We start from the raw sequence: 280,481 nt of genomic DNA, 5'->3' as shown, positions 1-280,481 counted from the left end.
TGGCCAGTCCCTTTTACCATCCTATCCTCAATTCATCCCCAGGCCCAGAGTGGAGAAAACAGCACTTTGCCATAAATTACTAATATGCTGGTCTTTGAGTGAAAACATAATCCAACTGACGATTATGGCATGTGCTCTGGGATGACTTTGCTGCAACAATAAGGAACCTGCAGCCATTCATCCACATTTACTTCCTCTCTCTCCCCTGACTCTCTCATCCCAGGCAGGTATGCACATGCCTGGCTGGGGTTTCCAATGTCATTAAAGCCAGCCCTAATGGGAATCAGACCCATAACTCTAGGGGCTGCTTCTTCAGCATTTTCCAGGCAATCAGACTGGCCACAAAGCTAGTACTTTGAACATCACTTTATATACTTAACTTTCAAGGGAATACTAATGCTGGGGGGTGGGGGGGAAGCAGGAACCCTTAACACTAATCATCTAAAAAGCTCAACTGTCCACATGCTCTAAAATGACTGGTACCCTTTGCTCAAATCCTTATTGGTTGTGGTTTTGTGGCCACCGTCGCCCCAAGGGGGACGTGCTGTGGTTACATTACTGTCAATCCAATCCCAAATACTCACGGAGCTGAGCACTCTGTCCAGAGGACTTTAAAAGCAGCTTCAGCTCAAACAGCACCAGTGCTACATGGACAGCATGGCAGCGCAGCCGCTCCATGCGGAAAAGAAAGGCAACTGCTGCTTCAAACTGCGCTGTCAGGAACAGGACTTGGAAGTAGAGGAAGGGTTGCTGGTTCACCGTAAAGTGGGACTCGCCTGGGAGAGAGGAGAGGAGAGGAGATAAAACCAACTTAGAAAGAAGGGGCTCACTGGTGGCCCAACCCCCAGGCAGCAGCCCTGTGAGCCCACAGGACTTGCTGGACAGGAAGAAAGCACCAGATTGAGTCTGAATTGATCAAGGGGGCCCTGAATACAGTAAACTGCCATGTGAAATGTGACCTGGCTCCTCCACCTTCTCTAGACCTCATAACATTACTGGAAACTGTGACTGTGCTGTAAAACTCCAACTGCTTGCATTAGGTGGGAGAGAAACAGAGCTAAGGACCTTAAAATGGACCACAGAGAGTGTTTATCTCCTTTACCCTGTTAAGTCACTCAAGGAGAGAAATGAAGATTTCAAAGGAGTTTCAGTTTACTCACAGTCACAGAAATCTGAATGCAACAACTGGTAACCACTATTTGGAATCTTCTTTTCTTCTCAGTTTTTAAAAAATACGGGAAAAAAGAAGAAAGGCTGTTTCTCTCTCCTTTGTGCTCAGATCTAGTGACTGGTACGATCGACTAGGAAGCAACAGCTAAGTCTTCTTTTTCTCTCCCTGAGCATATGTCTACTAGAACAGTTCAAAGAATTAGAGAAAACAGATTATTGTGTATGACCATATAAGTTTTATGTATTTCTTAAGGCCACATGCCCTTTATTTGAATTTGGAATGGTAGTTTTGTTGTGTTTTGCCTTGACAATCTATAGGAGTTTTGGAAGAAAGACAAAAGTTCAGAGATGAAAAATTTTCCCAGAGGAAAACTGAAGTAGTCACCTTAAGTGGACAAGAGAAGGGAAAGGTGGTTATGTCCAGAATCTTACCATAGTCTTCCAACAACTGCTTCTGGAACTGTGAGAGAGTGAGCCTGTCTTGTGGGGAGCTGGTGCCATCGTCGTCAAAACACACTTGGTTCAACTAAATCCCCAAGAGAAACACATGCATTGGTACAAATGACACCCTGAGCCACATGCACAGAGTTGTAGCTGTTCAGCAGCCATGCTCAATGATGTCAGCTAGAAGCTGTGTTTAAGGCTATGGTTATGAGCTGGGAATTACACAACAAAAAATGGGGACAGGAGACGAGGAACCCACTGGTCCTGATCACTGTATTGGCATCATACATTAAGCAGGTAAAATCTTTGCGGGGACTTGAGCACAGAAAAGGGGTAAAGCCCTATGTGGGCAGGGGAAACAGTGCCTACCTTCAGCCACAGGTAATCCTCAGTTTTGTCCGCCACTTCACTCTGGTTGTCGGTGACGTCACATCTGCCAATGATACAGTACACGGCCCGCTTGTAGGGATCTGTATTGTTCCTGAGGGCCCTACGGTAATGCAGCCGGAGCTTGTTTTCCGTAGCTGGGGACAATCTACAGACATAAGGGAACAGACAGATAGATACATACTCAATAAAAATCCTCAAGGGCATCTGAAAGCGTCCCAGGTCCCAAACACATAAAAGCAGGGAAGCCTTCCTTCATCCGGGGTAAGAGACACTGTCTCTGCCCCATCCCCTCCCCTCGGTACCATCGCTTTAACCTGACTTGCAACTACCTGCACCTGTATCTATTGGCCTGCCGGTTTTCTATTTGCTGAGGCCTTCATGGGCAGGTGAGAAATGCCAGGGAATTAGAACTCCATTGCACAACCCAGCAGCACTCAAGCAGTGATGGACAGGAGTGAATCCTTCCCTTAACTGTCTTAGCCCCTCCCTGGCCTCCACACTCCCTTATTCATGTGAGATCACCTCCTAAATAAACAACTTGCACTCAAATCTCCTTCTGGGGGAACCTTAAGACATTAACCCTACTTTAAATTCTAACATGAGCAAGACAGGGGCTTCTGGTTTGAGGCAATCTCTTGATATGACATTAGTAATGCTGCCAAGAAAAGTATCCTAGTTTTTCACAAGTACAGCTACAGTAACCGCCATCATTTCTTCTACATACATGTACATATATATAACCTCAGTTTGAGTATGAGCTTAAGTCCAATTACATTAGCAAAATCCAAGGAAAATTAATGCTTAGCAGTTCCTTAATGCAAGAGAACTTAAAGACTTAATGAATCAATTCAATGATTATATTTCAATTTTACTAACTTCTAATTCTAGCCTTTAAGCTACGAAGTACGTGACAACATATTTTCATATTGGTTGACCAAAAAAGCATTAAGTGTTAACAAGTGTAACTTTTAAAAAGTCCCATTTTATAAAGCATCCTTGATGTGCCTTAGATTTACAGAATAAGTCAAATCATGCTCCTAAACCTGGCCCTCCCTTGTAGGAACAGAAAAATTCCCAAACACAGATGCATGCATGCCTAGACATCAGTGTCAGAATGGGGCATTCTTTTAATGTTTTCACTCCTTATTCCCAAGAGAGTTCTATTTGCTTTCAAAACTTCCTTTTTCCCCCAAGCAGAAACTTGTTTTGGGCCCGTCCAGGGAAAAGAGAATAATGACAGTGAAGGATGCCCCTTTGATTCTGCATGGCTGCCCCTGGGCGTGCCACCTCATTCACCATACCTTCTGTCCTTGCTGTTCATGTACTCCTGGAACCAGGTTTTAAACTCTCCCAGCTGGTGCTGGGCTCGATTAACTACCTGTGAAGCGGCAAGCAGGTCTCCACAGCGCATGCAGTAGTAAATTAGCGCCCACACAGGATGGCCTTCCACCTCTCCATCCTAAAAGAGGAACAGTTAAGTGCTCAAAATAAACAAGGAAAGGCTGACTGCTTTCATATGTGCTAAAACCGAGCTAAGCCCCTCTCCTTTATAATATGTCACTTAATCTTCAGAACAGCTCCCTGCAGTGAGAACCATTAACAGCCTTTTCCTGTTTTACAAACAAGGAAACTGAGGCATGGAGGGGTTAAGTCATCTGTTCAAGTAAGCTGTTAAGTGGCAATATGGCTCCAGAGCTTTTCCTCTGAAGTGCTTTGTACCCAACTTGATCCAAAGCCACCCTGTGGTTTTTCCATGGAATCCCAGGGGCCCATAGTAACTGGGTGATGTTCTTTTGTGATAATATACACACATGCACTCCTACAATCCCACAAAGCAAAGGCTAAAGATGTCACTGACCAGTAAGAGACTATCCTTATAGCACTCAAGTTTATAAAACGTCATAAACATTTTACTCAGTATCTTGGTGTCAGGTACTGCTGGGCACTGGGGATCTGAGAGACAGCTCCGTTCCCACTCTCTGAATACTACAGCTTATTTATCCCAAGTCTGGTTTTGCCATTTGTCTGCACAGCGGCCTGCGCTTACGCTTCTGTCTTTGCTTTTCTTCAACTCCTCCAGAAGTAGACTTCAGGCCTCCTATCTTGGCACTTCCACCCTTCCCTCAACAGGACTCTTTCTAAAACCCAGATCTGAACTTGCCCACTTAAACCCCTTTGAGCTGTTTAAGTCCAAAGTGCTGGGCCTGGCACTTAAGGCCTTCACTAGTGGGCCCCAAGCTTGCCAAGCCCTACTGTGCACCCAGTCCTCCCGATACTCTCTCCTGCCTCCATGCATTTGTGCATGTGTTACCTCCTCCTGGAATACTCTTTTCCAAAACTTCAGGTTGGTGAACTCCTATTCTTTAAGAGCAAGTGCGAATCTCACCTTCTTTATGCAGCTAATCTCCTCTGTATCCTGCCACCCTTTGCATAAGGCTCCAGTTTAGGGCTTTGCATTACTGTATGATAATCTCCCCAACTGGACCACGAGCTGAGAAGAGACCACATCCTAAAAACTACATTCAACTCCATTCTTCCAGCTGTTTTAGCCAAAAATCTCAGAAGTCATCCCTGACTCTGCCTCTCACACTCAAATCCATGTTCTTCAGCAAGTCCTATTGGCTCAGCTTTCAAAACATGTCCAGAACCCAATGACATCTTCTCCATGCACTCTTCTCCACCCGGAGCTGAGTCCACCATCACCTGGACTTCTGTACTATCAGCCTCCTAAGAGGTCTTTACCTTCTGTCCTCACCCCTCTCTGGTCCCATCTCCACACAGTAGTCTCCACAGATACCCTCATTTTAACTGAAAATGCCCATCTGAGGGCAACTGCTCTGGGGGTGTAACTGATCACACAGAGAAAGTTGTCAGTACCTGTAGTCCAGGCAAGGGAGCTGGCAGTTTAATGTTCAGGAAACTTCGAACCAATTGGTAAGTCCCAGGCACCCCGCCCAGCTGGGCCTGATGCAAATTTCCAAAGACAGTCACAAGGGTGTAATTCTTATAACTGGAAAAATTTTAAAGGAAAAAACAGGGAAGACTGAAAACATTTATTACACATCTCTATGCCCATATCCATGACATTACACTGTAGCTTGGAAGGGCAGGGCCTAGACTTCAAGCTCAATGCAGAAGAGGAAATAGTACATGCTTAATGAAGCAAACTACATTATTACTCAGTGGGCTGTGGATCACAGTAGATTTCTCATCACTGAGGAAACTCAAAAGAATCCCTGGAGGAACACAACTGTGGACTTCAAATACATTAAGGGTGGATATACAGAATAATAATTGCTCCAGCTCACAGCCTAATGTTCTGGTTGGTTCTTGTTAAACTTTTTATTTTGAACACTTTCAAACCTACAAAAAATTAAAAGAATAGTTCAATGAATGCACATAACCTTTTACCTAGATTCACCAATTTTTAACATTTCTTTATGTTTTCTCTCTACACATACACATAACATTTTTCTCCCCTCAAACCCCTTGAAAATATGTTATAAAAATCAGGGGCTACTTTATCCATAAATACCATATGGCTCTGAAGAACTAGGACCTTCTCCTGCCTAACCTCAGTATCATTATGATACCAAGAAACTTAACATTAATTTATTATTATCAAAAATATAACCCACATTTCTTAATAGTGTCCTTTACAGTTTTTAAATCCAGAATCTCATCAAGAAAATATAATTGTCAAGCCACTTTCCCTTAATCTAAGATAATTCCATTAATTCTACCACTATTTTTGTCTTTCATGACAATGATCTTTTTTTTTTTTTTTTTTTTAAGAGGCAGGGTCTTGTTGTGGTTCCCAGGCTGGGATGCAGTGCCTATTAACAAGTGCCCTTATTTTTTTTTGAGATGGATTCTCACTCTAGTCGCCCAGGCTGAAGTGCAGTGGCATGATCTTGGCTCACTGCAACCTCTGCCTCCTGGGTTTTCAAGCATTTCTCTTGTCTCAGCCTCCCAAGCAGCTGGGATTACAGGCGTGGGCCACCACGCCCAGCTAATTTTCGTGTTTTTAGTAGAGATGGGGTTTCACCATTTTGGCCAGGCTGGTCTCGAACTCCTGACCTCAAGTGATCCTCCCGCCTTGGCCTCCCAAAGTGCTGGGATTACAGGCATGAGCCACCATGGCTGGCCCACAAGTGCCTTTAAAGCACTCTACTGCCTCGAACTCCTGGGCTCAAGCAATCTTCCCCCCTCAATCTCCTGAGTAGCTGGTGCTAGAGGTACATGCCACCATGCTCAGCTGGACACTAACCTTTTATTTATAGAGTCCAGTCCAGCTGTCTGGTAGAATATCTTGTAAGCTGGATCATTATTTGATTCAGGTTCAATTTTTTTGCCAGTAGCCCTACATAGCTAATGCTGGCACTTCCCACTGAATCCCACAATGAAGTAGGTAGTAGGTTTGCTTCTTTATTGGTAACACTAGATATGATTCACTTGCTTGAAAGATGTCCACCAGATTTCTCCGTTACAATTTATTATTCTCTTTGTACTTAATAAGTAGTCTGTGGGGCAATACATGGAAGTCATGCAAGTATTCTATTCACCAACAATCTTTTACTCAACGGTTTTACTTTCCATTGATGGTCCTTGCCGCACCAGTTATTACACTGGTGGTCGCAAAATGATGATTTTTCTACCATTCCCTCTCCATTTATTTGCTAGCATGCTTCTTAAAATCCTCTGCAGTGGTTTTAAGTGTTTCCATACCAAGATTAAATAGTCCAATTCACAGATACCCAAATATGTGGTTAATGTAATAACTTTCTAAATATAATATGTTCTTGTCAAAAACAAGAGACTACCTCAAAAAGTCAGGTGTTCAACACCAGGTTAAATAAAACAACAGAGAGAGTAAAACAACCTAAATCTTAATAACAGGAAACAGACTCAACAAAATTTTTTTTTTTTTTTTTTTTTTTTTGAGACGGAGTCTCATTCCATCCCCAGGTTGGAGTACAGAGGCGCCACCTCGGCTCACTGCAACCTCTGCCCACCGGGTTCAAGCAATTCTCCTGACTCAGCCTCCTGAGTAGCTGGGACTACAGGTGTGCACCATCATGCCTGGCTAATTTTTGTATTTTTAGTAGAGAAGGGGTTTCACCATGTTGGCCAGGATGGTCTCAATCTCTTGACCTCGTGATCTGCCCGCCTCGGCCTCTCAAAGTGCTGGGATTACAGACGTGAGACGCTGCACCCAGCCGACTCAATGAAATTTTATGCAGTTATGAAAAAAAATACACGTCAAGAACGGGGGGAAAAAAGAAATACAACAAGGTAATAGGAGCCTCTAGATGGTATACGGGTCCTCCCCTCCTTTTTCACGTCTTATTTTTAGCATCTTCCAAAGTTTCTATAATAAGGATGTATCATTTTTATAATGAAAAACAAACAAAATTTAACAAATGTTAATGAGTTCCCCATCATTGGAAGTTGTTTTTTTTTTTTTTTTTTAGACGGAGTCTTGCTTTGTTGCCCAGACTGGAGTGCAGTGGCACGATCTCGGCTCACTGCAACCTCTGCCTCCCAGGTTCAAGTGATTCTCCTGTCTCAGTCTCCCAAGTAGCTGGGACTTGCGCCAGGTGCACACCACCACACCCAGCTAATTTTTGTATTTTTAGTATAACCGGGGTTTCACGATGTTGGCCAGGCTGGTCTTGAACTCCTGACCTCAGGTGATCCACCCACCTTGGCCACCCGAAGTGTTGGGATTACAGGTGTGAGCCACTGCGCCCGGCCTGGAAGTATTTATAAGCAGAGGTTGGATAAGAAATTGAGGAGTTCTGTAGCAGCCAGGACAAACAGATGCCCACTATGGTCTCTTCCAATTTGAATTAAGACAGTTCATGTGCTGACAAGGGCCTAAGCTGAAGAAGTCTAAATTCCTTGAGGGCTAAGAAATATATATCATGCCTCAAATCTTGGAATGTGGCAGGGAAGAGACAGACCAATCCTATATTTTCACAACATTTCAGCCCTGTAATTGAAAAATTATTTGGGCCTGGTCTACTTTGCCATCTGGTGCATTACATCACTTGAACTATTATATGCATACTGTCAGTGAATCAGCAGCAGAGAAAAATATTTTAAAACTCAGTATAATTATTCTAAAATACCCCCTTTATCAAAGGTGACAATGAATGCTCACAAAAGATGCCATGAGAGAGTGATGCCACTAGAGTGAAAAATAAACTTAAGATTACAATTATGAACAGGAAATTCCCAAATAGCTCCAAGAAGCACCATTAAAGAAATTAATGGAACAAGATAATTTTTAAAACTAAACGAAAAGACTAAAAGAAATGGACTGGCTTACCAGCAATTTAAAACCAAGGAAAGCAGCCCAGTACCATTGGTGAAGTCAAGGACCAATGTTAAGGATTAGGGTGATCAAGAAAAAAGTAGTCATGAGCAGTCATACACTTACACTCATTGAAAAAAAATAAAAATTAAAAAAAATCCTAGGCCAGGCACGGTGGCTTACGCCTGTAATCCCAGCACTTTGGGAAGCTGAGCCCAGTGGATCACCTGAGGTCAGGAGTTCAAGACCAGCCTGGCCAACATGGTGAAACTCCATCTCTACTAAAAATACAAAAATTAGCCAGGCATGGTGATAGGCAACCATGCTATTCAGGAGGCTGAGGCAGGAGAATCGCCTGAACCCGGGAGGCAGAGGTTGCACAGAGCCAAGATCACACCATTACATTACAGCCTGGGCAACAAGAGCGAAACTCCATCTCAAAAAAAAAAAAAAAAAAAAAAAGCTGGGTATGGTAGCACACACCTCAGGAGGCTGAGGTGGGAGGACTGCTTGAGCCTGGGAGGCAGACGTTGCAGCGAGCCCAGATTATGCCACTGCACTCCAGCATGGGTGACAGAGCCAGACTGTCTTACAAAAAAAAAAAAATTCCTGGGAAGTTTTTATATAGTATAAGAAATTCTGACTCATTTTGCTGACTGGTAACAAATAAATGCTACTATGTATGTAGGTTCTTTATGGCTGAAGATTGATAAACCCAAAACTTAAACACAAAAATTCAGCTAACGCTTGGATGAATTATTTTATAAACCCTTTATTCCTATACTAGGAGAATAAAAATCCATTTTGAGCTCCAGATTTTTCTTAACCAGGGAATGGAAGCTAGTGAATGTAATGTGTCTGATGGTGTTCATTTCAGTAGCTCTCATGTAATTAATACAGTATTTGGTATAAAAACCTATTCTCTGCTGTACCAAGTTTGAATTACCTCAGTAACATACAAGGAAATCTTCTGACTTCCTAATGAAGTATCGTTTTATTGACAAAAGGCAATCTTACTGCAAGGCTGCTGGCAGGTGCAGAGGCTGAGTGGCAAAGGCCTGCAATTTAGCAAGTGTATTCAACTTGGCTTTCTCTTCTCAGGCCAGCAGGGAGGGGCCCAGCACCCTGTCTCTAAAATAAAGAGATTCTATTGCACACTCATGACAACCCCTGCTGGCCAATTCAGAGTTGGAAGGAGTGTCCACAGGGAGGGATGATGGCATGGGTCCTACTAACGAAGGGAACAATACTTCGGGCACAAAGGCACTGCCACAAACCCCTCAGTGACCAGCTCTGATTGGTGAGGAGGTGGCAAAGAAACCCAGGCATAAATCACAGGCATTATCAGCTCAGAATGACCCTGACTTATGGGAATTAACCAAGTAGAGTCAGAACAAAAATAAGGGGAAACGAGTTTTCCTAGGGTTTGAAGGTAGTAACATGCCTGGGAGTAAAATTAAAATGTGGAGAGAAAAGAGCCTAAGGAGTAATGGCTGAACCACATTAGAAAAAGATTATGACCTAAGGCACTACGGCCTTACGTATTAAGAGAGTGTGGAGAAAGAAAAAGGGAATTCGAACAGTGCTCATTTACCATGATTTTTTGACGTGTGATTTTTATACCACTGCAGAAACAGTCCTGGTAGGGAAGTGAAACAGGATTTCTGAAACAGGATTACAACTCTGAACCTTGTTCAATTTAACATAATAAATCTTAAATTATACCTACAGCACACCTAGCCTGAGGACAACTTAAGATCTGAGAAACAGTTGACTGCAAAGGATGTGAAAGCCAGCCCCACTGTGCTACTGCTGCCTTACCTCTGCTCAAGGTACGCCAAGGCCTGCCTGACAAACTCCATGCGCACTTCCACGCTGCTGCGGTTCTTCAGGGCATCCGTTGCCGGTGTCAACAACACGTCTGTCATTTGTTTTACCATGGTCCACATGTCGGAAATGCTCTGCACATAAATGAAACTGCATGTGACAATGCTGCAGGGCCAGAGAAATTATCTAGTTCTTTGTGGCACTCTGACCTCCAAAGGGGGCAGAATGTGGTGGGGGATGAGGTTAATGTCATCTGTCTGTGACGGCTAGGCTTAAGCTCAGTGCAGAAGATGCGTCTCTGCTGGCCAGACTTCAGAGTTCCATCCACCGATGAGCACCCCTGCCCCTGCCCTGAGTTGGTTTTCAGATCAATTACTATTCCAGGTCTGACATAACCACGTACATAATTAAAACCACATACAAGTCACGAGAACACTGAATCTCAGTGGGTTATCCCTTCAGAGACAAGGAATCCATTTATAATCATCCAAAGTTCTAGAAGTTTAAACTCAAAGAGCTGCATTTCAGTCCTTACAAGGTTATCTGAGTTTCTAAAGGCTTAAAATAAGACTTTAACATAATAATACAGGTTTTTGTCCTCCCAGAGACGCTCCAGGGGCCACCGCTCTTACGTTACTTGGTGAGCGTCACAGCCTCCCATTTTCCTTCCCACTCACTCCCTTCAAAAGACGCCTCCCAGGAAAGGAGCGGGTGTTCTTTCCTCTGTGTTACCACCACACAGCTGGGACTCCCTCTCCCCAGAATCCTTCTGCCTGTAAATGGCTCCTTAAAAACAACGTGTTCCCTGAACCCTTGGCAATACTTTAAATGTATGAGTCCTTGCAGGATAGCACTGATTGGAGAAAAAGCAGGTTTATACTTGTTCCAAAGCAAAAGAGAAAAGCCTGTTTTCATGGTCTGTCTCAAAAATTAAAATTTTAGAATGTCCAGACAAATGTGACTCTTCCTAAGTGGTGGAATGATTGGTGAAACCTGACTTTCTTCTTTAGATCTGTTTACATTGTCTTATATTTTAGTATTTAAAAAAATTAAGCTTGAGACCATCCTGGCCAACATGGTGAAACCCCGTCTCTACCAAAAATACAAAAAAAATTAACCAGGCATGGTGGCAGGTGCCTGTAGTCCCAGCTACTCGGGAGGCCGAGGTAGGAGAATCGCTTGAACCCAGGAGGTGGAGGTTGCAGTGAGCCCAGATCTCATTATTGCACTTCAGCCTGGGCAACAACAGTGAAACTTCAACTCAAAAAAAAAAAAAGAAAAGAAAAGAAAGAAAGAAAAGAAAAAGTTACTTTTTTTTTTTTTTTTGAGACAGGGCCTCACTCTTTGTCACCCAGGCTGGAATACACTGGCATGATCATGGCTCACTGCAGCCTGGGCCCCCCCGGACTCAGGCAATCCTCCCACCTCAGCCTCTCGAGTAGCTGGGACTACAGGTGCATGCCACCACACCTGGTTAATTTTTCTATTTTTTGTAGAGAAGAGGTCTTGCCATGTTGCCCAAGCTGGTCTTGAACTCCTGGGTGCAAGCAATCCACCCACCTCAGCCTCAAAACGTGCTAGGGTTACAGATGTGAGCCACCACAACGGGCTGAGCAATTTTTAAAAAGACAAAAAAAATCTGTGTATGGGTGCTTGCTTCCATAATAGCCTTCCCTCCCTTCTTCCTTCCTCCTAGCCACCCACCAAGTAGTCATCCATCCCCCTTTTTTTTTTTTTTTTTTGCCCCTTATGGGAGAAAACTGGCCAGGAATAAAGGGTGAGGCAGGAGAACAAATAAAGGCAGTATATGTGTGTGTCAGAGGAACAGAACCAGTGGTATATAAAGAATGCTCACAAAGGCCCCACCGAGTCAAGTTCGAGGGCTCACAGGTGTAAAAAGCCATCACCTTAACAATTCTGCTCTCATTAAGGAGCCTACTAGATTGTGTAAGGAGGGAAACTGGTGAGTGGGGAGTAAAAGCCTGATGGGACTTCAAAGCAAATACGGCTTGAAGAGAACTCTTGTGACTATCAATTGATACTGGCAGGGCCTTTTGAAGATGCATTTTTAAAAATTCATCATCAAGAAAACCACCCAAAGTTATTTAAAATAAAACTGAAGAACAGTTAACATTTCATTCCACAGAATGGCGTGTCTCCGCAGCACATTTCAACCAAATCGGCAAGTTGCTAGGCCCATCGGAACACTGGACCCCGGTTTCTACTTGAGTTAGCTCTAGGTGCTACCTTATCATCGAGCTCTGCGACGGAAGCACAAAGGTCCACCAGGTTAGGCTGCAGGTGTCCATTTACAATTTTCTCATTATAGATATAAATCTGAAATGATAAAAAGCAAAGTAAATGGCAAAGTATCTATTTTCTCTTCTTTTTAAACCTCCTGAAGCAGGCAATGGCCGGCAGAAGCTTCGGCCAACCTTTCCTTCCTCGGAGTGGCTGAGCCATCCACACTGGCCAGCTCCCCAGTTGCGTTGGGGTTGTGGGTAACACACCAAAGCTAACTGCCACCCCACCTTCCAAACACCTGAGGAACGGGAGCAGCGGGGTCCAGGGGGAGAAGAACCACAGGCAGGTCTGTGCCTCTGTCCTAGTGAGGAAGCACCCAGGGGAAGACAGGAGAATGGAAGGGCTCTGGCTGCTGCTTCCTAATAACCAAGGCAAAGGACTCAATTCTTTCAAAAGGACTGAATGGCCCTGGTATAGGGTTCATGGATGGAGTGGGGAATGTTGGGCACTGCCTCCCTCCACAAGTGTTAGAATAGCAGGTGTGGCACATGTGGAATATCCATTTCTCCTGGAAAGAATCTCTGTTCTTCAGGTAAAATTTTCTTAAGGAAAATGAACTATGTGATATTTAAGGTATGGGAAAGCCACTCTTACTTTAGATTTTATTTTCAAGGAGCTAAAATGATGATAGTAGAAATCGTAAATTCACTCTTCTAGATTTAGAACTAGTTAAGTCCTGGTAGGGAAGTGAAACAGGACTTCACTAGTTAAGATTTAGAGCTTAACTAGTTCTAAATCTTAACTAGTTAAGCTCTAAATCTTCTTGTGGAAGATTCTACTTTGTATATGAAGTCTTTGCTCTCCCATAGTAGTGATGTTAGACAAATCATGACCCTGTTGAACTGTAGTTTCCTCTACATTAAATGGGGGAACATCAGTATCATTCATCTTCCAGGGCTGTTATGAAGATTAAACGGTTTCGCTGGGTGCAGTGGCTGAAGCCTTTAATCCCAGCACTTTGGGAGGCCAAGGCAGGTGGATCACCTGAGGTCAGAAGTTCAAGACCAGCCTAGCCAACATGGTGAAACCCTGGTCTGTATTAAAAATACAAAAATTAGCCTGGTGTGGTGGTGCATGCCTATAATCCCAGCTACTTGGGAGGCTGAGGCAGGAGAATCACTTGAATCTGGGAGGCAGAGGTGGAGGCTTCAGTGAGCTGAGATCGCACCACTGCACTCCAGCCTGGGTGAAAGAGCAAGACTTCGTCTCAATCAATCATCCAACCAATCAATAAAATGGTTTTAAACCATGACGTAGTACTTATTCACTCAATGAGCATTTCTTACAGGCCTTCCTTTGCAAGGTACTGTTCAACATGGGATATAAAGCTTCACTCTTTAGTGGAGAGGACAGCCGTGTAAACAGACACAATATTACGGTGTTGTATGTGCTATGAAATGTTAGTTTAATGACATCTTTAGTCTTTGCAGGTGTAGAAGACACATAGTCTCTCTTCTCAGAAGCCTGTATTTCATCAGGCTTCTCTCCATGGCAATAGAGGAGTCAGCCATATAATGAAGGTGAAGGGTAAAGAATACAGATGCACAGGGGGAGTAAAAAGAGAGAGGTATAAAATTGGAGCAGGAGGAAATAAATGAAGGCCAGTGGCAAAACATAAAGGGGTTGGAAGGAAGGGATCTCATGTGTGGGAAGGTGATGAAGCTGGGGGTTTCAGCTGCCTGGAGTCTGACGTGGCAATGGCACCCCAAAGAGAGAGACTTTCAAAAAGACATTTAGAAAATTTCTCTCAACAAAGGGTAAAAGAGGGACTTCTGATAATACCATCAGCTAACCAGGTAATTCAATTCATGTGGAATGCCACTGACTAAATAACTGGCAGCTGAAGACAGACCCCTTGGTTAAAGAGCACAGGGTCTAACAGTTTCTCACTGTCCCCTGCTCACCTCCATAGCTGCCCTGTTTTTGTCTCCAACCACCCTACTCCAGGCTGGAGGAGGATGAGGTGGATAATGTTGAGGGCCACAAGTGGGACCCCTGGGTCCCCCCTCAAAGAATCTGGGAGGTGGTAATGGCTGAGCAGATATTCCTGGACCACTGCTGGTGGAGGATAATCTTAAGGGGATGGAGGCCCACTGCCCTCAATTCAAGAAACAGGATATTTTTCCTTCTTTGTACTTTGTGGGAGAAAGCAGCAAATTACAATAAAGCACAAAGTTGGCTGGCACTGCTTTATTTAAAAAGTCAATTCCAGCTATGTATGGTCCTCAGGGTGGTTTCAGTCCAACAGAATTCCTGTGCTTACCACAAAGCATCTCAGTCCATATCCATACTATTGGGCGGTCCTCATCTACAACCAGAAGGATGACCCCTAAAATATTATGAGCTTTTCTAGGACAACAGTGGTATTAAGTAGTGAATACACTATGCTTATTAAGACAAAAAAGCATTTAGAAAATTTCTTTCAACAAAGAGTGAAAAAAGGATTTGTTAATACCAACAGCCTACCAGGTAATTCAGTTAATATGGAACTCCATTTGCTAAGCAGCGCAGTTACCTGAAGCTTTACTGTACATGGGACTATTGCCAAAAATGCATACTGAGATGCCATGGTCAGTGTAAAGGACAGATTTCAATTTCCTCAAATCAAATGTGAGTAATTCTATTACCCTATTTGATAGAATTCTCCAGTGGCCTATGCTAAAATATTAACTAGTTCTCTAAATGAAAAAATACAACTTGCTTTCAGGGTTTGACTTTTACAAGTTTTTGTTTCCTTTTACTCCCTAGAGGTTCACAAAGGATTTTCCTGGCTTAATCCCCCTTAAAATCACACTCACTTGCCGCGCATAGGCCATCTCGATGTTATCCAGAGAGCTTCGACCAGGGGGTCCCACATCACTGATGTAGCTTGGCTGTGGATAAATACACATTCAGAATCAGTTAGGGACAGTATTCAGTCATGTGAAGAAATCAAATCACATCATAAACATATTCTTGTCTTTAACAGAGCTGTGAAAAGTCTGTTTCCTAGTTAAGAATTCCTCAAAGTGATGATTTTAGGGATTTCAATAACATGCAACTTTTACTATGAACACATGAGAAGAGAGCAGGCATGAGATTGGATTAACTAAAAAAGAGTGAGGGGCTGCATAAACCCTATCAATACCTCAATGACTTTTTCTGGAAATGTACATCTTTCCAACATTCTGTTTGAATCTCAAGCCCCCTCTCTACCTCATCCTCCCTTCCCATGTCTTCACACTAGTGAGGCCATTATTTTTATCAGTGGGCCTCTTTTTCATCAATCATATCAGGCAGTTGAGGGAAAGCAGTTTATAGAGTCAAACACCTGATTCAGACATTTCCACACTAGAATCCACACTAAGACAACAGCTGCTGATTACTTTTCTGTTATCTGAAGATGTGAGACCAGGGCAAGTTGGACATTCATTCAGTAAATATTTGCTAAGTGCCTGCCACATACACAGCTGTACATATATCCATCTCCCTAAGAACAAAAACAACCCAGCCTGCGAAGCCTGTCCCCAAAGAGCTTACAATCTGAAGAGGAGAGTGCAATAAAAATACAGTCATATATTACTTAAAAATAGGATAGGTTCTGAGAAATGCATCATTAGGAGATTTCGTCATTGTGTGGACTTCATAAAGTATACTTACACACACTAGACGGTTTAGCCTACTCCACACCTACGTTGTATGCACAGCCTATTGCTCCTAGGCTACATACCTGTACAACATATTACTATACTGGATACTGTAGGCAACTGTAACACAATGGTAAGTATGTATATATTTAAATATAACTAAATATAGAAAAGGCACATAAAAATACGGTATAATCTTATGAAGCCAGCCACCATCACATATGCAATGTATGACTGTGTATGAAAAAAGTTTCAGTCTTTTTAAAGAAAGAATATTCATCTTTAGCCAAGCTTATTTCTTCTGTAAAGAAATACAGATCAAAATTAGGTAAATTCTTAAGTTCCCACTGACTAGTTTGTACTGTAGCATAGCAGAGATCAAATTCTTTAAGCTTATCTCATTTATAAAAAAAAGCTGAATGTTCCATACACTAAAATCTAAAATAAATCAAAGTTTAAACTAGGTTTTCTGTGAAACCAATGGGGAAGATAACAGCCAAGCTTCCCAGCACTATGAAGCTGGTAAAAGGAAGAGTACAGTGGGCATGCACCAGGAGAGGGGGAGAGAGGGGAGAGAAGTTATCAGAAAGGCAGTCTGAAGCCCCTGGTTCTGGAGAATGAACACTGGAGTGTCAAGGATGCCTGGGTTCCAGGAGGGCCACTTCACTCCCTGGCTTTGGCTTCTGAAGCAAAGCACCTCCTCAGATTCCCATTAGTCAAATGAAGGGGCTATCCTAGGTGATCTTGAGAGGTCCCCTCAGCTCTGATCTCCAGCTATCACTGGTATTAAAAGAGCTTAAACAGTTCACTGATCTGGGTAGATGCTGCTGGCTGGCACAATGATCACTCCCAATTCCTACTTCTCACATCTTTACACTCTGCCACCTTTCAAGCTGGCATTTCGAGTTATTAGGTTGATGCAAAAGTGATTGCAGGTTTTGCCATTACTTTCAACGGCAATCACTTTTGCACCAACCGAATAAATGTACCCAATAGTGTGCTGGTAAATGTTTCTTAACAGCCAGCTCTTGGGAAAAGGGACGATGGGTAGCATTGCTGGTGTCTGCGGTTTAAATTCTCCCACCATGGCAGATTTCAAGCTATTCAAGGTGATATCAACTAGACCGCAAATTCCTTGAAAATTTAACAACAGGTCCTCATGTGTTGATCCCTATACACCACTGAATATACCCTTTTCCAGACTCTACTACATCAAGGAATGGCACACCCTAGTTCTAGCCAATGAGATGGAAACACAAGCCTGCTAGTATACTTGGGGACAGCTTCTGCTTTTACTGATTGGAGGGTTGAGGCGGGGGGCCTGTCATGGCTTTTCAGCTCTCTCCCCTTCTTTCTGCCTTGAATGCAAATATAATGTCTAGAGCTCCTGCAGCCATCTTGTGAACCTAAAGTAGATGGATGTGCTAGAGAAGGTAGTGTACCAGGACAGAAAGGTGTTGGGTCCCTGACGGCACTGCAGAACAACTGGATTAACATCAACACTCTCCACACCTGCAGACATCTTGGTAGGTGAGAAATATATACCCCTATTCAAGCTACTAAAGCTCAAGGTTTCCACCTGTCACAGCTGAAAGCATTCCTACCTGAAACACAGATTTAATTTAAAAAACCACTGGGTTACAATAATAACAACAGCTATTAATGAGCACTTACTATGTGCCAACACTATTTGAATTTCCATGTTATTAACTCCACAACCCTATGAAGTAGGTACTTTTATTTATTTATCCATCTTACAGGTGAAGACACAAAGGCACACAGAGACGCGAAGCAATTTGCCCAAGTTCACTTCAGTAGGAAGCAGTGGAGCTGTGGCTTGAATCCACAGTCTGGCACCACACTCTGTACTCTTTGCTACTGCTCTATCCTGCCTGCCAGGGCTGCCCAGGGCAACTCTCCAAAAACATTCATCACAGAACAGTAGAGAGTAGTAGTAGTGGTAGTAGTAGTAGTAGTGGTAGCAGCAGCAGCACCAGCAGCAGCAGCAGCACCAGCAGCAGCAGCAGCAGCAGCAGCAGCAGCAGTAGCAGTAGTAGCTGGAAATCCTGGATCCACTACTTACAACAATGTGACCTGGAGCATACTGCTGCCTTTAAGCCTCAGTTTCCTTAGCTGTAAAGTGGGGGTGGTAATGGTATCCACCACATAGGATTGGGATGAAGATTAAATGGGGAGAAAAACGGTATGAATCCCTACCTCACAGCACTGTTGTGAGGAATAAGTGGAAGACTTCAACACAGTGTCCAAGATATGGTCAATAAACACTAGCTGTTATCACTTTATAAACAAAAAGAAACCACCACAACGAACACAGGAGCAAATCCTACGCTCCACAACAACAGACAGATATGGACACCTCAGAAATATGACCTAAAGTATTTCACTTTGTGCAGGCTGAAAGTCTCATTTCATTTTTCTACAATGAATACACATTCCTTGTTTGATGGAAGCCCCCACCAAGCCCCCCAGCCAGGGCATTTTATACTTCTGGACTCATTCTGAGTCTTCCTATTAACACTATATTAAGGACTGTTCTCTAAGACAGCCACCTTTCTAAAACAGAGCTATCCAAAAGCTGGAGATTCCACAGTCTTTTTACAGGACACAGCACTAAGCCTGTTAATTCCAGAAACCTAGTCAAGGAGAATAAACAAGGAAATGAAAAGGAGAACAGCACTAAAGCATTTTTGCAAGGACACAGTTGTTGTAGCTAAATATACATGAGCAGCCTTGAGAAATATTTTCCAGTGCTAAAAACCTAATTTTTAAAATTATCCATTTAAACAGTAGCTGGGTATCAGCCTTCAAATTTCCATTTAAATTAATTTTGCCTAATGCTCTTGTTTTCAAAGGTACCTATCCTTCAGTTGCCCTTGACCAAGCCGCTATTTCCCCGCACATAAAGTCAATTATCCACAAGAGGATGTGTACGTGCACATTCCTGAACAGAGGAACCGGCAAATATTTAGCTGGAATTCCACAGCCAGGGACTGCCTGAGGGCTGGGAAAGCCACCAATCTCTGGGGTTCTCTGCACTGGGGCTTGGCGGAGCCATAGCAAGGACGACAGGACAAGATGACAGGAGCAGGGAGCCAGAGACCAAAAGAGCAGGGAAGACAACAGGGTTTCTTCTTTTAGAAGAAAACAAGCAGCTCACCCAGGAGTCTGGAGACAGATATGTGGAAAAACAGCAGCCTCTGGGAGCACAAACTGAGAAAAGTCTCGTCAGAGTAGATGGTGTTCCCAAGACAGCCATTCCAGGACAGGATGGGGACCGAAAGTGGCAGGAGGGAACCGCAAACTTGTATTAAGCACCTACTATTGTACAAAGTGTATTCAGGGATGCATAAAACTCTTTTCCCAAGGAAAGCACATTCTAGTTAGAAAAAAACGAAATGCAGGCAGGGCGTGGTGGCTCATGCCTATAATCTCAGCACTTTGGGAGGCTGAGGCAGGCGGATCACTTGAGTCCAGGAGTTCAAGAACAGCCTGTGTGACATGGCGAAACCCCGTCTCTACAAAAAACAAAAACAAAAATTAGCTGGGTGTGGCAGAACGCGCCTGTAGTCCCAGCTATAATACTTGGGAGGCTGAAGCGAGAGGATCGCTTGAGCCCGGGAAGCGGAAGTTGCAGTGAGCTGAGATTGCGCCACCGCATTCCAACCTGGGTGACAGAGACCCTATCTCAAAGGTGGGGGAGAAAAAGAAAAAAAAGGAATGCAACTAGCACTCCTAGCAAAATGAATATAGGGTAGTAAGAAAATATGATGATACTGCAGACGGAAAAGAATTTAATTTCTAAGTGGAATGTTTTGGCTTTATGTAAGCAAAATGGAAACACGGTGATTAATTTACAATAGTTAGCTTTAAAAGTTGTAGGCAAAAGTCCAGTACTACTGGGAAAAAAACACCAACCAGGGACCAGAGAGGACTAGGGTCCTAAATGCAACCCAGCTATTAACTGTGTGACCTTATTAACCCTACTAAGATTGTGTGACCATGGACAAAATGAGAGGAATACTTGGGCCACACATAGGCTGGAACACTATTAGAACTACTAAAAAACGACAGACACCTATGTGTATTAACCTAGGAGAAGTTGTAAAATATGTAAAACAAAAAACATAATGCAAAATTATAGGAACTAATATATAAAATGATACTATTTGAGATAATAAATCGATAAGATATACAGATGTGCATGTAAGCCCCTGGGAGAAACTGGAAGGGTATACACCACTGACAGGTTGTGTTTGGGTGCAGGATGGGGAAGAGCAGCAGAGTGGGTCTACATTCCTCTACTGTCAGAAAAGCGCACAAGATCAGACAAGGGCCTGTTGAGATGAGGTTTTTAAAAAATCTTTTTGAAAGAGCAGCAGAGCACTTTCTATACCTGAACTCCTACTCAAACCCCTAACAGGTGAACTGGGTCCATCCCCAAGGAAACTGCCAGGGAGCCACAAAATACAGCTCAGAATCCTATGGTCTGCAGTTTTCAAACTGTTAGTTCATATTCTACTATATTTCATTTCATCTAATAGTCCACCTATTGTAAAACACTGTTATGTATCAATAAGAAATTTTAAAATGCTGTTAATGATATACTGCTGAATTTAAGACATATCCTGATTTGAGAGATGTTGAGATGTAAAACAGATGCATGACTGAGAAGTGATGGAATATGGTATTAAGAGTTATCAAAATTAGAGACTATGTTCAACATACACTGTTTACATATCATAGTGTGGAATGTTACCATCATTATCTATACTTATTAAGCCATAGTTTAGCTTCCCTAGTGAGATTTCCTGCTGAGTCATGTTCCAGACAATACATTAAGGGATTGTTCATAGACTATGTCTAATACCACAAAGCAGCCACTAGACTACACTCAGGTTAAATTTACCTTTAAATGTTGTTTTAAAAGTTGGCTAAGGTACATCATAGATTCCCCAAACTGCTCAAATCCTGCATGCTGTCATGCAAGCCTCAATAGGGAAGTTCTTCCTCATGCTGAGCAGATGCAAAAACTGCGACGTGAGGATTCGTAGCCAGGGGTCTCATTTTTGTTTCAAAGCACATCATTTTTATTCACATCACAACTTAAAGAGTTAGTAACAATCTTTCAATTCCTACTTTCCTCTAAAAAGTATACCTTTTTCTTCCAATGATATCCTAAGGAAATTAATTTCCCAAATTGACTCTATGCTACTGAAGCATCATTTCCTTTATTAAAACTTGCTAGGGGGGCGGACACAGTGGCTCACACCTGTAATCCCAGCACTTTGGGAGGCCGAGGCGGGCAGATCACAAGGTCAGGAGATCCAGACCATCCTGGCTAACACAGTGAAGCCCCGTCTCTACTAAAAATACAAAAAATTAGCCAGGCGTGGTTGCGGGCGCCTGTAGTCCCAGCTATTCGGGAGGCTGAGGCAGGAGAATGGCACGAACCCGGGAGGCGGAGCTTGCAGTGACCCAAGATCGCGCCACTGCACTCCAGCCTGGGCAATAGAGCGAGACTCTGTCTCAAAAAAAGAAAAAAAAACAACTTGCTAGGAACAGATATTACCAATGTCTCCTTTAGAAGGAACTGGGGGAAACTCCTGTTATTGGAAGGTGTGGGGGAAAAACATGTTTCAGAAACCACTATATCTTAGTCTACTTTTTGCTAAACAAACAAACAAAAAAAGCTTTGAGCCTCTCTTTATATTAAATTACCAGAATTTGGACATTTTCCTTCAAGTGTTAAGGTCAGCTCAAAATTATGTGAAGCTGTCTTCTTAACTGACTCTGTATTCCAACGACCTTATTCCTGACAATAAGGTACCCAGAAAAGAATGTTTTAGATATTGTCATACTCCTTTAATTATCTCCTCTATTTATATGCAAAGATTTTTTTGATTCCTAACAATACTTTATAAATCAAGGAAAACACTTAAAAAGAGATGGATCCATATTAAAATGATTGAAGTAAAAATGTGTATCTTACCAAATACCAACAATCGCACAAAGAATGCTAGAATATGCTGACTGTGTACACTATGCTAGGCACTGGGCCGGCCACTTTACATAGTCTACATTCCTTACGTAACAACAGTTTTTTAAGGAAGACATTTCATGGCCAGACGCAGTGGCTCACACCTGTAATCACAGCACTTTGGGAAACAGAGGAGGGCAGATCACTTGAGGTCAGGAGTTCGAGACCAGCCTGGCCAATATGGTGAAACCCTGTCTCTACTAAAAATACAAAAATTAACCAGGCATGGTGGCACATGCCTGTAATCCCAGCTATTCGGGAGGCTGAGGCACGAGAATCACGCCATTCCACTCCAGCCTGGGTGACAGAGTGAGACTCTGTTTCAAAAAAAAAAACAAAAACAAAATGATATTTCATAATGAGGAAGCCCAGGCTTGGGGACCCAAAGCCTGCTGAATACCAAAACCTGTCTTATGCCTTTTACATTGTGTAGTCTCCTATAAAGAGGGTGGACAAGGTGTCTGTCCATGTGAAGTATCAACTTTCCATTATTTTGAAGGAAATTATATGGAAAAGGCCTATAAAAACACAAGGTTCCACATACACACTGGAATGGTTAAATTTAAAAAGACAGAAAACATCAAGTGTGGCAAGGATATGGAACAAATGGAATTCTCACATACTGCTGGTGGGAGGGTACTCCAATATAACCATTTTGGAAAACAGTTTGGCAGTATCTGCTAATGCTGAACATATGCATACCCTCTGGCTCAGCAATTACCCTCTTAGGTGTACCCAACAGAGATGCAAATATGTGCTCACCAAAACACACAAAAATGCTCACCATAGTACTATTTATAAAAGAACTGGAAACTAAAAGGTTCACCAATACTAGAATGGATAAACAAATTGCAGTTATACTGTTTAGCCATGAGAATGAATGGCTTAAAAGTACATGCAATAATATACAAAAGGTTACATAAAAGCAGCTAGAAACAACAGTAGATACTATATGACTCCATTTACATAAAGTTCAAAAACAGGCAAAATTAATTTATGATATTGGATGTCAAGATAGTGGTTTCTCTTGTTGATAGTGGGTGGTGACCAGAAAGGACCACAAAGAGGATTTCTGGGGCGCTGGTGACCAGAAAGGACCACAAAGAGGATTTCTGGGGCGCTGGTAATGTTCTGTTTCCTCATCTGGGTGTGTTCTATTTGTGATGATTCATTGAGTTGTACACTTTTTAAAAATTTTTTAATTTTTTGAGACAGAGTCTCACTGTGTTGCCCAGGCTGGGTGTACAGGCTGGGGTACAGTGGTGCGATCACAGCTCACTGCAGCCCCAACCTTCTGGGCACAAGCGATCCTCCCACCTGAGGCTCTTGAGTAGCCCAGACTACAGGAGCATGTAACCATGTCCAGCTAATTAAAAAAATTCTTTTTGTAGAGACGGGGTCCTACTATGTTGCCCAGGCTGGTCTCAAACTCCTGGATTCAGGTGATCCTCCTGCCTCAGCCTCCCAAAATGCTGGAATTACAGGCATAAGCCACTGCACTCAGCCTGAGTTGCATACTTACGTCTGTGCACTTTTCCATCTATACGTTATACATCAGGAAAAAAGTTCAAACAACAAACAACAAAATCTGTAAGATTCCGGAAAAGGGCAATTCCCTGGATAATCTTAAGAAAGACCTGTATACATCACTTGCCAACATTTACAAACTACTCTGCCAGGTGTCACAACAGATAGGAAAAGCATAGATAACTCCCTTCCAAGGGGACTTGAGGTCAAGTAAGAAGAGTCTACTAAACAGACTATTCTATTTTTACGAGAAGAGCAATCAAGAAAGAACATCCCATTATCAATTTATAATTACATCCAAATCCCAATACAGAACACAACCTATTAACACCATTTTAAAAAGTGAAGTTTATAAAACCATGAGCTGTTCTAATTATTTGCTCAGATTCACAAAGAATTGAGAAAGAAACATTAGTTTGACCAACGATATTATACATTTGTTTTTCGTTTCCAAAGACTGATTTCAGTCTGAAATCTTTAGGTCTAAGAAATAAGGAACAGGGTCCTTAATGAGCAATTTCCCAACACAATGACTTTGGCATCTGTTTATTTGGGGGCTAGTTTAATAAAACAAAACCAAAAACCCTGGTGTTTAAATCAGGAACAAACCAGGAATAGATACCGGATGTGCAGTTACCCTTTGCCAACCTACCTATCCTTGACCTAGACTTCAGTAGAGTAAGAGTCCACAGGCCAACCATCCTGGGTCTCACGAGCATATTATGTGTCTCTCTGAGCCTCAGTTTTCTTATCTCGATGTGCAAAAAGAATCTTAGCTACTCATGAAACAACTTCGGGGGAAAAAAAGACTTATCAGGAAGCACTGATGATATTACCTGAAAACACCTAGCACCATAATTTTTGTAACGTAATTTTAAATCTTCACCTCTAAATTTCATGAAACTGCTTTTAAAAGATAATAGGGAATGGCTATTATGGGTCAGGTGCTTTACATTATCACTAATCTTCCCCAATAATCTCACTTCAATCAGTAAAGACCCTGAAGGTCTGCAGGGTTAATTAAGTAACTTGGACAAAGCCTCAGAACTAGTCACTGCTGATTTGGAAAAGCTAGCAAAAAGCCCAGGGCTGTCCTCCCTCAACACCAGGGTGGTAAATGTGTGGCAAGCCCTGGCTCCCTCTGGCACAAAGGCAAAAATCACAGATAAAGGGAGACAATCTTTTTTGCTGCTCCTGGATGTAGCCTCAAAATCCCTCTCAGGAAAGACCTCTGGGATACATGAAGGGAAAAAAGAAAAAATGCAGAACAGAGCATTCAGTAAGCTAACGTTTCTGTAAGAAGGAATGGGGATAAGAACATACAGTCTCATATACTTGTATAAAGACACTTCGCAAATTTACACAAGAAAGTACTAATAGTGATTACCTATGGGGAAGACAAAGGGAGAAGAGAATAGGGTATTTGGGGACAGGGTGCTTTAATATCTGAATGATACAACCACACTGCATATATATATGTGTATTTATATATATATTTATATATGTATTTATATTTATATATGTATTTATATACATATTTATATATGTATTTATATATATGTATTTTTATATATTTATATATGTATTTTATATATGTATTTATATATATTTATATATGTATTTTTATATATTTATAAATATATGTATTTTATATATTTATAAATATATGTATTTTTATATATTTATATAAATGTATTTATATATTTATAAATATTTATATAAATGTATTTATATATTTATAAATATTTATATAAATGTATTTATATATTTTTATATATTTATAGTTATATAACTATATTTATATATAGTTACATAACTATATATTTATATAGTTACATAACTATATATTTTATAGTTACATAACTATATATTTTATATAGTTACATAACTATATATTTTATATAGTTACATAACTATATATTTTATATAGTTACATAACTATATATTTTATATAGTTACATAACTATATATTTTATATAGTTACATAACTATATATTTTATATAGTTACATAACTATATATTTTATATAGTTACATAACTATATATTTTATATAGTTACATAACTATATATTTTATATAGTTACATAACTATATATTTTATATAGTTACATAACTATATATTTTATATAGTTATATAACTATATATTTTATATAGTTATATAACTATATATTATATATAGTTATATAAATATATTTATATAGTTATATAATATATATTTATATGTGTGTGTATATTTATATATTTTTATATTTATATATATTTATATATATTTTTAGAAATATATATATTTATATATATTTTTTGAGACGGAGTTGCCTTTTGTCACCAGGCTGGAGTGCAGTGGCGGGATCTCAGCTCACTGCGACCTCCGACTCCCCTGGTTCAAGTGATTCTCCTGCCTCAGCCCCTGGAGTAGCTGGGATTACAGGCACACGCCACCAGGCCCAGCTAATTGTTGTTATTTTTAGTAGAGACCAGGTTTCACCATGTTGGCCAGGATGGTCTTGATTTCCTGACCTTGTGATCCACCCTCCTTGGCCTCCCAACATGCTGGGATTATAGGCGTGAACCACCGCGCCCGGGCCACACTGCCTATATTTTAAAATTAAATTTTAAAAAGAGGGAAAAAAATTTCAACTTAGCACTACTGTCAGTCAATTAACACTGGCAATTAAGAAAAGGGCTACTTAACATAATCATTCTATAATACACTGCTTCAATATATCCCTAACAGTTCAGTTAGTACGAAGTTAGCTACAGCCAAATGATTCACTCAACAAATATTTCCTGAGCATCTACAGTATTCCAGGCACTGGAGATAAAGGAATAAACAAAACAAAGATCCTTATCTTCAATAAGCTTACATTCTAATGGGAGAAAGAGACAATATAAAGACATAAAACATATACTATGGCACATAGAAGGATGTGCCAAAAAGAAAAATACAGCAAGAGAAGGGGATATGCAAAGTGTTGAATAAGAAGGGGTTGGTTTGGATTTCAGGGCCTTGGAAGGTCTGAGATGGCAATGGGTAAATATCCGAAGGAAGTGAGAGAGACTGCCATGCAGTCCTTTGGGGGAAGAGCATTCCTGGCAGAAGCAATAGGAAGCACAGAGGACTGGAGGCAGAAGCAGGGCTACCAGGTTTGCTGAAGGAACCTGTAAGAAGCCTGTTCGGCTGGTGCAGCAAGAACAACAGGGAAAGCAGCACAAGATGAGCTTGGAGAGGCAACAAGACCATGTCATGTAGGGACCCACATGTCAAAGTGAAGACTTTGGTTTTCATTCCATGTGAGATGAGAGTCACTGAAGGGTTCTGAGCAGAGAAGTGACACAATCTAACCTGTCCTTTAATAGTTGCGTTCTTGCTGCTGTGTTGAGAAGAGACTGTAGCAGCGTGCAACAGCAAAAGCAGAAAGACCAGAGTGGTCAGCAGCCTCTAAGATGGCCCCAATAACTCCCACCTCCTGGTAGTCAAGCCCTTGTATAATCCTCTCCCCTGGAGTGTAGGCTGGATTTAGTGACTTCTAACCAACAGAGGTGGGATACTACTTTTAAGTTATAGAAAGATGATAGTTTCTGTCTTGGGGGCTATTTAGCTCTCCCTTGGACCCATTCCCTCTTGTTCTAGGGGAAGCAAGCTATCATGTTGTGAGCAGCACAATATAGAGGCCCATTTGAAAAGAAAATAATTTCTGCAGCCAAGAGCCAGAAAGGACCTAAGGTTTGCCAACAGCCATGTGAATGACCTTGTGAGTAGATGCTCCTTGCGTCTAGCCTTGAAATGAGTGCAGCCTCGGCCAATACCCTGATTGTGCTTAGAGACCCTGAGCCAGAAATACCAAGTAAGAAGCTACACACTTGTTTTCAACAAACAAGGTTTGGAGTAATCTGTTACACGGCAATAACAACAACCAGTTAGGAGGCCAAGTTCAATAATCCAAGCAAGAGATGACAGTGATTTGTACCAGAGTGTTAAAAGTGGAGGCAGTGAGAAGTGGTTGGATTCTGGGTATATTTTAAGGTAGGGTTAACTGGATTTGTCAACATGTGAAAGAGACTGGGTGTCAGATGGGCAAGATGGAGAGGACAAAAGTGAGGCTGAGGTGTCTGATCTGAGCAAGTGAAAAACTGGAATTGCCACTTATAAAGATAGGGAACTCTGTGAGAAGAGAAGGGGGATAGGGAAGGAGTTGCTATCATGACTCAATTCTGGACATATTTAGCCTGTGAGGGCAATGAGACACACAAGCAGAGCCAAGAAGGCAACTAGATAAATTAACACTGGCTAGATAAATTAACCAGATAAATTAACACTAAGGTTCAAGGCTGCAGGCGTAAATCTGAAACTCTTTGACATATAGATGATAGGTATTTAAAGCCCCAAGCCCCAGATGAAATCACAGGATAGCGATTGAGAGAGAAACTGAAGAGGTTAAGGACTGAGCCCTGGGACACTCAAACCTATAGAGGTCAGGGAATTTGAGGAAAGCTCAGCAAAGGAGACTGAGACGAAGCAGGCAGACATGTTGGAGGAAGTCCAGGCAAATGCGGCATCCTAAAAGCTAAGTGAAGAAAGTGTTTCAAGGGGAAGACAGTGATCCACTGTGCCAAAAATACTAGTCAAGTAGACAAGTATTCTTTGACTTCATGTTTTTATTAACAGTAGTTTATCTTTTGCATTCAAGCTACCTCGCTTTCTTGAGTAAAGTCAAGGGCGTCTTCTCCTGATGCCAGCAGTGTGTGCAGAATTCGCTGTTTCACTTGCTCCCACTCAACCAACATTGACTCCCGATGGTACTCCTCAGCCATGCCGAAGGTCTGCCAGAAAGGAACAGAGAACAATGACCCTCAGGAAAAAAACAAAAAAAACATGGTTTAAGACCCAACAGAAACCTAAAGCCCTCCAGACCAACCACTTCTCCATAGGTAGAGAAAAAGCAATCTACTTTAAAAATTATCTTTGAAGAATTTACTGGCTGAGCGTGGTGGTTTACACCTGTAATCCCAGCATTTTGGGGAGCCAAAGCAGGCAGATTGCTTGAGCCCAGGTGTTCGAGAGCAGCTTAGGCAACATGGCAAAACCCTCTCTACAAAAAGTTAGCTGGGCACGGTGGTGTACACCTGTAGTCCCAGCTACTTGGGAGGCTGAGGTGGGAGGATCACTTGAGCCCAGGAAGTCGAGGCTGCAGTGAGCTGTGATCGCAACATTGCATTCCCTCCTGGGTGACAGAGCAAAACCCTGTCCCAAAACAAAAAAAACTGCACTCCAACCTGGGCAACAGAGCAAGACCTTATCTCCAAAAAAATAAATAAATAAATAAACTTACTGACAACTGTTTGCAACATACCGTATTTCACTGATTTTAAGACATTTTAATAAAACTTCGGTAAAATATAAACTTTTTTTTTTTTTTTTGAGACAGAGTTTCACTCTGTCGCCCAGGCTGGAGCGCAGTGGCACGATCTCGGCTCACTGCAACCTCCGCCTCCACGGTTCAAGTGATTTTCCTGTCTCAGCCTCCCGAGTAGCTGGGATTACAGGCGCCCACCACCACGCCTAGCTAATTATATTTTTACTAGAGACGGGGTTTCACCATGTTGGCCAGGCTGGTCTCAAACTCCTGACCTCAGGTGATCTGCCCACCTCGGCCTCCCAAAGTGCTGGGATTACAGGTGTGAGCCACCGTGCCCAGCCCACATAAACCATTTTTAAGTGTATAGTTCAGTGGTATTAAGTACATTCTCATTATTGTGCAATCATCACCACCATCTCTTAGCTCCTGGCAACCACCACTCTACTTTGTTTCTGTGAATTTGACTACTCTAGGTACCTCACATAAATGGAATCATACAGTATTTGTCTTTTTGTGAGTGAAATAAGCCAGAGACAATCAGCATAATGTCCTTAAGAGTTGTAGCAAGTGTCAGAATTTCCTTTCTTTTTAAAGCTGAAAAATATTCCACTGTATGAATATACCACATTTTCTTTATCCATTCATTCACTGATGGACACCTGGGTTGCTTCCACTTCTTGGCTTTTGTGAATAATGCTATAAACGTGGGTGTACAAATATCCCTGCTTTCAATTCTTCTGGGTATATACTCAGAAGTGGAACTGCAAGTGGAACTGCAAGGTAATTTTATTTTTAATTTTGTGAGGAACCGACATACTATTTCCATAGAGGCTGTACCATTTCACATTTCTACCTGCAGTGCACAAGGGTTTCAATTTCTCTACATCCTCACCAACACTTAATACGTTGTTTTCTGGTCACACGTGGTGGCTCATCCCTGTAATCCCAGCACTTTTGGGAGGCTGAAGCAGGCAGATCACTTGAGGTCAAGAGTTCAAGACCACCCTGGTCAACATGGCAAAACCCTATTACTACTAAAAATACAAAAATCAGCTGGGTGTGGTGGTGTGTGCCTGTAATCCCAGCTACTTGGGAGGCTGCGACATGAGAATAGAGGTTGCAGTGAGCTGTGACTGTACCACTGCACTCCAGCCTGGGCAACAGAGCAAGACTGTCACAGAAAACAAAAACATAAAAACCATATATATATATATATATATTTTTCCCTGTTTTTTGCTTGTAACCATCCTAATCGGTGTAAAGTGGTATCTCACTGTGGTTTTGATTTATGTTCCCGTAATGATTAATGATGTTGAGCATCTTTCCATGTGTTTATTAATATAAACATCTTTATAAAAGCTCTGAAATTAGATCGTATGTCATAGCAGTATTTTTTCTTTGTAGCATATAAAATAATGACGGATTATAAAATCAATAGTATCTTACGATATAATAAACATCTAAGATAAGAAAAAACAAGTTTCTCCCAGTGTTTTATTATTATTATTATTATTTTTTTCTGTTGCCCAGGCTGGAGTGCAGCAGAACGATCTCAGCTCACTGCAAACTCCGCCTCCTGAGTTCATGCCACCTTCCCACCTCAGCCTCCCAAGTAGCTGGGATTACAAGCATGCACCACCACACCTGGCTAACTTTTGTGTTAAGACTTTTAGTAGAGACAGGGTTTCACCATGTTGGCTAGGCTGGTCTCGAACTCCTGACCTCAAGTGATCCGACCGCCTTGGCCTCCCAAAGTGCTGGGATGACAGGTGTGAACCACTGCACTAGGCCCCAGTGATTTGATTTGATTTTTTAAAGAAACACTAAACTTTCATAGGAGGAAGCAAACCAGTAAAAGAAAAAGAGCCCTCTGGGATTAAACTGCCTACCAAGCTACTCAAAGTTACTGAAAAGCTACTGTCTACTGGTAGTTGCAGGTAGCTGCGAAAATAAAGGCATTCAGAAGGAAAATAAAAAAGAAAGGAAGTCTGGGGAGGGGGTGGGAGAGGGAAGAAGGAAGATGACCAAAAAAAATCTGAGAATTAAAACAACATAGATAGATTGAATTATGACCATTCTCAGCCTATTATTCTCCAATTGGCAGACCAGGTTTCCCATCAGCTTAAGCCTTTTCAAAAAGCCATTTCATTTACAATCAGATTGGCATCTAATTAGGCAGCAATAAGGGAATGAGTATTAGCAATGCCTGCTTTATTATTGGCAACACAGATAATTTATACTGATAATATTGATATGCATGAGCTTTGGGGAACTGTTAGAAAAATCACATACATATACTCTTCCTACAATTGGGATGTTTTGTTTCAGACCAATATTTATTAAAATGTGAAAAAGGACATCAGACATACATACACATATGACACGTGATTAGGAAGAAGGTTGGTGCGTTGCTGGACCCTTTTCTAATACATATTCTGCAGACACAGGAGAAATGATAATTACAAATTTTAAAAACAGTCTTCCAACTGTTTTTTTTCTTTTCACTGAGTCAGGCAGAATGGACCATACCAGTCAGTTAGCCTGAGCTGAAAAATACCGAGAAAAACCTTTGCTTCTTGCTCACATCTGTAAACTTTAAACATGAAAGTTATGCATTTTAAATCAAGAGAAGTATGATGGAACACAAAGGTGGGGTGGGGGTGGGGGGGAAGAGATAATTTTCTTAGAAGTTGTCCAGAAAGAATGGACAAGTGTGAGCCACAATTTTGTCTAAAACTTTCCTACATAGTGGTCAAACCAACTGCCTCCTCAGCCTCTAGCCTCTCCCAGCAAGGTAAAATGGAGGGCCAGGTGGCATAAGGATCAGGTAGGGTAGAAGTTAGGAGGCAGGGGGAGGTTGATACGCTATACAGCCTACTGAGCTGCAACACGGGGTGAGCACACCACAAAGTGTAGCAAGTCTTTTTTTCTTAAGGACAAGACCTCTGGCTAAGAGTGGCAGAGTAGCAAAGGCAATTAAAGAAAACAGACAATACACCACCCACAGAGACTGCTGAAGAGGACAGTGGAGACAGACTTTCAGCATCAGGTAAGGGTCAGAATGACAACAGTGGGAATTAACCATTCCCTGTTAATTGGGCTGCCTGCCTGTGTGCCAAGAACTCCTGCTTAGCACTTTGAAAGTACTTTGAAAACTATCAGCTTTCCGGGTTCAAATCCTCAGATATATCTGAAAGTATGCCAGGCTACTCATTTAGAAACACCCTCACAACCTGAATGAACAGTGCTGTAGTTCTATTTACCATTAGTGTGATAAAGAGCTTCAAATAAAAATAAATGGCCCAGGCGGGCAAATTGCTTGAGGTCAGCAGTTCGAGACCAGCCTGGCCAACATGGTGAAACCCCATCTCTACTAAAAATACAAAAATTAGCTGGGCATGGTGGCAGACGCCTGTAATCCAAGCTACTCGGATGGCTGAGGCAGGAGAATCACTTGAACCCTGGAGATGGAGGTTGCGGTGAGCCGAGATCACACCATTACACTCCAGCCTGGGTGACAGAGCAAGACCCTGTCTCAAAAAATAAATAAATGATCCAATATCAAAATTCTCTTCCCTTAATTGCATCACCCCCAGCTTATCTTAATTACATTAGAGGTAATGGAACATTCAATCTGTGGGCTAACCAGGGATGATCAGCCACCCATCTGTCCCATTCCAATCTATTCTGTTTATATCCACATCTGAACCATTGAACTAAAGTGCAAAGAAGAATGCTAACTAGAGGAACTAATGAGAGGGAATCAACAGAACTGCTCAACTAATAACTAAGAGAAGAGGAGGGCAATGAGAGTCTAAGGTGAGGTGGGAAGCAGTGATAAGAAGAAACTCAATAGACAAGAAAAAGGATAAACTGGAAGTGTGGAGAGATCTAAAAATTAAAAGGAAGGCAAAACAATCCACAGAAAATGACAAAACAGTGGAGAAATTATTATAAATTAAATCTGAATCTTTCAAGTTTTTGTTATGTGTGGAAAATATTTCTCTTTGAACACAGTTAAGAAAAAAAGCATGGGAAGAATTGGACAGCTGAATTAAGAGCAGGTGGGGAGCATTTGAACCCCATTTTCATAAAGGGAAGAGGGCAATATGCTTTGACTTCACACCCGTTTATTACTGCACTGTTGCTGGCTTTTAGAAACACTGCATATGTTCTGATAATGTTGTTCTGTTTTTGCCTGGATGTACCAAATGGGGAAAGACAGGACACACTTGTGGTTTTGTAGCTTGTTTTCCTGGCATTTCAGCAGGACACTGGCAAGTTATTCAAACATGAAATAGTCACAAAAATACCAGAAAGTTGCTCACTTTTTGTGTGAAAATGATTCTTGCTCAGTGGCAGTTTCCTGGTGTCCAGACAGGTCAAAGGTCTCCCCCTAGGCTGGCTCCCAACACTGGAATGCCTCCCTCACAAACACATATGCACACATTTTGCACTGTGGTATGTCACCTAAATGTTTTGGCTGGCTGCACATTTAGTCTCAGTATGGCACAATGTTCAGAGACTGCCAATTCCAGAAACACATTCTGCGGGGTAAATGGATTAATAAAGCTTGGTAGCATTCAACAATCCTAATTTAATTTCACTGGTCCTTTACAGCAGGAGAATCAATGTTGGTGAGTAACTCACTTAATGTGTGAACCAAAAAAAACCCTTTTAAAAATATTTTCAGATCTGAATCAAGTGAATTTCTCTGTATCTATGACTAAGTACTATTGCCAACAATATAATTAATGAAATTTTGGGGATTTTATTTATTTTTTTGAGACAGAGTCTCACTCTGTCACCCTGGCTGGAGTGCAGTGGCACGATCTCAGCTCACTGCAACCTCTGCCTCCTAGGTTCAAGCGGTTCTCCTGCCTCAGCCTCTTGAGTAGCTGGGACTATAGGTGTGCGCCACCACACCTGGCTAATTTTTGTATTTTTAGTAGAGACAGGGTTTTGCCATGATGGCTGGGCTGGTCTCGAACTCCTGACCTCAAGTGGTCCACCTGCCTTGTCCTCCCAAATTGCTGGGATTACAGGCGTGAGCCACTGTGCATGATGGGAATTTTATTTTGATAACTAAACATATCAGTCATTTAAATAACGACTTTGGAACATTTCCTTATAAAATGGAGCTGGCAAGTCTCCCTGCTGCCCTATTTCACCTCAGTACTACTGAGACATGTTCACCTTCACAGAATATTTTAATAAAGCACACTGAGAAGCAGCATTTTTTTCACTTTATTATTTTTGAACTACATAATAAATAAATTTCACTGGATATAAGAATTAAATAAGTAAACAGCAAAACAGAGGTGTCACTTCAAGCCTACACCCTTTGCAGAGAGGGCCACTGCTAGCTGATGGAATGTATCCTGCCAGCCTCCTTCCTGGGGAAAGCTGCACTTCTAGAACCAATTCCACAGGACAACTAGCCTTTCTTTTCCCTCATCAAAAGGCCCCAGTGGCCCAAAAATCTCTTTCACTATAATGGGATGTTATGGAAAGGTTTTGATATTTGGATCCTTGTCAGAAATAAATGGAGATAACTCACATGTTAGTAAACAATCTTTGAGTATCTTGCAGGACTGCTTGTTGCAGAATATTGTTGCACATATAATGGCTGGTCTTTGGCGGACTTATTTACCATCTTTTCAAGCATGGAGCTAGTTTCGCGTGTGTGCTTTTTTTATTTTTTTTGAGCTTGGAGAAATTGTTAATATAAAAGGTGGTCCACTCATATTGTGTAATAAAAGGAAACTAAGTTGAAGGAAATTGTCAGCTGCTTTTCTGAACTGCTGATTCAGTAGAAACCAAAATGCCATTTATACAATAACAATGAAACCACTAATTTTCTGGTCTTTCCATTTCAAGATTAATTTAATAGTTAATTGTCCAGTCCAGTGTCTCAGATGCATTTCAGTCACTAAATACATACAGAGTTATAAAGCATGGTATTCTCCTCAAAAAATGGTTCCTGTAGAACTCTCTCTGTAGGAGAGAACTGGGCATAGGATAGATTCCAGCTTCCAGATCCCACACTCCCCTAGTATATACTGCTACCCTTCATCTGCTTTTTTTTTTTTTTTTGAGACAGGGTCTCGCTCCTCATTCTGTCCCCCAGGATGAAGTGCAGTGGCGCGACTCGGCTCACTCAAGCCTCTACCTCCCAGGTTCAAGCAATTCTCCCACAACCACCGGAGTAGCTGGGACCACAGACGTGTGCCACCATGCTTAGCTAATTTTTTGCATTTTTTGTAAAGATGGGGTCTCACTATGTTGCCTAGGCTGATCTTGAATTCCTGGGCTCAAGCGAACTTCCTGCATCAGCCTCCCAAAGTGTTAGGATTACAGATGTGAGCCACCACGCCCAGCCCTCTTGCCCTCATCTGTATACATCTACATTTTGGTTAATTTTCTTACCCTCTTCCGGGACTCTTCGATGGCAGACAGCAGGGCATTGTCCTTCTCATTCTTCAGGAAGCCCTATAAATGGGGGAAAATTAACACAACTTAAAATTAACTTTCAAAAAATCAAAAGTATACTGCAGGGCAAACAATAACCATAATGGTATCTACTATGCTACCTACACCTCACAAAACTCTCCCAACTTGAAAACATCAACATAGATGACTTTTACAGATGTTTCTTAGTTTCTTCCATTCTGGGAGCACATGATGATTGTTAGAAAGTAAAGTCCCCATGAAACAACAGTGTGGGGTTCTATATCCCATAAACATGTAAAAAGTGGAAAGTCAAGACTGTCCTTCAAAATTCCTAAATGGCTCATATTGCAGATACAGCCTTGGTGATGGAGCTAGTCACAGTTCCTCTAACTGTTCCTTAGTCTATATTTCTCTGTTGGTTTAAATTAATTTCTTCCTAACATTGATGACATCATCATTGCCCACTTGTCTATGTGCTTTTCACTTGTTGGCCAATATCTGGGAAATTCTAAAAATCCTTTCTTTACACATTTCTTCCAGCGTTTTGCCATGTGCACTCTCTGTTTCAGGTCTGATGATGTCCACTGCTCGTTTAATACAGGTGAGGTGAAAAGACAGCCTACAAGTCTAGTTTAATATAAACAGGTTAAATGCCTGTAACACAATGGCCAAAAGGATAGGCTTTGAAATTTGACAGTTTCAAATCCTAGTGCCTCCATTTACTACTAGTAGCAGGACTTTAGCCAGGTCGCCCAAACTCCCTAAACCTCAGCTTATTTGTTTGTAAAAAAAATAAGATAATGTAATCAAGTTATTGACCCAAGGCTCAATACATGTAGCTCTATTATTAGGATCGATTAGATTTAGATCTGTTGGTGACTTCCATTAGTGAAAGAGATGCCCAGGATGACCTCTTTGCTGCTGTTCATTGTCCTTATTTGCTTCAGCCGAGATCTGACAGGAAAAGGGCTGAGACATTATTCTGATAGCCACAGTTGCAGACAGACAGACAGATATACAGAGTGCACTTCCCCGCCAACACCTTGCTCTTCATACAAGGGGGCAGTTTCTTTTCCATAGCTTGGGCTGGTGGGGGGCTGAGTAGGAACAAGGAAGATGACCCATCAATTGACATGTAGAGATCAAAGTCTTAGTTGTAATATGAAGAACTCAAGTTACCTTACACATCAGATCCACCTATACTCCAATGCAAGGTACAAGCATGTCACTACTGGTGCATTTATACATGTCTAAAATCACTCTGTCACCCAGGCTGGAGTGCAGTGGCACAATCTTGGCTCACTGTAAACTCAGCCTCCTGGGTTCAAGCGATCCTCCTGCCTCAGCCTCCCAAGTAGCTGGGATTACAAGCATGCACCACCACACCCTGCTAGTTTTTGTATTTTTAGTAGAGACAGGGTTTCACAATGTTGGCCATGATGAGGCCAACACGTTGGCTCAACCACAAGTGATCTGCCTCCCAAAGTGCTGGGATTACCGGCGTAAGCCACCGCACCCAGCCTCGTGTTTTTGCTTTTTTTTTTGAGATGGAGTCTCGCTCTGTTGCCAGGCTGGAGTGCAGTGGCGCCATCTCGGCTCACTGCAACCTCTGCCTCCTGGGTTCAAGCGATTATCCTGCCTCAGCCTCCTAACTGGGACTACCGGCACGTGCCACCACTCCAGCTAATTTTTGTATTCTTAGTAGAGATGGGGTTTCACCATGTTGGCCAGGATGATCTCGATCTCCTGACCTTGTGATCCAACCGCCTTGGCCTCCCAAAGTGCTAGGATTACAGGTGTGAACCACCGTACCCAGCTGTGTTTTTGCTTTTTAAAGAAACTGTGGGAAAATGTAATACAAAGTAGAATTTGGCAAAAGCTTTTCAAATGACAAGCTAAATTAAAACACAATCGTTTTCTTGCATTGGAAACGTACTGTCATGGTTAATTAGTTTTTGATCATTTTATAATTTAGCAACTGTAATGTTTTAGTATATAGTCAAGCATCATTTAATAACAGGGATACATTCAGAGAAAGGCTCCTACTAGGCGATTTCATCATTGTGTGAACACCACAGAATATACTTACACAAACCTAGATGGTATAGCCTACTACACCAAGCTGCATATGGTTTAACTTGTTGCTCCCAGGCTACGAACCTGTACAGCATGTTACTGTACTGAATACTACAGGCAACTGTAACACAATGGTAAGTATCTGTGTATCTAATTATAGACAAGGTACAATAAAAATATGGTATTGTAATCTTATGGGACCACTGTTGTATATTTGGGTTTGTCCTTGACCAAAACATCATTATGTGGCACATTAGTGTATTCTGTTCAGTCTTTTTAAGAAGGTGGGGGAGGCAGGTCGGGAGGCAGGATAATATTGGGGATATACATTTAAATAAAACATTACTAATTATAGATTTCCCAGATTCCTTACGTATTGGCCTATGTCTCCCCAACAGGTGCTGTCACACCCCAAAAACCTGGGCAGTGCACTGGGATGGATAGGAACAATGACCAGCAGCCCAGGAAATAGTTCCCTCTTAAAGACTCCATGGCCGAGCGCGGTGGCTCACGTCTGTAATCACAGCACTTTGGGAGGCCAAGGCGGGTGGATCACTTGAGGTCAGGAGTTCGAGACCATCCTGGCCAACATGGTGAAACCCTGTCTCTACTAAAAACACAAAGATTAGCCAGCCGTGGTGGCGGGCGCCTATAATCCCAGCTACTCGGGAGGCTAAGGCAGGAGAATTGCTTGAACCAGGGAGGCAGAGGTTGCAGTGAGCTGAGGTCACGCCACTGCACTCCAGCCTGGGTGACAGATACTCCATCTCAAAAAATAAAAATAAAAATAAAAATAAAAATAAAAATATTCCTCCAGCACAGCCTCTCAGGCAGCTCTGAGGACACAACATGAAGACTCTGCAAATACATATACTGATAACGGGGGTAGGATGGCGAATGGCATGGTCATTTGCCTAATAATGTAATGACATTAATAAACCAGAGCACATAAAGCTAGGAACCCACATGGTTCATTCAGAAGGGGGCAGCTTGTCACCACCTACCTGCTTTTGGCTATCACAGGGGACCCAGACACAAAACAATGGCAGATTTTAATGGGCCTTGTTTGTACCTTTCACAGCAAATGATTATGTCAAGTCAACAAACCTTTAGTATAAACACATTTTCATTAGTGGTCTCCAATGTGGCTAAAGCTAAAGGCTTTAGTGTCACGGTTCACAAACAAAGCTATGAAACTATTATCAATGACTAATGCTCCCAAACAATGAGTAGGCATGGATTCTGCTCTGTGGCACCTTTTTGTGGCTGCCGCTATGCTGCTGATTGTCCAAACAAGCTACGTTTGGGGGTAGTGGGGGAGAGGGGAGGGGATTACCACTGCCTCACAAAGCCTGGTCTAATATTTTCTTTTTGGTTGTGGGGAGGGGAGGGACCTGGGTTAAGTCTGGTGTTCTGTCATATTCCTTCTCTGGGCTTCTTCTGTTCTTCCCAGTCAATAATGACCAGCCTATCCAATTCTTTTTTTTTTTTTTTTTTTTTTTTTTTTTTTTGAGACAGAGTCTCGCTCTGTCGCCCAGGCTGGAGGGCAATGGCACGATCTCGGCTCACTGCAAGCTCCACCTCCCGGGTTCAAGCCATTCTCCTGCCTCAGCCTCCCGAGTAGCTGGGACTACAGGCGCCTGCAACCACGCCCAGCTAATTTTTTGTATTTTTAGTAGAGACAGGGTTTCACCGTGTTAGCCAGGATGGTCTCGATCTCCTGACCTCGTGATCCACCCGCCTCGGCCTCCCAAAGTGCTGGGATTACAGGCATGAGCCACCGCGCCCAGCCTATCCCATTCTTTTAATGACACCCATGTTCACATCTCTCTCTCTCTCTCTCTCTCTCTCTCTATCACACACACACTTACAACACAAATGCAAAGCAATGACCACATTTGTTGAAAAGCAAAATAATATTCTGCAAGAAATGCAATTCCCAAATTTCTGAGAGATGAAATTTCAAGTAAGAATGAAACAGAAGAAAAAAAAGACATTATTGTTTTGGGATAGATTACTCTGGTCTTTATTTACTATAAAGCTGCATTTTAGAACTCTCAATAAATTAAATGAAGCGTGTGTGTGTGTGTCAAACCTCACCCACATATAAACAAAGACCATTAACCATTACATACTTAAAAAACTGGGCTCTAAGCACAAACTGAGCCCACAAAATAGATTTTGAATTTTAATTTTTCATCCTTTCTTCCTTTCTAAAATGAAGTGCTAAATAGGTTATACATCATATTTTATTTTAAAAAACACACGTGTTCTGTCTTTTCAAAATATTTTTAAAAATAATAACACATCTATCTATCTATCTATCTATCTATCTATCTATCTATCTACCTACCTACCTACCTACCTATCTATCTATCTATCTAGAGATGGAGTCTCGCTCTGCCACCCAGGCTAGAGTGCAGTGGCGTGATCTCGGCTCACTGCACCTCCACCTCCCGGGTTCAAGCAATTCTTCTGCCTCCTCAGCCTTCTGAGTAGCTGGGACTACAGGCACACGCCACCACACCCAGCTAATTTTTGTATTTTTAGTAGAGACAGGGTGTCACCATATTGGTCAGGCTGGTCGCGAACTCCTGACATCGTGATCTGCCCGCCTCAGCCTCCCAAAGTATAAAATAGTAATTTATACATCAGAATACTGCTGGGATCTGTGTGCCATCTAGTGGCAGTGAGTTTCTTTCAAATAACCCACACCTCAAGGAAAAGTAACAGCCCAATGGAATTAAAGAACTAAAAAGTTGGGCAGAACCATAGCTGCCTCAGTCCAGGTCCCCCACAGATCTCCTGACTTCCCTTTCCTACCCATGTGTTTCCTTTCTCTCCAAACTCCTTCTCCTGTGATACGCCTCTCATGCCTCACCCAGGAGATGTACTCATATAGCTTATGAGAAAATGAGTTCTCTGGAGAAGGGAGCTGGAACGTGAAGGATGAACTGGCTCCCTGCCACTGAGATGCCCCGTGGGTACAGAAAAGGCCCAACAGTTCACCTCCCACTGGTAGATGCCAGCATCTAATGATGACCCCCAGAGCTCCCCATCACTACTATCCCTTCATTCCCATCAACAAGCACTTGTAATTGCTCACAGTCCCCCATTTGATCCTTCTGCTGTGGGTCAGCTCAATAAAGAACACCTCCCAAAACATCTGCAGGCCAGCTAGGTAAACTAACTCCTCCTGACTTCCCCATCTGTGTACTGCTCCTCACTGCCAGGGTGCTGAAACAGACCCTTGCCTGACTGGCTCCTCAAATGTGTTTTGGTTTCCAGCTTTCTATAACACATAATAGCCACCATTCAGGAAGCAATTAAGGGCCAGACACTGCTCTAGGCAATTCAAAGACATTATTGCTAATCCTTTAACAATATGAAAGAACAGACATAATCATCCCACTCTCCCCTATCCCCATCCCCTGCCCCATTTTACAGGTAAGAAGCTGAGATTTCCACATTTAACTAACTTGAGCAAAAATTCCCGACCAGGAAGAGGCAGAGGCAACATTCAAACATAGTTCCGGCTCTCAAGACCAACTATTTCTGAGATACTTAGGGAAGAGTAAACCTCTAAACAGCAAAAATAAAAAAAAATTTCTCTCTCTAAAAGGATGGAACCCAGGAGGAGAGTAAAATTTCCTTAAATTTGTTTTCATCATCAGGCTACTCTTTACAAACAATAAAGTTGAGGCTCAGAGTATGCTTATGGCATACTAATAATAGCTAACACTTAAATGGTGATCACTTTGTGCCAGGTATAAGTGTGTTACACACATCTGGTTCTAGCCCTTATTTTTAACCCAAAGCTACTGTCTCTCAATACTACTTAACTGGATCATACTTTGAAGTATATCCTTAATAGAGATTTAAAAGTTGAGTGAGCTGTACAAAACGGTTTCTTGAGCCTCTACCAACTTAAAAGCTCTTTGGGGTTCTATGTCCAGATGACCCAGTTCATACGTAGCAAAGTTCAGACTCAGAACCCAAATTTTGTGACCCCTTGTTTTCCCTCTTCCACGCTCCATGCTATCTCTCATCATAGCAAATCAAGGTGAGATAAACTGATATTTTATGTTTGCACATTTATTCCTCCCCCCCATACATTACATAGGAAAGAAATGAAACAACAAATGTCAAGTTTTTGGCATTCCTTTAGAACAGTGGTTTTCAAAATATGAATCAGAACTCATAACTGGGTCATGAAATCAACCAGTTTTTTGTTTTTTTGTTTGTTTTTTGTTTTTTAAGAGATGGGGTCTCACCCTGTTGCCCAGGCTGGAGACAAGTGGCACAATCACAGCTCACTGCAGCCGCAAACTCCTGTGCTCAAGTGATCCTCCCACCTAAGTCTCCGGAGTAGCTGGGATTATACATTCTTGCCACATCTGGCCCAATCAGCATTTTTTAATAAAATAAATGCAACAGAGATATGTGGTATGGGTATTGATTTGTGAAACTTTTGTTTCAATTATATATATGTAATTGTATGTGTGTATGAGTCACAGTCTAAAAGCTTGAACTCATTGCTTTAGAGGTCAACACCATAGTGTTCCAAAATAGTGCTACTATTATTGTTGTAGAACAATAAATGCTACACATCTGTCCAAGCAGTATCTCCAGTCATGTGTTCCATCTTTGACAGAGAAAGTGCTTCGCTGCTTTGCAATGTATCCTGGCAAAGAACAACCCAGAACGTAACATCAAGGTTAACTTGATTCTCCTAAGGAACGTGTAGTCACATCTCAAGGACCTGGCAGCCAAAGTGGATCTTAAATGGCTCAGGTCAAGAAAGGCATGAAACTGCCTTATTTTTACCTATCATGCAAACTCTGGGTTTCAGAATACAGATGGCAGCTAATTCCTACTGTAGAAAAAGGGAGCGAGCAAAAGGATGTTTGTTTTCGCCAAATGGCCAAATTCTCTTGGCTTATTTGTTCCCAAAAGTGAAAACTACAATAAATAAGGGCCTTTGTGAAAAAAACATTCAGTGTCCACCTTAGCCAGGAAAGTCAGATGGCAAAAAAGTGCTCACATTGGTTCTTTCACAGTTCTGTCCTTCCCACCTATAGCAGATAAGTGATTGGACAGTTGGACAGTTACACAGAGTCTGAATTGATGAACACACAAATTTCCTGTTAAAATAAATAAACAAGAGCCTAATTTGGGCTTACAAGGCAATAGTCATGTTTTCATGACCTTCAAAACACAAGAGACTATCTCATGTCTCTTTCCATTAAACAGACCAACCAGCAATCCACCATATCAAAATGTAAAAGTGAGGCATCTACAGCAGGCTGAACATTTACCAGAAGGTATCTGGTATGACATAAAAATAGGTGCCGGGTGCTACAAAAATCATGTATCATCTCTCATTTTAATATGTACAATACATACAAATTAATAGGAAATCTGCAGCCAACATTCCAAATCAAAATAACATCAACACAAAATGAGCAGTGGCATCAGGAATGGTCATTGTTGTTGAAAAACCATTGCTAAGACACAAGCAACAGCTAGAAAGCAATGAAGGAAGAAAGAAAATATAATAAAGCAGTTAAAAATTAATCAATAAAGGATCTGCTCCAAGATAAAACAAGAAGTCCAATAAGTATTGGAATACTATTGAGTATTCAGTTGGTACTAAAGTTAGTACTTTAGTTAGTGCAATGGAGAAGTATCCACATTCTAAGAAGACAGGAATGTAAGTTGTACCATTACTTTGCTTCAGCTCATTCTAAGTAAAATGCTCCCTGAACCTCTCCCAAACCTTCTTGCCAATTTCTGAACAAATGAATGACCTCTTCTAAAAACTTCTCTTGGATAAAATTAGTACAAAGATAAAAAACTACTTATGGAGAAAATGAGGAAGGATGAAATAAGATACTGTTTTCAGATGAGCACAACAGAAATCCTACCAGTACCTGGAGAGCCTCTGGGCTTATCAGACGGTGTGGACTCGCTTTTCATTAGCTCCCTTTTGTGGTGCCTACACGGAGAGCGCCTCAAGGATTTTTTCAAGTGCAAAGAGATGTTCATTACTGATAAAGCCCAGAAAATGAACAGAGAAATTTTTTAATTTGAGCAGTTTCAAGATTTGGGTGAACTTCCATAAGGGTTTATAGCATGTTTGGTTATTTCATTAGACACTATTACTGAAATAAAATAAGAATATATAAAACGTCAGCTTACAAGGCCCATGAGACACTGAATTTCCTTCTGCAAGGAATACAGACTGAATAGCAAAAGTCCAGGCTTTATTCTCCAACTCAGATATTTAAAGTACCACTGCTTGTTTTTTTGTTTTGTTTTGTTTTGTTTTGTTTTGTTTTGAGATGGAGTTTTGCTCTTGTTGCCCAGGCTGGAGTGCAGTGGCACCATCTGGGTTCACTGCAACCTCTGCCTCCCAGGTTCAAGCAATTCTCCTGCCTCAGCCTCCTGAGTAGCTGGGATTACAGGCGCACGCCACCATGCCCAGCTAATTTTCTGCTTTAGTAGAGACGGGTTTTCATCATGTTGGCCAGGCTGGTCTTGAACGCCTGACCTTAGGTGATCCACCTGCCTCGGCCTCCCAAAGTGCAGGAATTACAGGCGTGAGCCACTGCACCTGGCCCTGTTGCTTGTTTTCTACAAAAATTTTAATACTTTAAATTGTTTGTTCACAGATTGCATATATAACTTCAAAAATAACCCTGCAGAAAGCAGTGCTAAGCGGGCAGAGCTGATATTCGCCAACTGTAATATGTTTTTAATGCTGTTATATGATTTCTTGCTGTGCATTTATGCAAAAGCCTAGTTGCTCTCATTCAGCAGGTGGCAGCAGACGCTGTAAGAGTGGCTGTGGAGTTCCACCATTTGCCAGCTCAGCAGATCCATCACTGCTGCAGGCAGCTCTGGAGCCACAGGTGGCAGACCTTGGCGATATAACATGGCACTGTGTGGGCACCAGGCCATCTGTCACTGTCAGACTGCTGGGTCCCATTTTGTACATGGTTTCTGCTATTGGGCTAAAAAAAGGTTCACACAATTATGTGACGGATTTGTGTCCATTAAGGCAAAACAAATTATTTGCCCCCATGATTTAAATTGGTTTTCAGAATGGTCTATAAGTTCTCACAGGTTAAAGAGAATTGAATGTGCATAAGGTGATTCAAAACCTGACAACACATGGCACTGGGCAATGCCTCCTTCTGGACCAGCAAAGGGCTTTACAGGCAACACTTTAGCCCAAGTGTGCTGGCATGCTTGGTCCCTTCAGGGGCATGCCATTACAGCTGTGATATAACTCCATTTGCACCTTTGCCTTCTGGGAAAGCCACAGGCCTTAGAGACACTAATGTAAGTCTATCCAAATGCCTTTTGCAGACCCTACCTACTACCACCCCTCCACCTCCCAAAAAAGAAAAAAAAATTATCATGCAACAAAAACCCAACTTCAAAGATTTCAGCATCGGGTAAAAAAAAATAAAATAAATTAAGAGGTGGGACTCACCATGACCCAGAGGGGAAAGCTACAGGGAAAGTCATCTGCAATAATGGGGACATGCCATTCCTGTGGTGGGGTACTGAGGAGACCAGAGATGCATGACACATCTCCCTTGTCAACACAATGTAGGCACATAACTACTAGATGGCTCTTCTGATACCTACACCACAGTATCAAGCTAGGGCTGCTTAGCGCATCTGTTGCTGCACTTGGGGAGGAAGGCCAAGGTTAAGGGCATTCCTATGATGGCCATTTAAATCTCCGTGCTACTACTGCAAAGCCAGTTCTGCCCTTTTCAGGGGCCCTGGGGCATTTCTGTTATTTGCACTTCTCTCTCTGGTCATCCCAGGAAGCAGTCCTTCCGGCTCAGTTACTGAAGGGCTCTGAGACTCCGTATGGAGTGCAAACAAGTTAAGGGCATAATATAAATGAATAAAATGATAAATGATGGCCACCCAGGCACTAATGGAAAAAATGCTTCTCAGCAGAACCTCCCTCTTCTCCAAAATCCAGCAAAGCCCTATGCTACCCTTGTAGGGTTGTAGAAGCAACTTTCCTTTGGAGGTCACAAGAGGGATAGGGAAAGGAATTGACTGCTCTGTACTGCTACTTTACCACCTCCAGAAAATCAGGCCAGAGCCCGTGTCCTAGTGAGAAGGGCCGTGATGCAGCAGGATGTGCCAGGCTGTGGTGGAAGGGCCTCTGCTGGCCATCCTCTCTCTCCTCTCCTGGGAGGGTAGGGGAAGCAGGACCAACAGAAGTCCAGTGGGGGAGGGAGAGCAGCCAGGCAACTGCTGTCAGACTGCTGAGGTAACCCCAGGAGAGAAAGCAGGGATAACTGTGAGCATTTTATCCCCTTCCCGCAATCACTCCAAAAAGGTTAGGGCTAAACTTTGGAGACGCAAGAAAAGAGAGGATTTGGAGGAGAAAATGGTTCAATCTAGCTTCACAAATGGAATATTAACAGTGTGTCACAGTATGTCTGGCTTCAAAGAGCAGCAGCAGAGCCCTCTCCTCACCCAAGGTATAAATAGATCTAAAAAATATTAATCACAGTCACGCTAAGGTGATGGGCAAGATAAGATAAGGAAGATACATTCAGGGATGATAAAAAATGTTTCAATATGTCTTCAGGGAACTGATTTCCACCTTGGAAATGCATTAATCCACTTCCAAAGGACTCTGGATGCTAAAACCGCACTGCAGTATAAAATGGGAATGCATCAATAGTGGCCTTTATCATGACCAGCATTCCTTCCCACAGCTCCCGAAACCCACCCTACAAGAACCCACTAAAGCAGTTCTTTACTATTTAAAGCACACACACAGATCCCCAGCTTTGTCATATCTAGTGTCTTTTTCCCTTTGGAAAAAAGAAACAAAAGCAAGATTTGGGGGCCACGAGCAGGAAAGGATAGCAGAGGGTGTGTCTCGCAGTCAGTCAGGTAGGAGCTGAGCAGCTTTGCCAGGCTGGTTTCTACAGCGCTCAGGATTAAGCCTCGAGTTCTACTTAGCAAGCACAAGGAGCACTGTTAGTCAGGACAATGTTTGGGAACCAAGTCTCACATTTCCCTGCTGGTATACGGTGTCAGTCATTTACACTGCAGTCGAAAATCACAGCTCCTCCTGCTATGCAGCAATGCTTATGCTGATGGGATTGGAGCACCAATCATCACAGATCTGTCACAGAAAAGGGAGCTCTGGTTTTGCTGCAGTTTCTTCTTATTCAAACATTCTTTCTTCAAAAATGGATTTGTTTGGAGACTACTAAAACAAACAGACCTTCCCTTTTGTAATTTCACGTTCTCTTAAATGGAATTCATCAAGGTATTCCTTTGTTAACAGTATTGGTGATTTCACACTCTCTAAAACCTTAATTAAGTTTGGAAACATTGTGACTTTACCCTGTCAGAGCTGAGGAATACTGCAGAATGCAACACTCACCATTGTCACCACAGGTATGGAAAACTGGAAACACTGCTTAGCTGGAGTGGCAAATACAGGCAACAGAAAGAGAGATGGTAAGACCATTATTCAAATACAAATTGCCTGAAACTGACAGCGAGCTAAAACCTTTCACCTAGCTCATCCTTACTGGGAGGAGAAGGGGAGACTCTGCCCTGCAGGACCCCTCAAACCTAGAGTTAAAAAGGTCGTGACCCACTAAAAGGACATGTCAGAATGCCTGGCTCCATCCTAGCTTACAGCACATGAACGTAACAACTCTGCCCATCCCAGGAGACTTCACCGTTCATGCCGAGCCAACACAATGGACCCAAAAGCTCAACTTGCAAGATAGAGTTTATTTTTAAATGTTTGTTTATAAATGCTTATCATCTTCAACACAGGCCCAGGAAGACTCCAAGCACAGCTCAGTAAGTAATTTCTGGCACAGCTGAAAATGAACATCTCTGTGAGTTAGGTTGCTAAGGCAAAGACAAGACAGACTTTGCTGAAAGCTCAATCCATTAGATCAATCAGTCACCAGCAAGCTGGCAGAGAAAGAAATGGAGTCAGATGCAGACAGAGACACAGTGCAGCACAGATTAGGAGTCAGGTGGTCCAGATTTAGGGCAAAATCGACTGCTTTCCAGATGTATGACCTTGAGAAAGTTATTTAACTGCAGTTAAGCCTTCCTTTACTTAACTATAACATGAGCTGATTGCACTAAACCCTAAGGCCAGCAACAGAACTCCAACTTCATGAGAGGTGGGAACAGGTGAGAAATCAACACTGTCATTACCACTATGACTATTGTTCACATGCAAAATAATCCATACCTTGAACCACAAAAGAAAGAAAATAAGCTTTGTTTTTGAAGGTGGCCAAAATATATATTTTATATATAAAATAACTAAAACCCACAAAGAGCTAGAATGAAAACCAGAGACAAATAACATAGTTTCGTAGGAATGCTACTTCACCTCACCATAAAGAAGCACACTGTCTTTTGTTTTCTAAAAATTCACCCTGTGTTGGAAGGAGTAAATTTTTATACTAAAAAAGAAAAAGAAAGCATAAGGCAAGGCATTTCAGAAGTATTAACACAAAGTACTTTAAATTCTATTTTAACCATACTTGCCATCAATTTCTTAGAAGGAACATTTGAAGCCATCTACATATAAGTGCTAATTAAATCTTTACTTCGAAAATCTCAAAATTTTTATCTTCTAACAATAAAAAGTGGTTGTAAATAGGCAAGGCAGTGCTCCTAAAGGTGTCTTCAAACCTAATTTAAAGAAAATAATTCGTGCGGTCCACCCCTTATCACAGTGTTCCTGGTGACGCCATTTTACTCCTTCCTCTCTGCCATCTTAGTACCACGGAATGTTTCCTAGCGAGCTGGCTGACATGCTTGCTTATCCACATTATGGTACTGTCAGAGCAGTAAAAGGTTTGATACAAATACATTTTTTGTTGCAAAAAGAACCAATCCCTGACTCTTCACTATCAGCCAGGCTAAAATTTCATGAGAAAACTGAAGAGTTTCCAGATTGAAGAGGTTCAGGAATCCCCTACAAGTACCAGAAAGGAGAGGCTCTTCCGAGCAGCCAAACTTGAGTAGACCATGGTGGAGGCAAAGAAAGCAGGAAGAAACTGGGTCTCTCCTACCTCCCCCAGGGTACTTAACACCTAGCCTTATTATAAAGCCAACAAAAGGAAAAAAGACCAGGATCTTCAACAAAGTTTTACTGTAAAAATTTCAAAGGGAGGCTCTGTGATACCCCCCATGTCATCCAACCAAACATTTTATGCAAACAAATCTGCAGTTAAAATGGAGTTCTAATTTGCTGACCTAAAACTCTTTCATTTCAAGGTGCAAGCCTCATAAAAACCAAGGGAAAAGAATCCCTTTGCATTCTACCATATATTTAAACATGTTAAATGCTGTCCCCATAATTAAAAAATTATGCTGAGATCTAGGCTCTTATTCCGTAAGTTAATATTTGCGCCACAGATTTATGGATCTTGTAGGATTCTAACCAGGGCTTACAACAACCGAACCTTCCTATGTCAATGAAAAGGCTGATGTGAAGAAAATCATTGTCTCCCTAGTTTCCAACATCTATTAATTAGAGAAGACAGCACTCAGTGAGTAGGATAAACAGGAGCTAGTGCAACAAGAGCTAGAAGAACAGCTGGCTTTATAAATTTGATATCAAGTTAAAAGGATTTTCAGATACCCAGTTCTGTGAAGCTTCAACTCCTGAAACAGCTAATAAAGCATGTTGAGCAAATTCTTCATGGTAAAGTTTACTATAAAATACATGCACTATAAATTCTTCAGGGTTTAAAAGATAAAAATTATTCAGCCTTTAAAAGAAACACAAATCAAAGTTAAAATCCACTTGTTTCCTCTTAGTAACAGTATAAAGGAACAAAGAAATAAGCCGGGTCAAATCCAATTAATTTTAAGAATCAAGATTTATAAGCTTACAATTACAAACAGGAGTTTTACACAAGCAGCTTTGAAGTCACAACTATTAATTAAGTAGAAGGCACTAAAAATTATCCCCATGAGTGAGAGTGAAAGCCTCAATCTATTGATCTTTGAAAACAAAAATCTTGTTTTGTCAAAACATTTGTTTCTTGTGTATTTTAATCAGCTATTATAGGTCATTAACCCGGAAGCATTTTCATTAAAAACAAGAGCAAAAATAAGACACTAAAATTAAAATCCAGCCATTCTTTTCAGGAATGGAAAACAGACTGCTTTTAAAAGACAGTGAAAAGAAACCTGAACTCTTTTAAATTTACTATATTCAGATTTCTTTTTCCTCTCAAGTGTCATTTCCATTCATGACTAGTGACAAATTCATACTTCTCATTAACTTAAATTACTGATGAATAATTAAAATCATGTGCTAAAATCACTCACAAAACCTATTTTTAAGTATATATATCACACCTGGTTTTTGAGAAATACATTAAAAAAAAATCCAGTGTAACGCAGAACCTCTGCGTTACACTTTTCATATTTGCAGCGTTCATTTAAAAGTCTATTTTGCATATTCAACCAAAAGCAAATTTTCAACCTCTCCCTGCTATATGAGTACAAGAAATACTTACTGTAGACAAAAGAATTCCATTTTCTTTCTGGGAATATTCTCCACCTTCCTAAAGAACTCTTCTATACAATGTGCAAATTCATTTTCTTAGTTTTACAGTAACAAAGCTCCTGTGCCATGGAACCTAATGTAAATGAAATGGCCTTGCAGCTGCCTTCAGAATACAGCTCACCTCGACCATGATACAGCTAATTGTTAAAAATGGTGGCTGAGACATTTTCCATACATTAAATTAAGGAGCTCTGATGAAGGCGCTGGCATCCACCCACTTCAGACAAAGGGAAATAATTTGCAACTGTACCAAGGCGTGGATAATTGAGTCATCTCCCATACAGGGTCAGTGTTAGAGGTTTCCTCCATCTTTACAAAATGCAAACCACATCTCATTGTCTCATCTCAGAAATCGATTCTTTGCAATGCTGCACTGGGTCAGAGTTTCAAAGGAATCTTAGTCATGGGTAAATCCAGAACTCCAATGCCAAGAGGAGCCGAATTCTCACAGTTCCTCTCCCTCTGCTGAGCAGCTCTCCTGTATTCCCCAATTGACAGCTCCTCAAGTCTTCCTATTGTTAAGAGTAAAGAAAGTCCCCACACCTCCAAAGGGAAATAAACCCCTCAACTAGGGTGAACAATTTCCAAGTACATGCTTCAGAAAGAGGTCCAGACCCCACAGGTCCCACAATACAAATACATTCCTTAGGATAAAAAGCCATATGCATCATCATATTTTGTTGTTGCTTTTAAGAGAAGACAACAAACAAGCTGCTTTTTAATGCCGAATTAAATGTATTGTATCTTTGATATTAATCAAGGTATTAAAAGTATTGCAGGCAAGATTTATAATTCTATCACCCTCCAGATAATGCTTACATGACTTAGGAAGTTTTCATTTCACTTACACAAATTATATTCTCTAGCCAAAAATTTGAAATATACTTAAAGGACTCCTATGATCTCTTTTGAGACTGAATTTAAGAAATAAAAAAGAACCATCTCAATTTAAATTGCCAATATTTAGTAAATACTTAGGAATCCTCCTCTTTGGTGTTACTGTTTAGTTCTTCTCATTTCAAGCCTTATGCTAAAACATTTCCTGTGAGATAGTTCAAAAAAATCTCTAATAGTACTTTTTCCCTAATCACCAAATATAAAGGACTGAATTCCTAAAGAATCCTACACACAGACACACCACAGACACAAACAAACACACACACGCACTCACTCACTCTCACCTGCAATCCCAAAGAAGGATCTGGTTTTAGTAAATAAAATAAATTCTATTTTCATATTCCACCTCATACAAGAATTTTGCACTTCACATGTATCTCCTTTAAAAATCCTAAAGACCACACTACTTGCTACTTAAAGAAGAAGTTCACAAAAATCCCAATAACCAACTATTTAAATATTTAAGCAAATTCTGCCCCACCCAATACATTTTTAAAAGAAAAAATATTAGAATGGCAAGATACAAATCTGAACAATTCTCAGAAGAATCAAGTACTTCTTCTATCAAATGAGTTAACTGCTTCCAAATTTATCTCAAATTTTCAAACAAACCAAGACCTTGTCTTTCAGAGGCACTGCAACAACATGCTGCCACTCTATTTACCAGGGTGCATTTGTCTTAATTTCTTTACAAAACACGGCCAATCCTACCTGCAGCTCTTAAATTTAAGGAGTTACAGAACGGTCGATGCTGTCGATCACTGCAGCTCTTCCAAACCTTCTTATATGAGATGAGCTCTGTCGGAACCAGTGCTCAAGTTTTTCCCACCCCAAACTGCCTGAATTGAGGGATGGGGGTGGGGAGAAGGACAGAGAGAAGAGAAAAAGAGAGAAAGAAGAAAAAGGAAAAGAACAACCCCTCTGCAAGTGCTGATGTGACTGAAGCACTAAAGAGTCAAATTAAACAATGAGATTGCAGGGTCCCTTTAAAAAGGGTGCACTGCAGCCCCCGGAGCACAGCATCACCATTCGTTGTGCGCTACACAAATTCAGAGAAGTCAGCCATCAGTTTGAAAGCACAAACTGATGGGAGTAACAGTTTATAGGTTACAGAAGGGTATTTTATTGTTAACGGACTGTACCAAGTTAAGATTTAAGAGGGGGAGAGACAACATGTAGGCAAGGAATGCTATGATACTTTTTTTCCCCAACCCAAACCACTGCAATTACTCTGATGTGAATCTTTGATGACTTCCGACATCTTGCATGGTTAATAATCGCTTCAGCTGTCATGTTTGGTTAATGTGGAAAATGCATTTGCTGCATTGTGATGCAGTGCTGTGGCCACAGATTGTAACACCAGTTGTGAAGCTGGTCCCTTAACTGAGCAGCAGGAATTTGCACATGCCATGATGCTAAAATAAATGGTAGTTAAAAGATTTTATACAGCAGCAGACAGATTCTGCCATTTTAGTCTACAGTATGTGTAGATACAACATACAGAAGCATCTCGGATCATTGTGCCCTTGTCAATTGTACTGTCCTTCAAGCAGAACAGTAAATTCGCCATCTTAAATGTTTGGCCTCTTAGTAGTTAAAAGATTTTGATACTGTTTAATAACTATTCAGATTAATTATAGCTTTGAAAAGAACAGAGGTTATTTGCATTTCAGGAATATACAGCCAATGAAACTGTCACTGACACAGGAAAATGCAGACCTTTTATTAACATATGCTCAGCTCAACTGTCACTTCTTTGCACAACATTTAGGGGAAAATATATGATGTGTAAGTAATGAATATTCCCATTCTACTGCAATGATTTTTAAAAGTGCTCCTCAGGAAGGGATTTTTTTCCTCCACGTTTTAACATATAACCTGAAAATTGAAGACTACATTAAAATATTATCATGTTTTTCACTGTCAAAAAAGGAAATTCAGTGCGGCAAACAACTGTACAATTATAGGAAAGCTTGTGAAAAAGCAAAGACAGAGCCACGCTAAGACCAAGGCACCAGATGATTAAAGTCAGGCTGGTCAGGTGATGGGCCATCATCATGGTGCAGACTGCAAAAGGAAAATAGAACCATTCTCTCCTCAAAAACAAAAACCACAAACCCTAAGATTGCAATCTGTTGGTTGCAAAACCAACATCTATACTGCAGAATCTGAAAGACACATAATATTTGCCAATTTCATGATGTATTTTTATATAAATATTAACTTGGCTATTTAGCATACAGAATTTGACTACTGACGGTTCTTACTCAGCTACCATCATCATTTTTGTATTTTAAGAAGCAAAACCAACTTACATTGTTCCTTTAAAAGAATAAATATAATTAACTTATTTCTTACATCAGAACTTTTGCCAATTAAATAAATACCCAGAGTTGAGATGTTTCAGACATTTCTGCCTTACAAAAACAAACAAAAAACCCCAAGTAAACTAAAAAGAATGAACATAGGAACACACTGGTGTCTGAACAGTGAATAACAATGAAAGAACTTATGTTACTAGCATAAAAATCAACTCATGATTTCCTTTGTTTTATTCATTGTGATAACACCAAATGCATAATTTGGAGGTGCATGTGTTAACGAGCACTGTAAAGCTGAAGAGCTTTCTAGTTTTCTTACCCTAACTTAAAATTAACTGCACCAACAGTGCTATGTGGTGCCATAGCAGATGTCACAGTAGTTGTAGCTAACATTCAACAATCAAGCTTTTTTTGTTCCAGACCCAATACAAGGTACCACTAACAGCTGAGAAAACTGCACAAGGAGGGAGGGAGAAACGTGTGTGTTGAGGGTAGCTTTGAAATTAACCAGGCTCAGCTTATGCTCCAATTACTGAACAAAAGACAATCCTGGGGGACCTCTCTGAACCAGTACAAGAAGCAAACTCTTTTGTTTCTGATCAAATAAATACTGTACTGGAGCATGGTGGATATATAGCAATAGGAATCTCTGCCTGGGGATGAAAAGAACCCAAAGACCCAAGTGTGGTTAAAGTCAAACTATTTCACGGATGTAAAACCTGTTCCCAAGGGATACATCTGAGGTTCACTACAGGGGAGTAAGAAAACCCTCTTTATTTACTGAAAAAAACTTCACCAAGTCACTGTTAAGACGTTTTTCCTCTTTAGTATTGCCAACAAATAAATTAAGAGGGTATTTCTTTATGCTAGAATAAATTCTAAATCAGCTCAGCCCCTTCTTCCTCCATCTACGAGTATCCCAAGGAAACTAGATGAGTGGCTGGCTTGGAGTTGCAAGATATGCTGGCTGGAAAGGACCTCTGAGCAGAAGTGTTAACTATCCTGCCTTCAGACCCCAGATGCCTGAATAGGTAAGGAGGTCACAACAAAAATGCTACAAAGAAGCCACCTTACAAAGGAGGTGCTTCTCTACTTACTCGTCACTAACTGAACATAAAGTGATCTATTCCTAAATTTGGTAGTCCATTGTTTAATTTTGTATTTTGGCTTTACATAACCCTAGACACCAAAAACTAAAGCAAAAAGAAAAGGGTTAAAAACTAACGGGTCCAGCATTCATTAATATAAGGGATTAAAGTGGGCTCACTTAAACAAATGTAGAGATTACAGTCTAGAAAAGGGAGCTATTGAACTTTTGTGGTTCAAGTAGAACTATAATAATTGCCAGGTAAAATAATATTCAAGTGAACAACTGTAGGGCTCTACAGTACAGTGACCATATATAGAACTTTACCCAGAAAAACTTTTACAGATACTTGGTGGGCTCTGCTCTGTCTTCTGCCAGGTTCTCCAGGCTGCTGGGAAGATCAATAGTACTGGTGGGTAAGTGCTTTTAAGAGTAAAGAAGGAAGCCAGGTGAGGCTGAGTGATGACTCCCTCTATGAGCAAACTCCCAGCTTTCTGAGATACAGCTGGGAGAGCTGGGTCCCTGCTCCCTTTCCACCCCACCACTACCAACCTCCTCCTGGCTTCTTCTCCTCACTGAGACCTTGGCCCTTTGCCTCCTGCTAAACATTTCTCCTATTACACATTCATTTCTACTGCCACAATTCTTCTCTCTAGGCCTGTGGCTCTTGAAAATTCTGTATGGAGCTGTTTTCTGAGAAATTTTCTTACCCCATCTCCAAATGCTTCAGGAGCATTTCCACAGTGATAGCTTACCAGAACATCAGAAACGGAAATGAAATCTCAACTCTCAATCTAGTTAATCTTCCAATTCCTTAGCCTCAACAAAAAGCACCCATCCTTCTCCTTGCCCCAAACCTCACGTAATTTCTGAACATCCTTCTTAAGCCCATCAGGCACCACATGTGGCAGATGTTTTATCCCAAATGTCCCTCACACATCTTTTTCCTCTGTTTTCTCAGCTACCACATTGGTCCTGGCTATTGTCACCTCAAAGCTGTATTACTACAATTGCCTCTGAATGTCATCTAGCAGCTATCCTTCCACTGGCCAAACCAACTTCCATAAGTACTGCCATGCCCTCCCTCCTTTCTGCTCAATATTTACCTGCTTCGAAACTTTCAACACCTGCCGCCTACACTCCACTGCCTGGCAGTCACTCCTTCCATGTCTGACTGCCCTTCCCTGACAGATTTTACTTCTTAGCACATAACTTCCATTTCTTACCTCCCTGACTTTGGTCAGGTTATTACTCTTCTTTCACTTCCGGCAAGCTAAACCCATTTCATTTTTCAAGGCCCATCTGCTCCAGGGAGTCTTTCCCAACTACCCCAGAATTCATTCGTTATTAACCGCTTCCACGCCTCTGAATTCCCATGGCATTTAGAATCCTGTGTCGCTCTCATTCAGTCTGTCCGTCACTTTTCACAGCTTGGACAGTTTGATCTTGCAGGAATGTCGGTGTTGGCTCTATAGGTAGAAGACAAACTTCCAGAGGGCAGCATCCAGAATTTGTATTTATTCGAATTATCTCCATAGTGCTGTCCTTAACGGGCACTGAACAAAACCACTTCTTAACTTTTATTAGTGTCTACTAGGCCCTGCCCAGGTAGATGCAGGCAGTTATACTTAAAGGGGAGCTAAATATTACTTTTGCTTGTTCTTTCAAATCTTTTCAGCTCCCTGAGATAATTCCAGCCTTAGGTGGTAACATACTAAGGCGGTTCTTGGCCAATGTACCGAGGCACTAAGCTCTTCTTTGTGACTAAGCATCATTACCAACAGTATTCAATTCCCAAAGTTGGCTTCCTCATTATATGCAACTACAGCCACGGAAGTTCGGGGAAAATGAGACGGCCTGACCCAAAGTCAGTGGTATGGCATTCACAGCTCATCTGTCCTTACTAATTAGCTGAGAATGAAGAAGCAATTCTGCTAATTTATTGCAGACATTTCATCCTGAATATTATTTTAAGTGAGGAACACCAGATTTAGGCAGTCAATAAAAAAAAGAGAAGATTTCTGCACAGCCTTATTTAGCACTAAAACAAATTACAGTTCATTCTCTCTTGCTGATACCCAAACTAGACTGCCCAGGAGTTAAGAAACAACAGGGAAAAGTAAGCTTTCCCAGCTAATAAGTTCCTGCTGCCCCAGAGTGGTGGTTCTGACTTTGATATGACTATAAACCAAAAGAGTGAGAGCAGGGTTTATAAGTGGGCCAGATACGAAATGCACCTCGGTGAAAGAAATTTCAGAAGTAAGATTTCCATTTTAAATGTGTTTTCAAGAAGTAGTTCCCCAATAAAAGCAATTACTAATGGGAAGAGGCTAAAATGGGAAGAGGAAGTATAGTCCTCAATATTTCTCCAGGGCAATTCACTACAGTTTTAAGCAGCCTCCCAGATTTCTAAAAATCAAAATGGGAAAGGCTCTTTTCCTATCAGTCTGTCTCTGTTTCTGTCACACACACACACGTGCGTGCACACACACACACGCTCACTCTCTCTCTCAGCATCTATTAAGCCTTGGTATTTAGACAGAGGGAACAAATGAGACTTTCAGCAAGAACTTGCAGAATATGTGAAGAAGTTCTACCACAGTAAAAAATACATGAAATAATAAGATATATGTTCACTGGATTCATAGCCACAAAATTTCAGGCACAAAGAGACTCAAACTCAGGTTCTGGCCCAGGTCCTGGCTTTGGGCCAAGACCTGGCTTTCTTGTTTCCTTACAGAGAGAGCTCTTGGCACAGCACTATGGGACACGTACTGAGAAAAACTGCATGGGTGCCTGCTAGAGCCCCAGATTTCATGGAATTTTAAGTCATTACATGGGGGATGGTGGTGGTTGCACAAGAACAGCTTCTAGCTTGTTAATTCTTGTTACCAATGTACTTTTCACAACAGATGTATTTCTTGCCAGGTTGATTGTAAATAGAATTCTTTTAAACAAATTCTATTTTAAATTCAGCAGGGAAGCTGTTATTTGAAGGAATACTAAAGCTGAACATTGTCCCAAGGTTTCTTTTACAAATCTAGATATTCAGATTTGGATTTGCTTATTAAAAGCAGAGTCCATCATAATTTTACTATTATGTTAAAGAAAAGACACTAAAACCTTAATTTTTATATAGTTTTTGCACATATTTATTATTTGTGCTACTATCTGGAAAACAGTGATATGGCCAGATACTGGTAAGAAAAATACAAAATAAAAGACTCCTCAACGGAAAGAAAAGGTTTATTAAAATTATCCAACCCTCAACGATTTAAACAAGGGGGGAAAAAACTGTATTTCTTTCATTATCAGGTTATAATTTTACACACTGACATAAATAAAATGTAGCTTTCTCAAAGTTTTCTATGAAGAAAACTTAAACGCAAAATTCTATTTTTTCATCAATCCCTATTATAAAATTGAAAATAGCATTCCTCAAAGCAATAAAAAAAAAAATCTGGCACCAACAAATAAAAGTATATGCAAGGATATAAACTTTAAGAAAAAAAAAATATATAAAATAACCAGAGTAAAAATGATGAGAAATGACAGTAAAATGAATTTGAAACAGCAACTATGGTGATGACCTGTGGGTTACTGGTCCTACATGAAGGGTGCAAGAGGTGAGGGGGCCCCTGCCTTTCTTTACCCCTACTTCAGGTCAGGATAGACAACCATGGCAAGGGAGGGGTGGCCTTGTCTATGGGGCCCTATAAAATACTGGGTTGGGCTTTCATCGCTATACCTGTGCCCTCCTCATCTCAAAATAGGGGCACAAGGATCTGCAATTCTAACATTTTTTTGGGAAAAACAGGCTGATTTTAAAATCCGCTTTCCCCACACTGTTCTCTCCATCAGGCTTCCAGCAGGGACAGGCAAATGGTTTTAAAAACAATGGCCCAGTTTTATTGACATGCTACTTAACAGTAAGTCCTCCAGCAAACTACTGAGGAGACCAAAACGTTTCCAGTTCTACTACTTTGCCATCTCACACCCTTAAGATACTGGAGCATTTTAAGTAGCCAGTTTCCCTCAGGAAAACCTACAACACTGAAACTGTAGTAAGAATGGGTACTATATTATATCCACTTAAAGTGCTTAACACAGCATCATGCACAGAATAAGTGCTCAACATGACTGATTAACCTATAAATTGCTGAGTATTATTATTCAGAAGTTCTAGAAATGTCTACATAACTCCAGATGGTCATCAGCCTTTTCCAACTGTAGTGTTTCTTGGCAAACTATCATTTAGCATTTAATCTGGTGAAGTGTTCCTATGAAGCTACCTACACATTACTAGAACTTAATTCGGGCTGGGCGCGGTGGCTCACATCTGTGATCTCTGCACTTTAGGAGGCCAAAGTAGGTGGATCGCTTGAGCTCAGAAGTTTGAGACCAACCTGGGCAACATGGTGAAACCCCATCTCTAACAAAAATACAAAAAATTAGCCAGGCATGGTGGCATGTGCCTGTAGTCCCAGCTACTCGGGAGGTTGAGGTGGGAGGATCACTCGACCCTGGGAGGTGGAGGTTGCAATGAGCAGAGATTGCACCACTGCACTCCAGCCTGGGCAACAGAGCGAGACTCTGTCTCAAAAAAAAAAAAAACAAAAACAAAAACAAAAAAAACCTTAATCTGGTGACTGATAGGACTACCCACATATGATTTCTAAAATCAAGCAGTGATCAAGTCCAGTGGAAAGCATACTGAAGCTAGAGTCAGAACAACTGGGTTCTAGGCAACCAAATCATCCACCTCATGCCTCAGTTTCTTCATCTGCGAAATGAGAAAATACCACCACACCAGCATAAAGTAAGAGCACTGCATGTATTTTCAACCATCTATACAATAGGATTCTCTTCAAAGCCAAGAGAAGCCATTTCAAATGATTTCTAAAACACAGGCAGCACATTTTAATACATTTTTCAAATATGCAGACTGATTTAGACATTTCCAAAGAAATACTTATTCTGCTTCTCTGCTTTCTCTCATGGCATCTGTTGTTACTAGCAGCTAAGGAAAAGTAAAATCTAATGTCATTAACAGTAGACCCAAGATCTCTAGCACACATTTAATGGTGGGGGTGGGGGGCATACAGAGAGAAGCAAATTAAAAGGTGAACAAAATGAGAATGAGAGGAGCTGGGAAAAAGGCAGAGAAATCAGGTTAATGAATAAAAACAAGTCCATCTTTCATCTCTCCTGGCTCCTACTGATAGCAGACGGTGTATTTAATCTGCTGAGAGACCAGATTTAAGGCCTCCTTTTGGCATAGTCCATCCATGAATTATTAACATTTGCAGAAGCAACAGCACATCCGCTCACAGCAATCAGAGAGGATAATGATGATTAACTAAGATGGGATTATTAATCCTCCCACTTCCCTTTCCCATGTCTCCCTCTCTTCTTTATTCTCCTCTGGGCTCTGACTACTTTTTAGGTAGTATATTTTGAGCTACAGCCTTAATATCAGATTCAATACCTCTATGATGAAAACAATTATAACTGACAAATTATTAAGTCATAAGTTTTTAAATATATATGTTTTAAACATATATTATATTGAACACTATGTCCTTGATGAAGCAAAGATAAAAACAAAGGTGCTTATAAATTCTTTATGGACTCAAACACTTAAAAGATAAATACACTGCTTTGCAGTCTGCTTTGTTTACAGTTTGTTTAGTGAAAATTCAGTATTAGTCCACAGGTGGACTGAGTTTAAAAGTTGGCAGAGACACCTAGAAAAGCAGGTTTACCTACAGTAGACTTCTGTTATCACTTAATTCAGTACATCTCAAGCTGGAGTACTTGTTAAAACACAGACTCTGGGTCGCACCCTCACAGATTTGGATTCAATAGGTCTGCGGGGAGCCTGAGAATCACATTTCTTAAAAGTTCCCAGGTGATGCTGATGCTGCTGGTCTGAGCGCCACACTCTACAATCACTGACCAAAAGGCTTTTCTCTGGTTGCCAAAGGTGTTCAGGGCAGGAGAGGAATGGAGGAGGAAATTAAACCCAACCTGAGCTAGAAAGTTAATACAAAGACAGAGATGAGATCAGTGGCTCCTTCCCCTTCCTAACCCCCAAGGAAAAGCCTAGATGCCTGAAAGGCTCTGCAATGCGTTTGTTGCTCCAAAATAAACCCCATCCCATAACACTGCCCCATCCTCAAAAAAGAAAGTAGAATGAATAGTTAACAAATAGTGAAAAGCATATATGAGGTTGGGAGGTAGATTAATTTACAACTTCATTTCCGAAACACAAGAAACGCAACCAAATGTCTTCTTTTCCTTGGTCAGTTTCTTCCCCGTTCTCCCCCTACTTAGATTTGGCTTTAATGTATAATCAATCATCTAATAATAAATAAGTTGCAACTCTCACCTCAAACCTTGACTTACTAAGTACTTGTGAGGAAAAACCAATTCAAACTGTGTCTACTCTGCTCTCACCACACAATGACAATCAACACAGAAGACTTCCTTTTGGGTTTTTATGGAAGCTTCCTCATGTAGGCATGCCTGAGTAAACCACTGGCCACTGGTGATCAACTTAACCTTCAGATCCTCTCTCTTCCCAGCAGGCTGGAGGAAACAGGGTCCAAGACCAAATACATATTTCGCACTATCACAGTACTGTAACAGAAAACTCTTACAGGCCCTCAATACCAAGCTGAGTCAGACACTAAAAAACAAAGGTAGAAAATTAGCAGAGGCTTCAGGCAATGGCCAAAGTAAGGAAATGCACTTCAGGGTACATATTACAAGAGCAGAACATGAGCAAACTGGCTAGACAAATAAAACTAAATTCCATTTATTTGGGGTTTGCAAATGCAGAAAACACAAGTAAGGAGAGTATGTAGGGCAGTGGAGAAACAAGGAAGAGGCCCACCTCTGATAGACAGCAAGGCTAGGCTTCCACAGAGCTTCCAGGCCCCTGATGGGGAAATGTCATTCCATAGAAAACAGGTAAGAAATGGTCAGAGGAAAGGCAGGGACAAAACATTAAGAAATTCGACCAGTGGTGAAAGAACTAGCTTAGTGTCTTTGCAGAAAAGAATAATATGGCATTTACTCAACGAATCCATCACTTGATGCCTTCCTCAGCAAGGCATAAGAAAAGTAAGACTACAGGACAAGGTATAAAGAATCCGGAGTCCAAACTCACTCTCCAACTGTGTTCATTCCACAGGAAGATAGCTTTGGTGGGTGCATACTGCCAAGCTGTGGGAGCCATTCTAACAGCCGTGTTTTCACAGCTAACACTTGATCAGAAAAATGAGAAAAAATTCTACCCAACCATGTTCTTTATCCTTTTTCTGCCCTCAATACCGCTGAGGCATCCGGTACACTCCCATTAGCAATGGCAGCTCCTGCTGACAGCCAGTCTAAAAAGGCTGAGGCAAGGGGACAGGTGGCAGAGAGAGGGATGCAAAGAACAGAAGGAAAGCAAAAGTGAAAGGAAGAAAGGAGAAAAGACCAAAAAAGAAAAAGAAAAAGAATGAAAGGGAAGGGAACAGAGAAGGTGGTATCCAGCATAAAACAGAAAGCAAAATAATGGCAAAAACAAAACCAAAAAATCTTTCCTTCAATCTGCTCTAAAACCCCTGACATTCCTTCCAGTCCACCTAAAGTTCCAAATATGGCATTTGTTTCAGTTTGCTACTTTTCATTTGCTTGGGAGCAATGACCTACTCAGACAGCATAAACTCAGCACCAAGTCACATAAAGGAAAACAGCAGTAAACTATGTCAGCAGTATCAACAAACATCAGTATCACTTTTTGTTCCAAAGTATATCTCAGATGGAAAAAATGAGGTTTATCACCACTCAGTGCACAGTCCACAGAAGCCAATCACGCCAAATTACTCTTCTAAGTAGCATTTCCATCTCTAATTTAGTTAACCAGCAAGTCTTTCGTGCTGGAGGGAATAAATGGAAATGTCATCCCATAGAAAACAGGTAAGAAATGGTCAGAGGAAAGGCAGGGACAAAACATTAAGAAATTCGACCAGTGGTGAAAGAACTGGCTTAGTGTCTTTGCAGAAAAGAATAATACGGCATTTACCCAACCAATCCATCACTTGATGCCTTCCTCAGCAAGGCATAAGAAAAGTAAGACTACACGACAAGGTATAAAGAATTATTTGGGTTCAAGTTCCACCTTTTACAGTAACTAATCTATCTTAGTCTCAATTTCTTCCCCTTTTAAATAAAGATGATGCCAACACTCACTCAATCCATCTCATACACTGCAGTGTGGAACAAGAGAATGACAAAGCCCACTGTAAAGTATTATACAAATGAAAAGATTATGATGATGTGTCCCTCAAACTTCATACAAAGTTCCAGGCCTATTACTTCCCCCTAAATCTTCCAAATTAGGACAAAGTCACAGAACTTCTCAATAACCAGCCTTCCAAATAGTTTGAGGGGACAATGAAATGATGTAAGGGTTGTTCATGAAATCAGCACATCTCTGATCCCTTTTAGCACATAAGGAAGCTTTTCCGTTACAGAATAAAGGAACAGACTGTGTGTCAATTTATAGGAATTGACCAATTTTGAGCTATGAGGGTCACGTGTTTTTTTCTTTTTTTTTTTAATTTTTCAGTAGAGATGGGGTTTCACCGTGTTAGCTAGGATGGTCTCGATCTCCTCACCTCGTGATCCACCAGCCTCGGCCTCCCAAAGTGCTGGGATTACAGGCTTGAGCTACTGCGCCCGGCCTATGAGGGCCACTTTTACAGTCTATTTCTAACACACACTTCATGTACCAGTCCCTCACTTCTCTATTATCAATTTTCCTTGTCATTTCAAACAAAAGATGGCTACCGTTTCAAGTATGCTGTTTAAAAAGTTCAACACTCCCCAAATGGTATCTGTTCTAACAACTTCAAGGGGGAGTACAACAGTCAAGAAAGTGACTATGGAGCCATTTTCCAAATTTTCTGAAGTAAGTCCATCTTATTTGTGTGACTGGAGGGGGTGGCGGAAGTCAATTTTCCCCCCTTAAAGCCATTCGGTTCTCATTTACTCTCAAAGTCACAGATTTAATGTTTTTGTCATCTCACTCCCTCAGCCTTAACTCAAGGGGTGAAAACACACCCTTTATTCCAGTCAAAAGATGCCCAGGCTGTGAAAGAAGATGGTGAAAGTTTTTTGTGACCAATGATGACTTCTCCAACCACTCCTAAGCCCCTGGCCAGCTCTCTCCATAAACAGGACACGGCACCAGCCCTTCAGCTAGATTCTAATTTCAACTCCATGCCAGCAGAGTGGAACCAGGCAAACCTAATTGTCACCTACTCTTGCATACTCACTGACACCCCTTCTCCCTTCCCTGCTTAGTCTTCTCTTCCTGATTCTGTTATGTTAGTTTGCGTTTGTTTATAAAAGCCAGATAGCCCAAAGAGTACCAGTTTGCAAGACATCAGGTGTTAATGTTCAGCTGAATGTCAATTCCTCACTTTTATACTCTTAGACGTGAATAATTTTGCTGTAGAGAAATCTGTCTTGTATTCTGGAATATACACACAAAGTTGAGGGCTTTGTGTCTTTAAAACCAAATACACATAATACCCTTAGACAGACAAATCATATTATACAATACAAGATTTCAACATTCCGGCACACTGCCAGGGCTTAATGGCCAGTCAGACGCTAAGTAAGGAAATGGGTTTGCATTAAACCTACAAATAAGTCAACAATCAATAGTTCAGTATTACAGTAAAAATTTGATGTGCCCTTTAAATTGCTTCTAGCATCATGCTTCTAACTCAAGTTCAGCTTCAGAAGCAAAACAAAACAAAGATGATCAAGCAAGAAGCTGAACACAACCTATTTTCACAAGCACAAAGCTTTGGCATTTTGAAACTAAAAGCTGCTCCAGGATTTCACAGAAATCCTTTACAGTGTACCTGTAGGGCAGCAAACCTGAAAAATAATAGGCTGAGCTTTAGACAGTAAATTAAACTGACAGCTCAGCAAGCAGAAAACTATGGCAAAAAAAAGCAAGCACCTGGAGATAAACGGATGAAGCAGGTTTGGTCTTTCTGTAAAACTGAATGCCCCTCAACCACCACCTCCCAACGCTCCGCAAGAGTTCACATCAGGGTTGAGAAAGTACGCTCCAGCCTCTCCCTCAATCAACGTTATTTTACTACTAAGCTTGTGTAAATAAGAGCTATGCCTACCACATCCATTCAAAAGATACTTTTCTCCGGCACTGTGGGCTTTCTACTCTTTATTTTGCTCTAAATGAATGATCAATTATACTTCTATTTTATACTTTCACTAACTTTCCTCCTTCTAATACATCCTGAAAAACTTCCCTCCTTCACTAAAACAGTCTTAGTCTGCAAATGCAATTTAAATCCTAGGCAGCTAAGAGCACAGTATTGGACTCAAATCAACAGACTGGAGCTCTGGTCTGGCATATCTAGCCTCTGTAAGCCTTAGCTTCCTCATCTGTGACATGGGGTTAACAGTAAGTATCCACCTCAGAGGGTTGCTGGGAAGATTAAATGAGCAAGCCTAGGAAGTGCTTAGCACACGTCTGAACATAATAAATGCTCAATAAACCTTGGCTTTGCTTCCCTGATGTTAGCTGGGGTAAGACAAAAGTCAATTTTTTTTTTTTTTTGAGACAGAGTCTTGCTCTGTCCCCCAGACTGGAGTGCAGTGGGGCAATCTCGGCTCACCGCAAGCTCTACCTCCTGGGTTCACACCATTCTCCTGCCTCAGCCTCCCGAGTAGCTGGGACTACAGGCGCCCGCCACCACACCAGGCTAATTTTTTGTATTTTTTAGTAGAGACAGGGTTTCACCGTGTTAGCCAGGATGGTCTCGATCTCCTGACCTTGTGATCCGCCCGCCTTGGCCTCCAAAGTGCTGGGATTACAGGCGTGAGCCACCACACCTGGCCAAAAAAAAAAATTTTTTTTTTTGAGACAGAGTTTTGCTTTTGTCACCCAGGCTGGAGTGCAATGGCGTGATCTTGGTTCACCACAACCTCCGCCTCCCGGGTTCAAGCAATTCTCCTGCCTCAGCCTCCCGAGTAGCTAGGATTACAGGCATGCGCCACCACGCCCAGCTAATTTTGTATTTTTAGTAGAGATAGGGTTTCTCCATGTTGGTCAGGCTGGTCTCAAACTCCCGACCTCAGGTGATCCACCCACCTCAGCCTCCCAAAGTGCTGGGATTACAGGCGTGAGCCACTGCGCCCAGCCAAAAGACAAGAACGTAATGTGTCTCTGGTACTACGTTTCACTGCAACGGTGAGAAACAGGGAAGGAAGAAGGAAGGAGAAAAAAACACAACTATTTAAACTTGTGGTGCTCAAAATATGGTCAAAGGAGCACCGGTCCACAAATGGTTTGCTCCCAGTCTGCAGCAGGTAAGTGCAAAGACTGACAATAAGGATTTAGAGATTTTTACAGCAAACTGAGTAATTTTATAGCTAACAAACCCCATTTTAAAAAGGGCTTGTACTTTGCATGTCTTTTTTTCCTAGTAATTCATTTTTGTTATATTTTATAAAAGTATCTCTCAGTCTGAGACAAAGTGAAGAAAAAAACTGGTTTGAGAAGCACTGATTCAGTAAAAGCACCTTTTGAATGAACAACACCCACCACTATATTCATTCAATGCTAAGACATCTGGGGCAGTTTAGGACCTCATTACAGAATTAAATGATCCTGTAAATGCCCATAAACTTTCAAGGGTCCGCCAGGCCCTGCTCATTTAGAGACGGGTCCTCCTGTTGAGAAAGACTGATGTGCACTGTGAGAGAACCTACTAGAAGAAGAGAGAAAACTCCCAGGGAATATCACACTAGTGTATTTTGGTACCTTGAGCAAATCAAGCATATCATATAACCTTCCATGGCGGTTTCTACCTGTCCCTAAGATAGCAACAGCATTTTAAAATAGACTATTTTTTTAAAAGAAAAGGGAGGAGTGGAGGAAACTCTCCCCCATATCCTTTTGTTCATCCCATTCAAAGAAATAAACCAAATTAGTCAGTAATTTTTAAAAATCAGGAAGTAAATCCATACTCCCACTTACATTCTGCTGACCTAACCCTCCCTCCCTTTTGTTTTATAAATTAAACAAATAGTCTAGTCTTCATTGCAAATATGTCTTATAAGACAAGGGTTCTTTCTGAATAATTTCTTGGCAGCTGTGTCACGCCCAGCCCTGCTCAGCAGATTCTGCTGCAGTGCTTCAAGTGCTGCAGCTTTCTGGAAAGCACAGGCAGGATTTTGCTGATGGCATCTCAGCCTCACAGCCACTCCACAGTGAGAGGCAAGGACTGGCCCTTCTGTCCTCCAGGATAATTAAAGTGGTGCGTGCACCACTGCTGATCTTGTGATCGCTGCAGACCAGCAGCTGTCAGAATCAAGGGCCTTAGCCCCAGCATGGCTGTCAGCAACCTGGGCTTGGGGAACACATTCAGCCTCTCCAAATCTGAAGTGCAAGATGGAAGCTGAGCATCTGTGAAATGGAAAGATGCTTTAAAAGAAAGCGATACACACTGGTTCTTAGAGCACTGCAGCACAAGAAAATTCTAAGTCTAGGTCTTGTCAGTAGGGGATGTTACCCATCTTACCTTCCAGCTTCTTTTCCTGGTCCCTACCAAACAAACAAATGAAAAGAAGTAAAGCCAAGGGTCTCCCCTCTATGTAATCCCCTCTCTCGGTTCCATCGCAGATCATGGATTTTTAGTGAGACACTAACAACCTGGGCCCCAAAGTTTTGTAACTGAGAAGCCTCAGTTTGCCAACTGCCACATCAGGCTGCAGGCCTGCACAGCTTTGGATCGAACATTCCAAAAACAGAAATAAGAGATCACAAGGTGCTGTGGCAAGCAGATCAAAGTGGCACATGGGTAAAGGGCTGCCATCTGAGAACAACAGACTGGTCTACAGTAAAACAATTCAATATTTGACAAGGCTTTAACCACCATTTAAATCACAACCACTCCAGTATCAAATAGTTCAGCAGATAAAAAGACATGCCCATTTCTGGTTCCTGCAACCGAGCAATTTATAGATGCCAGACTGAAGATGTCAATCTATGTTTCTCATCACCAGAGTGCTGGGGCATCACTGGTATCGGCAGGTTAAGAGATAGCTGGTGAAGGAGGGAGGGGACGACTCAACTCCAGTTCAAAGGCACCAGAGCCTGGCCAATATCTGAAGTCTTCTATTAAAATGTTAAATGTTTCAGCCACGGGGCTTGTTCCAAAATACTCTTAGAGAACCATTCCAACTTCTTTCTTCTTTAAGTTGGTAATTGATACTCTCTTGCTCACTACAGGATATAAGAAACCTCCTAGAAGACAAAAAAGCCTGTCATTTCCCGCTCGTTCAGAATGCATTCAGCATCCATTTACTTGCTTCTTCTGAAAGCCTTGCATTCAGGAGTAAGTGTGAATGGATAAATAAAAAGGCTGAAATCTTATATCCCTGGCTCACATAAAAGCAGTTTTTCACATTTTCCCCGACCCATTTTTATTCCAAAGTTACCATTTTTAATTCCATTCACAGAATACTTTAATGTAATTGCATACTTTGCCACCAGACCACAATGCCTACCTTTTCCCTTATCATGGACAGGCAGAAAAATTAAATCATTTCAATTTCTTACCACTGTGATCAGCATTAGGCTACCTAATTATAAACATGAAACAGGATGGCACATTAGCCTGCCTCTGTGAAGACATTATATTTTTTTTTGTACAGGTTTAATGGTTTTTACCAGCTCTAAGATTTATACTGGGTCAGGGTTTAATGACAAGGAACAGCAAATATGTTTATTAAGTAGGTGTGATGTAGACACCACTGTGTTCATATAGGGGACAAAGCTTGGCACCACTTATTGTCCCTCAACCAGAACAGGGCACAGTAAGATGTAATGTCTTTTCTACATGCAATTCAGTCACTACACCCAAATCTTGGCCTAAAATGTACCTGGTGTTCCAGGAAAGGATTTCTCTTCAACTAACAGACTTTGGATCTGGTGATAATCAGATTCATCACTCCTACTGAGCCCAGGAGCATTAACTATAGGTTGTTTTAAGTCCAGGATGGGCAGCTGTCATAAGCTGAGAAACAGCAAGATTCAAATATCCATTAAATCCCTCTAAAAACTCAAAAGAAAGGGTATCATGAACATCCTGTTCATTCTCTTAGGGACAAGAGGAATATAACAAAGGAGATAAATAAATGCAAATGCTTAACTAAAAGCCTTCACACCATTAGATTCCATGGAATAGTCTCTTATATTTTTATATTATGTGAAAATATTTAGACAGCAAAGTCTTATTCCTTCAGGGTCCACAGTCCATCAGTTCAAAATCATCCAATTTGGGCTAGATCACCATTTTGTGCAGAAGAGCCTACTCAGGCATATTAAGAACAGAAACAAGATGGAAGATAGGGATGTTCTGCCTACTTAAACCATTTCTCAGAATCGTTACACAAATTATCAGTAGGCAAACAGATGCAACTCTTAAGGACTTCATCTCTTCCTCGGATTTGCTAAAGCAGCTCTGGTAATAATGCTTTTCCTTGGTAAACATGCTTAGCAGTTTCAGTTTCAGAAACAGATGAAAATGACAACTGCATTTCTTTCAGCCTTAGAATTAAGATACTGTTTACCCATTCAGACTGTACTTTCCCTTGACTGATTCAAGCTAAGAAATTTTACTGCACTTTTCCTTCAATATTAATATTTTGCCAGTAATTCCTGAAGAGCTATTCGCATATTAATCATTCTAGGCAAATCTGACCCTCTTTCCAACAAACTGCCACAGGATTTCCGCAACCTGTTCCCAACCAACTACTTGCCAGTACTACAAACATCCAATTAGTGAGCAACTACTTTTCCTCTTTGCTGTTATATATAGCTGCATTTAAGGAGCAGAAGATAGAAAACTAAAAGATAGACTATAAAAATAATTCAGGTGATAAGGGGTTACAAGACTATTGATTCATTTTTTAATTTTATTCATTTTTTGAGACAGAGTCTCTCTCTGTCAGCCAGGCTGGAGTGCTGTGGTGCCATCTCAGCTCACCACAACCTCCACCTCTCGGGTTCAAGTGATTCTCCTGTCTTAACCTCCTGAGTAGCTGGGATTACAGGCGTGCACCAACATGTCCGGCTAATTTTTGTATTTTTAGTAGAGACGGGTTTCACCATGTTGACTAGGCTGATCTTGAACTTCTAACCTCAAGTGATCTGCCCGCCTCGGCCTCCCAAAGTGCTGGGATTACAGGTGTGGGCCACCGCATCCGGCCATTGATTCATTTTTAAACTTACCAAAATCATTTAGTTTCTTCTTTCTATTTAAAAGACAAACTAAAAGTGGTTTGAGCATATTCTACATTTCCAAGGACAGGAAAAGGAAGAAAATAATGAATATGTTATAGATACAGTGTGGCAAGCAAAACAAGTTTTTAACAGTCAATTATTATCACACCTTTAGTCTTACATATGATATATAGTTCAGTTTCCCTAACACTAATTTTTTTATGGTTATTTTATCCTGTTTATCACTTCTTTTCCTCTTTACTTATATAGGACAGATTTCCATCTGGAGATTTAGGCAGATTATGAAGACCTTCAGAACAGAGTCTTTTTTTTTTCTTTTGGGTAGAAGGGGCTGAATTTTCACTTAACCATGATTAGAATTGGCGGCTAAGTCAATTCCAACAACATAATCTAGATTTCTATTTACTTTGTAAGGGAACATTCAGGAAGTTTTGTCTTTTCCTCAGCAGGGAAGCCAATATACTGTATTTGGAGGCTGTGGGGAAAACAGGTCTATTAAGACTGTGGAAGAGGTGATATCTAAGGAAAGCCTTAGGGTCTTAGACTGAAATTAGGGCTTGGATGTTCCAGGACAAGTGAAGGCAGTGAGCAAAGATATGTTATAAAAGAAAAAAGAATGGGTTGGGCATTTACATACACACACACACACACCCACACATACACACACACACCCACCCACACACACACACACAAGCAGTTCCTTCTACCTTGGAAAAATGCCAAAATTTAATCCTATCTATAGTTACCTTAAAAACTACATATTTAATACTTTAAGAAGCAGAGAGTTTCTAGTTGAAAAATGTCTCTAGATAAATCTCTCAAACACATTACAGACTGTTAACATGTTTAGAAAGAGTAACTACTATTAAATTCTGAAATCAGATATAAGTAGTCACCCTCATTTCCCAAAGGCTCAAAGCAGAATGAGGAGGATGACATGAGAAACTTAGTTGGGACCTGCAGTACTGAACGACTAGCAATGGATATCTTATCCCAATACTGCCCATGGATATGAAATGGAGTTAGATTTGAAGATGTTTCATTCTTTACAGTAACAGTTTTAAAATTTCTGGCACTATAAGTACAGTGGGTTGAAGTGTGTGTCCCACAAAAAGATATGTCCAAGTCCCAACCTCTGGTCCTTGTAAATATGACCTTACTTGGAAATAGGGCCTTTGCAAATGTAATTAAGGATCTCAAGAAGAGATTATCCTGGATTTAGGGTGGGTCCTAAATCCAATGACTGGTGTCCTTATATGACATGAAAGGTAGACCTGACACACACAAGGAAGAACCCCGTGAAGATGGAGGAAGAGACCGAAGATACCCTGCCCTAAGCCAAGGAATGTCAGGAGCCAATCAGAAGCCAGAAGAGGAAGGAGTCTCCCCTAGAGCCTATGGAGAGTGTGTGGTGCTGCCAATACCTTGATTTCAAAGTTCAGGATTCCAGAACTGTGACAGAATAAACTTCTGTTGTTTTAGGCCACCAAGTTTGCAGTACTTTGTTACAGCATCCCTAGGAATTTAATATAGTAAGTTTGGCAATTATTTATTATTGCTCTGCAATGGTCTAATGCCATTAAAAATATTTTTAATTATTAGGGATACATCATATTTATTCATGTTGTACATGTGATACTTTGATACAAGCATACAATGTGTAATGATCAAATCGGCAATCAGGATACCCTTCGCCTCAAGTGTTTATCATTTATTTGTGTTAGAAACATTCCAATTCCACTCTTAGTTATTTTGAAAGTCTAATGCCATTTAAAAATATTATAGCCTAATGCTGGGAAAATGCAGCTCCCATTTTCATGGCCAATTCAGGCTATTTCTGCACAGACTTCTTGAAATATACATGCAATCTAGTGAAAAAACCCAGAATATAACTGGACTACGTAAATTTGCACTTTATTATTATATAATACACGTATCCATGACACATTAGGTCTGTTCAGACCACAGTAAAGATGTGCAATATGCCATCAATATTTTTTTCTCCAAAGACAGAAGTGAGCAAGTGGATCTCTGTGAGAGGACGCATACTCCCAAGCACCACAAAGTCATTTAGAACAGATCCAGTACAGCTGTTTTAGTAGTATGTCCTGTTATCACTCTTCACCTCTATTACACAAATGTAGGCCTTCTTTATGACCATTTCCAAAAAATAAAATCAATAAACATTAAAAAAATTCTACTAGTATCATCCCTACATATATTTAAGTGGCGTTTCTTTAATATACTACCTTTGGTGGTCACAGCAATTTTTTTAAAATGCATTCACAATGCACGCAAACATTATTGATTATGACAAACAACAAAATGGTAACAACAAAAACCCATATTAATTTCAAGCTCCATTAGAAGCAGAAGGAAATATAATCAATGTTTACCAAATAGAAAAAGACAATGCATAAGTGGCAAAATGCCTTTAAGCTTATAAGTAATGCAAACGATGGATAGTACAAAGTCCTGGACGGTACTTGTCAAAGAATGCATCAGCATTTCCTTTTTATAACAGTACTTTAAGTGGCTTATAAACTGACATAATAATTTCCCTCTGACTGATAGCACATGGAATTAGGGTGCATTCTCACCTCAAAAAAAAAATGCATTGATTGAAAAACAAAAGTTCAATTACAAAAGTCCACCACATTTATGGTATGTGAATTATATCTCATTTAAGCAATTAAAATAAATGAAAAAAAAAGTCCATCGAATAGTATATCTGGCTTTTCTAAAGACAAATCACTGAAAATGTCCAAGTTTACTCTTCTTGGATAACCAACACATTATGAGAAGAATTAAGAGGAGGATCACTCCATGCCAGGAATGCAAGCTGGCTTGGCTCTTATGCTTGGTTACTAAACAAGAAGTCAGGGAAGGATACGTGTATAGGAAGTTTATTAAGCACAGGTCAACTGAGCCACACAATACAACTTAAAACCTCCAATCCCTATTGATAAAACGGAGTTCCCCCAGATCAGGCCAAAGCTAAATTTTCTCCTTTAAGCCTTTGCTGGCAAGAAGATGAAGTGAACAGAGAACTTATTTCAAAACTAGTAAGCCTTAAACTTTTACTTCAGGTCTAGATGATCAATTCCTAATTAATCAAAAGTTATCTTGGACTGACCATTTTGCATTTTTTGAAGCTATTCTGGAACAGCACAACGAAGAGGTGAGTTGTTTCTGGGTTTTTTTTTGGTTTTTTTTGAGACAGGGTCTTGCTCTGTCACCCAGACTTGAGTACAGTGGTGCACACAGGAGGGACTCACTGCAGCCTCAACCTCAACCTCCTGGACTCAAGTGATGTTCCTGCCTCAGCCTCCCCCTGTAGCTGGGACTACAGGAGTGCGCCACCATGCCCCGATCATTTTTTATCTTTGTAGAGACAGAGTAACGTAGTTTGAATACATGTCTCTGCCAAATCTCATGTTGAACTGTAATCCCCAGTGTTGGGGGTGGGGCCTGGTGGGAGGTGACTGGATCATGAGAGCAGATTTCTCATGAATGGTTTAATACCATCCTCTTGGTGCTGTCCTCATGACAGTGAGTTCTTATGAGATCTGGTGTTTGAAAGTGGCACCCGCCCCTGCCCCCAACTCTTTCTAGCTCCTGCTTTCACCATGTGACGTGCAAGCTCCCACTTTGCCTTTTGCCATGAGTAAAAGCTCCCTGAGGCCTCCCCAGAAGCAGATGCTGGTTTTATGCTTCTTGTACAGCCTGCAGAACCGTGAGCCAATTGAACCTCTTTCTTTATATATTACCCAGTCTCAGGTATGTCTTTATAGCAATGCAAGGATGGCCAAATACAGGGGGTATCACTATGTCGTCCAGGCTGGTCTTGAACTCCTAGGCTCAAGCAATCCTCCCACGTCAGCCTCCTACCATGCTGGGATTAGAGGCATGAGCGACTGTGCCTGGCCAAGAGGTGAACTTTTGAAATGAAGCATCCTTAACCTCAAAGTTCAGAGACTTCCCAGTGGTACAGGACCAAAGCTCTGATGCGCTCATTCCAAATTAAGAAATTCTCTTTGATGTAACTAAGCATATATTGTTAGAAAACCATCTAATGGCAGTGTTGAAGGAGAGTATTCTTCCATTAAGTAGAAGGTTAGATGAAATGATCATTATGACTCAATACATTTACAAACCTGTCAATACCTTAAGGTAAAAAAATGGAGTTTCACATCACTCGAAATGCATGAAGTGCATCACAAAATGCTGTTGAGTATTCCAAATACCTACTCCAAGAATATCAAAGAAAATGTAAAAAACACTTTGTTTTTCAAACAAACAATTTCTCTGGTATTTTCAACATTAAAAACGAACAAAAACCCTTTCAGCAGGTGCCATTTCTTTCCACATTATTAGGGATGCTCCCAAAATACATGGTGATTATTCATCCCTGTTACATGTATTTGTTAACAGAGAGCCTCAAGCAGTTGTACGGGGGAGGGGGGCTAAAACTTAAAAAAAAAAGTTTAAAAAGTATACATGCCATTTCAAGATTACATGGAAATGAGAAGGCAACTATAAGTTGACATGCAAAAATGATTTAGCATATAAAACTGGAAAAACTGGATTCTCATACTTTGGGAACATAGCAGCAATAGGAAAAATATCTATAGTTCTTCAACTCTCAACTCAAAGTAGTTTTAGGTTTCTGAATTCAAATAAATGCAGGAGAAATGTGGCCATTAGATGGACTAAAATGGTTCTTAGGAAGGTTACTAGGATAGAGAGTATTAATTCAAATTGAGCCCAAATAATATTGCCCATTTCTACTAGAATTTGCCTCTGCAGAAGGCATCCTCTCATTTTCAGGTAAATCAATGATAAAAAAATAAAATGGTGCCCCACTGTCCCTTCACTCTAATGCAAATGCAGTGTTCCAATTCCTCAAAAACTAAACAGACCGTGAGTTTTTTCCTTAACAATTTTACGTCAGTTTCTGATTAGATTAAAACAGCTATCAATTGCTTGTGGCATGTTTGGTTAAATGAGACTGGAGTGCTCTATTAGACTATTTCCTGGTGCCACTAATGCAGCCAAACACTTCTTGGAAATCATTGAGTAGGTTTCAGTAAATAGTACTCTAAGTTTTCCCCAGCTCTTTGCCAACCAATACAAGCAAGATGTAAAAAAGAAATGTGGAAGACGAATAGTAAAATTATTTGAGATCTAGCAAAGAAAGCGAAAGAAACTTGCAACTAATGTCTCTGAGCCTTGGATTAAGCCCAAGGAAGGAAGAGAAATCTGTTCTCCTAATTATAATAATCTAAAAAGTGCAGGTTGGAATTGCTTTCTTAAATTCAGCCACACAGAGAGCTCTGAAAATAACCCAATGTTTTCCACTATACCTCCAAAGCTGAATCTACTGTTCTCTTAATATCTGAGGAAGAAGAAAGTTAACAAAGAAAACTGAAATTCCTCAATCTGCTAGTTAATAAAGGGCCAGGGTCTTCAGCCTGGGTTATATGCTCTGGGTTCCACCTGCACTTGGCAGCCCTTACCTGAATGTCAGTGTCCTTCACAGGCTCAAGAGGCTCAAAGGTGGTGGCTGCACTCAGACTCTCCAATCGCTGGGAGATGTGGGATATGTCAAGTCCCCGAGACCCGAGGAGAACTGACCTATGTGAGGATATAGAATAGGGAGATATAAGTAAGGGGAAAATTAGGATTAGGATTAGGACATCTAATATGCTTCATCAAATACTAGAGAGCATTTTTAATTCAAAACTTCCTATATACTGTCCAGACACTTTTACATAGTTGTTTTATATCTTTCCATAGACATCACCTGGAATAAGAGCCATAACACTGTACTTTGTAGTAACAGATTCAAGTTCTAATCATGCCTGAATTTGAGAGCCTTGTCTAGAATAAAACGATACTACTACCATAGACTAGACTGCTCCAAACATGTCATAGTAAAGAAACCCATGAGGTGCATGCTATCATTCATCCCCATTTTATGGATGAGAGAACTAAGGTACAAAGAGGTTAGCCAGCTTGCCCAAAGTCACAGAGTCAGGAAGTGGCAGAGGCAGGACATCTAGTTCTGTGGCACAAGCTCCCCCCAACTTTTTTTTTTTTCTGAGACAGAGTGTCACTCTGTCGTCCAGACTGGATTGCAGTGGCATGATCTCGGCTCACTGTAACCTCCACCTCCCAGGTTCATGTGATTCTCCTGCCTCAGCCTCCCGGGTTGTACAGCACAACTCTTAACCACCATCCTACACTTACAGCCTCCGTAGATGAATACAGTGAACTACAATATTGTAGAAGTTTCAGGAGTAACCTAGTATAAACGTCATTCATGAGCTAAGGAAACTAAAGGTTCAAGGTGATCAATGATTTGCCCAGGGGCAATCAAACCAGAATTCAAGGCCAGTTCTCCATGGCTTCCCTTCAAAAGCCAAACGCCATGTTCAGCACATCTGCAGGTTCCCTCTCTGCTGCCCAGTCTAATAATATAGGAGGCTGTTATCTGATCAGTAAATGCTTTTGAAGAGAAATGGGAATAATATAGCCATCTTTATTTCTACTCACCTGGGGCAATGTAACAATGCAAGGGTAGTTTTTTAAAGAAAAGGTTGCACTAATATCTAGAACACTCTCTGTAAAAAAGAAACTTAGGGGAACTCGTAGTGTAGTGGTGGGGTGGGGTCGGGTCAGGTCGGGTCGGGTCTAGTCTGGTCTAGTCTATTTTATTTTATTTTCAGACAGGGTCTTGCTCTGTTGCCCAGGCTGGTCTCAAACTCCTGGCCAAGCGATCCTCCTGCCTCAGCTTCCAAAAGTGCCGGGATTACAGGCGTGAACCACCACATCCAGCCCATTAATTTGTAGACTGTTCTTGGATTATAAATTAGTACCAAAAACTCTCACTGATAACATTTGTGTTCACTTTGAGTAACTTAGTAGTCAGAGAATTTGGCAGCACATGTAACCCTAACACCTACAGGTATAACACCTAAAAGTTTCAATCCTGAACTAACAGACTTACTGGAGAAGAGAAAGGATTTCGCATATGTAGTTCTAATCCAATAAATACTACAGCAACAGATTACATTTACCCAGAGGTTCCTTCCTATAGATTTTTGTCTCTTCCACGTCAACTATGATGCCATCCCCGGGACTTTCCCTCCAGGTTGCCGTATCTTGCCTCTCTCCTCTAATAATCCTAAAAAGTTAACTCTCTAAAAGAGTGGGTCTCCCTTCTCAAAAGAAGACATTTATGCAGCCAACAAACATATGAAAAAAAGCTCAATATCACTGATTATTAGAGAAATGCAAATCAAAACCACAATGAGATACCATCTCATGCCAATCAGAATGGCGATTATTAAAAAGTCAGGAAATAATAGATGTTGGCAAGGCTGTGAAGAAACAGGAATGCTTTTACACTGTTGGTGGGAGTGTAAATTAATTCAACCACTGTGGAAGACAGTGTAGCAATTCCTCAGGGATCTAGAAACAGAAATACCATTGACCCAGCAATCCCATTACTGAGTATATAACCAAAGGATTATAAATCATTCTACTATAAAGACACATGCACATGTATGTTTACTGCAGCACTATTTACAATAGCAAAGACTTGGAACCAACCCAAATGCCCATCAATGATAGACTGGTTAAAGAAAATGTAGCACATATACACCATGGAATACCACGCAGCCATCAAAAAGAATGAGTTCATGTCCTTTGCAGGGAGCTGGATGAAGCTGGAAGCTATCATTCTCAGCAAACTAACACAGGAACACAAAACCAAACACTGCATGTTCTCACTCATAAGTGCGAGTTGAACAGAGAACACATGGACACGGGGAGGGGAACAACACACATAGGAGCCTGTCGGGGGGGGGGGGGGCAAGGAGAGAGAGAGCATTAGGACAAATACCTAACGCATGCAGGCCTTAAAACCTAGATGACAGGTTGATAAGTGTGGCAAACCACCATGGCACATGTATATCTATGTAACAAACCCGGACATTCTGCACATGTATCCCGGAACTTAAAGTAAAATATTTTAAAATTAAAAAAAAAAGAAGAGTGGGTCTCAACCCTGGCTGCACATTAGAATCACGTAGCTTCAGGAGTAACCTAGTCCAAACTTTCCTCCCAACGACTGTGATTAGTTGTGATTAATATTGGACTCAAACTCCTGGGCTCTAGAGATCCTCCTGTCTCAGCCTCCCAAGTAGCAGGAACTAAGGATGCTTGCCACTGCACCCAGCTTTACAATTTATCATTTAAAGTATACAATTTGTTTATTTATTTACTTATTTATTTTGAGACAGTCTTGCTCTGTTGCCCAGGAAGGAGTACAGTGGTGCAATCTCAGCTCTCTGCAACCTCCAGCTCCCAGGTTCAAGCAATTCTTGTGCCTCAGCCTCTCTAGTAGCTGGGACTACAGATGCACACCAGCACACTCAGCTAATTTTTGTATTTTCACTAGAGACAGGGTTTCTCCATGTTGGCCAAGCTGGGGTTGAACTCCAGGCTCAAATGATCCACCCACCTTAGCCTCCCAAAGTGCTGGGATTACAGGCGTGAGCGACCATGCCTGGCCTACAATTCAGTGATTTTTATGTATTCATAAAATTGTACAATCATCACTACAATCAATTTTAGAATATTTTCATCACCCCAAAAAGCAACCCCTGACCAATAGGTGGTGATTCCCCATTTCCCCCCAAACCTCCCCCATCCCCTGGCAACTACTAATCTACTTTCTGTCTCTATAAATTTGCCTATTCTGGACATTGCTCATAAATGCAATCACACAATATACAGTCTTTCTAACTGCCTTCTTTCATTTAACATAATGCTTTCAAGGTTCATTCATGTTGAAACATGTATTAGTACTTCACTCCTTTTTATTGCCAAACAGTATTCCACTGCATGGACATACCACATTTTATGTATCCATTCATCAGTGGATGGGCATTTGGATTATTTCCACTTTTGGCTATTATTTTTCCTTCACAAGTTTTTGTGTGAGTATACATTTCCATTTCTCTTAGGTATATACCTATGAGTGGAATTGCTGGGTCATATAACCCTATGCTTAATCTTTTGAGGAAATGCCAGACTGTTTTCCAAAGCAACTATACCATTTTACATTCCCACCAGCAAGGTATAAAGATTCCAATTTTTCCCACATCCTCGCCAACACTTGTTACTATCTTTTTGATTACAGCCATTGTAGTGGCCCACTTGTTTAAAGCTATTATAGAAAAAGATTAAAAACACAAAATTTTGGGAGCCTCCGAACAGCTACCAGAGAATGTAGAGAAATGTCTGGATATCCAGGCAGAAGTCGGCTACAGGGGCAGAGCCCTCATGGAGAATCTACTAAGCAGTGTGGAGGGGAAATGTGGGGTTGCAGACCCCACAAAGAGTCCCCACTGGGGCACTGCCTAGTGGAGTTGTGAGAAAAAAGCCACCATCCTCCAGAACTCAGAATGGTAGACCCACTGATGGTTTGCACCATGTGCCTAGAAAAGCCACAGGCACTCAACACTAGCCCATGAAAGCAGCCAAGAGGGCTGTACCCTGCAGAGCCAAAGCATGGGGTCTGTAGCCCCTTTGTTTTGGCCAATTTCTCCCTTTTGGAATGGGAACATTTGCCCAATGCCTGTACCCCCATTGTATCTTGGAGGTAACTAACTTGTTTTTGGTCTTACAGGCTCATAGGCAAAGAGACGTGCCTTGTCCCAGATAAGACTTTGGACTTGGACTTTTGAGTTAATGCTAGAATGAGTTAAGACATTGGGGGTCTGTTTGGAAGCCATGACTGTGCTTTGAAATGTGACAAGGACATGAGATTTGGGAGGGGCTAGGTGTGGAATGATATGGTTTGGCTCTGTGTCCCCACCCAAATCTCATGTCGAACTGTAATCCTCAACATTGGAGGGGGCACCCAGTGGGAGATGACTGGACCATAGGGGCAAGACTTCCCCTTTGCTGTTCTCATGACCGTGAGTTCCCATAAGATTTGGTTGTTTAAGAGTACGTAGCACTTCCCCCTTCACCCTCTATCCTGCTCCATCATGTGAAGATGTGCCTGTCTTCCCTTCACCTTCTGCCATGATTGTAAGTTTCCTAAGACCTCCCCATCCACGCTTCCTGTACGCCCTGTGAAAATGTGAATCAATTAAACCTCTTTTCTTCATTAAAAAAAAAAAAATTAAAATAGTAAACCTCCTCATACCCATCACCCAGCCCCAACAATTTGCATGTCGTAGCCAACCCTGTTTCATCTACATCCCTACCTATTTTTCTCTATCAACAAATATGCTTGTTATAGCCAAGATATTGCCTAATTTTTTCACAACTTTTAAAGTTGTGTTTGTTTAAATGAAATCCAAATAAAGTCTCTACTTGTGGATGATTAATATGCCTCCTAAATCTCTTTTCATCAACAGGTTGTCCCTCTCATTTTTTTCTTATAATCTTTGTTGAAGATTCTGGATTATTTATCTTGTAAAGCAGTGTTACTCAAGCTTTAAATGCACATGTGATGACAAAAGTACAGAGCAGAAAAAAAAGTGCATATGAATCACCTGGAAAGCTTGTTAAAAATGTAGATTCTGATTTAATAGGTTTGGGATGGAGCCTGAGAGTCTCCATTACTAAAAAGCTCATGGTTGATGCTGATGCTGTTGATCCATTGACTACACTCAAAGTAGCAAGGCTATAGTTCCCCACAGAAAATGTTTTACTGACAGAATCCCCATGATATCATTTAACATGCTCCTTTATCCTCTGTATTTCCTGCAAATTCAAAGTTCCAAGGGTTTGATTAGATTGAGGTGCCACTATTTTTATGGCTAGATTACTATATACTTTTCATCAAGAGGTATTTAATATCTGGTTATCTCTATCTGAAATATTTGCAGTCTTGATGATGATTGCTTAGACCCATTTACTCCTCAGTAGTTGCAAAATGGTGGTATCCTAATTCCATCTTCATTAGCTGGAATACTTCCATTCCAAGAAACTCTAAAATCAACTATGTAATTACCCTGAATAATGAGTTGGTTCTCTAGTATTCTCCAAAGGCGATCAATGAGTTTTGTTTTAGTACATAAACTCATAAATTTTAAACATATTTGATATGTTTCAATCCAATGCAGTTATTATCCTAATTGATGATCAAATAATCTCATCTTTGGCCAGTAGAAGCCTCTTCAACTTGGTTTCTGGGTCCTTCTGACATGTGACTGTCCTAGCATCATTTGTTGAAAAGACTGTTCTTTTCACAATGAATGGTCTAGGTACCCTTGTTGAAAATCAGCTGATCACAGACACATGGGTTTATTTATCTGGATTAATAATTCCATTCCATCAATCTACATGTCTATCCTTATGCCAGTACCATAGTCTTAATTACTGTGACTCTGTAGTAATTTCTGAAATTGCAAGTGTGATTCTTCCAACTTTCTTCTGCTTTTTAAAGATTGTTTTGGCTATTCTAAGTCTCTTGTATCTCTATATGGATTTTAGAATCAGCTTGTCACTTTCGGCAAAAAATCCCAGCTGGGATTTTGATAGAGACTGTGTTGAATCTGCAGACCAATTTAGGGAGTATTAGTATCTTACTATTAAGTCTTCTGATCCATGAACATGGAATGTCTTTCACCTGCTTTCTTATACAAATGATAGAGTACTAAATACTTTTCTCTACCCTGCATTTTTTACCTAATAATATGTCCTGGAATCACTCCATGTTACTGTATATTCTCATTCCTTTGTACTACTGAAGAGTACTCTACTACATAGACATACTACATTATTCCACTAGTCACCTACTGATGGACATTTGTTTGTTTTCAATTTTTGCTATTACAAATAATGCTGTAATGAATATCCCTGTGCACAGGGTTTTCTTGTGTGTGTTTTTTACCAGTATATCCTTGGGACAAAACCCTAGAAGTGGAATTGCTGGGTCAATTTTGCTAGCTATGTCTAAATTTTGTCCCATGGTGCTGTACTCTACCAGAGACACATAAGAATGTATCCAGTGCCAAAATAATTTTAATATATACCAGGATTTTGAGAACCTCAGAATTTAAAAATTATCTACTAGAATTGTCAGAAAAGAAAGGTCATTTAAGTAGTTGACACCTGTAGAAACTGTTCAGTGTGTGGCTTATGCAGTGTACGGCTTATGCAATGCATATGCAGGGAGAGAAAGGACTGACGAAGGAGACAGGGAATCTAGGGTAGGGACGGCTTTATAAATAAAGCTTGTACTAGAAACTTCAGTCTGTAAGGGTGCAAAAATCCTTGGAAGGTTCCCTGCCTTCTACCTGCTTCAATTCCCAAAAGCCAGGCAGTCCCACATGAGCAGAAAGTCATGGAAGCTGGAGTCTCCTTCCAGTTCCAGGAGAGTAGAAGGACAAGGACTGTTCCCAGCATACATGGGAAGCATATAAAATGTCAGGAGGCCTGGGTTCAAGTCTCACCTGTCACTCACTGAAAATATTGGATACATAATCTTTCTAAGCCTCAGTTTCTTCCTCTGTTGAATGTGGGGGAAAATGCCTATCCTACCTCTCAGGCACTGCAGACCAGTCAGGAAAGTGCCTGTGACAATCCTTCAGAAACTGAAAAGTACCATACAAATATGAGGAATTCCTACTAAGTTGGATTTGAAATTCTGGCTTGGCCACTCACTATTTGACTTTCCTCAAGTTTAAAACACAGATAACACTTTCACAGGGTTATTTTAAAAAGAAATTATATAATGCGTGTAAAGTGTGTGGCACAGCGCCTAACAAACAGTAAGAGCTTAAACAACAGCTTATAGTATTATCACAAGGAGAGTTATAATCTGCTGTAAAACTTTGGGGTAATAAATGTTTACATATGCTTTGCATGAACATGGAGAAGTATGTGAAAAAATAAGCAAATTAATAACATTGGTTACGTTGGATGACAAAGTTAGGGAGAAAGAGTGACTACTGGCTTTTTCTTTATACACATCTAGCTTGCCTGATTTCAGTTTGAATGGAAAAATCTAGTGTGGTGTCTTTGGTGAGAAAAGAGGGATATGCAATTGATGATGGGCACCCTCCAACCTCCTGGGCTCAAGCAATCCTCCTACCTCAGCCTCCCGAGTAGCTGGGACTACAGGTGCGTGTCACCATGCCCAGCTAATTTTTTGTAGATGGGTTTTGCCATGTTGTCCAGGCTGGTCTTGAACTCCTGAGTTCAAGCGATTCATCTGCCTCAGCCTCCCAAAGTGCTGGGGTCACAGGCATGAGCCACGGCACCCAGCTCAATATTCTGTTTCAGTTGATAAAATGTGCACATGGGTATTCATTCATTTTATTATTTATACCAGGAGTCAGCAACCTTTTTCTGTAAACAGCAGATAGTAAACATTTCAGGCTTTGCAGGGCACATGATCTCTGTCAAAACTACTCAACTCTCATACTGTAGCACAAAAGCAGCACAGACAATACAAATAAGCCTGGCTGTGTTCCAATAAAACTTTAAGGCTGTATGTGGCTCATGGGCTGTAAAACCCGATTTACATTTTTATATATGTTAAGCATACTCTTCTTCATGTGTGAAAAAATTTAACAATTGTAAAAGATCAAACCACACACGTAAAAAAAGCTATCAAAGCTATTCTCTAAAACAAAATATTCAACACAGTGTATTTGGACAAATAAATAAATTTGGCACATAACATTTCAATCTTAAATCTTACAATCTAAAATCTTAAAGACAGAATTTTCTTTCAAAACTTATTTCATGTAAGAAAATTTTTCCTACTCAGTTCTCTCTTCTGCCCTCATCTTGTATGTACTAAAATATTCACACCACACTTTATGTCTCTGCCTATCAAGAAGATGGAAAAACACAGTCATCAGCCCTTTGGTTTCTTTTTAAGCACCTGCCCCACCCTATGCCCATTCTTTCAACATTCCAACTTCCTCCTCCCTAAAATAATGAATTTAAGGTAGAAAGAAATGAAAAAGAATGGAAATTTACAAGAGAGCATGACCGATAATTGTTACCAAGAAAACATTTTCCCTTTTTGCTCTTAATAGGCTGTAAAGCTGATGCAATTAAATTATAACTATAGCAACTAAGATGGCATCATGGGCCTTTCGCTCCAGCAGTATCTTTGCATACAGCACAGAGCCTGCATGCTCAAGACTGGGGGTAACTGCAGGCAGCCAGGAGTAGCAGGTAAGGAGCCTGCAGGGAAGGCAAGTTAGCAGAAGTGTCTAAAGGCTGGTTGGGCTGTGAGAAAGCAGTGTAGGGAAGCAGTTGGCTGCATTTAGCTGCAAGGCTGCAGGGTAAAAAATCCCTGCCAGGGTTCCTCTGATTTGCCTTTACCAATGCCAACAGAACCAAAACCAACTAGTTATTTTAGAAAATAACATTTTGGGGAGGTCTACAGAAGAATTTCCACAACATCCTTACTGACTCGACAGAGCAGCCAAAACATTCAGCTCTCAAGAACAAGAATGTAGCCCACTCCTACATAATACTCCTGTGACATCTGTTAAATGCTTAGAGCAGACGATGTCCCACATTAACACCAGCACTTAGTTCTTTCTCAAGTTCAAGGGATGAAGACTGAGGAGATGACCGACAATTTTCCATATTTCCTGCACAGAATCTCAGTGTCTTTCCGGACCCATCAAAGGCACAAGTAGCAGCACCCTCTCCATCCTCCCATGCCCTTCCATCACAATCAGAGGAGTATGCACTCTGGAGTCAACCTCACTAGGTTTGAATCCTGACTTTACCACTCGCCAGCTGTGTGATCTGGAAGAGTTACTTGACTTCTCTGAGCCTTTGTTGCTCAACTCTAATGTGGAGATTGTAGCCTAATGATGGTTGTGAAAATTAAGCAAAATCTCACGTCTAGCCAAGCTTGTAACACACAGTAAATAACCAGTAAATCACATTTCTTAAGGAAAGCAGCATAGTTTTTTTCTGCCCCACTCCCCACATTATAAGCTCCTTGAGAGCAAGAACCATGTCTAATTCATGGCTGTCACCCCAGAGATGGTCCAGACCTGGCACAGCGTGGACCTTAAACACGTTTGTGGAATCAACAGCCCAACTGATGCTGTGTGGCAGCAGTGGCTGCCAGCTCAGTCAGTCAGCACTTTTCCCCAGCTGCACTCTCTTAGGGCTCACCCACTCTCCTGTTCTACAATCAGCTGGGGGCACTGTATTTCCAAGGCCTTTCAGAAGCAGCCTCCCGGGTCACTGACAACAAGCAGACAGAATCACTCCTCACTTGGATGGTTTCTCATCACTAACTGCTCATCAATTTCTTCCAAATGCTCTTAAAAACTGTCCTCATCACTGAGTGCTCTCTAGCTTTGAAGGTAAAACTTATCTGTGGGGTCCATACGTATTAACATAACGGGAGCCATTTATGACCCAATGATCATTGAACCCAAGCAGGAACTTCTGTGACCAGATTCAGCATGACAGGGCTCTTTCACCCCCTCCCACCTTGTGATCATCTCTCCCTGTGATATCAGCTCATAACTTGGTGAGGCAGACAGGCTAGAAAACCTGAGAGGCAGGGAAACAAACCAAGGCTGCTGTCCTGTTTACAACACTTTCTGAGTTCCCAAGAATCTGGCTAGTGGCTGTCATTCACAGATTGGATCTGAATTCAAGGCAGGAAAGAAGAAACAGATCCTGCCCGCAAGCCACCCAGTACTAATGCTGTCTCCCTACCAGTACTCACGCCTTGACATCTGCCGTCTCCTGGGACGTGCGTGTTAGGGTACGGGAACGCAGGCGCTCTCCCGCCTGCTGGATCTCCTGTAAGTTCCGTTCCACATGGGGAAGCTCTGAGATGCCCTCAGTCTCAGCAGCAAGCTGTTCAGCTTGCTGAAGGAGCTCACCAAACCCCTCAGTATCCATTGGAGATGCAGATCCTAGATGGGAGAAAAAATGAAAAGATCTAAATCAAGGGAAAGACAGGTTTCAAACACTGCCTGAATCTGTTACAAGCTTAACAAAACAGCAGAACTTTTTGTAAACAGACGAGGACACAGCTCATCAACAAGCAGGATTTGTTCCTGAACATAGCCCAAGAACAGGCCTGACAGAGAAAATGAGTCAGGCTGTGAAAAAACAGATCATTTCTGTGCATATTGACAGCCCCAAGATTGATTTCTGCCATCAGAACAAATGCACAGATATCAAGTCACAGACCAGAATTCCTGTCTCCTTCCACAGACTCAAAGCAGGTAAGGAAATGGAAACCACTGTGGCACTCTAGGAGGCTTAAAGAACAGTCAACCTGCACCTCTTATTCTCCACCCATCTTAGAAAAACACTACCACCCTAAAAGCACCAGGCAATTTATAAGACCTTATGTCAAATGACCCTCATAACCACTCTGTGAGGAACAAAGAAAGAAGAACAAATTCCAATCCACAGAGGCTGAGTTACATGCCAAGAATACTCTCTACTGTGATTTGGCTGAACCAAGACCAGGAAAACAAAGGCATTCTTCGGACTAACCACCACTAACTCTCCCTCTCTCCCCTACTGTTATTCTAACACACCTGCTCCTTCACTAACATAGAAGAAATTCTTCTTTTTTTTTTTTTAATACTCATGTCCAGGTCTCCATTCACACATTCTTTATCTTACAAGGTTAATGAGAGCACAGATCTGTGCCTGCTTGTTATATATGACATTCGGGACATTAGATTTGTTACTGTACCTGCTACTTTTAGAAATGCCAGTAGTACAGAATATATACTGCACTATTCTTATATAAGGTTCTTGACCAAGAGAATGTTTTTAACTCCTACCACTAATTAAATCAACAGAAAATAAAAAGTAGCACCATGGTAAGAAAATTGGGCACAATGGCTCACGCCTGTAATCCCAGCACTCTGGGAGGCCGAGGCGGGCAGATCGCCTGAGGTCAGGAGTTCAAGACCAGCCTGGCCAACGTGGTGAAACCTCCATCTCTACTACAAATACAAAAATTAGCTGGGCATGGTGGCACACACCTATAATCCCAGCTACTCGGGAAGCTGAGGCAGGAGAATCACTTGAACCTGGGGGGCGGAAGAGTGCAGTGAGCCAAGATCACACCACTGCATTCCAGCCTGGGCAATAGAGTGAGACTCTGTCTTGGAAAAAAAAAAAAAAAATTACATTGCTAAAAGGTTAAGAAGAAAATCTTTCATTAAAAAAATTACTTGTACAATAGCTCTTGTTATACTTTTTTTCCTTCTTTTGGGAGACAGAGTCTCGCTCTGTCAGCCAGGCTGTTGTGCAGTGGTGTGATCTTGACTCAACGGCAACTTCCGCCTCAGATTCAAGCAATTCTCATGCCTCAGTCTCCCAAGTAGCTGGGATTACAGGCATGCACCACCACACCCAGCCGGGGTGACACTACCAGCTTTTTTGTATTTTTAGTAGAGATGGGTTTTGCCATGTTGGCAAATAATTATATGTCAGCTATGAAGCACAGGTTAATTGTCAAAAGGACACTGTTACTGCCATAAATCCATTAAGAACTTTTAAAAATGAGCATTAAAGGACATTAACTTTAAAGGCAAAGGCAAAAGGTTAAAAATAGCTCAGCTGGAGTAAACATAAAGACACTTTGGTATTCTTTATGAAGTTCCAAGCTGACTTTAATCTTCAACAAAAATTCACGTACACAATAACTCTTAACCTCAAGTTTCTAAACAAATATTGTAATTTTTTTGACCCATATAATCAGGCTGTAATTCGCAATCTTTATTGTGAGAAAATGGAGATGAGAGAATTAGGAAGGTATCCTCAGGGAGAGAGAAGGAAACACAAGAATTTTGAGAAGAGGGGCATTTTTAAACAACTACTCCGGCCTGATAGAGAAATGTGTTTTCTCAGGAATGTTCAAGGCCAATGACATTCTACTAATTACACGAAACCATGGTCATTCACCAGAAAGGGAAAAGAAAAACAAAGCATTCCCTTCTCCAGAACCCCACCCCACCCCTCCGCCCATTATTTTTACTCTAAGATAAAAATAATTTTTCTAACAGAGTCAAGGAAAAGAAAATACTTTTTTCTTTCATGAGGAAAACTTTGGAAATCCCTAAATAAAGAACTGAATGAAGCAAAACTTTTCTATGATTAAAAAAGAAGACAAAAAAAGATAAAGGAAGAAAGAAATACAACTAATATTTCATTCCTACGTCAGACAAAGGAAATGCTCACCTTCTCAAATGACCAGCCCACCCCCAAGATTTTGAGCAATGAATTTAAGTAATTAATACAGAATCAGTCATTTACTTTAACATGGTCTAATAAAGATTTTTTTAAGTTAATTATATAGAATTGTTTTTGACAATGGTAAAATAAAGGTTGAATCTCTGAACAACATCCTAAACGTAATATCCCAAAACTGGGCTCTAACTTTTCATCCACAAAACCTGCCCCTTGGCCTTCTCACTGTGTGAAGACTTCATTATTCAGTTGCTTGGACCAAAACCCATGATGGCCCCATAACTCACATCCTACATCCAATCAACCAACAAAGCCTTTCAAATCTACCTTCAAAATATATCCAGAATCTGCCTGTCCTTGCCATCTCTACCTAGACACCTCCCCACATCCAAGCTGCCTCCCTAGACTCTCTCAGCAGTCTCCCTCCCTAACCTCCCAGCTTCAGCCCTTGCCTCCCACAGTCTATTCAGTCTATAGCAACCCAGCAACCAGTGATCCTTTTACAGTCAGTCAGATCACATCCCTCCTGCTTAAATCTCTTGTACAGAATGAAACCGTACAAAAGGGGCCCCACCCCCCCTCATCACTCAGACTCATCTCCAGCCCTATCTCCACTCCTTTCATGGGTGCCAGCCACTCTGGGGCCTCTTTGCTGGTCCCCAACAGATCAGGCACATTCCTGCCTTACAGCCTTTGCACTCCGTGTTTCCTCTACTGGAATGCTCCTCCCCCAGAAACACTCAAGGCTGACTCCCTATCTGTTTCGGCTCACCTGTCACTCTGCCTTTGAGGCCAACCTAGAAAGCTATTTAAAAATACAAGCCACCCCCAGCAATCCCCCATCTCCTTTACTGTCTGTCACCTCTGCGAGAATATAAGCTGCACAAGCACAGTGTTTTGTTCACTGACGTACCCAAGCTTCTACAACAGTGCCTGGCACATAGCAGGTACTCATTTTTTGAATGAATAGGAGGTGTTTTTTCTTCCGTTGGTGAGAGTCTGTCCTTCTCAAAGGCTTCCTGCACTCCTTTGCCAAATGGGCACCCACTAGCAAGCAGAGATCTGAACAGAAACATTCCCTTCCAGTTGGTATCAGACTACCAACTGATACTTAACATTTCTGAGGCAGCACAGCATAAGGCAGTGACAGTCTAAATGGCATGAATTCATATCACACTTGGTCCAGACTAGTGCTTTCCCTCTAAATACCAAGACCAAAAACCAGGTGAACGGAATTACAAACCAAAAGAAACAGATATATATAGAAAGAATTTTGCTACATAACTTCAGGGTAGAAGTAAAAAGAAAATAAGCTTGTTCCACATCTGCACAGAAGAAGAGAGATATGTATGAAATACTATATTTGGGAAAAACTGGATCTGTCCTGCATTATTACTCAATCAGTAGAAATTAATTATACAAAAAAGTTTTATTAAAGTTTCCAAATTTATACATTTTTTGTTACCATCATTGTGCAATTAAATCTATACTTTGATATATTAATCATCCCACTGCGCTAAAATGCTTCAATTTATGGCTAATTTCATAAATTTAGGACAATTTTTATCCTCACCACAAAATATCAATTTAGCCACAAAATAGAGAGATTAAACCACTAAATCAACTTTGACCCAAGAGACTAAAAACTAATCATGAAAATAACCTCGGTAAGCTTTGTCCAGCAGAAACAATTAAAATGATCTATGGGGGAAAAAAATTGAAGTCCAAGCCATGTGTTGGGAAAATCTGGCCATGTAGCCTGGACACCAGCTGCATCCTTGGGGAACTATGGAGGAGAGGCACAGGAAGAAGCAACACTAAGAAACCACGGAAGCAGGACCCGGAGCAGTCAATGCAGCACAATTGGGGCTGGACAGGAAAAGGCCAGCAGGGACAGCAGAACAGCACTAGGGCTCCTCTATGACAGCAGTGACTAAGCCCTTGAGCGTGATTGGGAATCTTTTGGCAAGGCAACACTGGCAGGCACTTCAGAGAGCATCGCAAAGTATCAGGGCCTTGGGCAACAAATTACTCTCCCTATAAGTAGGACTTGGCAGAAGTGCTACTGAGCCTCCACAGAAACTCCTCAACAACCTGGGCAACTGAGAACCTTAAAATGAATGGCAAACTTATCACTGCTGTTAGAAGGCAGGATTGGTTACACTTGTGGGAGGAAGGACAGAAGTGGAAGGATGAGGAAGGCTTCAAGGGGGCTGGCAATTTTCAGTTTTTTGATCTAACCGTTGGTTGATAGTATGCTCACTTTTCAGAAAATTAGTCAATCTAGACCCATGATTTGTGCATCATACTTCAATAAAAAGCTCCCCGCCCCACTGCTGCTGCCAATCAAACAAAGGACAATGACCCACCTTTTTTCAGAAGCTGCAGTAGGATACCCCACTATGCTAAAAATAAGGAATGTTCTCAGTGGGAAGCTCCCATAATGCAGATCTCTTCACCACACCTAGAGGATGCTGAGCAAATTAACTAAATGAAAAAAGTAAAACCCACAGTTTGAAAGAGAGGGCTCCTACCTAGAGCTAAACCAAGGGCTGGCCAAACTTCTACTTCCTCATGCTGGTCTGCGTTCACCTGTCATTTAGTGTCTAAAACACATGTCCCTTTAGGGCATATCAACATTCATAAATGAGGTGGAAAGAAAATTCCCAAACTGCATATAAGGTGAAATGAACTAAATATAAAGGCAGAGCAAAAATGCACAAAATAATTTCAGTTCATTTACTATTAACATGTGAGTCTTATGAAAAATAAAATCATTTCCACATTCTGAATATAATAACTATGTTAAATATTTAATCGAGCTAGAAAGAGTAGATACCTAAATATTCAAACAGCCAAGCACTTCTAAACCATTGTAAATCAGTATTCTCAAAGAGTGGCCCCCTTCAGGATTTTGTAGATGGTCTGAATCTTAATCTGTTATAGTATTCATGCTTATTATATTAAAATCCCACATATCTGTTTTCTGATATTATTAGTTCATTGGTTTCTTTTATTTTTAAAGCATCAGCCATGAGTAGAATACCTCTCTTCCTTTACTCAGGGCTTATGGACTCTCAAGCTGGGGAATCACTGAGTCATCCCAGAAATAGCTGTTACTCACTAGTTCTCTAGACTTAAGCCTATGTTACTCCCAGGATATACTCCAGAAAATTAAAGCACCAAAGCTACAAAGGGAAAAGGAAAATGAAACAAAGGAAGCTACAAAAGAGCCTCAGAGCCATCCATCCTAGACATATCTGCCAAACACTTGCCCAGTTTCTAGTATCCTAGGGCAAGAGTGAGCAAACTTCTTCTGTAAAAGGACAGGTAGTGAATAGTTCGGGCTTTGTAGGCCAGGCTCTGTAGCAACTACTCAACTGTGCTGTTGTAGCTTGAAAGCAGGCATAGATAATATGTAAACCAACAGGCGTGGCTGTACTTTAATAAAACATTAATCATGAACACTAAAATTTGAGTTTCATATAATTTTCACATGGTTATAAAATATTTTTCTCTGGATTATTTTTCCCCCAAGGATCCAAAGACGTAAAAACCCTTCTTAGTTTATTTGGCACATAGGCCATAGTTTGCCAACTCTTGGGCCTAAGGTATTTAAGCTAGACTTGATAAGTAAGCTACCCTAACTAGGCCCCCGTGTGAAAACACTGTTAAAAAGATAAAATGAGTGACACAATAGGTGTGTTGCCATCTCGTTTCCTCTTTAAACTGTTCATTTGGAGAGCATATTTGGGGAAGAAATCTGTTTTGTAAATGATGATGCCTGTCCCATTGACCTAATGCACAGGATGCTAAAGGGAATCCACTGCTCTTTGTAAGTATAATGCAACATATTAAACCCATGTGAATTTTCCCTTTTCCTTATCACCCACAATCCAAACAGCCCAGTTATGCAAGAAATACAAAGGGCTGAGAAAAAGATGAAAGAATAAAGACAAAGCCATCTGTCTTTTCTTCCATGTTAAAGAAATCTCTCTCCATTCACTGACTTGCATGGGGAGATGACACCAGCTATTTTCCTGCAGAATTTCAATATAATCAAACAATACTGACTGAGGAATTCTAATTTAGTAAAATGTATGTAGTAACATACCCAAATATTGTCTCTTTCAACTTCAAAGATCATGCAACCTAAAAAAGACAGTTGTTAGCACTGCTATTTTTTTTGATGTTGTCAAAGGGGGAGATTTTATATACATCAGAGAAAGTAACAGATGTTGCTATTTATATCCTTTCTTCCAAATGTACAACTGACAATGATCTTCCTTTTTTGATTATTTTAAATAATTATTTTTGATTATTTTCGATATTTTAAATAATAACAGTAAAATAACAGTAAACAGTACTGTTTTTAATAACAGTAAAAGAAATGGAAAATAAAAACATATTTTAGACGGAATGGGTGAGAAGATTACACTGTGAACCCAAACACCTGGTTCCAATCCAGACTGTTCATTTACTAGCAGATAAACTGATTTACCTCTGAGATAAAACCCCAATTTCTCTGTCTCAATTTCCTCATCAATCAAAAATGGTAATTCCTACCTACTTCAAGGAGTTGTTGATACATAAAATTATCTTATAAACTCTGCTGATTTATATCATTGTAAAATGCTATTTTAGCTTTTTTCCCAAGTTGCCAATTTGGCAACATTTTATCATTTAATTATAAACATCTCTGCTTCAAAAAATCTTTTAGTAAATATTTAATCCCAAATTATAACTTATTTAATCACAACTTTATATCATTAAGTAAGAACTTCTGGAAGACAATTAAAATGTTTAAATGTATGTTGTATTGCCCACTACCAAATATGCTTTTTATTATAAATCCAGATTTCCATAATGAAGGTGTGATTCAAAAGAAATTTAGCGCTCTCCCTCTCCCTCTCCCTCTCCCTCTCCCCACGGTCTCCCTCTCATGCGGAGCCGAAGCTGGACTGTACTGCTGCCATCTCGGCTCACTGCAACCTCCCTGCCTGATTCTCCTGCCTCAGCCTGCCCAGTGCCTGCGATTGCAGGCTCGCGCCGCCACGCCTGACTGGTTTTGGTGGAGACGGGGTTTCGCTGTGTTGGCCGGGCCGGTCTCCAGCCCCTAACCGCGAGTGATCCGCCAACCTCGGCCTCCCGAGGTGCCGGGACTGCAGACGGAGTCTCGTTCACTCAGTGCTCAATGGTGCCCAGGCTGGAGTGCAGTGGCGTGATCTCGGCTCACTACAACCTACACCTCCCAGCCGCCTGCCTTGGCCTCCCAAAGTGCCAAGATTGCAGCCTCTGCCCGGCTGCCACCCCGTCTGGGAAGTGAGGAGTGTCTCTGCCTGGCCGCCCATCGTCTGGGATGTGAGGAGCCCCTCTGCCTGGCTGCCCAGTCTGGAAAGTGAGGAGCGTCTCCGCCCGGCCGCCATCCCATCTAGGAAGTGAGGAGCGCCTCTTCCCAGCCGCCATCACATCTAGGAAGTGAGGAGCGTCTCTGCCTGGCCGCCCATCCTCTGAGATGTGGGGAGCGCCTCTGCCCCGCCGCCCCATCTGGGATGTGAGGAGCGCCTCTGCCCGGCCGAGACCCCGTCTGGGAGGTGAGGAGCGTCTCTGCCCGGCCGCCCCGTCTGAGAAGTGAGGAGACCCTCTGCCCGGCAACCACCCCGTCTGAGAAGTGAGGAGCCCCTCCGCCCGGCAGCTGCCCCGTCTGAGAAGTGAGGAGCCTCTCCGCCCGGCAGCCACCCCATCTGGGAAGTGAGGAGCGTCTCCGCCCGGCAGCCACCCCGTCCGGGAGGGAGGTGGGGGGGTCAGCCCCCCGCCTGGCCAGCCGCCCCGTCCGGGAGGGAGGTGGGGGGGTGAGCCCTCCGCCCGGCCAGCCGCCCCGTCTGGGAGGTGAGGGGCGCCTCTGCCCCGCCGCCCCTACTGGGAAGTGAGGAGCCCCTCTGCCCGGCCAGCCGCCCCGTCCGGGAGGGAGGTGGGGGGGGTCGGCCCCCCGCCCGGCCAGCCGCCCCGTCCGGGAGGGAGGTGGGGGGGTCAGCCCCCCGCCTGGCCAGCCGCCCCGTCCGGGAGGGAGGTCGGGGGGTGAGCCCTCCGCCCGGCCAGCCGCCCCGTCTGGGAGGTGAGGGGCGCCTCTGCCCGGCCGCCCCTACTGGGAAGTGAGGAGCCCCTCTGCCCGGCCAGCCGCCCCGTCCGGGAGGGAGGTGGGGGGGTCGGCCCCCCGCCCGGCCAGCCGCCCCGTCCGGGAGGGAGGTGGGGGGGTCAGCCCTCCGCCCGGCCAGCCGCCCCGTCCGGGAGGGAGGTGGGGATGTCGGCCCCCCGCCCGGCCAGCCGCCCCATCCGGGAGGGAGGTGGGGGGGTCAGCCCCCCGCCCGGCCAGCCGCCCCGTCCGGGAGGGAGGTGGGGGGGGGTCAGCCCCCCCGCCCGGCCAGCCGCCCCGTCCGGGAGGTGAGGGGTGCCTCTGCCCGGCCGCCCCTACTGGGAAGTGAGGAGCCCCTCTGCCCGGCCAGCCGCCCCGTCCGGGAGGGAGGTTGGGGGGTCAGCCCCCCGCCCGGCCAGCCGCCCCGTCCGGGAGGGAGGTGGGGGGGGTCAGCCCCCCTGCCCGGCCAGCCGCCCCGTCCGGGAGGTGAGGGGCGCCTCTGCCCGGCCGCCCCTACTGGGAAGTGAGGAGCCCCTCTGCCCGGCCACCACCCCGTCTGGGAGGTGTGCCCAACAGCTCATTGAGAACGGGCCAGGATGACAATGGCGGCTTTGTGGAATAGAAAGGCGGGAAAGGTGGGGAAAAGATTGAGAAATCGGATGGTTGCCGTGTCTGTGTAGAAAGAAGTAGACATGGGAGACTTTTCATTTTGTTCTGCACTAAGAAAAATTCCTCTGCCTTGGGATCCTGTTGATCTGTGACCTTACCCCCAACCCTGTGCTCTCTGAAACATGTGCTGTGTTGTCCACTCAGGATTAAATGGATTAAGGGCGGTGCAAAAAAAAAAAAAAAAGAAATTTAGCATTTAATTTTAAGCAGAAACTCTGCCCTCAAACCTTATTAATCAGACTATGACAGGAGTAAAACACAAGAATGGTGTTCAACATTCTTGTGAATGATTCTTTCTTTTCTCATCCAAGATTGATGAGAAAAACCTCCACCCAAGGTATCAAAAGTTTAATACTGATTCTGTTCTCCTCTCTTTTGAATACATAAACTAGCTAGATGACAATATCATTCCACTTTTTACTATTATCTGTCAGCTGTCAATTACAACAACAACCCCAAAAAAATTAAATCTTGACAGACATCATTGTTTCAGATGCCTCTGGAAGAGAGAGGAGAGGGAAAAAAAAATTGTTGGAAAGTTCTTTACAGCCCTGTGAGACTAAGTAAAAGAGACCTTATCATTATTCAAAAGGTAGAGTTCTGGAGAAAACAAAGACCTAAAATAAATTAACCTAGACAGAAGAAAAAGACTTGGGTGATTTAGTAGCAGTACTGCCCTCAGTGACTCAATGTTTGCAATAAGGAATGGGTAGTATCAGCTTTCCTGATACATAAAATATCACTTGTATTATTTCCTCTTCAATGAGCAAAGAGAAGTAATAACCTGGCATCACAAAGAAAAATAAATTATCCACATAGTAACTTTCTGATAAACTCTTGGCTGTCCAGCAGAAGGCCCAGCTGGGAAGAAAGTGCTGTGGACTACAGCTTGGCTCCATCCCACGCCAGCCCTCTGACCCTGGGGCTGGATCGTCTCTGGATGAGGGGGTTGCTCAGGTGATCTCTAAGGGCCTGCTCACCTTAAAGAATTTACAAATGTGAGATGTTTTAATTCGGTCTTTAAACTTACTTGATGCTTCCTGGGAAACAGCCCCATTTTAGTGGTGATGGAAATTATCTCTACAGAGAACCTTAGGAATGATACTAGTTCTGTCTTACAACTAGCATAAACAGGGGCAGATCACCAAGTCGGCCCCAAAGGGCCTGTGGCTTTGGCTCTGGCTCTGGCTCTTCTCTCTAAACCAATGCTACTCAACTTTGCCCCACAGGGGACATTCAGCAATAGCTAGAGACATTTTTGGTTGTCACAACTTGGGAGGCAGAAGGTGTGCGGATTCTAACAAAAGTCTGGGTCCCTACCATTATAATTTTAAAACCATTGCATTTACAGAATTATCCCACTTGGGCTTTTTATGGCAGTATATTCATACCTTGGTATACCACACACAGCAATGGAAAAGAAACTACAGACTACACAGAACATGGATGAATTTCACAGACATCACAATGAGCTGAAGAAGCCAGATACAAAAAGAAAAAAAAAAAAGCACCGTATGACTCCATTTATATGGATCTTAAAAACAGAAAAAATGAATCTATGGGACTAAAGATCAGAATACTGGTTATCCTTGGGAGTGTAGGGGGAGTGCTGATTGGGAGAAAGCACAGCAGAGCTTTTCGGGTACTAAGGACTGAACTGTATTCTCTCAGAATTCCTGTGTTGAAGCCCTACCCCACAATGTGATGCTATTTGGAGATGGGGTCTTTGGGAAGTAATTAGACTCAGATGAGGTGACGTGGGTGGGGTCTTCAGGATGGGATAAGTGCCCTTAGACACACCAGAAAGCTTGCTTTCCTCCACCTACCTCTCCCCACACATACACATCAAAGAAAGGTCTTGACTACACACTGAGCAGCGAGGAAGAGGGCCCTCACCAGAACCCAACTATGCTGGCATCCTGATCTCGGACTTCCAGCCTCCAAAACTGTGAGGAAATAAATTTCTGTTTAAGCCAGAACAACAGATATTTTGATATTTTATTATGGTGATCTGAGCTGACCAAAGTACCAGAAATGCTTTATATTTCAATATGGACAGTGGTCACATAAGTGAATAAATGTGTAAAAATTCCCTAAGCTGTATACTTAAGGTTGACTCACAGTTTTTTAGAAGGAATAGCAAGAAACAAAGCACTGACTTAGCAAGAAACAACCTAGCATTACCAAGGTGAGAGTTGGGAGACTTTTCTACTTTTCATTTGATTCCCTTGTCAGGGCAAATTCTTTTCCATGAGTATATGTGATCTTACATAATTTTTAATAACTTGTTAATTTTAATATTGCTCTAAATTCCCTACTTCACAGTGTGTGTCTCACCACTGCCCTTGAAGACTCAATGGCAATGACTGTCAAATCCACACCTGCCCCCGTGCACTCAAACTCCAACCGTGAGTTTCCAGGCACCACTGGTGCATCTCCTCTCAAGCACATAACTGTCACACCCACCATGTCTCCAAATGCAGTTATCCACCCCCAACTCCTCCTCCGCCTCTGCCCCTGGCTTCTGTCTCCCAGGTTCTAACTCACCCTGTTCCTTTGCATCTCTGTGTTACCTCAGATTGTTTACTTACAGGTGTCCCTCCACTCTCAGACTCAGAAACCAAACACATGTAGATACATTTTTCCATAGCAAGCAGGCAGGTATTCCTCATTATCCAAACTATTGCTACTCTCTAACTAAAACTCAGGAAACGAAATACTACAGACTCAGATAACATGATATTCCTCACTCTCCAAACTCTCATTACCGAAACAGATTATTTATTTATTTATTTTTGAGATGGAATCTCGCTTTGTTGCCCAGGCTGGAGTGCAATAGCGTGATCTCAGCTCACTGCAACCTCCACCTCCCGGTTTCAAGCAATTCTCCTGCTGACTCAGTCTCCTGGGTAGCTGGGATTACAGGCACGTGCCATCACGCCAGGGTAATTTTTGTATTTTTAGTAGAGATGGTGTTTCACCATGTTGGCTAGGCTGGTCTTGAACTCCTGACCTCAGGTGATCTGCCTGCCTCAGCCTCCCAAAGTGCTGGCCTTACAGGCGTGAGCCACTGCACCCAGCTCCTAAACAGATTTAAATAGCATGGGGTATTTATATTTTTGCAACATCCTCTAACTATTGCTTTCATCCCCATCACTACCACCTAAGGCCAGACCTTCATTCCTTTAAGTCTAAGTCCTTCTTACATGCTAGAACATGGGCTTCCTCCTCCTAGCCCTGCCCCCAACTCTATGCACCCTACTCTCTGTGGCCACCTCTAGCTTCCTTTTTTTTTTTTTTTGAGACGGAGTTTCACTTTTGTCCCCCAGGCTGGAGTGCAATGATGAGATCTCAGCTCACTGCAACTTCCACCTCCCAGGTTCAAGCGATTCTCCTGCCTCAGCCTCCCGAGTAACTGGGATAACAGGCACGCACCACCATGCCCAGCTAATTTTTGGGGTTTCACCATGTTTGCCACGCTGGTCTCGAACTCCTGACCTCAAGTGATCCGCTCGCCTTGGCCTCCCAAAGTGCTAGGAATACAGGCGAGGGCCACTGCGCCCGACCCCATCTCTCTTTCTGACACGGCTGTTGCCCCTGCTCAAAAAACCTCACTGGCTCCCATTCACAGGGATCCATCCAGGTGAGTCACTGCTTTTAACTTTCTACCTCCCAGAATAAACCTTGTGTACCAGTCACTTGATTTACTTGGTCCCTGACTATCCTTGCACATGTCCTGCTCTGTGCCATTTTTCCCAAAAAGAAACACCTACCCAACCTTCCACTGCAGCCCTGAGCTCCAGCCAGCTCCTTCACTCTTTAGCTCGATGACTTTGGGCAAATTAATTACTCTCTCTGGGCCTCATCTGTGAAATGGAAAAATAACTGCATCTCCCTCACCTGTCACAAAGTAACCACTCAATAAACATTAGCTATCATTATTACCACCAACTCAAGTCCTACCTACCAAATGGTCTTCCTCAATACACATTACCTACAGAAAGTTTCCCTCATCTAAATTCCTTTTACTCCATTCATTTATTTGCCCGACATCATCTCCTGAGCTCTGTCTGTGTATGAGTCCCCACTATGGGCTTTATTTGTATAATCTAATGTCATCCTCACAGCAGACCTCTGGTGTCCAAAGGGACCAACTGGTACACAGGTTTTTCAGCAGGGCAACAGCCGTGTCAGAAAGATAGAGATGGGCACAGACAGTAGGGTGCATGGAGTGGGAGGGGTTAGGGGGAGGAAGGCCGTATTCTAGCATCTAACAAAGACTTGGACCTTCCCCATCTTCCTCATTTCAGTAAATAGTATCTTCATGCTAGAAGTTGCTCAGGTCTAAAACCGTGGCATTGTCCTTGACTTCTTTTCTCCTCTTATACCCTACATTAGCAATTCATTTCTACACTACATTTATTCATATATACATGAGTCAGACCCACTTTTTGTCTCTTCTACCACTATCATCCTGGTGCAAGCCACTCTCATGTGTCACATCTGGGTGATATAGTAGCTTCCTGTCTCCCTGTTCTTACTTTGTCCCCTCCCACTTCCCAGTCTGTTCTCCACACCACACTGGGAAGGATCCTCTAAAGGGGCTCAAACCTTCAATAGCCCCCGTCACTCACAGGCTGAGATCCAAAGTCCTTACCCTGTGCTGTGAGGCCTACATGACTGTCCCCGACCCAACTCCTTCTGTTACCACTCTTCCCCAGGATTATGTACTTTGGTCCTATGGCCTTCCACTCTTCTTCAAATATGCTAAATACACTGCTGACTTGGGCTTTCAGTCACTGTTTCCTCTGCATCTGCAGGAATATTCTCCTCCAAAATACCTACCTAGCTAACCCCCTTAATTCCTTCAAATCTCTGCTCAAAGGTTTCCTTTTTAAAGAAGCTTCTCAGCACACCCCAGCTAAAGCAGCCCCACCGTCCACTCTACCACATTTCTGTTTTACCTCGTTGGTAGTATGTTATCAATTTCTGGCATCACATGCCTACCTGTTTGTTCATTTATTGTCTGTCTCCTAACAGGCTCCTTGAGTCTGGGAACCTTGTCTGGTCTGTCCACAGCCCCATTCCCAGTACACTGAACAACAGCACCTAATGCTCAATAAATATGTGTTAAATGAATGAAGGAAGGAAGAGAAGACTATAACTTTGGTGTACCTAACAGATCAATGTAGGAATTTTTGGCAAGGTTTGAGAAAGTTTCTTCTGGCTTTTAGCAACTGTGTATGGGGGATCTAGCTGTTTGAGGACACAGTTGAAGCTATAAAAAAGTATAAAGCTATAAAATATTTCAAACGTTATGTTATTCAGGGGAGAAGAGATGGAGGTATTAACAGACATTAATACAAGGCAAATAAGTGAGCTAGGAGGACTCTAATCTATCAAAACAAAGGGGATTCTCATATCTCTATGTCCAGCCCAACTCTTTTCCCAAGCCAGTATTTCCAACTGTCCACCTAATACCTACACCTGGATGACTCATGGGTGCCTCAAACTACACATGTCCCAAATCAGACTCATCACTTCTCTCTCCTTAGCCACTGCCACCACCAATGCTTCCTTCTCGTGGGTTCCCAGTCTCTTTTCGTAAAACAATTAGCACACAGTCAGGTAAGCCAGGAACCACCTTCAAGTCACCCCAGCGCCCCTTTCACCTCCTCAACACTCAGCCAATCTCAAGCTCTACTTCTCAAACCTTTTGCAAAGTCATACCCTCATCTCTCGCCCCTTCTCTGACTTGCACGCCGACTAAGCCTTCTTGTTCCTCCAATCAACCTCCCCATGGTCAGGGAGGTCTTTCTGAAATGCTTTCCTGCCTTAAGTCCATCAGGGACACCTTCCATCCCCTACAGAATAAGATGCTCATGTTTTGACAGAGCTATAAAGGGTGCTCTCCATAGAACAGACACTGCCACCCTTACTATCCTCATCCCTCGCTGCCTTCCCCCAATTATATACCCTAGCAATTCTCTATTCTTTGGGGTGCCTGTTTCCTCCCTTCATACTCCTGTACATGCTAAGTACACACTCTCTATAACACATCCCCAACCCTATCTTGTCACATGGGGAACTCCTATGTATGCTGCAGCCAGCTGGGAAAGTCCCACCTATGCCAACCCCTCCCACACTACTCTGAATCTTCTATACTGTTCTTCCCTAGTGCAGCAGTTGTGATTATTTCATCACACATATGTCTCCCTCTCTAGTGGCAAATTTCCTATAGGGTAAGGTCCACAGATGCTCAACTCTGAGTCCTCAGCATTAAGTCTGGCACATAACAGGATCAGATACATATTTGTTGAATTAAAGTGACCTGTTCCCTGAACACACCAGTGAAAGATCTTCCCTCTAACTCCATATTCTTTAAATAAACTTTTTCATGAGGAGTGGGCCCTCTCACCTTCGGATCTTTGCTCCAACCTGTCCCCCTCCTTGGCACATCCATCTTTCTGTCAACCTTATTTTCTACATCAGTCTATGAAGAGGCTGGTTCAGACCCTCAGGCTCACCACATCTCCAGCTGTTCACACTGCACGGTCTTTGCACCTGCTCTACCCACTACCAGCAATGCTCTCAGATAGTCCCATGACCTGCTCATTCATTTCAAGCAGGTCTCTATTCAAATATCCCTGTCCTCCTTTAAGAAACAGCCCTGACATCACACTTCCTATCTGTGCTTTTATTGCTAGTGGTACCCTCCACAGGCTTATCAGTTCAATGAGGGCAGGCCTGTCTCATTCACCACTGCATCCCCATGCCTGCAAGAGTGCCAGTAACATTCATCTAGTTCATATTTTTTGAGCACCTACTGTGTGCCAGACCTAGGTGCTAGGAACACATCAGTGAACAAAACAGATAAAAATCCCCTCACTCACATTCTACAGGGGGAAGACAACAATACACAAGAAAAATACGTGAAATATAAGTGCTAAGAACAACTAAAGCAATGAAGGGAGGCGGGAAATGGGGAAAGCCTCACTAGGTGCCTCCCTAGTGAAGACCTGGAAGAAGTGAGTGCAAACTACATGGATATTAACTTGCAAGCACAAATGCCCTGAGGCTAAAGCATGTCTGACGTTTGGAAAGGGAGGGAGCAGAAAATGAGACTGGGAAAGTAACAGTGGGTCAGATTATGTAAAGCCTTATAGCTCACTGTAAAGGGGTTTGTCTATCATTATTAATGAGATGGGGACCCATTGGAGGGTTTTTTTTTTCTTTTAAGTAAAGGAATGATACGATCTGACAGCCTGTGTTTTAAAAAGATCCCTCTAGCTGCTGTGCAAAAAACAGGGGCCAGGACAGAAGCAGGAAGACCAAATGGGAAACTATTTCAATAATCCAAACCAGAGGTGGTGACCTGGCCCAGGGTGGCAAGTATTATTTGTGGCGTGAAAAACAGAAGACTGGGTGTGGTGGCCCACACCTGTAATTCCAACACTTTTGTGGGAGGCCGAAATGGGCGGATCACTTGAGGCCAGGAGTTCAAGACCAGCCTGGCCAACATGGTGAAATCCCGTCTCTACTAAAAATACAAAAATTAGCCAGGTGAGGTGGTACACGCCTGTAATCCCAGCTACTTGGGAGGCCGAAGTAGGAGAATCACTTGAGCCTGGGAGGCAGAGGTTGCAGTCACACGATGACACGAGATCGCACCACTGCACTCCAGACTGAGCGACCGAGGGAGACTGTCTCAAAAGAAAAAAAAAAAAAGGAAAGAAAAGAAAAAGAAAGACAGCAGTCAACGATGGCTCAAAAGTTATTAGCCAAGGTCTTTCCTATTATTGAGATGAGAAAAAAGAGGCAACAGGAGCAGTTTGGGGAGAGTAATGAAGGGGAGCTTGCTAGCCCTCTCTTGGCATGTTTAATTTGAGTTGCCTATAACCCATCTCAGTGGAGATATTAAGTGGGTGGCTGGATAAAAGTCAGGGGTGAGACCTGCGATGGAGATATAAATACGGAATCTGTTAGCCTCTGATATGTATGTATTTAATGCTATGAAATCACCATCAATGAAAATAAAAATATTGCAAACACAAATGCACAAAGGAGAATTTAAAGAAAAAAAAATAAAGAAGAAAAGCTAGGATGACCGAGGATACCCTCCCACATACCCTGGAAAGAATACAAAAAGGTGACCCTCGCTTTTGCTGAAAGACAACTCGGTCAAAATAAAAATTAAATAAATAAAACCTCCTTCCCACGTCTGGCAGAAGGGCAAATCCAGACCAGAGGCTCTGTCAACGTGTCTTTCATACTTTCACCAAGGACCCATGGGGTCGGCCCCATAATTTTTTCAAAAGAAACCCAGTGAACTTGGGCATCGCCTCTGCAGGGAACGGGATGGAGTAAGCACAGAGAAGGGTGGGCCACCCCTGGGTTCCAATCACCAGCATCCTCCTGGATGTACAAAAGGTAAGCCAAGGGTTGGGATAAGTTCCCCTCGCCCCAAAGACCCCTTCCCTCGCAGAGCAACGCCTCCCTACAGGGTGTGTCCACGAGGGGTAGGCAAGCAGGCAGGGCACGGTCAGGAAGGTAAGCAGGCGGGGCGTTGTGGCGCAGGCTTAGGCAGGGTGGGCTCGCGGGGCACGAGGTGGAGGTGAGGGCAGGGGCGTGGCGCGAGGGCACCACAGTGGGGAAGGGGGAGTCGGGAGGCCTAGGTTCTGCATTCAGAAAGTGGACGAATGAAAGGCACCCCCAGGGATGCAGCCCGACTCCAAGCCTCGGGGGCGGCTCGACAAGGCGTTGTGTCGCCGGCGTCAGGCGTGCCCGGCTGCCATGAGGAGAACGGGAAGTATGAGCGGCGGGGTTCCGAGCGTGGGGACGGCGCTCCACCCAGTCACGGGGTCCTGGGTTCAAGGACAAGCCCAGGGTCGCAAGGACGCGACCAGACACACCCTTACCTTGTGCTACAGCCGTCTCCGCCGCTCAGGTGCCGGCTTGAGGACGCGGCCGCCGCTTCTCGCGCCGCTCTCCCCCGCTTCCTGATTGGCCAAGGCTGGCCGCTCCCAGAAGCCCTCGCGCGGTGCGACGCCAAATGAACTTTATGGAGACCCGTGGGGGAGGACAAGAACAGGGGCGGGGCCGGGGGCGGGGCGGAGGTGGGGCCTTGGGCCAAACCGTCACCCCTGGGCCACAGGCAGCCACGGACCTCGCCTTTCCCACTTGGTTAGAGTCGGCTCTGCCGGGAGAAAGCGATTCCAGAATTCCCTAAGTTAAAGGAATTTCTTACTCCTTCTTGAGCGCCATCCAAGGGCCAGGCCTTAGTCTAGGAACTGGCAACACCGTGGCGACCACGTCAGACAAGATCGCTGCCCTCATTGAGTTCCCAGGTTGGCAGGGGAAACAAAAATGTAATAAATAACTGCACTTTGCAAGAAGAGCTATGAAGAAAAAACAGGGTGATGGGAGAGAGAATGCTTGGATGTTGAAGGGAGGCCTTTCTGAGATGGCGACATCTTGAGCTGAATAAAGAAGGATGAGAAAGGATGGGGCTTGCAAAGTTCTGGCTTCAAAGAATTCCAGGCAGAGGGAACAAGAGTGAAGTCTCCAGGGGAAGCCAGCTTAGTGTTTGGAGACTAGAAAGAAGGGGTGTGCGGCTGGAAGATGGTGAGTAGGGACAAGTGGGGTCAGACTCATCCATAGACTGGATGGCTTATACACAACAGAAATTTTTTTCTCACAGTTCTAGAGGCTGGGAAGCCTTAGATTAAAGCACCCGCAGATTCAGTGTCTGCTGAGGGCCTGCCTCCTAATTCATAGATAGCACTTGATATGGTTTGGCTCTGTGTCCCCACCCAAATCTCACCTTGAATTATAATCCCCATAATCTCCACATATCAAGGGTGAGACCAGGTGGAGGTAACCAGATCATGGGGGGCAGTTTCTGGCATGCTGTTCTCACGATAGTAAGTCTCATGAGATCTGGTGGTTTTATAAGCGTCTGGCATTTCCCCTGCTTGCACTCATTCCCTGTCCTGCTGCCCTGTGAACATGTGCCTTCCACCATAATTATAAGTTTCCTGAGGCCTCCCCAGCCATGCGGAACTGTGAGTCAATTAAACCTCGTTTCTTTATAAATGACCTGGTTTCAGGTATTTCTTCACAGCAGCATGAGAACGGACTAATATAGCACTCTTCTCCCTGTAACCACACACAGAAGGGTGAGGGGAGCTCTCCAATATTTCTTTTATTAGGGCTCTAATCCCATTCATGAGGGCTTCACTCTCATGACCCAATCACCTACCAAAGTCCTCCCCTCTTAATACCATCCCAATGGAGAGCAGAGTTTCAACATATAAATTTGAAGGGGGAGGACACAAACATTAAGAAGTCTATAGCAACTAGTGTCCAGCTTTGTTTATTTTTAATACCTCACACCAGCATATTGTGAGTTCTCTATAAATAATTGGTGCTGATTAACAATATGTATGAATGTGGCCTTTGCCCTGAAGCTATTATATATGTAACCAGACCCCGCTATGGTCAGAGAATATCCACAAAGATAATAGTATCTTGCATCTGAATAATGTTTTATACTTTTACTTTGCTTTTTCTTTATGTAAAAAAAAAAAAAAAAAGCACTTTTAATGACATAGACAAATGCTTGTGCAATATTGCCAAATGAAAATTCCGGACACTTGCCTTTTAAAGCTGAATATTTCTACATTGTAAAACCCAGTAATTCAACTCCTAGATATATGCCCTAGAGAAACTCTTACACATATGCACCAGGAGTTATAAGTAAGAATCTTCATAGCAGCACAGTTCATATTAGCAAAAAACTTGAAACAAGCCAAATATCTGTTAACCAAAAAAAAAAAAAAAGGATAAATAAATTGTGGGATATTATGCAATGGAGCATTACACAGCAGTGAAAAATGAGTGTGCTTCAGCCACAGATACACCATGGATGAATCTTGGAAACATAATGTTAAATGGAAAAAGTGGCCAGGCACAGTGGTTCACGCCTGTAATCTCAGCACTTTGGGAGGCTGAGGCAAGAGGGTAGCTTGAGCCTCAGAGTTCAAGACCAGCCTGGGCAAATGGTGAAACCCTGTCTCTACAAAAAATACAAAAAAATTGGCTGGGCATGGTAGTGTGCAGCTGTAGTCCCAGCTACTGGGGAGGCTGAGGTGGGAGGATCACCTGAGCCCAGGTGGTCAAGGCTGCAGTGAGCCCTGGTCGTGCCACTGCTCTCCAGCCTGTGCAACAGAGTGACACCTCATCTTAAAAAACCTTGCAGTTTTCCAGATGGTCTTCCCATATACCTTCCTATCCCCAGAGATAACCACAATCTGACATTTCATATTTATCATTCCAATGTTTTATAGTTTTATCACAAATGTATCTGTGCATAAACAATATATTATTTGGTTTTTTTGGTTTGTTTTTTGTTTTCTTGTTTTTAAGAGAACTGGGTGCATTGGCTCATGCCTTGCCAGAAGAGCTTCCTTAAACATCACTTTATCTGAGCTCAGAATCTTTCAAGAGCCTTTGCCTTGAGAATTGTTCTGAGATGTGCCCCAGAGCCCCCGCAAGGCCCCTTTCTCAGAGGTGGGGATTTTCAAGCTCTTTCCTACTTAAAAGGGAGCTGGGTGGTGGTGGAGAGTCCTTACCTTCCCTCATTTAGTCCTACTGGGTCCCAAACATTATTTAACAGAATCCTGTTTTTCAAAGGAAGTATTTGATGGAACCCTGTATTGTAACACAGATTTTGCATGTCTTCTATACATACCAAGTGTATAACTCTACCTTTTTTGGCTGCATGATGATATCAAACAAACACAGGCCTTTGTACTCTCGTCTGGTTGAATTGTGCTTTTGAATATTCTTAGTCTTCAGATGAACTCATTGAGTATATGGGATGTGTATTCAACGCACTATACCGTATTACCAGACATTTGCTCTCTAATGGGACGTCTTTTAACACTTGGACTCCCCTGTGGAGCGTTCCTGCCCCAAATCTCAGTCCCTGTGTTTTGATTGGTGGCATGTGACTCAGGCCTCGCCAATCAGAGCAGAGTAGTGCAGTACCCTGGCCACAGGGACTGGTTCAGGAACTGGTTTAGAACCCAATAGGATCAAGAAAATGCACTCTTAAGATGTTCTGCTCAGACACTTATCTTTATGACTGGAATAAATTAGAACTGTGAAGATGTTTTTGTAGGCATTATCATTCCTTTCAAATTTTTGTTTGTTTGTTTGTTTGTTTGTTTATTTTGAGACAGAGTTACACTCTGTTGCCCAGGCTGGAGTGCAGTGGCACAATCTTGGCTTATTGTAACCCCTGCCTCTCAGGTTCAAGTGATTCTTGTGCCTCAGGCTCCCTAGTTGCTTGGATTACAGGTGTATGCCACCACACCCAGCTAATTTTTGTATTTTTAGTAGAGACGGGGTTTCACCATATTGGCCAGGCTGGTCTGGAACTCCTGACTTCAAGTGATCTGCCCTCCTTGGCCTCTCAAAGTGCTGGGATTACAGGCATGAGCCACCATGCCCGGCCTGTTTGTTTATTGTCCACAAGGGAAGAATTTGTCTGGGGAGGAAGACAATACAGAAGAGAGCCATGTAGTGATGGAGAGAGAGCCTGTACTCAAGTGACATTGTGACACAGCTTCTGGATCAAGCTGTGCCTAAAGCTAACCCTAACCCTGGAATGTTTTGTTGCATGACCCAGAAAATTTTATTTTTTGCTCAATTTCACTGAGGTTTTACATCACTTGCAATCAAAATAATCCTGAAGGATGCAGGTATTACTTGAGCCCTTATAACGTCTCATCTAACATGCTTATTATAAGGTCAATAGGCCAGAATTCAGTAAGCTTAATTCAGTAAACTTTTCCCAGTCGAATTGCTTTTCCATCACATGCAATATAGGGAGGTATTTTCCACAATGTCAAGAAGAATGTTTTCACCATCAGATTACATTTTATTCTACCCATTAACAAAATAATATTAAACAGTTCCATTTACAAAGAAGCTGAGAAAGTCTTATTTTCATGTTCATTGCATTTTGTTCCACAATGACATTGTAACTTGGCAAGGAATACAGAATTATATTGCATGGTTTTGTTTCTGTGTAAGTTCAGTGAAGACAATGGTCAACTTTAATTATTAAAAAGATGAGGCTTTTAGATACACGGCATTACAAATTTGCTTGAACCCACAGAATGTACAACACCAAGAGTAAACCCTAATGTAAACTACAGACTGGGTGATCATGATGCATCAAATGGGCTCATCAGTTGTAAGAAATGTACCACTCTGGTGGGGGATGTTGGTAATCGGAGAGGCTAGGCGTGTGTACAGGCAGGGGGTATGTGAAAAATCGCTGTACCTTTGGCTCAATTTTGCTGTGCTCCTAAAACTGCTCTAAAAAAATGTCTATTAAAACATTTTTTAAAGTAAGGTTCAGCTGGGCACGGTGGCTCATGCCTGTAATCCCAGCACTTTGGGAGGCTGAGGCAGGCGGATCACTTGAGGTCAGGAGTTCGAGACCAGCCTGGCCAATATGGTGAAATCCTGTCTCTACTAAAAATACAAAAATTTGGCTGGGCACGGTGGCTCACGCCTGTAATCCCAGCACTTTGGGAGGCTCAGATGGGCGTATCATGTGGCCAAGAGATTGAGACTATCCTGGCCAACATGCTGAAACCCCATCTCTACTAAAAATACAAAAATTAGCTGGATTGTGGTGGCATGTGCGTCTAGTCCCAGCCACTCAGGAGGCTGAGGCAGGAGAAGCGCTTGAACCCGGGAGGCAGAGGTTGCACTGAGCCAAGATCATGCCACTGCACTCCAGCCTGGTGAAAAAAATAAAAATAAATAAATAAATAAAAATACAAAAATTAGTTGGGGTGGTGAGCACCTGTAATCCCAGCTACTCAGGAGGCTGAGGCAGGAGAATTGCTTGGACCTAGGAGGCAGAGGTTGCAGTGAGCCAAGATTGCGCCCCTGTACTCCAGCCTGGGCAACAGAGCAAGACTCCATCTCAAATAAAAAATAAAAATAAAAAATAAAAGTGATTCATTGTGCTTCTTGTGACTTTGTGGGGAAAGGGCCTCCATTTGACTTCCTTTCATTTAGTCTCTTGAAAAATATTTGTTGAGTGCTGCTGTGTGCTGAGTGCTGGGGATTCAGAATGAATGAAATTGATGAGATCCCTGGCCCCATGGAGCTCACATTCTAACAGGGCAAACACACAATAAACAAATGAACAGATTTTGGGGAAGGTTAATTTCAGGGAGTGATAAGCCTGTATATAAAAAAATAGAAAGGGCCAGGGGCAGTGGCTCATGCCTGTAATCCCAGCATTTTGGGAGGCTAAGGTTGGGGATCACTTGAGCTCAGGAGTTCAAGACCAGCCTGGGCAATATGGCGAATCCTTATCTATACAAAACATACAAAAATTTGCCGGGTGTGGTGGCACGTGTCTGTAGTCCCAGCTACTTGGGGGGCTGAGGTGGGAGCATCACTTGAGACAAGGAGGTCGAGGCTACAGTGAGCTATGATTGAGCCACTGCACTCCAGCCTGGGCGACAGAGTGAGACCTTGTCTCAAGAAGAAAAAAAAAAAATAGAAAGTGCAGCTGAGGGGAGTGAGTGCTGCTTCAGCTGGGGAAGTAATGGAAGACCTCTCTGAGGAGATGGCATCTGAGCAGAGACCTGGATTCCCAAAGGAGCAGCCATGTGGAGCTATGCGGGGTCAGCAAGTGTCAAGGCCTCTGGGACAGACAGGATTTCAAAACACACCTTCTACTTACCACCAAATCAAACAAACACACCAAAACCAGAAAACTCCAGGCCCAGGTGTCTTCACTGGTGAATTCTTTCAAATATTTAAGGAAGAAATAATACGAATCTTACATGAACTCTTCCAGAGAACAGAAAAAATAAGAACACTTGTCAACTAGTTCAATGAGGCTGGCATAACCTTGATTCCAAAACCTGGCAGGACCCTACAAGAAAAGAAATAGAAGAACAGCCCTACTAAACGTAAAGGCAAAAATCTGAAATAAAATATTGAGAAACCCAATCTAGCAATATAGCAAAAGGATAATACATCAGGATCATAGGAAGAATTATTTTTTACCAAGAATGTAACATTAGAAAATGTATGTAATTCTCCACACTAACAACATAAATGAGAAATATAAATGTTTATCTTAATAGATGCCAATAAAAAGCATTTCATACAATTCAACATGTATTTATGATAAAAACTTTTAGCAAAGTAGGGATAGAGGGGAACTTAATCTGATGCAGGGTATCTATAAAAAACTTACAGCAAATATCACTTAATGGAAAAATATAAATATTTCTCCTAAAGTCGTATAAACATAACAAAGATGTCAGCTGTTACCATTTATATTCAACATTGTATTAGAGGTCTAAGCCAGTGCAGTAGGCAAGAAGGAGAAATAGTAGGCATAAAGATTGGCAAGAAAAAAATAAAATCACCATCATGGACAGATGACATGAATACATAAGAAGAAAACCCAAAATAATCTACAGACAAAATATTAAAATTAATTAATGAAGTTAGCAAGCCTGTAAAAAAAGGTCAGTATACAAAAATTAATTATATTTCTATATATTTGTGAAAAATAACTGGAAAATGAACATTTTAAATGATATCATTTGCATTAGCATAAAAATCATATAAATAGGATTAAACCTCACAAAAAGATGTACAAGATTTTGATGCTAAAAACTACAAGGCATTAATGAGAGCAACTCAAGAAGACCTAAATAAATGTTGAGATAAGCCATGTTTTTGGATCAAAGACTCAAGATGCCAGTTCTCCCCAAAGTGATTTATGGATTCAATGCAATCCCAACCATAATCCTAGCACATTTTTAATGGAAATTGACAAGCTGATTCTAAAATTTATCTGAAAATGCAAAAGGCCAAAAACATTCTTTTCAGACATTCTTAAAGAAGAAAATGTGGGAGAGGGACTTATGCCTCAAGATTTCAAGACTTATTTAAAAGCTGTCATAATTTAAAAAGGATGATCTTGGCAAAAAAATGAATAGACAAATGAAACAGAATAGAGAGCCCAGAGACAGACCCACACTTATATAGTTATCTGATTTTAAAAACAGTAACTCAGGGGGAGAAAGGATTCTATTTTCAATAAATGGTATTGAATCTATTGGCTCTATAAAAAATTTAAAAAGAACAGCAGCATTCATCTCATCCTTACCTCACACCATAAACCAACAATGAATTCCAGATGGCTTATAGACCTGAATGTGAAAAAAAAAGTACAATAAACTTTCTTAAAGACAAGATAATAGGCTTCATGACCTAGAGGTTCTGGGGGTTGGCAAACATTTCTTAAACAAGACACGATAAACATTAACCATAAGGAAAAGACTGATAAATTAGATGAAACTGAGAGAGTGAAAGGCAAACCACTGGAAGAAGTTTGCAATACACTAATCTAAGACTCATATCTAGACTATATAGAGAACTCTTATAAATCAAGAAGAAAAAGACAGATCCTGTTAGAAGTGGGCAAAAACCTAAACAGGTATTTCACAAAAGAGGATATGTGATGGTTAAATTGTATGTGTCAACTTGACTGGGCTATGGGATGCCCAGACATTTCATCAAATGTTATTTTGAGTGTGTCTGTGGGGGTGTTTCTGGATGAGATTAACATGTGCATGGGTAGACTGAGTAAACGAGATTGCCCTCCTTAATGCCGGTGGGCTACATCCAATCAGTTGAAGGCCTGAGAAAAATGCAAAGGCTGAGTAACGGAGAATTCCTTCTACCTATCTTTAAGCTGGGACATGGGCTTTTTTTTCTGTCTTTCGACTCAAGCTGAAACATTAGCTCTTCTTGGGTCTTGAGACTGTCAGACTGGGACTGGAACTACACCAACCACTCTTCTAGGTCCTGGGTCTCCAGCTTGATGACTGCAGATCTTGAGACTTGTCAACTTTCATAATCATATTATATCTATCTATCTATCTATCTATCTATCTATCTATCTATGCACACACATCTGATTTGTTGTGTTTCTCTGTAGAACCCTGACTAATACAATATCTGACTTGCCAATAATATATGCAAGGTGCTTAACACAATTGGTCATCAGGATAATGCAAATTAAATCCATAATGAAAAACCACTACATATCTGTCAGACTAGAATAACTAGATATTTTATGGAGGATACTTCCATACAATAAAATGCACTTGTTTTAAGAGTACACTTAGATATGTTTAGTACATGTATATATCTGTATGACCATCACCACAATCAAGACGTAGAACATTTCCATCCTGATGTTTCCCTCATGTCCCTTTGCAGTCAATGCCTGTTGGCTAAATTTCATGTAAATGTAATCACCCTTTATCTTTCGTGTCTGGCTTCTTTAGCTCAGCATCTTTTTTTTTATGTTTGTCCATGTCTGTATCAATAGTTCATTCCTTTTTATTGATGAGTAGAATTCATTATATGGATATATCACATTTTATTTATCCATTCATCTTTGTTTTGTTTTGTTTTTTTGAAACAGAATCTTGCTCTGTGGCCCAGGCTGGAGTGCAGTGGTGTGATCTTGGCTCACTGCAACTTCTGCCTCCCGGGTTCAAGCGATTCTCCTGCCTCAGCTTCCCAAGTAGCTGGGATTACAGGCATGCGCCACCACACTCCACTAATTTTTGTATTTTTAGTAGAGATGAGGTTTCGCCATGTTGGCCAGGCAGGTCTTGAACTCCTGACCCAAGTGATCCACCCACCTCGGCTCCTAAAGTGCTGGGATTACAGGCGTGAGCCACTGCACCTGGCTTATCCATTCATTTTGGTGGATGTTTGGGGTTATTTCCAGTTTTTGGCTATGAGGAATAAAGCTGCTGTGAAAATTCTTGTATAAGTTTTTGTGCAAACATATGTTTTCGTTTCCCTTGAATAAATACCTAGCAATGGAAATTCTGGGTCATATGATGCATATATATATATATAACTTTATAAGAAAATGCCAAATTATTTTCTCAATGGTTGTATCATTCCCACCAGGAGCAATGTATGAGTTCCTGTTGCTCCAATCTTTGTTCACACGTAATATTGTCAGGTTTTTTCTTTATTTGAGGCATTCTAATAGACATACAGAGTATCTCATTGTGGTTTTAGTCTTCATTTTCCTGACAACTAATGATGTTGAGAAAATGGCTACACTTTAAAACTGACAATACTAACTGTCCAAGAGGTTGTGGAGCAACTGGGACCATCATATGCAGCCGAGGGTTTATAAACAGGGACAACCACTTGGGAAAACTGGCAAAATATATTAAAGCTAAATATACACATACTCTATGACCTAGTACATCTATCTATCTATCTATCTATTTACCTATCTACCTATCTTCAGCATAAATGTGTACATATTTTCATTAAAAGCCATGTATACCAATGTTCATAGCACCATTATTTGTACTAGCCCAACAGGGGAAACAACCCAGAAGTCCATTAACAGAAGAAGGGAAAAATAAATTATGTTGTGGTCATATAATAAAATAATTCAGGAATAAAAAAGAATGAACTCCATCCTCAAGCAACAACATGAATGAATCTTGCAGACATAATGTCATACAAAAAAAGCTAGACACAAAAGTATAATTTCATTTATATAGAGTTCAAGTAAGGAAAAACTAATCTATGGTGACAGATGTCAGGACAGTGATTATCATGAAACAGGGAGAGGTTGTTGCCTGGGAAGAGGAATGAAGGAAACTTCTGAGATCTCTTAATGTTCTATTTCTTCATCTGGATGCTGAGTGCATGGATGTATTCACTTTTTAAAAATTCATTGAGCTGCACATTTAAGATTTGTGCACTTTACCATACATATGTTATTCATTATGCTACAATAAAAAGTAAAAATAAAATAGAATATTCCCTTCACCATGGAATATTAAATATTTTTGCAATCTGAAATTCATGTCACTTTCCCTGATAGTTTGCAGTCTGGAACCTTGCTTTCCTTCTTTGGTATTCCCCACAATACCTAGCATGTGGTTCATGGAAGGAAAGCAAGAAATATTTCTTAAATAACAGAATCCAGCTCCACTAATTGTTACCCCCTATCTTGAGCTGCTGCTTCCAGAGACGATTTCTTAGTGGGAAGTCGCAAATTACATAAAGCTTGGTGAGCTGTGGATGAGTGATTAGCAATATTCTTCAAAAGTCATTAAAAGCTTTGGCTAGGCAAAGTGGCTCACACCTGTAATCCCAGCACTTTGGGAGGCTGAGGCAGGGAGATCACTTGAGGTCAGGAGTTTGAGACCAGCCTGGCCAAAGTGGTAAAACCCCGTCTCTACTAAAAATACAAAAATTAGCTGGCATGGTGGCATGCACCTGTAGTCCCAGCTCTCAGGAGGCTGAGGCAGGAGAATCACTTGAACCCAGGAGGTGAAGGTTGCAGTGAGGCAAGATTGTGCCACTGCACTCCGGCCTGGGTGACAGAGTGAGACTCTGTCTTAATTTTTTAAAAAAAAAAAGCCATTAAAAGCTTAAAAGGGAAGCTTCTTACTTTGCCTTTCAGATGGGTTTCATGTCAGCGGCACAGAAGGTGACTTGACATTATCCAGGATAGCAAACAGGCTTTCTCTAGAACACCAACCCCTGGCAATTGGTTGAGTTTGTGGGAAGCCAAGGGTTAAGGATAGTGAGAGCAAATCGCAAATCCAGGCCTGGCTAGTTTTTATATTTTTAGTAGCGACAGGGTTTCACCATGTTGGTCATGCTGGTCTCAAACTCCTGCCTCAAGTGACCTGCCCGCCTGGGCCTCCCAAAGTGCTGGGATTGCAGGCATGAGCCACTGCGCCCGGCTTAGGACTGGACTATTTTGACTAATCAGAACTGAACCAGTTTGAATCCTTCATTTGTATAAGCAGACCTAATTGAGAATTTTCCCTACTGAGGCCAGACTCTACCTTTATTCTTCCCAGGGTAAGCTTTCACTTATGCTGAAGACTGTGCCTCCCCATTCTGCAGATTGTTTTCCATATATGTAGAGAGAGAAAATAAAGCTCTCCCTCTTCCTCTGCAGATCTCATGGTCTTTTGTTAATGGCAGCTTTATTCATAATAATCCCAAACTGGAAACAATTCAGATGTCTACCCACAGGAGAAAAATGGATAAACAAACTGGAATAGCCACCCAGTGGAACACTACTCAGCAATGGAAAGGAACATACCACTGACTGCTGCACCAATAGAAATGAATCCCCAAAACCTATGTCAATTGAAAGCCAGACATAAAAGAATACATACTATGAGATTCGACTTATCTCAATTTCAAGAACAAGCAAGCTTATCTCTAGTGATAGAGGTGAGAATAATTGTTCCTTGAAACTATGGGCCAGGAAAGAGCACAGGGAACTTTTTGAGGTGTCAGAAATATTCTATATCTTGAGCTGAGTGGCAACATAGGAGTATACATACGCAAAAATTTACTTATTTATCTATTTGTGTATTTATTTATTTATTTATTTATTTTTTGAGATGGAATCTCGCTCTGTCACCCAGGCTGGAGTGCAGTGGCGCAATCTTGGCTCACTGCAAGCTCTGCCTCCCAGGTTCAAGTGACTCTCTGGCCTCAGCCTCCCGAGTAGCTGGGACTACAGGCACCCGCCACTGCGCTGGGCTAATTTTTTGGTTTTTTAGTAGAGACGGGGTTTCACCATGTTAGCCAGGATGGTCTCGATCTCCTGACCTCGTGATCCACCCACCTCTGCCTCCCAAAGTGCTGGGATTACAGGCGTGAGCCACCGCGCCCGGACCTATTTGTGTATTTATTTAATGTATTTTTTTTGAAGTAGGGTCTCACTCTCACCCAGGCTTGAGTGCAATGGTACGATCTTAGCTCACTGCAACCTCTGCCTCCCCGGCTCAAGCTAACCTCCCAACTCAGCCTCCCAAGTAGCTGGGACTACAGGTGCAGGCCACCACGCCCAGCTAATTTTTGTATTTTTTGTAGAGACGAGGTTTCACCATGTCACCCAGGCTGGTCTCCAACTCCTAGACTCAAGCAATCTGCCCACCTCAGCCTCCCAATGTGCTGGGATTACAGGTGTGAGCCAGTGGCCATGGCCATAAAAATTTATTAAGCTGTACACTTAAGATTTGTGCATTTTACTGGATGTAATTATTTCTCAAAAATTTTAAATTAAGGAAAAAGTGATTGACAGCAATTATTCCACTTGAGCCTTGCAACAACTTAGGAGTAGACAGGGCAGAGTTTATCATCATTATGTATCCTATGGGGAACCTAAGCTCCAAGGGGATTGAATGACTTACCCAAGTCATATAAGGAAAGAGTGGCAGACCAGGACTTGCACTCAAGTCTTCTGAAATCAAGGCCAATCTGGGCACAGTGACTCATGTCTGTAATCCCAGCACTCTGGGAGGTCAAGGCAGGTGGATCACTTGAGGTCAGGAGTTCGAGACCAACCTGGCCAACATGGTGAAACCCCATCTTTACTAAAAATATAAAAATCAGCCAGGTGTGGTGGTGCATGACTGTAGTCCCAGCTACTCGGGAGGCTGAGGCATGAGAATTACTTGAACCCAGGAGGAAGGGGTTGCAGTGAGCTGAGATTGCATCACTGCACTCCAGTGTGGGCAACAGAGTGAGACTCTGCCTCAAAATAAAAATAAAAAAATAAAATAATAAAAATCAAGGCCAGTGCTTTTTATCTCAAGAAAGCCTCCAAGGTGAATTTAGAGCCCTTCGTTAACTCTATTAAGGAATTATCCAGAGAAGTCCTTACATGGACATTTCTGCCAGCTTTCTGAATTGAGATTGGAATATATCCCACACTCATTAATCAGCAGCAGCTGACTATCAGATGACATTGTCAAGGTGGTAGGTTTTTTTTTCAACATCTGGTTGTTTTATTTGTTATTAAACATACTGACTGTTGAATGAGAAAAATCCCCATCCTACACATCTCTCCATTGCTGCTGTTTAAAAACAGCTTTGCCGACATCTATCAACTTTGTTTATGTCAAATTGCACAATTTGTCACTGATGCTGAATTTGCCAAAAGAAAAGTGAATTTGATTGACAAGGCCCAAGGGCTTCTCTCTCTTCCTTTTCAACATTCCAGATGTTTAAAAAAGTTGGATCCACTCCCAGGAAGGCTCATCTGTGGGTGAAAAATGTACCAAAGGAGCTTGGGGGATATGGTTTCGGTTTTTGTAGAAACTTTGCCTCCAAGAGACCCCATCTTCTTGATTGGTTCAAATTACCCTCCAATTTTAATTGCCGCCTTTCAATGGAGCCATCTGTTTCAAGGCCCATCTGTCAAGGGCTCTCTTGTGGTTGATTATTAAATGTATTTGCAGCTGGAGTTTCAAGAAAAAAAACTTAAATGATAAAAGAAAAGTGTCCCCAAGAGTGAAAGTAGAAAACAGAAACAGACTTGTAGCTATTGCCACTCTTAGAAATCAGAGGACTTAGGCCAGGCACGGTGGCTCACACCTGTAATCCCAACACTTTGGGAGGCTGAGGAGGGTGAATCACTTGAGGTCAGGAGTTTGAGACCAGCCTGGCCAACATGGTGAAACCCCATCTCTATTAAAAATACAAAAATTAGCTGGGCATGGTGGTAGGCACCTGTAATCCCAGCTACTTGGGAGGCTATGGCACAAGAATCGCTTGAACCTGGGAGGCAGAGGTTGCAGTGAGCTGAGATCACACCACAGCACTCCAGCCTGGGTGACAGAGAGCAGAGAGAGACTCTGTCTCAAAAAGAAAGAGACAGAGAGAGAGAGAAAGAGAGAAAGAAAAAAAGAAAGAGAAAGAGAGAAAGAAAGAAATCAGAAAACTTAGTCCTTCTCTGCAAACCCAGAAGAAAATTAATATCAGCAAACCAGTGTGGAGAACAGTAGTGAACACGGCTGGCTTTGGGGCCTTCCAACACCCTTCTTTGGTAACTATACCAAGAACCTCTCCCCATTTACTTTCCAGGGATTTACTTCTTTCACATTGTGGGTATTCTTATGGAGATGATGGTAACCCACCGTGAAGGGTTGTTACAAGGACTGAGCTACTTAATACATGTTAGAGACTTAGAACAGAGTTTTGCATATGGTGGGTGCTCAGTAAGTGTTAACCATTTTATTTTTGGCAAGGCCAGTGGCCCCGGTATTCTAGAATTGAGTAGAGGTGTCCTTGCCCCACCAGTGCAAAGCTGTCAAGTACCCTACACACATCATAAAAAGTTGCAATTTTTTATTTTTATTTTTTAGAGACATGGTCTTGCTGTGTTACCCAGGCTGGAGTGCAGTGGTGCAATCATAGCTCACTGTAACCTCGCACTCCTGGGCTCAAACAATCCTCCTGCCTCACCTCTGGAGTAGTTAGGACTATGGGCACATACCACCATGCCCAGTTATTTTTAAAAAATTTTTGTTGAGATGGGGTCTTACTATGTTGCCCAGGCTGGTCTCAAACTCCCTCAAGTGATTCTTCTGCCTCCACTTCCCTGGGATTACAGGCGCAATTTTTGTTTTGTGCATAAATTTCACTAGAATGGAAGCCCTTGAAGGCTTTGTGTCCATTAGTGGGTGTTCGGTGAATGTTAGTTTAAAAAGGTCCTGAATGAGCTGCCAGGAGACTCTCAGAATGGAGGCTCCAATCACGCAAGTTATCCAATTGCTTGAAGGCAGAGTCTTAACTCAAATTTGACTCAAACTGGGGCTAACACTGGCATGTGTGGCATAGCAGGGAAGACCAGCTCCTATACGTGACCTCTCTTGGGGGTCAGCCAGTTCAGCTGTTCTGTAATGTAACTGTCTAGATCTTATCAGCCTTGAGGGATGAGACTGTGCCCAATGCTGGCCACTGGGCAGAACTCAGACTTCAGTAAACCAACACCACAGTTCTGAAAACCGTGGGACACACAAGCTGGAGGCTGTAGCCCCCTGGTTGATGGCTGTCTTAGAGGTCTCATTCTTTTTTAGAATAAGTAATAATTTTTAAAAATCGTGAAAAAGTCAAGCAAAGAGTCAGGAAAGAGAGGATGCGCAGGCAAAAACAAAACTTTCTTTATCCATCTGGCTGACAATGTTGTAATTGCTTTTCATGGAAAAGTATGTTTACGTGCTTTTTTAATCCCTAAGTGTCTTCACAGCATTTACTTTTTGTAATGTATTTGATTTTGTATTATGAGAAGTCTGATTTTTAGTTTCATGGTTCAGTTAAAATTGGGAAGTATGTGGCCAGGTGCGGTGGCTCATGCCTGTAATCTTGGCACTTTGGGAGGCCAAGGCAGGAGGATTGCTTAAGGCCAGGAGTTCAAGACGAGCTTGGGCAACATAGTGAGACTTGTCTCTACAAAAAATGTTTTAAAATTAGCTGGGCTTGGTGGCATCTGCCTGTAGTCCCAGCTACACGGGAGGCTCAAGCGGGAGGATTCCTTGGCCTGAGGAAGTTGGGGCTGCAGTGAGCTGAGATCGTGCCACTGGACTCCAGCCTGGGCAACAGAGGGAGACACTGTCTCAAAAAAAAGATAAAAATTCAGAGGTGTGAAGGGTGAAGGAAGAGTTTTTATTCCAATATGTTCTTAATTTTTTTTTTTTTTTTTTTTTTTTGAGACAGAGTCTTGCACTGTTGCCCGGGCTGGAGTGCAGTGGCGCGATCTCGGCTCACTGCGACCTCTGCCTCCCGGGTTCGAGAGAGTCTCCTGAGTAGCTGGGATTACAGGCAGGCACCACCATGTCCAGCTAATTTTTTGTATTTTTAATAGAGACGGGGTTTCACCATGTTGGCCAGGCTAGTCTCAAACTCTTGACCTCATGATTTGCCTGCTTCAGCCTCCCAAAATGCTGGGATTACAGGCCTGAGCCACCGCACCCGGTCATGGTCTTCATTTTTTAAATAACCAAATTCTCTGCTGTTTTTTGAAAATCTATGCTGGCAAAAATCAACTTTTCTATTTTGTTTTTCCTGAAATTAATCACCACAAATAAAATGAAAATATGTTCACTTCAAGCAAAGCCCTGTGTAGAATAAGCCATTACTATACGTGTGCAATGAATAAAAAAAATACAACAACCTGATCAGAACAGGAATAATTTCTGTGCTGTGGGTTTGGCTGGGCATGGCTTAGCCCATTGTTTCATTACACCTGTTGACAACAATGACATTTATAGAGGCTGCAGGGAACTAGTTAGGCCTTTTTGGCTTGTTTTTGTCTTGTCCTTCTGCCTTCTGCCATGTGAGGAGACAGTGTCCAAGGTGCCATCTTGGAACAGAAACCAGACCTTCACCAAACACTGAACCTGTTAGCACGTTAACCTTTGTCTGCCCAGCAGCTCCAGAACTGTAAGAAATAAAGTTCTATTATTTATAAATTACACCGTTTGTGGTATGCAGTCATAGCAGCACAAACAGGCTAAGCATCCATTAACAAAAACCAAGAAGTTGATTTTCCCTATCCCCTCACAGGAACAGAAATTAGACTTCAAGCCAGGTATAGAAATTAGACTTCAATTCAGCTACGTAAAGAAACAAAAGCAATGGTGACAATAATGCCAACACTTAGGGGCTTGAACAAGATAAGACATTATTTCTGTCACATGAGAGAAGTCTGAAGAGAAGCCATCTAGGCTAGGTGGTGGCTTCAGTCATCAAGGACCTGGCCACCTACATTGCTGCTCCCCCATCCTTAGCATCCTGCCTCAGTCTCCAAGATGGTTGCTGGAGCTCCAGCCATTATGCTCTTGTTCCAGCCATTAGGAAAGAGGACAGGGACCAGAGCGGCACCTCGTCCCTTTCAAGGATACATTCCTAAAGTTTTACGTCCACTTCCACTTACAAATCATCGGACAAAACGGTCATGTGGCCACTCTTGGCTGCCAGATAGTCTGGGAAATGTGGTTTTGGCTGTATGTCTATGTCCCAGACACTTGTGAGGTTCCTATTACTAAGAGGAAGAGGGGATAGATAGTGGGGCAAACCCATTGTCTCTAACCCACAATTTCTTGGGTTCTTAAATTCTGGGTTTCTTGTTCTATGTGGCAGGTGTGTGTGTGTGTGTGTTTGTGTGTGTGTGCATGTGTGTGTGCGTGCACACTCAAAGGCATGTATGTTAGGGGAAATGTTGTCAACCAGGGCCAAAAAAAAAAAAAAAAAAAAACCAATAGTGCTTCATTATCTGAGACCAGTGGACCTCAAATTTTAGTGCATAACAGAATTACTTGAGAAGTTCGTTAAAAATATAAATTGTCAGTAGGCAAATATTCTTAGAAAACTAGCACTAAACAAAAGAGACAAAACGATAAACTGGTCCTCAGGAAAAATGAAAACTTCTGATAATCAAAAGATACCATTAAGAAAATGAAAACTGTGGCCGGGTGTGGTGGCTCACGCCTGTAATCCCAGCACTTTGGGAGGCCGAGGCAGGCAGGTCACTTGAGGTCAGGAGTTCATGACCAGCCTCGCCGAGTTGGTGAAACCCCATCTCTACTAAAAATACAGAAATTAGCCAGACGTGGTGGCACATGCCTGTAATCCCAGCTACTCAGGAGGCTGAGGCAGAAGAATGGCTTGAAACTGGGAGGTGGAGTTTGCAGTGAGCCGAGATTGTGCCACTGCACTCCAGCCTGGGCAACAGAGTGAGACTCCCTCTCAAAAAAAAAAAAAAAAAGAAAATGAAAAGTGGCAGTTTTCTTGGTGCAGCTGGCAGCATTTTCGTCTCATAAGCTGAAGAAAATGAAAAGGCAAGACATAGACTGAAAGGACATCTTCTCAATACACATATATGACAAAGGACAGGTATCCAAAATATACAAAGAACTTCTGTAAATTAATTATTTTAAAAAACCGATTTTTTTTAACGAGCAAAAGATTTGAATAGGCACTTCATAAAATACAATATAAAAATACCAATGAACACATGAAAAAATAGTCCACATCAGTAGTCATCAAGGAAATCTAAGTTAAAGCCACAATGAATAACACTTCATACCAGTAGAATGGCCACAGTTTAAAAGTCTGACACTAGCAAGTGCTGGTGGGAATGTGAAGCAACTGGACCTCCCATATTCTGCCAGTCGGGGGTGTAAAATACTACAACCATTTTAGAATATGGTTTGGCAGATTCTAATAGGGCCCCAGCAATTCCACTTCTTGGTATCTATCCCAGAGAAATAAAAGAACAAGTCCACAAAATGACTTGCACAAGAATGCTTATAGCAGCTTTATTCATAATATCCCCAAACTGGAAACAACCTAAATGTCCATCAAAGAAGAACGGATAAACAAACTGTGATACATGTATACAATGTAATACTACTTAGAGATATGAAAGAACAAACTCTTGACACATACAGCCATATGGATGGATTTCAAAAACACTGGGTTGACTAAAAGAAACCAGAACAAAAAAGTACACACTCTCTGATTCCATTTATATGAAGTTCAGGAACAAGCAAAACTAATATGGGATAAAATCACAATAGTGTTTTCTGGTCAGGGAGGGGTGAGGTACTGACTGGCAGGGGGATGAGGGAACTTTCTAGGGTGATGACATGTTCTAGATCTTGAATGAGATATGGGTTACATGGTGGGGTACGTTTGTCAAAACTAGTCAAACTGCTGTTAAGATTTGTGCATTTTAGCTGGGTGTGGTGGCTGACACCTGTAATCTCAGCACTTTGGGAGGCTGAGGCAGGTGGATCACCTGAGGTCAGGAGTTCGAGACTAGCCATGGCCAACATCTCTACTAAAAATACAAAAACTAGCCAGGTGTGGTGGCACGCACCTGTAATCCCAGCTACTCAGGAAGCTGAAGAAGAAGAATTGCTTGAACCCAGGAGGGCGAGGTTGTAGTGAGCCAAGATTGTGCCGCTGCACTCCAGCCTGGGTGACAGGGCGAGAGTCCATCTCAAAAAAAATTATATATATATATATATATATATATATATATATATATATATATATATGTATATATATGTATATGTATATATACACACATTTATTAGTGCATTTTATCAAATGTAAATGTAATTTTACCCCCAAAATTCTGTGTATGTGGGCGCAGTGGCTCACGCCTGTAATCCCAGCACTTTGGGAGGCCAAGGGGGCGAATCACTTGAGGACAGGAGTTGGAGACCAGTCTGGCCAACATGACAAAATCCTGTCTCTACTAAAAATACAAAAAACTAGCCAGGTGTGGTGGCGTGCTATTGTAGTCCCAGCTACTTGGGAGGCTGAGGCAAGAGAATTGCTTGAACCCGGGAAGCAGAGTTGCAGTGAGCCAAGATCCCACCACTGCACTTCAGCCTGGGCGACAGAGCGAGACTCCGTCTAAAATAAAGAAAAAGTTATGTGTGTGTGTACGTGTGTGTATATAAATTGCTAGCCCTGAGCTCAGAGATTGTGACTAATGAGATGGGGGAATTGACATTTTGGGGCATTTTTATTACCCCTTCTCCCCTGGGGAATTTTGATGTAAGTAGACAGGATGGACAGGGGTTGCTCACACTGGGGAGGAAGGTGTGGAGGCGTGTGGCTCTGAAGGGAGTGGTTCCCTAAAATCTGGAGGACCACAAGGTCTTGGGTCTGCTGCACACAGTGCCCTGGAGGAGGCTCTCAGATACTGCTGGTACCAGAATGTCTGGGGACACTGGTGCCTAATACTGGGATCTTGGGGGAGTAGACAGGGTCCCATCATGGAGGCTTGTGGTCAGTGGTGAGGGTGGCTGGGAGGGCATCTTTGTGGCCTGCTGAGAGCAGCTGCAGCCAATGGCCAGTGGAAGCACAGCCCCGAAGCAGCCTTGTTTGTGCAGCAGGATGCCTGGTGACAACAGTGTCCGGGCTAGTAATCACAGTCATGGGTAACATTAGCTGAGCACTTCATCAATGCTAAGTTTTACATGTATTTACTCATTTCATTATTCCCATTTTAGGGATGAGAAAACTAAAAATCCAGGGGGATTTTAGCAACTTGCCTACCTCACACAACTAGCAGCAGAGCCAGGATTTTAACCCAGACAGTTCCAGGGCTCAGGTCCTTACCCTCTGGGCTGGCCTTCCCCCTCTACTGCCCCCTGATACCCTCACTTTTCTGAACATTGGACTCATTCCTGTAGCTGGAGGTAGAGGACGGAAACTCAAAAGATGATTGAAGATTAAAAAACAAGATGATTGAGGCTGGACTTCTCAAAACCTTGGTGAGTGGGAAGCCACAACCGCCTGCAGGGCCAACCTGGTCTTGTAAATGATTAAAGCGGCAGGTGTGATGCATTAGGGAATGGTGGGGCCCGTGGCAGGACTGCTTTAAAGGGGGTGGCCATTACTGAAATGTGCCCTTGGGGCCATGCAGAAACAATGGCCCAGGGCTCCAGAAGATCCAGGTTTTTTAAGATTTTGATTTTTATAGCCCATGTTGCAGAAAATAAAACATATCTGTAGGTGTGCTGCAGCCCAGGGTGATGGCAATATCTGCTCTCCTCTCACTCCTGGGTGATCTGCACCAGGATGGGCAGCAGGCCAGTGACCTTCAGAGGCCCAGGCCTTTGAAGGATGAGGGTGCTTAGCCCTGTGTGAACCCACTCTCCCCTGCACCTTGAACCAGGGCTTTCTGAGACTGCTCTCCTGCCTGCATGCCCCCATCTCCTAACAAACAGGAGCTCCATCTCAGACTCAAATGATCCTCTGCCAGGTGTTTCCGTTGCTTTGTCCAAAGGCCTACACATGCGCCAAAGTTCAGGGTTATCTCCCCTCCACCTTTCCCTTTGTCTCCAGCCACCTTTCTGCTGACTGATTTTGTTGTTGTTTCTTTTTATAATTCCATTTGGGCTATCATGCGGCCCGATCTTCCATCTCATTCCACATCCAGCTGCAGCCTGAGCTTGAGCGTTTGTGAGCTTTGCAGCCAGATATGAACAGAAGACAGATTCATTTCCTGCTGCCTGCTTCTCCAACCCCAAATCTCCCAGTTTGATCCGAGAGCCCTGAAGATTTGCCTTCACCCGGCGCCCCCCAGATGCTTCTTTTTAAGCCTTGCTTGTAAATAGGTGTCAGTAAGGGTCTCACCATGCAGGATGTGGGCGTGTGGGTGCTCCAGATCCCCACACCGGCTGTCACCATCCCCCTGCTGTTGCCAGTGCATCCCTTGAGGATGCCTGGCAGGTTACACCCCACCCCGGGGGCAAATGGTGACTGACAACAGAACAAGTGCTCACCTGCTTGCCCCACAGCAGGACAGTTCAGTGGGAGGAATTTGTTCTAGAGCACCCTGGATCAGGCCAAGGCTTTCCCCTTCCATATTCGGCTTCTTTTGCTCCTCTAATAAGTCACGCATGTGGAGCCCTAAGGAGCTAAAAGAAAATTGGAAATGAGCTTAGCTGGCAAGAACAGACACAGGGGTAGAGGGGAGTGAATGTTCTGAGAAATAGGGTCAACAGCAAACAGCTCACTAGCACCCAAACATCCTGTTGCAAGCATTCAGCTCACAGCCCACCTGCACCCAAGCTTCCTGTCTGCAAGCCTTCAGCCCAGACAGCACAACTTTATAAAGTCCCCTGCAGCCCCTGCCTTTTTGCAGACAGCATTCCCTCTGCTATGTTGCTCGTTGCTCCCTTGGAACATATGTCCCGCTTTTCTCTAATAAATCTACCTTTCTTTCCCAACAATTGTCTTGGTAAATTCCTTCACCACCTGTGACACTGACCCCAGGGGGTCAGTTTTTTATTTGTTTGTTTGTTTGTTTTGAGACAGAGTCTCACTCTGTCGCCCAGGCTGGAATTCAGTGGTGCCCTCTCGGCTCACTGCAAGCTCTGCCTCCCAGGTTCAAGTGATTCCTGCCTCAGCCTCCTGAGTAGCTGGTATTACAGGCATCCACCACCACGCCCGGCTAGTTTTTGTATTTTTAGTAGAGATGGGGTTTTACCATGTTGGCCAGGATGGTCTCAAACTCCTGACCTCAAGTGATCTGCCCGCCTCGGCCTCCCAAAGCGCTGGGATTACAGGCGTGAACCACCGAGCCCAGCCAGCCCCCAGGCAGTCGTTGACCATGATAACGTGCACCTGAATCCCTGTCTCCAGCTCTGCATCTGAGAAACTCGGACATAAGACAGCTCCTTACAACACTACAGTGGGAGAGGGGGTGTCTGTGGGCAGAAAAGGGGCAGCGGTGGGCTAAGTGGAGACCAAGGCAAAACACTCCCATGCTTCCATTACCAAAGGCAAGGCATGTAAATCCTACATGTCATAGTGAAAAATTAAACAATCTCAACCCTCCAACAACAAGGAACAGACTCAATATATCATAAAACATGCTTATGATACATATTATGCCATCATTAATGGTGCTGTATGAAGTATTAAAAAAGTTGATATTTATTGAAGCTCAAGAAATGGGTACATGGGGGTTCATTTTACTATTCTCTCTACCTTTGTATATGTTCGAAATTTTCCGTAATAAAATGTATGTTAAAAATGGATGGAGAAATTGCTGTAGTATATTGAGTGGTATTTAGAAAGAACTCACACTGTATAGTTAGGTGAAAAACTGGCTAATATATAACATAGTAAGTCTATATGTATGTGGATTTTTTTAAATATTAAGAAATTGAGAGGCCAGATGTGGTGGCTCACGCCTGTAATCCCAGCACTTTGGGAGGCCAAGGTGGGCGGATCATGAGGTCAGGAGTTCGAGACCAACCTGGCCAACATGGTGAAACCCTGTCTCTACTAAAAATCAAAAAAAAAATTAGCCAGACATGGTAGTAAGGCCTGTAATCCCAGCTACTCAGGAGGCTGAGGCAGGGGAATCGCTTGAACCCAGGAGGTGGAGGTTGCAGTGAGCCGAGATCACGCCACTGCACTCCAGCCTGGGTGACAGAGTGGGACTCCGTCTCAAAAAAAGAAAAAAAAAGGAAGAAAGAATTTGAAAGCTGGGTGCTGTAGCTCACACCTGTAATCCCAGCAACCGGGGAGGCTGAATGGGAGGATGGCTTGAGCCCAGGAGTTCAAGGCTTCAGTGAGCCATGATTACACCACTGTGCCCCAGCCTGGGTAACAGAACAAGACCCCAAAGCTTAAAAAAAAAGAAAAGAAAAGAAATGGAAATGTACTTTCCCATTGACCCAGCAATTCCACTATAGAGAAATCCACACGGGAAAGGACATAGGTACAGCCTAAATGTCCGTTAATAGGAAAATGGCTTTTAAAACTGTACCATATTAAGCTGGGCTCAGTGGTGCATGCCTGTAGTCGCAGCTACTTAAGAGGCTGGCTCATGCCTGTAATCCCAGCACTTTGGGAGGCCAAGATGGGAGGATCACTTGAGGCCAGGAGTTTGAGACCAGCCTGGGCAACACAGTGAGAACCCTGTCCCTACAAAAAATAAAATAAAAAAAAATAGCCAGATGTGGTGGCCATTGCCTGTAGTCCCAGCTGCTTGGGTAGCTGAGGTGGGAGGATCACTTGAGGCCAGGAGTTGCAGGCTGCAGCGAGCTATGATAGTGCCATTGCACTCCAGCCTGGGGGACACAGCAAGACCTTGTCTATAAAAAAGAAAGAAAGAAAGAAAGAAAATAAAGAAAAACAAGGGCCGGGTGTGGTGGCTCACACCTGTAATCCCAGCACTTTGGGAGGCTGAGGCAGGTGGACTGCTTGAGGTCAGGAGTTCGAGACCAGCCTGGCCAACATGGTGAAACCCCGTCTCTATTAAAAATACAAAAATTAGCCGAGTGTGGTGGTGTGTGCCTATAGTCCCAGCTACTCAGGAGGCTGAGGCAGAAGAATCACAGGAGAATCGCCTGAATCTGGGAGGTGGAGGTTGCAGTGAGCCGAGATTGTGCCACTGTACTCCAGCCTGGGTGACAGAGCGAGACTCTGTCGCAAAAAAAAAAAAAAAAAAGAAAAGAAAAGAAAAGAAAAAAGAAAGAAAAGAAAAGTGTCTATATTTCTATGTATGTAAAGAATAGTCCAGAGTGCTATTTATTACCCTGATGAAGTGGCCATCTGATCTGAGAGGTGACAAGGGTTGAAGGGAAAGGACCAGGAGTGGGGCTGGCTGACTACTGAGACTTAAGACTTATCTGTTATATTTTAATTTTTTACAAGAAGAATATATTTGTCTATCATGCATAATTAAAAATTAATAATGCCCAAGACTACATGTATATACACTAAAGTGTTCACAAGGATCCTCTCTGGGTGATGAGAGTTTCTTAGTTCTTTTCTATAATTTATGAATTTTCTACTGCAAGCATATATGACTTCAGCAATCAAGGTTGGGGGAGGGAGGAAGGGAGAAGAAAGAAAAAAGAAACTAAAGTATCATTATTGTGCCAAGATACGCCCCCACTTTCACCTCCGGGGTGCATCCAGTTCATTCTGCCTACTCAAGGCCTCCCCATGCAAGGTTTCCTGATCCCCAGCCCCTCCCTCCAAAAAGAGGCTGCTCTTTCCTCAGTGCTCTCTGAGCCTTGGATAAGACCCCCCATAGCAGACACAAACCCCACAGGCCCACACTGGATGGATGTGTAGGTTTCCATACCCAGGGCAGGCCCTCCCTGCTGGCCTCTGACCTCCTGGCAGCATCCCCTGACCCCACTCTCCACCCTGAGCCTGGCCCCTGGGCATCAATTATAGTTGGTGAAATTTACATTATTCAGAGACCTTCAACAGAGAAGAGGAGTCCTTCACATGTGCCTTTCCCTCCCCACTTGGGGCTCCTTGTGCATCCCAGGGGTCTTCTTACCATTTCTCCCACCCCAGTACTCCCAAGGGTACATTGCCACCCCAGCTTCTTGCTCACCTGTTCTTTCTCACTAAGCACCTATTGTGTGCCAGATATTGTTCTGGGCACTGAGATACAGCAAATAAGTGAGCGGCCCACAGTGACATGCTCAGTAAATGGCAGAGACAGGACTTGACCCTAGGCCTTCAGATGCCATGTCCGACACTGAATCCAGAACCTCATACCCCAGAACCATTGAGAGTGAAATTCTTGTTTTTATTAGAGCCACAGCAGCAATCACAATTCATTTCTTGGCACTCATCTGCCAGTGTGGTTATTCTGAAGTTCAGGGCGATTACTTCACAATTGCCTTTGCTGTTCTTATTCCTTCCTTGACTGAATAAATCTTTAAGGTAATAAGAAGGGAAAATACAGTCAGATCTCCTCTGGGCCTATAAAACCAAGATGTGAGATCATTATATTGCTTCATGTGCTAAGTCAAAAAGATAGAATATTTTAATGCATCATTATAAAGCATCTTTTCCTATAACGACATAATATATGTCAACTTATAATTGCTTTCCTTCAAATACTGCTCCTATTTCCAAAGAGGGAGATCTTTAATTTGCAAGTTTGCCTTGTCTGACTTTTTTGTTTTGTTTTTGTTTTTTGTTTTTTGGAGAAAGGGTCTTGCCCTGTTGCTCAGGCTGGAGTACAGTGGCATAATCACGGTTCAATGCAGCCTCGACCTCCTAGGCTTAAGCAATCCTCCTGCCTTGGTCTCCTTAGTAGGTGAGACCACAAGCACATGCCACCACGCCTGGCTAATTTTTTATATTTTTATTTTGTAGAGACGAGGTCTTGCTACATCCCCCAGGCTGGTTTCAAACTCCTGGGCTCAAGCAATCTTCCCATCTCAGCTTCCCAAAGTGCTGGGATTACGGGTGTGAGCCACCGTGTCCAGAGTGTGACTTATTTCTTAAGTATACACCCTGCCACTTAGGTATTTATTTATTTATATATTTTTATATATTTATTTATTTATTTTGAGATAGAGTCTCGCTCTGTTGCCTAGGCTGGAGTGCAGTGGTGCCATCTTGGCTCACTGCACCCTCTGCCTCCCAGGCTCAAGCAATTCTCCTGCCTCAGCCTCCCAAGTAGCTGGGACTGCAGGCCTGCACCGCCAGGCCTGATTAATTTTTGTATTTTTAGTACAGATGGGGTTTCACCATGTTGGCCAGCTAGTCTCAAACTCCTGGCCTCAGATTATCCACCTGCCTGGGCTCCCAAAGTGCTGGGATTACGGGTGTGAGCCACTGCGCCCGACCACACCTTGCCATTTAATGTCTGCATTAAGAAAGAATTTTTCCATTTACAATATCCCTCCCCTTATGGAGTGCGGAGTCTGTCAGGGGAGACAGACAACACATCAAATAAAAATATGGGAGGTTAGATAATGACAGAGGCTCAGGGAAAAAAGTAAAGCTGGAAGAGGAGTGGGATGGGTTTCTGAGGGGGAGGGAGCTGAGTGAAGACTTGAGAGAAGTGAGGGAGGGAGGGAGCCAGCTGGCAGAGCATCCCAGGCCACCAGGCAGCAGGTGCAAAGGCCTTGAGGCAGGAATTCTTGGTGATCTTGGGGAAAAGGAAGAGGCAAATGTGGGTGGTGGGAGAGAGTCATGAAGGGCCTTTTGGGCCAACATAAGGACTTCAGCTTCTACTCCAAGAGAAATGGTGAGCCATGGAAGGGTTTGGAACAGAGGAGTGACCTGTTCTGCCAGGATGAATCCCGTGGCTGTGCTGAAAATACATGACGGTTCTGGCTGCAATCGCCTGAAGTATCTCCCAGCCTCTTGAAACTTCATTGTTATTGCTATTAAACACCCAATTAATGATGGTTTCCCTTAGGATTTCTTGACTTTACAATGGTGCAAACACATTCAGTAGAAACTGTACTTCGAACACCCATACAGCCATTCACCTTTTCACTTTCGGTGCAGTATTCAATAAACCACATGAGATGTGCGACACCTTCTTATAAAATATGCTTTGTGTTAAATGATTTTGCCCAATTGTAGGGTAACGGAAGTGCTCTGAATGTGTTTAAAGTGGGCTAGGCTAAGCTATGATGTTCAGTAGGTTAGGAGTATTAAATGCATTTTCAACTTACAGTATTTTCAACTTATGATGGGCTTATCAGGATGTAGCACCCGCCTGCCCCCTGAAGTCAAGGAGCATCTGTATTGTTTAATCTAAAAACAGCCGAAGAAGTTGACTTCTGCCCAAGTCTAAACCTCACATAACCATTTTATCTGGGCTGGATGGACAGGGAGGTGGCCCAAGCCTGGAAACTGAGAGTCAGGAAGACTCCTCACCCTCAAGGTCACCCAGCTCACTGAGTCGCTATAGCAACAGCTCTGACACCCCACGACACAGGATTCCCAGATGGCCTTGCTCCTAACAATGTGCTGGAAGGTTCCGCACATTAATTTGTCTATTTCTAATGATCAGACAAATTTGGAAAACACTGCTTTGATGCATAAGATGTTCCTGTCTTATGGCACCCTGAGTGTGTCTAATTATCTCCAAGTATACAAAATTCTCAAAAATATACTCACAGAAAGAGTTCAGATGCACTGGATCATAAGTTATACATGCATTTCAAGTAGAACCTTTAGCAGCAGGAAGGGTAGGGGCAGAGTGGGTGTCCTAAACATTCAAACTACGGTAGGCCCGAGGAAAATGGGCAGGTCACTGCTTATTCCAGCTCTTGCTAACTCCAGACTATTTTCTCAAGGGCCTGTGTGTGCACCTCTCACGTGATCTGAGCTGTGAGCCCCAGGGCTTCTTTCTAGAATCTAAGGAAAGCAAGTCTGACTGTCTTAACCTTTTTTTTTTTTTTTGACAGGGTCTCACATTGTCACCCAGGCTGGAATGCAGTGGCACAATCTCGGCTCACTGCAGCCTCGACCTCTCAGGTTCAAGCGATTCTCGTGCCTCGGCCTCCCAAGTAGCTGAAATTACAGGCATATGCCACCAGGCCCAGCTAATTTTTGTATTTTTAGTAGAGACAGGGTTTCATCATCGTCTTAACCTTTGCATGTGCTGGTTGGGGTGACTACGGACACTGAATTGGGAGCTCCATCAGCTTGCAATAAAGAGAAATGACCACCAGGGGACAGCAAACGTCCAGTAAGCAAAGTCAGTGCCTTTTGAAAAAGTACTCAGGCTTTGCGGAAGTGAACAGAAGGGCGGGGAATCTGTGACAGTGGGCGGGGGAGCACTTAAATTCTTGGTAACCATAGCTGAATTGTGTTACTGATTTTTTTTTTAACATACCCAGCTTTCAACCTGCCTAGAATCCTCCTACCTTTATCTAGGATCTTAATTTTAAGAAGGTACTTACTTGATAAACTAATCAATGCATTAAACTAGTTCTCAACTGGCACTGGTATTATTTTGCTTCCCAGGAGCATTTGGCATAATTTAGGAAAATTTTAGTTGTCACAATTAGGGGTATATAATACTACTGGCATCTAGTAGGTTGAGGCCAAGGATAATGCTAGACATCCTACAATGCACAGGACGGCCTACAGCAAAGGATGATCTGAACCTATATGTCGATGGTGACAACGCTGAGACAACTTGGGTTAAACCAACAAAGTCCTACCTCTCATGATGTGAAACTTGAGCTCCCGTGTCTCTTCTCTCTGTAGCCCAGCACTGATCTAGGATGTAGCAGGGGGAATCACCCGTAATGTCTGGGAAAATAAGATATTATCGCTGTCCTCAACGAATGACAGTCTGCAGGAATTGAAATTTCAGATGCCTACAGGGCCAGGGAGGTAATATAAAGAGATGAAGCAGGCAGGTAGGAGATGGGATGGGGAGTGGTGAGGAATGGGGCAAGTTGGAGAACGCGGCTCTAAAAGAACAACCACCACTTAGCTCAGCTTGTTGCCATGTATAAAAGTGGGCCCACAGGCCAGGCGCAGTAGCTCACACCTGTAATCCTAGCACTTTGGGAGGCCCAGGTAAGTGGATCACCTGAGGTCAGGAGTTTGAGACCGGCCTGGCCAACGTGATGAAACCTTGTCTCTACTAAAAATACAAAAATGAGCTGAGTGTGGTGGTGGGCTCCTGTAATCCCAGCTACTCAGGAGACTGAGGCAGGATAATCACTTGAACCCAGGTGGCGGAGGCTGCAGTGAGCCAAGATCGTGCCACTGCACTCCAGCCTGGGTGACAGAGTGAGACTCTATCTCAAAAAAGAAAAAAAAAAGTGGGCCCACTATTGCCAGACCTCCAGCAGTGGGGAATAAAAAGCGGTGACATTTGGGCCAGTTCTTGAAGGATCAGCAGAATTTTGTTGGGTGGAAAGGAAATAGGTGAGAATTAGTATTTCAGACAGGGATGTTCCAACCAGAAGCTGCAAATTGACCAGACCTGGCCCTCTGACTTTTCTTTGGTCCACACAACCTTTTTCTTTCTTCTCCTTTCTTTTCTTTTTCTTTTATTTTACTTTATTTTATTTACTTACTTACTGAGACAGGGTCTCACTCTTTAGCCCAGGCTGGAGTGCAATGGCACAATCACAGGCCCCTACAGCCTTGACCTCGCAGACTCAAGCAGTCCTGAGCCTTGGCCTCCAAGTAGCTGGGACTCCAGGTGCAGGAACAATGCCCAGCTAATTTTTTTTTTTTTTTTTTTTTTTTTTAGTAGAGATGGGGTCTCTGTTGCACAGGCTGGTCTCCAACTCCTGAGCTCAAGCAATCCTCCCACCTTGGCCTCCCAAAGTGTTGAGTTTGAGGTGTGCCTCTTTTATCTTATCTTCTTTTTTTTTTTTTTTTAGTTTAAGCTCTTAGAACTGACACTTTTCTTTTAATGCAACTTTTTATTGCAGTAAAATATGCATAGCATAGAATTTACCATTGTAACCATTTTTAGATATATAACTCAGTGGCATTAAGTACATTTACAATGTTGCGTAACCATCACCACCATCCATTTCCAGAACATTTGCATCATCTCAAGCAGAAACTCTGTACCATTAAACAATAACTCCCCATTCCCTTTCCCACTAGCCCCTTGTAACCTCTATTCTGTTTTCTATCTCCATGAATTTGCCTCTTCTAGGCACCTCATGTAAGTGGAATCATAAAATATTGGTCCTTTTATGTCTGGCTAATTTTAGTTGGCATAATATTTTCAGGGTTCCACACAATCTTTTTAAAACTTGGATATTTTACATAAAAATCTGGATTTCTGGCTTGTCCTAAAAAATTGCAAGATTTGAGTGACCTAAGAATGGTTTCACATTTTCAAAGGTTTTTTTTTTTAAGAGAAGGAGGAGGAGGAGGAGGAGGGGGAGGAAGAGAAAGAGGAGGTAAAGAAGAAAGAGAATATGCAACACAGATTGTATGTGGCCCACAAGGCCTAAAATAATTACCCTCTGGCCCTTTACAGAAATGTTATGCAGACTTCTGGCCTGCATAATAATAAAATACAGTATAGCAATTAAGAACTGATGAGTTTTGAATATTTATTCCCTTTATTTTATTTTCTTTATTTTGATTTTTTCTAAGATGGAATCTTTCTCTGTCGCCCAGGCTGGAGTGCAGTGGCATGATCTTGGCTCAATGCAACCACCACATTCCAGGGTTCAAACAATTCTCCTGCCTCAGCCTCCCGAGTAGCTGGGATTACAGGCAAGCACCACCACACCTGGCTAATTTTTTTGTATTTTTAGTAGAGACGGGGGTGTCTCACCATGTTGGCCAGGCTGGTCTTGAATTCCTGACCTCATGATCTGCCTGCCTCAGCCTCCCAAAGTGCTGAGATTACAGGTGTGAGCCACCGCACCTGGCCTATTCCCTTTATTTTTAATATAACTTATGTAATTGTAAGTTTATATAATTTTTAGCAAAGGCTGGGTTTGAAAGTGGTTTGCAAACTTTCTGAAAATTTAACAATTGACTCCCATGAGCCAGTACTGGCTGGCTTCAGAACCGCTGTTTATCTTTCCATTTGTTTAGAAAGTCTTAATATCTCTTAATAAAGTTCTATAATTTTCCCTGTAACAATTTTGAACATTATTTGTTAGATTTATTCCTGGGCACTTGGTATTTTCTGATAATGCTGTACATGGGATTTACTCTTTCATTGCACTTCTTAGTGGTTTGCTCCTGGTATATAGAAATACAAACAACTCTTGGAGGTACACAGTCACTTTACTAAACACTCCTATTATTCCTAACAAGTTAAATGTATATTCTTTTGTTTTTCTATGTAAATGAATGCATTACCTGCAAATAATGACATTTTATTCCTCCCTTTCCAATCTTTATGCTTCTAATTCCTTTTTCTTTTTTTATTCCTCTGGCTGGGACCTCCAACAGAATGTGGAGAGGAAGTGACAGTGGGTATCTTTGTCTCATCCCTGACTTTGAAGAGAATCACTCTAGGTTTTCTGGCATATTTGGGTTTTTTTGGGATTTTTTTGTTTTTGTATTTTGTTTTGCTTTGTATTTTGTACTCCCTCTGTCACCAGGCTGGAGTACAGTGGCAATGATCATGGCTCACTGTAGCCTCAGTGGGCTCAAGTGATCCTCCCACCTCAGCCTCTTGAGTAGCTAGGACTCCAGAAGCCTGCCACCATGCCTGGATTTTTTTTTTTTTTTTTTTTTTTTGGTAGGGATGGGGGTCTTGCTGTGTTGCCCAGCCTGGTCTCAAACTCCTGGGCTCAAACAACCTCCCCACTGAGCTTCCCCAATTACAGATGTGTGAGCCACTGCACCCAGCCTGTTTTGTTTTTTAAATGAATATGCCTTACCAGGTAAGCCAGTGACCAGTTCATTGTCTCTTCGCTCCAGATCTACCCTTCTCTTTCTGCTCTGTGACCATGGAGGAGGGCTTCATAAATATTTCTCCTGGGCCATCCGGAGCATGGTGAAGCATGTCAGAAGGCACTGGAGGGACAGTGGAGGAGGAAGGCATTTTCTCCTCCCGGTTGCCGGGTGTCTTTTTTGATGGGTTCCTGTAGGGCACTTTCTCCAGCACAGTCTGTAGAATGCAGTTTCTCCAGCACCCAGCTCCTACGGGGCACGGTTTCTCCAGCACTTGGCTCTCACAGAGAGTGATTTCATAGACTGAATGCTCATGTCCTCACCCCTAAATTCCTATACGGAAGCCCTAAGCCCCAAGGTGATGATATATGGAGATGGGAGCTTAAGAAGGTAATCAGGGTTACATGAGGTCACAAGAGTGGGACCCCCATGATGAGATTAGTGCCCTTATGAGAAGAGCCATCAGAGAGCTCTCTTTCTCTCTGCATGTTAAACTGAGGAAAGGCTATGCGAGGACACAACAAGATGGAAGCTGCCTACAAGCCAGGAGGATGGCCTTCCTCAGAACCCAACCATGCTGGCACCCTGATCTCGGACTTCTGGCCTCCTGAACTGTGAGAAAATAAATTTCTGTTGCTTAAGCCACCTAGTCTATGGTATTTTGTTATGGCAGCTAGAGCTGACTAAGACAGATGTTTCTCTAGCTCCTAGGTTCTATAGCATGGTGTCCAGCAGCAGCCAGTGGCCCAGCAGCTCCCTGGCATCCTCTCAGGTGACTGACTTTGTAGCAAGTTTCAAGGTGCGATGACATTCTGTGGACAACAGCTTTCCCCAGCACCCCAGATGGCAGATTCCCAGCAAGTCCCATCAGCAAGGCACTTTAGTGACGTCTCCACCAAACACTAAGCCAGGGCTGAGCCCTCCCCATCAAGGTCTGCATCCCAGCCCTGGGGTGGCTCTGCTTCCTCCCTGGGTTCTCTAGCATCCGTCTCTAGCACAGGCCCAGGGTAGCAGCTGCTCCCTGTATCTGCCATTCCTGCATTCTTTGGAGTTTTCTTTACTCTTACCATCAATTCTGTTACTCCAATCCCCTGTTAATAAGTCTTTACAGTAAACTTTAACTTTCTCTGTTCAAAATACTGTCTCCTGATTGGACCTTGGCTGATTGAGCAGGTTAAGAAAATTACCTTGTAATTTACAAAGAATCCTTATCATCAATGGTTGTCAAATTTTATCAAATGGCTTTTTTCTCCTGTACCTATTGACACAATCTTATGTTTTTTTTCTCTTTTACTCCCCTGTGGTAACTAATATTTATTTACTTTATCATATTCAACTTTCCTTACATACCAGGACAACTTGGTCATAATGTATTTTGTTATGCATTGTTGAACTAGATTTTTAAAAGATCGTATTAGGCTGGGTGCAGTGGCTCATGCCTGTAATCCCAGCACTTTGGGGGGCCAAGGAGGGCGGATTGCTTGAGCTCAGGAGTTCGGAGTAGCTTGGCCAACGTGGCAAAACCCCGTCCCTACTAAAAATAGAAAAAGTAGCTGGGTGTGGTGGCACACACCTGTAATCCCAGCCACTCGAGAGGCTGAGGTGCAAGAATTGCTTGAAACCAGGAGGCAGAGGTTGCAGTAAGTTGAGATCGCACCACTGTACTCCAGCCTGGGCAACAGAGTGAGACTCTGTCTCAAAAAAACAAAAGATCATATTAAGCATTTTGCAACCATATTTATATATGAAATGGGCCTAACAGGAAGCCTTTAGTTCCTACTCAGGGTAGCACTGCATATTAACTGGATAATTAGAAATTACTTCAACTGCTTTCCAGGCTTCCTTCAGTTCTTCCGCAGGTCTTACCTGATAGTAGCAAGTTAGCTCAGTGGTGGAAAGGAGAACACTCAATAAATGGACCTGACGGCTCACCAGGAAACATGGATTTGGATCCGTCTCAACTCCATATGCAAAAATACATTCCAGATGAGTGAAGGACTTAGATATCAAACACAAAACTTTAGAAAAAATATTTTAGATAGTTTTAGATATTCAAATATCTTTTTGACCCTGAAATAGCAAAACATTCCTTAAACAAGTCAGAAAAGAATTGATTATATAATAAAATGTGATACATTTGACCACTTTAAAAGTAAGACCTTGGCCAGGTGTGGTGGCCTCACACCTCTAAGCCCAGCAACTTGGGATGCTGAAGCAGGAGGATCCCTTGAGCTCAGGATTTCAAGACCAGCCTGGGCAACATAGGGAGACTCTGTCTCTATGAAAATTAAAAAATTAGCCAGGTGTGATGGCACATGCCTGTGGTCTCAGCTATTCAGGAGGCTGAGGTGAGAGGATGGCTTAAGCCCAGGAGGTCAAGGCTGCAGTCATTACAGGATCTTTGGGGTGTCAATTTTCTGGCCGGACACCTCTGTGGCTGGTGGCACCTTTGCAAGAGTTCTTGTCCTGCATCCAGGAAGAATGAGCTATGCAGACAAGCGAAGGGTGAACACGACGAAGAGGAGCTTTATTGAGTGTTAGAACAGCTCAGATGAGACCCACAGTGAGTAGCTCCTCTCTGCAGGCAGGTTGTCCTTACTGTTCAGCTCTCAGCAGGGAGGAGGCCTTGGAGAGGGTAGCTCCTCTCTGCTACTGGTTGTCCTGTTGTCTGCCCAGCTCCTAGGAGAGAGGAGGCCCTGGAGTGGGTTGCTGGTAGTCCTGAGGTCTCTGCAGGTCTCTGAAACTCTCAGCAGAGAGGGTAGCTCCTTTCTGCAGGTGGTTGTCCTGTAGTCTGCTCAGCTCGGTCTGGGGCTTTTATGGGCCTTGAAGGGAGGAAGGGCACACCGATTGGCCCATGGGTAGCCATGGGCGGGCCCAGAAAAGACACTGTAAGTTCCCACTCTGGTCAGTGGGACAGGCAGCTTGGCCCCCAGCCTTCAGGCCCTCCTTGGCTTAAAGGTGGGGTCTCACCAGGACCACCCACTTCCTCCCAGGAATCTGTCTGCCTTCTGCAGTAGTTCATGGCCCCCAGGCTCAGCCCAGACTTTGCTCCCACATCCCAGTGTGCACTGACAGCAGGGAGAAGCCAGGCAGTGGGAGCAGACACTTCTGAGCCTGTGTGGGCATGGGGGGGCCTTCTCGCTCCCCCAGGAGTGAAGGGATGCCTGAGTCTGCAGCCACAACTTGGGTGGTTGCAGCCCCACCCAGGGGGGCAGAACTCCTGCCTGCTTCTGGCCCCCCAAGAACACAAGGTGGCTCAGATCTGCAGCCAGAGTTTGGGTGGCTGCAGCCCCATCTAGGAGGGTGGGGCTCCTGACTGATCTGTGGAGTGTGCAGCCTGCATGATGGCAACGGCAGCCATCTGGAGTGGTGGCAGCTGCCATGACAGTGAGCCCTGATGGCGTCACTGCACTCCAGCCTGGGTGACAGAGTGATAGCTTGTCTCAAAAAATAAAAGTAAAAATAAAAACAAATAAAAGTAAGATGTTTTGCCCATGAAAAGACTCAGTCAGGCAGGAGATGCAATTCAAACATATATAAAGAGCATCTATAATGCAATAAGAGTCATACAAGTAACTCATAGAAAAATGGGTGCAAACAGAAAGTAATGAAGTACTGAAAAAAAAAAGATAGTCCGTAAGGATAGGGATATGTCAAAGGGACACAAGAGCCACCTGAAAGAGCCCCCAGTTGCCAAAGCTGGAACAATTAGAGCAATGCAATAAACTGGTATTGGATTATAACCCAAAGTATAAAATACATATCCATGAATCCATTCTGATATAACTAAATAATTGAATACATAAATAAAGGAGAAGAAAAAATATCTCCTGTATAAAGGAATTCCAAATAATTTACATAGGTCCTTGCCCTCAAGGAGCATAACTTCCCATTCCTTAAGTGTGGGCTGCACATAGTGACTTTTTTTTTTTTTGAGACAGGGTCTCACTCTGTCACCCAGGCTGGAGTGCAGTGGTGTGATCAGGGCTTACTGCATTAATCTCCCAGGCTCAAGCAGTCCTCCCACCTCAGCCTCCTGAGTAGCTGGGACTGTGGGTGTGTGCCATCACAGCTGGCTAATTTTTTAAAATTTTTACTAGAGATGAGGTCTTGCTATGTTGTCCAGGCTGGACTCGAACTCCTGAGCCCAAGCAGTCCTACCTGCCTCAGCCTCCCAAAGTGCTGGGATTACCGACATGAGCTACTGTGCCCAGCCCATAGTGACTTCTTTCCAAAGAATACAGCATGTAAATGGAAAGAGGAGGAAAAGAAAAAGAGTAACTTCACAGTGGAGACACCAGACAACCACTAGCTCAGCCAGGTAATCACGGTCATCATCAATAGTGATAAGTCATATTGATAGTATTATACCATTGATACTGCATGATGAGGAAGACCCTGTTGCTTTCTTCCCAGAAACCCATAATTCCAATTTAAGAATGAGGAAAACATCAGAGAGATTCCAGCAGAGGGATATCCCACAATGCATCCGCTCAGGACTCCTCAAAACTTTCAAGGTTACCAAAGCAAGGAGAATCTGACAAAATGATCACAGCCCAGAAAAGCCTATGAAGATCCGCAAACTACGTGGTATCTTGGATGGGACCCTGGAACAGAAAATAGGCATTAGGCAAGAAATCGAGAAAATCTGAATGGCACTGGACTTTAGTAAATTTTTTTTAAAATTGTTTGTTTGTTTGTTTGTTTTTGAGACAAGGTCTTGCTCTGTCACCTAGGCTGGGGTGCAGTGGCACCCTCACGACTCACTACAGCCTCAAACTCCTGGGCTAAAACAATCCTCCTACCTCAGCCTCCCGAATAGCTGAGACCACATGTGCATGCCACCACGCCTGGCTAATTTGTTGTTGTTGTATTTTTTGTAGAGACAGGGTTTTGCCATGTTGCCCAGGCTGGTCTCAAACTCCTGAGTGCAAGCGATCTGCCCATCTTGGCCTCTGAAAATGCTGGGATTACTAGGGCCGTCACAACCGGCCTAGTAAATTTTTTTGAATGAGGCAAGATATAGACAGGCATTTCTCAGAAAAGGAAATATACAAATGGTAATAAATATATGAAGATCACTAATAGACATCATTAGTGATCAGAAAAATGCAAATTAAAGTCACAATGAGAAACCATTTTGGACCCATTCGATCTGCAGAAATTTAAAATTCCAATGTACCAAGAGAGGATGTGGATCCATAGGTTCTATTTCAGCCCTGAGGGCCATTGTAAGGACTCTGACTTACATGGAGTGAGACAGGGACCAGTGAAGCTCCTATAAGTAAAGGAGAAGAAAAAAATCTCCTGTATAAAGGAATTCCAAATAATTTATGTAGGTCTTTGCCCTCAAGGAGCATAATTTCCCATAGTGGGAGAGGAAGAACCCCTTAGCTTCTGGGCTGAGCGTAGGGTTCAGGTAGTAAGGACAGATTAGGGAGAGCAGGTTGGAACCTGGGGCAGTCATCCAGGAGAAGCAGGTGGTGATTTGGACTCATAGGAGGGGGGATGGTAGGAGTTTATCGGGTGGTGGGAAAGTGACGGGAGCTGGTTTGATGCCACACTGTCTTCTTTCACTCTATGTTGAATATATTTGTGTCCTTGACTCCCCTGTCTTCATGCCATAGACTGAGGACCCCAGGAGGGCAAGGATTATCTTATTCACTATTATTAATAAGTCCTTGTCACAGGCCCAGCACAGTGGAAGTAGCCAGGAATTAATAAATTAATACCTCCAATCACGTTGTTTCCTTGTCCCTTAACCCTTTGTGGCTCCCTATCACCTGGGAGGTGATCAAACAAGACTCTTTCCCATCTCTAGGCCTTTTCTTATCATCCCCTCCTCCATGAGAAGCAACGGTCCATACCGGGGTGGGTGTGCTGGAGGGGAGTCAGGGGTGCCAAGGATCCTGCACACATGCCCTCTTTGGCCTGTTTCCCTCTAGGGGAGCTTGCCTTGGGGATTTTGGCTTGGCTTTTTCTTTTTCTTTCTTTCTTTTTTTTTTTTGAATCAGAGTCTCACTGAATCACCCAGGTCACTGAGACTGGAGTGCAGTGGCATGATCTTGGCTCACTGCAACCTCTGTCTCATGGCTTCAAGCAATTCTCCTGCCTCAGCCTCCCTAGTAGCTGGGATTACAGCCACGTCCCACTATGCCTGGATAATTTTTATATTTTTAGTAGAGACAGGATTTCACCATGTTGGCCAGGCTGGTCTCAAACTCCTGACCTCAAGTGATCTGCCTGCCTCGGCCTTCCAAAGTGCTGGGATTACAGGTGTGAGCCATCATGCCTGGCCTTGCCTTGGCCTTTTCTTCTGTACCAGGGATTCAGCCCATGTGACCCACCAGACTCTGAAGAGCCACTTTGGACTGTTACAAACTTTGAATCCTTGCCAGGAAAGTAAGTTTTCCCAGGCCTGAGAGTGGCAGGCCCCAAGGGCAGGAAACGCCTACCTGCTCACTCAAGGGCGTGTCTCATAGGCCCAGACAAGAAGGAATGTTGCCCCAGGATGAGTCGAGATATCCAGTTCCCCATCCAGTTCCGCCCTCAGAGTCTCAGGCCCTGGAGGTCAGGTGAGGACAGTTTTGCTTGGTCACAGTGGCTGGCCCTGTGATGCCATGGAGAAAGCCCCCTCATGCCACCAACACCTTCCCCACCAAAGGGATGTCTGTCCAGACTCTGGTTGCAAGCAATAAAATTAAGCTGAGGCAGGAGAATCGCTTGAACATGGGAGGCGGTTGTTGCAGTGAGCCAAGATCACATCACTGCACTCCAGCCTGGGCGAGAGAGGGAGACTCCATCTCAAAAAAAAAAAAAAAAAAAAAGAAGAAGAATTAAGCTAAGGGTCATTTGCTAGAAGGGTAAAAGGTGGGGGCTGTGGGGTCATTCTCAGGAATCAACAAATGCTGTGGGGTTGGGGTGTGCGCCTGCGATGGGTGCCCTTTGAGACACATTATACCCCACATCTCAGAGTTCCCAAAGGGAACATCCGATCGACTGAGGCTCCCTGGAGAACACGATTCTGGCCCTGCAGCTTTTATAGCTGAAGCCAGACCCTGGCTCTCCCCTCCCTTCAAGGCTGTGCCCAATGGAGGTGGGGGAATTCTCCTAAAGTAAATTGGGGAGATGGATACCAGACAGTCAAACTTTACCAAAGCCCATGCCAGCCCAAATGCAACCCCAGAGAGTCACTTCTCTGGGTGAAGCATTGCCCTGTCTCTCTGAAGGACCACTGATGCTGGCAAACTCTCCCAGGCTGGGAAACCCAAGATCATTGACCCACTGGTGTAGGTTCCGGGTTAGCGTTACTCAGGTTTGAGGGGGGTACACCCACCCCCAGGATGGAAATGATATTTCGAACGGGCAAAAGTGGCTGGTGATGGGGCACAGGTCTATACCCCGGCTTTGTGAGGCTGCCTCTGGAATCCCCAGGGGACCAGTCCACTGAGCCCTTCATATCACATAGGCCTGGGTGACAACAATAGCTTCCCAGCCTTGTCTCTGCTCCTTCCCATGCGGACTCAAGAATCCCCAAGTCTGTCCAGCAGAGGCAGAGGCTCAGAAGAGGGAGGGGCTCTGACTCCTGGAAAGCAGCCAGCCCTTCCATCCCACCCTAGCCTCCCACTCCCTGCATAGAAGAGTTGTGGGTTTCGGCAGGGAGGGAGAATCTTTCTCTATGGAGGGTGGAGGGGGCCAGAAAGGAACTAAGGATGGCTGATGAGGGTGAGGGGAACTAGGGCCAGCCTTGCTGACTTCACGGCTTTGCCCAGGGCAGGAGGTGGATGTAGTACTTCGGCCATCCAGGGATGGCCCCAGGGATCACCCTGAAAAGGTGGCTCTTGTAGCACTGTTCACAATAGCAAAGACATGCAATCAATCTAAATACCCATCAGTGACAGACTGGATAAAGAAAATGTGGTCCATACACACCATGGAATAGTATGCAGCCATAAAAAAGAACAAGACCATGCCTTTTGCAGGAGCATGAATGGAGCTGGAGGCTATCATCCTTAGCAAACTATAGCAGGGACAGAAAACCAAACACTGCATGTTTTCACTTATAAGTTGGAGCTAAATGATAAGAACTTATGAACACAAAGAAGGAAATAACAGACAATGGGACCTCCTCAGGGGAGGCGGAGGAGGGAGAGAAGCAAAAAATATAACTATTGGAAACAGCTTCATACGTGGGTGATGAAATATTTACAACAAACCCCCATGACATGTGTTTATCTATGTAACAGACCTTCACATGTACCCCTCAAACCTAAAATTAAAAAAAAAGAAAAGAAACCTGGAAGGAAGGAAAAAAAAAAAAGGTGGCTTAGTAGGTATTGTGATGCCACAAATGAAGCCAGGTAAGTGTCCCATGGGGACACACAGGTGTGTGATTCAGGTTCTTCCCCGACCTCCACTCCTCACGGGAGTCTGAGCAGACTTGCTCAGCCACATCTGCAGACAGACATTCTGAGAGCCCTCACATGCCTGCACTACCTCCACCCCACCCTGACTCCTGCTTCCACCATACAAGGCTTCCACCATCACCCCGACCCCCTCCAACCCCGTAAGCTGAATTTGTCTTTAGATTAGTTCCATTCTCCCAGGGTGTAAGGAAGAGACGCACATGGCCTTTAGTGACGGGACACAGCCTATTTGCAGGTGTGCTGGGTATTTTCTAGACCCACTCTCCATCCTCCTCCCGCCACCCAGAGAGAGGGAGGGAGTGGTAGGGCCAGCATCTGTTTGGGTTCAGCCAATGAGCGCATTGGCAGGAGATGGGAGACGAGAAGAGGAGGTCACAGAATGGAGAGGAGGTCACAGAATGGACTCCCTCTTCACCGAGTTGTGTGGCAACCTGAGAGTCACAGCTCCCGTTGGGACACCCTCTCCTGCAGCTACTTTCTCTGGGTTCCAGGGATAGCCATGCCCGGGCCTGGCAATTGCTCCCCAGTGTTGCAGGCCTGGGAGTCTTTGCATCTTTTGTTCATTTCTTTTAATCCTTCCTGCTCCTTTGTAAACACCCCTTTATTAAACTCTCCCCAATGACTCACTGATCTCCTGCCAGGACTCTTCCTGGTATAGGAAGAAACTCCACAGTGAGTCTCAGGGTGTGCAGAGTCCCACGTCCCACTAGGGAACCCGAAGGTGGCCAGATTCTCCTCCCCACTGCCAGCCAGTGGACTTCCTGAGACTTTGAATCCTAAGCTGGAAGCAAAGAATTCAGTGAATAGTTTAGAACTCATTCATAGTACCAGTGGCCAATGGCAGTGGTGGGGGCATTTGGGAACAGCAGAAGCAGTGGTGACAGCTGTGTAAACTGCTGCAGCCCAGCCGGGCTGATCCTGTGACATGACCTGCTACCTGACCACTCACAGCAACCACCCATTTTCTGAGCCTAGTTTTCCATCCTTCTAGTTGACTCCATGGGTCTCCAGTATCTTTCCAATGAATTTGTTTTGCCTAATTTAGCTGGAGTCCATTTCTGTTGCTTGCATCCAAGGAACCCTGACTGATACAGAGTTTGCTTTCAGGATTCAAAGGGAGGTGGGTATCACTGGGATCCCAGTCAGCAGATGTTCAGCCTCTCTGGGTCCCTAGAGGACTGAGATATATAGCAGTTCCCACGGAAAAGCAGGCATGTGGTTTGGTCTAATTGTCCTCATGGCTACTATTTAGGGTGGGTTCTTTACTATTCTCATGATGCAGCTCCAGTTTTATCATGAGCTCTGGCAGCCCTGTTAGCCCCTCAGGTCTCTCAGAAGAGAGGATCTGAGTGGTTCAGTTTGCCTTTGTCATCCACATTGGGCAATGTCAGGGCAGCCCCCTCCAGAAGAGTTAGCTTCCTGCTTTGTCCAGCCTACCCATCAATGCTCTATCTGCTGTGGCCAAGATGTGACCGTGTGAATGAATGAATGAGTGAATGAGTAAATGGGTTTTGTTTTGTTTGTTTGTTTGAGATGGAGTCTTGCTCTTGTCATCCAGGCTGGAGTGCAGTGGCACGATCCTGGCTCACTGCAACCTCTGCCTCCTGGGTTCAAGCGATTCTTCTGTCTCAGCCTCCTGAGTAACTGGGATTACAGACTCGCGTCACCACACCCTGCTAGTTTTTGTATTTTTAGCAGAGACTGGGTTTCGCCTATTGGCCAGGCTGGTCTCAAACTCCTAACCTCAGGTTATCCACCCACCTGGCATCCCAAAGTGCTGGGATTACAGGCTTGAGCCACCGCGCCCGGCCTGTTTTTGTTTTTGTTAAGGCCAGTTGCCGTAACTTTATTTTAATGGGTTTTCAGACCCACTTTCTGTGGGGCTCTTTAGGTGAGGCTGTGTCACTAGTCAACCATCTTCACTGTGGAGTCCTAATCACTATGATTTTGTTTTGTAGGTCATGAGGATTCATTCAAATTGTCTTTGCTTCCATTCCTTCATAGTATGTTACATGGTGCGAAAGTACATCTTTCTTTCTCTAGTACATTGTATTCAAACAGGTTGCTGCTGCTTCTCCATTGTCATTCATCTTTTCATCATCCTCTTATTCCTCTTAGCACAGTTAGCACATGACATATTATCTTCTATGCCTAGGGATGGAAAAACGCAGGCAGGTAACATGAAGAGAGAAATCATCCTCCTGTGAGTGGTAGGCACCCAGGCCTGACCTGCACGAAACTGCAGGTGTACCCAACCCTTTGTGTCTACCGAGATAAGTCTGCCATAGACCATATGACACCCAACACCAGAGGCTTACCTCAAAAAGGCCTCAACAGAAGCAGGAATAGAACATGAATTCACAGCCTTAGGCTGAACAGCTCTCACAGCAATTCTTGCCCATGATGCCAACATGGCTTCCTGAGTTGAAGTTATCACTTCAAATGTATTAGTCTCTTCTGCTTTCTCATTCATCTCATGACTTTTCTGAAGCCTTGCTCTCTTGGTCAATGCCTTGTGTTTCCTCAACCATGGCTGTAATCTGGTCTCCTGTGACATTTCAGGAATATCTTGCTGTTGTTCAGGGTAAGCGTGTCTATGGAGCCTCAGATAAACTTTTTTTTTTTTTTTTTTTTTTTTAGATGGAGTCTTGCTCTGTCACCCAGGCTGGAGTACAGTGGCGTGATCTCAGCTCACTGCAGCCTCCACCTCCCAGGTTCAAGTGATCCTCCTGCCTCAGCCTCCCATGTAGCTGGGACTACAGGTGCGTACCACCATGCCTGGCTAGTTTTTTTTGTTGGTTTGTTTGTTTTTGTATTTTTAGTAGAGACAGGGTTTCACCACATTGGCCAGGCTGGTCTCGAACTCCTGACCTCAGCCTCAGCCTCCCAAAGTGCTGGGATTACAGGCGTTAGCCACCACGCCTGGCCCTCAGATAAACTTCTATTTTCTTGCCATTAGGACTCAAAACTCGTTGTTGACACCAGTTCCACAAAGTCTCCCGACACAACTTATTAATGGGAGGCAAAATGGTCGGCAAGGGAAAGACTGGTATTTTGCATCTAGCTTTTGTGGAGCTGTGAATTGTTTGTTTGAGGTAGATGAACTTTATTGTGTTTCTTAGGCTTCTCCGGTTTGACATCAGAAGTTGAAGAAACGCTTATTCTATATTTGGATCTTCTTTAACTGGCACCAATGTCAAAATCACACTTTCCTCATCATCTATTTCCCCCTCAAAGAAATTATTCTTGCTGCTATCAAAATTTGAGTCTGACATTTTCAGCAATGCCCCTGTCTTGTCCATTCAGTGACAAGTTTTTTAAAAAATTAAGCCAGGCACGGTGACCCACGCCTGTAGTCCCAGCACTTTGGGAAGCCCAAGCAGGTGGATCGCTTGAGTCAAGGAGTTTGAGACCAGCCTGGGAAACATGGTGAGACCCCCGTCTCTACCAAATAATCTGTTTTTGTTTTTTGAGACAGGGTCTTGCTCTGTCACCCAGGATGGAGTGTAGTGGCATGATCACAGCTCCCTTGTACCCTCGACCGTCCAGGCTAAAGTGATCCACCCACCTCAGCCTCCTGAATAGCTGGGGCTACAGGTGCACACCACCGTGCCTGGCTAATTTATTTGTTTTTTTTTATTTTTGTAGAGACATTTCGCCATGTTGCCCAGGCTGGTCTCAAACTCCTGGGCTCAAGCGATCTGCCCTCCTTCACCTCCCAAAATGTTGTAACTACAGGCATGAGCCACTGTGCCTAGGCGAGTGAATGTTTTTCTCCTGCTCCCCTGGCCCAGCTAAATCACATTCTTCTCCCAAAGCGTCCATACCTCTGTCTTAACCTGTCTCACGCCCAGCCTATCCCAGAGTCAGCGTGGAATGGGTGCTTCTCCTGGCGGTAGAAATCTTTAGCCCCCATGTGGCTCTCTGTCCCAGCCCAGCAGCTGCATCTTGCAGTGGTAAATAATTGCTCCCTGAATTCAACAGAGACTTGAATAAGATCTCCAACAAAGGAATTGGCTCTTATTTATATATTATCTTACCTCTCTGTGGGCAGTACAATGGTTTACATACTGAACGGGGTCCCATAAGTGCTCATTGAATTAAGTAGAGAACATTTATGGATCGCCTACTGATTGTCAGACACCACACCTGGCCCATACTTACTGAGGACTTGATATGTTCCAGGGACAGTGCTCGCCACATTCAACCTCACCACAACTCTATGGCGTAGGTCCTATTATTGTCCCCACATTGCAGTTAAGAAATGTGAGGCACAGAGAGACCACATAATTCGACAAACTAATGGAGCTGTGGGTCTAGCCAGGCAGCCTGGCTCCAGAGCTGACGCACTTAACTGCTTTACCAGGCTGTTTCATGATGGTGTGCTTGACACTGAAGCCTCTGGAAATTAAACAAAGCATTCCAATAAGAGCCACATCAAAAAAAAAATTGAATGACTGTACATTAATCTCTCCAACAGACATCCACAATAATCATGTCCCACCCAGCCCCAAAGAAGATGGGGCTCAGGACTGGGGGTGAGGGATGAACAGGATGCCACTTCACACATGACTTGGAAAAGAAGCCGTAAGTTGAATGATCATGTTTGTCAGACCTGGCAAAAACATTTTGTGCCTATCCCTTGAGAGTTTTGGCAGCTGCAGTTTCCCAAAACAGAGTTATGAAACCAGCAATGGCTGGGTGCATTTGTGACTTTGGCACCAGGGCTTCTGGATCAAATCTCAGACAAACAGGGCAGTGCCCACATCACGCTCCTGCCCATGCCTTATGAGGTCTCTGTCAGATTCTCTCCCCAGAGAATGGCACCTCAGACACCAACCCAACTTCAGTGAAGTGGTGTTTCCCTAGCATGAGCCCCCAAGGAAGCTTAAATCTACCCTCTGAGCTTGGTTTGGTCTCCATGAAGACATTTGCCACACTACATGTTGAGGATTGCCAGACTCTCCCTCCACAGCCAGCTGGAAGCTGGGCACCTCCAGGTTCCCTCGGCCACCAGGACAGGCAGCCACATGCTGGAGAGTTGCTCCAAATACCAACTGGGATGGAAAATATCTCCTGGTCCTGAGACCAGAGAGGAACTGGCAGAGGCCATTTTATTTCACCAAATAATTCCGTGTGACTGCTTCAGTGGGTTGCAAACCTAGGTACTTATTAAAAATTAAAAGGTAGGTTCCCTGGGCCCACTTAGCCCTAAACAAATTGGAAAGGGGGCTGCAGGGGTGGGGGAAGTGGAATACAGGCTCGAGCACTTTTCCAGCCTCTCCAAGTGATTCAACTGTGCAGCCAGTGAGGCCATCCTTCAGATGAATGAGGCACGTGGCCTCTGCCCTCCCCTCTCCAAACGGAACATGGGCTTCTCCCCTCACACAATCACACATTGGTCTTCTGTTCCCCCAGTGCCAGACTCTTCCCCACTTCCAGACCTTTGCTGGAGCTGTGCCCTCTGCAGGAATGCAGCTCTCAGATCCCAGTGGAAAGAGTTCTTCATTTGGGCTCACCCCAAGTGCATTCAGTCACAGTACTTTCTCCTTTATAAGATTCCTTATTCTATAATTCTCTCTCCCCCCAGCAGTCCATAAGCTCCCTGTTCCCCTCACCACTGAGGACCCCATGCCTGTGTATGCAGTAGGTGCACCATAGGTGGCTGGTGAGTATAGGCTGTGTCACAGCTACACAAAAAGGGCAGCTACTACCAGTTAACCGTTGCTAGAGGGTGGTAGAATAAACCCCCTAGTTTGCCATAGTTCACAAAGGAGAGCCAAGGCCAGGCAGGATTGCAGGAACCTTGCACCCAGACCCCCACTGCCATGGTCCCCTCTCTGAAATGCCCCACAATCTGGGTTTCCTACAATCCAACTGGAACCAAGTGCCATATACCCAGTGACAAATGAGGTGCCCAGAGCCAGAATAGTCTAGATGAATTTATTGCCATTCACATATTTCATAGAAAAAAAGATGTAGCAAACGGGTCAGGGTTGTACAAAAAAAAAAAAAAAAAAAATCCAGGTTTATATAGGTTGCTCTATTTACATCTGAGAGCACAGCTGTCCTGGCATCAGGCACAGCAGCTGCACTTGTCTGACGTCCCTTTGCAGATGCAGCCCTGGGCACACTTGGCACAGCCCACAGGGCAGCAGGAGCAGCAGCCTGGAGAAGAAGGGGAGAGTGAGAGGTCAGAGCAGACTCAATCAGGCACCTCCCTGCCCCAACAGAGGCCTGGCTCGAGCCCTGCCTCCAGCCCCAGAGGACCATCATTTCAGGATGGCATGGCTTTGTCAGAAGAGAACTGGTAGATCTTTGGGATGAGGGTTTTATATGAAAAAGCTGCCCAGCCCCACCTGAGTCTGGGACAGGACAGAAGACTGGACAGGTAGTGATTGGGGGTACAGGAACAAAAGGAGGCCAGTTCCCCAAAACCTACCCTTAAATGAGGAAAGTCTTCACAGCCGGACAGGGGGCAAATCCCTGACACAGCAGTTCTGGGGAAGGCTAGGGAAGCTCTGGGCTACCCCTGCAGGAAAGGACTGGATCATTAGGTTTGAAATCACCCGGGGTCTTCCAGATCCTGGGCCTTAAGTGCTTCAGGACCCAGAAGGGTGAAGAAGGCTGCATCAGGAGGCAGGAGACCTAGGTTCACATTCCAGCTTTGTTCCCAACACTATCTGGTAACCTCTCTGGGCCTCAGTTTCTAGTTTGGTAATAAGAGGCTGGGACTCACCCATTTTTAAGGCAATTTGAGGTCTGATTCTGAATCAGGTGTTGAAGGAGGGGTTTGGGGAAGCTGGTCATTGGCCTGCCCCTGCCTGCAGAGCTCTGGGTTCCCTGCTCTAACTTGGCCCATCCCCCAGATTCGCAGGGAAGGCCCTGCACTCACTCTTCTTGCAGGAGGTGCATTTGCACTCTTTGCATTTGCAGGAGCCGGCACAGGCACAGGAGCCAACTGCAAGGAAGAGAAAAAGGCAGTGAGCGTGGAGTGAGATGCAGAAGGTACAGCAGCTGGTCAATAACGCTTCAGTGACCCCTCCTCTGTGCTGAAGGACCAGCCCCCAGAGCTCCTTTCCCACTCAGGGGAGAGGAAGAGAAGCCCCATCTCCTCTCCCTTCATTTTGGGAAGGGCAAGTGTTCTGTTGCTTTTACCCCACAAGCAAGGTCCCAGGCTCCAGACACAGCCCAGGAAGGCTAAGACAGGAGGCCAGAACCTTCTGTCCTGAACTCCGAAGAGGCAATGGCCCCCCACTTCCCATCCACCCTGACTGCTCAGAGCCTGGTCAGAGCATTGGGGCTCAGCCAGCAGCCCCCTGACCAACTGGGTGACATGGAGCAGGACAGCCTTGGGCCTCAGTACCCTCAACTCTAACTTAGAGGCACAGGGAGGCGAGAAGTGGTCTCAGGGACGTGATCGGGAAGAAAGCACCTAACGAAATAAAGGAGCCCCTTCAGCTCAGAACTTTAAATGCGACTTCTTCAAACCCAGGAAGAGTCTGTACTGTGGCTGGGAAACGGGCATCCCAAGGCGCGGAGCTAGGTGTCCCTTACCAGGCGAGCAGGAGCAGTTGGGGTCCATTTCGAGGCAAGGAGAAGCAGGAGTTCCCGATCAAGAGGAAAACACGCAGCGGGACAGATGAAAAGCGTGGTGGAGCCCAGAAGCCGGCGGCTCTCTTTATAGTCCGGGAAGAGGGCCGGGCGCAGAGGCCCCGCCTCGTCCTTGCACCCGCCCCTGCTGAGTCTGCACCGCCCGCGATCCTGGGCCGGGTGCAGCAACCCGTGAGCCCAGCGCCGGGCGCACCGCGGGGCCTGCCCCTTTGGCTCCACCTCGTTGAGAACCTGGCAGTACGTGGCGTCCCTGGCGTCTTGCCTGCCCAATTTCCCTGACATTGCCTGCCTCTCCCTCTCCTAGGCGTGCCGGGAAACTCGGAATCCCGGCGGTCTACACACCCCCAGCCCCCGCTCCACTGTGTGTAGCTTTGCATTTCCCAGAGTCCCTGGATCACGTCCCTGGATCGGCGGGAGCGGTGAGCATAGCGAGGGAGCAGTGTGCAAATGAGAGGCAGAGGATGTGACACTCGGATTTCCTGCATTGCCGGTCCCTGTCCCCGTCCCCACCTCGGTCTGTTGGCCACGTTTCTCTTATGTCTAGGGACAGAACAGACACAGGGCTCTGCCCCCGTCCTTGCATTCTCCACTCTTGAGAGGCTGAATGGGCACATTTGCCCAGGTCCTCCTTTGCATAAAACTCTCCAGGTCTCCCCATAGCCTAGCCGGGCACCCCACCACAGGATGACAGTTTGGAAAATGTGGAATGCTCCCAGAAAAGGGATCATTTTAGGTGATATGCGGATTCCGGATTAAATTAAAATGCAAGAAACAGGGTTATTTTTCCTTCCATATTCCTATTACTCTACATAACATTAATCCGTGTTAGGCCCTTTTTAGTCACTTTGCATCGTTGAACCCTCACAGCAACCCTAAAGGGACATACTTCTATTCATGAACCCATATTCTAATCTGAACAACAACAATAAAAGGAGTTCAAGCCACCAGCCCAGGGTCAGAGGGCTGCGAAGTGACACTGCTGGGTCTGAATCCGGTCAGCGTCCCAAAGCAATGATGAAGCTTCCCTTTGGCCTAGATATATTCATCTCTTTACTGCTTGAAATCTTTAAACAAAACCAAGCATCAAGGTCAGTCCTGGAAGCAAAACAGAGATGCAGAGGGGATATGAATAAGCATAATTTGATGGCAACCTTCTATGTCTGGAAGTTAAACTGATTCTTTTTTCAGTGGTGCTAATGAGTTTGCTTTTCATATAAAAATATCTAAGGAAATAGGAATCATTTGAAAGAAAAACGTTAAGTCACATATTGGTGCAGGTGGTAGCAGAACTGGCAGGTATCCTTCCGTTTCTGTGATGGGGACAGGGACTATCTTGCTCATGGCTTTATATTTCTGGAGTGAATCCCTATTTTGTGGGCAGAGTGCAGGACACTGTCAGGACCACAGGTCAATGCTCATGTGGCTGATGAGAAAGACAGAGGACACACAGGGAGGGACTCCAGGCCTGGCTCTTTTGTCTGGAGTAAAAATGTCAACTATGCTATCGTCTGAGTCCATTTGGGCTGCTATCACCAGATGCCTTAGACTGGGTAACTTAAAACAGCAAAATATATTTCTCTCAGTTCTGGAAGCATGGAAGTCCAAGGTCAAGGCACCAGCATATTTGGAGTCTTGTGAGGGCCCCGTTCCTCACGGATGTCTCTTTCTTGCTGGGTCCTCACATGGTGGAAAGAGTTAAACAAGCTCCCTCAGGCCTCTCTAATTAAGGCACTAATCCCATTCATGAGCACTAGGTCCTCTTATTTCAGTCACCTCCCAAATGCACCACCTCAGTACCAACACACTGAAAATTAGATTTGCACATATGAATATTGGAGGCATACGAGCATTTAGACCATAGCAGCCATGAATAAAAATAACAAAATAATAGTTAATATTATAGATCATTTGCCATGTGCAAGGCACCATTCTAATTTCTTTATACCTATTAAATCATTTATTTCTACAAGTCAGACCCCATTACAGTCATATGCTGCTTAGTGATGGGAATACATTCTAAGAAATGCATTGTTGGGTGATTTCATGTTGTGCAAACAGTGTAAAGAGTACAATAACAAACCTAGATATTATGGCCTACCACAGACCTAGGCTATGTGATATGGCCTATTGCTCCTAGGCTTCAAACCTGTACAGCATGCTACTGTACTGAATACTGAAGGCAATGATAACACAGTGGTATTTGTGTATCTAAACATAGCTAAACATAGAAAGGTAGAGTACAGTTACCTTATAACCTTATAGGACCACTATGCTATATGCAGTGCATCTATAACTAAAACGTCCTTATACAGCACATGATGTATTATTATATTCTGCCCCTTTTACAGTGCAGGAACTGAGCCACAGAGAGGTTGTGTCACCCAGGTATACATGATGACACATCCGGGATTGGCACTCACACAGGCTGACCATAGAATAATGCCCTCAACCACAAGCCTGTGTCACCCTGTCGTGTGACACATGAGGACACTAACTCTGGCACAGAGGCACAGTGGTAAGAGCACTGAGCTGGCAGTCAGAGCCTCTGAATAGCTGTGTGTCCTCTCTGGCTTCAGTTCACCAGCTATCAAGTCAGGGTCACAATTGGGCTAACTAACCATGGGCCCTTCCAGCTCTGGAATGTGAGAGGCCGGGCTTAGCATCCATTGACAGCGTGATATTTCACTATGGCGAGGGCATGAGGACACCCACAGCATAGATTCATTCATGCCTTTACTTCTAAACTATGTGACCTTGGGAAGATTGCTTAACTCCTTTAGAAGACAGTACAACTCCTCTAGAAGACAGCACCATCTCACCAAACCCTTCACATTCACTGTGTGTCTGGTTTGTGTGAAGATCAAATGACTTGAAAGGTGGGAAAGGCTTGTTCTCTGTCTGAATGCTGGAGCAGTGTCTTATCCTGGAGAGCAGGTGCAGGAGGTCATCCACATGCCCTTGAGACCAGAACAGCAAGACTCCAAATCCATCTCCAACTTCCAGTCCACATAATACCCGCAGGCAGATGGGCCTTTTCCAAGGAGCTTGATGGGAGCTAATAGGATTGTCTGTCTAGAAAGTCCACATGGACAAATGATTATAATAGCACTGTTCAGTAAGCCCTAGGCCACTAGTACCAGGCCACTGTCCCATTTGATCCCTACATGGAAATATAATCTCCTGTATACAGATGAGGAAATGGAGGCTCAGAGAGGTTAAGTGACTTGTGCAGGCCACACAGCCAGTCAGGAGTGAAGTGGGCTGTGAACCCGGTTGTTTGACACCAAAGCCTGCACTTGGCCCAGGCTACCTTCTGAAATTCCCTCATCACAAAGAGCACCTGCAGCCCATCTAGGTCTTGACTCCTGGGTCACTTGTCTCATCTTCCCTGTGATTGAACCTCGAATAACAATTCCCTGAGCAGATAGCTGGAGGTACCAGCTGTTGGTAGCAATGATCAGTCCTCATCCTTCTCAATGAACACCACACACCTTCAAAGTACAGAATATGCCATCACCCCTGCAGAGGCGGAGTCAAAATACTTCACCTGGGAACCCCAGTTGCTATCTATAGTCAGCTTGCCAGGACGATGCTGGACACTTCGCTCCACCTGCCTATTCACTGCACTGGCCTGAAGTAACCAAGGGCTGGAATTTGAAGGAGACTGCAGCCTGACCTTGGGAGAAACTTCCAAAGATTCAGAGCCAAGTCAGAACAAGGAGCTCTCAGGGGTAGCGAGAGTTCCATGAGTGACATGGTGCCGTTCAGGACTGATAGTTCCTTTTGGACATGTCCAGGCCAGCACTGCTGAAGGTGTGTGATCCACGCATGAGGGTTAGTCTACAAACTGTTCCCAGTCTGAAATACGCAACCTAGAACATATATGCAATGTCTGTAAATTTTTATTTTTCTGTTTTTTAATATATTTAAATATAGTCATATATTTTGTTTTTCATACATTGTTTTTTGTATGTATTTTTTTGTTTTCATATATTTATATTTATTAATAATTTGCCTGTTTAATATTAAAAAGTAGATTTTGTTTTTATATTTCATACTAATTCATTTTAGTTCATTTTCCCAAAGCTTAGGTCTGTTACAGATGCCCACGCCTATGCCATTATATCTCTTACATGTATACTGTTTTTTTGGTTTTTTTTTGAAATGGAGTTTCCCTCTTGTTACCCAGGCAGGAGTGCAGTGGTGCAATCTCGGCTCATTGCAACCACAACTTCCCGGGTTCAAGTGATTCTCCTTCTTCAGCCTCCCAAATAGCTGGGATTACAGGCACCCGACGCCACTCGTGGCTAATTTTTGTATTTTTAGTAGAGATGGGGGTTTCATCACGTTGGCCAGGCTGGTCTTGAACTTCTGGCCTTTTGTAATCTGCCCACCTTGGCCTGCCAAAGTACTGCAATTACAGGTGTGAGCCACCATGCCCGGCCTACATGTATAATGCTTTTACATTTTTTAGCAGAGACAGGTAATGTGATTTGTCTTAAGGCACTCAGTGTGTAAGGTGATAGGACGTGGTACCAGCACCCATGTGTCTGGACTCTCAATGCAATTGCTTATCCCAGCTCTGTTGGGTATCAGATCACTTTTTTCCAAGGCACACAAAACAAAACTGAGCCAGAATAAAGTCAACTTTTATTATCATTAACATATTTTATTTTTAGAAACCCAAATGTACTAATGGGTCAGGGTTGTATGGAAAACAATTCCAGGTTTGTACACTTTCTACTTCTGGGAACACAGCTTTCCCTACATCAGGAGCAGCAGCTGCACTTGTCAGTGTCCCTTTGCAAACACATCCCTGGGCACACTTGGCACAGCCCACGGGGCAGCAGGAGCAGCAGCCTGGGGAAGAAGGGGAGAGTGACAGGTCACAGCAGACTTGAACAGGCACCTCTCTGCCCCAACAGTGGGCCTGGCTCAAGCTCGCACCCAGACCCAGAGGAGCTTTAGGTCCGGATGGTGTGCTCTGTGAGACAATGGTGGATCTTTGGAGTGAGAGCCTTCCTGTGAAAAACTTGCTCAGCCCCACCAGAGCCAGGACAGAGCAGAAGACTGGACAGGCAGTGACTGGGACTGTGGGGACAAAGGAAGGGCAATTCCCCAGGACCATACATTTCAGTGAGAAAAGCCCTCAAGAATCAGGTCTGTGGTTGGCCAGCTGGTACATTCTTGTGACCTCAGTTTCCCCATTGTTAAGAATGAAGGTTGGGTAGGAATCAACCATCCCTAATGTTCTTCCAGCTCTGATCCTGAATCCGTTTCAGGGGATGTGGGAAGCTAGTGATGAGCCTGCTCCTGCCTGCAGAATCTGAGATCCCTCCTCTGACTCAGCCCAGCACCCCCGCTCCCTGCGATTCCCAGGGAAGGCCCCTCACTCACTCGTCTTGCAGGAGGTGCATTTGCACTCTCTGCATTTGCAGGAGCTGGTGCAGGTGCAGGTGAAGAGAAAAAGGCAGTGAGCAGTGAGTGTGCTGCAGGGTTAGGAGCAGGCCCTCAGCATCCTCCTGCTCAGTGCATGGGAAACCTGGTACCTTGTTCCACTCAGGCACACGGAAGCCCAGCTCCACCTTTTTTCCCCACAGGCTGGGATGGGCAGGCGCCCTCCTAATTTTACTCCCCAAGGCCTTATATCAGGAATCCCTAAGAGGCAATGCTCCCTGCCTCCCATCCACCTCAGGCAGCTCTAATGCTGGACAGAGCACTGGGTCCCAGCCCGGGAACCCACTGGCTATCTGGGTGACCTGGCAGTTTTGAGCCTCAGTCTTCTCGCTTCAAAAATGGGAGGGCCACTTTGGGAGGCCGAGGAGGGCGGATCACGAGGTCAGGAGATCGAGACCATCCTGGCTAACACGGTGAAACCCTGTCTCTACCAAAAATACAAAAAATTAGCCGGGCGTGGTGACGGGCGCCTGTAGTCCCAGCTACTCTTCAGGCTGAGACAGGAGAATGGCGTGAACCCGGGAGGCGGAGCTTTCAGTGAGCCAAGATCGGGCCACTGCACTCCAGCCTGGGCGACAGGGCAAGACTCCGTCTCAAAACAAAACAAAACAAAACAAAAAACAAACAAAAAAACAAAAAAAAAGTGGGGGGGCGCTGGGAAGATGGCAACATTCCAAGTGGTAATGAAGGCGCTTGACAGGGAAAAACACGAGAAGTGCAAAGTAAAGGAGGCCACTTTAGGAAGAGCTAACATGCACCTCCCTCCTGCCCCGGGTACATTCTATCCTCTGGAATGGAAATGGATATTCTAAAGCCCCGAAACCCGGTATCCCTTACTAGTGGAGCAGGAGCAATTGGGGTCCATTACGAAGCGAGGTGAAGCTAGAGTTCCTAAGGGAGAGGAGAAGAAGCAGTGGGGCAGGTGGGAGGCGTGGTGGATTCTAGGAACCGGAAGCTCAATTTATAGTTAGAAGAGGGGGCCGGGTGCAGAGTACCCTTCTCACCCACCCCCACGCGGAATCCGCGGCGCCTGCGGTCTTGGGTTGAGCTGTGCGCAGCAGGCGGGTCAGGCGCACCATCCCCTGAGTGCAGCCTGGTGGGCTCCCGGGGACCGCCCTTTTGGGGCCCGCTCGTGCGGGAGGGGCTATGCTGCCAGAGGTACGCGCCGCCCCTGCCACCCTGAGGGCCATTTCCCATTCCCAGGTGGTCGCGCTGTCCCCACCCCCTCCATTCTCCCTCCCCCGCACAGTCGTCCTCAGCTTCGCCTCTCCCGGGTCCGTGTGCATCCGGGTCCATCCTCTTGCTCACCTTCTTCATTGGCTAGAGCCGGGAGCAGAGCGAGTGAGCAGTGTGCAGATGAGCCATGGTGGAGGTGACTTTTGCTTCTCCCTCGCCCTCCCCCCTCATTACCTGTAACTCTTCCCACCTAAGACCCTCAAACTCTTTTCCCCTGTAGACAGATCGTGGCGACCACGGGTCGGCCTCTCTCTCTTCCCTCCATGCTCCTCCTCTGAGGTGATGGCGGGCACATTTGTCAGTTTCCTCCTTTTCATATAGTTCTCCGGGACTTTCCAGGCCTGCCGGCCACCCCACTGCAGGATGGCAGTTTTGAAAATGAGGGATGCCCTCCAAAGAGGATGACTTTAGGTGACATGCAGACCCTGCGGTCAATCAAGGAGAGAAGTGGGTATTTCTGTTCAATGTTCTTATCATGTAACATTTAGAATGTGCCAGGCCTCTTTAAATCATTAATTCCTTGAACACTCCCAACAATCCTAAAGGGAAATTTTCACTTGCATCCTTGTGAAGAGACCACCAAACAGGCTTTGTGAGAGCAACAAGGCTGTTTATTTCACCTGGGTGCAGGCGGCCTGAGTCCGAAAAGAGAGTCAGCGAAGGGAGATAGGGGTGGGGCCGTTTTATAAGATTTGGGTAGGTAAAGGAAAATCACAGTCAAAGGGGGGTTGTTCTCTGGCGGGCAGGAGTGGGGGTCACAAGGTGCTTAGTAGGGGAGCTTTTGAGCCAGGATGAGCCAGGAGAAGGAATTTCACAAGATAATGTCATCAGTTAAGGCAGGAACAGGCCATTTTCATTTCTTTTGTGGTGGAATGTCATCAGTTAAGGCAAGGCAGCGCATTTTCACTTCTTTTGTGATTCTTCAATTACTTCAGGCCATCTGGGCGTATACGTGCAAGTCACAGGGGATGCGATGGCTTGGCTTGGGCTCAGAGGCCTGACAGAAATACTATTTATGACCTGTTTTACTAATCTGACTGTCAGGCCTCTGAACCCAAGCCAAGCCATCGCATCCCCTGTGACTTGCACATATACATCCAGATGGCCTGAAGTAACTGAAGATCCACAAAAGAAGTAAAAATAGCCTTAACTGATGACATCCCACCATTGTGATTTGTTTCTTCCCCGCCCTAACTGATCAATGTACTTTGTAATCTCCCCCACCCTTAAGAAGATACTTTGTAATCTCCCCCACGCTTAAGAAGTTTCTTTGTAATTCTCCCCACCCTTGAGAATGTACTTTGTGAGATCCACCCCTGCCCACAAAACATTGCTCTTCACCGCCTGTCCCAAAACCTACAAGAACTAATGATAATCCACCACCCTTCGCTGACTCTCTTTTCGGACTCAGCCCACCTGCACCCAGGTGAAATAAACAGCCATGTTGCTCACACAAAGCCTGTTTGGTGGTCTCTTCACATGGACGCGAATGAAACTGACAACTGTAACAAGAAGTTTAAGTAACTTGCTCAACATCACAGAGCTAAACAGTTTACACTGATTTGAATCTAGCCAGCGTTTCAAGAGAAAGTGTCCAAGATCAAGCCTTCCTTTGGCCCAGGTTTGTCAGCACTTCTCTATTGCTGGTAATCTTTTTTTTTGAGACGGAGTCTCCCTCTGTCGGCCAGGCTGGAGTGCAGTGGCGCGATCTCGGCTGGCTGCAATCTCTGTCTCCCGGGCTCAAGTAATTCTCCTGCATAAGGCTCCAGAGTAGCTGGGACTACAGGCGTGTGCCACCATGCCAAGTAATTTTTGTATTTTTAGTAGAGACCAGGTTTCACCAAGTTGGCCAGGCTGGTCTCCAACTCCCGACCTCAGGTAATCCGGTTGCCGCGGCCTCCCAAAGTGCTGGGAATACAGGCGTAAGCCACTGTGCCCAGCTTTTTCTGACTATCTTCTATGTGTGGAATAAGACTGATTTTCATTTTCACTGGTGGAAAAGAGTTGGCTTTAAATAAAAAAATATACTTAAGAAAATATCAGTCACTTCAATGTTATAAGTTAAGTAAAATACAGTGACTGTGAGTACAGAAATGACATTCTTTTTCATCTGACATGAAGCATGGAATCTTGCTTATAGCTTTATATCCCTAGTGTTGATGACTATTATATGGGAAGAGCAAATGTCCCTTTTGACCACAGGACACATGTTCATGTAGTAGATGAGAATAGCAGGATACACAAGTGAGCATATCTGGCCTAGCTGTTTTGTCTGTGAGTAAATAAATATCCCCCATGCTATATGTAATGAGAGAAAAAAAAGCAACAGTTAATGTTATAGATGACTCACTGTTTGCCAGGCACCATTCTAAGTTCCTTACATGAATTAAATCATTTAATTTTACAAGCAGATATTATTATACTCCAGCTGATGAGACTGAGACACAGAGAGGTTGCGTCACACACATCGTGGCAGAGTTGGGATTTGCACTCATACAGGCTGACTGCAGCATCATGTCCTTACCCCATGCTCTATGCCACCAAGTCAACACAAACATGATGATGCTGAATGTCCTCATATTCCACCGCTGGGATGCAGCGGTGGAAGCACGTTGAGTTGGCAGTGAGACCCCTGTGCATAGCCGCGACCTCCCTGGGCTTCCGTTCCCATCTCTCAAGCCAAGAGCAAAATTTGTTCATCTCAGAGAGTATTAATCATTTCAATGTGAAATGATACATAAAATGTGCACATGGCAGCAGAAATGGCAGTCATTCTATATGTGACATGAGGCACTGCATCGTGCTCATAGCTTTATAACCCTGTGTTGATGACATTTTTGTGGTTACAGTGACTGACTCTCTGGTCCACAGGACCCGTGTTTGAGTGGTAGATGACAGTTACAGTATACACAGCTAGGCACTCCAGGCCTGGCTGCTTTGTCTGTGAATAAACAAATGTCCCCTACGCTATGTGTAATGATTGTTTTAAAGAAGCAATAGCCAATATTATAGACTACTCACCACTTGCCAGGCATCATTCCTCATTCTCTCTCTCTCTGTCTTTTTTTTTTCTTGAGATAGAGTCTTGTTCTGTTGCCCAACCTGGAGTACAGTGGCACGATCTTGCTGACTATAACTTCTACCTCCTGAGCTCAAGTAATCCTCCCTTCTCAGCCTCCAGAGCAGCTAGGACCACAGGTGCATGGCATCACATCGTCTAATTTTTGTAATTTTTGTAGAGATGGGGTTTCTCCGTGTTGCCCAGGCTAGTCTCAAACTCCTAGGCTCAAACAACCTTCCCACCTCTGCCTCCCAAAGTGCAGGTATTACAGGCATGAGCCACTGTGCCTGGCCCACTCTCTCATTTAATCCCTGCATTGAGATATAATCTCCTTTCTACAAATGAGGCACTAGATGCTCAGAGAGTGTGGGTGACTTGCCCAAACCACACAGCCAGTAAGTGGTGGAGTGGGCTGTGAACTAGGACTGCCTGACAACTAAAACTACACCCTAGGCGCTGGCTGCCTTCTGAAATTGCTTCACAGGGAAGCAGCAGGTAAGCGTGGTCCTGACTTCTACACAAGGAGATTCATCTTCCTCTTTGACTGAACATCAAATAGCATTCCCTCCAGAAATGGAGGGACTAACTTGTCATTAACAAGACATCCAGGGACTCTTTCCTTCCTAAGGAACATCACCACACTCAGCCAGCTGCACAATCTGCCATAGCTGTATTCTGAGAACTTGTGTAAATAAAGTATTAGTAATTATGGAAATGATGAAATCACAATCAAAATTCCAAAATAACTTCATCTGCAACCCACGATCACATTGCCTCTTGCCAGGAGCATGCTGGTTTGAAGTAGTCAAGGGCTGGAGCTTGAAAGAGGAACAAATGAAGCCTGACCTTGGGAGGAACTTCCAAAGATTCTGAGCCAACTCCCAACAGGGAGCTCTCAGGGTTCAGCGAGTGTCCTGAGTGTGCTGTCTTGTGTGTGATGCTGGCTAGGCCAAGCCTGATGGTTCCTCATGAGAATGTCCTGGCCTGTGCTGCTGAAGGTGTGTGGTCCACAGTGGGGTCAGTCTGCTGTTTCCAGTCTCCAATGCAACTCATCCATGAACATATGTGCAGAGTTTGTAAATCTTCCATTTTTCTGTTATTTCTGTATGTATTTATTGATTTTTTTGTGTAAAATGTAAAACATGGGTTCTATATTTTGTGCTTCATTATCTTCATAATTAATATTACTTTATTTACAAAGGTTTAGGTCTGGGATGGATAGAAAATGAAAACTGTCCCTTCACCGTGGAGTTTGAGAAGCCCCATGGAGGATTCAAGTAATTTAGGCATTGGAATCCACCTCCTGTGGCCAATTTCAAGCCTAAAATCTGCTGAGGAACTGAACTTGGGCAGGGAAACCTGAGAATAAACATGAGGAATGGAGAAGTCTCTGTACCACATTTAATATGAGTGGAGCTGATCGCGTATGTCCCCATCCCCATATGAGCCAGGACAGTGCAGGTGCCTTTTACAGAAGATGGAGGTCAGTGATGTAATGGGGCTCACCTGAAGGCGCTCAGACTGTTCAGCACTCACATTTCCATCCAGAGCCCAGTCTTTAAACTCCCAGTTCAATCTCCCACCCCAGTCCCTCATTCCAAAAAACACAACAGGAACCAGAACGGGAATCAAGTCTAAGTGTTTAATTATTATTCACATATTTCACAGAAAAAAAGGAATGTAGCAAATGAGTCGGAGTTGTAGAAAAAAAAAATCCTGGATTTTACGTGTCATTCTGTTTTCATCTGACAGCAGGGCTGTCCCGACATCAGGCACAGCAGCTGCACTTCTCTGACGCCCCTTTGCAGATGCAGCCCTGGGCACACTTGGCACAGCCCAGGGGGCAACAGGAGCAGCAGCCTGGGGAAAAAGGGAGAGAGAAGTCACAGCAGACTTGACCAGGGAGCTCCCTCTCCCAACAGCAGGCCTGGCTCAAGCTCAGACTCCAGCCCCAGAGGATCCTTAGTTCAGGATGGCACAGCTTTTTCAGGAGACGACTGGTGGATATTGGGGTGAGTCTTCCTATGAGAGACTGCCCAGCCCCACAGGAGCCCTGGACAGAGCAGAAGACTGGAAAGGCAGTGACGGCCTAGGGGGACAAAGGAAGCAGGCACTCAGGGCCAGCCTTGGGTTCCCTCCCAACCTTAGCCACAGCCCCAGATTCCTGGAGATGGCCCCGCACTCACTCTTCTTGCAGGAGGTGCATTTGCACTTTTTGCACTTGCAGGAGCCGGCGCAGGCGCAGGAGCCACCTGCAAGGAATAGAAAAAGCCAGTGTGTTGTGAGTGAGATGCAGAAGTTACAGCAGTGGGTCAATGAGTGTCCACTTCCCCCTTCTCTGTTCAGGGCCAGCCGTCAGAGCTCCTTTCCCACTCAGCAGAAGAAGAGAAGACCCATCTCCTCTCCATTCATGCTGGGAAAACCAAGCACCCTCCGTTTGTATTCCAAAGGTAAGTCCCAGGCTCCAGGCACAGCCCGGGAAGACTGCGACTTCGACTTTCTGTGCTGAACCCTGAAGAGGCAATGTCCCCACCTATCCAATGCCTCCCATCCAATCCGGCTGCTCAGAGCCTGGTTAGAGAATTGGGGCTCAGCCAGCAGCCTCGTGACCAACGGGGTGATGTGGAGCAGGACAGCCTTGAGCCTTAGGACCCTCAACTCTGACATAGAGGCACAGGGAAGAGGGACATGCTCTCAGGAGCTTGGCCAAGAGGAAAGCAGCGGAGGAAGTAAAGAAGTCCTCTTCAGCTCAGATCGCAAAATATGACCTCCTCAAACCCAGGGACACTCTCTATGGTGTCTGGGAATTTGGCATCCTAAGGCACAGAACCCGGGCGTTCCTTACCAGCCTCGCAGGAGCAGTTGGGGTCCATTGCAAGCCGAGGTGAGACTGGAGTTCCCAAGCGAGAAGAGAAGAGGCAGTGGAACACGTGGAGGGCGTGGTGGAGCGCAACAGTTGGCAGCTCCTTTTCTAGTCAGGGGAGGGAGCCGGGTGCAGAGACCCTGCCCCACCCTTGCACCCGACCCACTGAGTCCGAGCCGCCCGCGGTCCTGGGCTGGGCTGTGCGCAGCAGACGGGTCGGGCGCAAAGTACCCTGAGCGCAGGTCGGTGCACACCGCGGGGACGGCCCTTTCGCAGCGGCTCCCGCGGGAGGGGCTGTGCACCCGGGTGAGCTGCTTGTTTCACCCTGCCGGGCCTGCCCAGTTCCCTGAGATTACCTGCTACTCCCGCCCTTTGGCGTTCCGCGTGCCCCGAGATCCTGACCTGCGCCCCACACCCCGGGGCCTGCCCACCCCCTGTCAACAGCTAAGGCTTTCCTGGAGTCCCAGTGCAACCCCAGTCTCTTGTTCAATTGTCTGGATTGGTGGGAGCAGAGAGCACAGCGAGGGAGTAGTGTGCAAGGGACATGCCGAGGATGCGACCTTCAGATCTCTGGCATTGCCTGTTCCTGTCCCCGTCCCCACCTCAGTTCTTCGGCCACGTTTCTCCTGTGCACAGCAACACGGAAGACACAGGACCCTGCCTCCCTCCCATCAAAGTATACTTATTCATATCCCTCTATGTCTCTGTTTTGCTTCCAGGACTGACTGTAATGCTTGGTTTTGTTGAAAGATTTCAAGCAGTGAAGAGATAAACATACCTAGGCCATAGAGAAGCTTCATCACTGACCTCTCTACCTAGGGAAGCTGACAGGATTCACACCAAGCAGTGCCACTTCCCAGCTCCCTGACCCTGGGCTAGTGGCTTGAACTCCTCGTCATTGTCCAGATTAGGAATACGGGTTCGTGAAAAGGACTCATGTCCCTTTAGGGTTGCTGTGAGGGTTCAAAGACAGAAAGTGATTAAACAGGGCCAAACACAGACCCGTGTAACATAGAGTAATAGGAATATGGAAGGAAAAATAACCAGCGCTCTTGCTTTCTAATTTAATGCAGGATCTTCATATCACCTTCAATGATCCCTCTTCTAGGGACTTGCCACACTTTCCAAACTGCCATCCTGTAGTGGGGTACCCGGCTAGGCTGTGGGGAGACCCTGGAGAGATTTATGCAAAGGAGGACCTGGACAAATGGGCCCATTCAGCTCCTCAAGAGTGGAGAATAGAAGAGAGAGGCAGATCACTGTTTCTTCCGTGTTACTGAGCACAGGAGAAGCGTGACCAAAGGACTGAGGTGGGAACGGGGACAGGGCGGATACTGCCAGAGATGCGAAGTTCGCACCCTTGGCCTGCCCTTTGCACACTACTCCCTTGCTATGCTCCCCGCTTTGGCAGATCCAGAAAGTGGAGCACAAGACTGGGGTTGCCCTCGACTCCAGGAAAGGCTTAGCTATTGACTAGAGACCTGGGCGTTGGTGAAGGTGAGGGGAAAGCCAGAATACTGGGGTAGGCGGAACGCCAAGGGGCGGGTGTAGCAGGCAACCTCAGGGAAGCTGGGAAGGCCTGGCAGGGTGAGAGAAGCCGCACACGGGGGGCACAGCGCCTCCCTCGCGAGCCGGTGCGAAAGGGGCCGTCCTGCGGTGTGCGCCCAGCTGCGCTCAAGGGACCTTGCACTTGGCCCATCTCCTGCGCACAGCCCAGGCCGGGACCGCGGGCGGTGCGGACTCAGCGGGCTGGGTGCAAGGGCGGGGCGGGGCGTCTGCGCCCGGCCCCGTCTCCTGACTATAAAAACAGCCGCTGGCTGTTGGGCTCCACTCCGCCTTCCACGTGCACCCACTGCCTCTTCCCTTCTCGCTTGGGAACTCTAGTCTCGCCTCGGGTTGCAATGGACCCCAACTGCTCCTGTGCCGCTGGTAAGGGACGCCCGGGTTCTGTGCCTTGGGATGCCAAATTCCCAGACACCATAGAGAGTGTCCCTGGGTTTGAGGAGGTCGTATTTTGCTATCAGAGGTAAAGGGGACTCCTTTATTGGTCCAGTGCTTTCCTGTTGGCCAAGCTCCTGAGGGCATTTTCCTCCTCCCTGTTCCTCTATGTCAGAGTTGAGGGTCCTGAGGCTCAAGGCTGTCCTGCTCCACGTCACCTGGTTGGTCACAGGGCTGCTGGCTGAGCCCCAATTCTCTAACCTGACTCTGAGCTACCGGATTGGATAGGAGACATTGGATAGGAGGGGACATTGCCTCTTCCAGGTTCAGGACAGAAAGTCGAAGTCTTCCTGGGCCATGTCTGCAGCCTGGGACTTTCCTTTGGAGTAGAAATAGGAGGGTGCTTGGTTTTCCCAGCATGAATGGAGAGGACATGGGGCTTCTCTTCCTCTGCTCTGAGTGGGAAAGGAGCTCTGAGGGCTGGCTCTGCACAGAGAAGGGGGAAGTGGACACTCATTGACCCACTGCTGTACCTTCTGCATCTCACTCACCGTTCACTGGCTTTTTCTCTTCTAGCAGGTGTCTCCTGCACCTGCGCCAGCTCCTGCAAGTGCAAAGAGTGCAAATGCACCTCCTGCAAGAAGAGTGAGTGCGGGGCCATCTCCAGGAATCTGGGGCTGTGGCTAAGGTTGGGAGGGAACCCAAGGCTGTCCCTGAGTGCGTGCTTCTGGGGAACCGGCCTTCCTTTGTCCCTGTAGGTTGTCACTGCCTGTCTAGTCTTCTGCACTTTCCAGGGCTTATGTGAGGTGGGGCAGCTTTCTCAAAGGAAGACCCATTCCAATGTCCACCAGTTGTCTCCTGACAAAAACCATGCCATCATGAACTAAGGGTCCTCTGGGGCTGGAGGGATGGAGACAGGCCTCTGTTGGGGCAGGGAGTTCTCTGATCGAGTCTGCTCTGACCTCTCAATCTCCTTTCCTCCCCAGGCTGCTGCTCCTGCTGCCCTGTGGGCTGTGCCAAGTGTGCCCAGGGCTGCATCTGCAAAGGGGCATCGGAGAAGTGCAGCTGCTGCGCCTGATGTCGGGACAGCCCTGCTCCCAAGTACAAATAGAGTGACCCGTAAAATCCAGGATTTTTTGTTTTTTGCTACAATCTTGACCCCTTTGCTACATTCCTTTTTTTCTGTGAAATATGTGAATAATAATTAAACACTTAGACTTGATTCCCGTTCTGGTTCCTGTTGTGTTTTTGGAATGAGGGACTGGGGTGGGAGATTGAACTGGGAGTTTAGACTGGGCTCTGGATGGAAATGTGAGTGCTGAACAGTCTGAGCGCCTTCAGGCAAGCCCCGTTACATCACTGACCTCCATCTTCTGTAAAAGGCACCTGCACTGTGCTGGATGATATGGGGATGGGGACATACGCGATCAGCTCCACTCATTAAACGTGGTACAGAGACTTCTCCATTCCTCATGTTTATTCTCAGGTTTCCCTGCCCAAGTTCAGATCCTCCGCGGATTTTAGGCTTGAAAGTGACCACAGGAGGTGGATTCCAATGCCTAAATTACTTGAATCCTCCACGGGGCTTCTCAAACTCCACGGTGAAGGGACAGTTTTCATTTTCTATCCATCCCAGACCTAAACCTTTGTAAATAAAGTAATATTAACTATGAAGATAATGAAACACAAAATACAGAACCCATGTTTTACATTTTACACAAAAAAATCAATAAATACATACAGAAATAACAGAAAAATGGAAGGTTTACAAACTCTGCACATATGTTCATGGATGAGTTGCATTGGAGACTGGAAACAGCAGACTGACCCCACTGTGGACCACACCTTCAGCAGCACAGGCCAGGACATTCTCATGAGGAACCATCAGGCTTGGCCTAGCCGGCGTCACAGACAGACAGCACACTCAGGACACTCGCTGAATCCTGAGAGCTCCCTGTTGGGAGTTGGCTCAGAATCTTTGGAAGTTCCTCCCAAGGTCAGGCTTCATTTGTTCCTCTTTCAAACTCCAGCCCTTGACTACTTCAAACCAGCATATTCCCGCCAAGATGTAGTGTGATCGTGGGTTGCAGATGAACTTAGTTTGGAATTTTGATTGTGATTTCATCATCTCCATAATTAATATTACTTTGTTTACAGAAGTTCTCAGAACACAGCTATGGCAGATTGTGCAGCTGGCTGAGTGTGGTGATGTTCCTTAGGAAAGAAAGAGTCCCTGGATGTCTTGTTAATGACAAGTTAGTCCCTCCACTTGTGGAGGGAATGCTATTTGATGTTCAGTCAAAGAGGAAGATGAATCTCCTTGTGTAGAAGTCAGGACCACACTTACCTGTTGCTTCCTTGTGAAATGATTTCAGAAGGCAGCCTGCCCCTAGGGCATAGTTTTAGGTGTCAGGGAGTCTTATTTCACAGCCCACTCCACCACTTACTGGCTGTGTGGTTTGGGCAAGTCACCCACACTCTCTGAGCATCTAGTGCCTCATTTGTAGAAAGGAGATTATATCTCAATGCAGGGATTAAATGAGAGTGTGGGCCGGGCATAGTGGCTCATGCCTGTAATACCTGCACTTTGGGAGGCAGAAGTAGGGAGACTGTTTGAGCCCAGGAGTTTGAGACCAGCCCGGGCAACATGGAGAAACCCCGTCTCTACAAAAAATACAAAAATTATATGGCTCTGGTGGCCTGTGTCTGTCTGAGCTACTCTGGAGGCTGAGATGGGAAGATTGCTTAAGTCCAGGATATAGAGGCTGCAGTCAGCCAAGATTGTGCCACTGCACTCCAGGCTATGCAACAGAATGAGACTCTGTCTCAAAAAAAAAAAAGGAAAAGAAAAAAAGAAAATAAGAGAGTGGCCTGGCTGCTGCCTAGGCTTTAATAAACAATGGTGATTATGATCATTCTCTCTGCACTGACTTTCTTGGAAAAAGATACCATTAAATCCTAACTCACTCCTGGAGAAAGGCTCATTGGTTTGGAAGCATTGCTCTGGGTGGGATGCTGTGAAGTGGTTGCATACCTGGCTGATCCAGTGACAGGAGGAGTGTGGATGTCCTCCTGCAGAAAGTCCTCTGTGATAAGACGCTCCCCCAACATTTGAACACTCATAAAATCCTTTCCCATTCTTCATGTCATTTGACCTTCATGTAACCTGTTGAATGAAGGTCACAAGCTTCAGGACAGGGACAGAAAATATTCAGGGGCTGGTGTGCTTGAGTCATCTTTCAGAGGAATTAAGCAACCTCCCCAATGCCACACAGCTGAGAAGGAAAGGGATGGATGAACCTATGGTAAGGCTGGCCTCTGGCCCTGCCCACAGCTGGCAGATCATGGCATCCCTAGATGCCAAACCCTGCCAATCTCTGTTCAAAGCTATAAAGGACTTTGGAGATGAACAAATTTTGCTCTTGGCTTGAGAGATAGGAACTGAAGCCCAGAGAGGTCCATGGCTATGCACAGCGATCTGACTGCCAACTCAATGTGCTTCCAAAGCTGCCTCACGGCCAGACATTCAGCATCCTCATCCTTGTATTGACTTGGTGGCATAGAGCATGGGGTAAGGGCACGATGCTGCAGTCAGCCTGCGTGAGTGCAAATCCCACCTCTGCCACTTTGTGTGTGACACAACCTCTGTGTCTCAGTCTTATCAACTGGAGGATAATAGTATCTGGCTTGTAAAATTAAATGATTTAATTCATGTAAGGAACTTAGAATGGTGCCTGGCAAGGGGTAAGTCATCTATAACAATAACTGTTGCTTTTTTTTTCTCATTATACATAGCATGAGGGATATTTATTTACTCACAGACAAAGCAGCCAGGCCAGATGTTCTCACTTGTGTATCTTGTTATTCTCATCTACTACATGAACATGTGTCCTGTGGTCAAAGGGACATTCGCTAACACTAGGGATGTAAACGTATAAACAAGATTCCATGCCTCATGTCAGATCAAAAAGAATATCATTTCTGCCCTCCCAGTCACTGTATTTAACATACAATATTGAAGTTATTAATATTTTCTTAAATATGTTTTCATTTAAAGCAAACTCTTTTCCCGCAGCAAAAATGAAAATCAGTCTTATTCCACACATAGAAGATAGTCAGAAGAAGTATAAATGTGTGTTGTATGTGTGTGTATATATATTACAGTTATAGATTGCTTTTGTCACGGCTTATGGTTCAGCTTGTGGCTTGACATTGTTTAAAAGATTTCCAGCAATAGGGAAATGCTGATGACATACCTGGGCCAAAGGAAGGCTTGATCATCGACACTTTCTCTTGAGAGGCTGGCTGGATTCAAATCAGTGACAACTTTTCCATTCCGTGATGTTGAGCAAGTTACTTAAACTTTATGCTATAATTGTCAGATTAGTAAAACGGGTTCATAAACAGTATTTCCCTTTAGGATTGTTGGGAGGGTTCAAAGAAGCAATGATTTAAAGGGGCCTGGCAAAATCTAAATGTTATATGATCGCATCGAAGGAAGAGAGAGGGGATGATCCGTGGTCGCCAGGTTCTGTGTACAGGGGGAACCAGTTTGAGGGTCCTAGGTGGGAAGAGCGACAGGCAATGTGCGGGGCGGGGGGGGAGGGGGCGCGGAGGAGAAACAAAAGCCACCTCCACCGCCGCACATCTGCGCACGGCTCACTCTCTCGGCTCCCAGCTTCCGCCAATGAAGAAGGCGAGCACGAGGATGGAGCTACACACGGACACGGGAGAGGCAAAGCTGATGACGAAGGTGCAGGGCGGGGGATGAGGATAACGCGACCACCTGGGAATAGAAAATAGCTCTCAGGGTGGCAGGGGCGCCACGTACCTCCGGGAGCATAGCCCCTCCCGCACTAGCGGGCGCCAAAGGGGCGGCCCCAGGGGGCCCACCAGGTTGCGCTCAGGGGATGGTGCTCCCGACTCGCCTGCTGCGCACATCCCAACCCAGGACCGCAGGCGCCGCGGATTCCGCGTGGGGGTGGGGGAGGGGGTGCTCTGCACCCGGCCCCCTCCTCTAACTATAAATTGATCGCCCGCTTCATGGAATCCACCATGCCTCCCACCTGCCCCACTGCTTCTACGCCCCTCCCTTAGAAACCCCAGCCTCACCTCGGCTCGAAATGTACCCCAAGTGCTCCTGCTCCACTAGTAAGAGATACCGGGTTTCGGGCCTTAGGATCTCCATTTTCATTCCAGAGGATGGAATGTCCCCGGGGCAGGAGGGAGGTGCATGTTAGCTCTCCCTAAAGTGGCCTCCTTTACTTTGCACTTCCGGTGCTTTCTTCCTGCCAAGCGCCTTCATCACCACTTAGACTGTTGTCATCTTCCCAGTGCCTTCCATTTCTGAGGCTAGAGGACTGAGGCTCAAAACTGCCCTGCTCCGGGTCACCCAGATAGCCAGTAGGGTCCTGGGCTGGGACCCAGTGCTCTGTCCCGCATTAGAGCTGCCTGAAGTGGATGGGAGGCAGGGAGCATTGCCTCTTAAGGATTCCTGACATAAGGCCTTGTGGAGTAAAATTAGGAGGGCGCCTGCCTATCACAACCTGTGTGGAGAAAAGATGGGGCTGGGCTTCCGTGTGCCTGAGCAGAACAAGGTACCAGGTTTCCCATGCACTGAGCATGAGGATGCTGAGGGCCTGCTCCTAACCCTGCACCACACTCACTGCTCACTGCCTTTTTCTCTTCCCTGCAGGTGGGTCCTGCACCTGCGCCAGCTCAGAGTCAAGCATCATCTTGGCACACGCCTGTAGTCCCAGCTAACTCTGGAGGCTTAGGCAGGAGAATTGCTTGAGCCTGGGAGACGGAGGTTGCAGTGAGCCGAGATTGAGGTTGCAGTGAGCTGAGATGGAGCCACTGCACTCCAGCCTGGCCGACACAGGGAGAATCCGTCTCAAAAAAAAAAAAAAAAAGATTTCCAGCAATAGAAAAGTGCTGACGACATACCTGGGCCAAAGGAAAGCTTGATCATGGACAGCTTCTCTTGAGAGGCTGGCTAGATTTAAATCAGTGATAAGTTTTCAGCTCTCTGATGTTGAGCAAGTTACTTAAACCTCTTGTTATAGTTGTCAGATTAGTAAAATGGGTTCATAAATAGCATTTCCCTTTAGGATTATTGGGAGTGTTCAAGGAATGAATGATTTAAAGAGGCCTGGCACGTTCTAAATGTTACATGATAAGAACATTGAAGAGAAATACCCACTACTCTCCTTGATTGACCGCAGGGTCTGCATGTCACCCAAAGTCATCCTCTTTGGAGGGTGCCCCTCATTTTCAAAACTGCCATCCTGCAGTGGGGTGGCTGGCAGGCCTGGGATAGTCCAGGAGAACTATATGAAAAGGAGGAAACTGACAAATGTGCCCACCATCACCTCAGAGGAGGAGCATCGAAGGAACAGAGAGAGAGGCCGACCCTTGGTTGCCACATTCTGTCTGCAGCGGAAACGATTTTGAGGGTCCTAGGTGGGAAGAAGGACAGACAATGAGAGGGGAGGGTGAGGGAGAAGCAAGTCACCTCCACCGTGGCTCATCTGCACACTGCTCACTAGCTCCGCTCCCTGCTACAGCCAGTGTAGAAGGTGAGCAAGAGGATGGAGCTGCACACGGACCCCAGAGAGGCAAAGCTGGTGGCGATGGTGCGCAGAGGGAGGAAGGGAGGGGTTGGGGATAGCACGTAAGAGATATCATGGTATGGGCATCTGTAACAGACCTAAGCTTTGGCAAAATAAACTAAAATGAATTAGTATGAAATATAAAAACAAAGTCTACTTTTTATACTCAACATGGTGGGAAAGGATTGTTCTCTGTCCAAATGCTGCAGCAGTGTCTCATCCTGGACAATTTTGTGCAGGAGGTCATCCACATGCCCTTAAGACCAGATCAACAAGAGACCCATCCTCAACTTCCAGTCCACATAATACCTCCAGGCAGATTAGTGTTACCCAAGGAGCTTGATGAGATGTAACAGGATTCTATCTCCAGGAAGTGCACGTGGACAAATGATTATAACAGCACTGTTTATTAAGCCCGAGCCAGGTACCAGGGCACTATCACATTTAATCCCTACATATATTTATAATCTGCTTTCTACAAGTGAGGAAATGGAGGCACAGAGAGGTTAAGTGACTTGTGCCAGCTACACAGCCAGGAAGGTGTGAAGTGGGCTGTGAATCTGGTTATGTGACACCCAAACTTGCACATGACCCACGCTGCCTTCTGAAATGCCCTCTTCACAAAGGGCACCTGCGGGCAAGCATGGTCCTGACTCCTGGGCCACTTAACTCCTCTTCCTCTGTGATTGAACATCAGATAGCAATTCTCGAACCAGTAGCCAGTGGAACCTACTGTTGGCCTAACTACCAGTCACCAGGGTGACTCCTCTCTCCTTCTTGAACAGCAACACACCTTCCAACTGCAGAATATGCCATCACCACTGCATCAGCACACTCAACATCCTTCATCTGCACCCAGTCCTTCTCATGACTCTGCGTTGCCGAGATGACGCTTTCCTCCACATCTCCAGTCACTTTGCTGCCCTGAATTAATGAAGGTTGGAATTTAAAGAACAAAAATAGCTTAATCTTGGGAGAAACTGCCAAAGATTCAGACACAAGTCACTACAGGGCGCACTCAGGGGTCAGAGAGTGTCCTGTTGGTGACACTGGGCCAGCCAGGACTGATGGTTCCTTGTCAGGATGTCATGACCACTGCTGCTCAAAGTGTGTAATCTACACACTAGGGCCTGTCTGCTGTTTACAGTCTGCAGTGCACGGCATCCATCAACATATACATAGTTTATAAAGTTGTAATTTTCCTGGTATTTCTTTTTATATTTATTGAACTTTTTCCTGTTGAGTCTAAAAATGGATTTTGTAATTTTTTTTATGAGGTCTCCTTCTGTCACCCAGACTGCGATGCAATGGTGCAAACATGGCTCACTGCAGCCTTCAATTCCTGAGCTAGATGGATTCTCCTGCCTCAGCCTCCAAGTAGCTACGATTACAGACTTGCTCCACCACACCTTGTTAAGTGTTTATTTATTTATTTAGAGACAAGGGTCTCCCTATGTTGCCAAGGCTGGTCTCAAACTCCTGGTGTCAAGTGATCCTCCCTTTTGAGCCTCTCAAAGTATGGGGATTATAGGTGTGAGTCATCCTGCTCGGCCAGATTTTGTATATTGAATTTAATTTCATGACTTCCATCATTAGTATTATTTCATTTACCAAGGTTTAGATGTGGAATGGATAGGAATTAAAAACCCCTCCTTCACCCTGGAGTTTGAGAAGCCCGGTGTAGAATTCAAATAACTAAGGGGTTTGATTCCATTCCGTGTAGTCACTTTCTAACCTGAAATCCAAAGAGGAATTGAAGTTGGGCAGAGAAATCAGAGAAGGAACAGGAGGCATTGAGAAGTTTCTGTGCCACATTTGAGAATGAAGGTGATCCTGTATTCTGGATCCCCACCAATGACCTGATGAAGTGTTATTCCATTCTACAGAAGAGGAAGCACAGTGAGGCAGCCTGGCTTGCCTTAATGCACTCTGATTGTTAGGGACTCAGATTTCCATTTAGAGCCCAGGAGTCTGCAACCCTAGTTCGATCCCCCACCCCAGTCTCTGATTTCTGAAGCACATAAGGGAAACTGAAGTCAGAATCAGGTCTAAAGTGTTTAATTATCACTCACATATTTCACAGGAAAAGGAATGTAGCAAATGGGTCAAGGTGGTATAAAAAAAAAATCCAGGTTTGTACATGTCTCTCTGTTTACATCTGGGAGAAAGGTTGTCCTGGCATCAGTCGCAGCAGCTGCACTTCTCTGACGCCCCTTTGCAAACACAGCCCTGGGCACACTTGCTACAGCCCACGGGGCAGCAGGAGCAGCAGCCTGGGGAAGAAGAGGAGCATGAGAGGTCACAGCCAACTTGCCCAGGGACCTCCCTCCCCAACAGAGGCCCCCAACAGAGCCTCCAGCCACAAAGGACCCTCAGTTCAGGAGGGTATGGCTTTGTCAGGAGACAACTGGGAAATATCTGGGGTGGGTCTTCCTATGAGAAAGCTGCCCAGGCGCCCTGCACAGGGCAGAAGACTAGAAAGGCAGTGACAACCTACGGGGACAAAGGAAGGCCAGTTCCCCAGAAGCATGCACTCAGGGCCAGCCTTGGGTTCCATCCCAACCTTAGCCACAGCCCCAGACCATGGAGATGGCCTCACACTCACTCTTCTTGCAGGAGGTGCATTTGCACTCTTTGCACTTGCAGGAACCAGCGCAGGTGCAGGAGACACCTGCGAGAAAGAGAAAAAAAAGCCAGTGAGCGGCGAGTGACCTGCAGGAGGTACAGCAGTGAGTTAATGAGTCTCCATTGCCCCCTCCTCTGTGCGGGGCCAGCCCTCAGAGCTCCTTTCCCACTCAGAGCAGAGGAAGAGAAGCCCCATGTCCTCTCCCTTCATGCTGGGAAGGCCAAGCAGCCTCCTGTTTGCACTCCAAAGGAAAGTCCCAGGCTCCAGGCACAGCCTGGGAAGACGGCGACTTCGACTTTCTGTCCTGAACCCCGAAGAGGCAATGTCCCCTGCCTCCTATCTAATCCTGCTGCTCAAAGCCTGGTCAGAGCACTGGGGCTCAGCCAACAGCCCTGGGACAAACCGCATGACGTGGAGCAGGACAGCCTTGAGCCTCAGTACCCTCAACGCTGACACAGAGGCACAGAGAGGAAGGAAATGCTCTCAGGATCTTGGCCAAGAGGAAAGCACTGGACTAAGTCAAGGAGTCCCCTACAGTTGAGATCTCAAAATACGACCTTCTCAAACCCAGGAACACTCTCTATGGTGTCTGGGAATCGAGCATCCCCAGGCACGGAACCCGGCGTTCCTTACCAGCGGCGCAGGAGCAGTTGGGGTCCATTGCAAGCCGAGGAGAGACTGGACTTTCCAAGAGAGAAGCGAAGAAGCAGTGGGGCAGGTGGAAGGCGTGGTGGACCCCAACAGCCGGCCGCTGCTTTGATAGTCAGGGGAGGGGGCCGGGCGCAGAGACCCCGCCCCGTCTTTGCACCCGCCCCGCCTGTCAGCGCTGCGGGAGGTCCTGGGTGGGCTGTGTGCAGCAGAAGGGCCGGGCGCAAGGTCCCCTGAGCGCAGCTCGCTGCACACCGCGGACCGTCCCTTTGGAGTCCGCTCAAGCGGGAGGCGCTTTGTGCCTGGGTGAGCGGCTTCCCTGCCCTCCTGCCCGCCCTTCCCAGTTTCGCCAAGATTGCCTGCTACACCCGCCCCTTGGGGTTCCGGGTACCTGGAGATCCTGGCCTTCGCCCCGCCCCCCGGCCCCGCCCCGGTCCTTCGTCAACAGCTAAGCCTTTCCTGGAGTCCCAGTGCAACCCCAGTCTCTTGCGCCACTGTCTAGATTGGCGGGAGCAGGGAGCCTAGCAAGGGAGTAGTGTGCAAAGGACAGGCCGAGGATGTGACCTTCGGATCTCTAGCATTGCCTGTCCCTGTCACCCCACCTCAGTCCTTTGGCCATGTTTCTCCTGCGCACAGCAACACGGAAGACACAGGGCTCTGCCCCCCTCTCTTCCATTCTTCACTCTTGAGAGGCTGAATGGGCACATTTGTCTGGGTCCTCCTTTGCATAAATCTCTCCGGGGTCTCCCCACAGCCTCGACGGGCACCCCACTATAGGATGGCAGTTTGGAAAATATGGGATGCCCCCAGAAGCGAGATCACTGAAGGCGGAGTTTGCGGTGAGCCGAGATCGCACCATTTTTGCACTCCATCCTGGGCAACAAGAGTGAAACTCCCTCTCAAAAAAAAAAAAAAAAAAAAAAAAAAAAAAAAAAGAAAAGAAAAGAAAGAAAAGAAAAAGAAAAAGAAAAACTTAACATAAGAAGTAAGAAAGACAAGTGGTTAATTCCCTTCAATATTACTAGCAATTGCTTAAGGTTGAGTCTGTGCCAGTCTCCTTTTAATCATTTTCATTGTTTGAACCTTTACAACAATTGTAAAGGGAAATACTAGGCATGAACCCATATTAATAAATGGACACCTACAACAAAGAAAGTTCAAGCAACGTGCTCATCGTCACAGAGCTAAAAAGCTGTGCACTGATTTGAATCCAGCCAGCCTCTCAGGAGAAATTCTCTGAAATAAGGCCCAGCTATGTCTTCTCTATTGCTGGACTTCCCTATGGCTTGAAATCTTTTAAATAATAACAAGTCAGGCCGGGCACCGTGGCTCACGCCTGTAATCCCAGCACTTTGGGAGGCTGAGGTGGGCAGATCACTGCAGGCCAGAAGTTCAAGACCAGCCTGGCCAACATGGCAAAACCCCATCTCTACTAAAAATACAAAAATTAGCCAGGCGTGGTGGCACGAGCCTGTAATCCCAGCTACTTGGGAGGCTGAGGTTGCAGTGAGCCAAAATTGTGCCACTGCACTCGAGCCTGGGTGACAGAGAGAGACTCTGTCTCAAAATAGTAATAATAATAATAATAATGACAAAGTCGCCAGCTCAACCATGGGCAATGACAAAAGCAATCCATAAGTGTAATAAGCATATATATATACATACATACACATGCACACATATATACTTTTCTGGCTATCTTCTACATATGGATAAGACTGATTTTCATTTTTGGTGGTGGAAGAGAGTTTGCTTTCATAAAAATATATTTAAGAAAGTATTAATCATTTCAATGTGAAATGATAAATAAAATGTGCACATGGCAGCAGAAATGGCTGTCATTCTATTTGTGACATGAGGCACAGCATCTTGCTCATAGCTTTTTAACCCTGTGTTGATGACATTTTTGTGGGAACAGTGAATAACTCTCAGGTCCACAGGACCCGTGTTTGAGTGGTAGATGACAATGACAGCATACACAGCTAGGCATTCCAGGCCTGGCTGCTCTGTCTGTGAATGAACAAATATCCCCTATGCTATGTGTATTGATTGTTTTAAAGAAGCAATAGCTAATATTGTAGACTACTCACCACTTGCCAGGCATCATTCCAAGTTTCTTACATGTATTAAATTATTTAATCCTACATGCCAGATGCCATTATTATGCACCTTTTACAGGGGAGGAGACTGAGACACAGAGAGGTTGCAAGGCACAGCTAAAGTGACAGAGGCGGGATTTGCATTCATGCATGCTAATGACAGCATCATGCCCTCACCCACCACTCTATGCTACCAAGTCGCAAGAAAGATGAGGACACGGAAAATCTGGCCCAAAGGCAGCCGTGGGAAGCACATTCAGTTGGCAGTCACTTTCCCCCTCCACAGCTCTGTGACCTCTCTGGGCTTCAGTGCTCATCTCTTAAGCCAAGTGCAAAATCGGTCTATCCCGAAGCATCTTTATAGATTTGAACCACGGTAGACAGAGTATAGCATCCAGTGATTAGCAGATCATGCTCTGCCAGCTGTGACCAGGACAACAGGCCAGGGGTAACATAGGTTCATGCATCCCTTCACTTCTGAGCTCCATGGTCTTAGGCAGGTTGATTAACTACTCTGGAAGACAGCACAGGCACTCCAGGCCCTGCATATTTGCTGTCCTGGTTCTGAGGCCTGTGGCTCTCATTCCCAAGGTTCTGTGAAGATCCAGTGATATGAAGGCTGAGAAAGGCTTTTGTGTCTGTACAAATGCCAAGCAGCAGCATCTTATCCAATACCACATTCCTCCCGGCAGGATCACCAGGCTGCAATCTCATTCCCAGCATCTAATCCAGAGTAATGCTTCCAAACCTATGAGCCTTTCTCCAGGAGGTCGTTGGGATTTAACAGAATTTGTCTAAGAAAGTAGTGTAGGCTATGTGCAGTGGGTCACACCTGTAATCCCAGCATTTGATAGGCCAAGGTTGGCGCATCACTTGAGATCAGGAGATCGAGACCAGCCTGGCCAACAGGGTGAAACACTGCCTCTACAAAAATACAAAGCTTAACTGGGCGTGGTGGTGTGCATCTGTAATCCCAGCTACTCAGGAGACTGAGGTGGGAGAATCGCTTGAACCCGGGAGGCGGAGGCTGTAGAGAGCTGAGATCCCACCACTGCACTCCAGCCTGGACAACAGAGGGAGACTCCATCTCAAAAAAATTAATTAATTAATTAAAAAATAAATAAAAAGAAAGTGAGTGTAGAGAGAATAATCATAAGCCTCATTATTTATTTATTTTTAACTTTTTCTTCTTTTTTTCTTTTTTCTTTCAGAGATGAGAATCTTACTTTTTTTTTGGCGGTGAAGCAGGCTGTGAACCAGGACTGCCTGACACGAAAATCCATGTCCTAGGCTCAGGCTGCCCTCTGAAATCTCCTCTTCACAGGGAAGCAGTGGGTAAGCATGGTCCTGATCTCTAGGCCAGGAAATTCATTTTCCTTTTTGATTGAACATCAAATAGCATTCCCTCCACAGAGCCAGGGGGACTAATTGTTGGCTTTTATTATAAATCAGCCAGGGACTCACTCCTTAATGAGCACCACCACACCCTCCAAACCGCAGAGTCCTCCATCACCCCTGCATGGGCAGACACGAAGAACTTCTTCTGCAACCCACGATGACACACACTGCACCCTGCTGGGAACATGCTGGGCATTTCCCTCCACATCTCCAGTCGCTTTGATGTTTTGAAGTAGGCAAAGGCTGGAATTTAGAAAGAGGAACAAATTCAGCTTGAGCTTGGGTGGAGCTTGCAAAGATTCAGAGCCGGCTGGGCGCGGTGGCTCATGCCTATAATCCCAGCACTTTGGGAGGCTGAGGCGGGCAGATCACGAGGTCGGGAGATCGAGACCATCCTGGCTAACACGGTGAAACCCCGTCTCTACTAAAAATACAAAAAATTAGCCGGGCGTGGTGGCGGGCGCCTGTAGTCCCAGCTACTCGGGAGGCTGAGGCAGGAGAATGGCATGAACCTGGGAGGCGGAGCTTGCAGTTAGCCAAGATCGCACCACTGCACTCCAGCCTGGGCAACAAAGCAAGACGCCGTTTAAAAAAAAAAAAAAAAAAAAGATTCAGAGCCAAGTCACAACTGGGAGCTCTCTGGGGTCAGTGAGTGTCCTGTCAGTGACACTAGGCAGGCCAAGCCTGATGGTTCCTGTGGGGACGTGCTGGGCAGTGCTGCTCAAGGTGTGTGAGCCACACCCTGGGACCAGTCTGCTGATTCCAGTCTGCAATGCACATAAGCAAAATATGGGCAAAGTTTGTGAATCTCTCATTTTCCTGTTATTTCTGTGTATACTTATTGAAATGTTTCCTGTTGAATCTTAAAATGGTTTCTGTATTTTGTGTTTGATTTCATTATATCTGTAATTAATATTATTTTATTTACAAAGGTTTAGGCCTGGGATGGATTGGAATTAGAAAATGTTTCTTCACTGTGGAGTTCGAGAAGCCCCGTGTAGAGCTCAAGCAACTGAGGAGTTGGATTCCACCCCGTCATCACTTTCAAGCCTAAAATCTGATGAGGGACTGAAGCTGAGCAGGGAAATCAGAAAATAAAAATGAGAAATGGAGAAGTTTCTCTGCCACATTTGCACATTTGACATGACCCGAGGCGATCATGCATGTCCCCCCAACCCCGTCATGTGATCCCACACAGTGCAGTTCCATTTTACAGAAGATGGAGCTCAGGGAGGTAACCGGGCTTGCCTGAAGGTATTCAGACTATAGGGGCTCACATTTCCATCCAGAACCAGGTCTTTAAATTCCCAGTTCAATCCCCCACTCCAACTGTTATTTCCAAGCCACAGAAAGGAAAAGGAGAGTCAGAATCAAGTCAAAAGTGTTTTATTGTCTTTCACATATTGAATAGAAAAAAGAATGTAGCAAACCGGTCAGGGTAGTTAAAAAAAAAAATCCAGGTTAGTACTGGTTGCTCTATTTATGTCTGGGAGCAGGGCTCTCCCAACATCAGGCACAGCAGCGGCACTTCTCTGATGAGCCTTTGCAGACACAGCCCTGGGCACACTTGGCACAGCCCACGGGGCAGCAAGAGCAGCAGCCTGGGGAAGAAGGGGAGAGTGAGAGGTCACAGCTGACTTGACCAGGAACCTCTCTGTCCCAACAGCAAGCCTGGCTGAAGTTCAGCCCCCACACCCAGAGGATGCATTTTTAGGCTGGCACAGCTGTGTTCTGATGGTACATTTGAGGTTTGTGTCCCAATAGAAAAAGTCTGCCCTGACCCATCTGAGCTCAGAGCAGAAAGCCTGGAGAGGGAATGACACAGCCAACAGGGGCAAAGGAAGACCAGTTCCCAAAAGCATGCACTCAGGGCCAGCCTTGTGTTCCCTTCCAAGCTTAGCCACAGCCCCAGATTCCTGGAGATGATCCCACACTCACACTTCTTGCAGGAGGTACATTTGCACTCTTTGCACTTGCAGGAGCCGGCGCAGGCACAGGAGCCACCTGCAAGGAAGCGAAAAAGGCAGTGGGCAGTGAGTAAGATGCAGAAGGTACAGCAGTGAGTCCATGAGTGTCCAGTGCGCCATCCTCTGTGCAGGGCCAGCCATCAGAGCTCCTTTCCCACTCAGAGCGGAGGAACAGAAGCCCCATGTCCTCTCCACTCAGGCTGGGAAGGGCAAGCACCCTTCTTTATATACCCCATCAGGAAGGTCCCAGCTCCACACACAGTCCAGGAAGACTGGGGCTGGAGGCCAAAACCTTCTGTGTTGAACTCTGAAGAGGCTATGTCCCCCACCTCTCACCCTTCCCGGCTGCTCAGAGTTAGAGCAGAGCACTGGGGCGCAGCCAGCAGCCCCCTGACTAGGTGGGTGACATGGAGCAGGACAGCCTCGATCCTCAGAATCCCCAACTCTGACTTACAAGCACAGAGGAGGGAGATGCTCACAGGAGCTTGGGCAAGAGGAAAGCACTGGCAAAAGTAAACGAGTTCCCTTCAACTCACATCTCATAATGCAACCTTCTCTAACCCAGGGACACTGTGTACAGTGGCCGGGAATGGGCATCTCAAGGCCCAGAGCCAGGCGTCCCTTACCTGTGGTGCAGGAGCAGTTGGGATCCATTTGGAGCCAAGACAAGCCTGGAGTTCCTAGGCAAGATATGAGAAGTCAGGGCAGGAGGAAGGTGTGATGGAGCCCAGGAGCTGGCTGCTCCCTTTATAGTCGGGGGAGGTGGTGGGGTGCAGAGGCCCCGCCCTGGCCCTTGCACTCACCCCTGCTGAGTCTGCACTGCCCGTGGTCCATGCCTGGGCCATGAGCAGTGACCTGGCCTGACTCAGGACTGTTATCATCGTTACCTTCCCTGGATACCGTGTGCAACCCCAGCCCCGTGTTCAACTTTCAGGATCAGCAGCAGCGGGAGCACAGGGAGAGAGTTGTGTGCAAAGGACTGGTGGAGGCTGTGACCTTTGGATTTCCCACCTTGCCTGAGTATGTCCCCACCTCGGTCCCTCAGTCACATTTCTCCTGTGCACAGCAACAGGACAGAGACACAGGGCTCTGTCTCCCTCCCTTCCATTCTCCACTCTTGAGAAGCTGAATGGGGATATTTGTCCAGGTCCTCCTTTGCATAAATCTCTCCAGGGTCTCCCCACAGCCTAGCTGGCCGCCCTACGACAGGATGGCCATTCGGAAAATGTGGGATGTCCCCAGAAGAGGGATCATTGAAGGTGACATGCAGATCCTGGATGAAATTAGAAAGCAATTTCCTTCCATATTCCTATTATTGTACATAACATTAATCCATGTTAGGCCCTGTTTAATCACTTTCAATCTTTGAACCCTCACAGCAACCCAAAAGGGACACACATTCTATTTATGAACCCATATTCCTAATCTGGACAATGACAGTACAAGGAGTTCAAGCCACTAGCCCGTGGTCAGAGGGCTAGGAAATGATACTGCTGGGTCTGAGTCCTGTCAGCTTCCCAAGGGAGAGAGGGCACTGATGAAGCTTCCGTCTGACCTAGGTATATTCGTCTCTTTACTGTTTGAAATCTTTAAACAAAACCAAGCATCAAGGTCAGTCCTGGAAGCAAAACAGGGATGCAGAGGGGTATGAATAAGGAGAATTTCATGGCAACCTTCTATGTCTGGAAGTTAAATTGATTCTTTTTTCAGTAGCGCTAATGAGTTTGCTTTTCATATAAATATATCTAAGGAAATAGGAATCATTTAAAAGAAAAATGTTGAGTCACATATTGGTGCAGGTGGTAGCAGAACTGGCAGGCGTCTTTCCATTTCTGTGATGGGGACAGGGACTGTCTTGCTCATGGCTTTATATTTCTGGTGTGAATCCTTATTTTGTGGCAGAGTGCAGGACCCTGTCAGGACCACAGGTCAATGCTTATGTGGCTGATGAGAAAGACAGAGGACACACAGGGAGGGACACCAGGCCTGGCTCTTTTGTCTGGAGTAAAAATGTCAACTATGCTATCGTCTGAGTCCATTTGGGCTGCTACCACCAGATACCTTAAACTGGGTAACTTAAAACAGCAAAAATATATTTCTCTCAGTTCTGGAGTCATGGAAGTCCAAGGTCAAGGCACCAGCATATTTGGAGTCTTGTGAGGGCCCCATTCCTCATGGATGTCTCTTTCTTGCTGGTCCTCACATGGTGGAAAGAGTTAAACAAGCTCCCTCAGGCCTCTCTTATTAAGGCACTAATCCCATTCATGAGCGCTTTGCCTGCATGCCATAGTCACTTCCCAAATGCACCACCTCTTAAAAGCAACAGAGTGAAAGTTAGATTTCAACAAATGAATATTGGAGGGACACAAGCATTCAGGCCATAGCAGCCGTGAATAATAATAACAAAATAGTAGTTAATATTATAGACCACTGGTCATGTACAAGGCACCATTCTGAGTTCTTTACATCCATTAAATCATTGGCCTCTACGAGTCCAACCCTATTACAGTCATGTGTCACTTAATGAGAGGTATGCATTCTAAGAAATATGTCTTTAGGCAATTTCGTCATTGTGCAAACATTGTAGAATGTACTCACACACACCTAGCTGATACTGGCTGCTACACAGCTTGGCTGTCTGCTTTAGCCTATTGTTCTTAGGCTTCAAACCTATACACTATTATGCAATTTTAACACAATGGTAAGTATTTGTGTAGCTAAACATAGAAAGGTACAGTAAAAATACCATTTTATAATCTTAAAGGAATCTTTTTTAGCTGAAAAAGTGATCTGAGACAGGGAACCTGGTTTTCCTTAAGGCACTCATGGTGTAAGATGATAGGGCATGGTCCCAGCACCCAGGTCTCTGGACTCTCAATGCAGTCACACATACCAGCTCTCTTGAGTATGGGGTCCACTATTTCCATGCATACAAAGAAAACCAGAGCCAGAATAAGTCAACAACTTTTATTATCATTCACATATTTCATAAAAGAGAGACAAATACAGTAAATGGGTCATGGTTGCATGGAAAAAAATTCCAAGTTTATATAGGTCACTCTTTCTACATCTGTGAGCAGGGCTGTCCCAGCATCAGGCACAGCAGCTGCACTTATCTGATGCCCCTTTGCAAATGCAGCCTTGGGCACACTTGGCACAGCCCACAGGGTAGCAGGAGCAGCAGTCTGGGAAGAAGGGGAGAGTGAGAGGTCAGAGCAGACTCGACCGGAGACCTCTCTGCCCTGACAGAGGCCTGGCTCAAGCCCTGCCTCCAGCCCCAGAGGACCCTCAGTTCAGGGTGGCATTGCTCTGTTAGGACTCAACTGGTGGATCTTTGGGGTGAGGGTCTTCCAGTGAAAAAGCTGCCCAGCACAACCTATACCTGAGAGATGACAGAAGACTGGAGAGGCAGTGACTGGGGCTACAGGGACAAAGGAAAGCCAGTTCCCCAAAACCGTACACTTAAGTGAGGAAAGTCCTGAAGTGTCAGGTCTGTGCTTGGCAGGTTGGTGCACGCACATGCCCTCAGTTTCCCCATTTTAAGAATGAAAGTTGGGAATCAACTATCTTGTGTTTTTCCAGCTGTGATCCAGAATCACTTACCAGAAAGGGGATGTGGGAAGCTTGTCACTGTCCTGCTCCTGCCTGCTGAGCTCTCGGTTCCCTCCTCTGACTCTGCCCAGCACCCTGATTCCCAGGGAAGGCCCCACACTCACTCTTCTTGCAAGAGGTGCATTTGTACTCTTTGCATTTGCAGAAGCTGGCATAAGTGCAGGACCCAGCTGCAGGAAAGAGAAAAAGGCAGTGAGCGGTGAGTGTGCTGCAGGGTTAGGAGCAGGCCCTCAGCATCCTCTTGCTCAGTGCATGGGAAACCTGGTACCTTGTTCCACTCAGGCACATGGAAGCCCAGCCCCACCTTTTCTCCACAAAGGCTCAGATCGGCAGGCGCCCTCTTTTTCATAGCACACGGGGACCTCAGTGGGAAATCTTGAAGAAGCAATGTTTCCCACATCCCTACTAGCCCAGGCAGCTCAAAAGCTGGACACAGCACTAGGTCCCAGCTCAGCACACCTCTGGCCTATAGGTGACCCGGAGCAGGGGCAGTTTTGAGCCTCATTCCTCTCGCCTTAGAAATGGGAGGCACTGGGACTATGGTAATGTTCTCAGTGATGATAATAAAGGCGATTGGTAAGAGAAAAAGCACCAGAAGTACAAAGTAAAATAATCCACTTCAGGTAGGGCTCAAAATGCACCTGCCTCCTGCCGCAGGGACATTCTATCCTCTGGCATGAAAATGGAGATCCCAAGGCCCCGAAACCCGGCATCCTTTATCAGTGTCGCAGGAGCAGTTGAGGTCCATCTGGAGACCAGGTGAGGCTGGAGTACCTAAGCCAGAGGCGAAGAAGCAGGCAAGCCGGTGGGAGGGGGAACAGAGCTCAGGAGCCACCTCTGGCTTTGTAGTTAGGGTGGGGTGCCGGGCGCAGAGGCCCCGCCCCAAGTCTGGCCCCCGCTCCCGCAGTGTCAGAGGCGCCCTAGGGTTCAGGGCCGGGCTGTGCGCAGCAGACGGGCCCGCCGCAGGATCCTCCCTAGCGCTGCCAGTGCGCACCCTGGGGGCTGCCCTTTGACTCCTGCTCGCTTTGGCGGTAGGCGGCGTCCCTGCTATAATCCCAGCCCTACAGAATTTCCCGGGGATTGGAGTCCACTCCTGCCCCTGAGCGGTCCAGGAACCAAGCCTTAGGTGGTCACGGTGTCCCCAGCCCAGCACCCCGCACCAATGACCTGAGCTTCGCCTCTGTGGGAGTCTGTGTGCTACCCCGGCCTAATGCTCATGTCCCTAGATAGGACTGAGGCGGGAAGTGCAGCGAGGGAGTTGTGTGCAGAGGACAAGCCTCCCATGTGACCTTTGCCTCACCTGCATTGCCAGCCAGGTCCTTTGGCCACGTTTGTCTTGTTCACAGCAACAGAGCAGACACACGGCCCTGCCTCCCTCCCTTCCATTCCCCACTCCTGGGAAGGTGATGGGCACATTTGTCCAAGTCCTCTTTTGCTTTAACTTCTTGGGGCTTCCCACAGCCTCGCTGGCCCACCAAGCCCAAGGATGGAGCTTCCCAAAACTTGGAATGTTCCCAAGGGAGGGATCTTTTCCCTGGTGTGCTCACCCTTGCATTAAATTAAGAAGCATGAAAAATGGTTATTACTTTCAGAATTCTTAACTGTTACAGCGCTTTTAGTCTCAGCCAGACCCTGTTTAGTCACTTTGTCTATTTGAACCCTCACAGCAACCCTTAAGAGGAATACTCTTTATGACAGCATCTTACTAATCAGACGACAACACAAGGAGATAAGTAATTAGCCCAGGACAGAGGGTGGAAGTGGTGCCGCGGGTCTCAATCCACTCAGCTTTTCAAGGCAAAGAGGTCAATGATGCAACTTCTCTTTGGCCTGGCTATGTCTTCAGCACCTCTTTATTGCTTGAAATCTTTAAACAAAAACAAATGTCAAGGTCAATCCGGAGAGCAACAGAAGTGATACAGAGGGATATATATAATTGTACGGCTACCTTCCATGTCTGCAAGGTGAGACTGATTCTTATTTTCAGTACTGTCAAAGAGTTTGCTTTTTCTATAAATACATTAAGGAAATATGATTGTTTAAAAGAAAATGTTATGGAAAATAGCAGCGCAGGTGTTGGCAGAAATGGCAAGAATCGTTTTGCATCTGTTATGCAGACAGGGACTATCTTGCTCGTGGCTTTATATATGCAGTGTGGATCCCTATTTGTGGATGGGTAGGGGTCCCTCTCTGATCCACAGGTCATATGCTCATGTTATTGTTAGGAACAACATGGGACATACAGCTAAGCCCACCAGGACTGGTTTATTTGTCTGGAAGTACTAAAATGTCCCTGTGCTATGAATAAAGATAATAAAATCATAGCTATTACAGACTACTTGAGACATGCCAAACGCTATATTAAGTTCTCTATATGAATTAAGTGATTTGTTCCTACCAGCCAGACCCTGTTATTATGCAAGGGAACAGAGTAGGAGCCTGAACCACAGAGAGGTTGTTTCACCCTGGTATAAATGACACACCTGAAATTTACACTCATGCAACATCATTCCTTCAACCACCACCCTATGTCACTACTTCATGTAAAACACAAGGACATGAAAAACCTGGCACAGGGACAGCAGAGGGAAGAGTAACAAGCGGGCAGTCAATCTTTCTTCATAGCTCTTAACCTCCCTGAGCATCCGTGTGCCATCTATCCAGTCAGGGCACAATGGAGTCAACTAACCAAGGGTCCTTCCAGCTAAAAACTGTGACAGGCAGAGCTTAGCATCCACTTACACAATGATCTGCCAGCTCTGGAGAGGGCATGAGGACAGCTGTACCTTAAGTTCATCTATACCTGTAGTGCTGAGTTGTGTGACCTTGGGCAGGTTGTTAACTACTCTAGAGGACAGTGCTCCCCTGCATAGGCAGCCTCTGCACACACTGTCTCTCTGGTTTGTGTGAAGATCAAGTGACTTGAAGGGTGGGAAAGGCTTGTTCTCTGTCCAAATGCTGGAGCAGTGTCTTATGCTGGACAGTTGGTGCAGGAGGTCATCCACATATCCTTAAGACCAGATCAGCAAGACTCCGAACCCATTCCCAACTTCCAGTCCACAATCATGCTTCCAAGGAACTGGCTCTTTCCCAAGTAGCTTGATGGGATCTAACAGGATTCTGTCTGGAAAGTCCATGTGGACAAATGATTATAACAGCACTCTTCATTGAGTCCTAACCAGGTGCTAGGCCACTATCACATTTCATCCCAATGTAGATATATAATCTTCTTTCTACAAATGAGTAAATAAAGCCTCAGAGAGATTAAGCACCTTGCCCAGGTCACACAGCCAGTAAGGGATGAAGTGGGCTGTGAACCTGCTTGTGTGACACCAAAATGCCTGCACTTTGCCCAAGGCTGCTTTCTCTTCTTGTTTTATTTTAATTTTTTGTTTTACATAGAGAGAGGTTCTTACTGTGTTACCCAGGCTGGTCTCCAACTTCTGGCCTCAGGCAATTCTCCTGCCTTGGCTTGAGCAGAGCATGACGTGAGCCACTGAAGTGGTGTGAGCCACTGTACCTGGCCAGGCTACCTTCTGAAATCCCCTCTTCACAAAGCACCTTTAGGCCAGCATGATGCTTAGTCTTGGGCCATGTGACTCCTCTTCCTCTTTGAATATCAAATAGCAATTCCCTCACCAAATAGCCAGATAACTAACAGTTGCCATGAAGTACAAGACACCCAGGGCCTTCCTCCTTCATACTGAACGTCACTGCACCTTACAACAGATGTGCAGCGTTAGTATTTTATTTTTCCTGTTATTTTGTTCTTCACATCTGTTTTGAGATTTCTTTGTTGAATATAAGAAATAACTTTGTATTTTTATTTTTCATACTTATTCATTCTATTTATCTCACCAAAGCATAGGTCCATGACTGATTCCTGTGCCCTCATATCATCTGGCCTGATGCTCTTACATTTTTAGCTAGGAAACGGACCTGAGACAGGTGACCCGACTTGCCTTAAGGCACTCAGCATAAAGGATGATCCCAGCTCTGCTGGGTCTGAGGTGTCTTATTTCAGGACACCCCCTCAAAAAAAACAGAGGCAGAATAAGGCCAACAATGTTTATTATCATTCCCATATTTCATTTAAGAAAACAGACATAGTAAATGGGTTAGGTTTGTGTTTAAAAAAAAACTAGATTTGTAGGGGTTGCGTTATTTACAACTGGACGCAGGGCTGTCCCAACATCAGGCACGGCAGCTGCACTTCTCCAATGCCCCTTTTCAGGTGCAGCCCTGGGCACATTTGGCACAGCCCATGGGGCAGCAGGAGCAGCAGTCTGGGGAAGAAGGGGAGTGAGAGATCAGAGCAGGCTTGACCAGGGATCTCCCCGACCCAACAGAGGCCTGCCTCAAGCTGTGCCTCCAGCCCCAAAAGACGCTTAGTTCAGGATGGCATTGTTCTGTCAGGAGACAACTCCTGGATCTTTGGGGTGAGAGTCTTGCCATGAAAAAGCTACCCACCCTTCCTGTGCCCAGGACAGGGCAGAAGACTCCAGAGGGAGCGACATGCTCTTTGCAGTAAAAGGAAGGACAGTCTCCTAGAATAATACACCTAAGTGAGGAAAGTCCTCAAGTATCAGGCCTGTGCTTGGCAGGCTGGTGTGCTCTCTTGGTGTCAGTTTCCCCCTGGTAAGAATAAAGATTGGGAATTAACCATCTCTAGTGTTCTTCCAGCTGTGATCCTAAGTCATTTGCTGAAGCAAGGGGATGTGGGAAGTTCGTCATTGGTCTGCTCCTGTCTGCGGAGGTCTGGGATCCCTCCTTTGACTCTGCCCAGCCCCCAGATTCCCAGGGAAGGCCCCACACTCACTCTTCTTGCAGGAGGTGCATTTGTACTCTTTGCATTTGCAGGAGCTGGCACAGGTGCAGGAGCCACCTGCAAGGAAGAAAAAGGCAGTGAGGAGTGAATGTTGTGTGCCTCCCATCCACCTCAGGCAGCTCAATGCTGGACAGAGCACTGGGTCCTAGTTCAGCACACCTTTGGCCTTGAGGGTGACCTGCAGCCGGGCAGTTTTCAGCCTCAGTCCTCTCGCCTCAGAAATCGGAGGCACTAGGAAGATGGCAATGTTCTAAGTGGTGATGAAGGCTCTTGGCGGGGAGAAAGCTCGAGAAGTGCAAAGCAAAGGAGTCCACTTTAGGAAGAGCTCAAAATGCACCTGCCTCCTGCCCCAGGGATGTTCTATTCTGTGGTATGAAAATGAAGATCCTAAGACCCGAAACCAGGCATCCTTTACCAGTGGCGCAGGAGCAGCTGAGGTCCATTCGGAGATCAGGTGAGGCTGGAGTTCCTAAGCCACAGGCGAAAAAACAGGCGGGCCGGTAGGAGGCGGAACAGGAGCAGGCCGCCTGACTTTACAGTCAGGGCAGGGTGCTGGGTGCAGTGGCCCCGCCCCAGGTCTCGCACCAGCCCAGCTCAGTGTCAGCGCTGCCCAGGGTTCAGGGCGGGGCTGTGCGCACCAGGCGGGCCGGGCGCAGGATCCTCCTTAACGTGGCTGTTGCGCACCCTGGGGGCGGCCCTTTGGCTCACGCTCGCTTTGGAGGGGCTGTGCTCCTGGCGGTACGCGGCGTCCCTGCTATAATCCCGGCCCTCCCGAATTTCCCGGAGATTGCACTCCATTCCTGCCCTTGGGCGGTCCGGGAACCCAGCCTCAGGTGGTCGCGGTATCCCCACCCCCGCACCCCGCACCAGTGACGTGAGCTTCGGCTCTGTGGGAGTCCATGTGCTACCCCAGCCTAGTGCTCACGTCCCCAGATAAGACCGAGGCGGGAAGCGCAGCGAGGGAGTTGTGTGCAGAGGACCAGCCTCCCATGTGATCTTCGACCCACCTGCATAGTCACCCAGGTCCTTTGGCCTCATTTTTCCTTTTCACAGCACACAGCAACAGGCCAGATACAGGGCTCTGCCTCCCTCCCTTCCATTCTCCACTCCTGAGGGGGCGATGTGCATATTTGCTTAAGTCCTCTTTTGCTTTAACTTCTTTTGGGCTTCCCACAGCCTAGCTGGCCCACCAGGACTAAGGACATCCAAAGCTTGGGACGTCACCAAGGGAGGGATCTTTTCCCTGATGTGGTGACCCTACATTAAATTAGGAAGCATGAAAAGTGCTTATTTCACTTTCAGAATTCCTGACTATTGCCGAGCTTTTGGTCTTGGCCAGACCCTGTTTAGTCACTTTGGCTATTTGAACCCTCTCAGCAACCCTCGAGGATAATACTCTTTATGACAGCATCTTACTAATCAGACAACGACAACACAAGGAGATAGGTAACTAGCCCGGAACAGAGGGTGGAAGTGCTGAGGCAAGAGAATAGATTCTGGAGGCAGTGAACCTAAGGCTGATTCACAGTCTTTCTAGAACTAAACCAAAAGGAAAACCCCAACTTTCCACACCCAAGTAACAAAAGGACCAGAGGCTACTTCGTTTGCAACCCCTCCCCACTTTGTCTGCATGGGAGATGAGAAATTGAAAGTACCTCTGATTTGCCCCTTATGGCAACCAGTTGGGCTGGTCTTGGGCTACATCTTCATTTGCACAGGAGTAACTTTGTAACTTCACTTCAGCTTCTAATTGGTTGCTTTCTGCAATCAGTCAGACTGATAGCGGACCACTACTTCTTGTACATAGAGTGTACACTAAGCAACCAATGAGAAACCTCTAGAGGATATTTAAACCATAGAAAATTCTATAACCAGGCCCTTGAGCCACTCGCTGGGGCCAGCTCCCACCCTGTGCAGTATACTTTTGTTTTCAATAAACCTCCGCTTTTGTTGCTTCCTCCCTCCCTTACTTTGTACATTTTGTCAAATTCTTTGTTCAAGGTACTAAGAACCTGGACACCCTGCACCGGTAACAGTGGTACTGTGGGTCTCAATCCAGTCAGCTTTTCAAGGGAAAGAGGTCAAGGGCAAACTTTCCCTTTGGCCTGGGTATGTCTTCAGCACCTCTTTACTGCTTGAAATCTTTAAACATAAACAAACGTCCAGGTCAATTCTGGAAGTGACAGAAGGGATGTATATGTAATTTTATGGCTACCTTCCATATCTGCAAGTGTGACTGATTCTTTTTCTCAGTAGTGTCAAAGAGTTTGCTTTTCCTATAAATATATTAAAGAAATATGATTACTTAAGAGAAAATGTTAAGGAAAATAACAGCGCAGGCGATAGCAGAAATGGCAGGAATCCTTTTGCATTTGTTATGCAGACAGGGACTGTCTTGCTCGTGGCTTTATATATCCAATATGGATCCTTATTTGTGGACTAGTGGAGGACCCTCTCTGGGCCACAAGTCACGTGCTCCTGTTATTGATGAGAACAACATGGGACACACAGCTAAGCCCACCAGGCCTGGCTTATTTGTCTAGAGGTAGAAAAATATCCCTATGCTATGAATAAAGATTACAATCAAAGCTATTACAGACTAGTCAGCACAAGCCAGGCACCATTTTAAGTTCTTCACATGTTTTAAGTGATTTGCTCCTACCAGCAGACTCTATTATTATGTCAATTCACAGTTGAGGAGACTGAGCCACAGAAAGGTTGCGTCACCCACATATAAGTGACGCAGCTGGGATTTGCACTCATGCATGCTGACTGCATCATGGTGCCCTCAACAACCACCCTATGCTACTGTGTCATGTAAAACCCAAGGACACTGAAAATCTGGCACAGAGACAGCAGTGGGAAGGACACTGAGCTAGCAGTCAATCCCTCTGCATAGCTCTGTGACCTCTCAGCCTCAACATGCCATCTCACCCATCAGAGGCACAGCTGCACTAACTAACCAAGGTCCCTTCTAGCTCTGAATTGTGACAGACAGTTCTACAAAGGAAGAAATGGAGGCTCAGAGAGGTTGAGCAACCTGCCTAGGTCTCACAGCCAGTAGGTGGTGAAGTGGGCAGTTAAACAAGACTGCCCTGACCCTGAACCCCATGCTCTTTGCACAGCCTGCCTTCTGGAACCCTCTCTTCAAAAGGAGTACCTGCAGGCCAGCATGGTCCTGATTCCTGGCCCGCTTGACCCCTTTTCTTCTTTGAACATCAAATAGCAATTCCCGCAACAAATAGCCAGAGGAACTAATTGCTGCCATTAATTACAAGTTACCTGGGGCCCCCTACTCCTTCCTAATGAACACCACCACACTTTAGAAACTGCATAATATGCCATCACCTCCGCATAGGCGGACTCAAAGTACTTCATCTGGAACTAATCCTTCTCTGTACTCCAGCTTGCTGGGAGGATCCTGGGTAATTTCCTCCACTCCCCCAGTCACTTTGCTTGCCTGAATTAACCAAGGGCTGGACTTGAAGGAGGAACGGATTTCAGCATGACCTAGGGAGAAACTTCCGAAGATTCAGAGACAAGTCACAACATGGAGCTCTCAGAGATACCAAGAGTCACATCAGTGACCCTGGACAGGCCAAGACTGATGGTTCCATGTGGGGATGTCCTGGCTGGTGGTGTTGAAGGTGTGTGACCCACATACTGGGGCCAGTCTGTGAACTGTTTCCAGTCTGAAATATACATCCTAGAACAAATGTGTAGTGTAATTTTATTTTTCCTATCTTGTCTTCCATATATTTACTGAAATTGTCCTGTTCAATATAAAAAATGGATTTGGTGTTTTTTTTTTGTCATACTAATAGATTTTATCTTACCAAAGCTTAAGTCTGTGACAGATTCCTGTGGCATTATATCATCTGTCATCACGCTCTTACATTTTTATTTAAGAAACTGACCTGAGGCAGGTGCCTGATTTGCCTTAAGGCACTCAGTGTGTAAGATAATAGGACAAGGTCCCAGCACCCAGGTCTCTGGACTCTCAATGCAATCCACCATCCCAGCTCTGTTGGGTATGGGGTCCCTTATTTCCAAGGCACACAAAGAAAACCAGAGCCAGCATTAAGTCAGCAACTTTTATTATCATTCACATATTTCATTAAAAAAAATACAGTAAATGGGTCAGGGTTGTATGGAAAAAAAATTCCAAGTTTGTGCAGGTCACTCTTTCTATATCTTCGAGCAGGGCTGTCCGGACATCAGGCACAGCAGCTGCACTTCTCTGATGCCCCTTTGCAGATGCAGCCCTGGGCACACTTGGCACAGCTCATGGGGCAGCAGGAGCAGCAGCCTGGGGAAGAAGGGAGAGTGAGAGGTCAGACCAGACTTGACCGGGGACTTCCCTGCCCCCAGAGAAGCCTGGCCCAAGCTCTGTCCCCAGCCCCAGAGGACACTTAGTTCAGGATGGCATGCACTGTCGGAGATGGGAGATAAGTGGTGGATCTTTCGAGTGAGGGTCTTCTGTGAAAAGCTTATCTCCATCTGAGCCCCAGACCTGGCAGAAGGCTGGAAAGGCAGTGACTGGGGTTATGAAGGACAAAGGAAGGCTGGCTCCCCAGAACCACACACTTAGGGGAGGAAAGTCCTTAGGTGTCATGTCTGTGCTTGGCAGGCTGGTGCACTCTTGGCCTCAGTTTGTCTATTTTAAGAACGAAACTTGGGAATCCATCACGTCTAAAGATCTGGCTCTGATCCTGAATCAGTTGCTGGGGAAGGGGATGTGGGAAATGGATCATTGGCCTACTCCTCCATGCCCAGCTCTGGTTTCCTGCCTCTGACTTGGCTCAGCCCCAGATTCCTGGAGATGGCCCCACACTCACTCTTCTTGCAGGAGGTGCATTTGCACTCTTTGCATTTGCAGGAGCCAGTGCAGGTGCAGGAGCCACCTGCAAGGAAGAGAAAAAGGCAGTGAATTTTATACAGAAGATAACAGCAGTTGGTCAACAAATGCTGCCAGCTGAGTGCATTGCCAGGCCTGATAGATAGCTCCTGTCCAACTCAGGGCACCATGAAGCCTAATCTTACTTCTATCTGTAGAGGCTAGGATGGGCTTTATGTCCTTAATCCCGAAAAACCAATAACTCCTGTCTCCCATCCACCCCAGGAACTGCGCAGAGTACTGGGGCTCAGCCTAGCAGTCCCCGACTACCTGGGTGACATGGAGCAGGAGAATTATGAGCCTGAGTCCTCTCGCCTCTGAAATGGGAGGCATTAGAATAGGAATGTTCTAGGGATGATGAAGGCGCTGAGTGGAAAAGCACTAGATCAATGAAATAAATGACTCCACTTAGCTAGAACTCAAAAAACACCTCTACTCCTAGGGACATCTATCCTGTGGCGGGGAAATAGGTATCCTAAGGACCAGAAACCTAGCATCCCTTACCAGTGGCGCAGGAGCAGTTGGGGTCCATTTCGAGCCGCGGTGAGGTTGGAGATCCCAAGCAAGAAGTTGAGAGGCTATAAGGCGCACGTGGAAGGCTTGGTAGGGCCCAGCAGCCAGCGGCTGCTTTTATGGTCAGGGGAAAGAGGGCCGGACGCAAAGGACCCGCCCTGCGCCTGCGCCCGCCCCGCTGAGTCCGCCCAGCCGAGTCCGCCCCGCCCGAGGTGATGACCTGGACTGGGCTTTGCGCAGCAGAAAGGCAAGGCGCACAGTCCACTGAGCTCCCCTGGGTGCGGACCACGGGACCACCCCCTCCCCGCTTTGGGGCCGCTAACGCGGGAGTGAGTTTACGCCCGGGGTACGGGGCGTCCCCGAGGTCCCGGTCGCCTTTCCCAGTTTCCCCGAAGTTGCCTTCCACCCTAGTCCCCGCGCGTTCCGGGAACCCAGCCTTGGCGTTTCGGTCGCCTCCACCCCACCCCTCTCACGGTTTTCAGCTCGGCCTGTCCCGAAGTCTGAGTGCAGCCACAGCCTCCTGCTCCTGTCCCCGGATCGGCGTAGTGCAGAGCGTGGAGCGTGCGGTAGCGAGCGAGTTGTGTGCAGAGCAACCGCCACCGATGTGATTTTCGTTTCTCCTCGCTGTCGCCTTGCCTGTCCCTGTCCACACCTAGGTCCCTCGGACCCACTACTCCGTACACAGTAACACGGGAACACGGGTCGGCCTCTCACTCTCGTCCATTCTCCTCGCCTGAGAGGATGTGGGGGCACATTTGTCCAGGTCCTCCTTTGCAAATAAATCTCCGTGCTCCCCACAGCCTAGCCGGCCACCCCACTACCGTCTGGCAGTTCTGGACATGTGGGATATCCCCAAAAAGGAGATGACTTCATGTGATGTGCTGACCCTGCTTTAAACTAAAAAGCAAGATGGGGGAGGTGGCGGGAAGCTGTAGTCCAAGCTACTTAGGAGGCTGAGGCGGGAGCATCACTTAAGCCCAGGACTTCCAGTCCTGCCTAGTCCACATAGCAAGTCAACTTCTCTAAAAAAATAAAATTAAAAAGCAAGACATCCAGTTATTTCCCTAAAGTACACCTGACTAAGGCATAACATTGAGTCTATACCAGTCCCTTTCTAATCACTTTCATTCACAGCCACCACTGGAGTGACCTACCAGAGGATGAACACACTCTTTACCATGGGATGGCACCAAGTCATTCTTTAGGGATGTGTCCTCATGACCCCAAAAGCTCCCTCTAGGCCCCACCTGCAATAGTGGAGGACACATTTCAACATGAGATTTGGCAGTGACAAAATATCTAAATCATAGCACACATGTAGGATTCAAGAAACTAAGAAGTTGGGTTCCAGCACTATAGCCACTTTTAAGCCTAAAATCCAATGTGGATCTCAAGTTGTGGAGGAAAATCAGAAAATAAAAATAAGGAATGAAGTTTCTGTGCCACGTTTGGCATGAGACTGGAAGCGATCATGTATGGTCCCCACCCATATGGTGTGGCAAAGTGCAGTACCATTTCACAGAAGTGTGAACTCAGTGAGGTAACCTGACTGGCCTGAAGGTGTTCACATTATTAGTGACTCACATTTCCATCCAGAGCCTGGTCTCTAAGCTTGCGGTTTAACCTCCACCCCAGTCCATTTTTTCCAAGGCACACAAAGAAGAACAGAGTAAGATTCAAGTCAAAATTGTTTTATTGTCACTCACATATTTAATATAAAAAGAAATGCAGCAAATGGCTCAGTATTGTATAAAAAAAAAATCCAGGTTGTGCAGGTTGTTCTATTAACATCTGGGAGAAGAGCTGTTCCCACATCAGGCACAGCAGCTGCACTTCTCCGACGTCCCTTTGCAGATGCAGCCGTGGGCACACTTGGCTCAGCCCATGGGGCAGCAGAAGCAGCAGCCTGGGGAAGAAGGGGAGAGTGAGAGGTGGCAGCAGACTTCACCAGGCACCTCCCTGCCCTAATAGCAAGCGTGGCTCCAGCTCAGACGCCAGACCCAGAGGAAGCTTTTTTCGTCTGGCATAGCTCTGTTCTGAAACCATAGATGGTACAGTTGGGGTTTGCATCCCAAGAGAAAAATGCTGTTCTGCCCCATCTGAACTCAGGGCAGAAAGCTGGGAGAAGGAATGAAATGGGCAACGAGGGCAAAGAAAGCCCAGTTCACCAGAAGGGTGCACTCAGGGCCAGCCTTGAGTTCCCTCCCAACCTTAACCACAGCCCCAGATTCCTGGAGATGGCCCCGCACTCACTCTTCTTGCAGGAGGTGCATTTGCACTCTTTGCACTTGCAGGAGCCGGCGCACGTGCAGGAGCCACCTGCAAGGAAGAGGAAAACGCAGTTGGCAGTGAGTGAGATGAAGAAGGTACAGCAGTGGGTCAATGAGTCTCCAGTGCCCCCTCCTCTGTGCAGGGCCAGCCCTCAGAGCTCCTTTCCCACTCAGGACAGAGGAACAGAAGCCCCATGTCCTCTCCACTCACACTGGGAAGGGCAAGCACCCTCCTGTTTCACCTTATCAGGAAGGTCCCACGTGCACATACAACCCAGGTATTCTGAGATTGCCAGCCAGAACCTTCTGTCCTGAACCCTGAAGACTCAATGCCTCTAGCTCAGCATCCACCCTGATTGCTCAGAGCCTGGAGGAGAACACTGGGGCCCAGCCAGCAGGACCCTGACCAACTGGGTGATGTGGAGCAGGACTGCCTTGAGCCTCAGTATCCTTAACTCTGACTTAGAGGCCCAGGAGGGAGGGCAGTGCTCTCAGGAGCGCGATCAGGAAGAAAGCACCCCAAGGAAGTAAAGGAGTCCCCTTCCGCTCAGAACTTAAAATGCAACCTCCTCAAACCCAGAGACCCTCAGTACTGGGGCTGGGAAATGGGAATCCCAGGGCGCAGAGTTGGGCTTCTCTTACCAGTGGTGCAGGAGTAGTTGGGGTCCATTTCGAGCCGCGGTAAGGCTGGAGATCTCAAGCGATAAATGGAGAGACCGCAAGGCGCACGTGGACGGCGTGGTGGAGCGCCACAACCTGCGGCTGCTTTCCTACTCAAGGAAGGGGGCCGGGCGCAGAGGCCTTGCCCCGCGCTTGCACCCGCCCCGCTGGGTTCGAGCCCCCAGCGGTCCTGGGCTGGCCTGTGCGCAGCAGAAGGGCCGGGGGCACCAACCCCTGAGCTCCACTCCCGGCGCGCCGCGGGACCGCCCTTCTGGCGCCCCTTCGCGCGTGAGGGGCTGTGCGCCCGGCGGTATGCGGTGTCCCCGAGGTCCTGGCCGCCTTTCCCAGTTTCCCTGAAGTTGCCTTTGCCTTCCACCCTCCTCCCCGCGCTTTCCGGGACCCCAGCCTTGGCGTCGCGGGCGTCTCCACCCCATCCCTCGCTTCGCCGTTTTCAGCTGGGCCTGTCCCGGAGTCCCGGTGCAGCCCTCCTGCTCCTGTCCCCGGATCGGCTGAGTGGGAAGCGGGGAGCGTGCGGTAGCCAGCGAGTTGTGTGCAGAGCACCCGCCACCGATGTGGCTTTCGTTTCTCCTCATCTCCCGCCTTGCCTGTCCCTGTCCACACCGCGGTCCCTCGGACCCGCTCCTCCGTACACAGCAACACGGGGAACACGGGTCGGCCTCTCTCTCCCGTCGATTCTCCTCGCCTGAGAGGATGTGTGGGCACATTTGTCCAGGTCGTCCTTTGCTGATAAATCTCCATGCTCCCCACAGCCTAGCCGGCCACCCCTACTACCGGCTGGCAGTTCTGGACCTGTGGGCTGTCCCCAAAGAGAGATGAGTTCAGATGATATGCAGACCCTACTTTAAATTAAAAAGCAAGATGGGAAATTAGCCGGGCGTGGTGGGGGGCACCTGTAGTCCCAGCTATCCCGTGGCTGAAGCGGGAGAATGGCATGAACGCAGAGGCGGAGCTTGCCCTGAGCCGAAATAGCGCCACTGCACTCCAGCCTGGGCGACAAAGCGAGACTCGGTCCCCCCACCCAAAAAAAAAGAAAGAAAGAAAGAAAAAGAAAAAGAAAAAAAGCAAGGTGGGGAAGGTGGCGGGAAGCTGAAGTCCCAGCTACTTAGGAGGCTGAGGCGGGAGGATCACTTGAGCCCAGGACTTCATGTCCTGCCTAGTCCACATAGTGAGTCAACGTCTCTAAAAAAATAAAATTAAAAAGCAAGACATCCAGTTATTTCTCTGAAGTATACCTGACTAAGGCATAACATTGAGTCTATACCTGTCCCTTTCTAATCACTTTGACAGACAGCTCTGGAGTGACCTACCAAAGGAAAAACTCACCCTTCACCATGGGAGGGCACCAAGCCATTCTTTAGGGATCTGTCCTCATGGCCCCAAAAGCTCCCACTAGACCCCACCTGCAATAGTGGAGGACACATTTCAACATGAGATTTGGCAGTGACAAAATATCTAAATCATAGCACCCGTGTAGGATTCAAGAAACTAAGAAGTTGGGTTCCAGCACTATAGCCACTTTTAAGCCTAAAATCCAATGTGGATCTCAAGTTGTGGAGGAAAATCAGAAAATAAAAATAAGGGATGAAGTTTCTGTACCACATTTGGAATCACACTAAAAGCGATCATGTATGGCCCGCACCCATATGGTGTGCACAATGCAATACCGTTTTACAGAAGGGTGAACTCAGTGAGTAACCTGGCTGGCCTGAAGGTGTTCACATTGTTAGTGACTCACATTTTCATCCAGAGACTGGTCTCTAAACTCCCAGTTTAACCCCCACCCAGTCCATTTTTTCCAAGGCACACAAAGAAGAACAGAGTAAGATTCAAGTCAAAATTGTTTTATTGTCACTCACATATTTAATATAAAAAGAAATGCAGCAAATGGCTCAGTATCGTATTGAAAAAAAATCCAGGTTGTGCAGCTTGTTCTATTAACATCTGGGAGAAGAGCTGTTCCCACATCAGGCACAGCAGCTGCAGTTCTCCAACGTCCCTTTGCAGACACAGCCGTGGGCACACTTGGCACAGCCCACGGGGCAGCAGGAGCAGCAGCCTGGGGAAGAAGGGGAGAGAGAGGTAGCAGTAGACTTGACCGGGCACCGCCCTGCCCCAATAGCAAGCCTGGCTGGAGCTCAGAACCCAGACCCAGAGGAAGCTTTTTACGTCTGGCACAGCTCTGTTCTGAAACCATAGATGCTACAGTTGGGATTTGTGTCCCAAGAGAAAAATGCTGTCCTGCCCCATCTGAATTTAGGGCAGAAAGCCTGGAGAGGGAATGACACGGGCAATGAGGGCAAAGAAAGCCCAGTTCCCCAGAAGGATGCACTCAGGGCCAGCCTTGGGTTCCCTCCCAATCTCAGCCACAGCCCCAGATTCCTGGAGATGGCCCCGCACTCACTCTTCTTGCAGGAGGTGCATTTGCACTCTTTGCACGTGCAGGAGCCGGTGCAGGCGCAGGAGACACCTGCAAGGAAGAGAAAAACGCAGTGGGCAGTGAGTGAGATGAAGAAGGTACAGCAATGGGTCAATGAGTCTCCAGTGCCCCCTCCTTTGTGCAGGGCCAGCCCTCAGAGCTCCTTTCCCACTCAGGGAAAGCCCCTGTCCTCTCCACTAACGCTGGGAAGGGCAAGCACCCTCCTGTTTTACCCTACCAGGAAGGTCCCAGGGGCACACCCAACCCAGGAATACTGAGATTGCCAGCCAGAACCTTCTGTGCTGAACCCTGAAGACTCAAATGTCTCCAGCCCCCAGTCCACCCTGATTGCTCAGAGCCTGGAGGAGAACACTGGGGCCCAGCCAGCAGGACCCTAACCAACTGGGTGATGTGGAGCGGGACTGCCTTGACCCTCAGTATCCTTAACTCTGACCCAGAGGCCCAGGAGGGAGGGCAGTGCTCTCAGAGGGGAGATCAGGAAGAAAGCACCTAAGGAAGTAAAGGAATTCCCTTCCGCTCAGAACTTAAATGCGACCTCCTCAAACCCAGAGACCCTCAGTACTGGGGCTGGGAAATGGGATTCCTAGGGCGCAGGGTCGGCTTCTCTTACCAGTGGTGCAGGAGCAGTTGGGGTCCATTTCGAGCCGCGGTAAGGCTGGAGATCTCAAGCGATAAATGGAGCGACTGCTAGGCCCACCCGGACGGCGTGGTGGAGCGCCACAGCCTGCGGCTGCTTTTCTACTCAGGGGAGGGGGCCGGGCGCAGAGGCCCTGCCCCGCGCTTGCACCCGCCCGGCTGGGTTCGCACCGCCAGCGGTCCTGGGCTGGGCTGGGCTGAGCCCAGCATAAGTGCCGGGCGCACCATCCCCTGAGCTCCGCTCCGAGTGCGCCGCTCGACCGCCCCTTTGGCTCGGGTTTGCGCGGGAGGGGCTGTGCGCCGGGTGGTACGCAGTGTCCCCGAGGTCCCGGCCGCCTTTCCCAGTTTCCCCGAAGTTGCCTTTGCCTTCCACCCTCCTCCCCGCGCTTTCCGGGACCCCAGCCTTGGCGTCGCGGGCGTCTCCACCCCACCCCCTCGCCCCGCCGTTTTCAACTGGGCCTGTCCCGGAGTCCCGGTGCAGCCCTCCTGCTCCAGTCCCCGGATCGGTCGTGTGCGGAGCGGGGGGCGTGTGGTAGGGAGCGAGTCGTGTGCAGAGCACCCGCCACCAATGTGGCTTTCGTTTCTCCTCCTTCCCCGCCTTGCCTGTCCCTGTCCACACCGCGGTCCCTCGGACTGGCTCCTCCGTACACAGCAACACGGGGAACACTGGTCGGCCTCTCTCTCCCGTCCATTCTCTTCGCCTGAGAGGATGTGGGGGAACATTTGTCCAGGTCCTCCTTTGCAGATAAATCTCCATGCTCCCCACAGCCTAGCCGGCCACCCCACTACCGTCTGGCAGTTCTGGACCTGTGGGATGTCCCCAAAGAGAGATGACTTCAGATGATATGCAGACTCTGCTTTAAATTAAAAAGCAAGATGGGTGAGGTCGCGGGAAGCTGTAGTCCCAGCTACTTAGGAGGCTGAGGCGGGAGGATCACCTGAGCCCAGGAGTTCGAGTTCTGCCTAGTCCACATAGCAAGTCAGCATCTCTAAAATAATAAAATTAAAAAACAAGACATGCAGTTGTTTCTCTTCAGTATACCTGACTATTGCATGACATTGAGTCTACACCAGTCCCTTTTTAATCTCTTTCATTCTTTGAATCCTCACAGCAATCCTAAAGGGAAATACTAGTTATGAACCCGTTTTGCTCATCACAGGACTACAAAGGAAATGTCCAAGTAACTGGCTGGTCGTCACAGAGCTAAAAATTTGTGCCCTTGTTTAAGTCCAGCCAGCCTCTTAAAGGAAAGTGTCCATGATCAAGCCTTCCTTTGGTCCAGATATGTCGTCAGCACTTCTCTATTGCTGGAAATCTTCTAAACAACAGGGGAAGGGCACCGCGGCCCACACCTGTAATCCCAGCACTTACGAAGGCCGAGGCGGATGAATCACCTGAGGTCAGGAGTTGGAGACCAGCCTGGCTAACATGGCGAAACCCTGTCTCCACTAAAAATACAAAAATTATCCTGGCATGGTGGCAGTTGCCTGTAATCCCAGCTACTGGGGAGGCTTGGGCAGGAAAATCGTTTGAACCCGGGAGGCAGAGGTGGCAGATTGGGCCATTGTACTCCAGCTGGCTGACAGGGGTAAAACTCTGTCTCAACAAACAAAAACAACCAAAAACCCTCAAATAAACAACAGGAAGCTACCAGCTCTCTGATGGGCAGTGGCAAAAGTAATCCATAAGTGTAATACACACACACACACACACACATTAATTTGGGGGCTATCTTCCATGTGTAAGACAAGATTGGATTTCATTTTCTCAGGTGGAAAATAATTTGCTTTTCATAAAAATATGTTTAAGAAGTATTGATCATTTCAAGGTAAAATATTAACTAAGGGATGGTGCAGGTGGTAACAGAAATGGCAGTCATTCTTCTGTATCTGACATGAAGCACAGAATCTTCCTCATAGCTTTATAACCCTAGTGTTGATAACAATTTTGTGGGGACACTGAATGGCTCTCTTTAGACCACAGGACACATGCTCATGCGGTAGATGAGGATAACAGGATACACAGCTGAGCACTCCAGGCCTTTATGTGCAAATAAATAAATATCCCCTATGCTCCATAGAATGAACAAAATAAGCAATAGCTAATATTGTAGACCACCCACCCCTGGTACCATTCTAAGTTCCTGATATGTATTAAATCCTTTAATCCTACAAGCCAGAGGTTAGTATCATGCCCCTTGTACAGTGGAGGAGACTGAGCCACAGAGAGGTTGTGCCATGCAGCTGAAACTAACAGAGGTGGGATTTGCACTCATGCATTCTGATGGCAGCATCGTACCCTCAGCTACCACTCTATGCCACTAAGTCACATGAAAGATAATGACACTGAAAATCTAGCACAGAGGCAGCAATAGGAAGTGCACTCTGTGGACAGGAATGTCCCCCTGCACAGCTCTGTGACATCTCTGGGTTTCAGTTCTCATCTCTCAAGCCGAGAGCAACATTCATCCATCCCAAAGAGTCTTTGTATCTTTGAACTGAGATAGGCAAGATTTAGCATCCCGTGGCATCATAATCTACCAGCTGTGGCCAGGGCCACAGGCCAGGTTTAGCATAGGTTCATTCATCCCTTTACTTCTGAGCTGTGTGACATTGGGTAGGTTACTTAACTAATCTGGAAGACAGCATAAGCACTCCAGGCCCTGCATATTTGCTGTCCCAGTCTTGAGGCCTGTGGCTCTCGTTCCTGAGGTCGTGTGATCAGATGATATGAAGGATGGGAACGGATTTTTATGTCTGCTCAAATGTAGGGGCAGCATGTTATCGACAAGGACTTTCCGCAGAAGGTCACCCACACGCCTCCTGGCAGGGTCAGCCTGGTTGCAATCCGATTGCCAGTATCCAATCCACAGTAATGCTTTCAAACCCATAAGGTTTCTCTTATCTTTGAGATTTAACAGGGTTCATTTTCCAAAAAAGCCAGTGTAGAGAGAATGCTTATAACTGCTATTTATTAAACCCTAGCCAGGGGCCAGACCATGCTGTCATTTAATCCCTGCTTTGAGATATAATCTGCTTTCTACAAATAAGGAACTGGAGGCTCAGAGAGTTTCAGTGATGCACTCAGGCCACACAGCCAGTACGTGGTGAGGTGGGCTGTGAACCAGGACTGCCTGACACCAAAACCCATGCCCTAGGCACAGGCTGCCTTCTGAAATCTACTCTTCACAGGGAAGCAGTGGGCAAGCATGGTCCTGACCTCTAGGTCAGGAGGATCATCTTCCTCTTTGACTGAATGTCAAATAGGATTCCCTCCACATAGCCGAGGGAACTAATCATTGGCTTTAATTAGAAGTCAGCCAGGGCCTCACTCCTTCCTAATGAGCACCAGCACACCCTCCAAACTGCAGAATCCGCCATCATTCCTGCATGGGCAGGTGTGAGGTATTCATGTGGAACCCATGATCACACACACTTCATTGTGCCAGGAACATGCCGGGCATTTCCTTCCATATTCCCAGTCACTTTAGTGGTTGGAAGTAGTCAAGGGCTGAAATTTGAAAGAGGAACAAATTCAGCCTGAGCTTGGGAGGAATTTCCAAAGATTCAGAGCCAAGTCACAACAGGGAGCTCTCAGGGGTCAACGAGTGTCCTGTCAGTGACACTGGGCAGACCAAGCCTGAGGGTTTTTTGTGGGGATGTGCTGGGCAGTGCTGCTCAAGGTGTGTGAACCACACACTGGGGCCAGTTTGCTGTTTCCTTTCTTTTCTTTCTTTGAGACAGAGTCTCAGTTGCCCAGGCTGGAGTGCCGTGGTGCAGTCTTGGCTCACTGCATCCTCTGCCTTCGGGGTTCAAGCGATTCTCTTAAGCTTCTGCAGGCTGTGCATAAGTGTGGTACAGGCATCTGCCTCTGGTGAGGGCCGCAGGAAGCCTACCTTCCTGGCAGAAGGCCAACAGGGAGCAGGCACATCACGTAGAGAGACAAGAAACAAGAGAGAAAAAGGGATGATGCCTGGCTCTTTTAAACAGCCAGCTCTGGAGTGAGCTACTAGAGGAAGAACTCACTCTTCACCACGGGATGGCACCAAGCCATTCTTTAGGGATCTGTGCTCATGACCCCAAAGTTCCCACTAGGCCCCACCTGCAATATTGGAAGTCACATTTCGACATGAGATTTAGTAGTGACAAAACATCCAAATCATAGCACACTTGTAGGATTCAAGGAACTGGGGAGTTGGGTTCCAGCACTGTAGCCACTTTTTTTTTTTTTTTTTTTTTGAGATGGAGTCTCGCCCTGTTGTCCAGGCTGGAGTGCACTGGCGGATCTCGGCTCACTGCAACTTCAGTCTCCCGAGTTCAAGCAATTCTCCTGCCTCAGCCTCCCCAGTAGCTGGGATTATAGCTACGTGCCATCACGTGTGGCTAATTTTTTGTATCTTTAGTGGAGACAGGGTTTTACCATGTTGGCCAGGCTGGTCTCAAACTCCTGACCTGGTGATCTGCCCACCTGGCCTCCTAAAGTGCTGGGATTATAGGCGTGAGCCACCGTGCCTGTCCTGTAGCCAATTATTTTTTTTTTATTTTTTATTTTTGAGATGGAGTCTCGCTCTGTCGCCCAGGCTGGAGTGCAGTGGCATGATCTCGGCTCACTGCCAGCTCCGCCTCCCAGGTTCACGCCATTCTCCTGCCTCAGCCTCCGGAGTAGCTGGGACTACAGGTGCCCACCACCATGCCCGGCTAATTTTTTGTATTTTTTTTTTAGTAGAGACGGGGTTTTCACCGTGTTAGCCAGGATGGTCTCGATCTCCTAACCTCGTGATCCGCCCACCTGGCCTCCCAAAGTGCTGGGATTACAGGCGTGAGCCACCGCTCCTGGCCTATAGCCCTTTTTTTTTTTTTTTTTTTTTTTTTTTTTTTTTGAGACGGAGTTTCGCTGTTGTTGCTCAGGCTGGAGTGCAATGGCGCGATCTCGGCTCACCGCAACCTCCGCCTCCCGGGTTCAAGCGATTCACCTGCCTCTGCCTCCCAAGTAACTGGGATTACAGGCATGCGTCACCACGCCTGGCTAATTTAGTATTTTTAGTAGAGACAGGGTTTCTCTATGTTGGTCAGCCTGGTCTCGAACTCCTGACCTCGGGTGATCCGCCCGCCTCAGCCTCCCAAAGTGCTGGGATTACGGGCATGAGCCACCATGCCCGGTGTTTGTTTTTTTTTTGAGAGGGAGTCTCACTCTGTCACCCAGGCTGGAGTGCCCTGGCGGGATCCCAGCTCACTGCAAGCCCCGCCTCCCAGGTTCATGCCATTATCCTGACTCAGCCTCCTGAGTAGCTGCGCCCGGCCTGTAGCCGATTTTAAGCCTAAAATCCAATGTGGATCTGAAGTTGAGCAGGAAAATCAGAAAATAAAAAGGAGGGAAGGAGTTTCTGTGCCACATTTTACATGAGACTGGAAGCGATCATATATGCCCCCCCACCAATATGGTGTGCACAGTGGAATGCCATCTTACAGAAGTGTAAACTCAGTGAGGTAACCTGGCTGGCCTGAAAGTGTTCACATTGCTAGTGGCTCACATTTCCATCCAGAGCCTGGTCTCTAAAATCCCGGTTCAACCCCCACCCAGTCCGTTTTTTCCAAGACACACAAAGAAGAACAGAGTAAGATTAAAGTCAAAATTGTTTTTATTGTCAGTCACATATTTAGTATAAAAAGAAATGCAGCAAATGGCTCAGTGTTGTATTTTTAAAAAAATCCAGGTTGTGCAGGTTGTTCTATTTACATCTGGGAGAAGAGCTGTTCCCACATCAGGCACAGCAGCTGCACTTCTCCGATGCCCCTTTGCAGACGCAGCCCTGGGCACACTTGGCACAGCCCACGGGGCAGCAGGAACAGCAGCCTGGGGAAGAAGGGGAGAGTGAGAGGTGGCAGTAGACTTGACCGGGCACCTCCCTGCCCTAATAGCAAGCCTGGCTCGAGCTCAGAACCCAGACCCAGAGGATGCTTTTTTTCGTCTGGCACAGCTCTGTTCTGAAACCATAGGGGGTACAGTTGGGGTTTGTGTCCCACGAGAAAAATGCTGTCCTGCCCCATCTGAATTTAGGGCAGAAAGCCTGGAGAGGGAATGACACGGGCAATGAGGGCAAAGAAAGCCCAGTTCCCCAGAAGGATGCACTCAGGGCCAGCCTTGAGTTCCCTCCCAACCTGAGCCACAGCCCCAGATTCCTGGAGATGGCCCCGCACTCACTCTTCTTGCAGGAGGTGCATTTGCACTCTTTGCACTTGCAGGAGCCGGCGCACGTGCAGGAGCCACCTACAAGGAAGAGGAAAACGCAGTGGGCAGTGAGTGAGATGCAGAAGGTACAGCAGTGGGTCAGTGAGTCTCCAGTGCCCCCTCCTCTGTGCAGGGCCAGCCCTCAGAGCTCCTTTCCCACTCAGGACAGAGGAACAGAAGCCCCATGTCCTCTCCACTAACGCTGGGAAGGGCAAGGACCCTCCTGTTTTACCGCACCAGGAAGGTCCCACGTGCACATACAACCCAGGAATATTGAGACTGCGAGCCAGAACCTTCTGTCCTGAACTCTGAAGAGTCAATGTTTCCAGCACCCCCAACCACACTGATTGCTCAGAGCCTGGACAGAGCACTGGGGCCCAGCCAGCAGGCCCATGACCAACTGGGTGATGTGGAGCAGTTCAGCCTTGAGCCTCAGTATTCTTAACTCTGACGTAGAGGCCCAGGGATGAGGGCAATGCTCTCAGGGGCGTGATCAGGAAGAAAGCATCTAACGAAGTACTGGAGTCCCCGTCGCTCAGAACTTAAAATGCGACTTCCTGAAACCCAGAGACCCTCTGTAATAGGGCTGGGAAATGGGGATTCCAGGGCGCAGAGCTTCCCTTACCAGTGGCGCAAGAGCAGTTGGGGTCCATTTCGAGCAAAGGGGATGCTGGAGCTCACACCAGTGAGACGAACAAGCAGTCAGGCAGTTGGAAAGCAGAATGGAGCCCTGCAACTGGCTGCTCTATTTATAGACGGAGGTCGGGCCGGGCGCAGAGGCCCAGCTCCGCGCCTGCACCCGGCCCGCTGAGTCCGCACCGCCCGCGTTCCTGGGCTGGGCTGTGCGCCGCAGAAGGGCCGGGCGCACCACCCCCTGAGCTCTGCGCGGTGGGCACCGCGGGACCTCCCCTTTGGAGCCCGTTCGCTCGGGTGGGGCTGTGCCCCCGCAGGTACGCGGTGTTCCCGAAGTCCAGGCCGCCTTTCCCAGTTTCCCCGAGGTTGCCTTCCACCCTCCTCCCAGCGTGTTCCGGGACCCCAGCCTTGGCGTCGCGGGCGTCTCCACCCCACCCCTAGCTCCGCGGTTTTCAGCTCGACTTGTCCCAGAGTCCGTGTGCAGCCCACCTGCTGCCGTCCCGGGATCCGCTGAGTGCGGAGCGGGGAACGTGCGGTAGCGAGCGAGTTGTGTTCAGAACATCCGCCACCGATGTGGCTTTCATTTCTCTTCGTCCCCCGCCTTGCCTGTCCCTGTCCACACCTAGGTTCCTCGGTCCCGCACCTCCTTACATAGCAACACGGGGAACACGGATCGGCCTCTCTCTCCTGTCCATTCTCCTCGCCTGAGAGGATGTGTGGGCACATTTGTCCAGGTCCTCCTTTGCACTTAAGTCTCCATGCTACCCCTAGCCTTAGGGCCACCACAATACCGGATGGCAGTTCTGGACATGCGGGGTGTCCCCAAAGAGAGATTACTTCAGATGATATGCAGACCCTGCTTTAAATTAAAAAGCAAGGTGGGCGAGGTGGCGCCTACTGCTGTAGTCCCAGCTACTTGGGAGGATCACTTGAGCCTAGGAGTTCGAGTCCAGCCTGGGCAACATAGGGAGTGAACGTCTCTAAAAAAATAAAATTAAAAAGCAAGATAGGCCGGGAGCGGTGGCTCACACCTGTTATCCCAGCACTTTGGGAGGCCGAGGCGGGCGGATCACGAGGTCAGGAGATGGAGACCATCCTGGCTAACATGGTGAAACCCCGCCTCTACTAAAAATACAAAAAATTAGCTGGACTTGGTGGCGGGTGCCTGTAGTCTCAGCTACTGGGGAGGCTGAAGCAGGAGAATGGCGTCAACCCGGGAAGTGGAGCTTGCAGTGAGCCAAGATCGCGCCACTGCACGTCAAAAAAAAAAAAAAAAAAAAAAAAACAGAAAAAGAAGAAAGAGAAAAAAAGAAAAAGAAAGAAAGGAAAAAAAGAAAGCAAGATAAATGGTTATTTCTCTTCAATATTGCTGATCTCTTCAATATTCCCGGCTGAATGCACAACATTGAGTCTGTGCCGATCTCTTTTTAACCACTTGCTTTGTGATCTTAAAGAAAAATACGATTTATGAACTTGTATTACTAAACAGACAGCTACTACAGAGTTAAAGTAATTGGTTCAAGTCACAGAGCTGAAAAATTGTCACTGATTTGAATCCAGCCAACCCCTCAAGAGAAAGTGTCCATGGATCAAGCCTTCCTTTGGCCCAGGTATGTCATCAGCACTTCTCTCTTGCTGGAAATCTTCTAAACAATGGCAAGCCACAAGCTCAACCATGGGCAGTGGCAAAAGCAATCCATAAGTGTAATATATATATATATATATATATATATATATATATACACACACACACACACACACACACACACACACACATTTATAGTTTTCCTAGCTATCTTGTATGTATGGATAGGACCGATTTTCATTTTTGGTGATGGAAAAGAGTTTGCTTTTCATACAAATATATTTAAGAAAATATTAATCATTTAAATATAAAATGATAAGTAAAGTGTGCAGGTGGTAACAGAAATGCCAGTCATTTTATATCTGACATGAGGCAGAGAATCTTGCTCGTAGCTTAATAACCCTGTGTTGATGATGATTTTGTGGGAGCAGTGAATGACTCTCTTTGGACCACATGACACATGTTCATGTGGCAGATGACAATGAGAGCATACACAGCTAGGCACTCCAGGCCTGGCTTCTTTGTCTGTAAGTAAATATCCCCCATGCGATGTATGATTATTATTTTTTTTTAAAAAAAGCAATAGCTAATATTGTAGAATGCTTGCCAAGCAGCATTCTAAGCTCCTTACATGTATAAAATTCTTTCATCTTACAATCCAGATGCCATTATTATGCTCCTATTACAGGAGACACAGAGAGGTTGTGAGGCACAGCTAAAAGTGACAGGTGGGATGTGCACTCATGCATGCTGTCTGCAGCTTCATGCCCTCACCCATTGTATTAGTTTGTTTTCACACTGCTGATAAAAGACATACCCGAGACTGGGCAATCTACAAAAGAAATGGACTTACAGGTCCACATGGCTGGGAGGCCTCACAATCATGGCGGAAGGCAAGGAGGAGCAAGTCATGTCTTACATGGATGGGAGCAGGCAAAGAGAGAGCTTGTGCCCGGAAACTTCCATTTTTAAAACCATCAGATCTCATAAGATTCATTCATTATCACGAGGACAGCACAGGAAAGACCTGCCCCCATGATTCAATTACCTCCCACTAGGTTCCTCCCATGACACTTTGGAGTTGCGGGAATTAAAATTTAAGATGAGATTCGGGTAGAAGCACAGCCAAACCATATCTTTCCACTTCTAGCCCCTCCCAAATCTCAGGTCCTCACATTTTGAAACCAATCATGCCCTCCCCACAGTCCCCCAAAGTCTCAACTCACTTTAGCATTAACTCAAAAGTCCACAGTCCAAAGTATTATCTGAGACAAGGCAAGTCCCTTCTGCCTATGAGCCTGAAAAATCAAAAGCAAATTCGTTACTTCCTAGATACAATGGTGCTACAGGCATTGGGTAAATACAGCAATTCCAAATGGGAGACATTGGCCAAAATAAAGGGGCTACAGGCCCCATAAAAGTCAAAAATCCAGCAGGGCAGTCAAATCTTAGAGCTCCAAAATGATCTCCTTTGACTCCAGGTCTCACATCCAGGTCATGCTGATGCAAGAGGTAGGTTCCCATGGTCTTGGGCAGCTCTGCCCCTGTGGCTTTACAGCCCCCCTCCTGGTTGCTTACATGGGCTAGCATTGAGTGTCTGTGGCTTTTCCAGGCACATGGTGAAAGCCGCTGGCGGATCTACCATTCTGGGGTCTGGAGGATGGTGGCCATCTTCTCACAGCTCCACTAGCCGGTGCCCCAGTAGGGACTCTGTGAGGGCTCTGACCCCACATTCTCTTCCACACTGCCCTAGCAGAGGTTCTCCATGAGGGCCCCACTCCTACAACAAACTTCTGCATTTCCATACAACTTCCGAAATCTAGGCAGAGGTTCCCAATTCTTGACTTCTGTGCACTCACAGGCTCAACATCATGTGGAAGCTGCCAAGGCTTGGGGCTTGCACCCTCTGAAGCCACGACCAGAGCTTTACATTGGCCCCTTTTAGCCATGGCTGGAGTGGCTGGGATGCAGGGCACGAAGTCCCTAGGCTGCACACAGCACAGGGACCCTAGACCCGGCTCATGAAACCACTTTTCCTCCTAGGCCTTTGGGCCTGTGATGGGAGGGGCTGCTGTGAAGTCCTCTGACATGCCCTGGAGACATTTTCCCCATTGTCTTGGGGATTAACATTCTGCTCCTTGTTATTTATGCAAATTTTTGCTGCCAGCTTGAATTTCTCCTCAGAAAATGGGATTTTTTTTTTCTATTGCATTGTCAGGGTGCAAATTTTCCAAGCTTTTATGCTCTGTTCCCCTTATAATTCTGAATGCCTTTAATAGCACACAAGTCACCTCTTGAATGTTTTGCTGCTTAGAAATTTCTTCCACCAGACACCCTAAATCATCTCTCTCAAGTTCAAAGTTCCTCATATCTCTAGGGCAAATGCAAAATGCCACCAGTGTCTTTGCTAAAACATAACAAAAGTCACCTTTGCTCCAGTTCCCAGCAAGTCCCTCATTTCCATATAAGACTACCTCAGCCTGGACTTTATCGTCTGTATCACTATCAGTATTTTGGGCAAAGCCATTCAACAAGTCTCTAGGAAGTTCCAAACTTTCCCACATTTTTCTTTCTTCTTCTGAGCCCTCCAAACTGTTCCAACTCTTGCCTGTTACCCAGTTCCAAAGTTGCTTTTTTTCTCTTTCAGAGATGAGACTCTCACTTTTTTTTTTTTTTTTTTTCGGTGATGAAGTAGGCTGTGAACCAGGACTGCCTGACAGCAAAACCCATGCCCTAGGCTCAGGCTGCCTTCTGAAATCTCGTCACAGGGAAACAGGGAGTAAGTGGGCCCTGACCTCTAGGCCAAGAGACTCATCTTTCTCTTTGATTGAACATCAAATAGGATTCCCTCCACATAGCCAGGGAGCACTAATCATTGGCTTTAATTAGAAGTCAGCTAGGGCCTCACTCTTTCCTAATGAGCACCCCCACACTCCCCAAACTGCAGGACCTGCTATCACTCCTGCAAGGGCAAACAGGAACATCTGCAACCCATGATTACACACACTGCATCTTGCTGGGAAAATGGTCGGCTCTTCCCTCCACAGCCCCAGTCACTTTGATGGATTGATACAGTCAAGGGCTGAAATTTGAAAGGGAAAATTCAGCTTGAGCTTGGGCAGAACTTTCTTTTTTTTTTTTTAATTGTTATTATACTTTAAGTTTTAGGGTACATGTGCACAACGTGCAGGTTTGTTACATATGTATACATGTGCCATGTTGGTGTGCTGCACCCATTAACTCGTCATTTACATTAGGTATATCTCCTAATGCTATCCCTCCCCCCTCCCCCCACCCCACGACAGTCCCTTGGTGTGTGATGTTCCCTGTCCATGTGTTCTCATTGTTCAATTCCCACCTATGAGTGAGAACATGCGGTGTTTGATTTTTTGTCCTTACGATAGTTTGCTGAGAATGAGCTTGGGCAGAACTTTCAAAGATTCAGAGCCAAGTCACAACAGGGAACTCTCAGGTGTCAGCAAGTGTCCTGTGATGCTGGGCAGGCTAAAGCTAATTGTATCCTTTTTTCTTTTTTCTTTCTTCTTTCTTTTTTTCTTTCTTTCTTTCTTCCTTTCTTTCTTCCTTTCTTTCTTTCTTCTTTCTTCTTTCTTTCAGAGTCTTGCTCTATCAACCAGGCTGGAGTGCAGTGTCAAGATCTCTGCTCACTGCAACATTCACCTCCTGGGCTCAAGAGATCCTCCCACCTTACCCCCCCCGCCTCACCCCCCACCTGAGTAGCTGGGAGTACAGGCACACGTCACCAAGCCCAATTAAATTTTGCACTTGTTGTAGAGACAGGTTTCGCTGTGTTGCCCCGGCAGGTCTCGAACTCCTGAGGTCAAGCAATCTGCTGGCCTCATCCTCTCAAAGTGCTAGGATTACAAGGTTGAGCCATTGCCCTCAGCCCAGCTGATGGTATCCTTGTGAGGTTGTCGTGGCCAGTGCGGATGAAAGTGTGTGATTCACACAATGGGACCAGCCCAACGTTTCCAGTCTGCAGTGTACATCACTCGTGAACATATGTGCAGAGTTTGTAAATCTTCAATTTTTCTGTTACTATTTTTTTTTTTTTTTGAGATGGAGTCTTGTTCTGTCACCCAGGCTGGAGTGCAGTGGCATGTTCTCGGCTCACCGCAACCTCCACCTCCCAGGTTCAAGTGATTCTCCTGCCCCAGCCTCCTGAGTAGCTGGGATTACAGGTGCCTGCCACCACGCCCGGCTAATTTTTGTATTTTTAGTAGAAACGGAGTTTCACCGTATTGTTCAGGCTGGTCTCAAAATCCTGACCTCGGGTGATCCGCCTACCTCGGCCTCTCAAAGTGCTGGGATTACAGGCATGAGACACCATGCCTGGCCAATTTTTCTGTTACTTCTTTATGCATTTATTGAATTCTTTCCTGTTAAATGTGAAAAATTGTGTTTTGTATTTTGTGTTTGATTTCATTTTCTCCATCATTGACATAATTATTTTTATCTTCCCACCTAAGAGGACGTATCCTCCACCACACCTCTCAGCAGGACAGTTTACTCATCAACTTGCCATGTTTTGGCCAAAGCCAAGATTTTGAAAGAAGTGTCCATCTGGAGCACCAAGGCTCAGGCCGTGCAGCCTTCCCCAGCCTCAGTGTCACTTGGTGTCAGGGGTCGGGGGTTGGGGGAGCAGGTAGCAACATCTCAGCCTTGAGATGGCTTCCCTTTTCTTCTTTGTAACCAGATTTTGAAACATTGTTAGTTTATTTTTATTTTATTTTACTTTTTATTTTTTGAGATAGGGCCTCACTCTGCCACCCAGACTGAAATGCAGTGGCACAATCTTGGCTCACTGCAACCTCCGCCTCCCGGGCTCAACTAATCTTCTCACCTCAGCCTCCCAAGTAGCTGGGACTATGCCAGGCTAAAATTGCTAGTTTCATCAGGCTCTGATCCACAGTGACATTTTGCTATCTGCCTCCTGAGAAATGTATCTCTTTTTGTATAAACAACAAAGTTTTAAAAGTGTATTTTCTGAAATCAGTGTTTTACATGCCAAAATTAAAAAAAAAAGGTTTATATCTGGGATGCATAGGTAGTAAAAATTTCCTTCACCATGGAGTTTGAGAAGCCCGGTGTGGGAATCAAGCAGCTGAGGAATTGGATTCCACCCCTGTCATCTCTTTGAAGCCTAAAATCTGAAGAGGAAACTGAAATTGGGCAGGGAAATCAGAAAATAAAAACGAGAGATGGAGAAGTTTCTGTGCCACAATTGATATGACCAGAGGTGATCATAGATGTCCCCCCATTATGACCTGGCACAGTGCAATTCCCTTTTATAGAAGATGAAGCTCAGTGAGGTAACCTGGCTTGTCAGGAGGCGCTCAGATTGTTAGCGACTCACATGTCCATCCAGAGCCTGGGTCTCTAAACTCCAGGTTCAATCCCTAACCCTGGTCCATTAATTCAAAGCCACACAAAGGAAAGGAGGGTCCGAATCAAGTCAAAACTGTTTTATTGTCGTTTACATATTTAATAGAAAAAGGAATGTAGCAAATGCTCAGGGTTGTATGAAAAAAAAATCCAGGTTTGTGCAGGTTGCTCTGTTTACATCTGGGAGCAGGGCTGTCCCCACATCAGGCACAGCAGCTGCACTTCTCCGACGCCCCTTTGCAGACGCAGCCCTGGGCACACTTGGCACAGCCCATGGGGCAGCAGGAGCAGCAGCCTGGGGGAAAAGGGAGAGTGAGAGGTCAGAGCGGACTCAATCAGGCACTTCCCTGGCCCAACAGCAGGCCTGGTTCGAGCTCAGACTCCAGACCCAGAGGATGATTTTTTAGGTTGGTACAGCTCTGTTCTAAGACCGCAGGTGGTACCTTTGGAGTTTGTGTCTCAAAAGAAAAAGGCTGCCCTGCCACATTCGAGCTCAGAGCAGAAAGCCTGGAGAGGGAATGACATGGCCAACAGGGGCAAAGAAAGGCGTTCCCCAGAAGCATGCACTCCAGGCCAGCCTGGAGTTCCCTCCCAACCTTAGCCACAGCCCCAGATTCCTGGAGATGGCCCCGCACTCACTCTTCTTGCAGGAGGTTCATTTGCACTCTTTGCACTTGCAGGAGCTGGCACAGGAGCAGGAGCCCCCTGCAAGGAAGAGAAAAACGCAGTGGGCAGTGAGTGAGAGGAAGAAGGTACAGCAGTGGGTCAATGAGTCTCCAGTGTGCGCCATCCTCTGTGCAGGGCCAGCCCTCAGAGCTCCTTTCCCACTTAGAGCAGAGAAAGACAAGCCCCATGTCCTCTCCACTCGTGCTGGGAAGGGCAAGCACCCTCCTATTTCACCCCACCAGGAAGGTCCCAGATACACACACAACACAGGAGGACTGGGATTGGGGGCCAAAACCTCCTGTCCTGAATCTCAAAGACAGTGTTCCCTGCCTCCCACCCACCCTGCTTGCTTAGAGCCTAGACAGAGCATTGGGGCTTGGCCAGCAGCCCCCTGATCAACCAGGTGATGTGAAACAGGACAGCCTTGAGCCTCAGGACACTCAACTCTGACATAGAGGCACAGTGAGGAGGGCAATGCTCTCAGGAGCTATTCCAAGAAGAAAGTACTGGACGAAGTAAAGGGTTCCCGTCTGCTCAGAGCTCAAAATGCGACCTCCTCAAACGCAGGGACACTGTACTGTGGCTGGGAATTGGGCATTCCCAGGCGCAGAGCCGGGGTTCCCTTACCAGTGGCGCAGGAGCAGTTGGGGTCCATTTCGAGCCAAGAAATGACGGGAGAGGCGAAGAGGCAGTCAGGCAGCTGGAAGGCACGTTGGAGCCTGGAGCCAGCTGCTCCTTTTGCAGGCGGAGATGGGACCGGACGCAGAGGCCCCGCCCCGCGCTTGCACCCGCCCCGCTGAGTCTGGGCCTCCTGTGGGTACGTGGAGGGACTGTGAGCAGCAGGCCGGCCGGGCGCAAGGTGTGCACCGCGGGTCTCTTGCTTGGCACCCGCTCACTCGCTCGCTCGCTCAGGCCTGTGCGCCCGGTCGTCCGCGGCGTCCGTGCCGTCCTGCCCGCGCAACTTCCCCATATTCCCCATTTCCTTGTGGTTGCTGGCCATCTCCGTCCCCGAGCGTTCCGGGAACCCAGCCTCTGGTGGTCGCGATATTCCCACCCCCACCACCCCATCTGCGGTATTTCGCCATTCCCGGAGCCGGTGTGCAACCCCAGCTTCGTCCCTGGGTAGGCCTGAGCTGGGGAGCGCAGCGAGGGAGTTGTGTGCAGAGAACAGTCATGGACGTGACCCTTACTTTCTGTCCTCCTGCCCTCCAGCATTGCCTGTCACTATCCCCGCCATGGTCCTTCTGCCACTTTCTCTTGAGCCCAGCAACACGGTGGAGGCGAGCCCTCCCTTCCATTCCCCATTCCTGAGAGGTTGTATGGGCACATTTGTCTGGGGCCTCCTTTACATAAAATTCTGCAGGGGCTCCTCCAAAGCCCCTAGCGCGCCCACCCAACTCCAGGAGAGTAGTCCTGAAAATGCGGAGTGCTCCCAAGGGCGGGATCTGCTTAGGTGACTCCAGATCCGGAGGATGCAGAACCTACGTTAAATAAGAAAGCAAGAAGTGATTATTTACCTTTCAATTTTCCTATTACACAACAATCTGCGTGAGTCTGTTTAATCACTTTAGTTTTTTGAGCCCCCTCAAGAACAATAAAAGGGAAATACTATTCTAAACACGTTTTTCCAATGGAAAAACTAAGGCACAAAGAGCCTTAGTAATTTGCCCAAGGTTATGGCTCTGTGAAATGGTGCCACTCTACCTGAATCCAGCCAGCTTCCCAAGAGGAGGAAAGAAAACATAACGATTTCTTTTGGTCGAGATATGTCTTCAACACCACTGTGCTGCTTACAATTGTTATTATTATCATTGTTTTGAAACAGGGTCTCACTCTGTCATCCAGGCTGGAGTTCAGTGATGAGATCATGGCTCACTGTAGCCTCAGTCTCCTGGGCTCAATCTATCCTCCCACCTCAGCCTCCCGAGTAGCTGAAACTACAGGTGCAGGCCATCATGCCTGGCTAATTTTTTGCTCTTTTTTTTTTTTTTTTTTTTTTTTTTTTTTTTTTGTAGAGACAAGATTTCATCATGTTGCTCAGTCAGGCTGGTCTCAAACTCCTGGGCTCGAGTGATCCACCTACCTTGGTTTTCCAAAGTGCTGGGATTACAGGCGTGAGCCCCTGTGCTGGTCTGCTTGAAATTTTTTAATCAGGGGCCGGGCACGGTGGCTCATGCCTGCAATCCCAGCACTTTGGGAGGCCGAGGCGGGCGGATCATGAGGTCAGGAGATCAAGACCATCCTGGCTAATATGGTGAAACCCCGTCTCTACTAAAAAAATACAAAAAGTTAGCCGGACGTGGTGGTTGGTGCCTGTAGTCCCAGCTACTCGGGAGGCTGAGGCAGAAGAATGGTGTTAACCCGGGAGGCGGAGCTTCTAGTGAGCCAAGATCGCGCCACTGCACTCTAGCCTGGGTGACAGAGCGAGACTCCGTCTCAAAACAAAAAAAAGAGAAATTTTTTAATCAGGGAGAAGCATCAATCTCGACCCTGGACAGCTTGAAAAGTGATGGAGATGGGAAATTTATTAAATATGTGTATATACACAAAATACACATTAGAGTAATCGATATGTCTGTAAGTAAGACTGATTCTTGATTTTAGCATTGGTAAAGACTTTGCGTTCATTTAAATATATGTGATGATTAATTTTATGTGTCAACTTGACTAGGCAAAGTGCCCAGTTCCTTGGTCAAATACCAGCCTAGATATTGCAGCAAAGTTATTTTTTAAGATGTGATTAACATTTAAATCAGTAGTCTTTGAGTAAAACAGACATCAGAGGGGATTTATCAAGTGTTACCTGCCCATTCAACCTGGGAGTGTCCAAAGGACACCACTTTCACCACATCTGTGAGAAATAAATTTGTGAGGGGCGCCCTAGCATCCTGGAAGAGCTCTGTGGTCACTCTTTTCTGCAGGTAGAAATTCAGTGGAAACTGCTGCCACTGAATTGGGAATCCTATATGCAATGGCAATAATTTGGCCCCAATGTGGCAGGGGCCAAAGGACAGCACTTAATTGCCAAAGGCAGCATGGGCCTGGTTATTGTCATGGATGGCACAGTCAAAGCAGAATAGGATGACTTGCAGGCCAGGTGCAGTGGATCACGCCTATAATCCTAGCACTTTGGGAGGCTGAGGCAGGTGGATCACTTGAGCTCAGGAGTTTGAGACCAGCCTGACAAGCATGGCGAAACCCTGTCTCTACCCCTCCAAAAATACAAAAATCAGTTGGATGTGTTGGTGCCTGCCTGTAGTTGTAGCTACTTTGGGGGCTGAGGTGGGAGGATCACTTGAGCCTTGGAGGTTGAGGCTGCAGTGAGCCATGTTGGTGACACTGCTTTCCAGCCTAGATGAGAGAGTGAGACCCTATCTCAAATAAAAAGAATAGTATGAGTCACAGAGACCTGTGGTGTTGGCTAGTTGATCATGGTGGTTGTATGAGCAAATAGAGGAGTCAGCCTACAAAAATCTTACTCATCTGTAGAATCAAAATATCTGCTTCCTGTCCCCATGACTTTATGCTTTACTGGTCTCAAGGTATTAGTCCAAAAGGAGGAATGCTTCCTTGGGAGACACAATGATTCCATCAAACTGGAAGTTATGACTCCCACCAGGCCACATTGAGTCCTTAGACTTCTGGATCAACAGGCAAAGAGGCCAGCACTGTGGCTCACACCTGTAATCCCAGAACTTTGGGAGGCCGAGGCAGGTGGATCACTTGAGGTCAGGAGCTTGAGACCAGCCTGACCAACATGGAGAAACCCCATCTCTACTAAAAATACAAAATTAGCCGGGCATGGTGGTGCATGCCTGTAATCCCAGCTACTCAGGAGGCAAGTCAGGAGAATTGCTTGAACACAAGAGGCGGAGGTTGTGGTGAGCTGAGATCGTGCCATTGCACTCCAGCCTAGGGAACAAAAGCGAAACTCCGTCTCAAAAAAAAAAAAAGAAAAGAAAAGAAAAGAAAAGAAACAACAACAACAACAACAAAACAGGCAAAGAAAGGAGTCACTATTCTGGCTAGGGTGATTGTGGCTACTTCTTGGTAATCACAATCTCTGCAATCAAGGTAAGGAGGAGGATGTCTGGAATACAAGAGATCCCTTAGGGTGTCTCTTATTACTACCATGTCCTGTGATTGAAGCCAATGGAAAACTTTAACAACCCAACTGGGACAGGAATGCATGGCCCAGACCCTTCCAGAATGAAGGTTTAGGTCACCCCACCAAGTAAAGAACCACCATTGGCTGAGGTGTTTACTGAAAGCAAATGGAATAATAGGTCATAAAAGAAGAAAGTTATAAATAGCAGCTATGACCATGTGACCAGTTACAGGTAAGGAAATGAGGAATGTCATTGTTATGGGTATTTCTTCATTATGTTGTTATAAATGTGTGTGTGTGTGTGTGTGTGTGTGTGTGTATGCATGTGTGGCAAATATTTTTGTTTTCTTCCATCTCTTATCCCTTTGTCATGTAACAGAGGATGTATTAACTTTACATCACAATATTTAAATATTGCTAACTTTATATCATAGTATTTAAGTTATAGGATGTCAAGGAACATTCCTCAAGGATTTTGCAGTCACTTTTGGGGAGAGAGTTTGTGTCATTTCAGGCATACACAGGACAGTTGTTTCACATTAGGTGGAGGTGTGACCTTGTTTTAACATTAAGTATAGTTTAAGGAGATGTTTATGTATGCCAAATTAACAAGTGGTGGACTGCAATGGTTAGTTTTATGGGTCAGCTTGGCTAGGTTATCATACCCAGTTGCTTGGTCAAACATTAATATAGATGTTGCTGTGAAAGTGTTTTTTAGACCTGATTACCATTTAAATTAGTAGGTTTTGGCTGGGCATGGTAGCTCATGTCTATAATCCCAGCACTTTGGGAGGCTGAGGTGGGTGGATCACTTGAGGCCAGGAGTTAGATAACATGGTGAAACCCTTTCTCTGTTAAAAATACAAAAATTAGCTGCTTAATCTGTTAAATAAAATACAAAAATTAGCTGCTCTTTGAAAAATACAAAAATTAGCATGGTGGTGCATGCCTGTAATCCCAGCTACTTGGGAGGCTGAGGCAGGAGAATTGCTTGAACCCGGGAGGCAGAGGTTGCAGTGAGCTGAGATCGCACCACTGCACTCCAGCCTGGGTGACAGAGCTAGACTGTCTCAAAAAATAAAATAAAATAAATCAATACATTTTGAATAAAGCAGATTACTCATTATAATGTGTGTGGGCCTCATCCAATCAGTTGAAGGCCTTAAAAGGAAAGACTGAGGTCCCTGGAAGAGAAAGGAATTCTACCTGTAGACCGCCTTCAGATGAAAGACTGTAACATCAACTTCTGACAGAATTCCCATGCTGCCAGCCAGCCTTGCAAAGTTTAGACCAGCCATCCCCACAATCACATCAGCTAATTTCTTAAAGCTTTCTTTTTATCACTATCTATCTAGGGACATTTTATTGGTTCTGTGTCTTGGGGAAAACCATGAGTAATACAAATATATCTTGGAAAATATGAATCATTTAAAGGAGAATTTTTAGGTAAAATTGTGGTGTAGGTGGTAGCAGATATGGCAGGCATCTGTTTGTATGTACCACAAGGGCGTGGACTGTCCTGCTCATGGTTTTCTATGTCCAGTGCTGATCAGAATTTCACGGGAAGACTGAAGACTCTCTGGACCACAGTTAACATGCTCAGATAGTTGATGAGGAATGTAGAGCTCACATGGCTAGGAACAGCAGGCCTGGCTTATTGGTCTGGAGGTAGAAAAACGTCCCTATGCTATGAATAAAGATAATAAAATTATAGCTAGGTTGGGTGTGGTGGCTCATGTCTGTAATCCCAGCATTTTGGGAGCCAGAGGTGGGCGGATCACTTGAGCCCAGAAGTTCAAGACCAGCCTGGACAACATGGTGAAACCTCATTGCTACTAAAAATATAAAAATTAACCAGGTGGGGTGGCATGTGCCTGTAGTCCCAGCTACTCAGGAGGCTGAGATGGGAGGATCACCTGAGCCTAGGAGGTGCAGGTTGCAGTGAGCTGAGATCACCCCACTGCACTCCAGCCAGGGTGACAGGGTGAAACTTTGTCTCAAAAAAATAAAATAAAATAAAATAGAATAAAATAAAACAAAATAAAATAAAATCATAGATAATATTGTAGTCTGCTTGATACATGGCAGGTGCCATTCTAAGTTCTTTGCATGTATTAAGTCATTTGCTGTCACCAGCCAGACCCTATTATTCAGCCTATCTTACAGTAGAGGAGACTGAGCCACAGAGAGGTTGTGTCACTCAGGTATAAGTGACACAGCTAGGTTTTGCACCAATGCATGCTGACTGCATCATAATGCCCTCAACCACCACCCTATGTCACCATGTTCCGTGAAAAACAAGGACACTGAAAATCTGGCAGTGAGGCAGCAGTAGAAAGAGCACTGAGCTGGCAGTCATGCTCTCTGCATAGCTCTGTGACCTCTCTTGGCTTCAGTATGCCACCTCTCAAGCCAGGGACACAATTGGACTAACTGACCAAGGGCTGACCCAGCTCTGAACTCTGAGAGGCAGGGCTTAGAGCCCAGTGACATCATGATCTGCCAGCTGTAGCCAAGATGAGAGGCCAACTGTAGTGAAGGTTCCAGCCTCTGACTTCTAAGCTGAGTGACCTTGGGCAGGTTGCAGGTCCAGAGAAGTTACTTGTCCAGGGTCACACAGCTAGTGAGTGGCACAGCAGGGTGAATGCAACCAGGCCCCAGCAGATGCTAACGGCCTTCTAACATAGAGACACCAAGGAGGAAGAATAAGGGCAAGAAGCCACAAGCTTGGTCCTCAGGAAGCTCAGGGGCTGGGGAAACAGAGAGGAGGAGACCCCATCCAGCCTGGGAGGAGGTGGGCCATTGCCTTGGGCCTGAGGGTCAGAAGGTGTTTGCCAGGCAGGGAGGGGGAAGGATTTGTGTTCTAGCCTGGGGAGGGAGGAACTAGCGGGAACACTGGAATCACCCTGAGACATTTGGAAGGGAAAATGACATCTGGAAGATGACAGAATCAGTTTCGTCCCTGCACGGTCACTCTTTCACTGGCTCATGGGGTATTCAAATGATAGGAAAAATTAGAATGGTTCTTACGTTTGTTCAAATGCTGTGGCAGCATCTTAATCCCAGAGGGCTTTGTGCAGGAAGTCATCCACCCTCCCCCTGGTACACAGTCAGGAAAGCTTCATTCCACTCCCCAGCCTCTGACCCAGAGTAATTCTTCCCAGACCCGTTTTTCCCCAAGAGCTTATCAAGAGAGATTCTGTCTCCAACAAAGTCCATGTAAACAGAGTGATCCTAGTGGTCATTAAACCCTAGCCAGGAGCCAGGCCAAGATCTCATTTAATCCATAAATAGGGATACCATCTTTTTTCTACAGATGAGGAAATGTAGGCTCAGAGAGGTTGAGTGACTTGCCCAGGCCACACAGCCAGGAAGTGGTAAAGTGGGCTGTGAACTAGGACTGCCTGACATGAAAACCCATGCCCTTGGCTCAGGTTGCCTTCTAAAACTCTATAAGGAGCACCTTCAGGCAAGTGTGCTCCTGATTCCTGGGCCAAGGCACTCATCCTCCTCTTTGACTGAACATCAAATAACATTCCCTCCGCATAGCCAGGGGGACTAACCGTTGGCTTTAATTACAAGTCACTCAGAGCTTCACTCCTTTCTAAAGAGCGCCACCACACCCTCCAAACTGCTGAATGCCATCACCCCTGCGTGGGCAGACAGGAAGAACGTCTTCTGCAACCCATGATCACACACACTGCATCTTGCTGGGAACATGCTGGGCATTTCCCTCCACATCCCCAGCCACTTTGACGGTTTAAGTAGCCAACGGCTGAAATTTGAGAGGAGTAAATTCAGCCTGACCTTGGGAGGAACTTACAAAGATTCAGAACCAAGGCAAAACAGGGAGCTCTCAGGGGTGTGCGAGTGAGTGTCCTGTCAGTGACACTGGGCAGCACAAGCCTGACGGTTCCTTGTGGGGATGTCTGGATCAGTGCTGCTCAGGGTGTGCCAGCCACGCACTGGGGCCAGTCTGAGAACTGTTTCCAGGATGCAATGCACACCCTTGGACAAATGTGTAGTGTTGGTAATTCTTTTATTTTTCCTATGTTAATTTGTTCATATATTTATTGAAAAGTTCCTGTTGAATCTAAAAAATTGTCTTTGTATTTTGTGTCTTTTAAACTTTCATTTTCTTATTAACTCCTTATTTTACCAGAGTTTAGGTCTGTGACTAATGGAGAACAAAACAAAACAAAACAAAACTGGTCATTCCCCACAGGGAGTTTGGGAAACCGGATGTCAGATTCCAGCCACTGGGGAGTTGGATTTCACCCTCTGTAGTCACTTTCAAGTCTAAAATCCCACGAAGAACTGAAGTTGGGCAGGGAAATTGAAAGTAAAAGTGAGGAATGGAGAAGTTTCTGTGCCACATTTGACGTGAAACTGAAAGTGATCATGTATGTGTCCCTCCTGCTCCCATATGATCTGGCACAGCGCCATTCAGTTTTACAGAAGCTGAAGCTCAGTGCAGTAGCCTGGCTTGCCAGAATGCACTCTTTCTTAACGGCTCACATTTCCATCCACAGCCCAGGTCTCTGCCCTCCCAGTTCAATCCCTCACCCCAGTCCGTTATTTTTAAGGCATATAAAGGAAACCAGAGACAGAATCAAGTCAAAGCTGTTTTATTATCATTCACATTATTTCATAGAAAAAGGAATATAGCAAACGGTCACGGTCAGGGTTGTACATAAAAAATCCAGGTTTGTGGAAGTCGCGTTCTTTACATCTGGGAGCGGGGCTGTCCCAGCATCAGGCGCAGCAGCTGCACTTGTCCGACGCCCCTTTGCAGATGCAGCCCTGGGCACACTTGGCACAGCCCACAGGGCAGCAGGAGCAGCAGCCTGGGGGCAGACAGGAGGCGGCAGAGATGAGTACTAGCGACACCGGGAATAAGGATTCCTGCTCTCCCTGATAAGGATCACTGAGGAGGCAACAATTTCCGCGCAATGGGGCATCCCCAGACTGCTTTAATTCCCCTGAGGATGGTGGAGAGGGGACAGGCTGGAGGACAGGGAAGGGGTAGAGGAAAGAGAGGATCCCACTTACTTTTCTTGCAGGAGGTGCATTTGCACTCTTTGCATTTGCAGGAGCCGGCGCAGGTGCAGGAGTCACCTGCAAGGAGAAAAGACAGAGGTGAGAACCGTCCCTGGATACCTGAACAAGGGACGGCGTACTAAGAGCCCGGGGCCGAGTTCCTCAGTCCACAACCGATTCCTGGGAACTTGAGCAAGCCATTAACTCAGATCTCCTTAACGGTAAAAAGGGGGCTCCGAATAACCTAGAATGGAGAGAAAGATACCCCAAAACTCTTTGGGAAGGAGCAACTCCTGTCCTGAAATTGAGTGACCAGAGAAAGAAAGAGGGGTCAGAAATTGCTTCTCTAGCGCTACAGTCTACACTGGGCATCCCCAGCCTCTTACCGGCGGCGCAGGAGCAGTTGGGATCCATGGCGAGCTGAAGAGGCGGCTAGAGTCGGGACAGGTTGCACGCGGGTTCGCTGGGACTTGGAGGAGGCGTGGTGGAGTGCAGCGCGGCAAGCAGTGTTTATAGCTAGAAAGAGCCGGGACGAGTGCAAAAGCCCCGCCCCGGCCGGGCGCTGCCTGCACACGCCCCGCGCTGAGTCACTTGCGGCTCCAGGCGAAACACCCGGCCGCGCGCACTGGGCCGGGCGCACCCGGCTCTGCACACGGGCCGCGGGCGGTCAGTTCCCTGAAGGCGGCCCACTTGCGCCTCGGGGACGCCTCGGCGCGGAAGGGGCTGGGTGCAGCGGGAGGACACAGTGTACCGGGTGCTGGGTGCCCACGCCGTGCGCCTCCGCCGTGTGCACAGCTCCCCTCCCTCCTGTCCTGTACTCGAACCTGAGCCGTTAGCGCGCGGGTGAAAGCGGGACTTGGGAATGCTGCTTGCATTCCCAAACCGGTTGGAAGTGCAGACAGGTTACAACTCTGTAGCAGCCAAGGCTTAATAATTGTGCAGCATCACAGTAAACCCGTGGGGTGGTTACTGATGACGTATCCGTTGCATGTTGAGTACTTTTAGCGTGTAACAGGGACTGTAGGAAGTGTGTTGTGTGTGAGATGTCACTTAATTCTGTAGCAACCCATAAGATAAGGACTCTCCAGTATTCTCATTGTAGAGAGGAGAAACTGCAGGTCCAGAGAAGTTAATTTGTCCAGAGTCACACAGCCAGTGAGTGGCAGAGCAGGGTGAATGCGACCAGGCCCCAGCAGATGCTAACGGCCCTCTAACATAGAGACACCAAGGAGGAAGAGTAAGGAGAAGAAGCCACAAGCTTGGTCCTCAGGAAGCTCAGGGGCTGGGGGAACAGAGAGGAGGAGACCCCATCCAGCCTGGGAGGAGGTGGGCCATTGCCTTGGGCCTGAGGGTCAGAAGGTGTTTGCCAGGCAGGGAGTGGGAAGGATTTGTGTTCTAGCCTGGGAGGGAGGAACTAGCGGGAACACTGGAATCGCCCTGAGACATTTGGAAGGGAAAAACCCCACAAGAATATTCTTCCCCTGTGGAGGCTGAGGGGAAGAGCCCAGGTGGCGTCCACATTCCTGTCTGGAGAGGCACATCCTGCCTCCCTGCCTGCGCGTGTCTGGCGCTGTGTAAGGGCCTTAGATCGTCAACCTTGGAAGGCCCGAAGTGTGTCATGCTAGGAGTCAGGAAGTGGTTACTGGAAGCTTCCTGGCAGGCTTAGGGAATGCCGATTGCCACAGTGAAAGTTTAGTGAGGTGGTGGGCGGGGGAGGACAGGCTGTCCTTGCAGCCCTTACTGTAAGTTCCTGTGGAAATGTCTTTCTAGCTCAGCCGAATCGTCACTTCCTCTGGGGACCCTGTCCTGACCCCCATGACCGTGGCTGCCTGTGGAAGGTGCTGGTAAACATCCTGTTCTTTCCCCTCCTGGCGCTTTCCGTGCCTGTGGTATGTATAAACTGCGGGGACTCTTGGATTGGTGTCTCTGCCCCTCCTCACCAACCCCTGACCACTGGAAATGCCAAGGGCAGTCATTGTCTGCCTCTGGAATTGTGTCTTCAGCTTCCAGCACCGGGCCAAGTTTGCAGTAGACGCTTAATAAATATTTGTCAAATGAATTCATGGGGGTAATGGCCTGGACTGCTCTTCCCTTCCCAGCCCCCACCTTGTATGAAGGCCGACTACAAAATGAAAGTAAACACCTCTTGACCACCCTGGAACCTGCGTGCTCACTCTTGTAAAAACACCGCACAGGGCAGGGGGGCGAGCTCTCAGATGGACTAAATTTCAGTGGTCACTCGGCCACTCACTTACTCAGTGACCTTGGGGCAATTACATGCCTGGACTCTTCTGATCCCTGGTTTACTCATCTGTCAAATGACTGGGTTGTACTAGAATTTATATCCAAACATCCTCTGATTTTAGAGCCAAGATCTTTTGAAATCTCATGATGTCTGGCAGCTCTGTGGATCGAGAGCTCTCTGGGCAGTGGACCAATTTTGTTGTTGTTATTTATGTATGCACAGTATTATATACCAAATCCCTGGTTGCTAATAACTCAGATGGTCACCTATGCACTCAAGGCAAACAATCCAACTCTGTGAAGAAACAGAAGGGCTTATTTTGCCCTCAAAAGCATTGGTTCTAGCCCTAAAGCATTGGTTCTAGCCCTGGGTTTGTGCCAGCCATGTTGGCGGTAAAACTTGCTTGTGGGCCTGAGCTGTCTCTTTTGAATCACTTTGACTCTGAGGGGAGAGAAGGATAATGACTCAGGGAAGGTGGAGCAGGCCACAGGCCTAGTCTGTTCATCTCCATGCCCCCAGAAGCTTCACTGTGCTTGGGACAGAGGTGAAGAGGGAGGACCCATGTGCATGTTTGCATCCCTGACTTGGCAGAGGATGAGGGAGTGAAACCAAGCGATATTAGATAAGGAAAAACATCCCCCTGAATATCTGTTGTGAGTCATCAATGTGAAGTGATGACGTGACCCTGGGCTGCATTAAGAGAGGTATGCCATGTAGAATGAGAGAGGTTATGTTTTTCATTCTCCTTTTAGCTGCAGGGGTGGATATATATAGATCTGCTGCCCAGCCATCCACTTGTCCTTCCCCTGTGATGATATCCTTGGTTTTCCTTTGAAGAACTACCCCTCCTTATTACCAGTCCATATGGTTTTGATGGCGTATGTCCCATCTGTGAGCTCCTAGGCCATTCCACCTACCTAGTCACAGTAATTGGCTCTGATTGGGCCACACAGCCACCAACCAAAGAGAATCAGTGATACTTTTGCTGGGAATGCTGGGAGAATGGCAGATAGTCTTTCCATCTGGACTTGTACCTGAGAGAATGTGAAGCTGAGTGAGTTTCTAAAGCTTTTTGGCTCCGTGAGAAGAGCCCAAAAATAAAATAATCACAAAGGAAATGGAGCCTGACAATATCTTGGAACACCTGGATCCAGCCATGCCTGAAGCCATTATGAGCCAATCATTTCCTTTTTTGCTTAAATTATTCCAGATAGAGTCCTAACTGGCATAGTTGGGCAGAACCCCCCTCTGCCCTGAAGGCTGTGTTCATTGTTGGGCTCCCATTGTCCAGAAGACAGCTGATCACAGGGGTCCTAAGGCCCAAAACCCTATCATGTGAGCATCAGCTGAGAGAGGTAGGCAGGTTCAATCTGGAAGTGAACAGTTACCTTCAAATATTTGGCAATGGTTGCCCCAGTTATCTGTAGCTATGCAACCAATTACCCACAATTTAGGAGCTTAAAACAATGACCATCTTATTGTCTTTCCTGGATTCGTGGGTCTGGAGTTGGAGCAGTGCTCACTTGGGCGATTCTTTTGTTTCATTAGCTGAGGTCACTTGGTGCTGTTCGGCTGGTGGATGGGCTGGTCTGGAGAATCTAAGATGGCTTCAGTCACACATCTGGCACTTTGGCAGGGATGGCTGGAGGCTGGGCTCAGCTGGAACTGTTGACCAGAGCTCTACATGTGGCTTCTTCAGCATGGTGGCCTCAGGGCAATTAGAGTCAGGTCATACAGTTGAGAGTTTCAAGAGATGGAAGTGGTAGCTGCAAGTCTCTTAAGCCCTGGACCCTGAAACTAGCACAGGTCGCTTGCACCATATTCTATTGGTCAAGCAGTGACAGAACCTGCCCAGATTCAAGAGGAGGGGAACAAGACCCCCTGTCTTGAAGGGAGGAGTCAACAAATTTCAAGCATGTCTAATCTGCCATAGTAGTCATGGGGAATAATATTGAGCACCTGCTGTAATTCAAGATTTGTGCTAAGAACACTATGAGTTTATCTTAAAGCCTAACATAGCCCTACAAGGCAGGTGCTGTTATCTCCATTTTACAGATGATGCCCTGAAGAGTTATGGGACCTGTTCAGGATAACGCAGCTTGTAAGTGGCAGAGCTAGGATTTGAACTCATACCTACATGTTTATACCATGTTGAAAAGAGGAAATTAGGCTTGCTTTCTGTGGTCCTAAGGGCAGAATCAGGACAATCGCAGTGGGTGGGGTAAGGTTACAGGAATAAAGGTTGTTTTCTAGGTAGCAGGGTCTTTCCCCTCCTCTCCTCTCCTTCCCTCCCCTCCCATCGCCTTTCTTTTCTTTTCTTTTTTTAAAGACAGGGTCTCAGCTCTGTTGCCAGGCTGGAGTGCAGTGGTGTGACCATGGCTCACTGCAGCCTTGACCTCCTGGGCTTAAGAGATCCTCCCACTTCAGCCCTCCTGAGTAGCAGGGACTAAGGGACTATAGGTGTGTGCCACCACACTTGGCTAATTTTTTGTATTTTTTTTGGTCGAGATGGGGTCTCACTATATTGCCCAGGCTGGCCTCGAGCTCCTGGACTCAAGCAGCTCTCCCACTTCAGCCTTCCAAAGTGTTGGAATTACAGGTGTGAGCCACTGCACCCAGCCAGAAAGGCCTTTCTTGGCAATTAGAGCTGATTTTGAGTGGAAGGGACTCCTTGGGAGATAGTTCCCTGTTACCACAGCAGAGGACAGCAGATGCCAGCATTAAATAGGGGGATAGGAAGAGGTTAGTTTCCTTCTTCCCCAGGAGATTCTGTGACTCAGTGGCTCCCATCACAGGTACCATCTATCTGCTCTTAGTTCTTCCTCCTTCAGTGGACACTGCCTTCATTTTGGAGGTGTATTAGTTATCTTGTTGCATTACAAATTACTTAGCAGCTTAAGACAACACACATGAACTATCTCATAGTTTCTGTGGGCAGGAATCAGACAGGCTTAGCTAGGCCCTGTGGCTCAGGATGTCTCCTGGATAGCAATCAAGGTGACAGCCAGGGCTGCAGTCAGCTCAAGTGTCAGCAGGGACAGGATCTGCTTCCAAGCTCCCTCATGTGGTTGTGGACAGAATTTGGTTCCTTGTGGGCTATGGTACTGCGGCTTCCTTCCTTGTCGCATGGGTCCCTCCACAGAGCATCTCACCGCAGGACAGCGAGCCAGTGAGAGGGCCAAAGAGTGAGAACAAGGGTGGGAGCAAGAAAGAAGTCATGGTGTTTTATTTTTTTTTAATTTTGTTTATTTATTTATTTATTTATTTGAGATGGAGTTTTGCTCTTGTTGCCCAGGCTGGAGTGCAATGGCGCAATCTAGGCTCACCGCAGCCTCCACCTCCCAGGTTGAAGCAATTCTCCTGCCTTAGCCTCCCAAGTAGCTGGGATTTCAGGCGTGCGCCACCATGCCCAGCTAATTTTGTATTGTCATGGTCTTTTATTCATTCATTCTTAGTGAAAGATGATACTAACTTTATTCAAGAGGCATCCAAGGCATGGAATCTCAATCACATGGCCTCCAAATAGTGATATGATAGCGGCCCAGGGCAGGATATAGTCCCCTTCTCTCCCCTGCCATATGGGGCAGGGATGAAGAGGAAATTTTTCATTTTAAAACATCAGAAAAATTAGGCCGGGCGCAGTGGCTCACGCCTGTAATCCCAGCATTCTGGGAGGCTGAGGCAGAAAGATCACTTGAGGTCAGGAGTTTGAGACCAGCCTGAGCAACACAGTGAAACCCCCGTCTCCACAAAAGATTTTTAGAAGTTGCTCGAACCCAGGAGGTTGAAGCTGCAGTAAGTTGTGATTGTGCCACTGTTCTCCAGCCTGGGCAGGGAGGACAAGACTCCAGCTCTATTTTTAAAAAATTAAAATAAATAAATAGGCCAGGTGCAGTGGCTCATGCCTCAATCCCAGCACTTTGGGAGGCCAAGGCAGGTGGATCACCTGAGGTCAGGTGTTGGAGACCAGCCTGGCCAACATGGTGAAACCCCATCTCTACTAAAATTAGAAAAATTAGCTGAACGTGGTGGTGATGCCTGTAATCCTAGATACTCAGGAGGCTGAGGCAGGAGAATCACTTGAACCCAGGAGGCGGAGGCAAGAGAATCGTTTGAACCCAGGAAGTGGAGGTGCAGTGAGCCGAGATCGCGCCACTGCACTCCAGCCTGGGTGACGGAGCGAGACTCTGCCTCAAAAATAAATAAATAAACATCAGAAAAATCATACCATTGACAACCTATAGTCAACCTAGATGGAGGTTTTCATTCTACAAGATTGTTTCCATATAGTAGAAATCCTCTTTGTGAACCTTCACTTCTCTCAGTACTCTCCATTGTTCCATAAAATAGATATTTCTCCCTTTCCAAATTATTTGGAAAACAACTTCCTCCCTTCTTTTTTTCTTCCAATATTTGAATTAAGAAGTCATCATCTTTTGTAACTTAATCACGGAAGTGATCTCCCATCCCTGTTTCAGTATTCTGTTCTTTAGAAGCAAGTCACTAGGTCCAGGCTGTGCTCAAGGGGAGGGGATTACACCAGGGCACGAATACCAGAGTCTGGCATCACTGGGACCATCTTCAAAGCCTGGCTACCACTGGGCAAAGGCGCTGGTATGTATGTGACTTCAGGCTTTTTGCATGTGCTGTTTCCTTTGTCTTGGATGCTCTCCCTAACCCTCTGTCTCCTTCATCTGGTGGGTCTCAGTTTAAAGGCAATTTGCTCAGGAAAGCTTTCCTGGAACCCCAAATAGGCCAAATCCCTCGGATACCAGCAAGCACATCCCTTCTTTGTAGCACTTATTGCAATTACAGTTGCTAGTAAGAAAGAAGCTAACACTTTTCTTTTTATTAATTTTTAATAGAGATAGGGTCTTGCTATGTTGCCCAGGCTGGTCTTGAACTCCTGGCCACAAGCAATGCTCTTTCCTCGGCCTCCCAAAGCACTGGGCTTACAGGTGTGACTCACCACACCCAAACTGCTCACACTTTTCTATATCACACATCCCATGCCAGCTGTTCAATTCTTTGTATATGTGAACTCAATCCTTTCGACGGCCCTATAAGATGGGGACTGTTATTATCCACATTTGACAGAGGGAGAAACCGAGGCTTAGAGAGGTTAAGTAACACTGCCAGTCACTCACTAGGAAAGGGTCACACCAGGCGTTGGAGCTCCAGAGCCTGAGAGCTTGGCCTTCTGTCCCTTAGCCTCTCCCTGCAGCCGGTGCTGTGTGTGGCGTTTTGTTTAATCCTTCTCCCCAGGAGGCTGTGGGCTGTGCCTGCTGCATTCACCGTCGTAGCTCTGGCACCTGACACTGCGCCCGGCTCATGGTGGGTGCTTAATAATGCAGAGGAATGGAGAGAATCGGATCCTGCCAGGAGCTGGAAGGAGGCTCTGTGAAGGGCAAGGCCTGCCTTGTGGAGAGCCAGCTTGGAAAACCTGCATTCAGAGAGAAGCTAAATTCCTGCTGCATCATCCCTTCCTCACCCATCTGGCCTCAACTTTCCTTCTCTGTCTTACCTGTCCCCAAGCCCTGTGCTTCTGCTGTTGGGTCAGACCCTGCCATGCCACACCCTTCTCCAAACACACACTCCATGTTTTTGCTCCTCTTCTACCATCCCCCAAATGCCCTCTCCTCCAAGGAGTCTTTACTGAGCCCCCAACCTAATGGCATCTCTCCCTTCTTTTTTTTTTTTTTTCTTCTGAGACAGGGTCTCACTCTATCACCCAGGCTGGAGTGCAGTGACTCTGTCATGGTTTACTGTGGCGTCAAGCTCCCAGACTCAAGCAATCCTCCTGCCTCAGCCTCCCGGGTAGCTGGACCACAGGCATACCCTAGCATGCTCAGCTAATTTTAAACATTTTTTCGTAGAGACAGAAGTCTTACTATGTTGCTCAGGCTGGTCTCAAAGTCCTGGCGTCAAATGATCCTCCTGCTTTGGCCACCCAAAGTGCCAGGATTACAGGCATGAGCCACTGCACCTGACCATCTCTCTTCTTAAAGCCCCCAGAGATTTTGGGTTTCACCTCCCCTCCCTCCCTGAGCCACAGTCTTCCCATCTATCAAATGAGCACAGCCTACGTGCCTTGGCCTGGGCTTTTCTTCCAGCTCTAAAGCATCCAGGATTCCACTCAGGTTGTTCTTGCAACGGTCTTATCCTCCCCATCAGTCTGTGAGCTCCCCGAAAGGCAGAGACTGTTTCTTTTCATGTATCCCCAGTGACCAGCAGAGGGCATGGTGACTTTTGGGCATCCATAAATATTTTTGTGATGAAATGGTGTGGAGGGCTGGGTTGAGATGCAGACTCAGTGGATATGTACGTCTCCTGTGCGTGCCCAATCCCATGCAAAGTCAGAAAAGGTCATTCGTTAAAAGGCTGAATGGCAGAAGTTAAAGAAGAACCCAACCAGGAAAAGAACAAAGTTGGAGGACTCACACTATCCAATTCCAAAAGTTACAATAAGCCACAGTAATCAGGGCTGTGTGGTATTGGTACAAGGACAGGCATAGATCGATGGAACAGAATCGAAAGTCTAAAAGGAAATCACATGTATGGTCAATTGAATTTTGACAAAGATCTCCAAACGATTCAATAGAGAAAGGGTAGACGTTTAAACTAATGATACTGAGACAACTGAATATCCACATGCAAAAAAAAAAAAAAAAGAAATTAGATTTTTACCTCACATTATACATGAAAATTAACTCAAAATGGATCATAGACTTAAATTTAAGTGCTAAAACTATAGAACATAGAACACTTAGAAGAAAGCATACGAGAAATCTTTATGCCCTTAGGTTAAACAAAGAGGTCTTAGATATGATACCATAATCACAATTTATCAAGGAAAAAAATTGATGAATTGGACTTTCTCAAAATTAAAAAGTTTTGTGCTTCAAAGACATCATTAATAAAATCAGAAGACAGTCCCAGAAGACTGGGAGAAAACATTTACAAAGCATATATCTGATTAAGGACTGGTATCCAGAATATATAAAGAACTCTTATAATTCAATAATACAAACAATGGTATTTTAAAAAGGGCAAGGCCCGTAATCCAAACACTTTGGGAGGTTGAGGTGGGTGGATCACTTGAGGTCGGGAGTTCGAGACCAGCCTGGCCAACATGGCAAAACCCCGTCTTTACTAAAAATACAAAAATTAGCCAGGTGTGGTGGTACACACCTGTAATCCTAGCTATTCAGGAGGCTGAGGCAAGAGAATCGCTTGAACCCGGGAGGCAGAGGGTGCAGTGAGCCAAGATCATGGCACTGCACTACAGCCTGGGCAACAGAGTCAGACTCCGTCTCAAAAACAAAAACAAATTAGCCAGGTGTGGTGGCATGCGCCTGTGGTCCCAGCTACTCGGGAGGCTGAGTCACGAGAATTGCTTGAGCCCGGGAGGCAGAGGTTGCAGTGACCCGAGATCACGACACTGCACTCAAGCCTGAGGAACAGCAAGACTCTGTCTCAAATAATAATAATAATAATAATAATAATAATAATAATAATAATAAATAAAAATAAACTGGCAAAAATGCATACTCAAAATAATTGAAAGCAGGGACTCAAACAGATATTTGTATAACAATATTCATAGCAGCATTACACATGATAGCCAAAAAATGGAAACAGCCTGAGCGTCCATTGATGAATGAATGGATAAACAAAATATGGTATAGACATGCAATGGAAAATTTATTCAGCCTTAAGAGAGAATGAAATTTTAACACATCTTACAACATAGATGAACCTTAAAAATGTTATGATGGCTGGGTGCGGTGGCTCACACCTGTAATCCCAGCACTTTGGGGGGCCGAGGTGGGCAGATCACGAGGTCAGGGGTTCAAGACCAACCTGGCCAATATGGTGAAACCCTGTCTCTACTAAAAATACAAAAATTAGCCGGGCATGGTGACGCACACCTGTAGTCCCAGCTACTCGGGAGGCTGAGGCAGGAGAATTGCTTGAACCCGGGAGGCGGAGGTTGCAGTGAGCCAAGATCATGCCATTGCACTCCAGCCTGGGCAACAGAGGGAGACTCCATCTCAAAAAAAAAAAATTATGCTAAATGAAATAAGCCAGACACAAAAGGACAAACACTGTATGATCCCAGCTTATATGAAGAAAGTAACATAGTCAAATCCACAAAGACAGACAGTAAAATGGTGGCCCCAGGGCTGGGCGGTGGGGGATGGGGGGGTGGCATGGAGTTAGTATTTTATGGATAGAGTTTCAGTTTGGCAAGATGGAAAAGTTCTGGAGTTGGATGATGGTGACGGTTCACAACAATGTAAATGTACTTAAAGCCACTGCACTGTACACTTAAAAATGGTACATTTTATGTTGTGTATATTTTACCACAATAAAAGAGGAAAAAATGGGCAAAATCTTCTAATAGACATGTCACCAAAGAAAATACATGAATGGCTAATAAGCACATGAAAAGATGCTTAACATCATGAGTCACTAGGGAAATGCAAATTAAAACCACAATGAGGCCGGGCGTGGTGGCTCACGCCTGTAATCCCAGCACTTTGGGAGGCCAAGGTGGGCAGATCACAAGGTTAAGAGATCGAGACCATCCTGGCAAAACTAAAACAAAACAAAAATTAGCTGGGCGTGGTGGCACACGCCTGTAATCCCAGCTACTCCGGAGGCTCAGGCAGGAGAATCACTTGAACCTGGGAGGCGGCGGTTGCAGTGAGCCAAGATCGTGCCACTACACTCCAGCCTGGCGACAGAATGAGACCCTGACTCAAAAAAAAAAGACAAAAAAAAAACAAAAAAAACCCCACAACAGTGAGATACTACTTTATACCTGCTAGAATGGCTATCATAAAAAAGATAGATAACAAAAAGTGTTGGTGAGAATGTGCAGAAATTGAAATGCTTATGCATTGCTGGTGGAAATGTTAAGTGGTTAACCACTTTAGTACCATATGACCCAGTAATTCTACTCCTAGATATCAACCCAAGAGAAATAAAAATATATGGCAAAGCAGAGCACAGTGGCATGCACCTGCAGTCCCAGCTACTCAGAAGGCTGAAGTAGGAAGATCAATTGAACCCAGGAGTTCAAGGCCAGCCTTGGCAACATAGCAAGACCCCCATCTCTAAAATATACATATATGTATATATCCACACAAAGACTCATGCACAAATGTTTACGGCCATTTATAAACATAGCTATCATCCAAAATAGCAAAAAATGACAGCAACTCAAAAGTCCATCAATTGGTGAATGGATAAACAAAATACAATATCTAAACACTACTCAGTAATGTAAAGGAAGAACAAATTAGTAAGACATACAACAAAGTGGAATGAATCTCAAAAATATTACGTTAAGTGAAAGAAGCCAAATGCAAAAGACTACATATTGTATGATTCCATTTATATAAAATGTCTAGAAAAGGCAAACCTATAGAAACAGAAGGCAAGTCAGTGGTTGCCTAGGGGTGGGGTAGGAGCAGGGATTAACTACAAATAGGCACAAGGGAACTTTTGGATGATGGAAATGTTCTAAAACTGGACTGTGGAGTTGGTTTCACCACTCTAAAAATTTGCTAGTGTCATTGGATTGTACCCTTACAATGGGTGAATTTTATGACATGTAAACTATACATTGATAAGGGTGTTAAAAAATGAAAGAATACCACAAGGAGGCCAGAGACTTTGAAAACTTTCTGAAAAATGAAAAGCAGATGGAAGACAATCAGTGACCAAAATATATAAAGAGCTTCTACAAATCAATAAGAAAATGACAAATAACTGAATGTAGAAAGAACAAAGAGCGTGAAACAGCAGTGCACAGAAAATGACAACTAATAAACCAGTAGGAAAATGCTGAACCTCACTGCTAAAAGAAAAGATGCGATTTAGAACCTAGGATGTCATTTTTCACCCACCAGGTCGACAAAATGTAAGGTTAATACCTAGGTCTGATGGAGGGATAAAGCACTGAAAATTCTCAGACACTGCAGGTGGAATGCAAATTGGAACAGCCTCAGTGGAGGGCTGTCTGGCAGGATATGTGAAAAGTAATAAGGGCTATTTCCTGTGCTTCAGTGATTACACATCTCAGCTTATAACTCAGAGAAACTCACTGGCACAGGTGCACAGTCTGCATATTGAAAAAAGTGGAAGCCACCTAAATGTCCATCCATGAGTCTGTAAGACAGTTGCAAAATGAACTATGATATAACCATTCCATGATGTTTTCTGTAGCAGTTATTAGATCTTTATCTCTTAACATGGAAAAATTGTCAAGACATTTTCTTTTTCTTTCTCTCTCTCTTTTTTTTTTTTTTTTGAGACAGGGTTGTGCTATGTTGCCCAAGCTGGAGTGCAGTGGCACGATCATAGCTCACTGCTCCTTCAAACTCCCAGGCTCAAGTGTTCCTCCCACTTCAGCCTCCCAAGTAGCTAGGACTACAAGTGTGTGCCACCGTGCCTGGCTCATTTTCTAATTTTTTGGAAAGACGGGGTCCCACTTCTCACTATGTTGCCCAGGCTGGCCTTGAACTCCTAGGCTCAGGTGGTTCTCCCACCTTGTCTTCTCAAAGTGCTGGGGTTATAGGCGTGAGCCACCATGCCTGGCCAAGACATATTGTTGAGTGAAAAAAAGGTAAGTGGTACTATTCACTTGCATACTTAAAAATTAGTCAAACAGAAGTGAAACATTAATATATGTAAAGCTAAAGATTCTCCCGCCTGATTCTCCTGGAAAATCCCATTCCCTTTCTATACATTTGTATTCATATATACACAAATGTGGAGTTTTTATTTCTCTTTTTACATAATTGGCATTATACTATAAGTATTGTTTAGCATTATATGATACACTCTGTTCTACGGCTTCTTCTTTTTTTTTTCTTTCACTTAATGGTAAGTTGTGGAGGTGTTTCCACTGCATTATCCAAGCGTTACCTCATTCTTTCTATTAGATGTTCATTATGATTTTTTTTTTTTTTTGAGACAGGCTCTTCCCCAGTCTGGAGTACAGTAGGGTGTTCTTGGCTCACTGAAACCTCTACCTCCTGGGTTTAAGCAATTCTCCTGCCTCAGCCACGTGAGTAGTTGGGATTACAGGCATGTACCACCACCTGGCTAATTTTTGTATTTTTAGTAGAGATGGGGATTCGCCATATTGGTCAGGTTGGTCTCAAACTCCTGGCCTCACGTCATCTGCTTGCCTCGGCCTCCCAAAGTGCTGGGATTACAGGCGCGAGCCACCGCACCTGGCTCATTATGATCATTTTTAAAAACTACTTCTCTACTAAAGGGTATTTAGCTTGTTTTGAGACTTCTGCTGATACAGATGATAATACAGTCCTGGGTGAAGGTATATACTTGTTAAATTTCAGTAACTACTGTTAAGTAGGTATATCCCCAAAGTGGCTGTACCTATTTACACTCCAGCAGAGGATGGAGGTATGTAACCAGTCCCCCACCCCTCACTATTAATAAAAAATAACAACCTTTTATGATTTTGCCAAGTGAATGACAAAATGTTATTTTAGTTTCTATTTCCTTGATAGAATGAAGTAAAACATTGATTCTATTTCATTTCATTTGTTCTTTAGCCTTTGGAGTTTATTTTTCCATGAATTCCTTAGTTATATCCTTTGCCTAATTTGTTTTTTTCTTTTCTTGAGATGGAGTATTGCTCTGTGGCCCAGGCTGGAGTACAATGGCGCGATCTTGGTTCACAGTAACTTCCGCCTCCTGGGTTCAAGTGATTCTCCTGCCTCAGCTTCCCAAGTAGGTGGGATTACAGGCACCCGCCACCACACCTGGCTAATTTTTGTATTTTTAGTAGAGACAGGGCTTTGCCATGTTGGCTCGAACTCCTGACCTCAGGTGATCCATCCACCTTGGCCTCCCAAAGTGCTGGGATTACAGGCGTGAGCCACTGCACCCGGCCTTTTGCCTAATTTTTAAATTGTCATCTATTTCTTATCTATTAATAGAAACTATTTATATATTGTAGATAATGATCTTTTGTCAAACGTGTGTGTGTATGTGTACAAAAGATCAATATGTACGTAGACAGTAGTACCCCTTATCCACAGGGGATACTTTCAAGATCCCCAGTGGGTGCCAAAGCTGTGGATAGTACCGAACCCTATATATACTATGTTTTTTCCTATGTGTACATATGTATGATGAAGTTTAATTTATACATTAGGCACAATAAGCGATGAACAAATAATAGAACAATTATAACAACATACTGTAATAAAAGTTATATGAATGTGATCTCCCTCTCTCATCTCATAACATCTTATTGTATGTAATATTTTTGGACTGCAGTTGATTGTAGGTAACTGGAAAGTGAAACTGTGGATAAGCGGGGACTACTATATACACACACTATATGAGTCAGCTCGGGCTGCTATAACAAAATACTGTAGACTGGACAGCTTAACCAACAGATTTATATTTTCACAGTTCTGGAGGCTGGAAGTCCACGATCAAGGTGCCAGCATGGTCAGTTTCTTGTCCTGGCTCATAGGCCGCCCCCATCTTGCCATCTTCACAAAGAAGAGGTGTACTCACGTGACCTCTTCTTTGTGCACAAGAGGAGAGAGTGAGCAAGTGAACTCTTGGTGACTCCCCTACAAGGACACTAACCCTATAGTTGGAGGGCCCCACCCCTGTAACTTCATTTAACCTAAATTACCTCATTATAAACCCTGTCTCCAAATACAGTCACATTGGGACTTTTGGCTTCATCATGAATTTTGTTGAGGGGACACAATTAAATCCACAGCACACAGTATATTAATAGAAACTATTGTCCTTCGTCATTTAGCTTTGTTTGTTGTTTAAAATTGTAAAATACGATGACATAAAATTTGCCATCTTAAAGATTTTTAAGTGTCCAGTTCAGTAATGACAAGTATATTCAGATTCTCTGCGACCCATCTCCAGAACCCTTTTCATCTTGCAAAACTGAAACTCTGTACTGATTAAACAACTCTCAATTCCCACCTTGTATTAGTTTGTTTTCACACTGCTATAAAGATACTATCTGAGACTGGGTAATTTGTAAAGAAAAAAGATTTAATTGACTCACAGTTCCGCATGGCTGGGTAGGCCTCAGGAAACTTATAATCATGGTAGAAGGCAAAGGGGAGGCAAGCACCTTCTTCACAGGGTGGCAGGAGAGAGAGAGGACAGAGGGGGAACTGCCGAACTCTTTCAAAACCATCAGCTATCATGAGAACAGCATGAGGGAGACCATCCCCATGATCCAGTCACTTCCCACCAGGTCCCTCCCCTGATTACAATATGAGATGAGATTTGGGTGGGGACACAGAGCCAAACCATATCATCCCTCCCTCCAGCCCCAGCAACTTCCATCCTACACTTACACCTGTCTCTGTGTAGATAGACTATAACGGCTCTAAGTGTCTCATACGCATGGAGTCACACAGAATTTGTCTTTGGGTGATGGGCTTGTTTCACTCAGCATAATGTCCTCAAGATTCATTCATGTTGTAGCATATGTCAAATTTCCTTGCTTTTTAAGGTTGAATAATATTCCTTTGTATGTATATAACACACTTTGTTTATCTGTTCATCTGTCAATGGACACTTGGGTTGCTTCCACTTTTTGGTGATTATAAATAATCCTATGAACATGTGTATAAGAATACCACTTCAAGACTCTGCTTCCAATTCTTTGCGGTATACCTAGAAGTGGAATTGCTGGATCATATGGAATTCTATTTTTAACTTTGGGAACTATAGTTTTCCACAGCACTGCACCATTTTACATTCCTACCAGCAAGGCACAAGGGTTCCAATGTCTCTACATTCTGGCTAACACTTTTAATTTTGTTTTTCCGATACTAGCCATCGTAGTGTATATGAGGTGATTTTGCTTCTTTTTTTATGCTTTTTGTAACACGAGGCAAGCCAGAAGCAAGAAAACAATGCGTGCTTAAGTTTAGGGGGCTACCCTATAGTTAGACAGCCTGTATTCAAATCCTGGCTATACCACACCACTCTAGCTGTGTGTCCTCATGCAAATTTCCCCAACCCCTACTGCCCCATCTGTAAAATGAAGTTAAAAATCATACTGATAGCCTTGGCAACCTGGCAAAACCCAGCCTCTACCAAAAAAAAAAAAAATTAGCTGGGAGTGATGGGATGCACCTATAGTCCCAGCTACTCGGGAGGCTGAGGTGGGAGGATTGTTTGAGCCCTGGAGGTCCACACTGCCCTGATGGCACCACTGCACTCCAGCCTGAGAAAAAGAAAAAAAGTCTGCCTCTAATCCCAGCACTTTGGGAGGCCAAGGCAGGTGGATCACTTGAGCTCAAGAGTTCGAGACCAGCCTGGGCAACATGGTGAAACCCCATCTCTACAAAAATTAGCCAGACATGTAAATTGTTCCAACACCTTTCACTGAGTAGTGTGTACTTTCCCACTGGTTTGATCATCTCTTACTTCCAGCAACACAGAGGTTTGTTTTTGAACTGTCTTCAGTCCAACTGATCTCTTCCTGACCCTCCACAATTTTCCAGAGCTTTGGGAACGAGTGGAGCTACCAGGTTGGAGCGAGCTCCCTTTGTTGTTCCTTTTCAAAGCTGGCTTGACTTTCCTTGCATTCTCCTTTTCTAAACTCAGCCTGTTAGGCTATATATATATATATATATATATGGTGAGCTTTTGAAATAACTGTCAGCAAAAAACTAACTTGGAGGAAAAGTGTTGTGTTCACAGCATTGTATCCTCTTACTGGGAAACTTTTGTTTCCCAGAATTCATTTCTCCCTTCTTAGCTCACCTAGGTAAACCTGAGTGTTCTCTTTCACCAAGGACTGGATCACAACCACTGTGGATAAAAGCTCTTATTACCCTACTTCCTCTTGAAGACAGGAGGGGCTGGAGACAAACCGCCAAATGAGAAGATGTGAAAGGGAACTGAACAACGTGCTTTGGGGAAACAGGCTATTCAGGGTGGTGACCTTGGGAATGCAGCTGACAGTCAGCCAAGACAAGCCCCTGGGCCTCCTGGACTCTCCTCTAATAACTCTGAAAACAGGCAGCTTTGCAGGAGCAACTAGAAAATCCCCAAATTCACAGGCCCTACAGGCTAGGGGCTGGCCTTAACTCCCCCTAACTCTATCCTACAGATGAGGAAGCTGAGGTTTGGAGGTTGGAGAGGGACAAACCTAGATGAGCCTGGTCTCTCCTGTTTCCCAGACTTGAACTTGACTTAGCAGGAGGGTGGGGTGCCATCTGAAGGTGGGGGAGAATGCACTCTGTCCCCTGGGCTCCACCCCAGCCCCAAACAGACCAGTGGCCAAGTCTCAGTGTTTCTTTTTCTTTTTTTTTTTTGAGACAGAGTCCTGCTCTGTCGCCCAGGCTAGTGTGCAGTGCCGTGACCTCAGCTCACTGCAACCTCCACCTCCTGGGTTCAAGCAATTCTCCTGCCTCAACCTCCCGAGTAGCTGGGATTACAGGCACATGCCATCATGCCCGGCTAATTTTTTTATTTGTAGTACAGACGGGGTTTCACCATGTTGGCCAGGCTGGTCTCGAACTCCTGACCTCAGGTGATCCACCTGCCTCGGCCTCCCAAAGTGCTGGGACTACAGGCGTGAGCCACTGCACCCAGCCAGGGTTTCACTCTTAACTGTGTGGCTCCCTTGGAATAGGCTCCCCCACTGCTCCACATCCTTCCCCCCTTTAAGAAGAGACCAGTCCTTGGCTCATGCTGTTCATGGGATTTATTGTCATTCCTCCAAGGTCAGCAGGGGAAGGGGACACCAGCCACACTTCACCACAGGCATAGGTGGCACTGAGCCACCTGGCACTATCTCCACGTGCTCCACACGGAGGGGTGCCTTCTCACTGGCAGCAGCTGCACTTCTCTGCTTCTGCCTCAGCTGCCTCTCCGCCTTTGCACACACAGTCCTTGGCACACTTCTCACACTCCGCAGGGCAGCAGGAGCAGCAGCCTGCAGATAAAATGGAAGATGACCACTCTCTGATGCACACTCCCCCAATTCGTCCCCATCAAAGGGGAGGGAAGGGTGCTGGGTGGGGAGTCATCCTGGTTCATTCAGCCAGGGCTAGTCGCAGCCCCCTTCTTAGTCTCACACCTGCTTTGACTCAGCATCTATGTCGCGGCAGTGGCATCCTGCACCTCCACAGGAGTGAGGTACCCAGGAAATGACCAGAGCCCCTTGGGTGGATGCCAGGAAGTCCTGGGGGCTGGTGGGCTTAAGCCCAGCTTAGGTGGGTACTAGGCCTTAAGGAGAAAGCATCACAGGGTAAACGACCTTGAAAGGGGCCTCAAAGGATAAACTTGGGAGGGGCAGATATGGTGCAGATGTAAGGGGCCCAGGAAAGCCGTGGGGAGGCGGTGGGGACCTGTGCCTGGTTTCATACCTAGGGAAGAAGGGAGCCTTCCTCCCACCTCTTACTCCCTATGCATATTACACTGCCGTGAGCTGGGGAGATTTTGAGATCAAACTGAGAGGATCCGTAAGGCCGGAGAGAGGCCAAGGGACCGGAACTCCAGAGCTGAGCCGCAGCCTCACTAATGGCTTCCCCAGGTTTTGGGGAGTTTTTGAGGGATGGGTCGGGAAAGGTTGGACCAGTGTGGCAGTCCTCAATCCCAGCTGCCATTGGAGTCTTCTGGGGATTTACAAAAACCTCTCGTCCCACGCCTAGGCCATCAATTCCTGGGTGTGGGGCAGGGGCATCTGTATTTTAATGTCTGCCCGGGTGGTTCTATTCCAGCAAGAGTCAGAAACCACGGGATCGGGGCCTGGCTGTCTCTCCACATCCTGCGTGGTGAGACACCGACTCCGCAGAGCAGAGGGGGCGGCGGCAGAGGGGAAGGGTCCCCGCACTCACTCTTCTTGCAGGAGGTGCATTTGCATCCCTCGCACTTGCAGGAGTCCGCGCAGGTGCAGGAGCCACCTAGAGAGGGCGACGCCACAGGAAGGGTTAATGTGGACGAACTCGGGTCCCCACGCCTGTCACGAGGAGATGGGGTGCCAAGTCTCCCTGTTCTCCGCGACACAGGCATGCCCGCCCTTCACGAGGTGAAGAATAGGGAATCAGGGGCCCTTCCCCCAAGTGTCCTTGAGCGAAGGCGCAGGGCGTGGGTTTCTTTGCAGGTACAAGGGCGCGCAGTGCGCAGGATGCGAGCGGGGGCGGGGGCTCACCAGAAGGGCAGGGGCAGGTCTCAGGGTCCATGTCGAGGAGAGCAGCAGCTGGAGGCGGTGAACGGGCTTCTCCAAGCAACTGGACGCGCGGCTTGGCTAGTGGCAGCAGGTGGCGATGCTTTTATAGCCTCGGGCGGGGGCGCGCATGCCAAGCCCGCTGGGCGCCCGCCCCTGCGCACCGCGCCCGCTCTTTCCGTTTGTGCGCTTGGGCTCCGGCGCACGCACTGCATCTGTCGCCCGCCCCTGCCGTGTGTGTGCACTGCCGGGGCCCGCTCGCCCACGCCCGCGCGTGCGCCCCCACTCCCACCCCGCATCCGCGTGCACGACCCACTCGCCGCCGCTGTGCGCGCACTGCCAGCCCACTCCCCGCGTGGGTCCCGCAGGGGACGTGCTCGCCGCAGCAGCCGCCACTGCGTGGAAGCGCGCACGTACCATCTCCGAAAGTGGAGAAAAAGGCGCTTTGCGTATTTCCCAGCTCTTCCCTGCCTCTCTTCCCCTTCATTCTAGAATTCTCCAGGACGCCAGATCTGTTCAGACGGGTTGCTGAACTGGGGGCAGAAAGAACCTGCTCACGATGAGCCCGACACTGACTCTTGCGCCCTCCGAGTGTCACTGGCAAGGGGCGTGTTCCATTTCCCCGCTGTCCTGCCTGGCATCTTCAGATCCTTGACTCCTAACCCTCCATTATACAGATAAGAAAAAGTGAGGCCAGAGAAGCAGAAATGTGCCTGGGTCCCAGAATAAGCCTGAGGCCGAGCCAGGCCTAGAACTCAGAACTCAGGTATCTAGAGGGATTGTCAGTGGGGGGCATGTTAAACTCAAGGCAGGTCAGTGAGATTTTTCTATTTATAAAAAGGAGGCCGGACGTGGTGGCTCACGCCTGTAATCCCAACACTCTGGGAGGCCGAGGCCGGCGGATCACCTGAGGTCGGGAGTTCGAGACCAGCCTGACCAACATGGAGAAACCCCATCTCTACTAAAGATACAAAATTAGCCCGGCATGGTAGCAGGTGCCTGTAATCCCAGCAACTCAGGTGGCTGAGGCAGGAGAATCACCTGACCCTGGGAGGCGGAGGTTGCAGTGAGCCCAGATCGCACCACTGCACTTCAGCCTGTGCAACAAGAGGGAAACTCCATCTAAAAAAAAAAAAAAAAAAATTATCTGGATGTGGTGGCATGCACCTGTAGTCCCAGCTACTTGGGAGGCTGAGGCGGGAGGATTGCTTAAGCCCAGGAGGTTGAGGAGGCTGCAGTAAGTAAGCCTTATTGCACTACTGCACTCCAATCTGGGTCACAGAGCAAGACCCTGTCTCAAAAAGAAAAGAGAGCCTAGGTAAAATAAGATTGATCAATGTTTATATGAATATAAGGGATTTGGGTGCAAAATGAAAGGAAAAGAGGTCTAAGCTGCCAAGGAGAATCATTTGTGACTGAGCAGGGTAGCGTGAGTGAGAATGAGACCCCGAGAAGTGGAGAGGAGAGAGGTCATTGCTCCTCAAAAACGAGGGCCATTCAGGGGTCTAGATGAAGTTTGGGGGGCAGCAAAGAAGGGACCAGAGCTGGGAGAAGACCTCTGTAAAAAGCATTTTAAAAAATGTTATTGTGAAGTGTGTGAGTGTCACTCTCTCTGCTGTCCCTCTGAGACTTTCTGAAAATCTTCCTTGCTTGCTAATGCTTTCACAGAAGGGGTTGTGTTTCGGGGTACGTGGAGCTGAGCATTAAGATGACTCCCAAGGCCAGTGGCTCATGTCTGTAATCCCTATGCTTTGGGAGGTCAAGGTGAGAATCACTTGAAGCCAGGAGTTTGAGACCAGCCTAGGCAACATAGTAAGACCCCATCTCTACAAAATAAATAAATAAAATAAAAATTTAAAAAATCAGCCAGTAGTGGTGGGGATCACATGTACCCCTAGCTACTTGGGAGGCCAGGGTGGGAGGATTGCTTGAGCCCAGGAGTTTGAGGCTGCAGTGAGCTATGATAACACCACTGAACTGTAGCCTGGATGACAGAGCAAGACCCTGTACCTCCCCCGCAAAAAAGATGGCCCCCAAATGAAGGCAGGGACAGAGGAGGTGTTTGACAAAGAACTAGTCACACTGGAGTAACCCAATAAGGAAATTCATCCTGAGATGAGAATTTTTAAAGCAAAGCCCGCACTGTGCAGGGCGAGAGCAGCTGAATGCTGTGCTACCACGGGAGAGGGGTAGCCAGGCCAGCCAAGGCTAACCAAGGTCCAAAATAGAGCCTTGTATGGAGAGTCAGAGGCTATATTCAAGTGTAGGCTCTCACACGGACAGTGTAGGTTCCAGCCACTGGACAATTGGAATATCAGATCTCAGAGTTCCCCAACTCTAGCATCAGCCAGTCATCTGTTTCTTTGCTTCCATTTTGCCTAAGGGCACTCTGGCCTCTTAACTTCTTTGCCCTAGGCCCTGAACCTCAGGGTTTCTGTATCTAGGACCTTCACGCTTGGGATGCACTCAACTGAAGCTGCCTCCCCTGCAATCTCCCTCAGGTCTGTCAGATTTCTTTGGGGTTGAGGCTTCAGAGCTGGCATAGCAACCTCCTTCCTGCCCCAAGGGTGGCCAGGATTTTGAGGGGTCTGAAAACCACAGCATCTTTCTGATACCCCCTACCCCTCATCCTCCATGTGGCCTTCCGTTCTAAGCCTCCATGAGGAGCATGCCGTGCAGGTCTATCGCTCCAGGAGGTCCCTTTCTCCCCTACCTTTATCCTCTCTGACCCCTTGTTAATTCTTACATCTCGAAGTGGCCAGGTGCAGTGGTTCACACCTGTAATCCCAGCACTTTGGGAGGCCGAGGCAAGCGAATCACTTGAGGTCAGGGGTTCGAGACCATCCTGGCCAACATGGTGAAACCTCGTCTCTACTAAAAATTCAAAAAAAATTAGCCAAGCATGGTGGCGGGTGCCTGTAATCCCAGCTACTTGGAGGCTGAGGCAGGAGAATCACTGGAACCCAGGAGGCGGAGGTTGCAGTGAGCCGAGATCGCACCACTGCACTCCAGCCTGGGCGACTGAGCGAGATTCCATCTCAAAAAACAAACAAACAAAAAACAGCTCAAAGTTATTTTGTCTATGTTTCCGTAGCCTGTGATTCTCCTTCCACAGATAACCATGCAAGTCACTCCTTTCTTTACTTCTAAGTCTTTGTTCAAATCTGCTTTCTCTGTGAAGCCCATCATGATCACACTACGTAAAATTGCATGCCTCGATGCCCCAGTACTTTTCATCTCCTTTACCTTGCTCTATCTTCCCTTTTTCCATAGCATTTAACATTTACTAGCAAACTAAATAATTTACTTATTTGTAATGATTATATGTCGTCTGTCTCCTGCTAGAATTTAAGCAAGAAAGAGCAAGGATCACTGTTTTTGTTCACTGGTGTCTCTGAAGTGCCTATAACAGTGCCTGGTACGTGGTAGACATTCAGGACACATTTACTTGATGAGTGAATGAATGAATGAGTCTGAGGTCATGCTAGTTGAGTTTACAGTGTGACTCTGCCGCTTAATAGTAATACGGCAGCCAGGCATGGTGGCGTGCACCTGTAGTTCCAGCTACTTGGAAGGCTGAGGTAGGAAGATCATTTGAGCCCAGGAGTTCAAGGCAAGCCAGGGCAACATGGCAAGACCCCTTCTCTCTCTAAAGCAAACAAACAAACACCATAGCAAGTTACTAGCTAGGTCAACTTAACATTTCTGTGCCTTGAGTTGCTCAATGGTAAAACGAAAATAATACTAATAGTAATAATAGTTCCTGCTTAATAGATTTGTCAGGGACTTAAATGGGATGGCATTGGGAAAAGACTTGGAGCAGGGTCCTCACCACATTGGTTCTCACCATTTACAAATGAAGAAGTCAGGTGAGGACTCTGCAGGGGGCCTGGGTTCCTAAAGCTCCTGCTTGACACCCAGTCTCATGGTTGGCCTCAGCTCTGTGCTTCCTGAAACACAGTCACCTGTGGCCTGTAGTTGATACAGTACTGCAGACATCAGCATGGGCCACCAGTCATAGACATCAGTCCTCAATCGAGACCTTGCGCCCAATCCTAGAGCTTCCTGGCAGAAGGGAGTTCACAGAAACTTTAACTTTTTCAATTAGACTGGGGCCAAGAGGCAAGACCAGTAGGCTGAGGGGTGGAGATCACTCAAGGTCACACTAAGGGATTTTCCATCCCCATATGATCCCCAGATGATCTCAGAAAAAAAGCAAGACCCCCAGCAAGCCCACACCCTGACTGAAATTGGTCCAGTGCAGGATTAAGACTATTGCATCGCTCTCAAAGAGTTTCCCAATTTACTATCCTGGGACTGAAAAATTGGCTAGGATTTTAGGAGCCTGGGCACACAGTGTACAAAAAGAGTTTGCAAATATGCAAATCTACAAATAAAGTCATTTCTTGGAGAGATCCGGATTTATTAATGAACAATTTTGTGCACAGGGAAGCTGAAGCTAGAGAAAAGGCGGGGGTCTAGAAGTCCCGTGGTTTCTAGTTTCAGCTTGTCTAGTAAGTGGTGTAGTGAACCCAAGGAAGCCTCTCCCCAGTTTGTGCCCCACTTTTCACATGGGTTGACCAGATGACTGCTAGTGGCTACTATGGACAATGTCTTCCACTTGCTGGGAGTTTACCATGTGCCAGGTACCATATAGAGCACCATGGGGAGCTGATCTCATGTTATCTCACTGACTCCTTCACATATTATCTCATTGACTCCTTCCAGTTACCCTTATGGTAGGCATTGCTAACTCCCTTTTGCAAGGGAGGAAATCGAGGCTCAGATTCAGTGGCTTGTCCTGGAGGCAGACCCTGGACTTAAATCTAAGTGCATTACTCTTCAGCCTGCCCCGATGTCTTTAATTCAATCCACTATGAATTCTAGTTATTAGGCATGCTACCCGCCAGGCTCCTGGATACTTGATAATGCTTTGATACCCCAAGCAAACTTTTACGGAATTGCGGAATCTTCATCTGCAACAAAGAAAGTCATCCTGCCTCCTCTCTCTACCCATAAGGCAGGTCCTCGACCTCTGGAAATGCCCCATTCAGGCCCTACATGACCTGCACAGTCCTGACTCAGCCCACAGCCTGGCCTGTGATAGTGTATGTGGTTTTCCACACAAGAGAACATCAAAGCACTGACTTTAGGCCAGGCGCGGTGGTTCACGCCTGTAATCCCAGCATTTGGGAGGCCAAAGCGGGTGGATCACTTGAGGTCAGGAGTTCGAGACCAGCCTGCCCAACATGGTGAAACCTTGCCTCTACTAAAAATACCAAAATTAGCTGGGCGTGATGGCGGGCATCTGTAATTGCAGCTACTCGGGAGGCTGAGGCAGGAGAATCACTTGAACCCGGGAGGTGTTGCAGTGAGTTGAGATTGCATCACTGCACTCCAGCCTGGGTGACAGAGTGAGACTCCATCTCAAAAAAACAAAAACAAAAAAACAGAATAGAACAAAACAAAACACTGACTTTAGACCTCTCTGTGAAGGTAGATTCTCCATTCCAAGCAGATCCTGGCCCGGACCAAGTTCCAGCCCACAACAACGGGGTCCCAGCACTTATCTGGAGGAGACCAAATCTCTGAGCTTAGTGCAGTCACTGTGAGCCACAGGAACTAGCTTCCGGGAGCCTACATTCTTTTAGGTCTTTTGTGATGTTGTCTTCCCAATTTTCACTGGATCATTGATGCTCCGAGATCTTGCCCTCAAGTTGGCAAAATGCCCCCCTCCCCTGTCCTATCCTTTGTGGAATCCTAATTAGGGAAAAGGGGTCAGACTGGTGGGACCAGAGAGAGCAAAGAGATAAAGCAAATAAGTTCTAGGTCTACCTTGGCCCAGGACATACGGCCCTCCCATGCAGATAACGTACATAACTCGCAGACTTCCTGCTTACCATCAAACACCTCAATTTATCAAACACCCCCGCTGAGGAAAGAATGCAAGTTAAGCTCCCTGCTGCATTGGTGTTATCAATCAGCCCAAGTTCCATTCTATAAAATCCTCAGAAAGCCTTTGCTTCCTTGCAGTCGGTTCCTCTTCTGCTGGTTTTGCCAGTTGCTCCCCGGCAATGTATTTTCATACTTTCTTTAATAAATCTGCCTTCCTTTATCTACAACTGTCTTGGTAAATTCCTTTACCCCCGCATCCCTAGCTCAGGTTCCCTGAGTACCTGAAATGTCCTTTGAATGTTGAGTGAATGAATGCCTGTGAGAATTGAGTGAGTCTGACTTTGGGCTAATTATTTTTGTGGGACCCCTTGAAGGTTGAGTCATGAAGAGTCAGGCTTAGTTAAATACAGAGCCATGAAGTTACCCTGTAGCCCCCACCATCCTGCTTGGCTTAAAAGAGTAACATGGTGGTGAATTTCATTTCAGACCACAAACATCTGTTGAGCATCACCTTAATCCAGACTTTGTGTTAGGAATGCCAGATACAAAGATTAGTAAGAATGTCCTTCTTCAAGAACCCACAGCCTGGGTAAAGAGCCCAGATAGCTGTCGCTCACCTATGACATCCTTGCCCCACTTACACCAGGGTTTGAGTAGGGATCCTGAGATTCTTTCTGAAAACTCATCCCATGAGTACCATCTGCCTTATTTTAGTAGATAAGGAAACTCAGAGACAGCATAGATTTTGTCCAAAGTCACACAGCAATGTTGTAATGAAGCCGGTACCTGAACCATGTCTCTTGACTCCAAGCCTGATTCCACTGGTCTAGCTTCCCAAAGTGAGATGATTGTATGAAATAACCTTGAATCACATTAAAAATTATTCTCTTTTCAGTCTTAATGAATCTTCCTGGTTGCTCCAAGGACACTCAGCTTGGAGCTAAGATGTCTTCAGTGCCTCTCCTTCTGTCTCTCAGTGCCCAGCTTTTCTCCCTCTCTCTCTCTCCCTCCCTCCCTCCTTCCCTCCCTCCCTCGTTTTTCCTTGAGACGGTCTTGCTCTGCCACCCAGGCTGGAGTGCAGTGGTACAATCATGGCTCACTGCATCCTTGACGTCCCTGGCTCAAGCGATCCTCCCACCTCAGCCTCCTAAGTAGCTGGAACCACAGGTACACACCACCATGCCTGGCTAATTTGTGTGTGTGTGGTTTTCTGGGTATTTTGTTGTTTGTTTGTTTTGGTAGAGTCAGGGTTTCACCATGTTGCCCAGAATGGTCTGGAACTCCTGGGCTTAAGTGATCCTCCTGCCTCAACCTCTCGAAGTGCTGGGATTACAGGCATGAGCCACCGTGCCTGACCCCAGCTCCCCTTTTTAACAGAGAATGGGCTGAGGAGTCAGGAAAGAACAGGGGAGCCCTACCATGCCACAGTATCTAGCTAGACATTTAATAACTTGGCTTTATGTTCTCTGTATTTGTCTCCATGGTTACCTCCTGTTTATGGCAAATGATTCAGCATCTCTTCTACAGTAGTGATATGAGATTTCCTTTTAAAAGAAATTTCAGGCCAGGCGCATTGGCTGATGCCTGTAATCCCAGCACTTTGGGAGGCCAAGGCGGGCAGATCACCGCCTTGATCAGGAGTTTGAGACCAGCCTGGCCAATATGGTGAAACCCTGTCTCTACAAAAAATACAAAAATTAGCTGGGTGTGGTGGCGCATGCCTGTGATCCCAGCTACTCAGGATGCTGAGGCAGGAGAGTCACTTGAACCTGGGAGGCAGAGGTTGCGTCGAGCTGAGATCTTGCCACTGCCCTCCAGCCTGGGAGACGGAGTGAGACCCTGTCTCAAAACAACAAAACAAAAAAAAAAACACTACATATCCTTTTAGGCCCTGCTCAAATACCATGTCCTCCAGGAAGTCTTCACTCCTGCCTGCAGCCAGCTGTAACCTCCCCTCCTTGGCACTTCTGTGGGGTCTTGTCTAGATATATTCTCCCCTACAGGAGAGGAGACAAGACATTCTGACATCTCCAAGACAGACTCTGAGGTCCCTGAAGTTGGGGACTAAGAGGGATGATTCCTTCCCTTCCCCACTCCTGTGCTTAGCAAAGTTCCCTGAGTACCTGAAATGTCCTTTGAATGTTGAGTGAATGAATGCCTGTGAGAATTGAGTGAGTCTGACTTTGGGCTAATTATTTTTGTGGGACCCCTTGAAGGTTGAGTCATGAAGAGTCAGGCTTAGTTAAATACAGAGCCATGAAGTTACCCTGTAGCCCCCACCATCCTGCTTGGCTTAAAAGAGTAACATGGTGGTGAATTTCATTTCAGACCACAAACATCTGTTGAGCATCACCTTAATCCAGACTTTGTGTTAGGAATGCCAGATACGAAGATTAGTAAGAATGTCCTTCTTCAAGAACCCACAGCCTGGGTAAAGAGAAAGCTGCTTAATAAAAGATCAACACATGGGCCAGGTGTGGTGTCTCACGCCTGTAATCCTAGCACTTGGGGAAGCTGAGGCGGGTGGATTGTTTGAACTCAGGAGTTCAAGACCAGCCTGGGCAACATGGTGAAACCCCGTCTCTACAAAAAATTAGCTGTGTGGTGGCACGTGCCTGTGGTCCCAGGCATTTGGGAGGCTGAGGCAGGAGGATCCCTTCAGCCCGGGAGGTCGAGGCTGCAGTGAGCGGGGATCATGACACTGCACTCCAGCCTGAGTGACAAAGTGAGACCCTGTCTCAAAAAAAAAAAAAAAAGAAGAAAGGAAAGAGGGAAGGAAGGAGGGAAGGAAGGAAGGGAGGGAGGGAAAGAAAGAGAGAGAAAGAAAGAAAGAAAAGAAAAGAAAAGAGAAAAGAAAAGAAAAAAGAAAAGAAAAGATCAAAATGCTGCTAGGAGTCTGCAAAAAGAAAAGAAAAGAGAAAAGAAAAGAAAAAAGAAAAGAAAAGAAAAGATCAAAATGCTGCTAGGAGTCTGCATAGTAGATTGGTAGCACCCACGCCATTTTACATAAACCAGTATCCCCTCTCTGCCTTCCTAATTATTAGCTTCCCAGATGCAGGAACAGGCAGCATTCCCTTCTCCCAGGAATGACTTCGGGGCATCAAAGATCCCTCTCACACCTCATTTATCTCAGTGGTTCTCAGCAGTGGGTGGTTTTGCCCCCAGGGGTCATTTGGCAATGTCTGGAAACATTTTTGATAGTGGTAGCGTTTTGGGGACAGTGGTGCTACTGGTGTCTAATGGATAGAAGCCAGGGATACTGCCAAATATCCTAAAATGCACAGGATAATCCCCCAAAACCAAGACTCATCTGGCCCCAAATGTCAATATTGCCAAAGCTGAGAAATCCTGCTCCACTTTTTCCTGTAACAACCCTGTCTTGATTTTTAGCAGCTCAAACATGTAGGGAAAAGAGCCAGGGAAATCAAAAGACCTGCTTCGCAATCCCGGCCTTATGGCCAACTTGCATGTTTGGCCTCTGTCAAATGCAGAGTGTCATGAGCTGCCCCTGCCCCCAAAGGTGTTTGGGGGCTCAAATATGTCAAATCGAAGGAGGACACTTGGGGAAGTAATTTTCTTTTCTTTTCTTTTTTTTATTATTATACTTTAAGTTTTAGGGTACATGTGCACAATGTGCAGGTTAGTTACATATGTATACATGTGCCATGCTGGTGTGCTGCACCCATTAACTCGTCATTTAGCATCAGATATATCTCCTAATGCTATCCCTCCCCCCTGCCCCCACCCCACAACAGTCCCCAGAGTGTGATGTTCCCCTTCCTGTGTCCATGTGTTCTCATTGTTCAATTCCCATCTATGAGTGAGAACATGCGGTGTTTGGTTTTTTGTCCTTGCGATAGTTTACTGAGAATGATGATTTCCAATTTCATCCATGTCCCTACAAAGGACAGGAACTCATCATTTTTTTTATGGCTGCATAGTATTCCATGGTGTATATGTGCCACATTTTCTTAATCCAGTCTATCATTGTTGGACATTTGGCTTGGTTCCAAGTCTTTGCTATTGTGAATAGTGCCGCAATAAACATACGTGTGCATGTGTCTTTATAGCAGCATGATTTATAGTCCTTTGGGTATATACCCAGTAATGGGATGGCTGGGTCAAATGGTATTTCTAGTTGTGGATCCCTGAGGAATAGCCACACTGACTTCCACAATGGTTGAACTAGTTTACAGTCCCACCAACAGTGTAAAAGTGTTCCTATTTCTCCACATCCTCTCCAGCACCTGTTGTTTCCTGACTTTTTAATGATTGCCATTCTAACTGGTGTGAGATGGTATCTCATTGTAGTTTTGATTTGTATTTCTCTGATGGCCAGTGATGATGAGCATTTTTTCATGTGTCTTTTGGCTGCATAAATGTCTTCTTTTGAGAAGTGTCTGTTTATATCCTTTGCATAGGGGAAGTAATTTTCAAGGGAAGGTGGACAGTAAGGCTGGGCACAGAGAAGGGGGAATCCTCCATTTAGCCTATATCTCTTGTCGTCAAATGGCCCAACTTTTCCAAGAAGGTTTCAATTCCAAATATTCTATCCTTTCCTTGTCTTCAAAATTAAATTTGATAATTCATGTCATCTGTGCCTCAGATTTTAAAAACACCTGGGTCTCCACCTGGATCTAGCTCTTCTCCTCAACTCCTCCTCCTTCTTTGTTGATTGTAGAAAATTCTGGAAAAAATGAAAAGTACATATATAACCCCTTTAAATATAAAATTAGAAGCCCACAGTACACGCTGATTTATAAATGACTTTATTTCTTGCTTATCAGTAGATTATGAACATCCATGACATGAATTTCACTTCTATAATTTTATTTTAATAGATTTATTCCATAATTGACTTACCCAGTACCCTACTTTGAGACATTTTGATTGTTTCCAAATCTTCACTATTATAATCCATGCCATGATAAACATCTTGGGAGCATTTGTATGTGTATATTCATGGTTGTTTTTTTCCTTTCCATACAACATTTCTTAAAGTAAAATTTCTGGCTCAAAGAATACACACTATTTTTTTTCCTTTTCAGAATGTATTTATTTATTTTAAAACATGCTACTTCAGAAAATTTTGGGGAATTCTAAAACACAGAAAGAAGGAAAAGTAAAAATTATCTTTTACTGTGATCTGAACACAATCCCTGTTGACATTTAGGATAGTATATTTTGTATTCTATGTGGCTTCTTTTTGAAAAACTACTGCATAACTAATTTATGGCCTATTATCTGTTTAGGTTTTGCTATAACCATTTTCTGTGTTTTTGTTTTTTTTTTTTTGAGACAAGGTCTCACTCTGTCGCCCAGGCTGGAGTGCAGTGGCACGATCTCGGCTCACTGCAACCTCTGTCCCAGGGTTCAAGCGATTCTCCCACCTCAGCATCCCCGAGTAGCAGGTGTGCACCACCACTCCTGGCTACTTTTTTTTGGTATTTTTTGGTAGAAACAGGTGTTTCACCATGTTGGCCAGGTGGATCTCGAACTCCTGACCTTAAGTGATCTGCCCGCTTCGGCCTCTGAAAGTGCTAGGATTACAGGCATGAGCCATAGCACCCGGCCTGTTTTTGTTTTTTTTATAGTCTTAGCTTACTTGAACGTTTTCATGGACTTGGACTTTAGGTTGTTTCCAGTTTTTCACAAATGTAAATAGTACTGCAATGAATCTTTTTGTGAGTAAGGTTGTCTTTCTCTTTTTTCAGACAGAGTCTCACTTTGTCGCCCATGCTGGAGTGCAGTGGTGCAAACATTCACAGCAGCCCTGACTTCCTGACTTCCTGGGCTCGAGTGATCCTCCTGCCTGATCCTCGCAAGTAGCGAGGTGCGCGCCACCACATCCAGCTAATTTTTGTATTAAAATTTTTTTTTTAATAAATATTTTGACAATTGAGATGGAGTCTTGTTATGTTGCCCAGGCTGGTCTTGAACTCCTGGGCTCAAGCGATCCTCCCACCTCGGCCTCCCAAAGTGCTGGGATTGCAGGCATGAGCCACCATGCCTGGCCAATTTTTGTATTTTTTGTAGGGATGGGGCTCTGTTGCCCAGACTGGTCTCAAACTCCCTGGGCTCAAACGATCCACCTGCCTTGGCCTCCCAAAGTGCTGGATTACAGGCGTGAGCCACTGTGCCCAGCCTTCTTTTTCCTTCTTTTCTGAATTTGTGGTGAACTCCTTAGAATAGGTTTCTAGAAGTAAAACGACGGGGTCAAGCAAGAAGAATGTTTTTATGGTTCTTTGATGTGCTCATATTGCCAAATTATTTTAAAAGCCCATGCCTTGTGAATCTGGGTGATTTGCACGTTGTTATGGCCTGGTGAGCCCTTGGAGAGCTTGTCCTGATTTGTCCTCCCAGCAGCCATGTCTGAAGGTCCCAGGACTTTTCTAGGCTCTCTTGGGCCCCAACAGCAGCCAGAGTGAAGTGAGAACATCCGCCCTCAAAACGCAGATGATTCCTGCTGCCCCGTCTCTGGGCCTGGAGCGCCCCCTACAGCCCACCTGAGGACTTTGCCTTCCTGTCCTGTGATCTGGGCTCCTCCTCCCTCCTCACCACACCCTCTTCTGGCCTCCACCCCAGTCCAGGTATGGCCTGAGCAGGTGCAGAGTGGGTCACAGCCTTTCTGAGGTTGCCATTGTGCCTTAGGCAGTACAGGAACACAAGCCATGACGTGTCAGCCTCCTGACACAGCACTTTCCTGCTCTAGGCTGCTCTGACATGAGAGAGCTCTTCTTTTTCTTGACCTAAAATCTGTTTCCTTGGTGTTTCCTCTTAATGCTCAAGTGTTATCCCTCAGGGCCACACGTAGCCGCTCTGCTCACTTATCCCTGTGGCCTTTCTTCCCCTCCATCTCACCTTCCCTCATGGCCTTCAAGCTTCTCTACCAGCTAGTTCTGCTTGAGCTTGGGACAAGGTCTCTCACTTCCTTGAGTCTCAGTTTTCCTCACCTGTGGAATGGACAATAATCTCTATCCTGCAGAGTTATTGTAAAGATTCAAAATCCTACCAATGAAAAGTCTGGCTCAGATTTTTGGCTAAAGATGAGAGGCCGAGCACATGGATTTTCCTCTCCTCCTCCTGAGTATACACTGAAAGAAAGTAAGGAAGGATAAAGAGGAAAAAAGAAAAACCAATAAAAGAGCTGTGTTGGGGGAGATGGCTTGGACAGTACATCAAGAGATCAGAGATTTTACCATTTCTGGAATACTGGAATGAGTTAAATCACATTTATGGGTAAATGGGAGTAGAGAAAGCCACAGCTCAAATCAAGAAGTGCGGAAGTCTATAGGAGATTTTGGGGTGCTTTGTTTTATTTTGGTGGGGTGAGGTGAGGCTAAGAAAGCAGAAGAGGAAGGAGGAGTAAAAACCAAGATGGCAGCTAATGGAAGGTCTGGCTGTAGAACTGACATGTGTTTGTCACACTTACCTCCTGTACCCTAGTTTGGGCAGCCCCACCATTTTCCCCCGGTCTGAGACTGCAAGATTTTCTCTGAAGAAATCGAATAACCAGCCTAGGAGGAGCCAGGGCTTCCAGAGGTGGGTCAACTCCACAGAAGATGACCCTTCTTGTTTTGACCCCAAGGGGTGGCCAAACTTGGCTACCATCTCCCCACCTGGGCATGCTAAAACCAAGCTTGCCAGTCAGCAAACTCCACTCACCCACAGAGTCTGCTTTCAGCTCAAAGAAGCAGAAATAATTCAAGGAAAACTTAACAATATATTATCCCTAGGTCAGAGTATAAAATCTGGCTTATAATAGGAATTTAATAAATATTTGTTTGGACCTCCAAAAAAAGAGAAAACAATAAGAAATTAAAACCGTTTAACTCATCAGAGTGATTCAAGAAATAACTCCAGGCTGGGTGCGGTGGCTCAGGCTTGTAATCCCAACACTTTGGGAGGCAGAGGCGGGTGGATCATCTGAGGTCGGGAGTTCGAGACCAGCCTGACCAACATGGAGAAACCCCGTCTTTACTAAAAAAGAAATGCAAAATTAGCCAGGAGTGGTGGCACATGCCTGTAGTCCCAGCTGCTCGGGAGGCTGAGGCAGGAGAATCGCTTGAAACCAGGAGGCGGAGGTTTCAGTGAGCCAAGATCGCACCATTGCACTCCAGCCTGAGCAACAAGAACAACACTCTGTCTCAAAACAAAAACAAAAACAAAAACAAAAACTCCACTCATAAAATAAAAACAGAATATTATGATGAAGAGACATTCAAAGAAGAAGAGGCCCTTATATATTTAAGTATAGTTGACAAAATTTTTAAACATCAGTGAAAGTACTACAAAAAGTACTTTTCTAATGTCCCACTTAAAGAGGTGAAAGAGAGAGAGACACATACACACAGAAAGACAGAAATAGATGCATACTAAAGGAAAATATTTTGAGACATAGAGGATTGATCCAGGAAAACCAGTAACCACTGATAGGAGTTTTGGAAGAGAAAATGGAATGGAGGGGTGAAAATTACTAAAGAAATAATCGTTTTCCAAGACTTTAGGGGGAAAAAGTCAGTCTTCAGAATGAAAAGGCCTAGCAAACACAGAGCAGGTTGAATGAAAAAAAGAACATTCAAATTTGGACCCATACTACATATCCTAGAGTGCCAATGATAAGTTAAACACCCAAAAGCTTCCAGTGAGAAATAAAAGGCGGGTAATGTTGGTGTTCACAACAGCAACACTGACTCTCAGAAGACATGGAGCAATGCCTTCAAAAGTGCTAAGAGAAAATGATATTGAACTTAAACTGATATCCAATCAAACTGTCAGTAAGGCATGAGAGAAAAATAAAGATATTTTCTGACATTTAGGGACTCTGAAGTTTCTCCTAATTCATCCTTTTGGTAAAAAATTGCTTGAGGATGTACTCCAGCAAAATGAAAAGGAGTCCAAAATAGAGCATGATAGGGGAATCCAAGAAGCAATGGTTCTAAACTAGGAGAGCAATGAAAATACATCTCAGAATGACAGTTGTATAGCAGATCTGGAAACAAGTCAGTGAATATTAGATCACTCAACAAATAGCGTGATTAAAAATGGAATTATCTTAATGATAGAGTAAAAAAGACATATCTGCCCATGTGCCTATACAAGGGGGAAAAAAGACAGTTGAAATGCCAGGAAAAACATAAAAGTCCCGTAAGGAAATAATAGTCCAAATTGTAAGCAAACTAAAATGTGACCTGATTCTGAGCAAGTCTCAGAAGAGAATATTCTTCTTTCTTTTATTTCTATTTTTTTATGGGTTTTCTGGTGAGAAGCAGAAAATCTGCTAGACAAATTCTGAAAGACCTTAACTTCTTTCTCTAAGCGGCCCACGTTTATTGAGTTACATATTCTTCTTTGTGGATCCATTTATCCTTGGCTCTCCAGTAAACAGTACTTACATAATCATAATATTGTAAAAATGATTTATTAATTTTTTTATTATTATTTTTTAGAGACAGGCTCTTACTGCGTCAGGCTGGAGTGCAGTGGCATGATCATAGCTTGCTACAGCCTCAAACTCCTAGGCTCAAGCGATCCTCTTGCCTTAGCCTCCCAAAGTGCTGAGATTACAGGCATGAGCCACCACATCTGGCTTTAAAATTTTATTTGACATTTTATTTCAAATTTTATTTTATTCCAAATTTCATAACAACTTAAGAGACAGAGCATGGAAGACTTACTCATGTTTGTACAATATATCAGATTGCTTTTAGCTGAACAGTGGCTGAAACCCTAAATAGGGGTTTATTTTTCTACTGTTATGAGGCAGCCGAAGTGGTCATCCCAGAGATGCACGTGCTTAAGAAAGCCGCCAAGATCATCTACGTTTCTCCATCCAGCTTCAATGTCCTGTATTATTTAATTTCTTTCTTTCTTTCTCTTTCTTCCTTTTTTTTTTTTTGAGACGGAGTTTCACTCTTGTCGCTATGACTGGAGTGCAATGGCGAGATCTCAGCTCACTGCAACCTCTGCCTTCCAGGTTCAAGCGATTCTCCTGCCTCAGCCTCCTGAGTAGCTGGGATTACAGGCACGTGCCACCATGCCCAGCTAAGCTTTGTATTTTTGTAGAGACAGGGTTTCACCATGTTGCCCAGGCTGGTCTTGAGCTCCTGATCTCAAGTGATGCGCCAACCTTGGCCTCCCAAGGTGCTGGGATTACAGGCATGCACCACCATGCCCAGCTAATTTTTATATTATTAGTAGAGATGGGGTTTCACCATGTTGGCCAGGCTGGTATTCAATTCCTGACCTCAGGTGATCTGCCCACCTTGACCTCCCAAACTGCTGGGATTACCGGCTTGAGCCACCACGCCTGGCCTATTTAATTTCTTAAGGATTTAATGAAATTTTATTAAATATTTTTATTAAAATAAAATGATTCATTGTTCTAGAACTTGATGTTCATCCAGTTGAAATATTTAAAAATTCTATCTACATATAGAAAGGTATAGCTCACATATTTATGTATGTCTTAGTCAATTCAGGCTGCTATAACAGAATGCTATAGACTAGGTGGCTTAAGCAACAGAAATTTATTTCTCATGGTTCTGGAGGTTGGAAAATCCAAGATCAAGGCACAGACATATCTGGTGTCTGGTGAGAGCCCACTTTCTTGTTTATAGGTGGCCGTTTTCTGTTTGTATCCTCACATACAGTGAAAAGAAAGACAGAGAGATCACTTCATGCCTCTTTTTTTTTTTTTTTTTTTGAGACAGGGTCTCACTCTATTGCCCAGCCTGGAGTGCAGTGGCAAAAACACAGCTCACTGCAACCTCCTCCTCTGCCTCCTGGACTTAAGCAATCCTTCCACCCCAGCCTCCTGAGTAGCTGAGACTACAGGTGTGTGCCACCATGCCTGGCTAATTTTTGTATTTTTTTTAGAGATTTTTTAGAGATGTTGCCCAGGCTGGTCCCGAACTCCTGGGCTCAAGCAATCTGCCTGCCTTGGCCTTCCAAAGTGCTGAGATTATAAGCATGAGCCACTGGGCCTGGCCCATCTCTTCTTATAAGGGCACTGATTCTATTCATGAGGACTCTGCCTTACAACCTAATTACCTCCTAAAAGCCCCTCCTCCAAATACCATCACATTGGGGATTTAGGCTTCAACATACGAATTTTGAGGGCACACAGACATTCAGTCCATAGTATGTATATCTGTATATTTATCTGTAGCTATAGCTCTATCTACACCAATTTAAGAGTAATATGAATTTATATGAATAATATGAATTGCTTAATATTACAAAACATTCCTCAGTTGCCTTGTGCAGCTTCTGCAATTAGCATAAAATCATAAATATTCTGGAAACACAAATTGGAACACAAAGAAAAGCAAGAAAATGGACAAGTCACACTCATGGGAAATGATGGTGTGACATGAGAGTCTGTTGCGTTCATGCTTTTTGAGGAGGATTTGATGAGTTTGTTAATTTGTCTTTTTTCTAATTTCTACACTTAAATCCTCCCTGTACTTTGAAGACTGTGTCTATCTCTGACATCAGCATTGGGACAATCTATAAAACCATCCTGCCATTCAAATATCGTCACTCTTTGTTTTGAGGACACAGAGCAAGAGATGGAGAAGTGTTTCCCCAGGGCCTGAACAGTGTTAGTAACCAGAGAAGATGTTTAGGATTACTTGATCACACTGTAACGGCAAATACAAGATCCTGAGTGACAGGGGCCCCAAGTATTATTTAATATGGGCTTCCCCAAATCCCTGACTGCAGTACTGCTCTGTGACCTGTTAGGAACCAGGCCGCGGGGCAAGTGAATGTTACCGTCTGAGCTCTGCCTCCTGTCAGATCAGAAGTGGCATTGGAATTCCATTGGAATGAGAACCTTATTGTGAACTGCACGTGCGAGGAATCTAGGTTTGAGCTACTTATCAGAATCTAACTACAGTTTCATCCGAAAACCATCTCGCGCTGCCCCACTGCACTGTCCGTGGAAAAGTTGTCTTCCACCGAAACTGGTCCCTGGTGCCAAAAAGGTCGGGGGCCGCTGCCTTAACACATTTGTGTGCTTGTGGTGTGTGTGCTCTCTAAAGTACAAGGCCCCAGGCAAAGACTCTTCGCCCCTGGGTCTGGGGCAGCATTGCCTGCAGCCTCCTCTCTGCCTCATCCATATCGCATAGACAAGAGCATGGCCTCTGGGTCAGGCAGACCTGAGCTCAGTTCCCAGTTCTGCCCCCTGGAAGTCTTGTGACTTTCAGCCATTGACTTTCCTGGAGCCTCAGCATCTCCATCTGCAAAGTGGGGGATCTAACAGGATCCTATTATGTAACAGGATTGTCTTCTAGGGTTGTTAGTGCAGGCCTGCCCCTAACACTTGCAGAGCCTGGGGCAAAAGCAAGAATGGAGGCCTAGGTGCACTTCACCCCCTGCTCTTCCCACACTGACTTCTCCACTCTATGTAGACATAAAAACTCATGTGTCCAATCTCTATTCACACATCCTCCCGTCTCTGAATACCTCTACCCTTGGCCATCGTTCGGGCCCAGGAGTGTACAGACTGATGACATGGTGCACCTTAGGGAAGGACAGACTGCTGGGAGAGGGGGCCTACGCAGACCCTAGAACTAGCCTTTGGGGTCCCAGGTACCCAAAGCATTGTCTAGATGGTGCTAGATGGGGGACTTGGGGGAGGAATGAGCATGAGTTCTAGTTGGACAGATCTCGTGGGACCCTCGGACTCCTCTCCTGTGGGGACAGGAAGACCAGGTCCTCTAAGGCAGAGGGCCCAGAGCAGGGCCCTGGTTGTCTGGCTCTGAAGTGGTCCTGATAGTGCAGAGTCCATGAAATGATGTTTATAAACTGCTTAGGACAATGCTTGGCACTTATTAGGTGTTGAATCCATATTAAGTGCTCAATAACTATTAGTTGTTAATATTATTATTATTAATATAAGAATCTGAAGGCTGAATCTCCTTTTCAAGGTTGTGATGGGAGTAAGTGAGATCGTGCAGAAGTACCAACTCTAAAGGCATTTGGATGAGATGAGTTGGCATCCCAGTGGGTACCGAGGCCGAGGTTGCAGGGTGAGTGTCCAACCTGCTTGCTGGAGGCACAAGGGACTGTTCTGTCCGCTGGAAGGTATAATCCCTTGCGTTGTGTCCTTCTCAAGGTGCTTAAGAGCTCTGCAATGACAGAGAATGGCTTGGTAGGGGCCTTTTCAGAGATCAATAAACAGAAGGCTAGGACAGGCTGTAGCTCTGCTAAAATCTATGTTAATGGGGCACTGCTATGTGCACAGATTCTGTGCTACAGTTTCTCTCTACAACTCTGTGAAGGAGACGCATTTCACAGATTAGGAAACTGAGCCTCAAAAGGTTAAATGACTTGGTCAAGGTCATGTTGCCAGGGAGGGGTAGAGTGTCTGACTCCCAGGGCCAAGCTGTTTCCACTGCACTATGATTCTGTGTCTAAGGCACAACTCATGGACAGAGGGTGAAAATCTTCCTAGGGAAGCCCCAGCTAAGTTCCAAACAGGGATAATGACAGTGTGGATTATGAAAGTGATCAGTTCCAGGAAGCATGCAGTAAATCCTGCTAGCTGAGCCCAGCCCAACCTGGGGCTGCTCTGTGACCTTGGCAAAGGCTCTATTCTCACCCACTCCTGTATCTGATGGTTGCTTGACAGAGGCTGGTGGAGGAGGAGGCCGCTCTGGTCTCTGATGGGCCCTAGTTCAGGCCCTTGATGGCATGAATGAAAATGATCTCAGAGCTTGGGTTTGTCTTCAGCTGTGTTGAGGATGGTGGTGTGGGTGAGAGCTGGGGATCACCCCCAGTCCCCAGTGCCAACCTCCAGGGACTTCAGCTTTCTCAGCTGTTTAGCCAAAAAGTCATCTCCTAGGGGGTCTGCTTAGGATGCTGTTTCTGCACCTCCACCACCATCTTCTTCCTGGTTCATGCCTTCCAGGTCATCCAGTCCTAAAGACTGATCCAAATAACCAAACCAGGGCAGCTAATGCCCTCAATGTCTTGACCTTGGAGATTTCCTTTAGATACACACAGCCTCCGTTCATGACTGATTCCATGCTCAAGCCCATTAAACAGCCACATTTGCACAATGAGGCATTCTGGGCTATGCCAGGAGAGCCTGGCCAAGATTAGGTTACCCAGAAAGCGGACCCTGTACAAGTAGTTTCTTTGGGTGGAGATCCCAGAAAGCAATGGTGGGGAACTGGGGAGGTGAGGCAAGGAAGGAGGCCACCGTAGGTTACATTAATGAGCAGGTTACTGCTGTGAGCTTTTGAAGCTCAGTGCTTCTAGAGACTTCTGGGAGACAGCATAGAATGAGTCTCAGAGTTGTTCCTTTTGAGGGGTAAAGATGCTGGGATATTTACCCACCGACCTACAGTTGTCATTGGCTAAGGGCTGTTCCCAGTGACTTTAGCTCCTCCGTACTCCTGGCCTGCCCTGTGCATGGGTCAAGCAAGCTTGTGCAGGAGGAGAAAGCCCCCAGGCAGAGTCATAGGACCTTGCAGTAGGCAGCCACCTGTCACAGGTACATGTGGGTGGTGGTTACAGGATCTGCAACAGAAGCAGCACCTTTTGGTCCTGCTGGGTTAGGGTAAAACAATGCTCTGAGCCACCAGGCAACCAAGAGTGAAAACTTTATTGCCCCAAGTACTTTACATGAATGTGACCAACACCACATTTGGGCAAATATATAAAAAGCACAACCTATTGTACAATTATTCCACCTTCTCGATTCATGCACTGTACAGACACTTCCCAGGTTTCTCTCCTTGGAAGGGGTGGGCACGATGGATGGCTTTCATGGGCAGCAGCTGCACTTGTCTGAGCCTCCTTTGCAGATGCAGCCCCGGGCACATTTGGCACAGCCCGGGGGGCAGCAGGGACAGCAGCCTGAAAGAGTCAGGAGATGCGCAGATCCGCTGTGGGTCAACACTTCCATCTCACCACTGCCCCTCCCACTACTTAGAGGAAGTAGGAAAAGAGGGGTGTGTGCATGAGGTTTCAATCCACATTAGCAAAAATGCTGAGATAGGAGGTTGAGGCATGTTAGAACTGGAAGGGATCCCAGGGACCATCTAGAGTCCATCAGAAGCCCACAGAAGGGAGGGGGTTTGCCAAGGTCATGAGACAGTGGCAAAAGCAAGACTAGAACCTAGGGCTCATGACTCCAGGCCAGTGCTCTATCCCTGTTACCACTGGGCAGGACAGAACTTCCCCTCAGTCCTCTTCCTGCTCCAAACACTGTGGATGCCCTTATCCCTGGGTAGAGACCTGCCATAGGTCTCTACATAGTTCTCATTTCAGATCTCTCCCAGATGGGTAAAAGGCATCTAGACCCCCTCCCCACAAGCCCCAATCCACCATGGCTGGAGGATTGAGGGTGGGGATGGGATCTTTCTTTCTTTCTTTCTTTCTTTCTTTCTTTCTTTCTTTCTTTCTTTCTTTCTTTCTTTCTTTCTCTCTCTCTCTCTCTTTCTTTCTTTCTTTCTTTCTTTCTTTCTTTCTTTCTTTCTTTCTCTCTCTCTCTCTCTCTTCCTTCCTTCCTTCCTTCCTTTCTTCCTTCCTTCCTTTTCTTTTTTGACTGAGTTTCACTCTTGTCACCAAGGCTGGAGTGCAATGGTGTGATCTCTGCTCACTGCAACCTCTGCCTCCTGGGTTCAAGCAATTCTCCTGCCTCAGCCTCCTGAGTAGCTGGGATTACAGGTGCCCACCACCATGCCCAGCTAATTATTGTATTTTTAGTAGAGATGGGGTTTCACCATGTTGGCCAGGCTGGTCTTGAACTCCTGACCTCAGGTAATCCACCCGCCTCGGCCTCCCAAAGTGCTGGGATTACAGACGTGAGCCACTGCACCTGGCCTGGATTGGACTTTTCTAACTCCCAGCCCATGGTGCCCCCAGTCACCATACTCACTCTTCCAATATGTTTTACAGTTGCAGGTTGTGCATTTGCAGTTGTCTCCACACATGCAGATTCCTCCTAGAAGACAGGACAGAGCCACCACAAACGTGAGGATGGAGATGGAGTGGGGAACATAAGGCATGATGCCGACTGTCAGAGTGGCAAGGCTCCTGGGCTATATCCTTGGGGACTGGCTGGACAAGAGGGTGACAAGGCTGCTGAGCATCGACCCAGTGTCAAGGACTCTGCAATAGTCCACAGTCACAGGCCATGGATGGGAACTGGCATGGCTGCATCAATCATGCCTGGGATAACTGTGAAAATGCAGATTCCTGGGACCAACCCTTGAGATGTTCTGATTCATAAGTCTTGGTGGGGAAATGGAGTCCATATTTTTGAAAAGCAACCCAAATAATTCTTATGTACAATGAGAACCAACAGACGAGGCCAGCGTTTCCAAGCCCAAGGTTCCTCTAAGAACTATCAAAGCCTTTCACACCCTCTTGGCTAGGCACAGTGGCTCACGTCTGTAATCCCAGCACTTTGGGAGGCCAAGACAGGTGAATCACATGAGGCCTGGAGTTTGAGATCAGCTTGGCCAACATGGAGAAACCCCATCTCTACGAGAAAAAAAAAAATTAGCCAGGCGTGGTGGCACACACCTGTAATCTCAGCTACTAGGGAGGCTGAGACACGAGAATCTCTTGAACTTGGGAGATGGAGGTTGCAGTGAGCCGAGATCACACCTCTGCACTCCAGCCTGGGTGATGGAGTGAGACTCTGCCTTAAAACAAACAAACAAACAAAAACCCCTTTCACACCCGTGTCACCTTCACAAGTCAAGATGAAAACTGTGAATGGTTTAAGAAAGGTCAAGGAACGTCAGTGAACTCAAAACAAGAGCCACAGAGCCACACCTTGTTTTGTTTGTTTCTTCCTTTCCTTTCTTCCTTCCTTCCTCTCTCCCTCATTTCTTTCTTTCTTTCTTTCTTTCTTTCTTTCTTTCTTTTCTTTCTTTCTTTCTTTCTTTCTTTCTTTCTTTCTTTCTTTCTTTCTTTCCTTCCTTCCTTCCTTCCTTCCTTCTTTCTTTCTTTCTTTCTTTCTTTCTTTCTTTCTTTCTTTCTTTCTCTTTCTTTCTTTCTTTTCTTTTTCTCTTTCTCCCTGTCTTTCTCTCTCTTTTCTCTTTCTCTCTCTCTCTCCCCCTTTCTCCCTTTCTCTTTCTCTCTTTCTCTCTCTCTCTCTTCCTTTCTCCCTTTCTCCCTTTCTCTCTCCTTGTTTCTTTCCTTCTTTCCTTCTTTCCTTCCGTTCTTTCTTCCTTTCTTTTGACAGGGTCTTGCCCTGTCACCCAGGCTGGAGCACCATGGTGGGAACACAGCTCACTGTAGCCTCAAGCTCTTGCCTCAGCTTCCTGAGTAGCTGGGACCACAGGCACGCACCACCACACCTGGCTAATTGTTTAAAGTTTTTGTAGAAACAGGGCCTTGTTATATTGCCCAGGCTGGTCTCAAATTCCTTGGGCATAAGTGATCATCCTGCCTTGGACTCCCCAAGTGCCAGGATTACAGATGGGAGCCAGCACCTTGTTTTTATATCATAATGATCATCTACACTTAAAAAAATTATCCCATTTTTCATTTTGAGTTTCAAAATGCTGGAAGCTTCTGCCTCTTTTGCAAGTTTTTGGTACAGAGACATCCTGTTAAGGACAAGGGAGTCTTGTGAGACTTCATTTTCTTTCTTTCTTTTTCTTTTCTTCTTTTTTTTTGAGAAAGGGTCTTGCTCTATTACCTAGGCTGGAGTGCAGTGGTGCATTCCTAGTTTGCTGCAGCCTCGAACTCCTGGGCTCAAGTGATCCTCCCTTCTCAGCGTCCTGAGTAGCTGGGACTAAGGTGCACCCTACTACGCCCAGCTAAGTTTAAAAAAAATTTGTAGACATGGAGTCTCGCTATGTTGCCCAGGCTGGTATTGAACTCCTGGCCTCAAGTGATTCTCCTGCCTCAGCCTCAAAGTGCTGGGACTACAGTTGTGAGCCACACCACCCAGACTTGTGAGACTTCTTCATACCATTTCCATGATTGTAAAAGCCCAGGATGGCTTTGAACCCTGATTTCTCTCCTTCTGGCTAACATGCTCCGTGGAATTAAGCAGTTTCAGAGACTCAAGAGTCCACATAAGTTAGGGGAGTCCACAACTCCCCTGACATCTGCAGGTGCTTAATGGTTTTAGCACTTTCATAGCAGCTCTGGGATGTGGTTGGCTGGGAATAAGGAACCTCAGTCTACAGGTGAGGAAACTGAGGACCAGAAAGAATAAGCGCCAGGGAGGGGACCGCAGCAATGGACCCAAACCAGGTTGCCAGATTCTGGTTTAGAGCTCTTCTCCTCACCCTGGTGACTGCCCTTAGGGGCCAACGCTAGAAAGACCAAAGTTTGCAAGTCCCCCTCTCAGCCATTCCCTGAGCTAGGATATCGATTCTAGAAAATCAGGCTGGGAGCCAACAGAGAGTGGGAGCTGCCCCAGAGGTGGCCAGTCCACCTGTCGGCTCCCAGGACGAACCCCATTGGTGGCTCCTAATTAGAGGGAAGAGAAGTTTTCATCAGGGACCTGCAGGCTCCCTGTAGGAAGCTGGTCCAAGGTTCCCAGACCCCAGGGAGGGCTTCTTTACTCACCAGACATGCAGACACATTCCCTGGGGTCCATGGTCCAGGTGTCCGAAAGGCTCCAGTGCTGTCACGGCTGGGGAAGGGAGGCTGAGTGAGCAGCAGCCAGAGGCTCCCCATTTATAGCCATGTGGGTGTAGTCTGCAGCTCACCCCACCTCTCCCTGGGGCCAGACGCCCTGCACACGGCCCAGCCAGATGCCTTGGGCTGGGAGTTGGGAAGAGCAGGCGGAGGAGGGCAGAGGAGAGGCCGAGCAGTACGGTCATTTGGGTGGCTTTTCACCAGGGGTGCAGGTGGCTGCACCCACCTCACCTGCCCGCCTGGCAAGGTTTCAGGGAACCAGGCTCAGGCTGAAATGCACACATGGAGCTCAGGTTGGCAGCTACGTCCACCCTGTCTCCAAGTCCTATGCATTCTATTATCTGCCATTTCTGTTCCCTCCTTCACAGGGGCTCCTCCTGCCTCGGCTCGGGGCCTCATCCTATCTCCCTGGTTGACTGTAAAAGCCCTTACTATGGGCAGGCAGGGGCCTCTATCCTTGGCCCTGAGATTTAGAAGTTCCCACCAAGAACCTCTACTGACTGCACCCTCCCCATGAGTGAGAGGGTGGAAAATCAGGGAGTTGTGCCCATCCAGAACATGCAACCTTTCCTTCTAGACCACACACAAAGCAGAAGCAGCAAGAGGGGACTTGGGAGAGATTTAACCACCTCTTCATCTCCATTATAACCCCAATCTTTGGTATGGGCAGCTGACTACTTTTCAGTTTGTTTGTTTGTTTTGAGTTGGGGTTGCATTCTGTTGCCCAGGCTAGAGTGCAGTGGCACGATCTCGGCTCACTGCAACCTCTACCTCCCGGGTTCAAAGGATCCTCCTACCTCAGCCTCCTGAATAGCTGAAACCACAGGCACAAGCCCCCACACCTGGCTAATTTTTTTGTGTATTAGAGATGGGGTTCTGCCATGTTGCCCAGCCTGGTCTTGAACTCCTGAGCTCAAGTGATCTGCCCACCTCGGCCTTCCAAAGTGCTGGGATTACAGGCGTGAGCCATTGTGCCCGGCCTATCTTTCAGTCTTTTGTAAAGTGCCCTGTAGAGGATGCAGCTACTAGCTTCCCTGACAAGCTGCCATCCGTACCCAATCGCCATGGAGAAATTCTGGAGCTGGTGCTGATTATACTTCCTCCAGGAAGCTACCTCTGATCACTCCCTTTCTTAGTTGGGAGAAATCTCTCTCTCTGTATCCCTTGGCTGATGTGTCTGTACATTTCTCATGACATTTACTACTTGCTAAGCTGCTGTATGATTATTTGTCTTCATGGCTCTTACCTTTCTCGCCCCAATCTGGGAGCTCTCAGGTAAAAAAACTGTGCCTGAAGCATCTCTAAACCTGTTCAATGTTCTGCACAATGTTGGATGAATGGATGAATTAATCAGATGAGTAATCAAATGACTGAAGGCATGAGTGAGAGAGTGGATATATAAGTGAACAAATGACTAAGTGAGTGACGAGTGGACAAATGCATGTATCTCCTGCATGTGGCTCTACTGAGGACCTCTGCTGAAATATGCCGTTGCCATTCAGAAAGGCAAAAAACCGGCCTGGCCATAAACAGTGGAGATCATTCCTCCCAGTTCTCAGCTTGGTGGGGTCTCCATCATTCACCCATAAGGACCACCTGGGCCTCAGTCTGACCCATGGAACCACGGATTTTGGACTGAGAGCTTCTAACGAGGAGAAAGGGATTTGGATCCATGGTCATCAGCAGGTCACTGTGGCAGGCACTGGGGAGGGGAGGAGGGGGCAATACTGTAGTGATCCCCAAGTGGTGCCTCCCTTAAAGGAGTTCACAGCCTAGTAGGGGACATGTATTCATTTATCACCCTCCAAGGGCCAGGCACTGTGCTGGGCACTGGGGAGCCAATGATGAGTAAAAGTAGTTTATGGTTCAGAAGTTTGGGAGGACATCTCAGTCCAGGAGACCCATGACCAGGTGTGGCTGCTCCCAGAGTCTTGAAGCTGGATCCATCTTCCCGGGCTTGCACCCCCAGCCCAGTTCCGGCACATCTCTCGTGGCAGGCCCAGCCTCCTCCACCTCTTGGGCTGCCCTCCAGCAAGTATTAATGGTTTAGAGGGTCTGGCCTAACCAAGTGAGACCAGAGAGAGGAAGCGATTTCCCTTCACCCTTATTGAAGCCATCTTTCTCCCTCCTCTGCCTAGGCCAGGAATCGCTTTTTCCTTGGATGATGGACAGTGTGAAGTTGCTTAAGGCCCCAACTAAATGATAATATCAAAACCAGGCCAGATGTGGTGTCTCATATCTGTAATCCCAGCACCTTGGGAGGCTGAAGCGGAAGGATTGCTTGAGCCCAGGAGTTCAAGCTGCTTGACTTCTCTGAGTCTCAGTTTCCTGATCTGCAAAATCTAGCTCGTGCAAATGACAACCCTACAGCACTGTTGTTGTGGAGGTCAAATGAGAGAACATATATTAAGCACTGAGTTCAAAATCTGGCGCAACATTATTATCACCAACATTATTACTATTAATATGATTATCACAATCTGTGTCTAATACAAATTGGTAGTTTGGTTTGGCCACCCACCCATTTGTATGTTTCAGGCTCGTAGATCCCCACATGGTTCTGCAGTCCTGAGCAGGATGCATTCATCAGCCATAAATACTGTGGCGTTTTTAGTCTCGGGGCTCCCAGCTTTTACACTCAACTTAACTTTTGGGTCCCAGGGCCAAGAGAGCACGGGGCACTGTCCTTTCTGATTCTCTTTGCTGCAGTTTCTGTTTGTTTGGAGGCAAAGTTGACCTTTCACCTACAGAGGCCTCTCTTGGGGGTATTTCTGGCCTTATATATAGGATTAGGCAGGAGAGCGTGGGGGTAAAATCAGAGTGGGCAGAGTGGCCTGTGGGGCACCAGCTTGACTCCTAGATGATCAGCACTAGAAGAACCCTGATAAGTCGGAAGTCAGCCCCTTGTTGTCCAAATAGGAAAACAGGAGCCCAGAGAGATGGGGCCAAGCCCTGCCACTGAGCTTAGGTTGGTGACAGGGGATATTTGAATTTGACTTCTCAACTTGTTGCTGGCAGTCATGCCTTACGTCCGAAGCCCTCGTGACAGAATGGTTCAGCACATTAAAGCCTCTGTGGCTTTATAAGCTGTTTATTAATTAATTTTTTGTTAGAAAAAAGTTCAAAGATACTAAAAAGTACAAAGAAAAGTATTCCAAACACCACTGTATCTACCACCCAGAATTAACAGATGTTGACACTGCCCTATTTACTTCAGCTCTTTTAATTATAAGAAATAAAAATTTAACAGGGCTGAGGACGGTGGCTCATGCCTGTAATCCCAGCACTTGGGGAGGCCATGACGGCAGGATCACTTGAGCTCAAGAGTTCGAGACCACCCTGGCCAACATAGCAAGACGTTGTCTCTACTAAATAAAAAAAAAAAAAAAAAAAAAAAAAAAAAAGAAAAAAAGCCAGGTGTGATGGCGTGTGACTGTAGTCGTAGCTACTTGGGAGGCTGAGGTGAGAAGATTGCTTGAGCCCAGGAATTCAAGGCTGCAGTGAACTATGATTGCACCACTGCACTTCAGCCTGGGTGACAGAGCAAGGCTCTATCTCAAAAATAAATAACTAAATAAATAAATTAACAGGCTAATGGCTCTAAACACCACCTATGGGCTGGTTGCCCCCAACTTATGCTTTCAACCCAGCCTCTCTTCCGATCTCCAATCTCATAGCCTGGCTGCTACTCCACACCTCCATGTGAATGTCAAACAGCATCTCAAATTCCTCCTGTCCCCAACTGAGCTCCTGCTCCTGCTTACCTCCTGCTAGATCCTCCCACAGTCTTGTCTGCCTCCATGGCTGCCACCTGATTCCAGCCACCATCATCCCCCCTAGACTCAGCACTTGTTTCCTAATTGGCCTGCCCACCTCTGCCCTTTTTTCTGTCCTTTTTACCTCTCTCCAAACCCTCTAATTAGCCACACAACACTCAGAGTGATTCTATTAAAATAAAAGTTACAGCCAGGCATGGTGGCTCATGCCTGTAATCCCAGCATTTTGGGAGGCCGAGGTGGGTGGAACATGAGGTCAGGAGTTCGAGACCAGCCTGGCCAACATAGCGAAACCCCGTCTCTGCTAAAAACACAAAAATTAGCTGGGCATGGTGCCGTGTGCCTGTAGTCCCAGCTACTCTGGAGGCTGAGGCAGGAGAACCGCTTGAATCTTGGAGGCGGAAGTTGTGGTGAGCTGAGATCCTGCCACTGCACTCCAGCCTGGGCAACAGAGCGAGACTCTGTCTCAAAAAAAAGAAAAATAAAAGAAAAAAAAGTTACATTGTGTCACTGCTCTGCTCAGAATCCATTAGAAGCTTTCCATCTCACTCAGTAAACAAAAAAGCTCTTGGCCACCGGGTCAGCCCCTGTTCCCTCTCTGCCTTTGGCACTTCCCAGCCTCTCTGCCTGCTTAGTCCTTGAACTTGTCAATCATGCCTCAGCCCCAGGGCCTTTGCACATCTCTAAAACATCTTCCCCTAGATATCTGCTTGAGCTATCTGAAGATATTTTTCCTCTCCTTCAGGTGAGGTAATCTCTGGCCACCTTATCTAAAATGTCCACACTATGTGCATGGCATTTTGCTTTCTTTTTCCTCTTTGGTACTTATCACCATGAAACATACTATATATTTTGCTTATTTTCCTTGTTTATTGTCTGACTCCTTTTCCAAAATGTGAGCTTCACATGTGCAGGGATTTGGGTCTGTTTTGCTCACTGCCATACACTCAGTGTCCAGAAAAGTACCTGGAAAAAAGCAGGGGCTCAATTTGTTGAATGTAATATATTGAAGTTCCTTTTATATTTCTTCCCAGACTACTCCCCTCTCTCTCCAAAGGAAGCCAATGATAAAATTCATGTGTATTCTCCCCATTCTTGTTTTTATTATTTTCTTATATATGTGTATACATATATACAGTATTGCTTTATAGGTTTTTAAAAAGTACATAAGTGGTACCATAACATAAATATTGTTCCACAACTGTTTTTTCCTTCCATCATTATGGTTTTTTTGTTTTTTGCTTTTTTGAGGTGGAGTCTCGCTCTGTTGCCCAGGCTGGAGTGCAGTGGCGCAATCCCGGCTCGCTGCAACCTCCACCTCCCAGGTTCGAGCGATTCTCCTACTTCAGCCTCCCAAGTAGCTGGGATTACAGACTCCAGCCACCATGCCCAGTTAATTTTTGTATTTTTAGTAGAGACGGGGTTTCACCATGTTTGCCAGGCTTGTCTTGAATGCCTGACCTCAGGTGATCCGCCCGCTTCAGCCCCACAAAGTGCTGGGATTACAGGCGTGAGCCACCATGCCCAGCCCCATCATTATGTTTTTGAGATCTATCTATGCTGATGCCTGATTATAATATCATATTGTATGAATATGCCATATTTTACTTATCCATTCCCCTACTGACATTTAACTTGCTTCCACGTATCCTCTATTACAAAAATGCTGCAAGGAGTAGCCTCGTTCACGCCACGCAGATGAGTGTTCATTCCTCCCTAGAAGGATGGCTAGGTTGTATGGGGCAATTGATCTCCAAAGATCCTATGCCAATTTATGCTCCTTCTAGCAATTTCTGAGAGTCCCTATTTCCCCAGTACCTCCTCCGATACTTCCTTTATTCAGACTTTGAAAAGTGTGCCCATCTAATCAGTGTGAAGAAGTGCAATGGTATCTAACTGAGGTACAATGTGTGTGTTTCTGCCTCCCAGCTTCATCAACCATTAACATCTGGAGAGTGAGCCATGGTCCAGTCTTCCCCATGCTGACTGTGCGTATCTCGTCAGCCCTTCACTCCCTAGCAAGAGACAGCACAGTGAAGATCATGGGCTGCAGACCTTCAGACTTGGTTTTCATCCTGGCTCCTCTCTCTGTTTGCTGTACAACCTCAGACACGCCCCCTTGTCTCTGTGAACTTCAACTACAAAATGGGGATAAGTGGGTCTACTCATGAAGTTATGGTGAGAATTGAGAAAATAAAGGTCTGACGTTTAACACACCAAGTGTTCAAGGAATGGCAGATGATATTAAGGTTTCATGTTTATAGCGGAGGGATAAGGCAACTTGATATGGAGTCACATATATTTGGAGTTCAGCCCCAATGCTCTCAACAAGGCACATCACCTTTCTAAACACAGTGTGTCATCTTTAAAAGGAAGATGATTATAAATGGAAGAACTACTGTCTTAGAGTAGTTCTAAGAAAGCCTCTCTCCCCAACCCAAATATATGCACACACACACACACACACACAAAATTCTGCTTTTCTGGGCCCCTATTCCACTCTGGGAGCCCCAGTAAGGAACTCCATAGCCAATGTGTAGCCAGCCTCCCAGGAGGTGGGTCTCAGCGCTGTGGATTGTAAAAACCAGGCCAAGGCTAATTAGGAGTTGCCTTGCTCAGGGCCCAAACCACCTGTGCACTTGGCAACCTTCACAGACTCTCCGGGGCTTGCGGCTGCTGGTTAATTACATGGGACTCGGCTCCACAGCTATAATTCAGTACCCACTGGGCAAGTGAAATCCTCTGCTTTGCACACGGCCCCCAGGAAGGATGAGTAAGGCTGAAGCCAACAATTACCCACACTCATTGCCCCCAGCAGCAAAGTGACTGGTCCAGGTTGGCTGGCAGCCCAGATGCAGGCTTCGGAGAGGGTGAGGAGTCTCCCTGTCCGTCCTTTCCTCCTTCCCTCCTCTTTTCTTTCTTTTCTTTGTTCTTTTCTTCCTTGCTTGCTTTCTCCTTCCTCTGTTTTTTTTTTCTTTCTTTTCTTTCTTTCTTTTAAAGACAGGGTCTCACTCTGTCACACAGGTTGGAGTACAGTGGCACAATCAGAGCTCACTGCAGCCTCAAACTCCTGAGCTCAGGGGATCCTCCTGCCTTGGCTTCTGGAATAGCTGAAACTACAGGTGTGCTCCACTGGGCCCAGCCAATTTTGTTTTTAAATTCTTTGTAGAGACAGAGTCTTGCTGTGTTGTTCAGGCTGGTCTTAAACTCCCGGCCTGAAATGATCCTCCTGTCTTGGTCTCTCAAAATGTTGGGATTATATGTGTTAGCCACCTTGCCCAGCCATTTTTTTCCTTTCTTTCTTTTTTCTTCTATCCTTCTTTAATCAATCTTTCAGCAACAATATTTAAGACCTACTGCATGCCAGGCTTTGAGCTTGCCCTCTGGATGGGGTGAATGAATCAGACACAGAGCTGAGCCGTGGTCCTTAGGAGCTTGCTTTTTTAGTAGGGGTGATGAGTATGTCCATGACCATCAGAAAAGGAGAACACAGGCAGGATTTCTGTGAGGGCACACAAGGGCAAGTAGGCACTTGAACTACCCCAAGAGTGAGCACCTCCTGAAATGCTGTTTCATAGGCACCTCACCCATCTCACTCTAATCTTGTCCCTTCATTTCTGCCAGTCTAGGTAGCCTCCAGGTTCCTCATGGGATGTTGGGGCTGGACTAGGGGTATTCAAGCTGTGCATGCTCAGAGCCCCAGGGGTTCATGGAGAATGGTAGGGGCTGCTGCGGATGGGATGCTAGGTCCATCTGTCCCCCACTTTCCCTATTTACACAGGCAACTCCTCTTTCAAAAATCCATTTTATCCTGTACATCCCACCTTTCCCCCCCTCACACATAATGCTTTTATGGTACCAGGGGAGATAGTGCTGAGTGAGAACCAGTTGGAAAACTGCTGAATACAAGCCCTGCCTAGCAAGGTTAGTGGACTTGCCCAGGACAACAGAGGGATTGTAGCAGATCTGCACCTGCAGTCCCAAGTGGAGGGAGCTCATGGCCCAGTGCTTTTCTATGTTTTTTCTTCTTTTTCAAATTATTTTTTCGGCCAATGTGGTGGCTCATGCCTATAATCCCAGTAATTTGGGAGGCCGAGGCAGGAGGATCACTTGAGCCCAGGACTTCCAGACCAGCCTGGGCAACATAGGGAGAACTTGTCTCTATAAGAAATTTTTAAAATGATGGCCGGGCGTGGTGGCTCATGCCTGTAATCCCAACACTTTGGGAGGCCGAGGCAGGCAGATCACAAGGTCAGGAGTTCGAGACCAGCCTGGCCAACATGGTGAAATCCCGTCTCTACTAAAAATAAAAAAAAAATTAGCCGGACACAGTGGCACCCGCCTGTAATGCCAGTTACTTGGGAGGCTGAGGCAGGAGAATCTCTTGAACCTGGGAGGTGGAGGTTGCATGAGCCATGCCACTGCACTCCAGCCTGGGCAACAAAGCGATATTCCATCTCAAAAAAAAAAAATTAAAAAAATTAAATGAGCCGGGCATGGTGGCACATACCTGTAGTCCCAGCTACTTTGGAGGCTGAGGCAGGAGGATTGCTTGAGCCTAGGAGGTCCAGCCAAGAGGCTGCAGCAAGCCATGATTGTGCCACTGCACTCTAGTCTGGGTGACAGAGGGAGACCATGTCTCTAAGAAATTTTTTAATAGAATAGAAATTATTTTTTTATTCTCAACTATTTTTAAAACAGACCAGAATTGAGAATTAAATATGAAACCTTCTCACATTATCAAATATTAGCATTAAGTTCTATTCATTTCAATGTTTTAAACAGTTGGAAAAAGTCAAAGACTGTGGAAACCCCCTGCGTAATCTTTCCTGATCTCGTTCTTATCCCACCACCAAACCAGGGAACCAATTTTACAAATTATATGTTTATCATGCCCACACATAGTTTTCTTTTATTTTTATGACCTATACTGTCTCCAGACCATGCACAGTTTTCTGCTTTTACTGCATATGTATGTATCTATAAAAATTACATAGTCTTGTGTTACAGGTTTATAAACCTTGTATAAAATGGCATCATTCTCCATGTAGCTTATTACCTTTTTTTTTTTGTCTTTTTTGTTCCTAAACTGGGAAGTTATTAAAAATCAGAGGTGTGGAAAGACAGAGGCATCCCGTGTGTCTGAGAAAATGATATAAACTGGTCCCAAAGTGGGACTGGCGAGTGCTGTGTCCCACTGAGCAATCAGAGGCTGCAGCATCAGCATGTTAGAAAGAACGCTGGACCACAGGGGAGAGGAGCCCCGCGTGGCCAGAGATCTTACAACAGTGTGAAATTTCAAAATTTACCCATGATTTTAACTGCTTTATGGTATTCTACTGTAGAACTATTTCACAGTTTATCCTTTTCCCTGTTGATGGGCATGTAGACATTTCTGCTTTTTCATTATGATGAACACTGTTGCAATGAATGTCCACATAGACATATTTCCTTATTTGAAATGCATCAGTTTCTCTAGGGGGCATGCCTAGGAGTGGACTTGCTGGTTTGAAGGGAATGTGCTTATTCTACTTTACTAGATATTCCCAAATCGCTCACTGTGGATGTTGACACTCCCATAAGCAAAGTACTCAAGTATCCATTTCTCTACATCCTTGTCAACACTTGGTATAATCAGACTTTCTAATTTTTTTTTTTTTTTGCAGAAATGGGGGTCTCACTATGTTGGCCAGGTTGTGCTCAAAATCCTGGGCTCAAGTGATCCTCCCATTTCAACTTCCCAAAGTACTGGGATTACAGGTGTGAGCCACCATGCCCGGATTCTAATTTTTGCCAGTTACATAGTGTGCTAGGTTTTGGGTTAGCCCAACCAGATACAACAGATATGAAATGTCAGTTCTTTGGTTGTGGATTTACATTTCCCTAATTACTACTGAGGCTGAGCATGCTATCGTAAATTCTCTGGCCATGTGGACCTCCTCTCTGTGGTCCAGTGTTGTTTCTAACATGCTGCACCCCATGATTGCTTAGTCGGATACAGCACTCACCAATCCCACTTTAGGACCAATTTATATCATTTTCTCAGACACACTGGGTGTTTCTGTCTTTCCACGCTTCTGACTTTTAATAACTTTCCAGTTCAGGAAGCTCAAAAATGCCATTGGAAGATGAAGATGCTGAACATACTGGTATATCCCCAGGGAGGTCGTCCAAGGTAGCTGGGGAGTGGAGGGAGGTGGCAGCCTGGATCAGCACCCTTGGCCTTCATGTCCACTGAAAGCAGTTGCTAACCCCATGGGGGATGGTCTTACTGACTTGAGCAAGGTCGGTATTAGGCTCCTGGCACTTTATCCCCCGTTCATTTAGAACCTTTTCCTTCCGGTTGTAATTAATTCATAGCAAGGAGTTCTGGACACAGTCTGTAATGCCTCTCACAAATACTTGAAGAAGAAAGAGGAAAGCAGAATAACTTGGAATTGACATAATTCTAGAATGCCAGAGCTCTAAGAGCAGGAACGTGGTCCAAACTTTCTCTTAGTCTCAACCCCATTTGCAGATTGGGAGCCTGAGGCCCTACAGGGGAAGTGTCTTGCCTGTCATTCCACCCCAGTGCGACCCAGCTGAGTGGGCTGGCGAATTGGGGAGGAAACTCCAGGTGCCTTTGAAACCTCTTAGGCGGCTATGGAGTGTGGCCCCTCGCAGAACCAACTTCTTGGATGAAGCAACCGCGAGGACCCCACAAAGTGCCATATGGCTCAACCCATGGTAAAAAGAAGAAGGTTTTATGATGTCATTGAAGAGTTCAGATACCCAGAGAAGAAGCCATTGGCGGGCATCACAGAACCGTGCGCTCAGATGTGAAATTAACTAAGGCACCCCTGTGCACCTTAAAAAGAGTCTCTATCTCTTCTCTTGCACTCCATCTGTCTTTTGTTTGTTTGTTTCTGTTTTTGTTTTTTTGAGACTGAGTTTTGCTCTCGTTGCCCAGGATGGGGTGCAATGGTGCAATCTTGGCTCACTGCAACCTCCACCTCCTGGGTTCAAGCAATTCTCCTGCCTCAGCCTCCCAAGTAGCTGGGATTACAGGCACCCGCCACCACACCTGGCTAACTTTGTATTTTTAGTAGAGATGGGGTTTCACCATGTTGGCCAGACTGGTCTCGAACTCCTGACCTGAGGTGATCTGCCCGCCTCGGCCTCCCAAAGTACTAGAATTACATGCATGAGCCACTGCATCTGGCCTCATCTCTTCTTCTTTTCCTTCTTCTCCCTTTTCTCTCCTCCTCCTTTTCTCTCATTCCTCCTTTACCCTCTCACCTCTCATTTGTCTCCTGTCTCTTCTTTTCTCTCTCCTAGTGCAAGAACACCAGCCTGGGACTCAGAGCATCTAAATCCTCCAGACTTACCCATTGGCATCGCTCACTCACGAGTTCACTTCCCTGCCCCGGCCTCGATTTCCTTGAAAGAATGAGGGGTTCACACCTGGAAGACTGCTCAGGCCCCTCCCAGCACTGTTGCTGGAGTAAGAAAACAACCGTTTGGAGGATGCCTGTTCCTAAGATTTCCAGAGGGGCAACCCCCCAGCCAATGTTCCCCAAAACCAGTTTGTATAGGAGGCATTGGGATCATAGACCCTCTTGGGAGAAACTTCACTGATTGTTCCTTGTCCCTAGGCACTTTTTGCCCATGCTTTTCCCCCAAAGATATGGGTGTGAATTCAGCAGCTCAGGCCCTGCAGCCCTTGCAGGGTGCTCGACACAGAGTGGGTTTGCCAGATTTCCACCATTTCCTCCTGTTCTGAAATCCCTGGGGTCTGTGAGCTTCTGTTTGAACAACCCTCA

At 45.4% G+C, this 280,481-nt stretch overlaps 12 protein-coding genes, 4 long non-coding RNA genes, 1 other non-coding gene and 6 pseudogenes across 33 annotated transcripts in view, besides 15 other annotated features; 3 read left to right on the top strand and 20 right to left on the bottom strand.

Annotated features, from left to right (window-relative positions):
* Positions 1–103,862, bottom strand: part of NUP93 (nucleoporin 93) — a 120,158-nt gene extending 16,296 nt beyond the window's left edge. The window contains exons 1-13 of one of the 4 annotated variants that reach the window (NM_014669.5): positions 103,780–103,862; positions 85,565–85,757; positions 75,336–75,453; positions 35,453–35,515; positions 28,359–28,487; positions 15,253–15,327; positions 12,398–12,487; positions 10,145–10,284; positions 4,882–5,014; positions 3,306–3,463; positions 1,984–2,149; positions 1,603–1,696; positions 585–776 (exon numbers count right to left, since the gene is read on the bottom strand). In NM_014669.5, coding sequence (NP_055484.3) covers positions 585–776; positions 1,603–1,696; positions 1,984–2,149; positions 3,306–3,463; positions 4,882–5,014; positions 10,145–10,284; positions 12,398–12,487; positions 15,253–15,327; positions 28,359–28,487; positions 35,453–35,515; positions 75,336–75,453; positions 85,565–85,743 — 1,537 coding nt within the window. In that variant the 5' untranslated portion in view covers positions 85,744–85,757; positions 103,780–103,862. Of the gene's footprint in view, positions 1–584; positions 777–1,602; positions 1,697–1,983; positions 2,150–3,305; positions 3,464–4,881; positions 5,015–10,144; positions 10,285–12,397; positions 12,488–15,252; positions 15,328–28,358; positions 28,488–35,452; positions 35,516–50,118; positions 50,536–51,776; positions 52,163–75,335; positions 75,454–85,564; positions 85,758–86,037; positions 86,164–103,779 lie in introns of those variants that run through there. The other 3 variants (XM_005256263.4, NM_001242795.2, NM_001242796.2) reach the window with 3 other exon arrangements.
* Positions 89,920–90,214: a silencer, noted in NCBI's record as "tiled region #1622; HepG2 Repressive non-DNase unmatched - State 14:Gen5', and K562 Repressive non-DNase unmatched - State 8:EnhW". NCBI's record gives its function as "represses a minimal TATA promoter and a strong SV40 promoter by Sharpr-MPRA in HepG2 and K562 cells {active_cell/tissue: HepG2 | K562}" and the evidence as "EXISTENCE:reporter gene assay evidence [ECO:0000049][PMID:27701403]".
* Positions 103,957–104,056: a silencer, noted in NCBI's record as "silent region_7514". NCBI's record gives its function as "represses an Ori minimal core promoter by ATAC-STARR-seq in GM12878 lymphoblastoid cells {active_cell/tissue: GM12878}" and the evidence as "EXISTENCE:reporter gene assay evidence [ECO:0000049][PMID:35858748]".
* On the top strand, positions 103,993–125,538 carry NUP93-DT (NUP93 divergent transcript). 3 transcript variants are annotated; one of them, NR_184322.1, is made up of 3 exons: positions 103,993–104,208; positions 123,997–124,077; positions 124,746–125,538. It is a non-coding gene; the product is annotated as an NUP93 divergent transcript (long non-coding RNA). The 3 variants fall into 3 exon arrangements; NR_184321.1 differs by having other exon boundaries at positions 103,993–104,485; NR_184320.1 differs by having other exon boundaries at positions 103,993–104,485; positions 123,814–124,077.
* LOC105371287 (uncharacterized) lies at positions 109,416–125,295 on the bottom strand. Its single transcript, XR_933621.3, has 3 exons — positions 125,092–125,295; positions 111,087–111,129; positions 109,416–109,835 (listed from the first exon to the last, which is right to left on the bottom strand). It is a non-coding gene; the product is annotated as an uncharacterized LOC105371287 (long non-coding RNA).
* DPPA2P4 (developmental pluripotency associated 2 pseudogene 4) lies at positions 145,693–147,154 on the bottom strand (annotated as a pseudogene).
* Positions 149,795–151,521, bottom strand: MT1X (metallothionein 1X). Its single transcript, NM_005952.4, has 3 exons — positions 151,423–151,521; positions 150,761–150,826; positions 149,795–150,033 (listed from the first exon to the last, which is right to left on the bottom strand). Exons 1-3 carry the CDS (start codon positions 151,448–151,450, stop codon positions 149,942–149,944), a joined length of 186 nt encoding a protein of 61 aa, NP_005943.1. The 5' UTR covers positions 151,451–151,521; the 3' UTR covers positions 149,795–149,941.
* Positions 151,137–151,668: an enhancer, noted in NCBI's record as "H3K27ac-H3K4me1 hESC enhancer chr16:56716235-56716766 (GRCh37/hg19 assembly coordinates)". NCBI's record gives its function as "activates a minimal SCP1, AML or CMV promoter by ChIP-STARR-seq in primed H9 embryonic stem cells {active_cell/tissue: H9 hESC(primed)}" and the evidence as "EXISTENCE:reporter gene assay evidence [ECO:0000049][PMID:30033119]".
* Positions 151,137–151,746: a biological region, named in NCBI's record as "H3K27ac-H3K4me1 hESC enhancer GRCh37_chr16:56716235-56716766".
* Positions 151,477–151,746: a silencer, noted in NCBI's record as "silent region_7513". NCBI's record gives its function as "represses an Ori minimal core promoter by ATAC-STARR-seq in GM12878 lymphoblastoid cells {active_cell/tissue: GM12878}" and the evidence as "EXISTENCE:reporter gene assay evidence [ECO:0000049][PMID:35858748]".
* MT1IP (metallothionein 1I, pseudogene) lies at positions 156,114–157,875 on the bottom strand (annotated as a pseudogene). 3 transcript variants are annotated; one of them, NR_104045.1, is made up of 4 exons: positions 157,774–157,875; positions 157,464–157,467; positions 156,877–156,901; positions 156,114–156,339 (listed from the first exon to the last, which is right to left on the bottom strand). The product of NR_104045.1 is annotated as a metallothionein 1I, pseudogene, transcript variant 2 (transcript). The 3 variants fall into 3 exon arrangements; NR_003669.2 differs by lacking the exon at positions 157,464–157,467 and having other exon boundaries at positions 156,877–156,920; NR_104046.1 differs by lacking the exons at positions 156,877–156,901; positions 157,464–157,467.
* Positions 158,651–159,322: an enhancer, noted in NCBI's record as "OCT4-NANOG-H3K27ac hESC enhancer chr16:56708581-56709252 (GRCh37/hg19 assembly coordinates)". NCBI's record gives its function as "activates a minimal SCP1, AML or CMV promoter by ChIP-STARR-seq in primed H9 embryonic stem cells {active_cell/tissue: H9 hESC(primed)}" and the evidence as "EXISTENCE:reporter gene assay evidence [ECO:0000049][PMID:30033119]".
* On the bottom strand, positions 162,862–164,177 carry MT1H (metallothionein 1H). Its single transcript, NM_005951.2, has 3 exons — positions 164,079–164,177; positions 163,420–163,485; positions 162,862–163,093 (listed from the first exon to the last, which is right to left on the bottom strand). The coding sequence occupies exons 1-3, from the start codon at positions 164,104–164,106 to the stop codon at positions 163,002–163,004; spliced, it is 186 nt and encodes a 61-aa protein (NP_005942.1). The 5' UTR covers positions 164,107–164,177; the 3' UTR covers positions 162,862–163,001.
* A 1,748-nt stretch (positions 164,178–165,925) lies between these two features.
* MT1G (metallothionein 1G) lies at positions 165,926–167,261 on the top strand. 2 transcript variants are annotated; one of them, NM_005950.3, is made up of 3 exons: positions 165,926–166,025; positions 166,614–166,679; positions 167,021–167,261. In NM_005950.3, exons 1-3 carry the CDS (start codon positions 165,998–166,000, stop codon positions 167,110–167,112), a joined length of 186 nt encoding a protein of 61 aa, NP_005941.1. In that variant the 5' UTR covers positions 165,926–165,997; the 3' UTR covers positions 167,113–167,261. The 2 variants fall into 2 exon arrangements, with proteins under 2 accessions (NP_005941.1, NP_001288196.1); NM_001301267.2 differs by having other exon boundaries at positions 166,611–166,679.
* A 232-nt stretch (positions 167,262–167,493) lies between these two features.
* On the bottom strand, positions 167,494–171,738 carry LOC101927536 (uncharacterized). Of its 2 annotated transcripts, none has more exons than XR_001752208.2 (3): positions 171,147–171,738; positions 170,291–170,820; positions 167,494–169,200 (listed from the first exon to the last, which is right to left on the bottom strand). It is a non-coding gene; the product is annotated as an uncharacterized LOC101927536 (long non-coding RNA). The 2 variants fall into 2 exon arrangements; XR_001752207.2 differs by lacking the exon at positions 171,147–171,738 and having other exon boundaries at positions 167,494–168,248; positions 169,069–169,200; positions 170,291–170,490.
* Positions 171,259–172,133: an enhancer, noted in NCBI's record as "H3K4me1 hESC enhancer chr16:56695770-56696644 (GRCh37/hg19 assembly coordinates)". NCBI's record gives its function as "activates a minimal SCP1, AML or CMV promoter by ChIP-STARR-seq in naive and primed H9 embryonic stem cells {active_cell/tissue: H9 hESC(naive and primed)}" and the evidence as "EXISTENCE:reporter gene assay evidence [ECO:0000049][PMID:30033119]".
* MT1F (metallothionein 1F) lies at positions 174,688–176,032 on the bottom strand. 2 transcript variants are annotated; one of them, NM_001301272.2, is made up of 3 exons: positions 175,905–176,032; positions 175,209–175,316; positions 174,688–174,918 (listed from the first exon to the last, which is right to left on the bottom strand). In NM_001301272.2, the coding sequence occupies exons 1-2, from the start codon at positions 175,930–175,932 to the stop codon at positions 175,210–175,212; spliced, it is 135 nt and encodes a 44-aa protein (NP_001288201.1). In that variant the 5' UTR covers positions 175,933–176,032; the 3' UTR covers positions 174,688–174,918; position 175,209. The 2 variants fall into 2 exon arrangements, with proteins under 2 accessions (NP_001288201.1, NP_005940.1); NM_005949.4 differs by having other exon boundaries at positions 175,251–175,316.
* Positions 175,709–176,682: an enhancer, noted in NCBI's record as "H3K27ac-H3K4me1 hESC enhancer chr16:56691221-56692194 (GRCh37/hg19 assembly coordinates)". NCBI's record gives its function as "activates a minimal SCP1, AML or CMV promoter by ChIP-STARR-seq in naive H9 embryonic stem cells {active_cell/tissue: H9 hESC(naive)}" and the evidence as "EXISTENCE:reporter gene assay evidence [ECO:0000049][PMID:30033119]".
* On the bottom strand, positions 180,787–182,105 carry MT1B (metallothionein 1B). Its single transcript, NM_005947.3, has 3 exons — positions 182,010–182,105; positions 181,355–181,420; positions 180,787–181,017 (listed from the first exon to the last, which is right to left on the bottom strand). Exons 1-3 carry the CDS (start codon positions 182,035–182,037, stop codon positions 180,926–180,928), a joined length of 186 nt encoding a protein of 61 aa, NP_005938.1. The 5' UTR covers positions 182,038–182,105; the 3' UTR covers positions 180,787–180,925.
* Positions 184,478–186,302, bottom strand: MT1CP (metallothionein 1C, pseudogene; annotated as a pseudogene).
* Positions 185,959–186,526: an enhancer, noted in NCBI's record as "H3K4me1 hESC enhancer chr16:56681377-56681944 (GRCh37/hg19 assembly coordinates)". NCBI's record gives its function as "activates a minimal SCP1, AML or CMV promoter by ChIP-STARR-seq in naive H9 embryonic stem cells {active_cell/tissue: H9 hESC(naive)}" and the evidence as "EXISTENCE:reporter gene assay evidence [ECO:0000049][PMID:30033119]".
* Positions 189,050–190,304, bottom strand: MT1DP (metallothionein 1D, pseudogene; annotated as a pseudogene). Of its 2 annotated transcripts, none has more exons than NR_027781.1 (3): positions 190,239–190,304; positions 189,815–189,880; positions 189,050–189,281 (listed from the first exon to the last, which is right to left on the bottom strand). The product of NR_027781.1 is annotated as a metallothionein 1D, pseudogene, transcript variant 2 (transcript). The 2 variants fall into 2 exon arrangements; NR_003658.2 differs by lacking the exon at positions 190,239–190,304 and adding an exon at positions 189,983–190,187.
* A 3,599-nt stretch (positions 190,305–193,903) lies between these two features.
* MT1A (metallothionein 1A) lies at positions 193,904–195,325 on the bottom strand. Its single transcript, NM_005946.3, has 3 exons — positions 195,225–195,325; positions 194,662–194,727; positions 193,904–194,132 (listed from the first exon to the last, which is right to left on the bottom strand). The coding sequence occupies exons 1-3, from the start codon at positions 195,250–195,252 to the stop codon at positions 194,041–194,043; spliced, it is 186 nt and encodes a 61-aa protein (NP_005937.2). The 5' UTR covers positions 195,253–195,325; the 3' UTR covers positions 193,904–194,040.
* Positions 195,326–196,904: 1,579 nt separating this feature from the next.
* MT1JP (metallothionein 1J, pseudogene) lies at positions 196,905–198,252 on the bottom strand (annotated as a pseudogene). The gene is made up of 3 exons (NR_036677.1): positions 198,146–198,252; positions 197,487–197,552; positions 196,905–197,139 (listed from the first exon to the last, which is right to left on the bottom strand). The product of NR_036677.1 is annotated as a metallothionein 1J, pseudogene (transcript).
* On the bottom strand, positions 200,010–201,332 carry MT1M (metallothionein 1M). Its single transcript, NM_176870.3, has 3 exons — positions 201,232–201,332; positions 200,586–200,651; positions 200,010–200,240 (listed from the first exon to the last, which is right to left on the bottom strand). The coding sequence occupies exons 1-3, from the start codon at positions 201,257–201,259 to the stop codon at positions 200,149–200,151; spliced, it is 186 nt and encodes a 61-aa protein (NP_789846.2). The 5' UTR covers positions 201,260–201,332; the 3' UTR covers positions 200,010–200,148.
* MT1E (metallothionein 1E) lies at positions 206,879–208,210 on the bottom strand. Of its 2 annotated transcripts, NM_175617.4 has the most exons (3): positions 208,112–208,210; positions 207,460–207,525; positions 206,879–207,111 (listed from the first exon to the last, which is right to left on the bottom strand). In NM_175617.4, exons 1-3 carry the CDS (start codon positions 208,137–208,139, stop codon positions 207,020–207,022), a joined length of 186 nt encoding a protein of 61 aa, NP_783316.2. In that variant the 5' UTR covers positions 208,140–208,210; the 3' UTR covers positions 206,879–207,019. The 2 variants fall into 2 exon arrangements, with proteins under 2 accessions (NP_783316.2, NP_001350484.1); NM_001363555.2 differs by having other exon boundaries at positions 206,879–207,525.
* Positions 207,988–208,524: an enhancer, noted in NCBI's record as "H3K27ac-H3K4me1 hESC enhancer chr16:56659379-56659915 (GRCh37/hg19 assembly coordinates)". NCBI's record gives its function as "activates a minimal SCP1, AML or CMV promoter by ChIP-STARR-seq in primed H9 embryonic stem cells {active_cell/tissue: H9 hESC(primed)}" and the evidence as "EXISTENCE:reporter gene assay evidence [ECO:0000049][PMID:30033119]".
* Positions 208,162–208,211: a silencer, noted in NCBI's record as "silent region_7512". NCBI's record gives its function as "represses an Ori minimal core promoter by ATAC-STARR-seq in GM12878 lymphoblastoid cells {active_cell/tissue: GM12878}" and the evidence as "EXISTENCE:reporter gene assay evidence [ECO:0000049][PMID:35858748]".
* MT1L (metallothionein 1L (pseudogene)) lies at positions 215,173–216,530 on the bottom strand (annotated as a pseudogene). The gene is made up of 3 exons (NR_001447.2): positions 216,401–216,530; positions 215,747–215,812; positions 215,173–215,402 (listed from the first exon to the last, which is right to left on the bottom strand). The product of NR_001447.2 is annotated as a metallothionein 1L (pseudogene) (transcript).
* Positions 216,294–216,827: an enhancer, noted in NCBI's record as "H3K4me1 hESC enhancer chr16:56651076-56651609 (GRCh37/hg19 assembly coordinates)". NCBI's record gives its function as "activates a minimal SCP1, AML or CMV promoter by ChIP-STARR-seq in primed H9 embryonic stem cells {active_cell/tissue: H9 hESC(primed)}" and the evidence as "EXISTENCE:reporter gene assay evidence [ECO:0000049][PMID:30033119]".
* Positions 223,706–223,825: a silencer, noted in NCBI's record as "silent region_7511". NCBI's record gives its function as "represses an Ori minimal core promoter by ATAC-STARR-seq in GM12878 lymphoblastoid cells {active_cell/tissue: GM12878}" and the evidence as "EXISTENCE:reporter gene assay evidence [ECO:0000049][PMID:35858748]".
* On the bottom strand, positions 224,494–225,407 carry MT2A (metallothionein 2A). Its single transcript, NM_005953.5, has 3 exons — positions 225,308–225,407; positions 224,934–224,999; positions 224,494–224,728 (listed from the first exon to the last, which is right to left on the bottom strand). Exons 1-3 carry the CDS (start codon positions 225,333–225,335, stop codon positions 224,637–224,639), a joined length of 186 nt encoding a protein of 61 aa, NP_005944.1. The 5' UTR covers positions 225,336–225,407; the 3' UTR covers positions 224,494–224,636.
* Positions 225,272–225,321: an enhancer, noted in NCBI's record as "active region_10852". NCBI's record gives its function as "activates an Ori minimal core promoter by ATAC-STARR-seq in GM12878 lymphoblastoid cells {active_cell/tissue: GM12878}" and the evidence as "EXISTENCE:reporter gene assay evidence [ECO:0000049][PMID:35858748]".
* Positions 225,362–225,671: a silencer, noted in NCBI's record as "silent region_7510". NCBI's record gives its function as "represses an Ori minimal core promoter by ATAC-STARR-seq in GM12878 lymphoblastoid cells {active_cell/tissue: GM12878}" and the evidence as "EXISTENCE:reporter gene assay evidence [ECO:0000049][PMID:35858748]".
* LOC124903695 (uncharacterized) lies at positions 225,558–227,082 on the top strand. The gene is made up of 2 exons (XR_007065079.1): positions 225,558–226,247; positions 226,692–227,082. It is a non-coding gene; the product is annotated as an uncharacterized LOC124903695 (long non-coding RNA).
* A 15,823-nt stretch (positions 227,083–242,905) lies between these two features.
* MT3 (metallothionein 3) lies at positions 242,906–244,463 on the bottom strand. Its single transcript, NM_005954.4, has 3 exons — positions 244,370–244,463; positions 244,056–244,121; positions 242,906–243,151 (listed from the first exon to the last, which is right to left on the bottom strand). The coding sequence occupies exons 1-3, from the start codon at positions 244,398–244,400 to the stop codon at positions 243,042–243,044; spliced, it is 207 nt and encodes a 68-aa protein (NP_005945.1). The 5' UTR covers positions 244,401–244,463; the 3' UTR covers positions 242,906–243,041.
* A 15,065-nt stretch (positions 244,464–259,528) lies between these two features.
* Positions 259,529–259,590, bottom strand: LOC124903782 (U7 small nuclear RNA). Its single transcript, XR_007065225.1, has one exon. It is a non-coding gene; the product is annotated as a U7 small nuclear RNA (small nuclear RNA).
* A 5,443-nt stretch (positions 259,591–265,033) lies between these two features.
* MT4 (metallothionein 4) lies at positions 265,034–268,918 on the bottom strand. Its single transcript, NM_032935.3, has 3 exons — positions 268,832–268,918; positions 266,175–266,240; positions 265,034–265,150 (listed from the first exon to the last, which is right to left on the bottom strand). Exons 1-3 carry the CDS (start codon positions 268,860–268,862, stop codon positions 265,059–265,061), a joined length of 189 nt encoding a protein of 62 aa, NP_116324.2. The 5' UTR covers positions 268,863–268,918; the 3' UTR covers positions 265,034–265,058.
* Between the last annotated feature and the right edge of the window lie 11,563 nt (positions 268,919–280,481).

The sequence above is a fragment of the Homo sapiens genome, chromosome 16 (genome assembly GCF_000001405.40).
Source record: "Homo sapiens chromosome 16, GRCh38.p14 Primary Assembly".
NCBI lineage: Eukaryota > Metazoa > Chordata > Mammalia > Primates > Hominidae > Homo > Homo sapiens.
Note: the sequence above shows the minus strand (reverse complement) of the source record. Positions and strands in the feature narration are given on the sequence as shown.

Excerpts from the sequence above, each read along its gene's own strand:
- MT1E (NM_001363555.2), bottom strand. The coding sequence starts at position 208,139 with ATGGACCCCAACTGCTCTTGCGCCACTG. Across the intron at positions 207,526-208,111 it reads CAACTGCTCTTGCGCCACTG|GTGGCTCCTGCACGTGCGCC; the intron begins GTAAGGGAAGCT and ends TCTTCCTTGTAG.
- MT1X (NM_005952.4), bottom strand. The coding sequence starts at position 151,450 with ATGGACCCCAACTGCTCCTGCTCGCCTG. Across the intron at positions 150,827-151,422 it reads CAACTGCTCCTGCTCGCCTG|TTGGCTCCTGTGCCTGTGCC; the intron begins GTAAGGGACACC and ends TCTTCCTTGCAG. Across the intron at positions 150,034-150,760 it reads ATGCACCTCCTGCAAGAAGA|GCTGCTGCTCCTGCTGCCCT; the intron begins GTGAGTGCAGGG and ends CTTCTTCTCCAG.
- MT4 (NM_032935.3), bottom strand. The coding sequence starts at position 268,862 with ATGGACCCCAGGGAATGTGTCTGCATGTCTG. Across the intron at positions 266,241-268,831 it reads GGAATGTGTCTGCATGTCTG|GAGGAATCTGCATGTGTGGA; the intron begins GTGAGTAAAGAA and ends CCTGTCTTCTAG. Across the intron at positions 265,151-266,174 it reads CTGTAAAACATATTGGAAGA|GCTGCTGTCCCTGCTGCCCC; the intron begins GTGAGTATGGTG and ends TGACTCTTTCAG.
- MT2A (NM_005953.5), bottom strand. The coding sequence starts at position 225,335 with ATGGATCCCAACTGCTCCTGCGCCGCCG. Across the intron at positions 225,000-225,307 it reads CAACTGCTCCTGCGCCGCCG|GTGACTCCTGCACCTGCGCC; the intron begins GTAAGAGGCTGG and ends TTCTCCTTGCAG. Across the intron at positions 224,729-224,933 it reads ATGCACCTCCTGCAAGAAAA|GCTGCTGCTCCTGCTGCCCT; the intron begins GTAAGTGGGATC and ends GTCTGCCCCCAG.
- MT1M (NM_176870.3), bottom strand. The coding sequence starts at position 201,259 with ATGGACCCCAACTGCTCCTGCACCACTG. Across the intron at positions 200,652-201,231 it reads CAACTGCTCCTGCACCACTG|GTGTCTCCTGCGCCTGCACC; the intron begins GTAAGAGAAGCC and ends TCTTCCTTGCAG. Across the intron at positions 200,241-200,585 it reads ATGCACCTCCTGCAAGAAGA|GCTGCTGCTCCTGCTGCCCC; the intron begins GTGAGTGCGGGG and ends CTTCTTCCCCAG.
- MT1B (NM_005947.3), bottom strand. The coding sequence starts at position 182,037 with ATGGATCCCAACTGCTCCTGCACCACAG. Across the intron at positions 181,421-182,009 it reads CAACTGCTCCTGCACCACAG|GTGGCTCCTGTGCCTGCGCC; the intron begins GTAAGGGACGCC and ends GCTTCCTTGCAG. Across the intron at positions 181,018-181,354 it reads ATGTACCTCCTGCAAGAAGT|GCTGCTGCTCTTGCTGCCCC; the intron begins GTGAGTGTGGGA and ends CTTCTTCCCCAG.
- MT1G (NM_001301267.2), top strand. The coding sequence starts at position 165,998 with ATGGACCCCAACTGCTCCTGTGCCGCTG. Across the intron at positions 166,026-166,610 it reads CAACTGCTCCTGTGCCGCTG|CAGGTGTCTCCTGCACCTGC; the intron begins GTAAGGGACGCC and ends TTTCTCTTCTAG. Across the intron at positions 166,680-167,020 it reads ATGCACCTCCTGCAAGAAGA|GCTGCTGCTCCTGCTGCCCT; the intron begins GTGAGTGCGGGG and ends TTTCCTCCCCAG.
- MT3 (NM_005954.4), bottom strand. The coding sequence starts at position 244,400 with ATGGACCCTGAGACCTGCCCCTGCCCTTCTG. Across the intron at positions 244,122-244,369 it reads GACCTGCCCCTGCCCTTCTG|GTGGCTCCTGCACCTGCGCG; the intron begins GTGAGCCCCCGC and ends CGCCCTCTCTAG. Across the intron at positions 243,152-244,055 it reads ATGCACCTCCTGCAAGAAGA|GCTGCTGCTCCTGCTGCCCT; the intron begins GTGAGTGCGGGG and ends TTTTATCTGCAG.
- MT1F (NM_005949.4), bottom strand. The coding sequence starts at position 175,932 with ATGGACCCCAACTGCTCCTGCGCCGCTG. Across the intron at positions 175,317-175,904 it reads CAACTGCTCCTGCGCCGCTG|GTGTCTCCTGCACCTGCGCT; the intron begins GTAAGGAACGCC and ends TCTTTCTCGCAG. Across the intron at positions 174,919-175,250 it reads ATGCACCTCCTGCAAGAAGA|GCTGCTGCTCCTGCTGCCCC; the intron begins GTGAGTGTGAGG and ends CTTCTTCCCCAG.
- MT1H (NM_005951.2), bottom strand. The coding sequence starts at position 164,106 with ATGGACCCCAACTGCTCCTGCGAGGCTG. Across the intron at positions 163,486-164,078 it reads CAACTGCTCCTGCGAGGCTG|GTGGCTCCTGCGCCTGCGCC; the intron begins GTAAGGAACGCC and ends TATTCCTTGCAG. Across the intron at positions 163,094-163,419 it reads ATGCACCTCCTGCAAGAAGA|GCTGCTGCTCCTGTTGCCCC; the intron begins GTGAGTGCGGGG and ends CTTTTTCCCCAG.
- MT1A (NM_005946.3), bottom strand. The coding sequence starts at position 195,252 with ATGGACCCCAACTGCTCCTGCGCCACTG. Across the intron at positions 194,728-195,224 it reads CAACTGCTCCTGCGCCACTG|GTGGCTCCTGCACCTGCACT; the intron begins GTAAGGGATGCT and ends TCTTCCTTGCAG. Across the intron at positions 194,133-194,661 it reads ATGCACCTCCTGCAAGAAGA|GCTGCTGCTCCTGCTGCCCC; the intron begins GTGAGTGTGGGG and ends CTTCTTCCCCAG.